The sequence below is a fragment of the Euleptes europaea genome, chromosome 9 (genome assembly GCF_029931775.1).
Source record: "Euleptes europaea isolate rEulEur1 chromosome 9, rEulEur1.hap1, whole genome shotgun sequence".
NCBI classification, from domain to species: Eukaryota; Metazoa; Chordata; class Lepidosauria; order Squamata; family Sphaerodactylidae; genus Euleptes; species Euleptes europaea.
The window spans coordinates 11,968,043-12,172,493 of record NC_079320.1 but is presented as its reverse complement, the minus strand read 5'-3'; the positions used below and the strand labels follow the sequence as shown (position 1 = coordinate 12,172,493).

At 46.5% G+C, this 204,451-nt stretch overlaps 1 protein-coding gene across 1 annotated transcript; it reads right to left on the bottom strand.

Moving 5' to 3' along the window:
• Positions 1-21,694: 21,694 nt before the first annotated feature.
• CFAP299 (cilia and flagella associated protein 299) lies at positions 21,695-199,264 on the bottom strand. Its single transcript, XM_056855792.1, has 4 exons — positions 199,218-199,264; positions 105,176-105,318; positions 33,244-33,373; positions 21,695-21,790 (listed from the first exon to the last, which is right to left on the bottom strand). Exons 1-4 carry the CDS (start codon positions 199,260-199,262, stop codon positions 21,695-21,697), a joined length of 414 nt encoding a protein of 137 aa, XP_056711770.1. The 5' UTR covers positions 199,263-199,264.
• Positions 199,265-204,451: the final 5,187 nt, after the last annotated feature.

Sequence of the window (204,451 nt, the reverse complement as noted above, 5' to 3'; positions counted from 1 at the left end):
TTTCTCTACCACTTAAGGAAGAATCAAACTGGCTTACAATGACCTTCCCTTCCCCCTCCCAACAACAGACACCCTGTGAGGTAGGTCGGGCTGAGAGAGTGTGAGTAGCCCAAGGTCACCCAGATGGCTTCATGTGGAGGAGTGGGGAAACCAACCCAGTTCACCAGATTAGCCTCCGCTGCTCATGTGGAGGAGTGGGGAAATCAAACCCGGTTCTCCAGATCAGAGTCCACTGCTCCAAACCACCGCTCTTGAGCACTACACCACGCTGGCTCTCCACCAAGCTGGATTGCCTTGGAGTGTGTGGTTTGTGGATTGAGTGTGTGGTTTGTGGACTGTGGTCTCAGACTTACAAGCCAACCCGAAACGATTGCTTCTTTCAACTGGGCCGGTTGGGCTTTAAGGTTGTTTTCATTCCTTTCCTTTATAAACAGTGGGACAAATACTGGAATCCAAAGTGCCAGTCTTTATCAATGGGATTTATTTCCATTTATTTATTTTAAAATGTTTCATAAGAATAGGCCATGGTGGATCAGACTAAGGTCACATAGTGGCCAACCAGGTGCCTCTAGGAAGCCCACAAACAAGATGACTGCAGCAGCATTCTCCTGCCTGTGTTCCAATGCACCTAATATAATAGGCATGCTCCTATTATATATTACATGGATTTATTTCCATTTATTTATTTTAAAACGTTTCATAAGAACATAAGAAAGGCCATGCTGGATCAGACCGAGGCCCATCAAATCCAGCAGTCTGTTTGCACAGTAGCCAACCAGGGGCCTCTTGGAAGCCCACAAACAAGACAACTGCAGCAGCATTGTCCTGCCTGTGTTCCACAGCACCTAATATAATAGGCATGTTCCTCTGATCCTGGAGAGAATAGGGATGCATCATGACTAGTATCCATTTTGACTAGGAGCCATGAATAGCCCTCTCCTCCGTGAACATGTCCATACCCCTCTTAAAGCCTTCCAAGTTGGCAGCCATCACCACATCCTGGGGCAGGGAGTTCCACTGTTTAACTATGCAATTTTAACATATTTGTTGGTGCTGAATTAATGTTATATAAACTGCCCTGAGCCCAGGTCTGCTTGGTGTGTGTATGTGGCGGGATAGAAAACTGAAAGACAAATACATAAATAAATAAGAAAGATAAATAAGCAAATAAATAGGACTGTAGTGTTTGTCTCTCTTCTTTAGTTATAGGTGCATAATCCAATGATATTGTACTTTAAACAGTTATTTGAACGCATGAACACACATGAAGCTGCCTTATACTGAACCAGACCCTTGGTCCATCAAAGTCAGTATTGTCTACTTAGACTGGCACCAGCTCTCCAGGGTCTCAGGCAGAGGTCTTTCACATCACCTACTTGCCTAGTCGTTTTAACAGGAGATGTCGGGGATTGAACCTGGGACCTTCTACATGCCAAGCAGATGATCTACCACTAAGCCACAGCCTCTCCCCATTGAAATCCATTGGCCTGTATCCAGCCATGCAGGAAAGAGGGGGTGGTGATGTTTGCTAATTTAAAACCATTTCCCCCCTCCTCCTTCTTTCTCTGTCTCTGTATCTCTCTTTTAAAATGAAGAGTTTAATAAACAAGCACAGCTTGCATATTACGGTCTGATTTCTTGGATCCCTGCTCCAACAGCCATGTGCAGACTTCAGCCATCTCCGGGCATTGCTAATTCCTTCCATAGCCAACCAGAAGGAAACAAGTGTTGGGTCCCCCCCCCCCGCGCGCCCCCGCCTACCCTGAACAGACCCCTGGAATCAACTTCTCGAACGTGCAGCGATGTCCCTTTCAACTATGCTCCAGATAACATTCCTCCACGGCAATGGAGTCCTGGTCAGCTGGAACTCTTAATTCACACATCTGGAAGTGAGCAAAAAACACAATCAATTAATGAAACCAGAGATTAAATGGGGAGGGGGGCATCCCTAACTCCCCCTGTGTTTATTGAAGTGCCTGTTTGACCTCGTATGCCTGCTAAGAACAGAAGTTTGAAAACTGCCCTAACAATCCCCCACACACACAAACCACCGCCATCAATGCTATTTGACTCGGTTTGATTCTTGACATATTTCTTGCTTGCTTATCTGTGGGTGATGGATACCTTAAGATCAGCGTGGCAGAGTGGTTAGCAGGGCTGGTTGCAGGTTTTGGAGGGTTCTGGGCAGAGAGTGCCCAGGGGTTTCTTCTAGGGTTGCCAGGGCCCTCTTGGCCACCGGCAGGAGGTTTTTGGGGTGGAGCCTGAGGAGGGCGGGGTTTGAAGAGGGGAGGGACTTCAGTGCCATAGAGTCCAATTGCCAAAATGGCCATTTTCTCCACGTGAACCGTTCAGAGGTAGTTTGCCATTGCTCGCTTCTGCATAGGAAATCTGGACTTCCTTGGTGGTGCCCCCAGCCAAGTACTAACCAGGTTCAACCCCACTTAGCTGACGAGGTCTGATGAGATCAGGCTAGCCTGGGCCATCCAGGTTATATCTCATGGCATTCCCCAGTTCTTTCCCCCCAACTTTAGCATTTTCATCTTCTTCCACAAGCCATTTATTTAGAGCCCATTCCTGGGGGAGGGGAGGGACCCCATGCCGGCATAAGTGCTGTCCTGGGTGGCACATATGCTGGCACCTGGGCGTAGGGTTGCCAGCTCTGAGTTGGGAAATACCTGGAGATTTTGGGGGTGGAGCCTGAGGAGGGTGGGGATTGGGGAAGGGAGGGAGTCCAATTGCCAAAGCGGCCACTTTTCTCCAGGGTAACTGATCTCTGTTGCCTGGAGATCAGTTGTCATAGCGGGAGATCTCCAGCCTCCACCTGGAGGCTCTATTTAAACACTGTATTGAAAACCATATGTACTCACAAATATATCCTAAACAACAAGTGAATAAGTGGAGGTGGAGTGACTATAAACACACATACAATGCAAACAATCAAGAGCATACATATACAAAAAATACATCCATAGACTGAATGAACATGCTTATAACATCCAGTTTATATTAACAGCCCCGAAACAACATGCGGGTGCAAATTCAACAGAACACATAATTGGTCCGCAACACGGACCCAATCCAAAAGGACGGACGTGGATTCTAGATATTTACAGCGTTATGATGGTCTTCTTCAGCTGTCAGTTGTAAGATGAAATGGTACAGAAACTGTCTCATACATCAAAATCCTAAATGCAGACCTCCGAGGGTTCTAGCTGCTGACTCCCAGATGGATGCAATGAGGGTCCACCTGGAGGCTGGCAACCCTACCACTTAAGGAAGAATCAAACTGGCTTACAATCACCTTCCCTTCCCCTCCTCACAACAGTCACCCTGTGAGGTAGGGCTGAAAGAGTGTGACTAGCCCAAGGTCACCCAGCTGGCTTCATGTGTAGGTATGGGGAAACAATCCAGTTCACCAGATTAGCCTCCACTGCTCATGTGGAGGAGGGGGGGCTCAAAGCCGGTTCTGCATAGCAGAGTCCACCCCTCCAAACCAGTGCTCTTAAACACTTTACCACCACTAGGGCTGTTGAAAGTTTTTTTTAGTAAAATTCAGATTCGGCAAAATTTGGCCTGTTTTTATTTGGGGAATGCCAAAGTCCGAACTCCCCCAATTTGGATCCATTGAATTCGGCATGAAATTCGGAGTTTGCGAATAAATTCAACTGTTAAAAGCCATTAAAAACACATTCGCACTTTTCCACGGCTCCGGGGGGGCATGTTATGAGTTAGAGGTCCCAAACGTTCAGTGTAGCTTGAGGGGTCCCTTTTTGCAAGAACCCCCAAGTTTTGTGAAGATTGGGTCAGGGGATCCCAAATTATGGGGCCCGGAAGGGGTCCCCCCAATCTGCCCATTGGAACAAAGCCATTAAAAACACATTTGCGGCTTTCCACGGCTTCAGGGGGGGCATTTTTGGAGGTAGAGGTCCCAAACTTTAAAATCAAGATCCCTTGCCCTTTTAAAGAACTAGCTGAGCCTAGTTTTTGAGAAGCTGACCGGCCCTATAGCTAGGGTTTAAATGTGAGGGCCCTAGGCCAGATACAGCCTAACAGATCTTATTAATGCGGGAAAACCTGAAGACACACACCTGAAGCCCCCCCCCTCAAACCAGGGAGAGAGAGACACTCCCCCAGGCAGAAAAGGCGAAGCCCCCCTCTCAAACCAGTATGGCTTGGCTTAACCCCAAACAGAAACAAACCAAGGAGGAGGAGGTGTGCGGGTGCCGAGTGGAGGGAGACTCACGCCACACCACTGCACTCAACTCCGGGTGAGGGTGGCAACAGGCAAAAAACAAAAGCAGAACGCACACTCCCGCAGAGGCGAGCGGGCACCCCCCCCCCGGCAGAAAAGGCAAAAGCCCCCCTTTGGCTCCCCCCCACCCACAGAATCTGCCCTCCCACATACCCACAGAATCTGCTTCCCCACACACACAGAAGAAAAGGTGTAGAGAAAAAACCCCAAAATCAAACTGTGTAGATGTCTTCCAGCAGGAGCACGGAGAAGTAAATCCAATCCTATTCCAGTAAGCAGCAGCAGCTCGGCCCAGTGAGGATCTCTCAACAGCAGCACCACCAAAAATGGAAGGAGATGAATGCAGTCGGGACGGGAGTTTTTATACCCTTCTCCTGGCCATTTCAAAAGTGAGAATCCCTGCTCTGATTAGCCAGGAGAAGACCCAGCTTGGCCACCATTGGCCGCGGGAGAATGCTGTTAACTAACTGACGGTTATGCTGCTGATTCGGGGCCGCCAAATTTGCCTGAATTTATTTGGCGTCCGCCCGAACTCGCTGAATTCGGCTGGCCATTTTCCACCTTTTTTTAATTTGGCTCCATCCGAACTAGAAACCGCTGAATCGGGGGAAATTCGGCTGTTTTTCTTATCAGATGGAACCGAATCGACAGCCCTAACCACCACTGCACCACACATAGCTACTGCCTCCCTAACAGGAAGAAAGTAGATTTCTTTGAAATGTGGTGGTCCATGGATACTGTGGACTGCCAGAAAGACAAATCAGTGGGTTCGAGATCAAATCAGCCCTGAACTCTCCCTACAAGCTAACATGACTAAACTGAGGCCACCATACTTTGGTCGCATTATGGAGACGTCACTGGAAGAGACAATAATGCTAGGAAAAGTCAAAGGCAGGAGGAGAAGAGGAAGGCCCAACATGAGATGGATTGACTCAGTCAAGGAAGCCACGACCCTCAGTTTGCAAGATCTGAGCAAGGATGTTGATAATAGGACATTTTGGGAGTCATTATTTCATAGGGTCACCATAAGTCGGAAGCAAATTGAGGGCTAGGGTTGCCAGGTCCCTCTTCGCCACCGGCAGGAGGTTTTTGGGGCGGAGCCTGAGGGGGGCGGGGTTTGGGAGAGGAGGGACTTCAATGCCATAGAGTCCAATTGCCAAAGTGGCCATTTTCTTCAGGTGAACTGATCTCTATCGGCTGGAGATCAGTTGTAATAGCAGATCTTCAGCTAGTACCTGGAGGCTGGCAACTCTATTGAGGGCACTTAACATACACACATACACAACCCTCCTTTCACTCTGATCCTGCATTTTGGAAAGATTTGCACACCGTGTCCCTAAGTGGGCGACTTGCAATACAAGTGCGATATTTTATCCATTTGCCATTATTCAATATGGCCATTCCAAGCATCTTTGTTGCAGTCCAAGACGGCTGGCCTCCCGCTGGAGAGATTTGCCGATTCCCTTTTTTTGAGAGAGAGAGTTGGCCAGGCAGACAGGGAATGTATGAGGAGATCTAGCCCAGCCTGACATAGTTGGCAAAGGCTGCGATTATTCTGCTCACAGTCCGGGCGCATATGTAGAAGTCAGTGGGACTGAGGTAACTTCCAACATGTGCAGAATCGCAGCCAAAATGTGTCAGATGGCTTCGGCCCATTCGCAGAAAAACCCAACCTTCTCCCTGGAATCTTCTTACGGTCTGCTGCAACGGCATGAATGTTCATTTCAATTAGAGTTGCAATAATTCAGTTCTTTGAAAACTGGGTTACATCTATTTTTTTCTTTTTCCAGAGGACTGCATAGAATTTATGCTATGTCATTGTTAGGGTTGCCAACCTCCAGGTGGTAGCTGGAGATAGGGTTGCCAACTGCCAGGTAGTAGCAGGAGATCTCCTGCTAATTCAACTGATCTCAAGCCGATAGAGATCACATCACCTGGAGAAAAATGGCCGCTTTGGCAATTGGACTCCATGGCATAGAAGTCCCTCCCCTCCCCAAACCACGCCCTCCTCAGGCTCCACCCCCAAAATCTCCCGCCAATAGCGGAGAAGGACTTGGCAACCCTAGCTGGAGATCTCCTGCTATTACAACTGATCTCCAGACGACAGAGATCAGTTCACCTGGAGAAAATGGCCGCTTTGGGCAATTGGACTCTGTGGCATTGAAGTCCGTCCCCTCTCCAAACCCCGCCCTCCTCAGGCTCCGCCCCCAAAAACCTCCCGCTGGAGGCAAAGACTTCCAGGGTATTAAAATAATAAAGGACTGATCGGTGCAAGGGAATAAACCTGGAGAAAAGGAATGTCTTTTCGAATGCTTTCAACTGTCCCCCTAGGTAGGCTATACAATAAATCTTTACCAGATTAAAATGCAATATACAATAAATGTTCACAAGAGTGATTTGTCCAGCTAGGGCGGTCTAATGATTCGAAAAGGGGTAGGCTAGGGGTCCCCAACCTTTTTGAGCCTGCGGGCACATTCCAAATTCTGGCACAGAATGGTGGGCCACAGCAACAAAACGGCTGCTGCAAAATGGCTGTCGCAGGAGGAGGAGGAGCCAGACACGACGTGATTGCCACCGCTTAACTTCAGTAACACAGTGTAGATCCTTGCTCTGTGGTGGCAGCTGCTGTCAAAGCAACATTTTTTTAAAAATCTGCATATCCAATCAAATCTCCGATAGACAATCGGAAGCCTTGCTGGGCAAAAGCCCTACCTGGCCCTGTCCACTTCTGAAAAGCACTTGGTGGGTGCCAGACAAGCTGTTGGTGAGTGCCATGGCTGGAGACCCCAAGATAGGCAATCTTTGTTGGCCCAAGTTGGATAGGGGCTGTGGCTCAGTGGAAGAGCCTTTGCTTTGCATGCAGAAAGTCCCAAGTTCGATCCCTAGCAGCTACAGTTGAAAAGGATCAGGCAGCAGGGGATGGGAAAGACCTCAGCCTGAAAACCTGAAGATCACGTGTGTTCAAGTGCTGGGGGGAAAATGCAATGCCTTACTTGCAAAGTTGTTGGTGTGCCAGCAAACAAAATCGTGGTGGAAGGGAGACAAGAATAGTACTTGGATACACTTTTAGAACAAGCCTGCCTCCAAGGGCACAGCCAGCAGCCCAGGTAGGCAGCTTGGGTGGGTCTGGGAGGCGATGGTAAACACAAGGCTTCTCTTGCCTTCTCCAGCAGTGCTGCCCATGCCTCGGTTGCTTGGGCAGACATCCGGCCCTGGGTGCCAAGCAGAAGGTTCTGGCATGTCACTGTGAGCACAAACACCAGGGCTGCATACTCTTGGATCAGAGTGTCAGATTAGGACCAGACAGGCCTTGGTTTCATCATAGGATCATAGACTTATAGAGTTGGAAGGGACCACCAGGGTCATCTAGTCCAACCCCCTACACAATGCAGGAAATTCCAAACTACCTCCCCCACACACCCCCAGTGACCCCTACTCCATGCCCAGATGATGGCCAAGATGCCCTCCCGCTCATGAACTGCATAAGGTCATAAAATCAGCATTGCTTACAGATGGCCATCTAGCCTCTGCTTAAAAACCTCCAGGGAAGGAGAGCTCACCACCTCCCGAGGAAGCCTGTTCCACTCAGGAACAGCTCTGTTAGAAAATTCTTCCTAATGTCTAGACGGAAACTCTTGTGATTTAATTTCATCCCATTGGTTCTGGTCTGACCTTCTGGGGCAACAGAAAACTCAGCACCATCCTCTATATGACAGCCCTTCAAGTTCTTTAAGATGGTTCTCATTATCTCCTCTCAGTCTTCTCCTCTCCAGGCTAAACATACCCAGCTCCTCCAACGTTTCCTCATAGGACTTGGTCTCCAGACCCCTCACCATCTTTGTTGCCCTCCTTTGGTTTGAATACACCCTTTGCCATGAAGTTCACTGGATGATCTGTCTCTCTCAGCTCCTCTCTCTCAGTCTAGCCTACTATGCAGTGTTATTATGAGGGTAAATGCGGAAGAGATAACCATGGATGCTCCCCTGAGTTCCCTTGCGGAAGGGGAAAAATGTGATAGGAGAGTCAGCTTTGTGGCAGATTGTCTCTGGGGTTTCCGTGTTTTAAAGTGAAGAAGAAGAAGAAGAAGAAGAGCAGGAGGAGGAGGAAAAGGAGGAGTAGGAGGAGGAGTTGGTTTTTATATGCCAACTTTCTCTGCCTTTTAAGGAGAATCAAACTGGTTTACATTCTTCTTCCCTTCCTCTCTCCACAACAGACACCCTGTGAGGTAGGTGAGGCTGAGAGAGTTCAGAGAGAACTGTGACTAGCCCAAGGTCACCCAGCAGGCCTCATGTGTAGGAGTGGGGAAACCTAATTGACCACATATTGATTCCCCCCTCTAAGTGGGCTCTCAGCACCAATTTCAGGTGTGGGGACACTTGATGTAAACGGCTGGAGATCAGTTGTAACAGCAGAAGATCTCCAGCTAGTGCCTGGAGGTTGGCAACCCTACTGATCCCCCAAAGAGAGAGAGAGAGAGAGAGAGAGAGAGAGAGAGAGAGAGAGAGAGAGAGAGAGAGAGAGAACCATCAATTGGAACCACTTTCACCCTTATCTTAGGCCATAGGATACTGAGATCCATAGGAGGTTAAGTTCATACCAAATAGCACCATCACAAGCTTCCAGTTTGATTAGCATAACCAGTAAGATCAAGGCATTGCATGTCTCTCTGTAGGCAAACGCTGCAGGTTTTGGCACATTTTGGTTCGTAGTTGAGCCGGGATGAAAGAAGCTCCAGGCTCATGACGGCCCAAGAACAAGAACAGTGTTTTCCTTCTTGTAAAAAGAGTGTGTACTAATCTGCCTGGCTTTAGCCCCTTCTCCACCTGTGTTTCTGTTTTCTTTATGGGGAGAACATTTGCCTGGCCTACAGGGCCTGTCTCTGCCTGCCAGAGGGAAAGAGAGAGAGAAAACACACATGTTGAATTCATTGCAGTTTGCTTTCTTTTATGTGTGCTGAATTTTTCATTTTCGTGGCAGGTTTTCCAGCTGGGATACAACATCGTCTTCTGGGGGCAGGGGGGAAATATCTTCCCCAAGCAGTAGAGGTTAGTATGAGCACCACCACCACCACAACCAGAGATAGGGTTGCCAACCTCCAGGTGATAGGTTACAAATTACAAGCTTACTTGGATTGCAATATTTAGTTAGTCAACAGGAAGCAATCACTATGGCTTCTAAAACAAAAACCAATGATAACAGTATATTTTAAGCACAATTTCTTATTAGTCTTTTGTTTCTTCACAAAGACATGTAAACATAAAATATAAATGTACCCAACAAGATTTCAGAACAATCTTGTTGGGTACATTTATATTTTATGTTTGCATGTCTTTGTGAAGAAACAAAAGACTAATAAGAAATTGTGCTTAAAATATACTGTTATCATTGGTTTTTGTTTAAGAAGCCATAGTGATTGCTTCCTGTTGACTAACCTCCAGGTGATGGTTCTTGTAGGTTATCCGGGCTGTGTAACCGTGGTCTTGGAATTTTCTTTCCTGACGTTTCGCCAGCAACTGTGGCAGGCATCTTCAGAGTAGTAACACTGAAGGACAGTGTCTCTCAGTGTCAAGGGTGTAGGAAGAGTAATATATAGTCAGAAAGGGGTTGGGTTTGAGCTGAGTATTGTCCTGCAAAAGTATTGTCCTGTAAGTATCAAGATAATGTGCTAATGAGGGTATGGTATGTTAATATGGAACCACTGTATCCTGAAGTGATCTGTTAATGTGTGTAATCCAAAGCTAATCTGTATGGCTATTGTTGAATGTTGTCTTTGTCTGGAGGTTTTTTAGGGCAGGAAGCCAAGCCTTATTCATTCTTAACAGATCACTTCAGGATACAATGGTTCCATATTAACATACCATACCCTCATTAGCACATTATCTTGATACTTACAGGACAATACTTTTGCAGGACAATACTCAGCTCAAACCCAACCCCTTTCTGACTATATATTACTCTTCCTACACCCTTGACACTGAGAGACACTGTCCTTCAGTGTTACTACTCTGAAGATGCCTGCCACAGTTGCTGGCGAAACGTCAGGAAAGAAAATTCCAAGACCACGGTTACACAGCCCGGATAACCTACAAGAACCAATGAACTCTGACCGTGAAAGCCTTCGACAATACTCCAGGTGATGGCTGGATAGCTCCTGCTGTCACAACTAGGGTTGCCAATTTCCATGTCCTAGCTGGAGATCTCCTGCTATTACAACTGATCTCCAGCCGATAGAGATCAGTTCATCTGGAGAAAATGGACGCTTTGGTAATTGGACTTTATGGCATTGAAGTCCCTCCCCTCCCCAAACCCCACCCTCCTCAGGCTCCGCCCAAAAAACCTCCCGCCGATGGAGAAGAGGGACCTGGCAGCCCTAATCACAACTGATCTCCAGGCAATGGGGATCTGTTCCCCTGGAGAAAATGGCTGCCTTGGCAATTGGACTCTATGGTATTGAAGTCCCTCCCCTCTCCAAACCCCGCCCTCCTCATTCTCCACCCTCAAAATCTCCAGGTATTTCCCGACCCGGAGCTGGCAACCCTACTCATACGCTATGCTCATTCAGATTTCAGTAATCCTAGACCTAGTACATTGGGTATTAGATATCTCATCAACTTGGCTGGATCAGTTCACACAGTGTAATCCGCTTTGAGTCTCAGAGAGAAAGGCAGACTACAAATATAGAAAATAAATAAATACACTAAATAAATGAATAAATGAATAAATGTAGTATTCCCCATCGTTCCATTATTTTATTTCTACATTTATCAAGCTACATTTTTGTGGGCTTGCACCTTGAAGGTTTGTTTATGCAATCCAGGTTTAGTGGTTGCTATCTTGAAGCCACAGTCTCTACAGATGCGAAATTCCTGGACGTTTCTTGGCTGCCAATTCCTCAAAATATGACATTTGATCTGTTAACTTGGGACGCCCATGCAGGGACTACTGTTTTGCCCATTCCAAAACATTCAGCTGCCCAGTATGGAGTCAGAACATCGACTGGGAGGGGGAGGGGCAGTGGCTCCGTGGTAGAGCATCTGCTCGGCATGCAGAAGGTCCAGGTTCAATCCCCGGCATCTCCAGTTAAAGGGACTGGGCAAGTAGGTGATTGTGAAAGACCTCTGCCTGAGACCTTGGAGAGCTGCTGCCGGTCTGAGTAGACAATACTGACTTTGATGAACCGAGGGTCTGATTCAGTATCAGGCAGATTCATGTGTTCATGAGTATACGTGTGTGGAGTTGGAGTTGACATCTATGCAGCATCCAATGTTTCTTCGCTCAGGGTATACATCTCAAGAATATAGAGTGCAATCCTGAAAGGGGGGTAGATCAGCAACTGCTACGGAGTGAAAAAAAGCATTTTCTTAAACTAAAAAACAGAAAAGGGGGGGAAATGTCCTATTGAAAACAATGAGGCTGCACGGCCAAAAAAAGGCGGTGCAGCCCCGCTGCCACTCGAGGGGGTGTTCCTGGGGCAAAAGTGCTGTGGAAGCTGCCTAAAGGCAGCTCCACCCCCGGGAACACCCCAGGGACATCTCCCCCCATGCCAGCTCAGGCTCTCCCTTCCAGGAAAGCCCTGCCGGCATGTCTGCATTGACAGCGAGGGCTGGTGGCGCTGGGACACTGGCGTGTTTGCCCCCATGCCAGCATAGATGCCACCTTAAGGGCACCTACGCTGGCGCAGGATCATGACAGCTCCAAAGGAGTTTCACCCCCCCTTTCAGGAAAAGGCTGCCCCTCTCCAGACTCAAAATCACTTGTGTATCATGAAGCACACGAAGGCTTCAGTCCAACTATAAACGAACCTTCTTGCACTGGCTCAGAAATCTGGCACAAGAACATTTAAAGCTTCCTCTCTGGTTTTCAAATATCACAAAATCACCATTCACATTTTGAACGTGGAAGCAAATGAATGACAGGGTTCCTCTCCCAGGATAACCAAACACTCGAATTGCCTATGAGAAATGCCCCGTCCTGCATTTTGAGTTACTAATATTGTGATTTGATGGCACTTAACTATTATTTAAAAATACATGAAATAAGGAATCTTGTTCTCCAACAAGCGTGGCTGTGGCTGAATGACAGAGCACCTGCTTTGCAGGCAGAAGATTCCAAGTTCAATCCCCGGCATCTCCAGTTTAAAAGATCAGGTATGGGATGATGTGAGAGATATCAGCCTGAGACCCTTTAGAGACACTGCCACTCTGTGCAGCCATTACTAACCTAGATAAGAGATAGTCTGCGTTGTGTAGTGGTTAAGAGCCGTGGACTCTAATCTGGAGAACCAGGTTTGATTCCCTGCTCCTCCATATGAGCGGAGGACTTTGATCTGGTGAACTGGGTTGGTTTCCCCACTCCTCCACATGAAGCCATCTGGGTGACCTTGGGCTGGTCACAGTTTTCTCCGAATTCTCTCAGCCTCACCTACCTCACAAGGTGTCTGTTGTAGGGAAAGGAAGGGAAGGAGATTGTAAGATGGTTTGATTCTCCTTAAAAGGTGGAGAAAATCAGTATATAAAAACCAACTCTTCTTCTTGTCTGAGTTAGTATCAGGCAGTTTCATGAATGCTTCCATATCACAAACTTGGCTGAGACAACGATATTTTTATTTATTATTAGCACATTAAAATAGAAGCAATTATATTTCTCCCTACTGTCTAATTAAACGTAATCAATCACATTTAATTAAATATGAACATTACAAATCTCAATGTTGGCACAGCTCTTTGAGATACTGAGGCAAGTGCATCAATTATCTGGCAAACACAAACTACAGCTTGTTTTTAGAAGGAAAGGTCTTTTTGTTTCATTCCCTCATACAGGAAAGCTCTATACTCAAAATGTCTTTTAAAAAACCCTTAACAAACAGTCCTCCCTCAGTCTATTGGGCCTAGGGTTGCCAACCTCCAGGTAGTAGCTGGATATCTCCCGCTACTGATCTCCAGCCGACAGAGATCAGTTCAGCTGGAGAAAATGGCTGCTTTGGCCATTGGCCTCTATGGCATTGAATTCCTTCCAAAAATACCCAAAAATCTCCAGGTATTTCCCAACCCGGAGCTGGCAACCTTCATTGGGCCCTTGCTGAGTTAATATAAACTCAAGTGCTAGCTGTTAATCTGGCAGTTAAAGCTTGCAACTTTACTTAATAATCCTTATCTCTCGTCATCTCAATTTAATTCTAATTTAATGCTGTGGCGATAGGCGGAGCGCTTGGAGATTATAAATATGCAAACATCCCATTGGGAGAGAAAACACGGGGAATAACAGCTGTGAATTGTGTTAGCCGATAAACAGCTAATGGGGATCAAGAAACCAGTCGATAGTGAATTCTGCAGGTTTACAGACATCCAGTGCTGGAGACTCTGGATTTGGGGGGGATGCTAAAAAATGATGTGTTTCATCCTTTGGCATGTCTGTATTTAAATTTCTGGGCCTGAAATGCATCCGGTTATACAATGGAAGTGTCAGGAGCAGGCGTCTGTCCCTAGCACCCCATAAGCAAACTCATCCAGGCAGGTAGCTCTGAAGCAGTAATACTTTATTAGGAGCAAAAAGGCAGATTAAAGAACTGACTACCTACAGGCAGGTAAGGCTGACAATGGCGAACACAGGCAAGTTGCATACTTAAAGGCACTACGGGCTGAAAAGGTAAACATCACTAGGCCACAGCTGCAGTAAGGACGAGCGAAACTGTACACAGACGTTCGCAGGCATGAGAACCAAGGACTCGACGTGTAGCCAAAACCTGGCTAACTCATGTCAAGATCCTTTACTCCAGCTAAAAGGCAAAAGGCCTGACAGGAAGGGAAGAGCTGAGGATGCGAATGCAAATATTGGCTGCCCCAGTTTTGACCAATTGTTACTTGTTATGAATAACTTGATTTGGGTGCAGTGCAGTGGTTTGGATTCAGCGGAGGAAAATGGAAAGGGGGGCCCATGTTTTCCCGCCCTGCTCTCCCGCAGCAGAGCTTTGGCTCCCTCTTCATGCTGTTCTGGGTGGGGGGAGTCCCATGCTGTAGCAGAAGGGGGAGATGAGAAAGTCATGGTCTGCTGATGAAAATTTCCAGGGGATCCAAGGCAGTGGATGTGATATATGAAACTATGATCAAATTGGGCTTGAGATGCAGATGACGTGATGGCATTGCTAAGAGTGAAGAAGCACTCCGTTAGTAAGGTTGCCAACCTCCAGGTACTAGCTGGAGATCTCCTGATATTACAACTAATCTCCAGCCGATAGAGATCAGTTCACCTGGAGAAAATGGCCACTTTGGCCATTGGACTCCTCCTCCCACCCTCCTCAGGCTCCGCCCAAAAACCTCCCGTTGGTGGCGAAGAGGGACCTGGCAACCCTATATTATATGGCAGGGTTTCTTAATGGCTTATCTCTTCACAGGGAAGAGAGAGGTCACAAATTCTAAAGGAGTCCCAGTTTATCTGGAGCAGAAAAAGGCAAAATGCATTTCAGATATTATAGTTTCAGGTGGATACCCATGTTGGTCTGCAGAAGATGAGAAAGATTCAAGTCCAGTAGTGTCTTAGAGACCAACAAGATCTTTGGGGTATGAGGTTTCGAGAGACAAAGCTCCCTTCATCAGATACCCTTTGACTCTCAAAAGCTTGTGGGTGTGTTTTTTGTCATCAAGTCACAGCTGACCTATAGCGATCCCGTAGGGTTTTCAAGGCAAGAGACATTCGGAGGTGGTTTGCCATTGCCTGCCTCCGCATCCCGACCCTAGTATTCCTTGGAGGTCTCCCATCCAAATACTTTCCAGGGTCAAGACTGAGAGTGTGTGACTGGCCCAAGGTCGCCCAGCAAGTTTCCATGGCAGAGTAGGGATTCAAACCAGGGTTTCCCAGATCCTTGTCCGACACCTTAATCACTACGCTACAGTGGTTCTCAAAAGCTTATACCCCCCAAATCTTGTTGGTCTCTTAAGATGCTACTGGACTCGAATCTGGTTGTTCTACTGAAGACCAACATGGCTACCCTCTGAAATGAAGATTTCCAGGGTATAAGCTTTCGGGAGTCAAAGCTCCCTTTGTTAGTCTTTAAGGTGCTGCTGGACTCAAACCTTGCTCTTTACAGGTCATGAAGTTTATCGATGCCTGAAATCTTACCATTAAGATTGTGAGTTGGATCCGCAGAGCCTGTTGAGAAGGAAGCAGGAAAACAGATAACTATGGTGCCGCACAATTACTTGGATTCGTAACCTGCCCTTTTGGGGGGTTTCTGGGAAGATAATGACACAAAATCCCAAAATTGTAATAGTATATATTACGTGGGACGCACATGCAATCACATCCCACGTTGCGTTAGCTATTATAACGGATGGGCCCACTTGGGGAAGAATTGCATTTACTGAACAAGTAAATAGTGTATGTTTCATATTAAGGAAACTGTAGCGTATCTACATCAGAAGCTATTCCTTAAGTACAGATGTTGCAATCCCTCCTTGCACATGCAGAACATCTGCACATCTATTGAAACCCAAATGATGGTCTGGAAAAGGGCTGGTGTACTTTTGATCAGAAATAGCATATTCTGCCTTTTCTTTAAGGCAATCAGGATGCAGAGTTCTAGAATCATGAAGGGCCTTCATAGACCATTTAGGCCAACTCCCTGCTCAGTGCAAGAAATCCAAAATGGCAGCATTCCCAACAGATGGCCATGTAGGAAGAACGCCTCCAGTGAGAGAGAACCCATGCCCAGGTAACTGGGTTCCATCGATGAACTGTCACCATCAGGATGTTCCTTGTGATGTTCAGCCAACATCTTCCTTCCGGTAGATCTTCCGTGAGATCTACTCTTGCCCTCTGGAGCAGCAGAGCTTTTGTCCCCTTCTGTGTGAAAGCTCTCCAGGTGTTTGAAGAGCACAGCTATGTTTCTCCTAATATCCATGGTTCTATCTCCATTGCATCCTCATACCAACCTTGTGAAGGTCAGTCAGGTTGAGAGAGAATAGCAGGTCCAACAAGTTCACCCAACAGGCATCCTGGCTAAGTGAGGGGTTGAACTTGGTTCTTCAGTCCCAATCCAGTACTCCAATCAGTACACCACACTGGCTCTTAGAACTGGATGAGCGGGACAAACTACAGGAAACTGAAGTTATTTTATGCCCTGCGGGTGAGCAGCCTGGCGCTGTTAGAAATACAATGCCAGGCTAGACAAAGGTTGCTTATGCATGGGTACTTTCACTCACGTTCACCCCCAGTCTGAATCGGTTGTTCCTTAGAGTTATACATAAGTTTTCGGACCATTAGAGTTGACCTTACTGCCAGCCCTCGCAATGTCCGGGTCTTCCCATGCCTCTGTTAAACCAGCTCTTCCATCTTCCGTGAGCAAAGTCCAGGTGAAATCTCCATGCAGAAGGCAAAGTGTGGGGCACGCAAGCTTGGTTTCTCTTACAGCCACTTTAAAAGCAGCGTGTAAAGAGGCGGGGATTCAAATACTTCCTGCTTCCTTGGAGCTCTTTCTGAGCACAAGAAAGGCTTTTTAAAACCGAGGCTTGGATTTCTCTTCCCCCACCTTTCAGATTGCTCCCTTTTTTTTGTTCTTAAAATGCTCTTTTATGTGGCAATTGGGTTTGAGGGGGGAATTTTCTCTCACAGTAAGCATTACAAGTAAGCCAATTACAAAGCAGCATTTCAAGGGGTGGGGACTTCATTTGAGCTTGGAGAGTGCCGGTGCATAGATTCCCAACAGGAAGGTGTGGGTCCAGCGAGCAGCGAACCTCACGTAAAATCCCATATATAAATAACCAAACTGTTGGTCTGATTCAACAAGGTAGTTCTTATGCCACAGATCTGTAGTGCCCTGATCCAGAGCCCCACGTGCTCTCCTGCACATTCGTAAAGCCTCTGCTCTTGTGGGGTTCCACATTTATTTTATGGAACGGGGGAAGCTGTGCATAGAAAGAATTGCCTGCTCTGTTGAAGAGAATAAGGCAGGACATCTCTATGCGGCAATGTCACCGTCCAATGTTGGACGGGATCTTTTTTCCAGAGCGGACGCCATCCCATGCCAAAAGACAACTATCCAGCTTCTCATTTTTTGCAGCTCTAAGATGGTAACAAAGAAGCCCTCCCTCTGAGGTGTGTCACCGCTCTTACAATCCTCATTTACCGCACTTAAAATACACAAGATTAATTCTCAGACGTCGGTGCTTTTATGATCATGGTATTAATACATTCACAGTGTCATTTTAATCCAAGTTTTCTTTTCTCCCCAGGCACAGACACTGTGTTCTAATCTTGTGGTAATTTAACCAACATCCAAAGTGGTTGATTTATAGGGCACGAGAGAATACTGAACACACCTTGAAGAAACCGTTTCCACATTCTTGAAAGCTGAACTCTATTTACATTAATTTCATCTCTCGCATTCTTGGTTTACTTGAGTTTTTTTTTGGGGGGGGGTTACCTTTGCAGTTTGGACAATGTTGCCTGCATTCCATGTAGAGATGCCAACCTCCAGGTGGCAGCTGGAGATCTCCTGCTACTACAACTGATCCCCAGACGACAGAGATCAGTTCCCCTGGAGAAAATGGCCGCTTTGGCAATTGGACTCTATGGTATTGAACTCCCTCCCCTCCCCAAACTCCGCCCTCCTTAGGCTCTGCCCCCCAAAATCTCCAGGTATTTCCCAACCTGGAGCTGAAAACGCAAATTCCATGGGCTGTGTTCCACTTCTGAGTTTTATTATTTTAAGATACAATGAGACCCAGAAAAGAGAGAGAAAGAAGAACTGGTTCAAAGGGAGGAAGTTGTCCTTTATCACCTACCTGGTAAAACCATCATCAGCCAGTCCCCGCGTATTCAGGATTTCGTGGTAGATAGTAACTGAACATCGTCTATGTCCTGTTGGCTTTGTTCTCCAGATGAATCTGATCAGATCTCAGAAATAAACACTGCAGGTTAAAATAGATACAATTAGAGCCAATCAGTGTTTCATAGAATAGAATCATAGAACCATAGAGTTGGGACCACCAGGGTCATCTAGTCCAACCCCCTGCACATTGCAGGAAATTCACAACTACCTCCCCCCCACACCCCCAGTGACCCCCTACTCCATGCCCAGAAGATGGCCAAGATGCCCTCCCTCCCATGATCTGCCTAAAATCATAGAATCAACATTGCTGACAGATGGCCTAGCCCCTGCTTAAAAAATTTACCACCTCCCGAGGAAGCCTGTTCCATTGAGGAAGTGCTCTAACTGTTAGAAAATTCTTCCTGATGTCTAGACTGAAACTCTTTTGATTTAATTTTAACCCGCTGGTTCTGGTCCGACCTTCTGGGGCAACAGGAAACAACTCGGCACCATCCTGTATATGACATCCCTTCAAGTACTTGAAGATGGTTATCACATCCCCTCTCAGTCTTCTCATCTTCAAGCTAAACATACCCAGCTCCTTCAACCATTCCCCATAGGACAGTCTCCAGACTAAGCTGAAAGGTGGCATTCTTGAACAACTATGTTGGTGAGAGAATTAGTTCTTCGAAACGAAACAGGAACATGGCACACTTACATTTTGCACTGTAGCCAGCTCCTTGAAGTGGCAGAAAGCAGCTGCCAGCATATCTGGTAGATTCCATTCATTTTTTCTGGAGTTACAAATTGCCTTTGCTGTCCATAGGATATCTTCTGGTTCAAACAGCGCACATGCAGAAATGGTCTCCTAGCACTCCTGGGAAAAGGCAGATACATTTCCCCTTGGGACACTCGCATGCCTTCTACAAGAAGCCAATTATGGGAATATTTGGTTAATATAGCAGAGTACGGACAGTCATAGATGTGTGATATTGAGCGCAGTAAATAAATCTCCCAAGAAGTACATTGTAAAAAGTAAAACATACATTTATTCAAGTAGATTGCATTCACATTCAGATTGCAGTTGAAAACAAGAGAGGGAAGTGTAATCTACAGAGTACTTTCCCTGTCACAAGTGGCCAGCTGATCCGGCGTCATGTGTATGGGAGTATGAGGCACTGTTTCTACAAGAGACCTGCAGATATGTGAGGGGCGGGGCTGTGGCTCAGTGGTAGAGCATCTGTTTGGCATGCAGAAGGTCCCAGGTTCAATCCCTGGCATCTCCAGTTAAAGGGACTAGGCAACTAGGTGATGTGAAAGACCCCTGCCTGAGACCCTGGAGAGCCGCTGCCGGTCTGTGTAGACAATACTGACTTTGATGGACCAAGGGTCTGATTCAGTATAAAGCAGCTTCATGTGTTCATGTGTGACTCCATGAAGAGCCATGTCGAGAGGGAAGAACAAAAGAGAGAGAGAGAGGAGGGGTCAGAGGGCAGCTCCCAGGTTAAGACAAAGAGAGGGACACCCCATTCAAGGAAATAACACTTATACATACTTAATGTCCAGGAGTCACTCACTCCAACACCAGTCAGGTGGAATGCGTAGCCTGGATCAGGTGGTAGGTGTTGTGAAAGACTTCCGCCTAAGACCCTGGAGAGCTGCTGCCAGTCTGACTTTACTTAAGAGCATAATAACATAAGAAAGGCCATGCTGGATCAGACCAAGGCCCATCAAGTCCAGCAGTCTGTTCACACAGTGGCCACATTCACACTGTTCACACAGTGGCCACCCAGGTTTCTCTAGGAAGCCCACAAACAAGATGTCTGCAGCAGCATTGTCCTGTCCGTGTTCCACAGCACCTAATATAATAGGCATGCTCCTGTGATCCTGGAGAGAATAGGGATGCATCATGACTAGTATCCATTTTGACTATTAGCTATAAATACCCCTTTCCTCCATGAACATGTCCACTCCCCTCTTAAAGCCTTTCAAGTTGGCAGCCATCACCACATCCTGGGGCAGGAAGTTCCACAATTTAACAATGCGTTGTGTGAAGAAAGACTTCCTTTTATGTGTTTTGAATCTCTCACCCTCCAGCTTCAGCAGATGACCCTGTGTTCTAGTATTATGAGAGAGGGAGAAAAGCTTCTCCCTGTCCACTCTCTCCATACCATGCATAATTTTATAGACCTCTATCATATCTCCCCCTAACCAGGTGGTCTGAGCCTGGTAGGGAAAGGGTGGGGCAAAAGTCAAACAAACAGACGAATGAATGAGTTGCCCAGAGATATGTCCGGGTCTCATCACATGTGGTCTATATCTTGCTATGTTAACGGAATTTGGACTCCTTTAGTGAGTGTGCCTGGGCTCATAACCTCTGCAGCGGAGCAGCTCTTGGAAGAACCTCTTCCTTGTAGTGAGAAAGCCCAAGGCTTTCTTTGGTTATACTCCTTACGGGCTTGCTAACTAGAACTTTCCAGCGCGATTGCTTCAGCTGTTTGCTAACTCCCAACTCTGATCTTCCCAACCCTCCCCAAGAGGATTTGGCTTATGGCTTCACCTGTCCCCCACCTGCAGGAAGAGACTCATCTTTTCTAGGTGGATACTTTAATTAGAGATTTGGAAGCTGACAAGGGGATTGCTCCTTTTGAGATGCAAAACACGGCTTCCTGGGCTCCAAGCTGAGGTGTGAGACCCTTAACAAGCTAAAAAGAAGATGGGTGGGGCGGGAGGGGGGGAGAGGAATCTTTGTATCCCAGCCCATTGTGTAGGTGTCAAAACCCTAAGCAAAGGTAATATGTGTGCTCTTTGAATGAAAAGACAGACCACACCACAAGCGGTAATTCATGTGCTGGCTTCCCTTGAGGTAGGGCAGGGATATTGCGTTCCCCAGTACTCATACTGTATTAATTTGAGGAAATGAGCTCTTTATTTGCTTGTGCTTCCAAATGTAGTGGGATGGAGTTTGCTTCCCAACCTCCTGATAACACAGATTTGCTACATCATCAGAAATTTCACTCACTGAAGCCTGCATAGCATTCACCTAGGGTTGCCAGCCTCCAGGTGGTGGCTGGAGATCTCCGCTATTACAACTGAACTCCAGGCGTCAGAGATCAGTTCCCCTGGAGAAAATGGCTGTTTTGGCAATTGGACTCTATGGCATTGAAGTCTCTCCCCTCCCCAAACCCCACCCTCCTCAGGCTCCGCCCCCAAAATCTCCAGTTATTTCTCAACCTGGAGCTGGCAACCTACATTCTCCCTCTTCCTTCCAAGGGACTTTATAAAGTCCTCAGGGGGAAGATACTTTGGCAATTAGAAGTAGGCATTTCAGACTGAGTTTGCACACACGCACACCTAAATTTACTTTGCATTTGGAGGCTGTAGAATGATTTCAAGCCCTTTAATGTACAGCGGGAAGGAACAGCACGAACTTTCTTAATGAATAGCTACAGGTAAGTGTTCCCTGGGATCATGCCACAAAGTAGTCCCCCATTATCTTTAGGTGTATGTACGTGTCCATTTGTCTTTGGAAAACTAAGCTCCTCTACCCAGCACAATCCTGCCACACACATTAAAGAGGTTTTTCTGCATTAAAGAGGGTTTTCTAATGCATTTGCTCCTCCAGTGAAAGAAGACAGTTACAGCTTTCTTCTGAGGATATGGTCATAGATAACCACTTGCAGGTAGAGGTCTGTTTCGATTGGAGTCCGTGTCGTGTTGTCTCCCGGGAAAACCTAAGGGGAATATAGAAGATCACCAAACAATGAATGGGGACGGAGGCAGAGAGAGACAAGAAAATCAAACCGATGTCCATCTCAGTCATTCCAATCAATATGGCACAAGGTTCAGAGCCTTTGAATTAATTCTGGTCCCTATAATGTTGCCAACCTCCAGGTACTAGCTGGAGATCTCCTGCTATTACAACTGATCTCCAGCTGATAGAGATCAGTTCACCTGGACAAAATGGCCACTTTGGCAATTGGACATTATGGCAGGGGTGTCGAACTCGATCATTATGAGGGCCGGGGATGACATAAATGTCACTTGGTCAGGCTGGGCCATGCCTTGCCAGCCAACCTCCAGGTACTAGCTGGAGATCTCCAGGTACAACTGATCTCCAGCTGATAGAGATCAGTTCACCTGGAGAAAATGGCCGCTTTGGCAATTGGACTCTATGGCATTGAAATCCCTCCCCTCCCCAAACCCCGTCCTCTTCAGGCTCCGCCCCAAAAACCTTCCGCCGGCCGCAAATAGGAACCTGGCAACCCTAGGATCAGGGCATTACTTGCTGAGGTGGTGAGTTTTTTAAAAAACAACAACATCCCTGCAGCAGAAGTGAGAAAGGGTAGCTCTAGGAATCACTAGAAATGCTATGGTTTTACCTTCTTCTGGTGTTTGATGCTTTTACCATGGAGTTTTTGGCAATTCCTAGAGCTACTGTGTCATTTCCAGTTTGTTTACTGGAAGTGATGTAGCATGGCATGCAATGCGGTACCCCCATGGCCTCACCCACAGCCTTCCCTCCGGTTGCCAAGCAGTGCCTGGCAACTCTAGGTCAAGCTCACCCAGCTCAGCTTTGTGGATCTGAACCCAGATCTCTATCCATTTCCATCCTGCCCTTCCTTCAAGGAGCTCATGGTTCTTTCCCCCCACCACTAGGGTTGCCAGGTCCCTCTTCACCACCAGTGGGAGGTTTTTGGGGCGGAGCCGGAGGAGGGCGGGGTTTGGGGAGCGGAGGAACTTTAGTGCCATAGAGCCCAATTGCCAAAGTGGCCATTTTCTCCAGGGGAACTGGTCTCTATCTGTTGGTGATCAGTTGTAATAGCAGGAGATCTCCAGCTAGTACCTGGAGGTTGGCAACCCTACCCACCGCACGTATTTTATCCTTGAAATAATCCTATGAGTGGAGTGAGGCTGAGAGCAAACAGCTGGTGCAAGATTACCTGGGGAGCTGAGCACAGATTCGACTGCCAATCTCTGTGCTTCTAGTCCGGCACTTACCACTACACTGTGCTGCCTTTCTTCAGACTGCAGCAAAGGATCGTACAATGAACTCTCCTCCATTAACCCCCCCCCCCACAAAACTAGCATATCAGAGAGGAGGCCGGAGATCTTCTCTCTCAGCATCTCCATGTGGGAACCTTTTTCGTGGGAACTTTTTTGTAGTCTTCTGAAGTTTAGCCACCGGCATGATGTAGTGTAGCCTCGATACAGCCTGACTTAGTTACAGCCAAACTCCATATGACACTGGAGTTTCATGATGGGATGTCCAGATGTGTAATTTGCCTTAAAAAGCAGCCTGGGGAAAGAAGGTGGAAGAATACAGATGGAGGCTGGAGTGTTGGGAAAGGGGGTATTTAACTCTTTCCCCCCAATACCATTTCCCTGATTCAAACGCCCTCCCCTCCAAATGCCTTAAGCCTCAGTAGGGAAAACGGTAGGCACAATATAGGTAACTGTTATTTCTTTATTTTTCAAATTATTTTTATTTTATTTTTAAAGGGAAAAGGGGTACAAAGGAAGATAAAAGGGGATATAGGAATATCAGCAGTGTGATTAAAAAGATAAAAAAAACAAATCAGATTATATTGCCATGCTATTCAACACAATTGTGTAATCAAAATAGTTACCAAAATTATAGAAAATGACTGTAACATTTCTAGTCATATAACCAAAAAGTAATCGCCTTATCAAGCAAATCAAGCGTACTTAGTTCTTCTACAATCAAAATAGTTATCCAAGAATAAAATTAAGTTGGGTTTCACTACGGTTAATTAGCATCTACTTTCTTATTTTATTTTGGTTAAGATTAAATCTCAACATATTGATAAAATGGTTTCCATTTTTCATGAAACTGCTCATAATTTGTGCCACTATTTACCATATTAGTCATTTTAGCTTTAGTGGCATATTCCATTAATTTTTCTTTCCAGTCTTCTATGTCCAGAAGAAGTGCTTGTTTCCATTTCCTCGCTAAAAGTATTCTGGCTGCCATTGTAGTGTATTTAAATAGGTCTGTGAATTGCGAAGATAATTCTGATGGTGTAATATGAACAACATGCCTTAGGGTCTAATGGGAATTTTTGGTAACTGATCTTTATTTCCCTCCTCCCCCACCATGAGAGCTTAAAGCAGCCCTGGAAGGTTGTTTCCAGTTGGGGAAATGGCAAAGCAATATATAGAACAAACCCTCCTTTCGGTGGCCCCAAGCCAAATCACTGCCTCCTTTCGCGTCTGCTTTTTGCATGCCCAAATTACATGGCCTGAGTTCCAGTCACAAACCTCCCAGTAGTCTGGCCATAAGAACCAGACCTCGGACGTAGTCTGTACAAATCACTCTAGGCAGCTGTATTTCAACCGCCGCCCTCAGCATTAGCAATCCTGGTAAACCCAAACCCCACTGCACAATTGCTGTTTGAGCTGAAAGAAAAGATACATCTCGAAAGCTCATGCCCCGGAAATCTTGTTGGTCTTTACGGTGCTACTGAAGAGCCCCGTGGCACAGAGTGGTCAGCTGCAGTACTGCAGTCAAAAGCTCTGCTCACGACCTGAGTTCGATCCTGACAGAAGTCGGTTTCAGGTAGCCAGCTCAAGGTTGACTCATCCTTCCATCCTTCCGAGGTCGGTAAAACGAGTACCCAGCTTGCTAGGGGTAAAGGGTAGGGGGAAGGCCATGGCAAACCACCCCGTAAACATAGTCTGCCTAGTAAACATCGGGATGTGACATCACCCCATGGGTCAGTAATGACCCGGTGCTTGCACAGGGAACTACCTTTACCTTTTAAGGGGCTACTGGATTCGAATTTATACATTGGGTAAGTAGGGATGCCAGCCTCCGGGTGGGACCTGGGGATCCCCTGGAATTACACCTCATCTCCAGACTAGAGAGATTAGTTCCCCTGAAGAAAATTGATGCTTTGGAGAGTGGACTCTGTGGCATCGTACCCCACTGAGGTCCCTGTCCTCCCCAGGCTCCATCCCCAAATCCCCAACCTGAATCTGGCTGCTTTTTACGGCAAATTACACATCTGGAGTTCCCATCATGGAACTCAGCATCACATGGTGTTTGGCTGAAACTAAGTCAGGTTAAGGGGAGGGGCAGTGGCTCAGTGGTAGAGCATCTGCTTGGCATGCAGAAGGTCCCAGGTTCAATCCCCAGCATCTCCAGTTAAAGGGACCAGGCAGGTAGGTGATGTGAAAGACGCCTGCCTGAGACCCTGGAGAGCCACTGCCAGTCTGTGTAGACAATACTGACTTTGATGGACCAAGGGTCTGATTCAGTAGAAGGCAGATTCAAGGGTGTTCATGACTATCAACCCCTGCTGGTGGTGGCTAAGGGAGACCTGGCAACCCTATGGGTAAGTCACCCTCTTTCATCCTAACTAACCTTACAACACTGGTGAGGATAAAAGGGAGGAGACCGGGACCACGTTTGCTGCTTTCAGCTCCTTGGAGAAAGGGTGGGATAGAAACGTAGTAAGCGGATAATTGGGTGAGAAGGAAAAAATCAGGGGAAGTGAATAATTCTGTTCCAGTTTCACTGCTGATCCATCTCACCAGGGCTACAGATCAGAGCACTGTTGGAACGGAATAATTGTTAAATGGCGGCAGCGGCAGCAGCGGAGGCGTAACGGCAAAGATGTGCGCACATTTTGTAGCAAAGTCGCGCAGGCAGAACTAGTGTCCCACTGCTGACAAACCCAGGTGGCCGTCTAGGTCAGGGCTGGGTGGGGGACAACGTTTCTTCAGCAGGTTGTAGATCATTTTCAGCACTGCTCTAGGCATGCTGCTAACGCGCATGACACCGTGAGGCCAGCGATGCGGGGCGCGCAGCTCCAAACAGCCAACGCCCGCCCTATGCTCGAGCGGGCTTCCTCAACCGTTAAAGGATACATTTCATGCAGCAAGAGGGTATCTGCTTATTTGTTGCAGATGTTCCACAGCTGCAGGAAGTTAAAGCAGTGACCCACATTTGATGCAACCAAATACATTTTTAGGTATGTGCTTTCAAATGCCTCGCAAACCAATGCACTCATTTCGAGATGTATATAATTTGATATTTGGTACTGTTGCTATTCATATGCGACCATCTTCCGTGGGAAGCACTTCAAAGAAACCCTCAACCAAGAGCTGTTCTGCGCAAAGCCAAACAAATTACTGCCCGGCTTACTCTGTGTTGGTTTCAAGAGGAACCCAAGCAAGGGTGTGTTTGCCTCATTCAATCTATAGTCCAAGGACTTCAGATACAGAGATTTTAAGGGAGCAATGAAGAACAGATGGACACTCCCTGATTGCTAGAGAGGAACGTTGTGCATGCAGCGATGGATAATTCCCCCATCTTCCTAGCTAGATAGCAAATATGCAGTTGACAAACAAGTATGATCCAACCTGATTGGCATTTTAAGTCTGTGTGATGTAGAACATAAGAACATAAGAAAAGCCATGCTGGATCAGACCCAGGCCCATCAAGTCCAGCAGTCTGTTCCCACAGTGGCCAGCCAGGTACCTCTAGGAAGTCCACAAACAAAACGACTGCAGCAGCATTATCCTGCCTGTGTTTGTGAATGAAAATGGATCGGTGGTGCTGGAAGTTTTGGAAAAGAAAGCCTTCAAAGAATGTTTAAATCTCTAGGATACAAAGCAGTAGCCCTGTTCACAAGTTACAGTGAACCCATGTACAATCCACGTACAACAGGTGTGTTAAGTGCCTTCAAATCACTTCTGACTTATGACAACCCTATGAATTAATGTCCTCCAAACCATACTATCATTGGAAGCCTCACTCAGGTCTCACAAACAGGGAGTCCTTCATGGAAAAAAATATGCTCTTCCACTGAGCAAGGGCCCCTTCCCAGTTCTGCTTTTCTGGAGGCGGCAAACAAAAATAATGAATCCTACACTTGGCAGAGCATGAGAGCCAACTTGGATGCCGAACAGTGTGTTCCTCAAGGGGGGTGGCAAAACTCCTTTGGAGGTGGTGTGACCTCCTATGCCGGTGTCAGTACCATTTGCACCATGCAAACTTGCGCCCCAGTGGACCGCGGTGGCAGCGCGGCCCTTGGATGCTGGCGCGGCCTCCCACCACCGTTCTTTTGGTGCAAGTCCTTGTGTCAGTGTCCCAGGAGGCATTCCTGGGGCATTCTGGGGGAGAAGCTGCCACCAGGCAGCTTCTTAAACCCTTTCATGCTGGGAACGCCCCCTAATGCAACAGCAATGCGGTGGCCCCATATTTGGTGGCGCAGCATTGCTATTTGCAATGGGGCCTTTCCCCCATTTTTAAAAAAAATTAAAAAACCCTTTTTTCATCGTGTCAGCCGCAAAACCTCATTGGAGGCGCTGCGGCAGCACTGTGGCCATGCCATCCCCAGCCGCAGTGGCTCTCAGGAGTGGGCTGTAAATGTTAAACAGCACCAGCTATATATGCCAGGGAGAGAATCACAAAGCCTGGGTGCTACCACAGAGGAAGCTCTCAATCGCCAGCATCTCCAGCTAAAAGGATCAGGTGGCAAGTGATGTGAAAGACCTCTCTACCTGAGACTCTGGAGAGCCACTGCCAGTCTGACTAGATGAGACTGTGTCAACATTTCACCCTCAGAAGATGATGTTCATAGGGGTGGGGCCATGGCTCAGAGGCAGAGCATCTGCTTGGCATGCAGAAGGTCCCAGGTTCAATCCCCGGCATCTCCAGTTAAAGGGACTAGGCAAGTAGGTGATGTGAAAGACCTTACTCTGCCTGAGACCCTGGAGAGCCGCTGCCTAACTGAGTAGACAATACTGACTTTGATGGACCAAGGGTCTGATTCAGTAGAAGGCAGCTTCATGTGTTTATGAGTAAAACAAGAGAGAGCTTCCATCAGCATTTCACTCAGAGGGAAGCTGTGTCCCCCATGTAGCTTTCAACTGGACCAAACTCCTACTCTCATGGAACAGGAACAGCACCAACTCTTTCATGTTACTAAGATACAGCGCAGATCGATGGCAACAAGGATACTGCTAGTATAATCCTGGAAGAAGAAGAAGAGTTGGTTTTTATATGCTGACTTTCTCTACCACTTAAGGAAGAATCAAACCGGCTTACAACTTCCTTCCCTTCCCCTTCCCACAACAGACACCCTGCGAGGTAGGTGGAGCTGAGAGAGCTGTGACTAGCCCAAGGTCACCCAGCTGGCTTCATGTGTAGGAGGAGGGAAACCAACCCAGGTCACCAGATTAGCCTCCGCCGCTCATGTGGAGGAGTGGGGGAATCAAACCCAGTTCTCCAGATCAGAGTCCACTGCTCCAAACCACCGCTCTTAACCACTATACCATGCTGGCTTCAGCAGGGAAGTCTGCTGAAGATAGATGTTTTGTTCCAGAAAGCGTGGTTCACGTTGTTAATGGAGGAGCTTAGTGTATATAAAAGCATCTTAGGAAAAGAAAGAAAATATATGCAGGGGACTTCTATTCTGCAATGACAAACTTTTATTAATTACTGGAAAGGGGGGAATGCAACAGAGAATGTACAAGAAGAAGAAAAATGCATTGGAAAAGATTTATTCTGCTAGTTTTGTATAACACACGCTTGATTGCGATTTCTCCTCTTGGTTATGTCTACTGCCCTGCATTTGTTAATTTTTTGGAAAGTTTCCAGTAAATAATAATTTAAGAGTGGAAACGACTAACCTATCCAAAGTCTCTTCCAGAGAAACAATCAGCCAAGCCAGGCGCTGAGCCGGTCCCGGCAGAAGGCCTTAAGGACTCTCCCGAGGAGGAGGAAGTGTGGGGCGGTCCATTAGGGTTGCCAACCTCCAGGTACTAGCTGGAGATCTCCTTCTGTTACAACTGATCTCCAGCCAACAGAGATCAGCTCACCTGGAGAAAATGGCCGCTTTGGCAATTGGACTCTATGGCATTGAAGTCCCTCCTCTCCCCAAATCTTGCCCAAGGCAGGGACATACTGCCTTGGACATCTCCCGTTGTTTGGCCCCTAACTGTTCTGCAACGAGAGCCTAAAGTTGCCGATCGTGTAATTCCACACTCGAAAGCATTTATATGCATTTCAACAAAGAATTCCGGAAATACCAAAAATGTGAATGGCCCTTCGCCCGCTTGTTTCCTTCATCATTTCCAGAATGCTTTTGCTCTATCGCAAACCGTCACAAACGGACAACGTCTCCTTTAGTTCAGCACAAAATTCTTTCTCCCAGGACTATTTTTTAATATCTCTCTTGGATAATTCCATGGCGTAAGATGGCCATGCAGAGCCATCTTGAAACAATTTTCTCTTAAATCAGACCAACTGAAAATAACAAACTCTTACTAAGTAAGCACTGCCAAACTGTATCTGGTCCATGAAACTGTATCATTTCCCCCAATTTCCCATGCAGGATTTAGGCAGCTTCTCGTAAGATTCTGCTAAAATAAAATAGTTGTTTTGACAACGCGTTTTTTATTCTTGTTTATAGGGTTCCTCCCCTCAAATTAATAAGGTATTTTTTTAAAAAAAATTTAGTAAGCAGAAACCAAGAAAACAAACCCCAAAAATTCCCACACTCCTGATTTAAAGTTACTGGCACTGTTCATGTATTATTAACTATCATGTAAGAGCACCATCTTTCCAAAATATCTCTCATTCATATTTTAAAATTTCCCTGTTCCTTCCTCTTCTGGAAAAGGTTAGTCTGTATTCAAAGCTAATGCAAAAAAAACTGCATGTGGATATTTTTCAGTTTAATATGCGAAGATAAAAACTGAGTTTGTTACCTCATGTGAACTGCTTTCTTGGCTGTGAAGCCCTTCAATTAAAAAAGAACAACCCCCCAAAAAACCCAAACTGGTATTGTCGGTTCACAATAGTCTAGTAGCACACCTATCCAGAAATACTAATGTAAACCATTTGTGGGAAATCTAAACCCTGGGTTGTCAAAAACCCAGTCCCCCCCCTTATTTTTGCCATCAAGTCACAGCTGACTTATGGTGACCCTGTAGTGTTTTCAAAGCAAGAGATGTTCAGAGGTGGTTTGCCATTGCCTGCCTCTGCGCCACGTCCCTGGTATTCCTTTAGGGTTGCCAACCTCCAGGTACTAGCTGGCAATCTCCTGCTATTACAACTGATCTCCAGCCGATAGAGATCAGTCCCCCTGGAGAAAAATGGCCGCTTTGGCAATTGGACTCTATGGCACTGAAGTTCCTCCCCTCCCCAAACCCCGCCCTCCTCAGGCTCTGCCCCAAAAAGCCTCCCACCGGTGGTGAAGAGGGACCTGGCAACCCTATATTCCTTGGAGGTCTCCCATCCAAATACTTGCCAGGGTAAGGGCTGAGAGTATGTGACTGGCCCAAGGTCACCCAGCAATGGGGTTGCCAGGTCCCTCTTTGCCACCTGCGGGAGGTTTTTGGGGTGCAGCCTGAGGAGGGTGGGGTTTGGGGAGGGGAGGGACACCAATGCCATAGAGTCCAATTGCCAAAACAGCCATTTTCTCCAGGGGAACTGATCTCTATCGGCTGGAGGTCAGTTGTAATATCAGGAGATCTCCAGCTAGTACCTGGAGGTTGGCCACCCTATCCAGCAAGCTTCCATGGCAGAGTGGGGATTCGAACCTGGGTTTCCCAGATCCTAGTCCGACACCTTAACCACTACACCACACACTGCCCCTGTTAAAGGTTCAGGATACTTTTCTTCCACGTTGTTGGGAACCCTGTCTAAAACCTAATCCCCAAAAGAAGACATTCTATTCAATGGAAAAGAACCTTCTGTACCTACTGACTGACCTCGCCACAGGCCAGCAGGCAGGTTGCCTGTTTGGAAATCAGCAGGGCTTTCACACGGTCCCGCTTTGGCTTTGCTTTTCTGTGCCTTGTTTACCCAGGCAGTTCTGCAAAATATCCTCGCCCCACATTATCACTTTAACTAGATGGGCTGCTGCCAAAGACTCGGCATCAATAGGGGAGCCATCCTCAGCAGCTCTACTCGGAATTATGTCCCATTTTATTCAGTGGGTTACTCCCAAGAAAGCGTTTTTGGATTGCAGCCTATGTAGGGTTGCCAACCTCCAGGTACTAGCTGGAGATCTCCTGCTATTACAACTGATCTCCAGCCGATAGAGATCAGTTCACCTGGAGAAAATGGCCACTTTGGCCATTGGACTCCATGGCATTGAAGTCCCTCCCCTCCCCAAAGACCGTCCTCCTTAGGCTCTGCCCTCAAAAACCTCCTGCCGATGGCGAAGAGAGACCTGGCAACCGATCAATTCCAGAAGAGGAGTTGGTTTTTATATGCCGACTTTCTCTACCACTTAAGGAAGACTCAAACCGGCTTACAATCACCTTCCCCTCCCCACAACAGACACCCTGTGAGGTAGGTGGAGCTGAGACAGCTCTAAGAGAGCTGTGACTAGCCCAAGGTCACCCCGCTGGTTTCATGTGGAGTGGGGAAACCAACCCAGTTCACCAGATTAGTGTCCGCTGCTCTTGTGGAGGAGTGGGGAATCGAACCTGGTTCTCCAGGTGAGAGTCTACCGCTCCAAACCACCATTTTTAACCACTACACCATGCTGGCAGATGAGTCGCTGCTGCTGTCCTTTGTGAGCTTGCACTTACTTTAATCTCACTCTTCTCTGCACTTATATAGATGCAGTGCATATTTTGTAAGCCACCTGGAGGGCTTCACACCGAAAGGCAAGGCAGAAGTTTCCTGAATGAATCCATTCCATTCATTAAGCATTTACGACTTTTGTTGGCATCGCTGCTCGCAACGTGGTTGAAGTGGGTGGCTGGTTGCCTTTGCGACTTCGTGTGCACTCCGCTTCAGCCCGGGATTACCAAACTATTACATAAGGAAATGCCCCAGGGAACTCAGGGAGGGTTAGGAAGGTTCTTCTACATGCATATTATAAATGATGCTGAGGCTAGATGTTCTTATCCTGGGAAAAGAACGAGGGAATGAAAGGAGGTTTCCATTTCATTCCCTAACTTTGATTTTTATTCAGAGCTGATATTGTATCGAAATAAAACTTGATTGATTGATTGAAATGAGGTTTCCAGTTGGTGAGGACTGCCCCACAATTTATGGGAAGGGGCCCCAGCTCAGTGTGTGTGTGGGGTGGGGGGTGGGGGGTGGGGAGAACAGCATCTTGTTGGCAACCACCAGTTAAAAATATCTCAAGCGGCAGGGTTGCAAGAGACTCCATTTGAGATCCTGGGAGAGCTACTACCTAAAGTACTGTAGACAGTACTGGGCCAGACAGACCATAATGAACGGGCAGCATCATAGATCCATAGATTATCTTTTCCAGTGACTCTTGTCTTCTCATAATGTGACCAAAGTACGACAGCCTCAGTTTAGTCATTTTAGCTTCTAGGGACAGTTCAGGCTTGGTTTGATCTAGAACCCACTGATTTGGTTTTTTGCAGCCCACAGTATCCATAATGGTATCTTCCAATACCACATTTGCTCCAGTGATTTTCTGTCAAGGAGCAGAACACCAGGAGCAAAGAGAGAATTGTCCTTCCTCTTTCCCTCATCCAAATCCAACCCCCACCCGCTTGCACTGAATGTTTTAAAAGGGTTATGGGCTGGTACTTCTGGAATTCAGGGAACCTTGGACAAAAAATATGCAGGGCTTTGGTAAGGTTCTCTAATATAAGCAGCAACTGGAAAAATGATCTTTAGATGCTTTGGTGAAGGCTTCCATGATTGAGGCATTTTTGGGAAAGCATAACCCAAGATTCAGTAAGGCCTTTATGCATGGTTGTTTCCCTTGTGGTCACCCCTCTGATGACTTTGGGCCGTTTTGATGAAGCATCCCATTTCCAACCGTCAGGGGTCACCTCACTCTCCTCCAGCATTTCCCTGCATTTTGCCAGTGTTTTCAGAGACCTGAGGCAAAATGCAGGGAAATGCAGGGGGAGAGCGAGGCGACCCCTGACGGTCAGATATGGCACGCATAATCAAAACAAAGACCCAAAGTTGTCAAAGGGGTGATTGCGAGGGAAACAGGCATGCATAAAAGGCATAGAGGCCTAAGATGATATAGGTTTAGTGATTCTTTAGTGTGATATTCTATAATGTGATATATTGTAATATTATTAATAGATTAACTAATGTGATATTTTTAAATGTCCTTCCAGGGAATCTACACTTTGATTGTTAAATCCACTCCAGTTTACCGTTATCTCTAGAAACTGCAGAAAACAAAAGCAAAGCTTCTACCTTCGGATCCACATTGATGATCTTTCTGTCAGATTTGTTCTTGAAGAGTAAGCCACATGTGTTTTCTGCAATCACATGATAATTCGGACTGGCATTCAAGCAGCAGAGGTTTCTGTCCCAGTTGTAGAAGCTGTGAAAACAAAGCACGAATGGTATAAAATACTGGTTTGTGATGGGCGTGGTAGACTGCTGGGCCTGGGCTGGAATAACATGTTTTTCAAGTGGATTTCCAGTGGTGGGGTGGATCCAATTATCTTCTAAGTAGCCTTCCTCCAACTTAAGTGGCTCTTCCGCCAACAGAAGAGCCACTTAAGTGGTAAGAAGACTAGTTAGACTGGAGGAAGACTTCACATTTGAATCAAAAGGACATCTTTTGACCTTGGGCCAGCCACTCTTTCTCAGACTCACCTACCTCACAAAGTGTCTGTTGTGGGGGGGGGGGAAGGTGATGGTAAGCCGATTTGATTCTCCCTTAAGTGGTAGAGAAAGTTGGCATATAAAAACCAATTCTTCTTCTTCTTCACTGGTTCTTGTAGGTTATCCGGGCTGTGTAACAGTGGTCTTGGTATTTTTGGTATTACACAGCCCGGATAACCTACAAGAACCAATGAACTCTGACCGTGAAAGCCTTCGACAATACTTCTTCTTCTTCATCTGGGATATGCATATTTTAATATGGTGTAGTGGTTAAGGTGGAGTGAAAATTGCCAGGAGGAACATTATCAGTTTGAGATATGCTGATGATACCACATTACTGACAGAAAATAGCAAAGAATTGAAATGACTAATGCTGAAGGTGAAAGGGAAAAGTGCCAAAGCAGGACTACAGCTGAACATCAGATAGACAAAAGTAATGACTACTGGAGAATGACTCAACTTTAAGGTAAACAATGAGGAAATTGAAAGTATTCAAGACTTTCTATTCCTTGTCTCCATCATCAACCAAAAGGGAGATTGCAATAAGAAATCAGAAGGATATTGAGACTGGGAAGGGCAGCCATGAAGGAGCTGGAAAAGATTCCTAAGTGTAAGGATGTGTCGCTGGCAACCAAGATCAAGTTAATTCATGCCATAGTATTCCCTGTTACTATCTGTGGGTCTGAAAGCTGAGCAATGAAGAATGCTGACAGGAAGAAAGTAGATTCCTTTGAAATGTGGTGTTGGAGGAGAGTGTTATAGATACCGCGGACTGCCCAAAAAACAAATCAGTGGGTTCTAGATCAAATCAAGCCTGAACTTACCCTAGATGCAAAAATGACTTAACTGAGGTATAGTACTTTGGTCACATTATGAGAAGACAAGAGTCATTGGAAAAGACAATAATACTAGGAAAAGTTGAAGGCAGCAGGAAAAAGGAAGACACAACAAGAGATGGATTGACTCTATAAAGGAAGCCACAGCCCTCAGTTTGCATGACCTGAGCAAGGCTGTTAACAATAGGATGTTTTGGAAGACATTGGTCATTTATGCAGGGGTATTTACTTTGCAGTTCCTCCTGGACTGCTTCGAGGCTTCCTTTGCATTATTCATGATTTTACCAACCTTCAGACGTGACTTCGCTCTGGCCTCATTCTTCCCCCACAGTTCTAGGATCTTGTTTTAGGATGAATTTAAATACTGCTTCGAGGCAAAAGCGCCACAAATTCCCCGTTTCCATGCATAGCTCTTAACTTCAGGTTTCTCTCCCCATGCCCATTTTGGCTTCGCTCTCCCATGTGTCTTTCCCTCCCACCCAACCCCTTCCCTCAAAGCAAAGCACAAAAAGGAGCTAAACCTTCATGAAATGTGAAGAAAGACACCAAAGAGAGGCTGCAAAGATAGCGTGGCAGTTCCTGGCAGGGAGCTGTTGAAGAAAGGTGGGGAGGAATACCCAGCAAAAGAACACGCAGCCCCTTTAAGAGCTGACCCGCCCCCTCCAAGTAAAGTGCAACAAGGCTGCATTTTCAGGGGGGAGGGACTCAGAAGCTCTGTGATTCACTGGGGATGCCTAATTAATCACAAGGTACTCCTGGTTTTTTTTGGGGGGGAGCCCTCACGCATATGATGTTTGAGAATTCGGAGCAGAAAACTGTGCAGCAAACCAAACACAAATTTCCCCTGCACAAATGACCATTGAGTCATAGGGTCACCATGATTTGGAAGTGACTTGATGGCACTTAACACACACATGAGAGCCAGCATGGTGCAGAGGTTAAGGTGTCAGACTAGGATCTGGGAAATCTAGGTAATGACTTGAGGGCACTTTACACACACACACACGTTAGGCATCATAAAACACATTCATGCGGATCATGCCAAGGACTGAGGGAGGCATAGCATTTGAAAACAAAAGGACAAGGAAGACCTGACACAGGGCCTAGGGAAAGGAGGGCAAGTAGGAAAGGGGCTAGGCCAGGGAATTTCAGCAGCTAGAAAGAACCTTGTGGCTTAAATACAAATACAAACACTTGGTTGCAGGTGTTTAGCACTGCATATCTCTTCCTCTTGGGTTGCTGTTTTGCAGCATCCTTCATTCGCCATAACACATCTTAGCAAACGGACAAATTGTGTAATTGACGATGCGTGGGAAAAGAAAACCACCATCAAGGGGGAAACAAACAAACAAAACTTCCCATTGCTTATTCCCCAAAGATGATTTCCCCCTAATAATTAAAATAAATTAGACTTGTGGGGAAAGAACTATTAATCAGCCGAAGGGTAATCATTTGCCAAGTTTCCTATCCCTTTGCGATGAACTGGAACTGTGGCGTGGTTCCAGCCTCCCTCCCTCCCGGATGGCTTGCGTGGGGCACCCCAGGCGGGCACATATACATTTCCAGGGAATCAAAACCATCATTGCAAGTCAGTTCTTGACACGATAAACAAGACTGCAAATCACCATCACGTGGCTGATCTTGGGCTCTCACCAGATGTTCAGTTGGCACATGACGTAAATCACTAAAGGGCATCTCTACTAGTGTAGCTGGATGAATTTCCTAAAAGGCTTAATATGTTTTCCTTCTGACAATTATCAATCTCTGCCCTAGACGCTAGCCCTGACCTGCATGGCCCAGGCTAGCCTGATCTTGTCAGATCTCAGAAGCTAAGCTGGGTCGGCCCTGGTTAGTACTTGGATGGGAGACCACCAAGGAATACCAGGGTCGCTCCTCTGATCCTGGAGATAATAGGTATGCAGAGGCAGACAATGGAAAACCACCTCTGTTTGTCTGTTGCCTTCAAAACCTTACCAGGTCACTATAACTTACCTGTGACTTGATGGCACACACACACAAGGCCTGGAAGCCCTGACCTGGATGGCTAGGGTTGCCAACCTCCAGGTACTACCAAAACTTGCACAGAAAGGCAGACCAAACCAAGGTTTACAATTGATGATAGACTTTGTTAACAGATAGTACCTCAAGGTATTAGCTGGAGATCTCCTGCTATTACAACTGATCTCCAGGCGATAGAGATCAGTTCACCTAGAGAAAATGGCTACTTTGGCCATTGGACTCTATGGCATTGAAGTCCCTCCCCTCCTCAAACCCCACCCTCCTCAGGCTCCACCCCAAAAACCTCCCACTGGTGGGAGAGAGGGACCTGGCAACCCTATGGATGGCCCAGGCTAGCCTGATCTTGTCAGATCTCAGAAGCTAAGCAGGGTTGGCCCTGGTTAGTACTTGGATGGGAGACCACTAAGGAATATCAGGGTCGCTATGCAGAGGAAGGCAATGGCAAACCACCTCTGTTTGTTTCTTGCCTTGAAAACCCAACTGGGTTGCCATAAGTTGGCTGTGATTTGATGACACTATACACACAAACGTACACACACAGTAGACGCTTGCCTGCAATAATTCATTGGACCTCACTGGGGGTAGGAGTGCAGGGTAGAAGAGTCTCCCTGCCTTTGCAGAAAAAAACAGAAGGTTGTAAGGCTCCGAAAACTATTGTGACAAAGGATGCTACAGAAAAATATTCCTGTAGCTCAATCCAGGGCAAGAAATCTGGATGACCAGGTGAAGAAGAAGAAGAGTTGGTTTTGATTTTCTCTTCCTTTTAAGGAGTCTCAAACCGGCATACAATCATATTCCCTTCCTCTCCCCACAATAGACACCTTGTGAGGTAGGTGGGGCTGAGAGAGCTCGAAGAGAACTGTGACTAGCCCAAGGTCACCCAGCTGGCTACATGCGGAGGAGCGGGAAACCAACCCCGGTTCTCCAGATTAGAGTCCGCTGCTCCCAACCACTACACCACGCTGGCGAACAGCCTTTGGTTGGAGGACTGGTTCAGTAGCAAAACATCTGCTTTGCATGCAGAAGGCCCCAAGTTCAATCCCCAGCTTCTCCTGTTAAAAGGATCAGGTAGGAGGTGATGTGAAAGACCACTACTAGAGACAACTGCCAGTCAGAGCAGGCAATATTGACTGACCTTGAGAGACCAGTGGCCTGGCTCAGGATAAGGCATCTTCATGTGCCCTCAGCCTAGCAAAAGCTCAGGTGTCGAGATCAGCAGAGCATGAGCAGGTAAGGTTAAGGTCCCCTGTGCAAGCACCGGGACATTCCTGACCCACGGGGTGATGTCACATCCCAACGTTTACTAGGCAGACTTAGTTTACAGGGTGGTTTGCCAGTGCCTTCCCCAGTCGTTTTCCCTTTGCCCCCAGCAAGCTGGGTACTCATTTTACCGACCTTGGAAGGATGGAAGGCTGAGCCAACCTTGAGCCGGCTACCTGAAACCGACTTCCATTGGGATCGAACTCAGGTCGTGAGCAGAGCTTGGACTGCAGTACTGCAGCTTACCACACTGAGCCACGGGGCTCCTGCATGAGCAGGACCCCAGCCTTATTATGACACGATCGATGCTGCCTAGCTTTGACTCTGGAGGTGCCTCGCCGGATTCTTGGGTGCATCAGCCAGGAACCACACAAGCTAGGCCAGTGATGGCGAACCTTTTAGAGACCAAGTGCCCAAACTGCAACCCAAAAGCCACTTATTTATCGCAAAGTGCCAACACGGCAATTTAACCTGAATACTGAGGTTTTAGTTTAGAAAAAACAACTGATACATTAACATCCCCACTTCATCCCATGCTAGTGGAATCGCTTTGCACAGGATCACGTGGCTGGACGGTCTCCGGGGGGCACGCCCCTCACTTTATAGAGAGCGTAGTACAAGTACAGGTAAGGGGTGCATCGCTGGAAGTCGCGCAGGGTCTCGGCCGGCAGGTAGTGCTGGAAGATGGGCAGGCCACGCTTGCAGCGCCACAGGCAGGAGGCGTGCTGCAGGATGCGCCCGAAGAGCTCCAGCTCAGCCAGCCCCTCGTCCGGCACAGTGCCGGGTCCCCGAGCCAGGGCTCCCCCGGCTTCGCCTCCACCGCTGGCGCACTGCTGGTGGCAGTGCGCCTCACTGTCGCACAGCAGGCGGTGGAGGCGCAGGCTGGCCTCCAGGGCGTGGACGCTCTCTCCTTCCCACCCTCGCCCTCGTACTGCTCCAGCGTGTAGGTGCACTGAAGCGGCAGCAGCTCAGCCGCCGGGAAGCTGCGGAAGCTGTACTTGTTCTGAGCGCCAGCCAGGGCGGCCAGCAGCAGCAGCAGCAGTAGCCCCCGGCTTCACTGCTCCATGCCCGCCCAGCCGCTGCTGCCTGCTACTGCTGCTGCTCGGAGCCGCTTGGCCACTCAGAGGCCCATCAGGAGGCTCCGGGAAGCAGGGGGGAAAGGAAGGCGGGGGGCAGGCCCGGGCGGATCCTGCAGGGTCTTAGCGCAGCCGGCGGGCGAGGCGAGGGACCAAATGGCCAAAACGCACGGGAGGTTTTGCCTTGGATTTGCAACTCTCTAGATGTGCTGGGGCCATGGCGCGCATGCGCACAGAGAGGGCTCTGCGCCCTCCCTCTGGCATGCGTGCCATAGGTTCGCCACCACTGAGGGCATCGCTCCGCCTTTGAATCCTGAGCTGGGCTAGAGGTGGCCAGTGGGAGATAAGCCTGCTTGGCATCCTCCTCTCTGATTTCCCAAACAACATGCTGCCCGTCTAGCCCAACAACAACCTTGGCGATTTCTCTTAAAAATAAAAGCGGCATTCCTCTTGCAGCTGACCGGTAGGCACCTTTCAGATGCTGCATAGTCCGCATACCCGAGCACCTCATCGAAAGTATTACATATGTTCTGAAACATCGGGTAATCTATTAAAATAATAGTAAGAGAGACTCTAGGCAGCACACTTTAAAACCCTTTTGGCATTCCTTGCTGTCCATTCGATAGCAGGCTTTTTTTCTTCTTCCTCCCAGGGTGATTTAGAGCATTTACAAGGCATCTCTAATTCTATTAATCAAAATTAGATTTAGCCATATTAAAGCTACATTGGTTCTTAGGTTGCACTTGATGCCACAGTAAGGATTGTTACTCATTCCAGAGGGGAAGTCAAGTTGCACTGAATACCAAAACATGTACTTGGGAAAGTCACTGCTACCAAGGAAACAAATGTCTGAAGCTGACTTGCATGGAATCAGACCATTGGTCCACCTTGCCCAGAGCTGTTATGCCTTTTATGCAGGGACATTTCCCCACGGACACCCCCACCGACTGCTTCGGGGCTTCCTTTGGATTATTCGTGCCTTTCCCGCCTGTCAGATGTCGCCTTGTTCTCCCTGTGGGTTTTGCCTGTGTTTTCTGGATGCTGTTTCAGCCAGAATCTGGAAAATGCGGGCAAAATGCACAGAGAGAGCGAGGGGGACCTCTGACGGGCAGAAAAGACATGCGGCATCAAAAGGAAGCCCCGAAGCAGTCAGTGGGGGTGACCGCGGGGAAACGTCCCTGCATAAAAGGCCTTCATTTCAACTGCCAGTGGCTCTCCAGGGTCCCAGTCAGGAGTATTTCTTCTTCCTGAGATGCATTTAATTTGAGACATGAGAACTTGACCTCATCACCAAATTGCTATATCAACTGTGTGATCGCTCTGTCTTTAGCAGTGCAGGTCATGACAATACATTTTCCACTGTAATCTGAAAGACAGTTTGGGTGAAACCTTAACCTACTTTCCGTTCTGACTTGATTTCATTCAAGATAGGAAGTGGCACCTCATCACAAGGTGCCATCCCCAACTTTTCAGGGCTGTCTTCCCTTCGCTGCCAGCTGTTCATACTTCGATAAGTAATTGCACATCCTGTTTGGGCGATAACATAGATCAGTGACAAACACATGATACACAGTCTGCAAACCAGAAGATGAAGAAGAGTTGGTTTTTATATGCCGACTTTCTCTACCACTTAAGGAAGAATCAAACTGGCTTACAATACCCTTCCACTCCCCAGGACAGACACCCTGTAAGGTAGGTGGGGCTGAGAGAGCCCTAAGAGAACTGTGACTAGCCCCATGTCACGCAGCTGGCTTCACGCGTAGGAGTGGGGAAACCAACCCGGTTCACCAGATTAGCGTCTGCCGCTCATGTGTAGGAGTGGGGAATAAAACCCGGTTTTCCAGATCAGAGTCCACTGCTCCTAACCACCGCTCTTAACTACTACACCACACTGGCTCCCACTCATCTGATGAATCACAAACGAGGTGCTCCACAGCGCATATGAAAGGGGATGTAGCAAGTGCCTACTCTAGATCCACCTGCTTACCCCCTCTTGTAAGGTAAGGTAAAGGTAGTCCCCTGTGCAAGCACGGGGTCATTCCTGACCCATGGGGTGACGTCACAGCCCGATGTTTACTACGCAGACCATGTTTACAGGGTGGTTTTGCCATTGCCTTCCCAAGTTATCTTCCCTTTACCCCCAGCAAGCTGGGTCCTCATTTTACCGACCTCGGAAGGCTGGAAGGCTGGGTCAACCTTGAGCCGGCTACCTGAAACCAACTTCCGTCACGATCGAACTCAGGTTGTGAGCAGAGCTTGGACTGCAGTACTGCATCTTACCACTCTGCGCCACAGGGCTCCTTACCCCCTCTTGTAGAATACCGAATTGTTCAGGAGGGCATTTTTATACAGGGAATAGGGCAGTGGTAAAATGAATAGGGATGCCAGCCTCCAGGTGGGCCCTGGGGATCCCCTGGGATTATTGGGGTTGCCAACCTCCAGGTAATAGCTGGAGATCTCCTGCTATTACAACTGATCTCCAGCCAGTTATCTGATCATAGAGATCAGATAACCTGGAGAAAATGGCTGCTTTGGCCATTGGACTCTCTGGCACTGAAGTCCCTCCCCTCCCAAAACCCTGCCCTCCTCAGGCTCTGCCCCAAAAACCTCCCGCCGGTGACAAAGAGGGACCTGGCAACCCTAGGGATTACAGCTCATCTTCAGACTACAGAGACCAGATCCCCTGGAGAAAATTGACGGTTTGGTGGGCAGGCTCTATGGCATTGTACCCCATGGAGGTCCCTGTCCTTCCCAGGCTCAGCTCCCAAATCTCCACGAATTTTCCAACCTGGATTTGGCAACCCTACCCCCCTCCCATCTTCTGCCGGTGGCCAAAGGGGGACATGGCACAACTAAAAATGCAATGGTTTGGGAGGGCGTTTTTATAAAGGGAAGAGAGCTGCCGTTTTAATTGTGCGTGGGAAATCTGCAAGCGGCACCCCCTGCTTTGTTTATTGTATGTACTTTCTCATTCTTTTTGAATTGTTTCCTAATCCCTGTAATCCCGTTTTACTACATTATTATGTGTATTAAAAATTTTTACTGCATTGTTTCTCATCTTTGTAATATAAGTTCTACTGCACTGCTGTATGTACTATACTGTTTTTTTACTGCATTGCTTTTAAAATTTTGTAATCTGCCCTGAGTCTCAGTAAGAAATATGGAACAGAAAAGAAGCAAATAAATAGATGTGCTGATAAAACCATAGACATTTGAACCAACAACGATGGATTTTATTAATCAACACAATAGCGAGTCTGTCTGCAAAGGCCCTTTACATTCCTCCCCGCCCCATTTACATCCCCCCTACCCGGAAAATCACCAGAAGATGACATGTCCCACAAATCTCTAAATCCCAAGGACTGGAACAACTACTGGAAAAGAGGAGAAGAGAGTTGGTTTTTTATACCCCACTTTTCTCTACCTTTAAGGAGTCTCAGAGCACCTTACCATTGCCTTCCCTTCCACTCCCCACAGCAGACACCTTGTGAAGTAGGTGGGGCTGAGAGAGATCAGAGAGAACAGTGACTAGCCTAAGGTTTGGGGCAAAAACGCACGGTCGCTTTAGTCTCCTTTATTCCCTGTTTCACCCAGGATTCAGCCAGGATCGAAGGCACGTTGGGCGAAAACGCACGAGTTCGATCCTGGCTGAATCCTGGCTGAAGCAGGGAATAAAGGGGGCTAAAGCGACCATGCGTTTACGCCCTTTATGTGTAGGAGTGGGGAAACAAAACTGGTTCACCAGATTAGAGTCTGCCACTCATGTGGAGGAGCAGGGAATCAAACCCGGTTCTCCAGATTAGAGTCCACTGCTCCTACAAACGCCAGCGCAGCCCCTTCCTGGCTTCCTAAGGACTCGTCTTGGAGGCTTAGGAATGGGCTGTAAAAGAACCGTAACCAGAACACTATTAAAATAATGTAGGCAGCAGATAAAATAACAGATTAAATTGCTGTACTGATCTGTGACACTTGTGGTCGCAGAAAATATGTTAAAATGTGACCTACTGCTGTGAAATCATATTGTTCATCTGCAATAAATATGCAGGTCAAAATCATTAATGTGACACTAAACAAGACCCCCTTGTATATCATCTTGAACATATGGCTGATTATATACATAAGCGCATTGGAAACATGTATGCAACTAGGAATGCCATTAAGTGCAAAATGAGCAGGCGTCCAGTTGTCTACCCAAGTGGTTTTTTTGTTTTTTTTTTACCAAGCTAGGACCTTCTCTTTAAAGCTGCTGCAATGTTTCTAATCTTGACATAGAAGTACGCACAGGGAAGTACCAAACTTCTATATTAGATTCATCTCGAAAAGTATCATATGCTTTAAACAAATTTCACCCCAACTCCAATTTCCATTCTTTACTGGTCAATGCCATCACTTGTGAGTAGCCTTGCTTGCAAGTAAGTGCCCCATCCTGCTTTGAAAAATGTCATTTGAACCAGCTCCGGATTGGGAGTATGATAGGGTTGCCAGGTCCCTCTTTGCCACCGGCGGGAGGTTTTTGGGGCAAAGCCTGAGGAGGGCGGGGTTTGGGGAGAGGCTTCAGTGCCATAGAGTCCAATTGCCAAGGTGACCATTTTCTCCAGGGGAACTGATCTCTATTGGCTGGAGATCAGTTGTACTAGCAGGAGATCTCCAGCTACTACCTGGAGGTTAGCAACTCTAGAGTTTGATGGATGAGCTTAATGGTGTTCCAAATTAGTGCTGGGTATTTTTAATATATTCAGTGTTTTGAGTATGTGCTATCGAAGTCCACTGTAGAGGCTTTTAGCAATGTAACTCTATAGCAAATAGTTCAACATCTGCATTTTAGGAATGTTCTTGCTGTGGGGGTGGAAAGTGCTGTTCATTCACAGCCAACTTAAGGCGAGCCAATAGGGTTTTCAAGGCAAGGTATGAACACAGGTGGTGTATATTGTGATTGATTTTAATTTCTGTAAACTCGGGAATACCCCTTTCATCAACTATTATGCCCATGCAAAACAGAGCAAGTGGAAACAATAGAACATGTTCTGCTGCAATGTCCCTTCTACAACGACATAAGATCACAGTACATTCTCCCCATATTGTCATCCTTTCCTGGGAGATCGGAAGGAGCTAAAGTTTCCCTTCTCTTAGCAGACTCCTCTCGGGAGATAACCACTCAAGTAACCAAATTTTGCCTCCGGTCTAGTGGGATTCATAAACAGCTGACTGAAAACCTTTCCCCATAGATCTTTCCTCCTCTTCTTCAAATCAAAAAGTTGAATCATCAACTTTTATTATTTTATTTTATTATTTTAACCTAACTTTTATTTTTATTCAGAGCTGATATTGTAACGAAATAAACTTGACTGATTGAATAGGGAATACGATGGCATAAATTAACCTGATCTTGGTTGCCAGTGACACATCCTTACACTTCAGAATCTTTTCTAGCTCCTTCATGGCTGCTTTTCCCAGTCTCAATCTCCTTCTGATTTCTTGGCTGCAGTCTCCCTTTTGGTTGACGATGGAGCCAAGGAATAGAAAGTCTTGAACAATTTCAATTTCAAATTGAATCAGTGTACCCCTAGGTAATTTTTCAGATGAGCGCAGGGCTACTGGGGCATAGCAGGTAGACTTTGACTAGGCAGACCTGGGTTCAAATTCCATCTCAGCCATTAAGTGACAAGAGCCTTCACATACCTTGCAGGGCTGTTGGGAGGATAAACTGGAATAACCCCTAGGAAACCGCTCTGAGCTCCTTAGAGGAAGGGAGAGATGCAGATGCTATTTATTTACGCCACACATTTATATCCGGAACGTTCAGCCACACTTGGTCTTTGAAGTGGCTTATAGTAAAAAAACAAACATTAAATTATATAGGAATGCAAGAGAGCGAGAGGATGTTTCACGGCAACTGGGCTCCAAGGGGCTTGCTTCCGTGCGCCATTCAGTGCCGCGTCCCGTGGCCTGGCATTCTCTCCATCCCGCTTTCCCCTTCCCCTCTCGGAGGGTCTTTGCCACCAGGCTAAGACGAGCTCCTTGCTTCAGCCCTCCAGCTTTCTCTCCCCGCCCACACGAATGCATCCAGATAAAATTGCTCCGTGTAGCAGATTGGGAATCCAGTCAAGAGCTAATTACAAACGACGGCGGCTCGACAGCTTTTTTCACTTTGTGGTTCCACGGGTTTCGTGATGTCAGTCATCCGGTTTGACTTCCCCTTCCCATAAGTGAAACGGCTGCCTTTCCACGAAGGGGTGGTGAAAGAAACAGGGTGGGGACGGCAGACAGATGGGGATGGCGACGGGGCTGAGAAACACAGATCAGACCCAGCAGGCATTTGATCTGTCTCCGACTACAGGAGAATTGTTTTGCTGGCACCTTTCGCGGCTTTGTCAGATAGGACGGTGCGCTGAGTTGAGATCCAGCCTTTCAACTTTGCAGAGGTTCGTACCCCAGTAGAGCAGCCCTACGTCGCAGAACACATACAATTTGTTGCCAGCCACTGTCTTGTACTAATACAGCATGTGGCCCAGAGCTCGGTAGAACATTCTACGTTCCCTCTGCAAAGCAGTTTTCAATGTTGGGTTTTGGTATCAGAAAAGCAGCACGACACCCCCCAACAAGGTACGTTTTTTTTTTTTTGCCATACTCAGGGAACTCCCTAAGAAAGCAGGAAAAACATCATTATAAATTAACCACAAGATTCCCCCCTCAACTAGTCTGATGAGAACTTAATATGCCCTACAGAATGTTGAGAGCACTTGAGAACCAGTTAAAAGGGTGAAAGAGGAGAAACCAACCCGCTGGTTTTATTTGTTTAAATAGTTGTATCCGGCTTAAGTGAGAGCAACGGACCATACCTCGGGCTGGTCCGGGACTTGGTAGCTGGCTCGTCCAAAGGCACAAGCCACTGCCCTTCAGCTTTTAGCCCTTTGGCTCACATCCAAGCTTAACAGGAAGGAGAGCAAAACCCAGCTGAGATGCTATGTAGCTGGCTAGATGTTCTGTAAGGGCCGATGTAGCGGCAGGCTGGGGTATGGTTGCTTGTTCATGGCCTGCAGGTTATGGACAGGGTTCCTGTCCCAAGGAAAACACCCAAGAGGGAGGTAGGAGATCGCAGTCTCCTTTATTGCTCTCTCTACACTCATTACAGGGTTGCCTTTCCTTCCCCTGGGCTGTGGAGTTACTTCATTCTTTCTGAGAGCTATGCTACCGCCTCAGCCTTTCCTTGTGCTCCAGCTCTGCCCTAGTCCAGCCAGCCCCAGGCTTCCTTTGGCTATCTATTTTAAGGCCTGTCCCAGGAGCAGAATCTGTCCCTGTGGGCTGGGCCCTTCCCCAAATCTATGGCTCAGCCCCCTGCGTAGCCCCAGTGGGATGCCATCGTATCCTGTGGCAGTTGCCAATGCCAATGAGATGCCAGCCGGTGGGAATGCCCACTCAACAGACCCCCTCACATAGGGTTGCCAACCTCCAGGTGGTGTCTGGAGATCTCCCACTATTACAACTGATCTTCAGACAACAGAGATCACTTCCCCTGGAGAAAATGGCTGCTTTGGAAGGTGGACTCTATGGCATTATACCCCATTGAAGTCTCTCCCCTCCCCAAACCCCACTCTCCTCAGGCTTCACCCCCAACATCTCCAGGTATGTTCCAACCCAGAGCTGGAAACCCTACTCTCATGGGACTTTGGAAGGCCTCTCTCTCTGGAGCCGGCAGCCCGTCTAGGGTTGCCAACCTCCAGGCACTAGCCAGAGATCTCCTGCTATAACAACTGATCTCCAGCCAATAGAGATCAGTCCACCTGGAGCAAATGGCCACTTTGGCAATTGGACTCTATGGCATTGAAGTCCCTCCCCTCCTCAAACCCCACCCTCCTCAGGCTCCGCCCCAAAAACCTCCAGGCATTTCCCAACCTGGAGCTGGCAACCCTACCCTTGTCCTCCTTAGGCTTGATGGCCAAGGTAGGCAGGTCCTTTGCCACTTGAGTCCCACCTGTGCCCCATGTAAGAGAACTTGCAGCATCTTTCAAAGGGAGATAAGGAGCTAGCAGGCATAAGCAAATTGTTCCCCTCTCCGATGATTCCTTGTCCGTCTATAAATGCCAATCATGCTGTTGAAACAAGTTCATTTGCGAAATGTTTTCAAGTCAGGTATAGGACGAGGTTTTATTTGCTTGGCTCTTTGGAGACAAAAATTCTCAAATTGACTGTCTATTTTTCTTTAGCTGGGGACTGATGACTGGGCAATTCCCAGAAGGATGCTGTCTAATTGGGTTCAAAACTAGAAGGATTGTTAAAGAATCTAAGAGAGAAACTTGATGAAGAAAAGATGCAGGAATGAGGGATTTCTCACCTCGAGACCGGTAGAACAAGAAGTCACCGGCTGTTTTTGACTAATATAAAAATGTACACGGAAACAAAGTGTTTATCCAATACAGCCAGAGCCAATGTGTTTATTTATAGAAAGATCGATAGGCTAAATGTTAGAGCGGGAAAGCAAACTAGGTACGTCTGCCACCTCCAGGTTGAGAGGGACCTCCATGGGGTATTTTGCCATAAAGTCCCCCTTCCAAAGCAGCTGCTCCCTTCAGAGGAAAGGATCTCTGTAGCCTAGAGATCAACTGTAATTCTGGGAGATTTCCAGACCCTACCAGGAGGTTGGCAGCCCTAACTCTAGGCTGGAAACCAAAGGCCTGCTTATGAGCCCACAGTAGGGTTGCCAATCTCCAGGTAGTAGCTGGAGATCTCCTGCTATTACAACTGATCTCCAGCTGATAGAGATCAGTTCACCTGGAGAAAATGGCCGCTTTGGCAATTGGACTGTATGGCATTGAAGTCCCTCCCCTCCCCAAACTCCACTCTCCTCAGGCTCCACCCCAAAAACCTTCCACCAACAGTGGCAAAGAGGCACCTGGCAACCCTAGCCCACAGGCAGGCACTGGAGTTTCCTGCCAGGGCCTTTAATGCCTCTCCCCTCACAAACAGCTTATAAATATTGTGGGACCCTCCAAAGCAGGATCCAACTCAGGGCAGGGGACCAAAGCCACATCAGAAAATCAAAACAGCCTCTGTCCCTAGCCTACATCATTGGTTGGTGCCATTGTTGCCAACCCCCAGGTGACACCTGGAGATCTCCTGCCATTACAATTGATCTGCCAACTAGAGAGATCTGTTCCCCGGGAGAAAACCGCTGCTTTGGAGGGTGGACTCTATGACATTATACCATGCTGAGGTCCCTCCACAAACCCCGCCCTCTTCAGACTCTACCCCCTCCCCAAATCTCCAGGTATTTCCCAACCCAGAGCTGGCAACCCTTTGGGGGGGGGCAGGCACAGAAGAAGAGATGTCAAGACATCAGTAAGTTGTCCTGGACATTATGATGAGGGGTGGGGTGGGAACTGAAGGATGCTGCTCCCATTATCAAAATCAGCTGTATGTTTTATGTGCTGTATACTTCTCACCATAGGATACCTTCTGAGTTCCAATTTAAACTTATCAGAGACACAAACAGCTTGACAGTATGAGCTGATTTTAAGTTCTGGTATGCACCTTCCCTCTTCCTGGAAACTCTTCACTGCCCTCGCCATCAACATCTGATACCTCCACCTAGTGCGACTCCATTGGCTGGTCTGCTCTGATGTCACAGAGGCTTTCCAGGCAGAGGTGTCAGAATTCCTCCGAAGCTTTTCTGATGGCTCAGAGTGCTCGAGCAGCCTTGGGCCAGGCAAGGGAAGGGACAAGAGGCCCTAGGGTTGCAATTCCAAAGCCCTTGAGAAAATTAAATGGCTTGAATATTGCCTAGATCTGATGCACAGCACAGATCAGGAGTCAACCGATCCTGCAAAATTGCAGGACACACCTGTGTTCCTGAAATCTAGACAGTTTACAGCTGGGGTTGGAGAACTGGCTACACAAAACAGTAGTGCCCATCAGCTGAGTGGCTCTTGAGCCTTTTGTTGGGAGCCCCACAGACAACACATTTAGCACTGCTTATGCTATGTAATATTAAGCATTATTAAAGCTAGATAACCATAAATGCTGTTATACCAGGAACTGTTTTATATCTCATACCTTCTTAGTTTTAATGCTGATTCCCTAAGGTCGTTTATGCATGGGCACTTTCACTCATGTTTGCCCCTAGTCTGTCTTGGTTGTTCCTTGGAGTTATGCATGAGTTTCCCCTCCATTAGAGATAACTTTGCTGCCAGCCCTCACGAATTCCGGGACTTCCCTGTTAACCCGAATCTTCCTTCTTCCCTGAGTTCAGCCCGGGTGAAATCCCCATGCATAGGGCAAAGCGCGGGGCACGCAAGCTTGGTTTCTCTCACAGCCAATTACAAAGCAGTGTGTAAAGAGGCGGGGATTCAAATGCTTCCTGCCTCCTGGGAGCTCTTTCTGAGCAGAAGAAAGGCTTTTTAAAACCGAGGCTTGGATTTCTTCCCCCTCCTTTCAGATTGCTCAATTTTTTATTCTTAAATTGCTTCTTTAATGCAGCAATTGGGTTTTGGGAGGGAGAATTTTCTGTCACAGTAAGCTCTACAAAGTAAGCCAATTACAAAGCAGCATTTCAAGGGGAGGGGACTTGATTTGGGCTTGGAGACTGCTGGTGCATAGATTCCCAACAGGAAAATCTGGGTCCAGCAAGCAACGAACCTCAGGTAAAACTCCCACGAATAAACGACTTAAGACTTCTATTACCCTGACGTGCTCATTCCTAAAGGCCTGTCTTGTTTGTGCACTGCAGTTTCATAAATCCTTAAATTATCATTTCTTTGCCTGACATGCCATGTGCTAAGTCAACAGACACACGGTAGTGTGACAGATCTTAATCAGCCAGGTCACGTGTCACATCCTAACCCTCTTATGTCAGCTTTCTATTGGTTCTAATAACCCAAGGATATGATAATGCATGGCGGAGGCCAAATCCTGCCCTGGCGCCAGCAAACCAGCAAAGCAAGGATCGGCAGACACTCATACACATACTGCCAGGCATGTCTTCCTCTGGAAGAGCCTTGCCATGCAAATGGACGGGAAGATTAATGGCAACGTCTTCTTATTAAAACCATGGGAGGTGTCCAGTAGGATGTAACAGAAATTGGCTTTGGGCCCTTATTTTATTTAGCATCTTAAGTGGCATGCTGGAGGCAAACCTCAGATCAAAGTGTTCTGTACAGCTCCCGTCAGCATTGTTCGTTTTGATCTTGCCTGCTCTCCCCATTGAACCCCGATACCCCCATAGCACTGCTCCTCCCTCTCATGTTTTGCTCATATCTCCGAACTCCAGAAAGGACAGAAGGAGACGAGCACAGCCTTTCCATGGGAAGCCGTTGCAGCTTCTTTTGATGTCATTTGGAGATGTACATGTCCGTAGCACCCTATGAGACTGCTACAACTGGTAGAGAGCCAGCGTGGTGTAGTGGTTAAGAGCGGTAGTTCTTCTTCTTCTACAATGTTAACTGCACATTTTCCCTGGGCTGTTGCTACACCCGGAGGCCACTGCTGCATTTGGTAGTGGAAAGTGACATCAAGTCATAGCCAACTTATGGTGACCTAGTAGGGTTTTCAAAGCAAGAGATGAACAAAGGTGGTTTGCTACATAGGTTAGCTAACAGAATTCTAACATTTACCATTCATAATGTTAGTCAGAGGGAGACTGCCATCACATAAAATCTGTATATAAAACAAATACCGATTTGCAGTGTACCTTTATCAAGAGAGAGGGGACCTATGCTGACTTTTATTAGAGGAATCTATAGGTCTTGGCCCTGTATACCATGCTCAGTCCTCTCTCTGCATTCCACTAAGCACAGAGAGGCAGTGAACAAATGAAGCTGCCTTATACTGAATCTGACCGTTGGTCCATCAAGGTAAGGATTGTCTACTCCGATTAGCAGCAGCTGTTCATGGTCTCAGGATGAGGTCTTTCATATCAGCTATCACCAGACTCTCTTAACTGGAGATGCCAGGGATTGAACCTGGGACCTTCTGAATGCCAAGCAGATGCTCTGTTGCTGAGCCACGGCCCCTCCTACTGCACAGAGAGCAGTAGAATAAAGGGTGTGAGGGCTACACCAGTGGTTCCCAAAGTGGGCAGTACCACCCCCTGGGGGGCAGTGGGATTACCTAGCGGGGCACTAAGAGGCAAGAGGGCAGCAGGGGGCGCTAGAGGTGAGCCCTTTCAACTGTGTTGTTTGCTAATTTGCAATAGATCAAGCTATGGCACCATGCTGGCAAATTTAGTGGAAACTATCAGAATTTTTTTTCCAGACTTTGAAGAGCTGGTACCACTGGATCCAACTTCATCACTTTTGTTGAATAAATTTCAACTAAAAAGTTTTAATTTGATTTTGAATAGATGTGCAATGAATTGTTACTGTTTTGAAATTTTGTTGTTCTTATCTTCTTTAGTGCGTCATGCAAACCCCTATTTTAAACAATTTTTTTATAGAATAGGGTAGGGAAGCGCTGAGTTTGTGGAACCAAGGGAGCAGTGGCCCGAAAAGTTTGTGAACCACTGGGCTACACACACGCACACAAAACATACACACAGAGCTGGACACCTTTCCCTGTCTTGGCAGTAATCCACTAGACCTTGCCCTAAACAGGTGTCTCCACACATGAATCTTCATGGTCTAGATTTCATTCTGCCATAGGCAGAAAGCACGGGTATGCAAGCCCATCAACAATGCCTGAAGGACACAGGCAAGTGAGCCAAGCCACATGCGGCAACGGGAAGGACAACCTCCGCAGCATGACCTTGGAGCCGGTTGTCAATCTGACCTGATGGGAAACATTCCTTCCCCAGCCCAAACCTATGACTCACATTTGTGAGTGTGAAGCGAAAGCCAGCCGTTGCGTCTCTCCGAGAGATGGTTTTATAGGGGAATAAGCGCGCCCAAGCCAAACATCTTGCCTGCAGCTGTGCCCGCCCAATAGCCGAAGGAAAACAACAAACAAAAACACAAGATCATAGATAACGATATTTATTATTTTAATAGTCCTGGAGATTAAGCCTATTCAAAGGATGTGTGTGAAACAAGCCTTTGTGCAAGTGGAACACAAAATTAAAAACAATCTGATGCCCACCATAAGTGGCCTGCAGACGGGCACACGTTTATGAGATATGTGATACATTCACATCTGATTAATGCAGACCCTGCAGGAGGATGGGGTGATCAAGAGTGGAGGGAGGAAAGGGGCTGTGGCTCAGTGGTGGAGCCTCTGCTTGGCATGCAGAAGGTCCCAGGTTCAATCCCCGGCACCTCCAGTTAAAGGGCTAGCTAAGTACCGTATGTTTCGCTCCATAGGACGCACCTTTCCATAGTTTTTAGAGGAGGAAAACAAGAAAAAATCTTGTTGAAGGTTTTCACGGTCAGAGTTCATTGGTTCGTGTAGGTTATCCGGGCTGTGTAACCATGGTCTTGGTATTTTCTTTCCTGACGTTTCTCCAGCAGCTGTGGCAGGCATCTTCAGAGAAGGACAGTGTCTCTCAGTGTCAAGTATATAGGAAGACACTCTTCCTACACACTTGACACTGAGAGACACTGTCCTTCAGTGTTACTCCTCTGAAGATGCCTGCCACAGCTGCTGGCAAAAGGTCAGGAAAGAAAATACCAAGACCACGGTTACACAGCCCGGATAACCTACAAGAACCAAAGAAAAAATCTTGTTTTCCTCCTCTAAAAACTTGTCTTATGGAGCGAATGCCGGCTGGGCGTATGCGCGTCGGGACGGTGTGAGCTAGCGTTCCCTGCCCCGACGGCCAGCTGGGAGGCGGGCGGGGCCGCACAGAGCGAGCCGGCACACGCGCCCAGCCGGCTCTGTGCGGCCCCGCCCGCCTCCCAGATGGTTGTCGGGGCAGGGAACGCCGGCTCGCGCCGTCCCGTCCCGACGCGCACGTGCCCAGCCAGCGTTCCCCACCCGACGGCCAGCTGGGAGGCAGGCAGGGCCGCAAAGAGCCGGCTGGGCGAGTGCGCTGGCTCGCTCTGTGCGGCACCGCCTGCCTCCCAGCTGTTTGTCGGGGCGGGGAACGCTGGCTCGCGCCATCCCAACGCGCACGTGCCCAGCTGGCATTCGCTCCATAAGACGCACGGACATTTCCCCTCACTTTTGAGGAGGAAAAAAGTGCGTCTTATGGAGCGAAAAATACGGTAGGTGATGTGAAAGACCCCTGCCTGAGAACCTGGAGAGCTGCTGCCGGTCGAAGTAGACAATACTGACTTTGATGGACCAAGGGAGATCAGTTGTAATAGCAGGAGATCTCCAGCTAGTATCTGGAGGTTCGTAGCTACTATGGCCAGAATTATTTGCTAGTAATGAATACAATTTACTTTGTACAGAGTAAATTGTGTTCATTACTAGTAAATAATTCTGGCCATAGTAGCTACGTATTTGCATACTAATTTAGATAGTAGCTTGAGATTTTTTTTGTTAGTACCTGGAGGTTGGCAGCCCTACACTTGACCCCAAAACTCTATCGTTTCCATAGAGTTTTGGGGAAAGTGATAGAGTGTCCCCTGGTGTGATGCTGGCACTTCCGCGTTGTGCCGGAAGTGATGTCATTGTACAAGGATGAAGATCTCTCTCTCCCTTCTGGCTGGGATGCTTCTGCCCGTTGAACAGTTGAGTGTTGGTAGGCAGCAGCAGGAAGCCCTGGGAAATTGCCCACCATTAGCGGGCACCTGGAGACCCTAGTCCCCAACACAGTGCCCGTGGCACCATGGGGCTCACCAACACCTTTCCTGGTGCCTGCCAAGTTTTTTTTAAGTGGGTGAGGCCAGGTGGGACTTTTGCCCAGCAAGGCTTTTCATTGCCCATTGGTAGCGTTGCCAGGTCCCTCTTTGTAACCGGCAAGAGGTTTTTGGGGCGGAGCCTGAGGAGGGCGGGGTTTGGAGAGGGGACGTCAGTGTCATAGAGTCCAATTGCCCAAGCGGCCATTTTCTCCAGGTGAACTGACCTCTATCGGCTGGAGATCAGTTGTAATAGCAGGAGATCTCCAGCTAGAACCTGGAGGTTGGCAACCCTATCCATTGGAGATTTGATCAGCTGTGCCGGTTTTTTTTAAAATGATGTTTAGGCAGCAGCTGCCATCACAGCCAAAGGTACACTGTGGGATCCATTTTGTGTCTGGCTCTGCCTACTTTTGTGGCTGCACCTACCACACACCATGTAAGAATTTCAAAGGTGCCCACAGGCTCAAAAAGGTTGGGGGGGGGGGCTGGTGTTGTGGGCATGAAGGTCAGGAGGAAGTGAGAGGGATACAGTATGCAGTTCTCAGTAACTCTCCAAGATCTCTCAAAATCATTCGTATTCACTTGTTTCAAAAAATTCTTTTGTACAGACAGTCCCTTGAGAAACGTTTGCCCAATGATGTGTTGTGATGTGGAAAGCCAACTGTATAACCTACACTGCAGATTTCCGGCTTTGCCCCACCTCAGTAATAAATACACCTGCCTCATACCTAAGTGCGATAGGGCTTGCCTGTGACAACCACACCTGCATGTATTTGCTATATCTAGATATGGAATCTGAATCCCCAACTTTCACTCCTTACAAAGCTTGTTACCAGATACCACACTTGACCTTAGCCAAAAGGCCGAGAAGCGATATGTCAAGGTGTAATACTAACTGTAATACTAACACACTGCGCTTGCACAGGGGACCTTTACCTTTTTAATACTAACACAAAATAGAATAAGAAAGTAGAGACCGGTCAATCGTAATGATATATAATTTATACAGAAACTAATTTCCATGTCTAGATAATAAATGAATGAATGCAGAGATATAAATACGGAGAAATAACTTATATAGTGGAGATATATAGTGGAGATATTCGATATGTTTAATAATTTCATAAGGTGATCACTTTTAGATTATACGTTAGCCTAAATATTCTTTCTCTATTTAATATTTAGAACAAATACTTGATAATAATGCAGAAAAGCAGGGCAATGTAGTCTGACTGATCTATACTTGTATGTTGGATATTCTTTTTACCTTATCCCTCTTTCCTTCTGTACCCTTTTTTATAACTTGCTCATAAGTGCTTGATTTTTATTAATTATTTCAACCAGCTTTGCAAAGGCCTTTGTTAATAGCAATAGTCTGACGGGACTGAAATCACTCTCCAGACAATGAACAAAGCCAGTAAGATTTAAGAGGGACCAGCCATGGCAAAGCACCCAAAGTGGAATTTCAAGGAAAGGGGAACAAAGAGTTTCCATTTTTCTCAGAGGCTTGGTGATCTGCACAGCCCTCAATTCTGGGAATTGGGGTTTGCTAAGGCGTCAGAATGCAAGCCAAGATATGATAGTACACATTCTGAGATGTTTCTAGTGCACAGCGGTTCATTGCAGGCCGGCGCTGATCTTGGTTGGCCTATGGCCAAATTCGGCTCGCCCATCATTTTAAGGCGTGGCTTTTATAGAAGAAGAAGAAGAAGAAAAAGAAGAAGAAGAGTTGGTTTTTTTATGCCGACTTTCTCTACCACTTAAAAGAGAATCTGTCTTACAATCTCCTTCCCTTCCTCTCCCCACAACGGACACCCTGTGAGGTAGGTGAGGCTGAGAAAGTACTGAGAGAACTGTGACTGGCCCAAAGTCACCCAGCAGGCTTCATGTGGAGGAGTGGGGAAACCAACCCGGTTCACTAGATTAGAGTCCACCGTTCATACGGAGGTAGGGTTGCCAGGTCCCTCTTCGCCACCAGTGGGAGGATTTTGGGGTGGAGCCTGAGGAGGGTGGGGTTTAGGGAAGGGAGGGACTTCAATGCCATAGAGTCCAATTGCCAAAGCGGCCATTTTCTCCAGGGGAATTGATCTCTATCGGCTAGAGATCAGTTGTAATAGCAGGAGATCTCCAGCTATTACCTGGGGGTTGGCAACCCTATGGGGAGTAGTGGGGAATCAAACCCGGTTCTTCAGATTCGAGTCCACTCCTAACCACTACACCGGGCTGCCTTCTGTGTGCCAGATTGCTCCATTCCGATCAGAGTAGTCTCTGTTATAATCAGGAGGAAGGACTGCTTGCACATGGAGACTTTCTGGTTTAGGATTTAATTCTAATCAGTGAAAGGCACCTGTATGTCTTGGAAGGCTGAGTCTTCAAAGTAAAGCTGTGGGTGTCTGTAGGCTATTGTGTCTAATAGTGTGAGACAGACTCCAAGCCAAATGCTAAACGTACTTATTCAAAAGTATGTTCTATCATGGCTGTGCCGCATAATCCTTCAGAACCTGCTGCAGTTCTAAATCTCACCGTTTAATGCCCAGTTTGCTAATATTCTGTCTCCACTCATGATCTATAGTGAGGGTCAACACACTTAGGAACATCTCGGTTTACTTCTGAACAGATTGATGACTGTGCCTCACCCATACATTTAAATAGGGTTCTTTTTTTCAGATCAGCTAAAAAATAATCACCGTGACACAGTAAAAGCTTGAAAATCTGGATCTATCAAGAAACCATCAGCCCTGCAAAAAGCTATGGAATTTAATTTTCTAACATAGATATGTCAGTAGGGTTGCAAGGTCCCTCCTCTCCTCCAGTGGGAGTTTTTTTTGGGGGGAACTGAGGCGGGGATCATGCGAAGGCGCGGCGATGCGATTATGTCACTTCTGGTTTACACCTGGAAGCGCCGTATCATGATGGGCCGTTTTAGCACTCGAGCCCCCAAAAAGCTAGCGTTTTGGGGGTTTGAGAGGTAAAGTGGCCCGTTGTGACGCTGCGCTTCCGAGCATAAACCAGAAGTGACGTCATTACGTTGGCACGGCTGCGTGCATGCGCAATCCCCACCTCCTGAGCCCGACGATGGCTTGGCAGTAGGGTTTCCAACCTCCAGGTGCTAGCTGGAGATCTCCTGCTATTACAATCGATCTCCAGCCAATAGAGATCAGTTCCCCTGGAGAAAATGGCCGCTTTGGCAATTGGACTGTGTGGCATTGAAGTCCCTCCCCTCCCCAAACCCTGCCCTCCTCAGGCTCCGCCCCAAAAACCTCCCACCGGTGCCAAAGAGGGACCTGGCAACCCTAGCCAGGTGTGACTTTGGGCCAGGAAGGTTTCCGGTTGTCCACTGGAGATTTAATTGGCTGTGCAGTTTTTGTTAAATGTTGCTTTGGCAGCAGCTGCCATCACAGCGCAAGGATCTTCATCATGTGACTGAAGGTCAGCTGTGGCAGCCATTTTTGCGGCTGTGCCCATCATACTGTATCAGAATTTCAAAGGTGACCACAGGCTCACAAAGGTTAGGGACCCCTGCTCTAAAACCTTTAAGTGTGGTGATTGGAATCCCTAATCCGTCAGTAAATTTTGGCTCAAGAGGAATGCTGTTGCAAAATTTCACTGGAATGTTGCCTTAAAGAAATGCCTTTCTAGCCCACCAGTTTCTCAGAAAGATGATCTCTGAATGTGTAAAACAAAAATATCAATAAAGTAATTTACAAAGACCAAGAAAATGCATAAAATACATATAAATGTGGCTTTGGGTTATCATTCCATCTTTCCAAATGCCTTTTGTAAAAATAACCCCATCTTGTTACGGAAAAGTCTGGGTCAAACCAGCAGAAGGAGTTCTGCAGAGAGGCTGATTTAGCTTCCCAAGGAGGCAGCCAGATGAGTGGGGCATAGTTAACACATAGTTAAATTGTGGAACTCCCAGCCCCAGGATGTGGTGATGGCTGCCAAATTGGAAGGCTTTAAGAGGGGAGTGGACATGTTCATGGAGGAGAGGGATATTCGTGGCTACTAGTAAAAATGGATACTAGTCATGACGCATACCTATTCTCTCCAGGATCAGAGGAGCATGCCTATTATTTTGGGTGCGGTGGAACACAGGCAGGATGGTGCTGCTGCAGTCGTCTTTTTTTGTGGGCTTCCTAGAGGCACCTGGTTGGCCACTGTGTGAACAGAGTGCTGGATTTGATGGACCTTGGTCTGATCCAGCATGGCCTTTCTCATGTTCTTATGCTTTCCTAGAAGTTCTAGGAGGAAAAAGAAATTTGTATGAGGAAGGTCAGGCATTCACACTGAATAAGAAATTGGGATCTGGTAAAAGGCATTGGCCTGCTTTTTGGCATTAACCCATTTTGAACTATTTTCTACCTACCTTCCAACAGGTATTACAAAAAGTAACAGCCAGCCCGAAACAACTAGGGTTGCCAGTAGGGTTGCCAACCTCCAGGTACTAGCTGGAGATCTCCTGCTATTACAACTGCTCTCCAGCCGATAGAGATCAGTTCACCTGGAGAAAATGGCCGCTTTGGCAGTTGGAGTCTTCGCCACCGGTGGGAGGTTTTTGGGGCAGAGCCTGAGGAGAGCGGGTCTTGGATGGGGATCTTCAATGCCATAGAGTCCAGTTGCCAAAGTGGCCATTTTATCCAGGTGAACTGATCTCTATTGGCTGGAGATCAGTTGTAACAGCAAGAGATCTCCAGCTAGTACCTGGAGGTTGGCAACCCAATTGGTGGGGGCCCAAAACCAAGGCCCATCAAGTCCAGCAGTCTGTTCACACAGCGGCCAAACAGATGCCTCTAGGTAGGGCTGTCGATTCGGTTCGTCCCGAACGGAAAAAACAGCTGAATTTCCCCTGATTCGGTTTTTCGGTTTGGATTGAACCAAACTCAAAAAAGGCGGGAAAACAGGGAGCCGAATTCAGCGAGTTCGGGTTGTTTGTGAATAAATTCGGCAAATTCGGGCCCTTTAAACAGATCTGCGCCTTCCAGCTGTGAAGCCCCCTGAAGGCGCGGGGGGGGGGCTCTCCAAGCCGGGAGGCACAGATCTGTTCCCCCCCGCGGGCCTTCATGGGGCTTCCCTGAAGGCACACGGGGGGGGGGCTTTAAACAGATCTGCGCCAAGGCGCAGATCTGTTTAAAGGCCCCCCCCCCGCGCCTTCATGGAAGCCCAGTGAAGGCCCACGGGGAGGCCGAATTTTCCCCCGAACTCCGGATCTCACGCCGAAGTTCGCGGATCTGAAGTGGGGGAGTTCGGACTTTGGCACGTCCCGAATTTAAACGGGCCAAATTTTGCCGAAGCCGAACTTTTCCGAATTTTTTTTCAACAGCCCTACCTCTAGGAAGCCCACAAACAAGACGACAGCAGCAGCATTATCCTGCCTGTCTTCCACAGCACGGAATATAACAGGCATACTCCTCTGACCCTGGAGAGAATAGGTAGGCATCATGACTGGAATCCATTTTGACTAGTAGCCATGGATAGCCCCATCCTCCATTAGGACATAAGGAAATCAATGCTGGATCAGACCAAGGTCCATCAAGTCCAGCAGTCTGTTCACACAGTGGCCAACCAGGTGCCTCTAGGAAGCCCACAAGCAAGACGACTGCAGCAGCACCGTCCTGCCTGTGTTCCAAAGCACCCAATATAATGGGCATGCTCCTCTGATCCTGGAGAGAATAGCTATGCATTATGACTAGTAGGTCTCCATCAGGCTTAGTCAGAACAAGGGCTCAGTTTCAATATGGGGCACATTATGTTCATAGAAGCTACAGTTCAATTGAGAGGAAGATATCACTGTGCTCAGATAACTGGAAAATTTGGTTTGTTAAACTGGTCTGGTGGGTAGGGTTGCCTGGTCCCTCTTTGCCACTGGCGGGAGGTTTTTGGGGCGGAGCCTGAGGAGGGTGGGGTTTGGGGAGGGAGAGACTTCAATGCCATAGAGTCCAATTGCCAGGGCAGCCATTTTCTCCAGGTGAACTGATCTCTATCAGCTGGAGATCAGTTGTAATAGCAGGAGATCTCCAGCTAGCACCTGGAGGTTGGCAGCCCTACTGGTAGGGGACCAAAACTCTTTGGGAGGCACAGCTGAGTCCCCCACCACACACCTCTTTTCTTTGTTGTTGTGTGTCGTGCTCAGTTCTTGTGTTATTCCTTTAGAGCTATCATTATGGTACGCTACATTTTGAGGATGAAGGGAAACATTAACCCCAAAAAATGTAATAAAAAGAAAAGGAAATTAAAGTCCTCGGGGTATAGGCCCAGTCCCAAAAATGATGAAACTTCTGTCAAGCTCCAGAAGCTATTTGGTAATCACTCAAAATTTATTATCTTATTCGTTCCCTCTACCTAGGAAGAGGGGAGGGCTCTGTTATTTACAGCTATGGAAACCTGAGTGTTTTATGCTCAAGCCAAAATGAAGAAATTAATGGGTATAGAGTGCAATTAAAAAACAACAACCCAGTGAGATTAATGTTTCCTGTACCCCCCTCTCTCTTTCACACATTCAGTGTATATTCTTTAAACTGTGGACCCTTGGAAAGCAACTGGAATTTGGAAGCTGACTGATGTTCACATCCAGGAAAAAATGGCTGCTTTGAAAGGTGGACTGTATGGCATTATATCCCACTGAGGCCCCTCCCCTCCACAAACCCTGTCTTCCCCAAGCTCCATCCCCAAAATTTCCAGGACTTTCACAATCCAAAACTGGCAACCCCATCTCTACAGTCTAGATGGCATCATGAGTGTGCAGTAGGGTTGCCAGGTCCCTCTAGGCAACTAGCAGGAGGTTTTAGGGGCGGAACATGAGGAAGGTGGGGTTTGGGGAGGGGAGGGACTTCAATGCCATAGAGTCCAATGGCCCAAGTGGCCATTTTCTCCAGGTGAACTGATCTCTATCGGCTGGAGATCAGCTGTAATAGCAGGAGATCTCCAGCTAGTATCTGGAGGTTGGCAACCCTAGTGTGCAGGCTATATAGGGTTGCCAGCCCCGGGTTGGGAAATATCTGGAGATTTTGGGGGTGGAGCCCGGGGAAGGTGGGATTTGGGGAGGGGAGGGACTTCAATGGCATACAATGCCATGGAGTCCAACTTCCAAAGTGGTCATTTTCTCCAGGTGAACTGATCTCAATCGGCTGGAGATCAGTCGGCTGGAGATCAGTGGTAATAGCGGGAGATCTCCAGACACCACCTGGAGGTTGCCAACCCTAAGGCAGCTGAACATACAGTCCCCCCCCAAGGGGAGGAGACAGTTCACATAAATGGTACTTAGGGTTGCCAACCTCCAGGTGGTGGCTGGAGATCTCCTGCTATTACAGTTGATCTCCAGGCGATAGAAATCAGTTCCCTTGGAGAAAACGGCCTCTTTGACAATTGGACTCTATGGCATTAAAGTCCCTCCCCTCTCCCCGCCCTCCTCAGGCTCAACCCCCAAAATCTCCAGGTATTTCCCAACCCAGAGCTGGCAACCCTAATGGTGCCTCTGTATGAATTATTTGTTGACAGTGAAGGGCCAAACAAGTCTCAAAACAAAAAGACATACAGGGCTTCTCTCTGTGTTTTAAATGCTAATTTGCAGCCCCAGGTGGCTGCTTTGAAGCTTGTGAAAGAATTATTAGGGGAAAGGGGGGGAGTTTAACCCTTTCTTCCCAGCCACGTTTTAAAGTGCCTTTCCAAAACTGCAGTTGGCTCTTGTGGGATAATACAGGCACCCAGACAGTGAACAGGCCAAAGGCATGCCTAAAGACACCTAGCCTGGTGTAGTAGTTACAAGTGTCACACTAGGATCTAAGAGCCCCAGGTCAAAAACCCCACTTTTCCATGTAGTTCATTGCTCAGCCTGACCTCCTTCAAAGTATTGTTGTTTTGAGGATAAAATGGAGGGAGGGGTACAGTCGTAATAGGGCTGCCAGGTCCCTCTTCGCCACCAGCTGGAGGTTTTTGGGGTGGAGCCTGAGGAGGGTGGCATTTGGGGAGGGGAGGGACTTCAATGCCATACAGTCCAATTGCCAAAGCGGCCATTTTCTACTGATTTCTATCGGCTGGAGATCAGTTGCAATAGGAGAAGATCTCCAACTACTACCTGGAGGTTGGCAACCCTAGTCCCCACTGGGGAGAAAAATGGAGTGTGAATGTCTACAGAAAGCAATAAGTCATTCTGAGTTAGCTAATACATGCTTATTTGCGTGATTTCACTGCAAAATCTTGGCACTGGGTTTGATATGCTGCTTCCAATTAAACACTGCAAATCCAGTCATGCACCATGTGATGATGGGCAGAATAGGGGTACTTGCCCAGGAGAATTGCAGGACTGGGGGTAGGGTTGCCAACCTCCAAGTGATGGCTGGAGAACTCCCACTATCACAACTGATCTCTAGCCAATAGAGATCAGTTCCCCTGGAGAAAATGGCCGCTTTGGCCATTGGACTCTATGGCACTGAAGTCCATCCCCTCCCCAAACTCTGCCTTCCTCAGGTTCTGCCCCAAAGACCTCCCACCAGTGGTGAAGAGGGACCTGGCAACCCTAACAATGGTGCCATTTGTGATTCTTTTTCCCATAATTGAGGGCATTAAAGACATCCCTATCTAGTAAAGAACAAAGAACTGTGCAGTTGAGTCCCAGCAAAATCAGAGCTCCATTACTTTAGGAAACTGGAGCTGTAATGATGAGCGGAAAGACCTTGGGGGGGGGGGACAAAGACATATAAATATGAAAGGAAGTATAGCAATCTTGTGGCAAACGTGGCCAATTTGATTTTGATACGTTTCTTCTCTTTTTGGAGTCAGGCCACCTCCTCAAATGATTTCCCCTTTTAAGGAAGGAGCATTTAACATCCGCGGATAATAAATCAGTCTTTTTGATCAAAGGCTGATGAGCTCTGCAAGATGGAAACTCTGGATCTTTTTGAAGGCATGTTTTCAAAGCCGCACATAATACACACATATCTCCCTCCTGCTTTCCCTCTCACTCTCTCGTTCTGTGGTTTCTTCAAAGGGGCTTCTCTGCTTTCCCCTGCTAATCTCCTTAGGCACTGAAGAAGTTTCATCCGGAGAGAATCAAGTCGCAGAATTGTTCAAAACACACGTACACCTAAAACACCCCTACGCCCTTCTAGTCTTCAGCCAAACAAATGGTTGTCTTTTTTTTTAGCTTGTTGTTTCGAACGCTTCTGCCTTTTGGGGTGAAAAAGAAGAGCCAGAGCTTATTTGTTTCCCCCTATCAAGGGAAGACACTTCACTTCTGGTAGCTGTTATACGTCTGATTTATTTGATTTACAGCCCCCCCCCCCCCCCCGCATCCATATAGACTCAAGCCACTAAGGACCTTTATAAAAACAAAATTGCAGCTTCAAATGTTTTAAAAACCGTAAGTTTAAACCTCTAGGTTTGGCAAACCACAAGAGGAAGAAACTTCCAGGCCTGGAGAGATGCCGTCTAGAAAGGCTTCACATGCAATGGTTGAGGTTTAATCCCAGCTCTTTCAAAGGCCCGGGCCAGACCAAAACTATGGGCAGCTCTGCCCAAATCTAAACCGAGGGTGTGTGTTCTGCAAGCCAGGGCTTCTGCATTCAAGTGGCTGGAGCTGAGAGGCAGTGGGCAGAAAGCACTGCTCTCTTGACCAGGTTGAGAAGAAGAAGAGTTGGTTTTTATATGCCGACTTTCTTTACCACTTAAGGAAGAATCAAACCGGCTTAAAATCACCTTCCCTCCCCCTCCCCACAACAGACACCCTGTGAGATAGGTGGAACTGAGAGAGCTCTAAGAGAGCTGTGACTAGCCCAAGGTCACCCAGCTGGCTTCCTGTGTAGGAGTGGGGAAACCTACCCAGTTCACCAGATTAGCCTCCACCGCTCATGTGGAGGAGTGGGGAATCAAATCTGGTTCTCCAGATCAGAGTCCACCGTTCCGAACCACCGTTCTTAACCACTACACCACGCTGGCTCACAGAAGGCTAGGCTTCTAATGTTTGTGCCAGACCTGGGCAGAGGGCTCCATCCTCTCTGCCAACTGGGAACGCACAGTCCCAGGTTGCTCACTAGGTTTAGGTCACAGCCTCAGGCTGCAAAGTCCTTGGTTCAAGTCTCAGCTCTTCAGCTCACTGTTGCCACATGGTTGCTGTTGGTTTACTATCTGTCATATCTCTGGCCAGGAAGGAATCAGTAGTGGAGGCAGTGGTGATCACAAGAACTGTGCTTATTGAATAGGGTTGCCATCCTCCAGGTACTAGTAGGAGATCTCCCGCCATTACAACTGATCTCCAGCCGATAGAGATCAGTTTGCCTGGAGAAAATGGCCGCTTTGGAGAGTGGAGTCTATGGCATTGCAGTCCCTCCCCTCCCCAAACCCCACCCTCCTCAGGCTCCACCCCCAAAACCTCCCACAAGTGGCCAAGTGGGACCTGGCAACCCTATTATTGGAATGCAACAACTAACAAAGAGAATAGGGCATAACTAGGTCCCAGCAACTCTAACTGCCCCTCCACTAATGGTCACAACAGGGGTGACTTGCCCGCAAAGCAACCCAAGGCTACTGCCTAGAGCGCAACAGTGCAGGGTGTATGTGCCAAGGGCTTCCCCAGCCCCACCACCCTGGCTAATGGGGTGCCCAGCCAGTGGCTAGGGTTGCCAGCTCCGAGTTGGGAAATACATGGAGATTCTCAGGGGTGGAGCCTGAGGAGGGCGGGGTTTGGGGAGGGGAGGGGCTTCAATGGGGCATCATGCCACAGAGTCATGCCAAGGCGGCTATTTTCTCCAGGCGAACAGATCTCTATCGCCTGGAGATCAGTTGTGAATTAATCCCAGGAGCTCTCCAGTTGGGCTGATCCTAGTGCCCGAGTTTGGTTGCCTGTACTGTCTCTACCAAGCTCTCAGCAGGCAAAATTGTTCAGCCTCATTTAGGGATGTGAGCTCAGCAGACTTCATGAGGGCGGCAACCGGCAGACTGCTGGACTGAGGGGCAGCTGTAGGCAGAACGTCCAGTTCAGCCAGTCACATGAACATGTGAAGCAGCCTTATACTGAATCAGACCCTTGGTCCGTCAAAGTCAGTATTGTCTACTCAGACCGGCAGCAGCTCTCCAGGGTCTCAGGTAGAGAGGTCTTTCACATCACCTACTTGCCTCGTCCCTTTAACTGGAGATGCCAGGGATTGAACCTGGGACCTTCTGCATGCCAAGCAGATGCTCTACCATTGAGCCACAGCCCCTCCCCTCTGCTTCTCTCGTTGTTTGGTGGCACCTTCACGCAACCAGACAGAACTCTTCTCCCCTTTGGTTGCTGTGAGCAGTGGAGGGCAGACGGTGACGTCTGCCTTCCCAGACATGCACTGCTGGCCATCCTCATGCTTTGCAAGTCCAAGAAAGCAGCACCCATCTTGTCCGTCTGCACAATGCAACGGCAGCCAGTTTTGAGCTGCGGTGCAACTGCCAAGCATATCTGCTGTCTTATTGGCTCTGGCAAGCAGTTTCTGGACTTCCTACAAGACCAGTTCCAACCTTGTTACGTGACAGTCCAGCAATTTAAAAACTGACTACAATGTCAAGTATTACAGGAATCCCCTTCATCCTAGGAAGCATCATCAGAAAGCCTTGAAATTTTTGGCCTGTCAGATCTTTCGTGTCTCTAAGTCCATGATTCATCCGGAAGTCCCTGGTGGCTGAAATGGTATGTCTCTCTGTACTTTTCTATCTACCATCTGCTCGCAGCTGAGCTGTAGAAAGCAATAGCAACCTGGAAACAGATCTCCTCCAAGTCTGTCTGGATCGGGGGTGGAGAGGCCTAAATTGCCTAGTAAGATTTTTTTTAAAGCACCGAAGTAAAGCGTGTGTTATTTTAAGGGACCGATCATTTAAGGATCCAAGTGAATTCCGAACATAGGAGCACCATGGCAACTGTGGCAGAATGTGCAACTGTGCACCTGGAAGCACATTTCACCTGAACACATGGGACGTGATCCACTCATGCTGAGCACCAAACAGAATGGGAGGGAAAGCTCTTGCGTTGTATGTTGCCTCCAAGTTCTCTGTGCCTCAGCTTGGAAAAACTGGGGACAGAAGCGAACGAAAAACATCAGAGACAAGGAAATAAGGCAAGGCTAAGAGCTCAGGAGAAGAATGACTGAGGAGTAAAGACAGAAAGGATTTCTACCAGGACGTTGGTGAAGAGGGTGGAAAGAACAGATGGTTTTGAGTGGCTGAAATTGACTAAGGCTTTGATTTGGCAAAATGGTCTAAACAAATGAGACATTATCAAGCAGTTTTATTCAGCTGACGGGAATCTAAGGACAGAAGAAGAAGAGGGAGAAGGAGAAGGAGAAGGAGGAGAAGGAGAAGAAGAGTTGGTTTTAATATGCTGACTTTCTTTACCACTTAAGGAAAAACCAAACTGGCTTACAATCAACTTCCCCTCCCCACAACAGATACTCTGTGAGGTAGGTGGGGCTGAGAGAGTGCTAAGAGCTGTGCCTAGCCCAAGGTCACCCAGCTGGCTTCATGTGAAAAAGTGGGGAAACCAACCTGGTTCACCAGATTAGCCTCCGCAGCGCATGGGGAGGAGTGGGGAATCAAACCCAGTTCTCCAGATTAGAGTCCACTGCTCCAAATCTCCGCTCTTAACCACTACACTACATTGGCAGATTCATGGAGGACAGTAGTAATGGCTAGTAGCCATGGAGACTAAAGGGAACCTCCACACTCAGAGGCAGTAAACCTCTGAATATCAGCTCCAGGTGGCAACATCACGGGAAGGCCTCAGCCTTTATGCCCTGCTTGTTGGGCCTCCCAAGCAACTGGTTGGCCACTGTGTGAGTCAGGATGCTGGACTAGATAGATCCAGCAGGGCTCTTCTTATGTTCACTATTGTCCCTTGACCAATAAAGGCTGGCTTATCCCCTAGTTAAACTGGGAAATACACTTGTGCAATGAAAGGTAAGCATACACATCCAACCATGAGTAGAAAGTACCATGAGATACAGGCACTAGGAGCATCTACTCTTACATGCACAAACTAAATGAATGTGATCTCTCCTCACCCCCTAAGATCCAAGGGCAACCCCCCCCCCACATATCTACAAATGCTTGCTGCGCCCACAGATATCACGTTTTACATCTCATTCTTCCTCCAAGGAGCTCATAACAATAATAAGGTTAGGCTAGCCTGAGGGAGGAGGGACTGGACCAATAACAGCCAGGGAGCTTCATGGCCGAGTGAGAATTGGATCCTGGATCTCTGTCCTCCTAATCCAACACTCTAACCATTGGTGGTGGAAAGTGCCATCAAGTCACAGCTGACATATGGTGACCCCGTAGGGTGTAGTGGTTAAGAGCAGTGGTTTGGAGCAGTGGAATCTCATCTGGAGAATTGGGTTTGATTCCTCACTCCTCCACATGAGCGGCAGAGGCTAATCTGGTGAACTAGGTTCGTTTCCCCACTCCTACACACAAAGCCAGCTGGATGACCTTGGGCAAGTTACAGCTCTGTTAGAGCTCTCTCAGCCCCACCTACCTCACAGGGTGTCTGTTGTGGGGAGGGGAAGGGAAGGTGATTGTAAGCTGGTTTGAGTCTCCCTTAAATGGTAGAGAAAGTCGGTATATAAAAACCAACTCTTCTTCCTCTTCTTCCTCTTCCTCTTCTTCTTCTTCAAGGCAAGAGACATTCAGAGATGTAATAGTTGAGTTGATTCAAGAGATGTTGTCCTTTACATGTTGCTCAAAAGTGAGCCCACTCATTAAACTAGGAAATGTTACACAAAGAGCTGACATTTACCCAAAAGCTTTCCTGCTTGTCACTGAAAAGAGATCGTTTTCTCATCTCTTTTCATGTCTCAGCTGTAGGGGCTGGATGGCTCAGCCTGACTTGCTTAGCCAGAAAGATTCTCTAAGAAAAAATGTAATCCAGTGAATACACGTTTACCTGAAAGTAAGCCCCACCAAACAACACGGGACTTGCTTAAAGCATCCAAAGGATCAGGATAAAGGAAGAGGTGGAAGAAATAAGAAATTCTGAACAGTCCAAGTGCTTGTAATCTGCATAAATTGTTTTAAGCTTAGTTGGGCAATGGCTGGAAGGAACTCACTCATCTTCAGTCTCCTTCTATACCAATGACTCCAGAATCACATAATGCAGGCCGTCATCTCAAGGTCTAAGCCCTTGTCATCTCAATTCTCCTTCAAGACGATGTGGAGCCTTTCTGGTGACAAAATTATCCCTTGCGTTACATAAGAACATAAGAAAAGGCATGCTGGATCAGACCAAGGTCCATCAAGTTCAGCAGTCTGTTCACACAGTGGCCAACCAGGTGCCTCTAGGAAGCCCACAAACAAGATGACTGTAGCAGCACCATCTACCTGTGTTTCACAGCACCTAATCTATATGGCATGCTCCTCTGATCACGGGGAGAATAGGTATGCATCATGACTACTATCCATTTTAACTAGTAACCATGAATACCCCTCTCCTCCATGAACATGTCCTCCATGAACAAGCCTTCCAAGTTGGCAGCCATCCCCACATCCTGGGGCAGGGAGTTCCACAATTTAACTATGCATTGTGTGAAGAAATACTTCCTTTCATCTGTTTTGAATCTCTCACCCTCCAGCCTCAGCAGATGACCCCGTGTTCTAGTATTATGAGAGAGGGAGAAAAGCTACTCCCTGTCCACTCTCTCCATATCATGCATAATTTCATAGGCCTCTATCATGCATTACCGGTAAACGTAAGACAATATCAAGATGGATGATCATGAGAAAATCGTAGCACGTTCAGCAGGATTCCACATAAGGATTGTGTGTGTGTGTGTGTGTGTGTGTGAAAATCAACCACCAAATGTCTTAATCTTCAGCAACAAATTAATCCCATTGCACTTTTTAAATTACTGTTGTCATTAATTCAGATGATGTCGAAGAAACATCATCATTATGCTTGACTAAGAATGCGTCACTTCCTTGTGGTTTTGGAAAAGTTTCAGTGGGTTGGCTTGTTAAAAGGAGCTGCCCAAGAGATCAGTAATGCACTGCAGCTTCTTGATTAGCATCTCAAGACTGTGTCCCCAAGCGATCTACCACGCATGTGAAACAAATTTGGCTCTCCCAAAATGTTCTCCAGAATCCTTGCCTGTTCATTTTTGATGATGAATACGTCCAAAAGGTTGGCATTAGATTGAATTGGACAGCTGAAATCCTTAATATTGAGAATTTGACAGCATCCTTTGTTACAGTGGGTGGTCTGGAAGCAGGGTTGGATTTAGGTTTGATGAGGCCCTAAGCTATTGAAGGTAATGGGGCCCTTTATATGTCCAACTGTCCTTTGTCAACAACAAATTGTCGCTGTTTTTTGTGTTGAATATATGCTATAAGGTAATTTATGGACCTAATAGGTATCTAAAGCCATTTCCACATAACAAAATATGTATTTTATCAAAGTAATTGTTGAACTGAAATACAATTAAGAAGAAGTATATTAATAGTGAAATAATTATTATTTCCTTTAAATTTTTGGGCCCCCCCCCCAAGAGAGTGGGGCCCTAAGCTATAGCTTGTTTAGCTTATAAACAAATCCGGCACTGTCTGGAAGACCTGTGCCCATGGTGTGGTTTCCAATTTGGTCCCAACATCATTCTTGAGTAGACTGAGCATTCTTTGAAGAGTGGCTGGCTTGGGTTCTACGCCTAGCTTCAAGGAATATACCCAATCTGGGCAGAAACCCAAGGGTCTCTGACAAAGCAACTAAACTCCTAGGGGGTACTGAAATAGGGTTGCCTGGTCCCTCTTTGCCATCATTGGGAAGTTTTGGGAGTGAAGCTTGAGGAGGGAGGGGTTTGGGAAGGGGAGGGACTTCAATGACATAGAGTCTAATTGCCAAAGCAGCCCTTTTCTTCAGGGAAACTGATCTCTATCAACTGGTGATCAGTTGTAATAGCAGGAGATCTCCAGCTAATACCTGGAGGTTGGCAACCCTAGTACTGAATCCCTGCGTATGGTGAAATCAGAGACAGTGTTGTTGAGGGGCATAATTCAGACACTGAGCTAGTCATGGTAATACTTTTTTATTTGCTTATTTATTTACTTGGGATATTTCTATGCTGCCTCATCAAAACCCTGCTTGAGTTGGCTTATACTTAAAATAATAAATTATCAAAATAAAAACAACAAGTCATTAAAATGAATATCAGGCACACAGCAAAGGTACCAAATACTAAAATGTCTTCATTAAGATGTGAATATGCCAAATGCCCAGACAGAGAGAACAAGAGGGAAAGGAGAACTAGTTACAGTGAAGTATCTGTGCAGGTTCCAGGCAAAAGATCTGAATGCAAGGAAAGAGTTCCTGATGTGGAAGCAGGCGGATTAGCAGTTATCAAGGACACACCACCAAAACTCCTTGCTTTATAGAAAACAGTGTTGTTTAATTTACAGTGCACAGATAAAAGACAAACCGTCACGTACACTTCTCTCCACCAAACTTCCCAACACAGAGTTATAGTTACATAGGCTTATATACAGAACTCCACCTGAAACCAATAAGGCCACCTGCAGACCTGGCCACAGTATTACATCACCCTTACTGCTTCAAACCGGTTAGTTGCAGTTCACCCTAGAACCTGCAAGGCTATTGCTGCTCTTGCATCATCCTAGATGCCTCTGATCTGACAGCTACCTGTCAGCTGTCTCTGTCAGATTATTATGGGCAATTTGTTACTCTGACAGTTCCATCATGCCTGGGCAGCCAATAATCCAAAAGGTCGTTCAGGAGGAATAGCTGCAGAGTTCCATCATGTGAATCCGTGTAGTGTTTAAGAGTTAGGGTTGCTAACCTCCAGATAGTAGCTGGAGATCTCCTGCTATTACAACTCCAGCCGATAGATATCCGTTCATCTGGAGAAAATGGCCGCTTTGGCCATTGGACTCTATGGCATTGAAGTCCCTCCCCTCTCCAGACCCCACCCTCCTCAGGCTCTGCCCCAAAAACCTCCCGCTGGTGGTGAAGAGGGCAACCCTATTAGAGTGGTGGACTCTAATCTGGTGAACTGGGTTGGTTTCCCCACTCCTAACATTAAGCCTGCTGGGTGGCCTTGGGCTAGTCACAGTTCTCTCTGAACTCTCTCAGCTCCACCTACCTCACAGGGTGTCTGTTGTGGAGAGAGGGAGGGAAGGCAATTGTCCATCTGATGGAACATCCTGCTTCATACAGTAGCCAACTGGATGACTCTAGGCCAGCAAGCATGCCGGCAGTAACCTCTCCCGTGGTTAGCCTTCCCAGCAACTGGTCTTCGGTGGTACAGTGCCTGTGATTGTGGAGGTTCCAGATTGCTGTCATGGCCATTGATGATTGGGTTGTTGCAAGAATGACTGGGTTTCCATCTGTTGTTGTTCACATCTGATGGCAATAATTAGATCAGCCCTGGCCGACCAGTTGTTTGGATGGTCAGCAGTCAATTTCCATCACGTGAAAGGATTTAAAATCCTTTAAAATGTGACTAAAATATTTACTATGTATTTAAAACATACACTTCCTGCCATTCTAATTTAAAAGGCACCCAAAATAAAGCAGCTGTAAACTGCTCCAAGTGGTATGAAGTGGTTTCCAGTATATTTAACGTGCAGGCTGATTCACAGTGCAGTCCTAAAGAGAGTTACTCCAGTCTAAGCCCATTGAAACGTTTCAATGGGCTTAGACTTGAGTAACTCTGCATAGGATTGTACTGTTAGTGGTTTATCCTGAGTAGTCTCAAGTGTTAAGAGTCATACTAGAAGAACATTTAACTTCTAAAGACATTTCTGAAAAGAATCAACTAAACAAGTCTTTGAAATTATTATTGGATCCTGTTGACTTTGGTTTGAGTATTTTATCCTTGGTTTTGGTGTGGCTCCCATTTGTTTGGGTAACTTTAGGGCGCGGGCAGCTGGATATAATGGCACAGGGCTCAGCCGGGTTAGATGGTGACAGTGTAAGGCAGGGCAAGCACCCTGTGGATTAGGGTCACCAATCTCCCGATGGTGGCGGGAGATCTCCCGGGATTACAACTGATCTCCACACAACGGAGATCAGTTCCCTTGGAGAAAATCGCTGAACCTCTGAACAACACATTCATAACTCAGTTCTGAATTGACAGATCCAGAATTGAAGTCTATAGTGAATCAGTGTTTCCCTACGATGGAAGTTAAAAATAAAATCTGACTATTAATATTGAAACATTCATGTTCATAACAGCAACTTGGTTGCCAGTATAAAAAAAAGATGAATATGGTTTACCAGTATGGAATAATTTATTTGCTTCACCTTTTCTCAAGGTTTGTACAGGAGAGAAGAGATGTCTGGAAATGTGAGAAAGGGAATTACAATGGGCTGATATATCCGAGTGTTACGGATACCGTGGACTGCCCAAAAAAAAATCAGTGGGTTCTAGATCAAATCAAGCCTGATCAGACCCTAGAAGCTAAAATGACTAAACTGAGGCTATCGTATTTTGGTCATTATGAGAAGACAATAGAAAAGACAGTCATGTTGGGAAAAGTTGAAGGCAGCAGAGAAAGAGGAAGACCCAACAAGAGATGGATTGACTCTATAAAGGAAGCCACCGCCTTCAGTTTGCAAGATCTGAGCAAGGCTGTCAAAGATAGGACATTTTGGAGGACTTTCATTCATAGGGTCACCATGAGTCGGAGGTGACTTGATGGCATTTAACACACACAAACAATACATCAGAGGACCACATGGTAAGGTACATGAGTGGCGGATGGTAATCTGGTGAACCAGGTTAGTTTTCCCACTCCTCCACATGAAGCCAGCTGGGTGACCTTGGGCTAGTCACAGTTCACTCCGAATGCTCTCAGCCCCACCTACCACACAAGGTGTCTGTTGTGGGGAGGGGAAGGTGGTTGTAAGCCAGTTTGATTCTTCCTTAAGGGGTAGAGAAAATCGGCATATAATAACCAACTCTTCTTCTTCTTGAATCACAGAATCATAGAGTTGGAAGGGACCACCAGGGTCATCTAGTCCAACCCCCTGCACAATGCAGGAGCCACAGCCCCTCTTTAAAGATGAATAGCAGATCTATGTTAATTGACTCAGGAAAGCTTATGCTCAATAACTTTGGTTAGTCTGTCTGCTTCCTCTTGTTCTTTTCCATCAGGGCAATCAAATGTAGGTTGGATCTTCTTCTTCTTCTTCCCATTAAGAGTCATAAGTGCAGCAGAAAGTTAGGAACTCTGGGCACCAGACAGGTGGAAGTTCTGGGAAGAAGAGGAAAATGTCTCTTGTAATGAATTTATATATTGTTATGCAGAAAGGCAAAAGGTGGAGTAAAAGATAGTGGATACAGGAACATGTCTCCTATGGAGGTAGAATGATTATTTTCTTATAAAAAATGCATATAGAAGCTAAATTACTCCCCGAAGAAGAATTTGGAGCTAGACTAAATTCAATACACAAATTTAATGGCTGGAAAATTAAACCCCAGTGGGGTTAATTGTCTTTTGGCAGTCTAGCAACCCCACTCTGTTGGATTAATAAAAACATGCCTAGGAATTGTTCTACTGCACAATGAGTCAAATTAGATTCTTGTGTGTTTTTGTTTATACAACTGATGCAATCACTTGGTTTCTCTGTCTCTGCTTAATGTAGTTAAATGTAATTTGATTATTGGAAGTTTTGAAAAGTATGTTGCTATGCACACCACGGAATAGTAGTTCTCTAAATGGAATATTTATAGAGGCAGGTACGTTTTGTGCCAGATGTGCAGGGGATTTGCACTTATGGCTCCCAATGCGATGCATAGAAAATGTGTGCCCTAGCTACGGAGCTCCTGCTTTTTCCTAGAACAAAGTTATTCATTATTACTGCTTTTCCCTTGCAGACAAAGAACATAACAGATAAGCTTCCAGGAGCCACCTGTTAAGCAATTTAATTTCTACATGTATGTATATTGGCTCTTTTTCTAGTTATTTATTTATATACTTAATTTCTATCCCATCTCCCTCCCCAAGTGGGGACCCTAAGCATCTCTACCAGTGTGTAGAGTGCTTGACTACTCAACATTTGAGGACTCACAACAGAATGTGTAAACTGATTCCACTGAAACAAATTGGGCTTGAAAGGGTACATCATGCACATGAACACATGAAGCTGCCTTATAGTGAATCAGACCCTTAGTCCATCAAAGTCAGTATTGTCTACTCAGACTGGCAGCAGCTCTCCAGGGTCTCAGGCAGAGGTCTTTCACATAACCTGCTTGCCTAGTCCCTTTAGGTCTGTAGTGTGGGAAGCATTATAGATCAAACGCCATAGAGAGAACTTGCATGTCATCATCTGGCTGTGGCTCAGTGGTAGAGCATCTGCTTGGCATGCAGAAGGTCCCAGGTTCAATCCCTGGCATCTCCAGTTAGAGGACAGAGTTCTGTCTGTTTGCATGAAGGTGCCACCAAACAATGAGAGAAGCAGAGGGGAGGGGCTGTGGCTCAATGGTAGAGCATCTGCTTGGCATGCAGAAGGTCCCAGGTTCAATCCCCGGCATCTCCAGTTAGAGGGACTAGGCAAGTAGGTAATGTGAAAGACCTCTGCCTGAGACCCTGGAGAGCTGCTGCCGATCTGAGTAGACAATACTGACTTTGACAGACCAAGGGTCTGACTCAGTATAAGGCAGCTTCATGTGCTCATGTGTTCACTGTGATGGTGTTAAGTCTTCTGAACTGCATGGCTGGATAAAGTTCAGTAACAGGCCCATGGTCTTCCAGTGAGCATCAGGTCCAAGCAGAGATTTGAACCCACATCTTTCAAGTTCTAGGCCCTCATGCTAACCACTACATGACACTGAATCTCTAAGTTTACAGATATACTGCCAACTTGGAAAGAGCTGAATCCATGTTCTGCATAATACATATATGAAAGCGCATACACAGGATATTGTGCAAAAGAAATCTTTCCAATTATAGATGTTAATCTTTTCCATCTTCGCACAAGTACTTTGGATGAGTTACAATAGATCCTTAACTAAACAAGGTAAGTCAGGCTGACAGACATTGAAACCTGGGTGAGTTTCATGGACGAGTAGGGATTTGAAGCTGGATCTTCCATTTTAATGACTGTTTGACCCAGTACACCACAACGCTGAACAGATTTGGGTGAACTAAGCTAGCTTTGGGGCTTCCCTGCCCATATTCCTTAATGGATACAGACGATTATATTCCAAAAAAGATTAACATGGAATTTTATAAGCAAGTGGGAGTAGAGTATTTTTAAAAAATAAATTGTCTTTTCCCTTGCAGGGTGAACCCCCCCCCCCAAAAAAAAAATTAGGGAGGGGATGATCACTTTTAGCAAGAAAAAATAGCAAGAAGGGAAATGGTTAAAAACCGTTCCACCTGCACTGGTCTTTTCAGTAGGTAGCCTCCCCAGCTGCATGTTGTAAAACAAAGCTACACAGGACTGTGGATCAGATACTGCCCAATTCACAAGTCACAAGTCACAATTCACAAGACAAAGAAGCCCTATCCAATCCATAATATACAAATTGCAGGTTTGCTGCAGCCTCAGTTTGCCTTGGTGCCATGCAAGGAAGAGAGGGTTTTTTTTTAACCTTTCAGCCTCCACTTGGTTTTGTTATTCAAAGCAGACTCCCCAGCACTGTGCGATTAGCATTTTAAAGGAATAAAGGTTTGTCCTTTCCAAACATGGCTTTTCTCCTTTAGAATGCTAACAGCAGACCAGGGGGATCTGATTTTTAAAAGCAACACTGACTGGCAGTTGAAGGGTTAACTCTCCTTATGCTTTTCCTGCACGGCCCCGAGGGAAATTGAAGATGCAGGAGCCTGAAATTTGCATTTCAAGGTCAGATTGAGACACGTGTCCTTCATCTTGTCAGTCTGAGCCCTCATGGGAGTAGCAGAACTGTATTTGAGCCCTACCATTCCAGACGGCAGAAGAAGGAATTACATGACTACAATGTTCCTTTGTATATAAAAAAGGTTCCCTACACACTAGGGTTGCCAACCTCTAGGTACTAGCTGGTGATCTCTTGCTATTACAGCTGATCTCCAGCTGATAGAGATCAGTTCACCTGGAGAAAATGGCTGCTTTGGCAATTGGACTCTATGGCATTGAAGTCCCTCCCCTCCCCAAACCCCGCCCTCCTCAGGCTCTGCCCCAAAAACCTCCCACCGGTGGCGAAGAGGGACCTGGCAACCCTACTAGATACAGAAAAGTAACGTGTCGTGGGGAAGGCTAGACTACATCTCTTGCCTTCTGTATATAGGGAACTTTTTTTTGCATGGAGTAAAGTCAAACTCTTCCTGAAGAGTGAAGCGCTAATGTCAGCTCTCCCGTTCACCAGCTCACTGATAACCAGAATGGGATGACTTTCCGTTTCTCAGTTCCTCTTCTGTTCTCCTCCCAACTGTCCCAACCTGCCATCTCCCTGGAATCATTCTCTGTGTCACTTGGACGCCGCCGTCATAAATCAACGGGACCAGACATTGGTCTTAGCTTCTGAATCCCCCTGAGCGTCGTCCCTGTCAGCATGCCGCAAACATCAGGGTATACCAGTGCTGAAAAGAGAGCTGGCAGCCAACCACATTGTTACAAGGAACATTTTGATCCAGGGATGTAATGAGAAGCAGCATTCAGGGATTTGCCCTCCCCACACTTTCCCCTCGCTGGTGGCTGTAATGTATAGGCACAGGTGCATCACCCAGAGACCGGGCTGGAACAATGCAGTTCTGGCCTGCTTTGGCCGCCGGCTTGGATCTGGGCCCTGCTGCTTCATTTCCAAGCCTTGTTACTAGAGCAGGTTGGAATTTCATTCTAAATCCATATTCTCTGGATACTAATCAGGGGAGAAGTGGAGGAGAAGAGATTCTTTTACAGAGCTCAAAGTAGAAAGTATATATAAAAAAAATCACTGTGCAAATTACCCGTTATGGAACAGAATTAAACAGCCATTCTGAACTTTTGTTTTTTGGGGGAAGAACACTCCCCCCCATATAACATACACACAAACACACAGAACTCTGAGTTGACTTACCCCCGTACATGTCTAAAGGTAAAGGTAGTCCCCTGTGCAAGCACCGGGTCATTCTTGACCCATGGGGAGACGTCACATCCTGACGTTTACTAGGCAGACTTTGTTTACGGGTGTCAGGCTGTTATCTCGGTTTCTCTGTTGCCTCTGTTCCTGTGCTGAACTGTCCAGACTTCAAGGACGACTCCACATACCAAAGCCTGGGAACACTACCCCTGGGAAAGTATGCTCTGTTTATGCTTTGTGTGCTCTGTAATCCCCCGCCGTTTCCAAGCTTTATATTGCCAACTAACGAGCAAGGCCCTCATAGCTGTCATATTATCCTATATGCACTGTATTGCCTATTTGACCAGTAAAAGCCATCTGCTTGGATTCTAACGGTCTCTGTGGTGATTTCTGGTTCTTTGGGTCAAGAGCTGACATTATGACAGCTATCTCTACAACTCTTCTTCAACAATCCCCTAGTCAGGCTAGAGCCCTGGAGGGTTCGCCTGCCACTCGGATAGGAGCTAAGAGGTCGCTCTCCGAGTGAACCGGGACTACTACTTCCTGGAACCCTGGAGTCCTCATGTGGGGACCCTACCCTTCTACAGGACATAGTCGCTGAACTTTTTAGAACCACTCTAGAGACTTGCCGCTTGGAGGGACTGGTACAGACACAGTGGCAATCTCTAGTGAAAGTTCTCTGGATGTTAACCTCGGATGATACTAATACTCGATTAGATCTCCAGGACTTTGATCAGTTGCTGGATGATGCCCGGCTGGCAACTGAGGACTTACAAGTACTAACTGGATTATTGGACGAGCTTATTGCCCGTGAGTCTCTCCCATTCACGGCCCCTACTACCCTGGGAAAAGGTACCATGGCAGGAGCCTCAGGTCTTTCCCTGATACCCGATGCAGCTGACTGTCAAGCTGAAGCCAAGCGGGTCGCTGTCCATATGGCCCTCCTCTTTGCGGATTGTACAAAGGATACTCCGATAGCCACCTTGGCCCAACGTTTGACCTCAACGTTTGGGGCCGACGCACCCGCTATCGCGGTTCAGATACAACCATTGTTGGGCGGGGAACCCGACCCCATACTCTCACTCCTGGAAACGGAACTTTTACCGCACGTTACCGCAGCTGAAGCTCTGAAACTTGAAGCCCGAAAAGAAGCTGCTGATGCGGCTTAGGCGGCGGCCGAAGCCCAAGCCACCAGGGATAAGGAGTTACAATTGGCTGCGGATCGTGCGCGGACCGGCGGTCGCCCTAAGGACACTGTAAAGAGCGGCCCTCCGTTAGGTCTGTCTTTTTCCCCGGTGTTTGTCCCGTCGCGCACGACCCAACGCGCACGCCGCCTTGCAGACCGACGTCAAGACTCCGGAGAGTCTGCAGACGAAGACCTATATGGGGACAGTTCTCAATGGGCCACGAGTTTCCGGACAAGTAAACCTCATCGTACCGGTGGCCCAGGAGAGGATGTTCACCTGTTACGAGCCCAGAATCGAGAGTTATCTGACCGTGTCGATCAACTCCAAGAGCTAATGGAACAAATGCTTCAGGACAACAGGCAGTTGCAGCAAGCCCTGATGGCCCAGGCACAGCCCGTCCCAATACCGGGTCAGGGGGGACCAGTCCAACCTCCCACACCACCTCCACCTCCCGGAGGTCCCGTTTTGCCTGCACCCGGAGCACCTGTGCAACCGGGCCAGCCTGTGCAACCGGGTCAACCCATACCCGGTCCTTGGAAACAGCTCAAGTTGAAAACTACGTATGATGGATCTCTTGAAGCCCTACCCTGTTTCTTGCATCAGGTGGACAGTTATATGCGAGAACAGGGACAATTGTTCCCTACCGAGGACAGCCGGGTGCGCTACGTAGCTTCCCTTTTGACAGGCAAAGCGGCCGACTGGATGGTCCTCCAATTTGACACCCGATCCCGCTCTATCCGTTCCCTCAACAATTTCATGACTGCTTTACGTAGGAGGTTTGAGGACCCCTTTCTGGGGGAACGGGCCAAAGCAGAGCTGCTACAGCTAAGACAGGGCTCTACTCCAGTCCGAGAATTTGCCAATGAATTTCAAAGACTGGCGAGCAAAATTGTAGGCTGGCCCGAGGCCACCCTAATTCACCATTTCAGGGAAGCCTTACACCCCGACGTCCTGAACTGGTCGTACATGCGGGGCGATCCCGACACTCTCGAGGATTGGATTCTATTAGCCGAAGAAGTGGAAAGCCGCCGGCGCTTTATTTCCCTTGTCCGCCAAAAACACAAGGAGAAAAGCGCCCAAAAGCCCCAGCCCAAGGCACCACCCCCCGCTATACGGAAGCCGACGCGTCCACCCCAGGATCGCGAAACCCGATTTCAAAGGGGTGCCTGCCTCATTTGTGGGGAACAGGGCCACTTTGCAGCGGTCTGCCCATACCGCCCTGAACCCTTTCGTCCCAGCACGACAACTCGAGCTAGGGGACGACCGCAACGCAGAGGCACCGCGGCCACCCGCAGCGCAGCGCCGGGAAGACCCACACCCTCTGCACTTCACGCTGGAGACTCATCCGTTCTGCCTGCTTCAACTGACCCAGCCAGGTCCCGGATTACAAGTGCCCCATTGGGGGACAACTTTCCCTCTTCGGACGAAGAAAACCCGTGGACTTCTCCGACTTTAAACCTGGAATCTCCCCTTGATCTGTCAAAAAACGGCTCCGGTCTGTGGTGAGTGGAGCGTCTCCACAGACCTCTGCAGATTCTCCTGCTAAACCGACAGCTCCCACCAAAATAAAGGAAGTAGAAACCACCGTTTATGTAGACGCCGTTCTACAACATCACGAAGGTGGCCCCCAATTACCCGTTAAAGTACTTATTGACTCTGGTTGCAGTCGCACTCTCATAAGCGCGACCACATTTGCAGCACTCAAAGTCGAGTCCGAGGCTTTACCAGCCCCCGTCCAGTTTGCCCAAATGGATGGGAGCCATTTCAAAGGGGGTCCAGTTGATCATTGCACTATAGGGGTAGCGATGGGAACTGGCTCCCACTGGGAACAAATCGACTTTACCATAGCCCCTATTCGATTCGAGGTGATCCTGGGAATTAACTGGATTAAAGGTCATTGTCCCAGTATCGATTGGGACACGAACACAATCTCCTTTGACAACCCTAAATGCGATCAGCACCGACAGCAAGTTGCGGTGCTGTCTCCACCCACTTCGGCTTTACTCTCCGAGGTCCCATCAACACCAGCCCTCCATGAAATATACCAAGACTTCGCGGATGTCTTTAACATTAAAGAATGTGATGCCTTACCCCCTCACCAGGCTACTGACTGTGCAATTGAAGTGGTGAAGGACTGCACATTAACCAAAAGTAAAATCTACCCAATGAGCACTTCCGAGCGCACTGTGCTTCGGGACTTTTTGGACAAAAACCTTGCCAGAGGGTTCATTCGCCCATCGAATGCTCCCAACTCAGCTCCCGCGTTTTTTGTCCGAAAAAAGGAGGGCGACCTACGCCTCTGCATTGACTTCCGAAAACTCAATGCAGTTACTCAAACCAATGCCTATCCTATACCACTAATTTCAGATATCCTGGGACAACTACAAGAAGGACGTATTTTTTCTAAATTGGACCTAGTAGAAGCCTACTACCGCGTCCGCATCCGAGAGGGGGACGAACCCCTCACTGCTTTCTCTAGCTGCTTTGGAATGTTTGAATTCCTTGTGATGCCCTTCGGGTTAAAAGGGGCCCCGGGGGTCTTCATGCAACTCATCAATGAAATCCTTCATGATTTACTATACCGCGGAGTAGTGGTTTATTTAGACGACATTCTCATTTATTCAAAAACCATGGACGAGCATGTTGCATTGGTCCGAGAAGTTCTACGCCGCCTACGCAACCACCAACTCTTCGCAAAGCTGGCTAAATGCGAATTTCACCAAAGCAAAATAACTTTCTTGGGATACATAATCTCCCACCATGGCCTTAGCATGGACCCGGCCAAGGTCCGTTCCGTCCTTGAATGGGCACCTCCCTCCAACCGCAAGCAAGTACAACAATTCCTGGGCTTTGCTAATTTCTACCGCGGATTTATTCCAAACTTCACCCAAATAGCACTGCCCATCACCGACCTTCTAAAAACCAAAGGGAAAGAAAACTCTGCCACATTGCCCTCCGCTAAAATACTGTGGACTGATCAATGCCAAGCCGCCTTTATAGCTCTCAAACGCCTTTTCACATCGGAACCGGTGCTACGGCACCCAGACCCTAATCGAATGTTTATTGTACAAGTCGATGCCTCCGACGTAGCCATGGGGGGGGGGGGGCCCTGCTGCAAAAAGGACCTAATGGTCTCCTTCATCCGTGCGCTTATTTCTCTAAAAAAATTGCGCACTCCCAATTGAACTGGCCTATTTGGGAGAAAGAAGCCTCAGCTGTTCACCATGCTCTTACTCTTTGGCGACAATTCTTAGAAGGGTCCAAAGTCCCCTTTGAAGTTTGGACCGATCACAAGAATCTGGCCGCCCTCACAGGAACCCATAAGTTATCCGCAAAACAACAACGTTGGGAGGAATTCTTTGCTCAGTTTCGTTTTGTCCTGAAGCATGTCCCAGGAAAACAAAACGTTCTCGCGGATGCTCTCTCCCGATTGCCTCAATACCCGGCAAAACTCGATCGGCCAACAGACTCTTTATTTACACCCGCACAAAGAGAAGCCCTACCCGTATTGGCTGTACAAACCCGATCCCAAACGCTGCCCCAGCGACAGCACACGGTCACCAGCGGGCAAACTCCTCCAACCCTACCGGCTGCCCTGCTGCCTCCTCAACGGAACACCACGATGGCTCCAGCTCCGGCTCCTCCAACCCAACCAGCCGCTCAGCCGCCTGAAGTCTGCGCACCGCAACACGTAAGCGTTTCCCCCTCGCCAGCCCCCCTACCTGCTCCTACTACTACTTTGAACGAGGGGGGGGGTTCCCGTCTCCGATTCTTTCTTAAAGTCCCTGCGGGAACACTGCCTTATGGAACATTCTGATCAAACCCTGCCTCCTGGTGTTATTGAACAAGGGGGCTCTTGGTTCAAAGACTCGAAATTGTATGTACCCAAGGTGCTCCGAAAAGACGTCTTACACTTGGCCCATGGAATGAAAACCGCAGGGCACTTTGGGTTCCTAAAGACCCTTCACCTGTTGCGCAGACAGTTTTGGTGGGGGGGAATGCGTTCTGATATTGACTCTTTTATTCGCAGCTGTCCTATTTGCGCCACAGTCAAACGATCTCAAGGCAAACCCCCAGGACTACTGCAACCGCTTGAAATACCCTCCAAACTCTGGGAAGTGATTGCTATGGATTTTATGACGGATCTCCCTCTCAGCGGGGGAAAAACTGTACTATGGGTTATCACTGACTTATTTTCTAAGCAAATACATTTGGTTCCATGCGCAGGGATCCCCTCTGCTCAGAAATTGGCCCGCCTCTTCGTGTCACATGTCTTTAGACTACATTCGTTTCCGCGCAAAATAATCTGCGACCGCGGCAGTAGCTTTGTTGCAAAGTTTTGGAAAGCTTTTCTCAAATTGGTGGGGGTGGAACAGGGATTGTCTAGTGCATACCATCCCCAAACGGATGGCCAGACCGAACGTGTTAATGCTGTACTTGAATGTTATTTGCGCTGTTATGTCAATTACCACCAAGATAACTGGGTAGAACTGTTACCTTTTGCGGAATATGCTTACAATAATGCTGTACATCAGTCCACTGGTTTCAGCCCGTTTTATGCAATATATGGACAGGACTTTGGTCCTATCCCCCCTGTGGAGGATGTGGAAGGGGAGGGGGATGCCGACATTGCCTCTTGGGCACACACCCTCCGCACTACATGGCCCTGGCTGATTAGCAATCTTGCCCGAGCCAAGCGCATATACAAAGCACAAGCCGATAAGCATCGGTCCCCCGGTGGGGACCTACAAGTAGGTAACCTGGTGTACCTATCCACCAAAAATCTGCGTTCCACCCGCCCGTGCCATAAGCTCAACGCTAAGTACATTGGCCCATTTCCCATCACTCGAATCATAAATCCTGTTACGGTGGAACTATCTCTCCCCAAAACCTTAAGGCGTGTGCACCCCGTTTTCCACATCAGCCTCCTGAAACCCCATATTGCTTCTCCGCAATGGCATCCAGAACTGCCTCCCAAACAGCCCATAATGGTGGTGGGGGGGGGGGAAGAACATTTCGAGGTTTCCAAGGTCCTAGACTCCCGTATTCACCATGGAGTTTTACAATACCTAGTTCGCTGGAAACACTTCCCCCCTGCCTATGACGAGTGGGTTCGCGCACGAGATGTCTCCGCCCCCAAGCTCGTCAACGCCTTTCACATTGCCTACCCAGACAGACCAGCCCCCTTGCAGGATGGGAGGGGGCCTTAAGGGGAGCAGGATGTCAGGCTGTTATCTCGGTTTCTCTGTTGCCTCTGTTCCTGTGCTGAACTGTCCAGACTTCAAGGACGACTCCACATACCAAAGCCTGGGAACACTACCCCTGGGAAAGTATGCTCTGTTTATGCTTTGTGTGCTCTGTAATCCCCCGCCGTTTCCAAGCTTTATATTGCCAACTAACGAGCAAGGCCCTCATAGCTGTCATCTTATCCTATATGCACTGTATTGCCTATTTGACCAGTAAAAGCCATCTGCTTGGATTCTAACGGTCTCTGTGGTGATTTCTGGTTCTTTGGGTCAAGAGCTGACAACGGGGTGGTTTGCCAGTGCCTTCCCCAGTCATCTTCCCTTTACCCCCAGCAAGCTGGGTACTCATTTTACCTCGGAAGAATGGAAGGCTGAGTCAACCTTGAGCCGGCGACCTGAAACCAACTTCCATCGGGATCAAACTCAGGTAGTGAGCAGAGCTTTTGACTGCAGTACTGCAGCTTACCACTCTGTGCCACGGCACTCTTCGTACATGTCTAAGAGATTGTATTTTCCCCAATGTCTATTTTAAAACATTTCCATCTTGGCCCGGCAGAAACAGAGCATCTTATTTATTTTGTTTTTACATCTTGGAATGCAATCAGGAAAAATAACCATTAGAGAGGGTAAAGAATGCATGGTATTCCTGAACAATCTAACTATCTGTCGGATTCACAAATTTATTTCAAATGAAGATTCTTCTTGTTTCTTTGGCTTCTGCTCTTTCCATTGCCTTTTTTAAATTCCAAATGGGGACTCGCAGTCATCAGTATCATTTGCGATGCATTCCGTCCCCATTACAACCGATTTCTTTTTTGCCCTGGGAAAAAAAATCCACTAACTCTGGGAAAAAGCCTCTGCACAATACGAGGCGGCTTTCCAGTGCCCAACAAAACCTTGGACGCTGAGGACGTCCACCTCCCAGGGCTTGTTAACCGAGCCCATTTGTCGGTTTCCAAGTGCCACAGTGTCACCCAAGCGGAGGGAACGTTCGCCAACGCAGCCAAGATCCATTAAGCAAGCATAGGATCTGAGCCCGAAGATTTCATCATTTGAGTTTTCGCCACGAGGCTTTCTGGAACCGTACCCAAAAGTAGCTAGACGAGTTCTGCTGGTCTCGTCATTACATCATGGCTGCATATATTTAGTTTTAAAAGGGAATCACTGTTTCATCAGTGTCGAAGGAGGACATTTATCCTAAGGAGAGCTTTATCCGGCTGCATGAAAGCATCGACTGGGACCAGGACAGCTTCTCCCAACTAATGCTAGCCTGCCTTCCCGTCTCTTGTATCAGAAATGAGACATGTTTCAGCGATGTAATGTCTGAAATAAGCAGAGGGCCTCATGTACCCACAAGGGAGGGGCAGTGGCTCAGTGGTAGAGCATCTGCTTGGCATGCAGAAGGCCCCAGGTTCAATCCCCGGCATCTTCAGTTAAAGGGACTAGGCAAGTAGGTGATGTGAAAGACCCCTGCCTGAGACCCTGGAGAGCCGCTGCTGGTCTGAATAGACAGTACCGACACTGATGGACCAAGGGTCTGATTCAGTATAAGGCAGCTTCACATGTTTGTGTGTACCCACCGGTTCGGCTCACATCTTGCTCCCCAGTTGCAATCAGGAAGTCAACTGTATGGTGAGCTGTTCTGGTGTGTCCAAACGAATTCAGATGTGTTTGTTTCATGTGATTATGCTGCTTTCTCACACATGTTGGCAACCATACTGCCAGTTTGTGATCTCTGCATGTCACAAACACTTTTTTCAAAAATGGTGCTATTACGATGGTGGAAAGTGCCGTCTAGTCACAGCCCGCTTATCTGATGAAGAGAGCTTTGACTCTCAAAAACTCATACCCCGAAAACCTTGTTGGTCTCTAAGGTGACAAAAAGCAGAGATTGGTGCAAGAGGAAAAACCTATTTGATGGTTAAAGTTTTTTCCCCTCTTGTACCAATATCTGCTTTTTGTCTCCATTTGTTCTGTCCATCCTTTTTCAGCTGCAACAAATTTTATCTTCTTTCTACGGTTTCATGTTTCTCAAATCGTGAACAACAGGTTTCACCACTTTAACCAGAGCCATACTGCCCAACTTAACAAGACTGGTGAGAGATTCAACACTCAAAAGTTATGTGGAGGAGACCACTTTTCCCTTTCAGTCGTTTGGGTGGAGTAGCAAAGTGAGGAATATGATTCGAAAGCAAACCTAGCGTTCCACAAAAGCAAACCGAATTACTCTCGCACCCCATCAAATTACACAAACAAGCCGAGGAGAAATGGATTAAATTACAGCCCAGACTCCAGGCCCACGTTTCAGTCCAAACTCCTGTGCTAACGCATTCCTTTCCTTTAACAAGCTAGAACCAAATGAGGATTATAACACATAACTAATGTTCCCTTGACAGAGGACTGTAATAAAACCAAAAAGAAAGCCAAAGGAACCATAAAGATCAAATACAAGGCCCTCTGGCATTATCCAGAGGATCTGAAGTATAACTATCACGTTATATTTTTAATTGTCCAAAACTTTCCCACCCCATCGGGAGGGGGAATTTGAGCTGGATGGTACTTGAACGTCTGGTTTAATGTCTTCTGAAAACCTTGGCGAGCTAATTCTTAAAAATTCATTGTGCTGAATGGAGAAACCAGAGATGAGGAAGTTCTGATTTCCACAGCGAAAGTCTAATCTTTTGACAGTTCTGCTACAGATACTAAATTGTTCTACTGTTTCAAAAATTCCTGAGTCAATTTCCTACCTGCCCGGAGGAGAAAATGCTCCTGTGAGTGAGGGCAGAACTTTATCTTTTACTGTGTTTTTTTTTTGCTTTCTATACCAACACAGAGCTTCCTGTGCCATATTTAGGCTGCAGTTTAAAATGTGGGAGTCAGGAGGTTCCCCTGCTTTCAAAGATGGCAGAAGCAATCACTTGGCTTTCACCAGGCTCTGTCTGCCATAGCAATCAATAAGGATTCTAATACCAACAGACGTTGAAAAAGATAAAAAAGAGAAGTACTTTATTATATGATCACTGCTGCGAGAGTAGCATTCGCGCCAAAGTGGAAACTGGAAGAAATTCCAGAAATAGACATGGGTCACGAGAAAGTGGCTGAATATGCAGTGATGGCTGAATTGAGACTTCTGATGAACAAAAGACCAATGGAAGAATGGAAAAGAAAATGGAAAACCTACTTTGATTATGTAAAACTGTAATTTCAAAGGCAGCAAATAATCGTTAAGTTTAGTAGAAATTTTAATAGTATAGTAAATTATTGTAAACTATAACTATATATAGATGAAAAAAGCATTGGGAATATCACAGAATAGAGCATTCAAACAAATATCATAGTAGTATAATAACATAAGCAAGAAATAATCAAGTAATTGCTTTTGTTTAAGTACTAATTGTAATACAGGAGCCAATATGGAAGATTTTTCAGTTTTGAATAAATACTAATATGCACATTTACAAAAATAGATGGCAAGGTTGAAATTTAGACTAATTCTATAAGAGATAGTAGATTCGGACCAAATTGAGGCACACTTGATTTTATGTTAGATTCTATGTTAGATTTGTCTTCATATTGAGTGTTAAGTTTTGTTTGTTAAAGTGATGCATAATTTTAAATATATATATATTTAAAAATAAGGATACTATGTGTTCAGTCATACCATAGTTCTGCTTCAGATTCACTTGGGTTCAGCTTCACACTTGGGTTCAGCACCCGTATTGTACAAATGAATAACCCTATAGAGTTCTACCGTCTCAGAATATTTTGTCCTTGTATGATCTCTTAGTGGTAGGATGGAGGGGCACCTTTTTCATGTACCTTCCGCCTGTCAATAGTGTGGCTTTTGCAACAATGTTATCATTATGTCTATGGCAGCATTATAGGGATGCCGGCCTTCAGGTGGGAGCTGGGGATCCCCTAGAATTACAGCTGATCTCCAGACTACAGAGATCAGTTCCCCTAGAGAAAATGGATGCTTTGGAGGGCAGACTCTACAGCCTTGTACCCCGCTGAGGCCCCTGTCTTCCCCAGGCTCATCCCCAAATCTCCAGAAGTTTCCCAACTTGGATCTGGCAACCCTACCCCTCCATCCCTGGCCAGTGGCTGGGGGTGGGGTGGGGGGACCTGGTGGCAACCCTCCAGCATCAAGCTACGTGGCACCATGCAAAAAAGAGATCCTTGCCTACAATGATCCTTACAATCTAACACAGTGTGGGTGTGTAAAGTGCTGTTAAGTCGCAGGTGATTTATAGCGAGTACTGGTGAGGTTTTCAAGGCAAGTGATTAAGCAGAGGTGGTTTGCCATTGCCTTCCTCTGCAGCGTCTTCCTCGGAGGTCTCTTAGAGACCCGGACATTGTGAGAGCTGGCAGCGAGGTCATCTCTAATGAAGGGAAAACTCATGCATAACACCAAGGAACAACTGAAAGTGAGTGAAAGTACCCATGCGTAAACGACCATAGTCACAATATCTCAGTGAGGGATTCATACAACTTTGACCGCTTCGCCAGACCTAGCGTGCCAATCCGTGACATCTCCCCCCCTCAAATAAAAAGCAGCATTTTGACAGCATCTCTACTGATGGACCAAGACATTTTGGTGCCTGCAGCAGAAAAATCTGAATGTTACCTGCCATCATGGTAGAAAGACACTGATAAACAAACTAATTGGCAATTTTTCTGCTCCCAAATCTGCCACCTGAGGCGGGCCTCTTTCCCCTGCATAATTGTCAGACCGGTCCCTGCTGAAACAATGCCACCCCAGATAATCAGCAAAACTGTAATACATTATCTTTAACAACAGAAACCACCCCCACCTCACTCCACCCCAGATTCCAGAACACGATGATATGATTGCAAATGCAAATAATCGTTAGCAGACAAGAAGTCTGTGATTAACGAATCCATCCGAACAAGCGACCGTAGGGACCTGCAAATGTATCTGAAAAAGTTCCACTCAAAAGGTTATGCTGGATTTCCTAGAAAAAGATCAAGACTCCCCTTTCTCCAGTGATGCCTCTTCCCAGCCCTGGATGCCATGTGGTGTCCTAGGCTAAAGGTAATCTGCTTGGTCCATACTGTATCCTTTCAGTAGCTGGTGCGAGCCTCACCCAATATGAGGAAATATCTTCGAATGCTGTGGATGAAATCAGTCAGATTAGAGCCAAGCAGTCTGCTTCAGTGGCGTCAGGGTGAGAGAGGAATTTTCATGAGTAAGGGCCTCGGCAGTTGCTTTTGCTAGAGTTTCACCTGGCTGAGTTCACGGTGGAAAACTCCCCTTCGCCCACCGCTGCAATAAATTGCCACAGATAATGACACGTGCATGTGACACAAGTCAGGTTTACTACTCTGGCTGCAGAGTTGTTGTTTGGGGTGCTCCAGCTTGTTCAAACTCATCGAGGGATAGGGTTGCCAGGCCCCTCTTCGCCACCGGTGGGAGGTTGTTGGGGCGGAGCCTGAGGAGGGCAGGGTTTGGGGAGGGGAGGGACTTCAATTGTAATAGCAGGAAATCTCAAGCTAGTACCTGGTGGTTGGCAACCCTATCAAGGGATCGTGCTTGTGGGACTTAAGCTTCCACTTACAGAAGAAAGAACTGTTTGGTGTCGGAACAGGATGGAGGTTCTGATGCTAGCAAGCAACACAACCAACACAAAGGTGGGACAGGAGGATGGGGTGTCCTCAGGGCAGCAGAAGCAGGGGGTGAGCTGGTGATGCTGTGGCTTCAGTCCCTGGCAGGCCAGAAACCAAAGGCTGACAAACTGCCTACTTGTTACATCTTTGTGAGGGTCTCTGTCTTTGTGTCTCTGCTTTCCATCACCTGCTGTGTTATCAGTGAACTCGTAAAAGCAGTTCACACCTTCTGGTCTCAGGCGCCAGGCCTGATGGCCCATGTATCTTCCCCCCCCCCCGCTGTTCTTCCTGCCAGTACTCCCTCAGGCCGATGCGGCCTTGGAAGTGTGATAGCCGCCCAGACTTCCTGGGATCTGTCTGATGTTTTGTATTATGCCAAGCTTGTAACTTCCCATAACAATAAGTGTGAACCCCAGTGCCCCAGTGCCCTGGAGTCAATATATTCTGTAAACCCGTATAGCCCCTCACTTGCAACTTTCTACCTGTGCCTGTCTCATCTCCTGAAGGCTTCAATAAATCGATTGTTTCTGTATCAACGTCTGAGCAACTGATTTGGAGAAGCAAACTCAGAGAGGGGGATCTCTCACATTAAGTTGCAAGTCCTTGCCTCTCGGACTGCAGCTGTACCGCTCTGGACAGAATGTCAGCCGACGAGGACACCACCCCTAACCCCGATGCCCCCAAGGAACCGGACGAGCCGGAGAAGCCGGACCCTAAAGAGGAGGGAGCCAAGCCAAAGAAACCGAAGGGTCGCGCCCCCGACCAAGATCGGGACGGACGTCCCCGGGGGCTCACTTATTGGCTGGACTCTCCCAAGGGCTGGTCGCTCTCGCGGACTGCGGCGAAGGATCGCCGGTTGGCCTTCCCCAGCACGGGACTCGAAGGGGACCCGGCCCGCAAAGAGGCCCTCATGGAGGAAGAACGAAAGCAGTGGCAGGAAGACCGCCGGGCTATGCAGGAGCAGATGGAGATCATGCAACGCGTAATGGGTGAGATGGCCACGACCCTAGATGCGCTGAAATTGCAACCTCCAGCCGGTGCTCCCCCAGACGGGGCGCCAGTAGTTCCGCCCGCAACCCCTGCCCCCCCGGCCCGTCGGGACCTGAAAGTCACGTATGACGGGTCGGGAGACCAGTTGACCTTTTTTATGGTCCAAGTAGACATTTTTATGCGGGAACAAGGCCGAACCTTCGTTTCTGAGGAGTCCCGGGTGCAGTACGTGGCTTCCTTACTGCAAGGGGAGGCGGCTGCCTGGATGGTGTTGCAGTATGAACTCCGCTCGCCGGTGCTGCGAACCCTGGACGAGTTCATGGTAGCACTCCGAAACCGTTTTGAGGACCCGACTCTAGGTGAGCGGGCTAAAGCCTCCCTGATGCAACTGCGCCAAGGGACTAAGTCGGTGGCGCAGTATGCAAGTGAGTTCCAGTCACTGGCTAGCCGAATTCTGGACTGGAGTGAGGCTACCTTGGTACAATGTTTCAGGGAGGGTCTCAACCCAGACCTCCAACATTGGGCCTTCATGCAAGGGAACCCCCCGGATGTGGAAGGTTGGGTTCGCCATGCTGCTGACATCGAGAATCGCAAACAACTCCTGAACTTGTCCAAGCAACGGATTGGGCGAGACCCCAGGCCCCGGGGTGACCGTGGCCGGGAACTCCGGCAAGGGGGTGGCGGGGTCCTCTCGGCCGCGGAACGCCGCAAGCGGTTCGAGGCCGGCGTCTGCCTGATCTGCGGGGGAAAGGGTCACTTTGCATCGCAATGCCCCTCTCGCTCAGGCCGTCCGACCCCTCCCCGCCAAACCCAGGCCGAGCCGACGAAACCGGCCGCCGACAGCCAGCCTCGCCGCAGAAGTGGACCACTGAGCCGGCGCTCCGGCGCACCCTCCGCTCTCCACGCACGTCCCCAGGATGGAGCATCCGACTCTACGGTCCCATCGGGGTCCCGGATTACAAATACCGTCTTTGATTCGGACGGCTCCCCGGAGGCCACTACCCCGTCCCCCTCTTCCAGCGAGGAGGAAGAGTGGGAACAGCCGGCAAAAAACGCCGTCGGTCTGCTGTAGAGGGGGCTCCGCAGCAGACCGTCCCTATCGTTGTGCAAGGAGCTCCACCGATGGTAAGCGCCCAAGAGGACAATGTATTTGTGCGTGTCCATCTGTCCCTACCCAAAGGGGGTCCCCCGTTAGAGGTCCCCGCGTTGGTCGACTCGGGGTGTGCCCGCACCATGATAAATGAGGAAACTGCCAAGAAGTTGGGTGTCCGGCGCAAGCGGCTTCCGGGACCCCTCCGTTTTTCCCAAATGGACGGGAGTGACTTTAAACGGGGCCCAGTGACCCACAGAACTGCAGCCGTGATTATGTCCGTGGGGGAACATTGGGAACGGTTGTATTTCACTATCGCCCCTATTGTAACCCCTGTGGTGTTAGGGATGAACTGGTTAAGGGGGCACAATCCCTCCATTGATTGGGTTAAACGGGTGCTTTCCTTCCCCGAAAACCCCTGTGGGTTGCATGACAAGGAACGGGTACTCAGGACTCCAGCCGCCGCACTGGTAGGGTCCCCCGCCCCAGTCTCTCCTCAATTACCCTCTGAGTACTCGCAATTTACTGATGTTTTTGATGTTAGAGAGTGCGACGAACTGCCTCCCCACAGAGAAACGGACTGTGCCATCGAGATTGTAGGGGAAGGCAAACTGTCTAAGGGAAAGGTTTACCCCATGAGCCCTAGTGAAAAGACAGTGTTGCGAGACTATCTGGATGTCAATCTGGCGAGGGGTTTCATACGCCCCTCCAAGGCTCCTTATTCAGCCCCAGCTTTCTTTGTAAAGAAAAAGACGGGAGATTTAAGACTGTGTATTGACTTTCGCAGACTGAACGCAGTCACCCAGTCTAATGCTTACCCCCTCCCTCTTATTCCTGACCTTCTAGCACAATTAAAGGAGGGCCGAATCTTCACCAAACTGGACTTGGTAGAAGCCTACCACCGCATTCGCATCAAAGAAGGAGACGAACCCAAAACGGCCTTTTCCAGTTGTTTTGGGATGTTTGAGTACCTAGTCATGCCGTTCGGACTTTCGGGGGCTCCGAGTGTCTTTATGCAATTAATTAATGAGGTTTTGCATGATTTGCTGTTTCGGGGGGTGGTGGTATTTCTCGATGACATCCTTATTTACTCTGAAACCATGGAAGACCATGTGCGCCTAGTGCGAGAGGTGCTCCAGCGGCTGCGGGAGCACAAACTGTATGCTAAGGTGTCCAAATGTGAATTCCACCAACCCTCCATTACATTTCTGGGGTATGTGATCTCCCACCAAGGGTTGGAAATGGACCCCGCCAAGGTCCAGGCAGTGCGGGACTGGGAACCCCCCACTACCCGCCGCCAACTTCAGCAGTTTTTGGGGTTTGCCAATTTTTACCGGAACTTCATTCCTAACTTTGCCCAAGTTGCGCTTCCCCTCACTGCCCTGTTGCGTACCAAGGACAAGGGGGCTAGCGCCGCGCTTCCCTCAGCCCGTTTGCAATGGTCCCCCCAGTGCCAGCTAGCTTTTGAACGTTTGAAGCTACTTTTTTCATCCGAACCCGTTTTGGCTCACCCAGATTGCACCAAGCCTTTTGTGGTGCAAGTGGATGCCTCGGATGTAGCCATGGGCGGGGCCCTATTGCAGAGGGATGAGGGGGGACGGTTGAGACCATGCGCCTACTTCTCCAAGAAGTTTTCCCAGTCTGAAATCAACTGGGCCATTTGGGAGAAGGAGGCAGCAGCGGTCAAACATGCCCTTACCATATGGCGACACTTCTTGGAAGGGGCCGAACTGCCATTCGAAGTGTGTACCGATCACAAGAATCTTGAGGCCCTCAAGGGGGCTAGAAAACTCAATGCCAAACAGGTTCGGTGGGCCCAATTTTTCGCTAAGTTCCGGTTCACTCTCAGACATGTCCCTGGCAAAGAAAATGCCCTAGCCGACGCTTTGTCACGACTTCCCCAGTATCGCAACGATTTCGATCGCCCAGTCGACTCCCTGTTCACTCCCGAGCAGCGAGGGGAAGTTCCTAGCTTAGCCGTCACCACCCGGTCCCAAGCCCGACCACCGGAGACCCCCCCTACACTCAAAGGCATCCCGGAAGCCTTCCAACAGCGACTCCGGGACGCCTCCTTGCAGGAGGAGGAGCATCATCTCCTCCCCACTGGTCTGGAACGTACCAACACTTGGTGGGTGCAAGGGGGGAAGCTGTACGTCCCCTCCTCTCTTCGCAAGGAAGTATTGGGACTTGTACATGGTGCCAGGCTAGCGGGTCATTTTGGTTTCATAAAAACGCTTCACCTGGTTCGAAGACAATTCTGGTGGCCCGGTATGAGATCTGATGTAGAGTTGTATGTGCGCAGCTGCCCCACCTGCGCCACAGCCAAGAAACGGATGGGAAAACCCCCAGGGCTTCTCAAACCGCTTGAGAGCCCCTCCCGTCCCTGGGAAGTCATCGCCATGGATTTTATCACCGACCTACCTCCGAGTCGGGGAAAAACGGTTCTTTGGGTTATCACAGACCTCTTTTCCAAACAGGTTCACTTCGTTCCATGTGCAGGCCTTCCTTCAGCCCAGGGCTTAGCTAAACTGTTCATCACACACGTCCTCAGGCTACACTCGATCCCGAGGAAGGTCCTCTCCGACCGGGGGGTCCAGTTTGTTGCCAAATTCTGGCGGGCCTTCCTAAAGTTAATGGGAGTGGAAGAGCAGGGCCTTTCTTCCGCCTATCACCCCCAAACGGATGGTCAAACAGAACGAGTAAATGCGGTGGTAGAATGTTATTTGCGTTGCTATGTAAATTTCCACCAGGACGACTGGGTCGACCTGCTGCCATTTGCCGAATATGCGTATAACAATGCGCCTCATTCCTCTACCGGCTTTAGTCCCTTCCAAGTTATATACGGGACGGATTTCGGCCCTTTCGGTTCTGCCCCCGTCTCGCCAGAGCTCCAGTCTACCCCTGACCTTCAGGAGTGGATTCAGGTGGTTAAATCCACCTGGCCATGGTTGCTCAAAAATCTGGAAAGGGCAAAAAGCAAGTACAAGGAACAAGCAGACAAACACCGGTCTCCGGGATGGGAACTCAAGGTGGGGGAGCAAGTCTATCTGTCCACCAAAAACCTCCGCTCTCTTCGCCCCTGCAAAAAACTGAGCGACCGTTATGTGGGACCTTTCCCCATTACCAGAGTAATCAACGAGGTTACTGTGGAACTGGACCTCCCAAAAACTCTGAAAGGAGTCCATCCAGTCTTTCATATAAGCCTCCTCAAACCCTATGTGGCAGCCCCCCAGTTCCACCCCCCTCCCGCACACGAGATTCCTACCGTAGTAGGAGGGGACACCCATTTGGAAATATCCAAGGTTTTAGACTCCAAATGGAAGAAAGGGAAACTGTTTTACTTTGTTCGCTGGAAAAACCTTGGCTCCGCTCATGACGAATGGGTGGCCGCACCCCACATGGCGGCTCCTCGCTTAGTCCGGGAATTCCACCTTGCTTATCCCGATAAGCCTCGTCCTCTCGGGGACCCCGGGGGGGGGCCTTAAGGGGGGCAGAATGTGAGGGTCTCTGTCTTTGTGTCTCTGCTTTCCATCACCTGCTGTGTTATCAGTGAACTCGTAAAAGCAGTTCACACCTTCTGGTCTCAGGCGCCAGGCCTGATGGCCCATGTATCTTCCCCCCCCCCCGCTGTTCTTCCTGCCAGTACTCCCTCAGGCCGATGCGGCCTTGGAAGTGTGATAGCCGCCCAGACTTCCTGGGATCTGTCTGATGTTTTGTATTATGCCAAGCTTGTAACTTCCCATAACAATAAGTGTGAACCCCAGTGCCCCAGTGCCCTGGAGTCAATATATTCTGTAAACCCGTATAGCCCCTCACTTGCAACTTTCTACCTGTGCCTGTCTCATCTCCTGAAGGCTTCAATAAATCGATTGTTTCTGTATCAACGTCTGAGCAACTGATTTGGAGAAGCAAACTCAGAGAGGGGGATCTCTCACAATCTTGCTTCCTGAATGTGGATACACACACCACAGAGCTACGATTCACTCTGACCTTGCTTACTGAGATACCCGGACCAGATATAACAACAAACTGAAAAATGATTCTTGATGGTCCTAACCTATTCCAATAATGAAAGGGGATTATCTAGTTCATAAACTGGCCCTACTTCTTGTGTATATTTTAAAACCCAGTTCTCCAGATTAGAGTCCACCACTCTTAACCATCCTGGCTCTGGGGTCAGGAAGGAATTTTCCTCCCGGCCACATTGGCCACACATCCTGGAGGGTTTTTGGGCACAGAGAAGGGGCCACCAGGGAAGTGTATGTGTGGTGGGTGGAAGATAAGTTGTGAATTTCCTGCGTTGTTCAGTGGGTTGGGCTACATGAGGTCCCTTCCGGCTCTATGTTTCTATGAGTTAGAAAAAAAGTGGCATAGAAATGTATGATATAAATGTATGTTGGGTCGGTGAAGGCTAGTGAACCACCATTGGGTCACGAGTTGAGAAGGCTGCTGACTTTTGTGTAGGTCTAATTCCGAACACATTTGTAAATAATTGTAATTGAAAGCGGGAGGGATGTATATGCAAGGAAATGAATACAAGGCCAGCGCTTAATGCGTTGCTGGAACCATCACCCAGTGGCTGCTGAAATCATCCCTCTGTTGATGCCAGCAATACAGTAAGTAATCAATCATCCATATCACGTCCCCCCATTTGGGCCAAAGCTGTGCTGTGTTACAGATAAGATCCCTGGAGAGAAGTTTGTGTTCCGCTAATTTAATGGGTTACATTACTGCAAATACAATTCAGATGAATGTTGGGGATGGATGACTAGTATCATACTTGCTTTGTTTTATGTGAACATAAAAAAGTATTTTATAGCCCTCAATGTGTTATTCAGAAGAAGAAGAGTTGGTTTTTATATGCCGACTTTCTCTACCACTTAAGGAAGAATCAAACTGGCTTACAATCACCTTCCCTTCCACGCAACAGACACCCTGTGAGGTCAGTGGGGTTGAGAGAGCTGTTATTAGCTTAAGGTCACCCAGCTGGCTTCATGTGTAGGAGTGGGGAAACAAATCCAGTTCACCAGATTAGCATGTGCCACTCAGGTGTAGGAGTGGGGAATCAACCTGGCTCTCCAGATCAGAGTCCACCGCTCCAAACCACCGCTCTTAACCACTACACTATGCTGGCTTTCCATTTATTAATTACAAATCTACCCCACTCTCCTTCTGAGGAACTCGGACCAGCTTACACATGATTCCCATGCAGCAGACCGGCAGCAGCTCTCTGGGGTCTCTAGCCCTATGGCAGCGGTATAACAACAAGATTTTCTTTTACTGAGAGCCAGAGTGGTGTAGTGGTTAAGAGCGGTAATCTCTAATCTGGAGAACCGGGTTTGATTCCCCACTCCTCCACGTGAGTGGCGGACTGTAATCTGGTGAACCTGGCTAGTTTCCCCACTCCTCCATATGAAGCCTGCTGGGTGTCCCTGGGCTAGTCACAGTTCTCTCAGAACTTTCTCAGCCCCACCTACCTCACAAGGTGTCTGTTGTGGGGAGGGGAAGGTGATTATAAACTGCTTTGAGACTTCTTAAAAGTTGAGAAAAGCATGATATACAAACCTCTTCTTCTTCTTCTGCATTGAGGATAGTGACTTGTTCCAGGCCATCCAATGAGTCAACGAATGTTCAAGAAATTGACCCCAACTCTTTCATGTTCAAGGCCAACCCTTTGTCCTCAGGATCAGGATACTTCCCCAACAATATTATAGTAGGACGAGTTCTTACGTATGATTTGTCGGCCAAATTGAGTCATGTTCTCCTTTGTGAAAGAGTGCTTTAATGCTGCTGTGGTTAGTAGGTGTTGTAATAAGTGCCATGGTGCCTGGATTCTCTGTACAGGCACCTGAACGAGAGGTTTAAAAGAAAGTTGTGTCTAATTAGCTTACTGAACGAGAGGTTTAAAAGAAAGTTGTATCTAATTAGCTTATTGGAGGTCAGGAGATTTAATCCCAGCCCTGTAAAGTATCTTGAGAGCAGATCACATAGGAGAACAAGCATGACAAAATCTGATGGCGGCATGTGTAAATCAGCAATATTCAATAATGAGGGCAATTAACTGCTGGGACAGCTTTCCAAAGCTTGCGAATAAATCCCCCGTTGCATGGCATCTGACAAGCAAGATTCCGAAAGATGTGGCTGAGTCAGCCATAAACTGGAAAGTGGGATGCAGAAAACGCTGAGTCACATTTCTGAACCCGTGCTAGGCACCAACAGTCTAAAGCAACATATTTTTTTGTAGAGGAATGTGTGGGCCTGGATCCTATCACTCCGCCCAGCAAAGTAGGAAGCTTTCCTTTAGCCTAAGAAGCCTGCCTCCAACTTAAGTAGTTCTTCCTCCAGGGGAATTGGGAGGAAGGCTCCTCAGGTGGGAGCCTTCCCAGTGACCTTGTGTCCATTCCTCGATGGTTAGGGTTGCCATTTCTGGATTGGGAAATACCTGGAGATTTCTAGGGCACAGCCTGAGGAGGTCATGGTTTGGGGGAGGTGAGGGACATCTATGCCATAGAGTCCAATTGCCAAAGCGGCCATTTTCTCCAGGTGAACTGATCTCTATTGGCTGGAGATCAGTTGCAATAGCAGGAGATCACCTGCTAGTACCTGGAGGTTGGCAATGCTAGGCTTTGTAATGGCAGAGGATCATGATTTAATTTCTCATGAGCCTTTTATTAAAACATTTATAGCCCACCTTTCCTAGTGGTTCAAGGCGTCTTATAACAACAGTTAAAAACATTTTCAGTCTAAAGCCAAAAACAAAATATCAGACCCCCAAATCTTTTCCCCCTCCAACACATAAAAGATGCCAGCCTATTCAAACTCCCTCCAAAGCCCTTGCAGGCCTTGCAGTACCTTGTGAAGATCTCCAAAGAGGGCCCCTCTCTCTCATCTCTTCAGGTAGCCCGTTCCACAGCTGGAGCCATGATGGAAAAGGCCTCGGCTCCAACTGATGCTGAATGGGCCATCCTAAGCGGTGGGATGGCTAACAGATGGCTGCCTGGTGACTGTAGTTGGGGCATGGGGATATATGGAAGGAGAAAGCCCTTCAAAGATGTGTGTCCCGGGTCATGAAGGGCTTTAAAGGTCATAGAATCATATAGCTGGGCCATACAGGCCATCTAGTCCAACCCTCCTGCTTAATGCAGGATCAGCCTAGAACATCCCTGACAAGCATAGCAAAAGCAGGAGGGGGAGACAGCCCCGGATTCGGACCTAATCCAGTGGAACCTGACACCATTCCACAACCATGAGCAAAAAAGTCATCCCATGAAATTAAAAGGCAGCAACTTGGTTTGAAGGAAACATTTTGCCAGAAGTATGTAATTAAGAGAAAGTTGCTAGAAGAGCCCCATGGTGTAAAGTGGTAAGCTGCAGAACTGCAGTCAAAAGCTCTGCTCACGACCTGAGTTCGATCCCAAAGGAAGTCGGTTTCAGGTAGCCGTCTCAAGGTTGACTCAGCCTTCCATTCTTCCGAGGTAAAATGAGTAGCCAGCTTGCTGGGGGTAAAGGGAAGACGACTGGGGAAGGCAATGGCAAACCACCCCGTAAACAGAGTCTGCCTAGTAATCGTCAGGATGTGATGTCACCCCATGGGTCAGGAATGACCCGGTGCTTGCACAGGGGACTGTCTTTACCTTTACCTGCTAGAAAACATCTCCACCATTTTGGATTCAGCGATGGGATTTTAATTCTGAGTAGTGTTCTAAGAAAGAAACCAATTTAATTCGCATGCTCCCAACATAGCAAGACTCCTTTACCTTAATATTGTTGACTTAACCTATCACTAAGCCATTTTGAGATTTAAGGAATTGCCCTTCCTTTAAAATAGCCTTTCAAGAATTGATCATTTACTATCAAACATACCCTGGTCCACATGCAGTGGAAATTCCCTGCAAATATACCCGAACAGACATTCAATTCTTCAGTAAACAACTTTGCGCTTCAGCTTTTTTTTGGATACAACCACAATTAAAGACCATCTTTGCTGCTGTCCAATTGCTTGCCCGTAAGCACGTCTACTTATCTGAACAATTTTTACCCAGAGCGAAGGAAAATAAAGGTTTGGCGACATACAAAGGATTCTGTTTACCAGCGAATGTGGCAAAGCCAGGAAGTGGCCAGGGAGGGTTCCGGATAGCTGAAACACCACATGGGAAAACCACAAACACCAGAACTATCTAAAATTACACAACGAAGCCAAGGTGTAGTCTTCGCTGAGATGAGTTTCATGCCAACTGAGACCGAACATGTGAAAGTAATATCAAATGTTTGAATAAAAATGACTGTTTAATAAAAAAAGAAGAGTTAGAGTTAGATTATGCTGGTTTTCTCTACCTTTTATGGAGATTCAAACCAGCTTTCAATCTCCTTCCCTTCCTCTCCCCAACTAGGTTTCCAACCTCCAGGTACTAACTGGAGATCTCCTGCTATTACAACTGATCTCTAGCCGAAAAAATGGCTGCTTTGGCAATTGGACTCTATGGCATTGAAGTCCCTTCCAAACCCCGCCCTCCTCAGGCTCTGCCCCAAAAACCTCCTGCCGGTGGTGAAGAGGGACTGGCAACCCTATCCCCAAAACAGACACCTTGTGAGGTAGGTGGGGCTAAGAGATTTCACAGAGAACTGTGTCTAGCCCAAGGTCACCCAGCAGGCTTCATGTGGAGGAGTGGGGAAACCAACCCGGTTCACCAGTCTGCTGCTCCTGTGGTAGAGTGGGGAATCAAACCCAGTTCTCCAGATTAGAGTCCATCGCTCTTAACCACTACACCACGCTGGTGTAGAAAAGAGTACTTTGAAGATCTATCAATCCACACACACTTTTCCATTATTTGCTTATCCCTTGGTTGTCAGACAGAACTGCACTTGGGATTAAGGTTAGCTCAATCAACTAAAGCTTCCATTGATCAGCCGGTGAGACCGAATTGAATTAGTCAGGTTAATGGTATGACTGTTTATTTCTTCGAGACTTATTTTTTGTTCTGGTTTGTAACTATCAGAGGGGATTACAGAGAGAATGTTAAAGGCGGCCTTTCCTTCTAACAGTGATGGATGGTTTTGTTTATTAGACTGTAAGCTATTGCCCTTGATATGTCAAAAGAGACATTCATATTGACATTTTGCTAACCTGCAAATGTATTTAAATTTAATAATTTAATCAGTTTAAAGGCAAATATGCTAAATCCTTTGTCGACAAATCAGTTGTTACAAGCACACATACAAAGGGTTGTTGTTGTTTTTTGCCGTCAAGTCACAGATGACTTATGGCAACCCCATGGGGGTTTCAAGGCAAGAAATATTCAGAGGTGGTTTGCCATTGCCTGCCTCTGTGTAGCAACTCCGGTATTCCTTAGAGGTTGCCCATCCAAATACTAACCAGGGCCAACCATGCTTAGCTTCTGAGATCAGGCTAGCCTGGGGCTATCCAGGTCAGGGCAATTACCTCTTTTTAAATGAGAAAAAAAGTGTTCCCAGAGAGCCAGTCAGGATAGGAGAAACACAGGGATGGGGAGGGTATGTTTGATGCCTTCCCCACCTGCTGGTTCTCTGTGCCAAATTCCACACACCCCAGTAAAGCATCTTTTGCTCCTATGGAGGTCCAAAAGTGAGTAAGGGAAGAGCTACCTGGGAAGGCTACCTGGGGAAGGATTAAGCCCCTCTCCACCTCTGCTTCTCTATTTCCAACGGCTCCTCCCCAAGAGGCTCTTCTGATTTAAAAAAGGCATCTGGGGTAATGTTACATGCCTTTGTATGCAACTGCCATTCTTCATTTATATTTCTAAAAGCAGCTATAATAGTCTACAGTTTGGCATTTAATGAATTGACAGCCTAGTAATTTATGTGTAAGCATATGGATATTCCCTTTTCTTATCTGCTGAATGTCTGGAAAAAAGCAATAATGGAGAAATGGAAGTTACTTCATAGTTTGAGACATCATTACTGGGTACAACAGACACACCAATTACTAGACAGACCCCCATGTGTTTGCCGGGTCCCTATTCAGATATTCAGTGCAGACCTCTATGTACCCTGCTTCGGTGAAAAGATGGAAACACAGGTCTTTTATGCATGGCTATTTCACTGGCCATCACCCCTCTGACGACTTTGGGCCTTTGTCTGGATTATGCCTGCCATTTCCGACCATCAGAAGTCGCCTTGCCTGCATTCCCCCGCATTCCCCGCTGTTTAGCTTGGAAAGAAGGCGGTTAAGGGAAGAATGATAGAGGTCTATAAAATTATGCATACTATGGAGAGTGGACAGGGAGAATCTTTTCTCCCTCACTCATAATACTACAATGTGGGGTCATCTGCTGAAGCTGGAGGGTGAGAGATTCAAAACAGATAAAATGAAGTATTTCTTCTCACAAAGCATAGTTAATTTGTGGAAATCCTTGCCCCAGGACGTGGTGATGGCTGCCGACTTGGAAGGCTTTAAGAGGGGAGTGGGCATGTTCATGGAGGAGAGGGCTATACATGGCTGCAGGTCAAAATGAATACTAGTCATGATGCACACCTGTTCTCTCCCAGTATCAGAGGAGCATGCCTATTATATTAGGTGCTGTGGAACACAGGCAGGATGGTGCTGCTGCAGTCGTCTTGTTTATGGGCTTCCTAGAGGCAACTGGTTGGCCACTGTGTGAACAGACTGCTGGACTTGATGGGCCTTGGTCTGATCCAGCATGGCCTTTCTTATGTTCTTATGTTTTGCCCGCATTTTCAAATTCGAGATAAAACAGGTCCCTACCAGTGGCTACAAGCCATATGACAGAAGGGAACCTCGACGTTCAGAGGCAGTAAACCTCTGGAACCAGTGCCAGGAGGCAACATCAGGAGAAGAAGGTCTCCACCTTTATGTCCTGTTGTTGGCCCTCCAGAATAACTGGTTGACTACTGTGCGAGACAGGATACTGGACTAGATGGATCCAGCAGGGCTCTTCTTATGTTCTTAACCTCATTTAAGAGGCACATTTGCTTTTATTACATCTAGTTGGGCCTGCTATTCTGATAACTGCTGATTATTCTGAGAGAGGCCAGCCAGGACAGTTAAATCACTCACAAAAGATTGTCTGTCCCTTAATAACTATGTTAATAATTTATGTTGGAGGAGAGTGATACAGATACCGTGGACTGCCAAAAAAACAAATCAGTGGGTTATAGATCAAATCAAGCCTGAACTGACCCTAGAAGCTAAAATTACTAAACTGAGGCTATCATATTTTAGTCACATTATGAGAAGACAAGAAACACTCGAAAAGACAGTCATGACAGTAAAAGTTGAGGGCAGCAGGAAAAGAGGAAGACCCAACAAGAGATGGATTGACTCAATAAAGGAAGCCACAGCCCTCAATTTGCACGATCTGAGCAAGGATGTCAAAGAAAGGACATTTTGGAGGACATTGATTCATAGGGTCGCCATGAGTTGGAAGCGACTCGACGGCACTTAACACACACACAATTTGTGTTTTAATACGGGGGGAAACTTTTGGGAAGATTTCTTGCTAGGTCCTTTAAGGTAAATTCTTATTCATCACAGTGCAACAGGCAAAATAAGAAGAAATGAGTCTAGGCAAGCAAGATGTGTAAGCAAACACCTTCCGAATTCAAGAGAGGGGCTCGGTATGTAAGATTCTGTCACTGGGGTTCTCTTTCATCTTGCTACAACAAACAGAAGAAATGAAAGTCGAAGGCAAGCTGAGAGTCTATCATGTTGTGCCCCACCACTGTCTGCTGGAACAGGAGATGGGAAGATACGAAGCTGTGCGTTTAACCGCCTTGAGCTATTCTTACTCAAGGTGTGGGAGCAGAAAGCCACACATAAAGCAACACAGAACCAAACAATATTGCTAGACATGGTTCGGCTAGAGGAATGTCACAGAATTCCCAAGAACATAAGAACAGCCATGCTGGATCTGACCAAGGCCCAACAAGTCCAGCAGTCGGTTCTGTTCTCACAGTGGCCAACCAGGTGCCTCTAGGAAGCCCACAAACAAGACGAATGCAGCAGCATCCTGGTATAGCCCAATCAAATCAGATCTCGGAAGCGAAGCAGGGTCTGTAGTTGGAAGGGAGACCACCGAGGAAGACTCCGCAGAGGAAGGCAACGACAAACCACCTCTGCTTCTCCCTTGCCTTGCAAGCCCCTTGCTGGGGTCTCCATCAGCTGCGACTTGACAGCACTTCACACACACAAACCATGAAAGTGTTGAGTAATCAGTTGAAAAGAAACAAAGCAATATACCATGTGGGGAGATTCAAAACAGATAATAGGAAGTATTTCTTCACACAACGCACAGTAAAGTTGTGGAACTCCCTGCCCCAGGATGTGGTGATGGCTGCCAACTTGGAAGGCTTTAAGAGGGGAGTGAACATGTTCATGGAGGAGAGGGCTATCCATGGCTACTAGTCAAAATGAATACTAGTCATGATGCAGACCTATTCTCTCCAGCATGCCCATTATATTAGGTGCTGTGGAACACAAGCAGGACGATGCTGCTGCAGTCGTCTTTTTTTGTGGGCTTCCTAGAGGCACCTGGTTGGCCACTGTGTGAACAGACTGCTGGACCTGATGGGCCTTGGTCTGATCCAGCATGGATTTCCTTATGTTCTTATGGAGGATGGGGCTATCCATGGCTACTAGTCAAAATGGATTCTAGTCATGATGTCTACCTATTCTCTCCAGGGTCAGAGGAGCATGCCTGTTATATTCCGTGCTGTGGAACACAGGCAGGATAATGCTGCTGCTGTCATCTTGTTTGTGGGCTTCCTAGAGGCACCTGGTTGGCCACTGTGTGAACAGACTGCTGGACTTGATGGGCCTTGGTCTGATCCAGCATGGCCTTTCTTATGTTCTTACGTTCTTCTGTATATGAAACAGGCCTTGGTTTTCTGATCCACAAGCCAAACATTCTGATCCTATACTTGCTCCCATTCAGGAATACTAAGGGCTCAATACACAAGAAACCATCATTCTGTCTGCATACCCAACACGAACCCTTCTCATCTCGATATCCTTGCACCATGACAAGGGTGCCGCTTGCAAGATTCAGGAGAGAAACTGAACACACATTAAGCTGCCTTATACTGAATCAGACTCTTGGTCCATCAAAGTCAGTATTGTCTACTCAGACCGGCAGCGGCTCTCCAGGGTCTCAGGTAGAGGTCTTTCACATCACCTACCTGCCTAGTCCCTCTAACTGAAGATGCCAGGGATTGAACCTGGGGCCTTCTGCATTCCAAGAAGATGCTCTACCACTGAGCCACTGCCCCTCCCTGCCTCAGTGTTCAGATCTCGTGCATTCAGTTTTTTTAATGAACTTCACCTCAAAGATTTGGTTCAACTCTTTGGCACGGCCTTTTGCTTCCAGTGCTAATCACAATGCGCTTCATTGTACGCAGGCTGTTTCATTCTGCCCGAAGCAGAGACATGCAAAGTCTTTGCAAATGTTCCCTCTCAACGGGAAATGTAAGGCTTTTCCTAGTTTTCCTTTCTCCCATGCGCAGTATTGCAACCAAGCTTCCAACGGGATCGCCTATTTTCTGAGAAACCTGCTGCGCTAAACAAAATGATGGAAACTGATAAGGCAGGGATCTTGCGGAGGTTCTCCACAATGTTTGCCAGCATGCCAGTGGGCACACACACACAGCCTTATCAAGATGACTGGATTGGATTAAAATCAATAGAACACGTAAGGTCGGACCAGAACCAATGGGTTAAAATTAAATCAGAAGAGTTCCCATCTAGACATTAGGAAGAATTTTCTAACCATTCGAGCATTTCCTCAGTGGAACAGGCGTCCTCGGGAGGTGGTAAGTGCTCCTTCCCTGGAGGTTTTTAAGCAGAGGCTAGATGGCCATCTGTCAGTAATGCTGATTCTATGACCTTAGGCAGATCATGAGAGGGGGGGCATGGAGTAGGGGTCACTGGGGGTGTGGGGGGGAGGTAGTTGTGAATTTCCTGCATTATGCAGAGGGTTGGACTAGATGACCCTGGTGGTCCCTTCCAAATCTATGATTCTATGATTCTATTCTATGAAGCTGCCTTATACTGAACCAGACCCTAGGTTCATCCAAGTCAGTATTGTCTACTCAGACCAGTAGCGGCTCTCCAGGGTCACAGGCAGGGGTCTTTCACATCACCTACCTGCCTAGTCCCTCTAACTGGAGATGCTGGGGATTGAACCTGGGGCCTTCTGCATGCCAAGCAGATGCTCTGCCACTGAGCCACAGCCCCTCCCCACTGAAGTCAATGGCCATTATCCAGAAGACATGGGGCACTCTCAACTCTAGCCGAGATAAAGATCCTAGGTCTTTCCATAAATGCCATAGGGAACTCTTGGTACAATCCTATGCAGAGTTTCTCCAGTCTACTGAAATCTTTGGGGTTGGGCTGGAGTAACTGCACAGTATTGCATTGTCTTAATGGCCTAAATTTCACTAACAGGAAGAAATGGAAAATATAAATAAATAAACCTCAGGTCCGAGCGTCTGGGGAAAAGCTTCTTCTTGCCACTGAAATAAACTTCAAAGTCGTCCACCTTCAGCCGGTGTGCGTAGTCGATATACGCAGAGACCTCATTACCATGGGCGTTGCGATCCCGAATGAAGATGATTGACTAGGGGAAGAAAATAAAAAAGAGTACCTGTGATTAAAAGTATGAAGGAACCCAAAGAAGAAAACGGTGCTGTTCACAAGGTCTGTTGAGCCAGATTTCAGTCTATTCTCTCCACTGGCAGTCCAGACTGTCTCTTATACCAGCACATTTCTTGCATGGCTACACTTATTCAGCCAAGATCCTACACATGCTTTCTCATATGAAAGTCCCACTGAGGTCAGTAGGGCTTACCGTACTCCACTGCAAGAGTGTCTAGTAAGAACATAAGAAAGGCCATGGTGGATGAGACTAAGGCCCATCAAGTCCAGCAGTCTGTTCACACAGTGGCCAACCAGGGGCCTCTAGGAAGCCCAAAACAAGAAGGCTGCAGCAGCATTGTCCTGCCTGTTTTCCACAGCACCTAGTATAATAGACATGCTCCTCTATTAGGAGAGAACAGGTGTGCATCATGACAAGTATTCATTTTGACTAGTAGCCATGGATAGCCCTCTCCTCCATGAACAGAGCTGCCCACCGCCCCTCAGCTGACTAGTGGGCAGAAGCAGGCCACTTCCAAGTTTATCCCGGAAGTGAAGGGGACACTGCAGCACATACCTCCAAAAACTCTATGGTTTCCATATTTTTTTGGGAGGAATGTGCTAGGGCGTCCCCGTCACTTCCAGGCAGGGTTGCCAGGTCCCTCTTTGCCACTGGCGGGAGGTTTTTGGGGCAGAGCCTGAGGAGGGTGGGGTTTAGGAGGGGAGGGGCTTCAATGCCATAAAATCCAATTGCCAAAGGGGCCATTTTTTCCAGGTGAACTGATCTCTGTCGGCTGGAGATCAGTTGTAATAGCAGGAGATTTCCAGTTACTACCTGGAGGTTGGCAACCCTAATTCCAGGGTAAACCCAGAAGAGACATTACTGCGCTGATCACCGCTCTCCTCAGCCCCACCACAATGAAGGTCCCTCCGGGTGGCGAGGGGGGGACCTGGCAACTCTACCTTCTTTACCTGGCCCTATTGTACAGAGATATCTGTACTCTGTGGCCAGGTTCAGAATGAGATCTATAGTTGCCTCCACCTCAGCTCTCACCAATGCCACATCTTTCCCAACGACCTCACTACCTTCTAAGACTACAAACTGAACTGCGATAAAAGAGTTTGTATTGGAATCAGTAGGGTTGCCAACCTCCAGGTGGTGGCTGGAGATCTCCTACTATGACAACTGATCTCCAGGTGATAGAGATCAGTTCCCCTGGAAAAATTGGTCGCTTTGGCCATTGGACTCTATGGCATTGAAGTCCCTCCCCTCTCCAAACCCTGCCCTCTTCAAGCTCCACCCCTAAAATCTCCCGGTAATTCCCAACCCGGAGCTGGCAACCCTAGCAATCAGAGAAATATTTCCCCTAAATGACAAGACAGAATCCATTGCAACTGCGAAGAAGTAGAAAGAGAGAGTGTGGTAAATTTGTGAATAATTGGTTTACCATCTCTCTCGTTTATTATAAAAAAGGAGAAATAACCATTTAAAAACAATCACCTTAAACTGTATGGGCTGTTCCAGCGTTTTTAAAAAGTTGGCACCATGCACACTGTCTTATCTTTGGCGTACAACATAAAGGACATCTTTCAATCCCCATCTGATTGTAAAATTCATTTCCTAAAGTAGGTGTTTTTACACAGACCTGCCCTGTGAAAAAACAACAGATCTACATTGCTCTACTGGGAAGCAGCCCCGGATGTCTCTTAAGTCTCTTGCTGTGTCTCTTTTTTGAACTTCAAACACCCAATCAAAAATATCTGAGATAAAAAAAATTCCTGTGATAAAGGTACAAAGACTCCCTTTTTGCTTTTGATCCTGTATCACCTGTCAGTGTTCATCTTCGTTGTTCTTCCCCCCTCCTTCAAAATTCATTTAGAACCACTTATAAAGCTTTCATTCATAAAACTTACAAGTGTGCTGGATGAGGTTTTCTTCAGATGTTCCATCCTTTTTAGATTTTACCTCACCTTTCTGCCTTAGAGAAGATAGTTTATATCTAGTCTATTTTTTAAAAAATCCTCCCCTGAAAATGATCAACGGTAGATAAACGCTTTTAGCGCTAAAATAATTAAAGAACGGTAAATGTGAATTTCATGTGATAATCCTCAGGGCGTGGCTGCAAGGGGATTTTCAGGTGACGGGATGTGTCATCCACACGGTTTAGGGTTGCCAACCTCCAGGTACTAGCTGGAGATCTCCCGCTATTACAACTGATCTCCAGCAGATAGAGATCAGTTCACCAGGAGAAAATGGCCGCTTTGGCAATTGGACTCTATGGCATTGAAGTTCCTCCCCTCCCAAACCCCGACCTCCTCAGGCTCCACCTCAAAAACCTCCCGCTGGTGGCGAAGAGGGACCTGGCAACCCTACCATGGTTCCTCAATAAAATTAGTGTCCAGGCAGGATGGGTGGGTGGGTAGGTGAGTGTCTGACTAACCAGGAGCCAAAGTGACGTTGATGCAGGTTTCCTAGGATTGCCATCCCCCAGGTGGGACCTGGAGACCTCCCAGAATTACAACTGATCTCCAGACTGCAGAGATCTGTTCCCTGGGAGAAAGTGGCTGTTCTGGGGTGGGGTGGGGTGGGGGAGACTCTCTGGCATTATACCCCACAGAGAGTTGGCAACCCGATGAGAGAAAGGTTCTAGTGCCTCTAACGGTCTCTTTCTGAGTTTGCTCGTTCTCAATGCACCGGAAACATGTGTGAAAGTCACATTTGAGCTGTTGACCTAAACTTTGCTCTGAGAACCAAAAGCATTCCGGATGTTAGAAGCGCCAACACAAGTTGCTTTCTCCTTCCCACTGGCAAACCTAATGGGGGTGCCTGGTCCCTCTTCGCCACGGGTGGGAGGTTTTTCGGGCAGAGCCTAAGGGAGGGCAGGGTTTGGAGAGGGATTTCAATGCCATAGTGTCCAATTGCCGAAGTGGCCATTTTCTCCAGGGGATCTGATCTCTATCGGCTGGAGAGCAATTGTAATAGCAGGTGATCTCCAGCTAGCACCTTGAGGTTGGCAACCCTATTTATCGCAGTTCAGTTTTTAGTCTTAGGGGGCTCTGCGTGTGAGGTAGTTGGGGAAGATGTGGCATTGCTGAGAGCTGGAGGTTGGCCACCCTACATAGACAGCAGTCCTAAACAAGTCTACTCAGAAGCAAGACCCTTTTTATTCAATGGGGCTTACTCCCAGGACAGTATTATTAGGACTGCAGCCAAAATTCCTTACAAGCCATACTAGTAAAAAAGGAACCTTAGCAATTAGAAACAGTCAGGCCATGAGAGAAATGTCCCATCCCTTTAACAGTGGCTTAATGTGTAGAGATGGGCAGCCGAAGATTTTAATGGCATAGAAGTAAATAGTATCACCTAGGGTTGACAACCTCCAGGTAGGGTCTGGAGATCTCCCAGAACTGCAAATGATCTCCAGACTACAGAGATCAGTTACTCTGGAGAAAATGGCTGCTTTGGAAGGTGGACTCTATGGCATCACAGCCCGCCTGAGGTCCATCCCCTCCCCAAACCCTGCCTTCCCCAGGCCCTGCCCACAAGTCTCCAGGAGTTTCTCAACCTGGAGCTAGCAACCCTAGATTCACCTGGTAAATTACAGTTCATTAAGCCTTTCTTAAAAGGAGAGGATATTTCCCCCTCCAGACAGTTAGCAAACCTAGTTCCAAAACCAACAGGGAAGGGTGTCAGCTGTGTGACAGAGCAATCCTAAGCGTGCTTTCCACAGTGATAGGATTGCCAGGTCCCTCTTCACCACCGGTGGAAGGTTTTTGGGGCAGAGCCTGAGGAGGGCAGGGGAGGGACTTCGATGCCATAGAGTCCAATTGCCAAAGCGGCCATTTTCTCCAGGGAAACTGATCTCTATCGGCAGGGGATCAGTTGTAATAGCAGGAGATCTCCAGCTAGTATCTGGAGGTTGGCAACCCTACCCACTGAATTGGATTCTGAGTTAAGAGTTGCCACCTCCGGGTTGAGAAATACCTGGAGATTTTTGGGGCGTAGCATGAGGAGGGTGGGGCTTGGGGAGGGGAGGGACTTCAATGCCATAGAGTCCAATTGCCAAAGCGGCCATTTTCTCCAGGTGAACTGATCTATATCGGCTGGAGATAAGTTGTAATAGCAGGAGATCTCCAGCTGGTACCTGGAGGTTGGCAACCCTATTCTGAGTAGACGTGCTTAAGATTGCTCTGTCAGCCTGCTTCAGCCAGAACTATGGTTGCCAGCTCTGGGTTGGGAAATACCTGAAGATTTTGGGGATGGAGCTTGAAGAAGGAGGGGCTTGCGGAAGGACCTCAGCATGGTACAATTCTGCAATGTCCACACTCTAAAGCAGCCGGTTTTCCAGGCGAAGAGGTCTTTGTCGTCTGGAGATCACTTGTAGAAGCAAGAGATCTCCAGGTCCCACCTGGAGGTTGGCAACCCTCGCTAGCACAACCACAAGAGTCTTGTGGCACCTTTAAAGTCTAACTCAGAAGCGTTCATGAGCCACTTGTGATGCGCTCTCGATCTGCCTACTCCTGAATCGCTCAGATCGAGTGCGTCCTGCGTCTCCCTGCTGAGTGCCAGATGCTGGGGACTCCTTCCAGGGGGTGGCAATTCCCATCACGCTTGCTCATGAGCTTCCCAGAGGCTTTTTGGCCGGCTGCTCTTCGAAACAGGATGCTAGGCTGGGCCGACTGTCCTCGGATCCAGCCCAGCCATTCTCTGGCTTCTTAATCCCTGCAGTGACAGGATGAAGTCACGGTGCGTGTGATACTGCTTCCCCGCAGCCATTTCTTTCTGGCTCGAGCTTGGATTTGCTGAGGCAGCGGTTGTGAAGGCCCGGCTGTTAGCAGAGATGAGCTTCCAATGCGGCGAGGGATGAGAAATATTGTCGAGGGCTCAGCAAGAACAAGATTTTCTAAATCCCACTCATATGGCGAGTTCACTCCTATTCCTCCCTTTCTGCCTGGGTTTCATCATGCTGTGATCTTTCCTTCCTTTTATTTCAAGCTCATCCGACCAGAGATCTTGAGCGCAATGTACATAAGACAAAAACAAAATCTTGCACGACAGCATTTTGTTTTAGGGCTCTTTTTCTGAAGGGCCATTTATGCTTGGTAATTAGCAGCACGTTCCAGGCTGAAGTGCCCCGCATATATATATATATTTTCCACGCATATATATATATTTTTTCCCCCACATATATTTTTTTCCCCCAGACGTCACTGTGAAGCCGGCACATACCTGCTTCGCATTTCTTAAGAGCCCCTTTAATGTGACCTTTTGTATTTGCTCCGCCCCCACATCAAAGCATTCACTGAAGGAAGCATGCAGAATCCCAGCCACGGCTTAGCAATGCAAACGACTATTGCTAATGGCTATGCAAATGAAGGAATGAAGGAGCAGGCGAGTGGGGGGGTGTAATGTGTTTGACTTTCTTCTCTTGCATCGGGACCGCGAATAGTCATTTAAAAGGTTGAATTTAAAAAATCAGCATTGAGCGAGAAGCAGAATCGAACCTGCATAAATGGCCATAATGTTTTTTTGTTTTGTTTTTCACATCAGTGGTTCTCCAACAGTGGGTTGGGAATCTAGGCTGGGAAATTCCTGGAAATTTCGGGGTGAAGTCTGGGGTGGGTGGGGTTTGGGGAGGGTTCTCAGCATAGGGTTGCCAACCTCTAGGCGGCACTTAGAGATCTCCCGCTATTACAATTGATCTCCAGGTGACCAAGGGTGAACTCTATGGCCATTTATGCAGGGCTGTTTCCTCGCGGTCACCCCTGCCGACTGCTTCGGGGCTTCCTTTTGATTATGCATGCCTTTCCCAACCGACAGAGGTCGGCTCACACTTCCCATGCGTTTCCCCGCATTTTGCCTGGGTTTTCAGGATTCTAGCTAAAACAGCATCTGGAAAATACCGGCAAAATGTGAGAAAATGCATGTGGAGAGTGAGGCGACCTCTGATGGTCGGGAAAGGCATGCATAATCGAAAGGAAGCCCCAAAGCAATCGGTGGGGTGACACAGTGGGAAACAGCCCTGCATAAATGGCCAAGGGCATTATACCCTGATGATGCCCCTCCCTTCCCCATACCCTGCCCTCCTCAGGCTCCACCCCCAAAAAATCCCCAGGTATTTTCCAACTCAGAGCTGGCAGCCCTGTCTCAGCATGGTATAATGTCATTCAGTCCACCCTCCAAAACAGCCATTTTATCCAGGGGAACTAATCTCTGCAGACTGGAGAGTAGTTGTAATTTGGAGAGATCTCCAGGACCCACCAGGAGGTTGGCAATCCTAGTTGGGACCCAAAAGAAGGTTGCAAATCTCTTAAAAGTGGGTTAATTCATGCCATCGTATTCCCTATTACTATGTATGGGTGTGAAAGCTGGACAATGAAGAAAGCTGATAGGAAGAAAATAGATTCCTTTAAAATGTGGTGTTGGAGGAGAGTGTTACGGATACCGTGGACTGCCAAAAAAAAAAAAAAATCCATGGGTTCTGGATCAAATCAAGCCTGAACTGACCCTAGAAGCTAAAATGACTAAACTGAGGCTGTCGTACTTTGGTCACGAAGACAAGAGTCACTGGAAAAGACAATCGTGCTAGGAAAAGTTGAGGGCAGCAGGAAAAGAGGAAGACCCAACAAGAGATGGATTGACTCTATAAAGGAAGCCACGGCCCTCAGTTTGCAAGATCTGAGCAATGCTGTCAAAGATAGGACATTTTGGAGGACTTTGATTCATAGGGTTGCCATGAGTTCGAAGCGACTTGATGGCACTTAACACACACATGGCCAGGAAGGAGGAGGCAGAGGAACCGGGTGAGCTGGGAGAGCGTCAATGGTAAATTTGGGTGTGTTTTTGCCCAGGAAATATAGCTTCTCAGAAATGCTATGTATACTCAGAAATGCTGCGTGTTAACCATGGACTGCCAAAAAACAAAAACAAATCAGTGGGTTATAGATAAAATCAAGCCTGAACTGACTCTAGATGCTAAAATGACTAAACTGAGGCTATTGTACTTTGGTCACATTATGAGACGACAAGAGTCTCTGGAAAAGACAATCGTGCTAGGAAAAGTTGAGGGCAGCAGGAAAAGAGGAAGACCCAACAAGAGATGGATTGACTCTATAAAGGAAGCCGCAGCTCTCAGTTTGCAAGATCTGAGCAAGGCTGTTAAAGACAGGACGTTTTGGAGGACATTGATTCATAGGGTTGCCATGCGTTCGAAGCAACTTGATGGCACTTAACACACACATGGCCAGGAAGGAGGAGGCAGAGGAACCGGGTGAGCTGGGAGAGTGTTAATGGTAAATTTGGGTGTGTTTTTGCCCAGGAAATATAGCTTCTCAGAAATGCTATGTATACTCAGAAATGCTGCATGTTAACCATGGACTGCCAAAAAACAAAAACAAATCAGTGGGTTATAGATAAAATCAAGCCTGAACTGACTCTAGATGCTAAAATGACTAAACTGAGGCTATTGTATTTTGGTCACATTATGAGAAAACAAGAGTCACTGAAAAAGACAATCATGCTAGGAAAAGTTGAGGGCAGCAGGAAGAGCGGAAGACCCAACAAGAGAGGGATTGACTCTATCAAGGAAGCCACGGCCCTCAATTTGCAAGATCTGAGCAAGGCTGTCATTTTGGAGGACACTGATTCATAGGGTCGCCATGAGTCGGAAGCGACTTGACAGCACTTAACACACACACACACAACCATAAATACATGTGCAGTGGTTGCTGATGCTGGGGAAGAAAGCACCATGGAGATGCTTTGCAAGTGGGTCATAAGAAGCAGCCTACTTCAACTGCTTCGAGAACCAAGCGCTTCTGTATAAAGCAGCATATATTCAATGTTCTCTAATATGGCTACAAGGAGGCACAGAAGTCTATTTTGCCAAGACCAACCGTGGCTTCCTCTTGCATGCGCATGACATGAAGCATTCAGGAGCCAGAGTCCACGTCTGTCAAATGCACAATGTGCTCAGTCTTCATAATCGCATCTGACCGTGTAAACCATTTTTTTTGCTACATGGGAGACATATCTGTGTATGGAAAAGCATCATGCGTGAAGCGGTGATCGGTTACCAAACAACAGCAAAGGGATCTGTTTTGCGTAGGTGAGCTGGTGCGGCAGCCAAGCTCTTCGAATGTAAAAGGTTCCGGAAATTTGAATACCCGTGCAAAGTTTGGGGAACAAATGGCTCATATCCAGCCTTTAGAAATAATGCCAGAGTCGCAACCCATTTCACAATGGGAGGAGGCCATTTTATTCAGCAACGCACACACCCAGTGAGTCACGCAAAGATCCGCCCTGGCCTCCAGGGGGGGAAATCTATATTGAATAGGCTTAAGAGAGCTGCTGCCTAAAACAAAGGGAAACCTAGGCCACAAAACTACTCTGTGTCAGTCATATCGTCCTTTATTGGCATAAAGTCACTATACATACGGTAGCATGTAAAAACATAAATATTTGAGATATAACCTTACAAAATGGTTAAAAGACACTTGTATAAAATAGTGTTGTGAGTTAATCTGTTTAACTAGTTTGCGGCGTTCTATAGCAATCTTTAAAAATTATGCTACCTTCTCCAGAACATAGGGCGAGCCATTATTCAACAGAAACGAAGCATTACAGGAATCGGAAGCTTTCAGTCTACATGTCTGCAAAGGGCTTAGCAGTTCATTACGAATTTCTGAATAGAAACTACAGTAAAATAAAACATGGACAACAGTTTCGACACAATTACTGCCACAGGGACAAAGACTGTCTGGTTGGGGGATTTTGCTAAATCTTCCATCAAGTAACGCAGATGGCATAACATTAAACCTAGCTAGGGAGATAGCTCTGCCATAAAATGGATTATACATGCGGGACAGATATGCATTAGGGTTGCCAGGTCCCTCTTTGCCATCAGCGGGAGGTTTTTGGGGTGGAGCCTGAGGAGGGCAAGGTTTGGGGAGGGGAGTGACTTTAATGCCATAGAGTCCAATGGCCAAAGTGGTCATTTTCTCCAGGGGAACTGATCTCTGTTGGCTGGAGATCAGTCATAATAGCAGGAGATCTCCACCTACAATCTGGAGGTTGGCAACCCTACTGTGCGTGCCTGGAAAGGACACTAAGGAGAAGCTGCGGCTCAGTGGCAGAACATCTGCATTGCACGTGGAAGGTCCCGGGTTCATTCTCCAGTTAAAACAATCAGGTAGTAGTAGGCAAGGTTGCCAAGTCCTCCCTGGCCACTGGTGGGGGATGTGAGTGGTAGGGTTACCAGTAAGGTTGCCAGCTCTGGGTTGGGAAATACCTTAGGGTTGCCAGGTCCCTCTTTGCCACTGGTGGGAGGTTTTTGGGGTGGAGCCTGAGGAGGGCAGGGTTTGGGGAGGGGAGGGACTTCAGTGCCATAGAATCCAAATGTCAAAGCGGCCATTTTCTCCAGGTGAAGAGATCTCTATAGGCTGGATTCCACTGGGCATCTTCTTCTGTTCCCTCCCCGCCGGGAGTTGGTTTGTTTCTTCGGATCCTTGCATGGACGTTCCAGCGGCATTGAGACCAACTGCGCATGCCTGCGGCTGCTGCTGAAGCCTGCCCCGAGCTTGCAAGACTTGGACTCCTTTTCAGCGGCTTACATGAGTATCGTTGTTTGAACCTTGTTTTTTGTACCTGTTTTTTGTACCTTGGATCACAGTGCCTTACATGTTATATATTGTTGTCGGAATATACTGTTTATAGTATTAGTTTTGTTGCATTTTGTGTTGAAATTTATTCTTGAAGTGTTCTACTTTTTCACTGTGTATAGTTAGAACTGCAGAGCCAGCGTGCCGATTAGTTTGCTTCCACAGCTTATTTGTTTCAGCATAGGTTTTGTTTGTTGTTGGTTATTACCACCGGGAGGTTGGCAACCCTAGTTGCCAGATCCAGGTTGGGAAACTCCTGGAGATTTGGGCATGGAGCCTGTGGAGGAGAGGATCTCAGTGGGCTACAATGCCATATACTCCACCCTCCAAAGCATCCATTTCCTTCAGACTCTGTAGTCTGGAGATGAGCTGTAATTCTGGGGCATCTTGGGTTGCCAGCTCTGGGTGGGGAAAAACCTGGAGATTTTTGGAGCGGAGCCTGAGGAGGGTGGGGTTTGGGGAGTGGAGGGACTTCAATGCCATAGAGTCCAAGTGCCAAAGTAGCCATTTTCTCCAGGGGAACTGATCTCTGTCGCCTGGAGATCTGCTGTAATAGCGGGAGATCTCCAGCTAGGACCTGGAGGTTGGGATCCCTAGTAGTAGGTGATGTGAAAGATCTCCACCTAAAACGGTGGAATGCTGCTGCCAGTCCGAGTAGACAATACTGACCTTGAAAGACCTGACTTGGTATAAGGCAGTTTCCTGTGTGTGTGCTTGAACACCAGGCCTCCCCTCCCGTTGTAGCACAAACTGTTTTTGAAACTGCCCTGTTTCCAAAGGGGCTTGTTGTTCTTTGAGAGAAGCCCCACCGGGTTTACTGAGTGAGTCACACATCTCTTTGGACTGTGCAGCTGCGATTAGCCCCATGACCTGAATCCTTAAAGCAGAACACCTGCACGAAAAACAACACATACCACCGCATCCCTCTCAAGAGCTAAGCCCTTCAGCCCAGAAAGATCCCCTTCAGTGGTTTCTACATCATTTGAAGCGGAGCAAGCCTACCAACCATTTTAAAGTAGGGAAGGTTCTCAGCACTTGGCGAGAACCCCATATCGCAGCTATTCTGAATCTGAAACTGCATGAGAAGCTTAACGACAGAACATCTAGAGATGAATTAAAACAAGGTGCAAAGGGTATGTATCAGTTTTCGCGCAGAGCCCAAAAAAATTACAATTAACAGCTATAAAACAGAATTTGCAATGGCCAGCCAGCTGGCTAATAAAATCCACAGAGCTAAGCCAGTCCAGAGACATAGACCCAACTTGACTAATGGATTTTTGAGAGTTTTCCACTTAGCAGCTCCTCCCAAATTGTCATGAAAACCTATGAATGACAGGTAGAGTGTGATCTTAAATGGGGAGTAGCAAAACAAACAGCAACAACCTAGACTCAAATGACAGGCGCCTGGACAAAAATAAAATTGAAATTGAAAAAAAAAGTGCTTTCATATCATCCAGTATAATGGATTTTTAATGTTTTTAATTACGTACATTGTATGATGTGTGGTTCTGATTTGGAATTGAGCCACAAGGGAGAAGTGGGGTATAAATATTTTAAGTATTAAATACAGCACCGTTATTTCATTCGAGCCCATCAGCTTTAAAAGCAACAAGTTAAGTGTTCCTTTCACCGCACGCCAGAAAACTATAACAACTTTGCATGTATCGAAACCGGACTAATCTTTCAGAAGGATGTATTCAAATCTCCCAAAGAAATGAGATAGCATTAAAAAGTGAACATAAAAGGACAGTCTTGACAATAATGAGGACTACTATATATAACAGAATCTGAAAAAGAAATCACCTTGCTAATGCCTGTGAAACACAAAGGTCTATCATCAAAAATTATATAAAACATATGGGACAGCCTAATGATATAGTAAAAAAATAAAACATTCAAGTTCGCCTGTTGCCTGTATTTAATTGCCAGACTAGGGTTCCCAGGTCCCTCTTCGCCACCGGTGGAAGGTGTTTGGGGCAGAGCCTGAGGAGGGTGGGGTTTAGGGAGGGGAGGGACGTCAGTGCCATAGAGTCCAATTGCCAAAGCAGCCATTTTCTCCAGGTGAATTGATCTCTATCTGCTGGAGATCAGTTGTAATAGCAGGAGATCTCCAGCTAGTACCTGGAGGCCATGTTGGTCTGCAGGAGAAGTGCTAGACCTGAGCCCAGTAGCACTTTAGAGACCAACAAAATTTTCAGGGTATATGTTTTTGAGAGTCAGAAGAGCGGTGGGACCTTATTTACTCTGTTGATTTTCTTGACTGTGCTTTTATCTGATACGAAACTAACCCCAAACTGCTTCGGTGCTTCAGAGGGCCAGCTGGACACCACTAAAAATCAGCAAAGAACAGAAGTTGTAAGGGAATGCCCAGAAAGCCTATCATACTTTTAAAAAAATGTTTTAAAACTCCCCCTTTTGGGAGTTTTGTTTATGCCACAATTCCACAGAAGTGAAGAAAAGCCACTGAACATGGTACTGGGAGTAAAATTCAGTTTTCTGAAAATCTTGGTTTCCTTTTTTTTTTTAAAGCAACTTTGTAGCCCTTCTGGTTACATAAGATACTTCTTTTTTACATTAATTAAAATTTATTTTGCAGATTATTTATTCTGCAGGTTATGTAAGATACTGCTAAAACACTGCAAGCAATGCCTCCTGAAATCTCAGAAACCATAGGAACAGTTGAGAAAGATTTCCAGTGCTTCCCCCTTTCATAACAAGCAAAGCTACAATAAATGATGCAAAATAGTAAAAACTGTGGATGAAACAGGGTTGCCAATTATAGGTTGAGAAATTCCTGGAGATTTGGGGGTGGAGTCCAGGAGAAGGTGCGGTTTGGGAGGGGAGGGATCTCAGAGAGTGTAATATAGGGTTGCCAACCCCCAGGTACTAGATGGAGTTCACCTGCTATTACAACTGATCTCCAGCCAATAGAGATCAGTTCACCTGGAGAAAATGGCTGCTTTGGCCATTGGACTCTATGGCATTGAAGTCCCTCTCCTCCCCAAACACCCCCCTCCTCAGGCTCTGCCCCAAAAATCTCCAGGTATTTCCCAATCTGGAGCTGGCAACCCTAGTGTAATGCTACAGAGTCCACCCTCCAAAGCAGCCATTTTCTCCAGGGGAACTAGGGTTGCCAGTGCTGGGATGTAAAATACCAGGAGATTTTTGGGGCAGAGCCTGTGGATGGTGGGGTTTGGGGAGAGGGGAGGGACTTCAACGCCATAGAGTCCAATTGCCAAAGCGGCCATTTTCTCCAGGTGAACTGATCTCTGTCGGCTGGAGATCAGCTGTAATAGCAGGAGATCTCCAGCTAGTACCTGGAGGTTGGCAACCCTAAGGGGAACTGATCTCTGCAGTCTGGAGATCAGTTGTAATTCTGGGACATCCCCAGGTCCAAACTGGAGGTTGGCAACCCTTGGACTAAACGATGCAAAATAGTAAGTGTTAAAGATTAACTTATGCAAAAGTATTTTAAAAATGCATTTGTGTTAAATTTGCCTAATGTCTTCAGGATGGCGGAATCCAGCTTTTCTCGACACAACATTTGCATATTTCAGTGTTTCTACACCAATGATATATGTGTATGCACACACACACATCTTGACCCCTTGGAGAAAGGAAGGCAAAATTGCAAAGGCTTGCACGATCTCCGTTTTTGAGGGGCAGAAGTCACATGGGTAGGGTTGCCAACCTCCAGGTACTAGCTGGAGATCTCCTGCTATTACAACTGATCTCCAGCCGACAGAGATCAGTTCACCTGGAGAAAATGGCCGCTTTGGCAATTGGACTCTACGGCATCGAAATCCCTCCCCAAACCACACCCTCCTCAAGCTCTGTCCCCAAAACCTCTTGCCAGTGGCGAAGAGGGACCCGGCAACCCTACACATGGGCCAGGCCTGTGAACAACTGGGTGTTCAGTTCATGCTGGAAAGAAGGGCCTCAACCCGCCCCATTTCACTGCTGCTCCAGCTGAATGCACAAGCCAGAAAATAGTTACGGGAGAGAGGTTAAGAGGCTTACTCATTATAGGGCCTAGGAGATGGCAAATAGACCATTAGGCTTTTCACTGAGAAATCCCACTTTGGAAACAGGTATTCAAATGAAAAAGTGGGACGGAAGAAAATCCGGGGGGGGGGGGGCAAATATCCGAAGCGTCGTCCGCGTCGCCTGATGAAACAGCCTTCGATGGAAAACGTTTGAAGGGATGCCAAAGGAAAGGTAAAAGGCTGGAGAGCAAATGGCAGACAATATTTGGGAGTCAATCATTAACTCGCTGAGGAAGCTTAAAAAAATCAACGGACAGTTGCACAGGTGGTTGGGTGCCCCCAGGGCCTGAAGCAACAATTTGACTGAAAAGGACAGGCTTAAAATACATTACAAGTGAAAATAAATTCTTAATGACGGGCAATTTATTTTTCTTGAATACTGTTTGGCCTAATTTGCCACCTGTGGATCGAGTTACATCCACCAGAAATACCACTGGGCGAAGGTAGTGGGGGAGTCTGACCTCCCCTCTGTATCTGTAAAACAGATGGTCTTCATAGCTGCGTTCTCCAGACATGTTAAAACTGCAGGTCCTGCTTAGGAGAGGCTTGAAAAACTAGCCAGGACATGAACTTTTGCTCCTCTCTTAAATACAGCGGGTGCTGATTATTATTATTATTATTATTATTATTATTATTATTATTATTATTATTATTATTATTATTATTATTAAAAAGAGTCATGTTACGGTTAATTCCTTAAATAGGTTTGCCGGAAAGTGTTAATGGGCTAGTCATCCTAATGAAGTGAGGGTGATCAGCAGGCAGACACAAGCTTCCAGACAAGGCTTACTCTCTGGATGTGGTCCAACATACACAAATGGGGCTGATAGTGTTGCCAACTAGGGTTGCCAACCTCCAGTTAGTAGCTGGAGATCTCCTGCTATTACAACTGATCTCCAGCCAATAGAGATCAGTTCACTTGGAGAAAATGGCTGCTTTGGCAATTGGACTCTACGGCATTGAAGTCCCTCCCCTCTCCAAACCCTGCCCTCCTCAGGCTCTGCCCCCAAATCTCCTAGAATTGCAACTGATCTTCAGAGGACAGAGATCAGTTTACTGGGGTGGGGATGGGGAAGGCTACTTTGGAGGCTGGACTCTGTGGCATTATGGAGCCAGGCTCCACCCCCAAATCTCCAGGAATTTCCCAACTGACAGTTGGCAACCATAGGTGCTGGGCAGGTTAACAAACACACCTTTCCTCAGGCTGTATGCACAGGAATCTGGGCCAGATTTTGGTGCTGTGGGCATCCCCAAATAGATGATTTGTGCAGTCAGTTTGAATACTTTGACTTCCTATGGGGGGTGGGGGGGAATTCTCCTTTACATTAGTGATGAGTGCTGCCCAAATAGGCCATCAATAGAATAGAATAGAATAGAATAGAATAGAATAGAATAGAATAGAATAGAATAGAAGCTGTGGCTCAGTGGTAAAGCATCTGCTTGGCATGCAGAAGGTCCCAGGTTCAATCCCCGGCATCTCCAGTTAAAGGGGCTAGGCAGGTAGGTGATGTGAAAGACCTCTGCCTGAGACCCTGGAGAGACACTGCTGGTCTGAGTAGACAATACGGACTTTGATGGATCTTGATGGTCTGATTCAGTATAAGGCAGCTTCATGTGTTCATGTGTTTTAACACAGGCAGTCCTTCTTTTCACCTGGTAACCAAGCGGGCTAGAGACCACGCCAGTGTGAAACTTGGCCGTTGGTGGGTCTAGTCCCCAAGTCCTCGCTGCACACAAGACTGGTGAGGGGACTGAGATCGTGTACTAATGACCCAATCTGCTATATCAATGAGACCAACAAGATTTTCAAGGTATAAGCTTTTGAGAGTCAAGCACCCTTCGTCAGATACATGCATAAAACATTTTTTTGAACATTTAAAACAACGCTGAACTTAATATATTTATCAATAAATGGTGTCATATCCATTTCCCCTTACAAGGAGAGATGTTATTATGGCAGCTGTCACTCACAGCGATTGAGTCTGGAAGGGTGCACGATCTCCAGGGAAGCAGCAGACAACACACAACAACCCACAGTCTACCAACCCGTTACTTCTTGTCTTCCTCTCCTTACTCTTACCTAATTGGCCAACTATAAATTTGCATACCCAAAGCAGATCATTTTCCCGTTTATTTCACAGTTGCAATATCATCAGTTCTCCAGCAATTGGCTTATATCTGGCAGATGCTAAAATGATTTGAATAAGGGAGTGAAAGTAGCGCATCAAAATGTTCTTAAAAAGTATAGGGACTGATGCTCCAAACTAAGCGCCTGGATCTGAGAACTAGACACTTGCTCCAGTGTCCGTCGCATCGAGCAGTGAGATCCCATGCAAAGATACTTCAGTATAAGCCTCATTGATTTCTGAGGGCTTAGGCTGGAGTCACTCTGTCCAGCATGGTGTAGTGGTTAAAGGATTGGGGAGACCCAGGTTCGAATCTCCACTCTGCCATGGAAGCTTGCTGGGTGTTCTTGGGCCAGTCACACATTCTCAGCCTCACCTACCTAACAGGGTTGTGAGGATAAAACGGAGGAGAGGAGGAGAAGAAGAGTTGGTTTTTGTATGCCGACTTTCTCTACCACTTAAGGAAGAATCAAACCGGCTTACAATCACCTTCCCTTCCCCACAACAGACACCCTGTGAGGTAGGTGAGGCTGAGAGAGCTGTGACTAGCCCACGGTTACCCAGCTGGCTTCATATGTAGGAGTGGGGAAACCAACCCGGTTCACCAGATTAGCCTCCGCCGCTCATGTGGAGGAGTGGTGAATCAAACACTGTTCTCCAGATCAGTGTCCACCGCTCCAAACTACCACTCTTAACACCTACACCACGCTAGCTTGGGTCCCCAGTCTGAGTAGACAATACTGACCTTGAAAGTCCTGACTCGGTATAAGGCAGCTTACTGTGTGTGTGCTTGAGGATCTCAGTGGGCTACAATGCCATATACTCCACCCTTCAAAGCATCCATTTCCTTCAGGGGAACTGATCTCTGCAGTCTGGAGATGAGCTGTAATTCCGGGGCATCTTAGGTTGCCAGCTCTGGGTGGGGAAATACCTGGAGATTTTTGGGGCAAAGGCTGAGGAGGGTGGGGTTTGGGGAGTGGAGGGACTTCAATGCCATAGAGTCAAATTACCAAAGTAGCCATTTTCTCCAGTGGATCTGATCTCTGTCACCTGGAGATCTGTTGTAATAGCGGGAGATCTCCAGCTAGTACCTGTTGGTTGGGATCCCTAGTAGTAGGTGACGTGAAAGATCTCCACCTGGCTTGGGTCCTCACTGGGGAGAAAGGCAGGATATAAATAAAGATACATAAATTATTTACAGTCCGCCTTTCCTGTTGAGACTCAAGGCAGTAAGTCAAGTACAGTCAACAGAAGGGGACATCTGATGGACAGCACAACGGGGTTTGGATGACAGAAATCTGAAAACAAACAGGAATCTCAAACAGAGCTGCAACAAAGCACGGGTTTTTAAAAATGATATGCCAGGTGGTGCAGAAGCTACCCAGCCTGGAGCACACTTACAGCGAGAGGCAGCAATGCCTTAATATAGGCCACAGCCCCTGTCCCTTTACCAGTGCAACTTTGTGACTGTATTAGTATCGCACTCCCTGTAAGTCTTTGTGTGACCTTTTTCTTTAACCCCCCCCCGCATGCGCGCAAGAAAGTTCAGAGGCACACATGAGAAAACAATACTCTTCCCCCCCCCCTCCAGGCACCCTAGCATCTCAGAAGTGAGATCGTAGGGGAGACAGCGGCTGGCTGAGAAGCAGATGTCCCGAGCTTTTAAGTCTTCAAAAGGAAAGCTGCTTGCCCCGTACAGAAGAAGGACTGTTTTCCCTGTGTGCGCAACATGTGCTTTCCAGTCAACTATTATTCACAGTGCTCCACAGCTGCTTCTCCAACTGGAGGAAGCTCAGCAGACTGCGGATTTGCTTATCTGTGTAAACAGGGTGTTGGCTGCATTTGCAAGTAGTAATTCACAGTGAGAACAGGCTCCCGAGTGTGTGTGTGTTCTCAGATTCATCCTGATGGCATTTGGACGGAAAAGCACCCTTTGCTTTTGCACGCTGCCAAAGAAGCACAGATCAGGTTGCCGACTTTGGGCTGGGGAATTCCTAGAGATTTGGAGGTGGTGCCCGGGGGAGTGGACGGTCTTCAGCTAGGTATAATGCCAGAGAATCTACCCTCCAAAGCTGCCATTTTCTCCAGGGTAACCAATTTCTGTAGTCTGGAGATGAGTTGCAAATCTGTGGTGGTCCCAGGTGCCACCTGGAGGTTGGCAACCAGAGCCTGCACAAGGCCGCAGCCTCTGCTGGCTGATTCCTTGAGACACCCTCCCCTCCACAATCGGTGGCTATGGGGCAAGGGGGCAACTGAAAAAGAACGAGGTCAGAATCCCCCAACTATTCATTAACCTTAAGTAGGTAGTTTAGCAGCACTTTGTAAGAGACAGTGCATTTGGCGCCTTGTTCTCATGTGCACACAGACCTCTTTGCTTTTAAGTTTCTGCCGAATATTCGCACATCTAATTCTCATTTTTAAATTTCTGCCGAATATTCGCACATCTAATTTTCCGGGGGAAATTCACACTTGTGGAAAACCCAACTCCCCGCCTCCCAAGTCCTACCATTCTACCTTTGCTCATAGCTGCTTTGGCACTAACCCCAGCTCCCTCCTTCCTTGTGTAAGCCCAGGAAGTCAGGGATGTGGATGTCACAACGTTACGTAGCCAGACTTGACTGCCTGATGACATCATCAATGGACAGTGAAGCCAATTCTAGGCAATGCCTACAGTATCTCTTTTTTAAAATAATTTTTTAAATTTTCAAACATTGAACAGCATAAACATAGATACCATACAAACACCCTGCAACCACAATATAGACTATTACATACCAATATTACATCATCTATCAAAACGTACTCTTAATATCACTATTCTGTTTCTACCTTCTGATTCTGTTTCTACCTTCTGTTTTTATCATCATTATACATAATAAGCAAATAAAAAAGAAATTAGGGAGGAAAGATAGATCAATACTTCTCTTTACTATTTCTAAGATAATTATGTAGTTAAGTCATCTTCATACTTGGTTTGGCCCTTCCTAATTCCTGGTTCTCAACCTAAATGCACAAAGCCTTATCCCTGAACAAATCTCCAAATGAGGTGGTGCTTTTCATTATGGGCAACATTTTTCCAAAACGTGGTGCCTTTCTGCTTGTCCCTGCTTAATTTATCTACAGTTTCTCTGCACAGCAGAATGCGTGAACTGATATGAAAGTGGTGCTTCTTGGGTCTGATCAATAGTAACTCTTGATGCCTTCAGGAGATGAATATACATTGGGGAGGGGCTGTGGCTCAATGGTAGAGCATCTGCTTGACATGCAGAAGGTCCCAGGTTCAATCCCCGGCATCTTCAGTTAAAGGGACTAGTTAAGTAGGTGATGTGAATAGACCTCTGCCTGAGACCCTGGAGAGCCGCTGCCGGTCTGAGTAGACAATACTGACTTTGATGGACTGAGGGTCTGATTCAGTAGAAGGCAGCTTCTTGTGTTCATGATGTCTGGCAGCTGAAATGTTCATTTGCCTGGAATATCTTCGTCTGGAGAAGCCAAGCAAAAACATCAACCCCATCTGTTAACAAGTGTTATGTGGGAGGTGATATGGAAGCTGTTTGTGATGCTCTGGCTGTCATGGTTCAGACATATAGGCAGGGCATTGCATCATGTTTGCGGTCACCAGCTGTGCGAACAATCCCACAGTTGGGGCGAAAGAACAAGAGAGATCTTGAAGCTCATAGAGAACAGCAAGGGTTTGCGGAAGTAGCATTCCCAAGTTACAATAGGGTTGCCAACCTCCAGGTGGCACTCGAGATCTTCCGCTATTACAATTGATCTCTAAATGACCAAGATTAGTCCCCCTGGTGAAAATGGCTGCTTTGCAATGCGGGTTCTATGGCATTATACCTGCCTGAGGTCCCTCCTCTTCCCAAACTCTGCCCTCTTCAGGCTCCACCCCCAAAATCTCCAGGTATTTCCCAACCCAGAGCTGCTAATCTTATTGGACAGCCATCCTGTTTCATTAGCAGTCTGTAGCCACTCAAAAGGACATCACTTCTGCCCTGTCATCTATGCTCCCTGATGCTTGTTAGCATGTCTAAGTCTCTTGTGTTGCGCAGTAGCATGGAAAGTGCGTGGTAGGCACTAGGAAAGAGTAGAGAGCCAGTGTGTTGTAGTAGTTAAGAGCGGTGGTTTGGAGTGGTGGACTCTGATCTGGAGAACCGGGTTTGATTCCCCACTCCTCCACATGAGCTGCAGAGGCTAATCTGGTGGACCGGGTTGGTTTCCCCACTCCTGCACATGAAGTCAGCTGAGTGACCTTGGGCTAATCACACTCAGCCCCACCTACCTTACAGGGTGTCTGTTGTGGGGAGGGGAAGGGAAGGTGATTGTAAGCCAGTTTGATTCTTCCTTAAGTGGCAGAGGAAGTCAGCATATAAAAATCAACTCTTCTCCCCCTCCTCCTCCTCCATCCCTTTTCTTCAGTTGCAGAGTGGTCCTCTGGTTTGCGACCCAGAAAGCAGAAGTCAAGCAAAGAGCCCAGCAAGTCCCGCGAGCTCGGGTTCTACTGTGACGTCTTTGGCAGCACTCGGGGTCATGCTCTCGTGTCTTTAAATTGCAACATGAAAACGTTATCCTTGAGCCTCCTGATGACGGCTGCCAATCCGTTTAGCCTAAGGCCAGCCTCGGGATTATTTAATGACCTGGGAAAGAGCTTGGCTCTCCCTTGATGTGAGAAAAATCTGAATGGTCTTTTCTACCTGCTTCAGACAAGGACTTCTTTCACCATTTTCTTTTTAACCTTTTTTTTTTTAACGTATTTCAGCTCCAGTGTTCCAGGTGGCAAAACATCAGTTGGGTTTTCAGTCTTCCTCATTTTTACATTGGACTCCCACGTCAGAGCACACTTAGCAAAACATGCTGGTCAAAAAAAAAAGGTGAACTTGGCTGGGTATCTGTTGATGCTCTCCTTCAGGTTTTTGTTTTAATAACAGCTCTCTACATCACTATCTACGTTCTCTTTCTGCTTATTTCACTAAGTTCATAAGTCTTATTTCTGACGTCACCCATTGCTATAGGCACGGACACATGGCTCATGTGAATCCGTGGGTACCAGCCAGTGTGGTGTAGTGGTTAAGAGCGGTGGTTTGTTGTGTCTCTTTCTCAAAGATGGCAAGCAGTGCTGCAATGTCACAGTGGCAGCAGGTGGCATAGTGGCTGGGTGACTTCTCATCATGCACATCTTTAGGAAACAATATTTCAAGGAAAGGGAAGAAGAAGAAGAAGAGGAGGAGGAGGAGGAAGACATGAACACACGAAACTGCCTTATACTGAATCAGACCCTTGGTCCATCACAGTCAGTATTGTCTACTCAGACCGCAGCGGCTCTCCAAGGTGTCAGGCAGGGGTCTTTCACATCACCTACTTGCCTAGTCCCATTAACTGGAGATGCCAGGGATTGAACCTGGGACCTTCTGCATGCCAAGCAGATGCTCTACCACTGAGCCACAGCCCCTCTCCAAGAAGAAGAGTTGGTTTTTATACCCCGATTTTCTCTACCTTTTTAAGGAGTCTCAAATCGGCTTACAATCACCTTCCCTTCCCCTTCCCACAATACGCACTACATGAGGTAGGTGGGGTTGAGAGAGCTTGGAGAGAACTGTGACTCGCCCAAGGTCAGCCAGCAGGCTTCATGTGGAGGAGCAGAGAATCAAACCCGGTTCTCCAGATTAGAGTCCACCGCTCTTAACCACTACACCACGCTGGCTCTCCAGCTGTGGAAAGCTCATCCATAATGAGACAATATGTTTGGCATTTTCTTTTCCTTTGGTTAGAATCTGGTTCTGGGGAAGGACCGCACTGTACAAGGGCACATGCCCCAGTTATTCCTGATCTGGATGCTTCGTCTACTTTTCCTATTAATGAGCACAGAGTCAGATAGCTATAAGGAACTCTCCTGGAACTCACTTGCTGTGATATGTAAATGTTTGTGTGCTTGAAGTTCCCTGAGGAATCCAGATCATCCCAAAGCAAAGGAAGATTCATGCAAAGAAATGTACTGACTCCTTTTTTAAGGCGCTGAAAAATTGGGAGTGCTCACCTCTCTTAAGGTTATTGTGCACTTGTGCCTCTAAGAGGCTGGCTGTATCAGTGGAAGGGGCAGTGGATCAGTGGTATGGCATCTGCTTGGCATGCAGAAGGACCCAGGTTCAATCCCTGGAATCTCCAGTTGAAAGGACCTGGCAGGTAGGTGATGTGAAAGACCTCTCTCTGCCTGAGACCCTGGAGAGCCACTGCTGGTCTGAGCAGACAATACTGACATTGATGGACCAATGGCCTGATTCATAGGGTTGCCATGTCCCTCTTCGCTACCAGCGGGAGGTTTTTGGGGTGGAGCCTGAGAAGGGCAGGGTTCAGGAAGGGACTGCAATGCCATAGAGTCCAATGGCCAAAGCGGCCATTTTCTCCAGAGAAACTGATCTCTTGGCTGGAGATCAGCTGTAATAGCAGGAGATCTCCAGCTAGTACCTGGAGGTTGGCAACCCTACTGATCAGTATACGGCAGCTTCATATGTACAATATATATATGCGTACACATGGCAGATAAAGCTACTTCTTCCTTTGCAAAGCCCAGTAATATTTCCTTGTTGCATTTGAGCTTCAGAATTCTCTGTTTCTCTCTCTCTCATTCTCTGTGTGTGTGTGTGTGTGTGTATACATGAGCACTTGTGTGTCCTCCTAGCATTTGGAAGCCAACCCATCCCGGCTTTCCTCTGGGGGCAAACAATCACGCACTGTGCAGCTTTCTGCAGGTGTCTCCGGGTGTCAGCTGGCCTCTGTTTATTATTGGATCGCTGTGTACAGGAAGGCAGGCCAGGCCACCAGGAACAAATCTGTGCAAACGGGTCAGGGAAATGAAAACAAAGCCCGTTCGGCAGGAACCTTCAGGGTCCGGGGCTCCGCTGGCGAGGCCCGGCTCGGGTTCCTCTTGAGGTGCTACTTAAAAAATTGCTCCTTGTTTGACTTGGAAGGAACTTCACACACACACACGAAAACAGGGCCCTTGTGAGATACGTTCGGGGCAGAAACCAGATGGGAGCAGGTGTGCTGCCCTTTTCGCTGGCGTTCGACGGGAGGAATACTTCCTCTGCTGGGTGCTGAGGTCCCCCCTCCCCCTTTCTCCGTCTGTTTGTATAATTTGCTTTCTGGGGGGGGGGGAACCGTTTCTGCAAAAAATAACGAAAATAATTATTTGCATCTTTTTCAACTTTGTTGTTCCCATAAAGTAAGTTAGGAAGAAAAAAAACCACCACCAAACAAACTACTACTTCTCTTGTGGTGGAACGAAAAAAAGGGGGTGGGCTGGGGGACGGGGGAAATCTGCTTAGTCTATTCTGCGACTGTTGAAAACGGTTGAGAGGATTTTTCTAACTTTTAGAAAGTTACGATAAGCCTTGCCAGCCTGCCTTGGCCCCATCTCAGAAGCAGGGAATGTGCCTTCCTTGAAGCAATGGAAGGGAAAGGATGAGGAGAACTGGCAGGGGATACCTTTGGTACTGGGTTAGGGTTGCCAGGTCCCTAACCTGCCCCTGCCAGGAGGTTTTTGGAAGCGGAGTCTGAAGAGGGCGGGGTTTGGGGAGGGACTTCAATGCCATAGAGTCCAATGGCCAAAGCGGCCATTTTCTCCAGGGGAACTGATCTCTGTCGGCTGGAGATCAGTTGTAATAGCAGGAGATCTCCAGCTACTACCTGGAGGTTAAATCTAATGAAAATAAACACTCTTTTATATATGAGATATATATGGTTTGTACTATTTGAAGACATTCTTCTATATATGAGATATATATGATTTGCACTATTTTGTATTATTATTCTCCATGTCATTATTGAAGATGCAATTGACATTTCAGTAAATGTGTGTTAGACAATGAGCCTTCGTGCTGTTGTTATCCCAAACTACCTGGAGGTTGGCAACCCTATAGCAGGTGGTCCTTATAGTATGTTAGTACCAAAACCATGTAGGGCTCCGAAGGTCAGCATCAGCATCTTGAATTGGGCCTAGACGCTGATTGGGAGCCAGTGTAGGTGGAATAAGAGTGGAGTGATAAGGAGTAGTGTTTGTACATGGTTGATGTTATAGCAGAATCAGTAGGGTTGCCAACCTCCAGGTACTAGCTGGAGATCTCTCACAATCCGATAGAGATCAGTTCACTTGGAGAAAACTGGAGAGCGAGAGATTCAAAACAGATAAAAGGAAATATTTTTTCACACAACGCATAGTTAAATTGTGGAACTCCCTGCCCCAGGATGTGGTGATGGCTGCCAGCTTGGAGGGCTTTAAGAGGGGAGTGGACATATTCATGGAGGAGAGGGGTATTCATGGCTATTAGTTAGAATGGATACTGGTCATGCTGCATACCTATTCTCTCTAGTATCAGAGGAGCAGGCCTATTATTTTGGATGTGGTGGAACACAGGCAGGATGGTGCTGCTGCAGTCGTCTTGTTTGTGGCTTCCTAAAGGCACCTGGTTGGCCACTGTGTGAACAGACTGCTGGACTTGATGGGCCTTGGTCTGATCCAGCAGGGCCTTTATTATGTTCTTGTTTTTATGTTCTTAGAAAATGGCCGCTTTGACAATTGGACTCTATGGCATTGACATCCCTCCCCTTCCCAAACCCCACCCTCATCAGGCTCTGACCCAAAAACCTCCCACCGGTGGCGAAGAGGGACCTGGCAACCCTAAGAATCAGTGTTGGACAACGCCGGGGTACAAGCTTAAGTGATCACAATGAACAAATTCTTGGAAGGCTGTGAGTTTTGTTTTTATTGATACGAGCCCGTTTTTAAAATTGCCTCGCATGTTTACTGTTGAAACTACCTCTGCTTTCCCTTGGCAGCACAGCTGTTAATGGTTAACTTTCTCATCGGGACGTTCAACTTTCCCTTACCTTTTTGCCTGATGAATTTCCGCGTAATACATACCATCCAAGTACAGAAACCCCCCCCCCCCGCCTTACAAGTCACAGACTGCATTTGGAATTGAACGAGGTATGATGGGCCAGCAAAATGGTGCTGCCCGTTGGTTTGTTCCAAGCCCACCAAGGATTTGCTCTACTTTGGATCTTAAACTGGAGCAGGGTTTTTTCAGAGCAGCCGCAGAATGTTGTTTTCCAGTCATTCTCCTTCCGACTCCTTCTGTGGTTTCCCCTACGTTGCTGTCATGTTTCCTAAGCCAACTTTGCCCCAAACCTTCCGGAAAGATCAGGGACAAAGTGAGTTTGCCCACAGTGTAGACAGGAAGCTGAAGATTTCTGAGGCCATTTATGCAGGGTCGATTCGGCTCTTCGCTCAATGCTGATTCTTTAAATCCGACCTTTAAAATGACTATTCACAGTCCCGATGCAAGAAGAAAAAGACAAACAAATTACACCCCTCCAATTGCCTGCTCCTTCGTTCTTTCGTTTGCATAGCCATTAGCAATAGTCATTTGCACAGCTAAGCCGCGGCTGGGATTCTGCATGCTTCCTTCAGTGAATGCTTCGATGCGGGGGTGGAGCAAATACAAAAGGTCGCGTTAAAAGGGCTGTTAAGAAATGTGAAGCAGGTATGCGCGGGCTTCGCAGTGATGTCTGGAATGATAGTTCAGCGGGGCACTTCAGCCTGGAACGGGCTGCTAATTACAAAGCATAAACGGCCTGAATCTCTCTGCCCATATCCCGTGCAATTTTCCCTGTGTATCCACAGCACCCGCTTTCCTCTTCATCACCAGAAGGCTTTTTAAAAAAAGTATTGGTATATCACTACAGCTTAGGGTTGCCAGGTCCCCTCCTCTCCATCGGTGGGTGGTTTTAGGGGCGGGGCTAGGGCGATTGCACAACATGATTACATCACTTCTGAGTTTATCCCCGGAAGCGCCACATTGCCACGACTACTTTAGCACTCAAACCCTGGGAAGCACAGCGATGCAGCGCTCTAGGGGTAAACTCAGAAGCGATGTGATCGCTGCTCCGGAGCAGCTGGATAGATTGGCAGCCAATTGCCCACCAAAACCATTCACCTGGCAACTCCACTACAGATTCACAATGTGTGTGTGTTAAGAGCCATCAAGTCGCTTCCGACTCATGGCGACCCTATGAATCAATGTCCTCCAAAACGTCCTATCTTTAACAGCCTTGCTCAGATCTTGCAAACTGAGAGCCGTGGCTTCCTTTATAGAGTCAATCCATCTCTTGTTCGGTCTTCCTCTTTTCCTGCTGCCTTCAACTTTTCCAAGCATGATTGTCTTTTCCAGTGACTCTTGCCTTCGTGACCAAAGTATGTCAGCCTAAGTTTAGTCATTTTAGCTTCTAGGGTCAGTTCAGGCTTGATTTGCTCTATAACCCACTGATTTGTTTGTTTGTTTTTTTGGCAGCCCACGGTATCCATAACACTTTCCTCCAACACCACAATTCAAAGGAATCTACTTTCTTCCTATCAGCTTTCTTCATTGTCCAGCTTTCACACCCATACATAGTAATAGGAAATAAGATGGCATGAATTAACCTAATCTTGGTGGCCAGTGACACATACTTCAGAATCTTTTCTAGCTCCTTCATGGCTACCCTTCCCAGTCTCAATCTCCTTCTGATTTCTTGGCTGCAGTCTCCCTTTTGGTTGATGGTGGATCCAAGAAATAGAAAGTCTTTAACAATTTCAATTTCCTCATTGTCAACCCTAAAGCTGAGTAATTCTCCTGTAGTCATCACTTTTGTCTTTTTGATATTCAGCTGTAGTCCTGCTTTGGCACTTTCTCTTTTAACTTTCAGCAGGAGTCGTTTCAAGTCTTCACTTTTTTCTGCCAGTAATGTAGTATCACCGGCATATCTCAGTGAAACAGCTTCATAATACTATAGCAATATATGAGGTTGCCAGCTCCTGGCTGGCAACCAGTGGAAGTCTGGGGGAGCAGGGTCATGGGGTGGCCACTGTCGGTGCCATGATGTCACATCTCTTCTGCAGAAAACCGGGAAATGATGTCAGTTGTCTCTTGGAATTGTTGGAAATTCTACAATCTTGCCATCGAGTTTCCAGAAATTCCTAGAGAGGCATGACATCACTTCTGGGTTTTCCTTAGAAGTGATGTAATGCCATCACATGCCAAGAGCAATTTTTTAAAACTTTATTTGCTTCCCACCAGTTGCTGGAGTGGTGGTGCGTAATGGGAAACGGCACTTCTGCCGTTCTCTTATTACTTTCCTGGCTCACAAATGAAAGCGAACGTCAAAGGTGCTTGATGGGGAACTCTGGTGGAGTCCCTGTTTACACCAAGGATCTACAAATATACCGTTTTTCATTTATTTTAGCTTTGAGACTCATTCACTGCAAACAGTTTTGTCCTGCCGATCTTCTTTGCTTGTTTCCCCCCCACAACTCGAACTGTTCACTTGTTTTATGGCTTTTCTGTTCTATTTTGACACCCTTTGTATGTCATACACCGGTTTTACAGAACCACTACAGCACTTTTTACGTTATTTAGATATTATGCACCAAGTCACGGCATTTTTTTCCCTGCAAAAAGAAACAGGTGTCCGTTTTCACATTCACCTCGAATTTTGTTAATTTGGTTGGCGAAAAGGTGAGAAACCATAAAGGAAATTCTCACTTTCGAATCTTACAGAAGAGTCACAAAATATCTTAAGCATCCATAATTGAAACTATTTATTTATTTAGGTTATTTATCATCCACCTTTCTCAGTGAGACTCAAGGCGGATTACGCAATGTAAGTCAAGTACAATCAACAGGATGGGACATCCATAGGGTTGCCAACCTCCAGGTACTAGCTGGAGATCTCCTGCTATTACAACTGATCTCCAGCCGATAGAGAAAATGGCAATTGGACTCAGTCCCTCCCCTCCCCAAACCCCACCCTCCACAGGCTCCGCCCCAAAACCCTCCCACCGGTGGCGAAGAGGGACCTGGCAACCCTAGACATCCAATGAACAGTGCAATAGAGTTTGGACTACTGAAAACGGACACATATTTAAAACAGAGCTGAAACAAGCTTGAAACTAATCATGAGCTTTTAAACGTGAGACGTTAAAGAGTGAAGGCGCTACCTAGTTTGGAGCCTATTTAAAATGATAGGCAGCAATACAGTGGTATAGGCCACAATCCCTATCCAGCATGGTGTAATGGTTAAGAGCGGTGGTTTGGAGCAGTGGGCTCTGATGTGGAGAACCAGGTTTGATTCCCCACTCCTCCACATGAGCGGCGGAGGCTAATCTGGTGAACTGGATTTGTTTCCCCACTCCTCCACACGAAGCCAGCTGGGTGACCTTGGGTTAGTCACAGTTCTATTAAGAGCTCTCTCAGCCCTACCTACATCACAGGGTGTCTGTCGTGGGGAGGGAAAAGGAAGGTGATTGAAAGCCGGTTTGAGTCTCCCTTAAGTGGTAGAGAAAGTAGTCATATAAAAAAACAACTCTTCTTCTTCTTCTTCTCCATTTCATTACAGTATATTTTTATCTACCTATGCAAAAAAGTCCTTTTGAATAATTCCTTTTTGCATAGTTTGCGGAAAGCCATGAGGGTGGAGATATAGTGATGGATGCCTGTTCCTCATTGCAAGAGAAAAGCGGCTGAGGTGTCCAGAGGCACCATAGGTCATTTATGCATTGGGAGTTTTACCTGAGGTTTGTTGCTCGCTGGACCCACACTTTCCTGTTGGGAATCTATGCACCAGCAGTCACCAAGCTTGAATCAAGTCCCCGCCCCTTTAAATGCTGCTTTGTAATTGGCTTACTTTGTAGAGCTTACTGTGAGAGAAAATTCCCCCCCTCAAAACCCAATTGCTGCATTAAAAAGCATTTTAAGATAAAAACAAAAAAACAAAAAACAGAGTAATTTGAAAGGGAGGGGGAGAAATCCAAGCCTCAGTTTTAAAAAGCCTTTCTTCTGCTCAGAAAGAGCTCCGAGGAGGCAGGAAGTATTTGAACCCCCGCCTCTGGACACACTGCTTTGTAATTGGTTGTGAGCAAAACGAAGCTTGCATGTCCCGCGCTTCGCCTTATGCACGGAGATTTCACCCAGGCTGAGCTCAGGGGAGAGGGAAGAATCAGGTTAACAGAGGAATGGGAAGACCCGGGATTTGTGAGGGCTGGCAGCGAGATCATCTCTAATGGAGGGAAAACTCATGCATAACTCCAAGGAACAACCGAGACAGACGGGGGTGAATGTGAGTGAAAGTACCCTGCATAATTGACCTGGGAGAAAAACAACATTTAAGGTACGGCTGAACTTTTTTTTATTATTATTTTGCTACAACAGACTAACACATAGCTACCCTTTTGCAGTAAGCGTGTTGAATAGCATCAGGGCATGGGATCCTTGGAAAGGATATTGGGGATCAGCTGGACTAGGCCACAGACCTCCCATTTCCTAGCACGATCACCTGAAGAAACGCAGCCTTTCAGCTTCCTGTAATCTTAGGACGGCTCCGCGTCCTCTTCGTAAGTCTTGGACGAGGCCCAGAGCGCCGCTGCCAACTGCCCTTTGATCCAAGCGCCTTATGGATACAGAACTGTCATCATGGCAATTACGTTTTCACCTCCTTGTGTATTTTACACCTGTGAGTGTGTGTGTGTGTGTTTTTTTATTGCCAAGGTGTGTGCGTTGGCCGTGTGGGAAATTCCCAGGTTTAAAGGCAGCCTTATATCATCTGCTCTGAACTCCTCTGTCACCGGCCGTGGGATAATTAAATCGCAAACCAGAGGTGCACTTTGTTCCAGCCCTGCTGCCATTTTCGAATCAACAGCAATAAAATGACTCAGGGCTATCATCCCAGGCACGGCAGGGAGAGAGTAAGCCAGAGCCTGGGGGAAGTGCTTGCCTGATGCCGAGCACATGAGTGCATGTGTGAGCTGGCCATTAATGTGAAGAAAGCATATGCAATTTGCATGCCGCTCGTCATCCTTCTGCCTCGCTGGAGATAAAGCAGGGACATGGATTGCGCGTACATTTGTATGTGCAAGTACTGGCTGATGTACGTACGTGCCGTCAAGTTGCAAAGGACTTACGCTGGCGCCAGCAAGGGCCTTTCAAGTAGGGTTCCCAACCTCCAGTTAGTGGGTGGAAGATAGGCACCACTGTACTAGTATCAAGCAGATTAGGAAATCAGTACAGGAGCGAGAAATGTTAACAAGGTGCAAAAAAGTTTATCTAAACGCTACTAATATACTACACAACAACAATATATACAACATGGAAACACAACAAGTCATATAACCCACAATACAACAACCATGGTCCATCAGACAGTAGTGAAAGGATGCACAAATTGTCAAAAGTCAAAAGGAAGTCTCAAAAAAGTCTCTTAGTAGAGTACATTCGCCATAATTTAGCAATATATTTCCATATGTAGTTTTTTTGAAGATGCCAAAGTCACGGTGAGGATATGGCCGTTTCAAATTCTTGGTTATAAATTCTTCCCCAAACCCCTCCCCAAACCCAGTCCTCCTCAGGCTCCACCCCAAAAACCTCCCATCAGTGGCAAAGAGGGACCTGGCAACCCTACTTTCAAGGAAAGTGAGAAGCAGAGGTGGTTTGCCGTCGCCTTAAGAACATAAGACTGTTTCTGGATCAGACCAGTGATCCATCTAGTCCAGCATCCTGTCTCGCACAGTTGCCAACCAGTTCCTGTAGAGGTCCTACAACAGGGTAGAGCGGCCGAGGACTTCCTCTAATGTCTCCTTGCCCAAGGATTCAGCTGTTTACTGCCTCTGAACGTGGAGGTTCTCTTTGGTCACCATGGCTAGTAGCCACCGACAGACCTATCCTCCATGAATCAAATACCCTTTTAAAGTTGTCCATGCCTGTGCCCATCATGACATCCTCTGGCAGTGAATTCCACATCTTAATCACTTGTTGTGTAAATAAAAATTCCCTTTAGTCTATCCTGTATCTACTGCCCATCAGCGTCCTCTGTAAAGCCGTCATTCGTGGTAAGCACTAGTTTAGATATGATGAAATTGACATGGCAGAGTTGTAGGGTTGGCAACCTCCAGGTACCTGCTGGAGACCTCCTGCTATTTCAACTGATCTCCAGCTGATAGAGATCAGTTCACCTGGAGAAAATGGCCGCTTTGGCAATTGAACTCTATGGCATTGAAGTCCCTCCCCTCCCCAAACCCAGCCCTCCTCCGCCCCAAAAACCACCGGTGGCGAAGAGGGACCTGGCAACCCTACATTGTCAACTCCGGGTTGGAAAATTCCTAGAGATTTGGGGGTAGAGCCTGGGGAGGGCAGGGTTTGGTGAGGGGAGAGACCCCAGTGGAGTATAATGCCACAGAGTCCACCCTCCAAAGTAGCCATTTCCTCCAGGAGAACTGACCTCTGTAGTCTGGAGATCAGCAGTAATTCCAGGATATCTCCAGGCCCCACCTGGAGGTCGGCAGCCCTATCAAATCGTGGTAGGCATGTCCCATCTCAAGAGCCAGGACTACTTTTCATATAGGGCCTTAATACTACTCCAAATGCTTCTGTACTTTTAGTTGCTAAACTTAGGGTTAGAAACCCAACCAGGGTTTACCCCCAGCAAAAGCCTAGATTGGGGATCGTGGCACCTACATGGACAGAAGCCATGGAGGATGGGGGCTGTAGTGAAACTGAGCAAGTGAGTGAACAAGCTGGATCGATCCAACCCTTATATTGTTGTGTGTGTGTGTGTGTGTGTGTGTTAAGTGCTGTCAAGTAGCTTCCAACTCATGGCGACCCTATGAATCAAAGTCCTCCAAAGTATCCTGTCTTTGACAGTCTGGCTCAGATCTTGCAAACTGAGGGCCGGGGCTTCCTTTATTGAGTCAATCCATCTCTTGTTGGGTCTTTCTCTCTTCCTGCTGCCCTCAGCTTTTCCTAGCATGATTGTCTTTTCTAGTGACTCTTGTCTTCTCATAATGTGACCAAAGTACGATCGCCTCAGTTTAGTCATGTTAGCTTCTAGGGACAGTTCAGGCTTGATTTGATCTAGAACCCACTGTTTTTTTGGCAGTCCACAGTATCCGAAACACTCTCCTCCAACACCACATTTCAAAGGAATCTACTTACTTCCTATCAGCTTTCTTCACTGTCCAGCTTTCACACCCATACATAGTAATAGGGAATATGATGGCATGAATTACACTTCCCAGATTTGTCTGTATGGGAAAAGCTGCTATTTTTCAAGCAACTTTCCCCCCACTTCTGGCAAATCATCTCTTTCTTTAGTCTCTGTTTAATTTTTTAATTTTTAATTTTTTTTGGTAGTGAGCCCCCATCTCAGTCAAGGGAACATGATACATCTTTTCCCAATCACGTTCATCTGAACGTCAGTAAAGTACAGCTATCAACAGAATCGCAAGATAGAGATCCCTTCCCATATAATTATAGGGTGTGCCACAGCACAGATGTCTTCATGGAAAGCTGGCGCAGTCCGCAATTAACCAGAAGAATCCGACAGCCAATGTGGTCACAAGCACATAGCGGGAGGGGAAAACTCCCAAAGTTTATTTTAAATTTGACAATCTGCCTATAAATAGCGACAGATGCTTTTGCTGTCAGTGGGCATTTTGAGCTGAAGGGTTGGGTTTTTTTTGGCAGTAGCTGGGCCAGATCAATATATAAAGCACCACTTTTGAAAAAAGTACTTGCCATGACAGGGTAGAAATGCTTTTGTCCTATATAAGAACAGCTTTAAATAAACAAAAATGGAACAAAAATTGAAAGTTAGAGGCAATATATACACGGGAGCCAGCATAGTGCAGTGGTTAAGAGTGGTGGTTAGGAGCGGTGGACTCTGATCAGGAGAAGTGGGTTTGATTCCCCACTCCCTCCACATGAGCGGCCGAGGCTAATCTGGTGAACCGGGTTGGTTTCCTCACTCCTACACACGAAGCCAGCTGGGTGACCTTGGGCTAGTCACATTTCTCTCAGCCCCACCTACCTCACAGGGTGTCTGTTGTGGGGAGGGGAAGGGAAGCCTGTTTGATTCTTCCTTAAGTGGTAGAGGAAGTCGGCATATAAAAGCCAACTCTTCTTCTTCTTCTTCTTCTTCTTCTTCTGAGCTCCCTTCCTCAAATTAATATGCATGTATTTTGAGATGTCACGTGCATGAAATTTAAGCCTTATAATGTGTCATGGGAATTGGCAGGTACAAAAGAACTATATTTATTTGCCAGAAAATAGTGTCAAACTTTTTAGAAATAGGAAAAAATTGCAAAAATTTTCTTTTCGAGCTTCTGTAACTCCGTACTCTGCATATTCCTCAACTTTAATCAGGTCAATTGCTTTGTGGTGTTTCATGCTCCCTCCCCCTGTAATTTTTCTACAAATCACAGCATATACTCTGAGAGCATTGGAGTCATTTTTACCCCCTACTGCATTGAAAGGAAACTGAAAGGGGCTGATAGGATGAGATTGGCAAAATTATATTTTCTTATATTTCTTAATTTCTTAGATTTTTCTCCCTGCTGTCATTGTTGGTGTTCTTGTTCCTTTACTGCCAAAGGGAAACAATTAATAAAAGGCTGATTTCTGTTTCTCGGTAGTTTGGTGCCCTGCCCAATGCAATTCCCCCCATACACAGACAAATCATTTCATAGTATTATAGAATCATAGAGTTGGAAGGGACCACAGGGTCATCTAGTCCAACCCCCTGCACAATGCAGGAAATTCACCACTACCTCCCTCCCACACCCCCAGTGACCCCAACTCTATGCCCAGAAGATGGCCAAGATGCCCTCCCTCTCACCATCTGCCTAAGGTCATAGGATCAGCATTGCTGACAGATGGCCATCTAGCCTCCAGGGAAGGAGAGCTTACCACCTCCCGAGTAAGCCAGTTCCACTGAGGAACCACTCTAACTGTTAGAAAATTCTTCCTAATGTCTAGACGGAAACTCTTTTGATTTAATTTCAACCCGTTGGTTCTGGTCCAACCTTCTGGGGCAATAGAAAACAACTCGGCACCCTCCTCTATGTGACAGCCCTCCAAGTACTTGAAGATGGTTATCATATCCCCTCACAGTCTTTTCCTCTTCAGGCTAAACAAACCCAGCTCCTTCAGCCTTTCCTCATAGAATCATAGAGTTGGAAGGGACCACCAGGTTCATCTAGTCCAACCCCCTGCACAATGCAGGAAATTCACAACTACCCCCCCCCCACACTCCCCAGTGACTCCTACTTCGTGCCCAGAAGATGGCCAAGAGTCCCTCCCTCTCATGATCTGCCTAAGGTCATAGGATCAGCATTGCTGACAGATGGCCATCTGATTGGCTACTGAAATTCTCAGGAGAAAGGTGGGCATATAAATATTTTAAATAAAAATAAATAAACGATGAGCTCTGAATATGCTCCTGGAGACATAGAATGTCGAGAGCAGTTGCATGTCATTTAAAAAGGAAAAGGGCGGGGGAGAAAACCGGTCTGTACAAGTCCCCAACAAGAACTTACAAAATCCCTCAGGAAGTGATCTTGGAGGGGCGGGGGGTGTCAGGGGATTTCCAACTTGTAAGCCCCTCTTGAGATTCTCTATAAACCCTTAGCTTATTTTCTGTGACGGCAACTCGCTCTGAACTGTGCTCATTATTTGTAGTTTACTATTTAGTAGATTTACATCCCATTTTTGACTATAATGTCTTCAAACTAGTTTACAAGATTTTTAAAATAGAGTATTATATTAACTTCTCCCCCTCCCCCCACACACAATTGCCCAGATTATTATATTGGACGGTGTGTGCTCAATGGGTCATTCCAGAGATCGAACATGGTCCCTGAAGCGTACAAAACATGGGCTCACTGAGTTACACCCTCCTCCCCCAAACTGTTGAGAACTTAAACTGGAAAATCCCCCTCTTTGCCGAGGCGTTTACACTGCACTCCCCTCTGACAAAGGGAGCTTCGACTCTCGAAAGCTCGTACCCCAAAAATCTCGTTGGTCTCTAAGGTGCTACTGGACTCAACTCTCGCTATTACATCATGGTACAAACTTTACAGTTAGCCTCTTATTCAAAGAAAATTTGATGAAAATGGGTTATAGATGGCCTCTACCACCTGCAAGGATGGCAAAGATCTATAAGACAGGTTCCAGCAGATGTTGGTTCTGTAATGGACAATGCAGATTTTTTTTCCGTATGTGGTGGGGTTGCATAAGTCAACAATCTTTTGGAAACCGGTTGTAAAAATTATGTAACTTGGGTTGAGGAAACAAATTCCATTGAAGCCAGAAACCTTGTTGAACTATCTTCCCGAAATACCAAGAGACCAACGGATAGTAGCTTTACACATGTTAACTGCAGCCAGAATGGTCTTTGCTAGGCAGTGGACCCAGAAAACCTCCCCTAAGAGCCAGTGTGGTGTAGTGGTAAAGAGCAGTGGTTTGGAGTGGTGGACTCTGATCTGGAGAACCGTGTTTGATTCCCCACTCCTCCACATGAGCGGCGGAGGCTAATCTGGTGAACTGGATTGGTTTCCCCACTCCTACACATGAAGCCAGCTGGGTGATCTTGGCCTAGTCACAGTTCTCTCTGAACTCTCTCAGCCCCAGGGCTTCTGTTGTGGGGAGGGGAAGGGAAGGAGATTGCAAGCTAGTTTGATTCTTCCTTAAGTGGTAGAGAAAGTCAGCATAGAAAAATCAATTCTCCTCCTCCTCCTCCTCTTCCTCCTCCTCCTTCTCCTCATGATTGGTTGTCAAAAATAAAAGAGGTGTATACTTGAGTGAAGCTAACCGCTTACCAAAAATAATAATGATACTAATAGTGTAGACCTGTTATGGACAAGAACCATTCAATGAATGGAAGTGTCCATTTTATAATAAGATATCGTTTCGGTTAATCTAGCTGTTGCACTCTCAAGGGAGCACAGATGGAGATCCCACGAGGGGTTCTATCCAGGCACGAACCAGATCCCGATCTGCTTAGGCTCAGCAATGTTTTTACCTCAAATCTCTTCAGAATATACCAGTGGTTCCCAACCTTTTTTTGACCAGGGACCACTAGGACTTTTTTGTTCGGTACAGGGACCCCAAGGTTCAAAATAAAAATTCTGAGAATTTGAAAATAAAGTTTAATCATAACTGTTAGTTAAACATTAAACTTAGAATAATCCTGGAATATATATTTTTATAATAGAGAACTTTTAATTGAAAATATTAATTTATTATGGGTTTATAACTTTGTTTCGCAGACCTTAATTTAGTTCTCGCGGACCCCTGGGGGTCCACGGACCCCTGGTTGGGAACCAGTGGACTATACCCTTAGGCCCGGGCAGCAAGAATCTGAGGCGACATCCTGCCACACATTTACTGCCTTTTATTTGTTTTATTTTTTAAAGGGAGCAGGAAGCAATTTCCCCCCACCTCCTCCTGTTTCTGGTTGATACATAATTTGTAATCATAAAAATGATGCAAGCAGCTCTTACTTAACAAAGACACTTGATAGCGAGGAAGCCAAAAAGATAACCCGGCTGACCCTGCGGGTGAACAGAATGACGTGGTAAAACGCATCCTTATCGGGAAGCGATCAGCTTTGAGCGCGTTACCACAACATGTTATTTCACATTCCCATTTCCAAGAGGAGTGGGTTATTGTTTCGCTTTCAAGTAATCAGCGTGACCAACGAGCAATCTGCAATTAGGAATTCATTGTGTGGTGAAACAATTTAAATGCTCATGGGGCAGAGGGAATCCAGAGGTGACTAGTTTCAGAATTCAGGCATGCTGAACTTTAATTCTGTTCACATAAGTGAGCAGCGGTAAGCGTGCGTTAATAACACTGTTCGCGGCATGCGCTCTTGCAAAAATACTGTTCGAGACCACATTCTGTTCCACAGGCTTGAAGCTACCCATTAAACGGTTTTGTCTTCTGCTAAGCTCCATGTGACTCCGCACAGATGCCTTGCTGAGACCCCATAACTAAGATCAAACAACTGGATTTAAGAATCTAAGAACAACCTTGCTGCATTAGACTGAGTGTTTCCAACAGTAGACACCTATATACTTAGGGTTGCCAGGTCCCTCCTCTCTTTGAGCAGGAGATTATTGAGGCGGGGATCACACATGTCTGGCCTCAAGAGAAGCAACCCCATCTCTTCCCGTTTACTTCCAGAAGTGCCGCAGCGCAATGGGACGATTTACCACTCAACACCCCCCCACACTTGAGTGGTAAATCATCCCATCGCGCTGCGGTGCTTCCGGAAGTAAACCAGAAGTGATGGGATCATGTTGCTCATGGCCACGCACACGTGATCTTTGCTGTGAGCCGCCCAAAGGATTGGCGGGCAATTGTCCGCCATTCCAAGCCACCTGGCAACCCTGCATATGCTCCCGAGAACTCCTATAATTTATTCTCCAACAATTAGTCTTATAAGAACATAAGAAAGGCACTGCTGGATCAGACCAAGGCCCATCAAGTCCAGCAATCTGTTCACACAGGGGCCAACCCGGTGCCTCTAGGAAGCCCACAAATAAGACGACTGCAGCAGCAATATCCTGCCTGTGTTCCACCGCACCCAATATAATAGGCATACTTCTCTGATACTAGAGAGAACTAGTCATACTAAGACACTAGTCTTCCCATTTATATTGACTCTGAATATGGAGACTACATTTAGTTGTCATGGTGTTCCATCATTGGTTAAGTATGCTTCACCAGCCTCACAGAACTGAAAAAAATAAAGGATGGTTTGAGATGCTAGTTTGAGAAACACAGAAAATGCACACAAGAGATGCAAGAGGTACGATAGTTTCTTTTTGTTGGATCTGATCATTATTTAAAAATCTTGCTGGCTTTGTGATGTCCAGTGATTTTGGGGTATGTGTGTCTAGGTGGCATCATTCAAAATCAAGACGGACTAATAACTTGCATTTATTTCATTATCTAACGTACCCATTCCCTGAAGCATTGGGTAACAACAGTCTCTTTTGGAAACGTCTATTACGTGCAATTATAATGTATCAATATGGGACTTGCGGATGGTCAGATCTTGCCCTAAGCTACTTGCTGTGGTTGGGTTCTTACTGTTCAATCGTAGAGTTACATTTTTCTATGCCAATAGAAGCCATTGGGCTTAGAAGTTTGCTAACTCAGCTTAGGATGGCACTGTTAGCCATGCAGATGGAAGAGATCCAAAATGTCCAGGCTTCCAATGTTTATTCATCTGATCAGTTAGCTGACTTGGTTAAAGCTATATGATTTATTATAAAGATGCCGCCCACAAATAACTGAACATCACATTATTTTAGTGTAATTGTTTTCAGTGCTTAGAAAAACCAAATGTGGCAGGCACCATAGGGTTGCCAGGTCCCTCTTCGCCAGCGGCGGGAGGTTTTAGGGGCAGAGCCTGAGGAGGGAGGGGTTTGGGGAGAGGAGGGACTTCAATGCCATAGAGTTCAATTGCCAAAGTGGCTGTTTCTCCAGGGGAACTGATCTATATCGGCTGGAGATCAGTTGTAATAGAAGATCTCCAGCCACCACCTGGGCATCACTCAGCCATGCATTTTTCTTCACAGCAATGAAGGACTTATGAAGCTTGAGAAAATATCGCATGAAATGGAATTATACCGGATTTCCATCGCGTCATGTCCGGTTTTTGCTGCCTAAATTATTGCCTAAATTATTGCATTTGCACTTTATGAACTCATAGAACTGAGGAACTGTGCCTGAGATTTAAATATTTGTAACGTTTCGCGGTTTCACACTGGGTCTTTTTAAGACCATTTTGTATATTATTGAGGTTTGCTCAATTTGGATTGTGCTATTAGAACTATTCTGAATATATATTTCCTAAGAGCAATACTTGTGTTATCATCTTGTTTGCACAATATTTACTGGTGCTTTTGCTTTGAATTGCTACAACTTCCAATTAGCACTTGTAGCCGTTTGTGATTACTATTTCCTCTATGGCTAATTGGTCTGAGACATTCGCTTACACAGCGGAGGACCATAATAGAATTCTTAATAACTTACCTTCGTTACAAGATACTACTGTCGTTAGAACGGATACTTTTGAGCAACTGTTAAATGCATCTAAAAAAGCCATTCGTTGTGAGATGCACTCAGCGTCTATAGCTGATTATTTAAAAAATAAAATGATTCCAAGAGGCTTAAGAATGAACAAGGCACCTACCTTGTTCAAGGATAACGATTTGTTTAAAAAGAAATGGATAGCTATATTAAATAAATGTTCTTTTGATCTTATGCTACGTATTGTAGAACAAGCGAACTCAGAAGTAGTACCTCTAAGGACAGAAACTGATAAACTTAAAGAAAAATTGGAAAAAGTTACTAATGTTGGGCAATTTACTAATTTAATAAAAAAACTTGAGTCAGATCTGAAAACCTTTAGTGATAACATTAAGGTATATAAACAAAAAAAGTTTGATAGAGATACAACTGATTACACCAAAAATACAGTCTACCCTTGGTTTAATTCTAATGATTCCTCCCAAGATGGTAATACCAATTCCTTCAGGGGGGGTAGGAAACCCAACAGGAGATTTCAAACTGATAGTGACTCTTCTAGTCTCTCTAGTACATCTTCCTTTAGAGATTACTCTCTAAGATCAAGAAACACTGCTCAAGACAATAGAGATTTTTTACCCAGAAAGGGGAACCGCAAAAGACCGAATTAGTTGTAAACCTTTCTGATAGAATTCTTACAGCAGAGGAAAATAGGGTACTTAATTTAGGCTTAGGCTATGTACCTCGTCCTAAATACTCTGCATTTCAGACACGAATAGATATTTTTAAATTAACACGTCAACTTAAATTAAGGGAATTCTTTGGTACAAACTCCTCCTCTTTTCGTACTAGGTTTCGAAATAAATCAACCTTTGTACCGGCCACATGCAGCCACCTCATTAGCTCCTTCCAACACTTAGTCCTTAGAGACATTAATAATATGGAACAGAAAAAACATGGATATGGAGACAACTTTACTGCGGCTCAACACGCAATAATAGAGAATTTAGCCAATGATAATAACATAATTGTGAAAGAGGCTGATAAAGGAGGGGCCATTGTTATTTTGAATAAAGAGGACTACTTAAGAGAAAATCTACGCCAACTTTCTGATGAGGATACTTATAAAAAATTGGGCAGTGATCCGACCAATAAAATCATGCTTAGTGTTAAAACCGTTGTCCATGAGGGATTAGCAATGGACTATATAAGTAAACAAGAATCAGATTTTCTGATAAATAAATTTCCCAAAATGCCGGTATTTTATACCTTACCAAAAATCCATAAAGGTTTTCCACCTCCGGGTCGTCCGATTATAGCAGGAATTAATTCAATCATTGACCCCATTGCTCAATTTATGGAATATCATCTACATGATTTTGGTACTCAAACCCCTTCTTATAATATGGACACAAAACATTTTATCAACGTGATTGAAAATGTTGTTTTCCCTGAAAATGCTTTGCTAATAACTTTAGATGTTACATCATTATATACTAATATCCCTCTGAGTGAAGCAAGGGATATAATAGAAAACATTCTACAAGCTAGAAACAACATCATTCCACCCACACACTTCATGATGGACCTACTAGATTTAATTTTTGATAATAATGTGTTCCGTTTCCAGGACCAAATATATTTACAACAAAGAGGTGTAGCAATGGGCTGCGCATGCGCCCCCACAATTGCTAATATCTATATGTCTCATTTTGAAAAAACTCACATTTTTTATAATAATCCTTTTTCTTCCTCTTTGGTTTTGTTCAAACGTTTTATAGATGATATTTTTATTATTTTTCAGCCAGCAGATAAATTTCCCGATTTTTTAATTTGGTTAAATGAGAGAAATGCATTCATTAAATTCACTGGTACAGCTGACTCAAAACAAGTTAATTTTTTGGATGTCACTGTTTTTGTATCCCCCAGTTCACATTTAGCAGTTAAACCCTTTAAAAAACCCACAGACAGGGGAGCTCTACTCCATTTTAATTCCTTTCATCCAGAACATATCAAAAGAAATCTTCCATATGGCCAATATTTACGTTTGAAACGGAATGCGACACATGACCAGGACTATCAAGATGCAGCCGAAAATCTAAGTAGAACTTTATTACAAAGAAATTTTCCACAGTCCGTAATTAAGCATTGCAAAACACGAGCAGATGAACTTAACAGAACACAAATACTTACCAAACAAAGAGGAATTGAAAACAATAGAACAGGACTAACCACGGCTTTACAGTATAGCCATAGATCCAGGGACATACAAAAAATTATTTCAAAACATTGGCATCTTGTTAAAGATATTCCTGGCTGCTCCCAACCACCACGATTTGGGCTCCGCAGAACAGGCTCCATAAAAGACAAACTGATAAAATCTGACATTATGACTAAGCAATCCCCTGCCCACACTACCGGCCATTTTAAATGTGGCGCCTGCAGCGCTTGTGCGCAGGCGCTGCCAGTAAAGGAATTTTGGGATGAGAAAACAGGTTTTCGTTTCATACTACGAAATCTTACAAATTGTAACAGTAAATTTGTAATTTACGTCATCAGATGCCCGTGCGGATTGCCCTACGTGGGCAAAACGAAGAGACCAATAAAACTTAGAATACAAGAACACAGGTCCCGGATTCGGAATCAGAACTTAGAGGCTCCATTAACGGCCCATTATATAGAAAAGAAACATCAGGACTTCGAAATGCAGTTTTTTGTTGTATGGCAGTTTAGGGGGAAACCGTTTTCCATCACAGATGTAGATAGAATCATGTCTCAACAGGAATCTCGTTTTATTTTTATGTTTAATTCTTTGATTCCTCATGGACTCAATACACACATGGATTTGTCTAACTTTCTTTGAGAATACCAATTGAACATTTAATCAGGGTAATATGGTATTTTGATGATAGGTCACGGCTATTGGGATCATTACGGTAATGAGTTCGCTTGCTCTCACAGCCTTTTTAAATGGCGGGGGGAATGTAAGCATTTAGACGTCTTACTTTGCCGTCCATGCGTATAAGGAAGGTATATCCCTTCATGAAGTGATGGTATGTAATTTTTGTAATTTCTGAATATTGTTTTGTATGTAATTTGCCTGCAATGATTTTATAGACAACGAATGGGCATCACTCAGCCATGCATTTTTCTTCACAGCAATGAAGGACATATGAAGCTTGAGAAAATATCGCATGAAATGGAATTATACCGGATTTCCATCGCGTCATGTCCGGTTTTTGCTGCCTAAATTATTGCCTAAATTATTGCATTTGCACTTTATGAACTCATAGAACTGAGCAACTGTGCCTGAGATTTAAATATTTGTAACGTTTCGCGGTTTCACACTGGGTCTTTTTAAGACCATTTTGTATATTATTGAGGTTTGCTCAATTTGGATTGTGCTATTAGAACTATTCTGAATATATATTTCCTAAGAGCAATACTTGTGTTATCATCTTGTTTGCACAATATTTACTGGTGCTTTTGCTTTGAATTGCTACCACCTGTAGGTTGGCAACCCTAAGGCTCTGTGTTCTAAACAGGCATTCTCTCACATAGGAGGGGTGCTTTTTAAGACACCCCTTCTGGATGCACACCTTACACCTTAACATGGTGAGGGGGTTTGTCTGTGTCAGGGAAGCTGAGAGCAATACCGTAAGGGGTCTAGACTCTATCAAGAGACTAAACTCCTAGCAGAGTCACTCAAGACGGAATGGTCACAGCTGAGACACCAGACGAAGATGCATCCACCCCCTTAAGGGATCAATGGCCACATCCGCAGAAGAGAACAGGCAGTTCCAATGGGGATGGTGGCAGAGTAATCCCTGAAGGTTAGCTACTGGGCAGCAGCAGTAGTGGAAGGTGACACTGGCGGAAGATCTTTCGTAGACAACGGCAGTGCCACTATGGCTAACCCTGGTTAGTACTGCGCAGAAGAAGGCACTGGTAAACCACTTCTGACCAACCTTTACCTTGAAAACCCAATCCAAAATGAAAAAAGATATAGTGCTGGAAGATGGGACCCCCAGGTCGGATGGCACTCAATCTGCTACTGGGGTAGAGCAGAGGACAAGTACGAGTAGCACTGTTCTTAATTATGCGATTGGACTAAAGCCGAAAGGACGTTCAGTGGTTGACATGAATAGATGCAAAAGGAAAGTCCGAAGCTGTTCAACGCATATAATAGGAACATGGAATGTGAGGAGCATGAACCAGGGTAAGCTTGAAATTGGTAAACAAGAAATGGAACATATGGACATTTCAGTCCTGGGAGTAAGTGAATTAAAGTGGACTGGATTAGGACATTTTCAATCAGAAAATTACAAAGTGTTTTATTCAGGGAATGACAAAAAGAGAAGAAGCGGAGTTGCTTTAATAGTGAGGTAAGATGTAGCAAAGGCAGTCAGGAGCTATAATGCAAAGTCTGACCGAATAATATCAATCAGACTTCAGGGAAAGCCTATCAACATAAGCATCCTTCAAGTTTATGCCCCAACTACAGATGCTGATGAGGAAGAAATTGAAAGTTTTTATGCCAGTGTTCAGGAAGAAATTGATCAGACAGCTAAACAAGATATGCTGATAATCATAGGTGATTGGAACGCAAAAGAATCAAATGTTGTTGGCAGATTTGGGCTAGGAGCATGGAATGAAGCAGGAGAACGCCTCTGTGAAGACAACAATCTGTTCATTGCAAACACATGTTTCAGGCAACCAAATAGACGATTGTATACATGGACATCACCAGATGGCCAGTATAGAAATCAAATAAATTATATAATTGGAAGCAGAAGATGGAGAAGCTCTATTCTCTCAGCCGAAACAAGACCAGGAACCGACTGCGGTACAGATCATGAATTGTTAATATCGAACATCCAGATAAAGCTTAAGAAAAATACCAAAACATTCATAGCACCGAAATACAATCTAAGCAATATTCCGGAAGAGTTTAAAGACCATGTAAGGAACAGATTTGCATTACTGAGTTCAAGTGAATGTAAACCTGAAGAACTATGGTTGGTAACTAGAGATATTATCAAGGAAGAATGTGCAAAGACTATTCCTGTAGCCAAAAGAAAAGAAAAACTTCGATGGATGTCTGAGGAAACTCTTAAAATTGCCAGAGATAGACGAGAAGCAAAAGTAAAAGGTGACAGAAATAGAATCAAAAGTCTAAGTGCAACGTTCCAGCGACTGGCACATAGAGACAAAGAGACCTATTATAATAACCAGTGTAAAGAAATAGAAGAGAACAAAAAAGGAAGAACAAGAGATTAGGGCTGTTGATTCGGTTTGGTCCGAACCGAAAAACAGCTGAATTTCCCGCAATTCGGCGGTTTTTCGGTTCAGACGAACCGAACTCAAAAAGGGGGGGAAACCGGGGAGCCGAATTCGCCGAGTTCGGGGTGTTCCCGAATAAATCCGGCGAATTCGACCCCTTTAAACAGATCTGCGCCTTCCAGCTGGAAGGCGCAGATCTGTCACCGCGCGCCTCTAGGGAGCTTCCCTGGAGGCGCGCGGCGGGCCCTTTAAACAGATCTGCACCTCCCAGCCGGGAGGCTCAGGTCTATTTAAAGCCCCCCCCAGCCCTGCCAGGACTCCTGGCAGGGCTGGGGGGGGGGTCTGGAAACCCTCTGCGCTGCCTGCGCAACCTGTACTCTGGACAAGAGGCCACAGTTAAAACAGAATATGGAGAAACGGAATGGTTTCCAATTGGCAAAGGTGTCAGACAAGGATGTATTTTATCTCCCTATCTCTTCAATCTATATGCAGAACATATAATTAGGAAAGCAGGATTAGATTTAGATGAAGGTGGGGTGAAAATTGGAGGGAGGAACATTAATAATTTGAGATATGCTGATGACACTACATTATTGGCAGAAAATAGTGAAGATTTGAAACGACTACTGCTAAAAGTTAAAAGAGAAAGTGCCAAAGCAGGACTACAGCTGAACATCAAGAAAACAAAAGTAATGACTATAGGAGATTTACACAACTTTAAGGTTGACAATGAGGAAATTGAAATTGTTCAAGACTTTCTATTCCTTGGCTCCACCATCAACCAAAAGGGAGACTGCAGCCAAGAAATCAGAAGGAGATTGAGACTGGGAAGGGCAGCCATGAAGGAGCTAGAAAATATTTTGAAGTGTAAGGATGTGTCACTGGCCACCAAGACTAGATTAATTCATGCCACTGTATTCCCTATTTCTATGTATGGGTGTGAAAGCTGGACAGTGAAGAAAGCTGATAGGAAGAAAATAGATTCCTTTGAAATGTGGTGTTGGAGGAGAGTGTTACGGATTCCGTGGACTGCCAAAAAAACAAATCAGTGGGTTCTTGATCAAATCATGCCTGAACTGACCCTAGAAGCTAAAATGACTAAACTGAGGCTGTCGTATTTTGGTCACGTCATGAGACGACAAGAGTAACTGGAAAAGACAGTCATGCTAGGAAAAGTTGAGGGCAGCAGGAAAAGAGGAAGACCCAACAAGAGATGGATTGACTCAATAAAGGAAGCCACGCCCTTCAATTTGCAGGATCTGAGCAGGGCTGTTAAAGATAGGACATTTTGGAGGACTTTCATTCATAGGGTCGCCGTGAGTCGGAAGCGACTTGACGGCACTTAACACACACACACACACACACACACACCTGCTATAAAACAGTTCATGCAGTATTTACTAACCAAGAAAGTACTTTTTTCTGTTTTATAGCTATGCTATTCATTTATATGCAAAGGCTTAATCGGTTTGTTAGCCAACAAAAATTCATACCTTTAACTGACTAAGATACCTTTAATTGGGCGACAGCCCTAGCAATATTATCTAAAAATATAACACAAGTACCCCACCTCCAAAAAGCTGGCTATCTTTCTACACTTGAGTCTTTTGATGCTGAGTAAAATCTACTTTATAATTAAGAAGGGATCTTCACTTGTGTCAGATCACAGGCTACCGAACACCACAATCTGTTCCAACAGTTATTTCCTACACAAATCCACATTTGAACACTCCGCAGCCCACAAAAAAACGTTTACTTCCGGAGGCGACTAGATAAAATCTGGAGCTTGCTCTCCACTGCCAAACAATTTTGGGTTTGGGGGGATTTTTTTTTTTTTTGCTTGGAAGGGAGAGGGGGACTGCCATTGTGAAAGGGGTTGAAGCAAAGAGTGGGAGGTCTACTCAATGACTGTAACGTTCCGGGGGTTTCCCCTTCACTTTTTGATAGCTTTCTTAGAGGCTCTTCCAAAAGACGGCAGCGTTCCAAGTTCAAAGCACGCAAAACCACACTCCAGGGCAGCCGAAGGCCTTCAACGGCAAAGAGAGGTAGAAAGTTTTCAGGGACCTTGAAGACCAACCCAAACGAAACAAATGTCAGTGTTGTTTATGTTGCAGATATTATTGGACGTGCTACGAGAAACCTTTGATTGCTTTCTCTTAGCAAAGGAATAGGCTGAAAGGAGAAACAAAGAAAAACACTAACCATACCTTAATATCTACCCCGTGAGCTCCATCCAAACTTGAAAACAACCACAGACGCTGATAAAAATTACATCCCCTGAGTATCCAGGGCTCTGCATAAACACCAATCCCCAACCTCCCCCCTCCCCCCAAGTCAGATTATTCTAGAAGAAGAAGAGTCGGTTTTTATATGCCGACTTTCTCTACTATGGACTGAGGAAGGTGGAGTTTGGGGAGGGGACTTCAATGCCATGGAGTCCAATGGCCAAAGCGGCCATTTTCTCCAGGTGAACTGATCTCTATCGGCTGGAGATCAGTTGTAATAGCAGGGCGATCTCCAGCTAGCACATGGAGGTTGCCAACCCTAATTATCAAAGACTCCTAGAAGAGTTGGCTATTGAAGTGATACGTATCCCAAACTGTCTGGTTCTCTTTCCGAGTTAGGGGCCCAAACCTCGCTTGTTTTAAAAATTGGTATCTGCTGTGGGTTCTAGATCAAATCAAGCCTGAACTGACCCTAGAAGCTAAAATGACTCAACTGAGGCTATCGTATTTTGGTCACATCGTGAGAAGACAGGTGTCACTGGAAAAGACAGTCATGCTAGGGAAAGTTGAGGGCAGCAGGAAAAGAGGAAGACCCAACAAGAGATGGATTCACTCTATAAAGGAAGCCACGGCCCTCAGTTTGCAAGATCTGAGCAAGGCTGTCAGAGATAGAACATGTTGGAGGATATTGATTCATAGGGTCGCCATGAGTCGGAAGCGACTTGATGGCACTTAACACACACACACACATCTGCTGCCTGGGCTTGCCAGGGGATTAAACGGGGAAGGAATCGAGAACGCCCGAGCTGGATAAACAAGACACGTGGCACAGCATCTGCCCCTTCTGCTTTTGGCAGGTATTTGCTGCCTGGGCTTGACAAAAGGGGAGGGAACTGGGAACACCTGAGCCAGATGAACAAGTCAAGTGGCTGAGCATCTGCCCCTCCTATTTTTGCAGGTAACTGAAGCCTCTGCTGGCCAGAGGAGCAACCTTTGTGTGCCATGCAGGCCGAGCCAGGGACAGGACGGAATTCACCTGCTTCAAGCATAGCAAAGGCCTGTTAAGTTATACATCTTTGTTTAAATTGTATTTTTGTGTGTGCATTTTATTATGCAAGCCATGTTTTGTCCCTGCAGGGTAAAATGTCAAAATAAATAAGTCGAGCTTGTAATAAATCAGTTGTACTTTACATAAGAACATAAGAAAGGCCATGCGGGATCAGACCAAGGTCCATCAAGTCCAGCAGTCTGTTCACACAGTGGCCAACCAGGTGTCTCTAGGAAGCCCACAAACAAGATGACTGCAGCAGTGTTATCCTGCCTGTGTTCCACAGCACCTAATATAATGGGCATGCTCCTCTGATCCTGGAGAGAATAGGTACGCATCATGACTAGTAGCCATATTGACTAGTAGCCATGAATATCCCTCTCCTCCATGAACATGCCCACTCCCCTCTTCAAGCCTTCCAAGTTGGCAGCCATCACCACATCCTGGGGCAGGGAGTTCCACAACTATGCATTGTGTGAAGAAATACTTCCTTGTATCTGTTTTGAATCTCTCACCCTCCAGCTTCAGCAGATGACCCCATGTTCTAGAATCATGAGGGAGGGAGAAAAGCTTCTCCATGTCCACTCTCTCCATACCATCCATACTTTTATAGACCTCTATCATGTCTCTGCTTAACTCCCTTCTTTCCAAGCTAAACAGCCCTTTACAAATGGTCTATCTACAGTTTCAAACATAATGCAGATACCCTAGCCGGGGGGAAATGGGCATTGTACCTATTAAATTACTCAAATGAACCATGTCCTAAGTTGAGTGCCTCCAATGGAGGCCATTGGGTTTCAATGGAAAAGGCCTAACCCAGTTGGACTTGTGCCTGGAAACCTGTTGACTAGGTAGCCAATGTTGTTGTTTATTCTCCTGGCACAGCTAGTGTTTTTGACAGCTGTGTGGCAAGAAGAAATTCAGCAGGTGAAGTTTTTCCTAACACGCAGGAACATTAATAGAAAACCTATCAGCAATTCGACTGTAAATGAACTTGTGGCAAAAACACTTCTAACAGAAACATGGGAGTTTTCCAAAAAGAACCCATCTTCAGAAAGTTAATCACTGCCCCTCAAAACCATTTTTGTGGGAAGGGTGTGTGTGTGAATATCTAAACCACATGCTATTACATTTCTAGCCTCTGTCTTCCTCCAAGAATCTTGTGGCCCCATATACTGCCCTCCCTTCCTCCATGAAGGGGAGGGACTGTGGCTCATGGACAGAGCATCTGCTTGGCATGCAGAAGGTCCCAGGTTCAATCCCCGGCATCTCCAGTTAAAGGGACTAAGCAAGTAGGTGATGTGAAAGACCTCTGCCTGAGACCCTGGAGAGCTGCTGCCGGTCTTGGTAGACAATTCTGACTTTGAGGGACCAAGGGTCTGATTCAGCATAAGGCAGCTTCATGTGTTCATGATTAGAGACTGCCACCTCTGACGGTCAGAGGATCGGTGTCAAGCACCTTCCATGCAAGGAAGAACAGGTATGGAAAGAAAGGCCTCTTTCTGCCTACCCTGGAACTGTTAAAAGCACAGTTTTTTGGTCTTGAATAAAGGCAACAATCCAAGAACTTTGTTTTCAGTTAGGTAGCCATCTTGGTCTGCAGTAGAAGAGCAAGATTTGAGTCTAGTAGCACCTTAAAGATCAACAAGATTTCCAGGGTATAAGATAAATGACAGCCAAAGCTCCCTTCATCAGATATCTAACGAAGGCAGCTTTGACTGTTGGAAGCTTATACTCTGGAAGAAGAGAAGAAGAGTTGGTTTTTATATGCCGACTTTCTCTAACACTTAAGGAAGAATCAAACTGGCTTACAATGGGGCAAAAAATCCCAACTTCACATATACACTGATGGGATCTGCGCTCGCAGCGACAGACCAAGAAAGGGATCTTGGGGCGGTAGTGGATAGCTCAATGAAGATGTCAACCCAGTGTGCGGCTGCTGTAAAAAAGGCAAATTCCATGCTGGCCATAATTAGGCGAGGAATTGAGAATAAAACTGCTGATATCATACTGCCCTTGTACAAATCTATGGTGAGACCACACTTGGAATACTGTGTACAGTTCTGGTCACCACACCTAAAAAAGGATATTACAGAGCCTGAGAAGGTGCAGAAAAGAGCAACCAAAATGATTAGGGGACTAGAGCAACTGTCCTATGGGGAGCGGTTAAGACACTTAGGGCTGTTTAGCTTGGAAAGAAGGCAGCTAAGGGGAGACATGATAGAGGTCTATAAAATGATGCATGGTTTGGAGAGAGTGGACAGGGAGAGGTTTTTCTCCCTCTCCCATAATACTAGAACACAGGGTCATCTGCTAAAGCTGGAGGGTGAGAGATTCAAAACAGATAAAAGGAAGTATTTTTTCACACAACACATAGTTAAATTGTGGAACTCCCTGCCCCAGGATGTGGTGATGGCTGCCAGCTTGGAGGGCTTTAAGAGGGGAGTGGACATATTCATGGAGGAGAGGGGTATTCATGGCTATTAGTTAGAATGGATACTGGTCATGCTGCATACCTATTCTCTCTAGTATCAGAGGAGCATGCCTATTATTTTGGGTGCGGAGGAACGCAGGCAGGATGGTGCTGCTGCACTCGTCTTGTTTGTGGGCTTCCTAGAGGCCCCTGGTTGGCCACTGTGTGAACAGACTGCTGGACTTGATGGGCCTTGGTCTGATCCAGCAGGGCCTTTCTTATGTTCTTACAATCACCTTCCCTTCCCCTCCCCACAACAGACACCCTGTGAAGTAGGTGGGGTTGAAAGAGTTCTAAGAGAGCTATGACTAGCCCAAGGTCACCCAGCTGGATTCATGTGTAGGAGCGGGGAAACAAATCCAGTTCACTAGGTTAGTGTCCGCCGCTCATGTGGAGGAGTGGGGAAACAAACCCGGTTCTCCAGATCAAAGTCCACAGCTCCAAACCACCACTCTTAACCACTACACCACGCTGGCTGGAAATCTTATTGGTCTTCAAGGTGCTACTGGAACCAAATCCAAGAACTTGTGGTTTAAGCCTATTAAGTTCCCTTTTCCACCTTGGCTGGCGCCTGCCATCACACCTTCCCCCACGCTCAAGTAAAAAGGCTTCTGGTTCTGATGACATGGCATGGCTTCCTAACATGTTTACAAATCATGCAAGCAATGGACCTCCCAAGATGCTGGCCACCTCTTGCATGGTTTGTAAATATGCCAGGAAGCCAAAAAATGGGTGGGAGCCTTTACACGTACCTAGATCAGCATGGGGGCAGGCGCAGAGGTGAGAAGAGCTGTGCCAGGAAAGGTTTATGTCCACGGAGTTCTTAAAAGGCTGTAAAGTAATTGTCACATTTAATGTTTAACCTCCTCCACGGATCTCTGACAAAGATGAGAACTATTTTGATTTTATCAATAGGAAGCTGGTGCTAAGAGGTGTTACGGAGTAGCCTTGGGCAAACCACCAAGTCCATGACTGTACAGGAACATGAACTCCAACCCCAGGGTCAAATCCAGTGCTACTCACTGATTTGCACTGGCAGCTTAGAGCAATAATACCTTGGAAAAGACAGTCATGCTGGGAAAAGTTGAGGGCAGTAGGAAAAGAGGAAGACCCAACTGGAGATGGATGGACTCAATAAAGGAAGCCACAGGCCTCCATTTGCAAGATCTGAGCAAGGCTGTCAAAGATAGGACATTCTGGAGGACATTGATTCATAGGGTCGCCATGAGTCGGAGGCGACTTGACGGCACTTAACACACACACACACAACTCTGCCTAGGATGGCACTATGAGTCTGTTAAAGAGATACCGTAGATACTCGAGTATAAGCCGAGTTTTTTAGCCATGATTTTTGGCTTAAAAAACTCACCTCAGCTTATACTCGGGTCAATATGGTAATTTGCCTGCCGGGCCCTCTCCCAGAGCGCTCCTGCCGGCCAGCTGATGGGCGGGCTGTCCCGCCTTCTCCCCCCCCACCCGATCGCACCTTCTGCGCGGCGGCGGCGGTTTCTTCCCCCACCCCACCTGACCCGATTGCGCCTTTTGCACGATCGCGCCTTCTGAGCGGTGGCGGTTTCTTCACCCCCACCTCCCCCACCCCCACCCCCCCACCTCACCCGGGCCGGTCCTCCCGCTTGCCAGCTGACCCTGCGGGGCCTCTTGCGCGCAGGGAGGGGGCCACCGCCGCCACCGCCTGCCTGCGCGCCTGGAGCCCGGTCAGGTAAGCCTGCGGGGGGGGGGTGCATTTCCCCCTCGGGTTATACGTGGGTGCCTAATTTTTCCCCATTTTTGGGGTGAAATTAGGCACCTCGGTTTATACTCAGGTCGGCTTATAACTGAGTATATACGGTAAATAATCGATGCTAATTAATTTTCTGTATGCTCTATTAATGTGTGTCAAACTGCTACTATTAGAGCACTACTTCATTTCATTTCTAGCGCTAATTCCCAGGAAATCTAATGGCCTAATAATAGATCAAATCAAGCCTGAGCTGACCCTAGAAGCTAAAATGACTAAACTGAGGCTATCGTATTTTGGTCACATTATGAGAAGACAAGAATCACTGAAAAAGACAATCATGCTAGGAAAAGTTGAGGGCAGCAGGAAGAGAGGAAAACCCAACAAGAGAGGGATTGACTCTATCAAGGAAGCCACGGCCCTCCGTTTGCAAGATCTGAGCAAGGCTGTCAAAGACAGGACGTTTTGGAGGACATTGATTCATAGGGTTGCCATGAGTTGGAAGCGACTTGATGGCACTTAACACACACATGGCCAGGAAGGAGGAGGCAGAGGAACAGGGTGAGCTGGGAGAGCGTCAATGGTAAATTTGGGTGTGTTTTTGCCCAGGAAATATAGCTTCTCAGAAATGCTATGTATACTCAGAAATGCTGCATGTTAACCATGGACTGCCAAAAATCAAAAACAAATCAGTGGGTTATAGATAAAATCAAGCCTGAACTGACTCTAGATGCTAAAATGACTAAACTGAGGCTATTGTAGTTTGGTCACATTATGAGAAAACAAGAGTCACTGAAAAAGACAATCATGCTAGGAAAAGTCGGAAGCGACTTGCCCGCACTTAACACACACACACACACACACACACACACACACACACACACACACACACACAAACGCATTGTCAAGAGAGGGAGAGACCGGAAAGGATCACACTATGCTGTGTCCACCTTAAGTCCTACTGAGAATTAAGCATACACTTAGGGTTGCCAACCTCCACATACTAGCTAGAGATCTCCTGATATTACAACTGATCTTCGGGTGATAGAGATCAGTTCCCCTGGAGAAAATGGCTGCTTTGGCCATTGGATTCTATGGCATTGAAGCCTCTGCCCTTCCCAAACCCTGCCTTCCTCAGGCTCCGCCCCAAAAATCTCCAGGTATTTCCCAACCTGGAGCTGGCAACCCTACATACATAGGGTTGCCAACCTCCAGGTACTAGCTGGAGATCTCCTGCTATTACAACTGATTTCCAGCTGATAGAGATCAGTTCATCTGGAGAAAATGGCTGCTTTGGCCATTGGACTCTACAGCATTGAAGTCCCTCCCCTTCTCAAACCCTGCCCTCCTCAGTGTCCACCTCAAAAATCTCCCACCGGTGTCAAAGAAGGACCTGGCAACTCCATACATACAGTTCACTTCTTCCTATTGAAATACATGGGAGTGAAAAATGCTTAACTTTAGCTGGATCATTCCCAGGTTATTTCTCTTCTTTGAGAGATTTTGTTTACAACAAGATACTGTTGCTTTAAAGAACCACTGGGGCTCGCTTTGCAGAGTGGGATTGGTGGCAGTGGAAAGGGCCGTCATATTGCAACTGACCCTGAAGGGGTTTCAAGGCAAGAGATGTTCAGAGGTGGTACGCCTGTTACTTAACAACGCCATTGCATACTTTTGCGTGATGACCCTGGACTTCCTTGGTGGTCTCCCATCCAAGTACTAAAAAGGGTCGACCCTGCTTAGCTTCTGATATTTGACGAGATCTGGCTAGCCTAGGCCATCCAGGTCAGGGCAGCTGGATTGGGCCCTTGGAAATCTGTATTCCTATCCCAGCACAATCATGGACCCCTACAGTGGACTTAGGCAACTCACCATCTCCTTATCTACAAAATGGGAACGGTTATCATCTTCCTTCAGAGGGTTATTGGGAGGATTAAACATTAAACGTAATGATTGCTTTACGGCCCGCTTTAATTTCCAAAATGGAGGACAGGCAGATGCAGGTTCTGATTAAAACGAGTATCAAAAAAAGTGACAAGGATGTGTGAAATCAGGGGCACCACCCAGTTATGAAAACAACTTGGCAAGATAAGCGGGAGAGGTGGATAATGCTGTATAACTCCAGGTTCTATGAGATAAAGCACTTCTTATCTCATAGCAAAAGCCACAGGCCTTGATTAGAATTAATGTTATGTATTCAAAGGGCAGATTTCTGTTTTGTGCAGCAACACGATGTGCTCGCTCGCTGGTGGATTCGAGGTTTACCTTTGGCACTGAAAGCCTTTACCGTAGATTTCTTTATAGCCCGTTCACAGTTTAGAGCAGATGCTCCCATGCAAAACTGTCAGAACTGTTGAGAAACGGAGATGTGTCTTGGTTGGAAACGCAATAGAAGGATATTATTAATCGGATGGAACCACTGTTATAGAGATGGTTACAATAAAGACACCTTTTTTAAAAAAGAAAAAAGAACAGATGCTCTCATGTGTCATTCTGTACACGTGTGTCTCAGTGGGCAGCTACCAAAATGGCCGCACTTTCAGAGAGATGAAGGTAGTTGAGGGAGAACTTTTTCTGATGAAAGGAATCTTGTGGCAGCAAAAAGACCAACAGATTTATTGGGTCAAATGATGGAAATGTTTCAACCACAGTTGCAGGAGGGCAGCTATGTTGTTCGGCAGTAGAAGAGCGACATTCGAGGCCTGTAGCACCATAGAGACCAATGAGATTTGGGGGGTATGAGCTTTCAAGAGTCCAAGCTCCCTTCATCAGATGCAAGCAGGAATGGAAATCCCGGAGCCCTTATATCCCTGTCAGAAGGTGGGAGGGGTGTTGCAGAAAGGGACTCGGGATGAAGAAGAAGAAGAGTTGGTTTTTATATTCCGACTTTCTCTACCACTTAAGGAAGAATCAAACAGTCTTACAATTGCCTTCCCTTCCCCTCCCCACAACAGACACCTTGTGAGGTAGGTGGGGCTGAGAGAGCTCTAACAGAGCTGTGACTAGTTCAAGGACACCCAGCTGGCTTCATGTGCAGGAGTGGGAAATCTACATTGTATAATCTACATTGTAATCACCTTGAGCAGAAAGGAGACACGCAGCACCCTTCCTACCCTTTGACTGGGATATAAGGGCACAGGGATCTCCATTCCGACTCATATCTCACTAAGTTTATACCCCCTCAAAAGCTCACCTCCCCCAATTTTGTTGGACTCCACCATGCTACTGAACTGGAATCTAGCATTTCTGCCAAAACAGACCCAGTAGTCTTTAAGCTACCACAAGACTTTTAAAAATTGCTTTTGTTACAAGACATGAACATAAGAAAGGCCATGCTGGATCAGACCAAGGTCCATCAAGTCCAGCAGTCTGTTCACACAGGGGCCAACCAGTTGCCTCTAGGAAGCCCACAACCAAGATGACTGCAGCAGCAGCATTCTCCTGCCTGTGTTCCACAGCATCTATGAACACAGCTGCCTCACTGGCTTCCATTCTGGCAAGACTCCGGCGGAGCTGAAAGCAGTACAACAGATTTGTAACAATGCCGCCGTAACTCTATGATATACTGTTGTAGTGGCTTAACGGGTTAAAATTTTACTGGAATGGGAGATTTTGACCGTTATTTTGCTTGGGAGATGGTTTTTGTTTGCGGCAAACTGCCTTGGGAGCCCCATTAGGCCAAATGCCATCGTATAAATTTTAATGTCAATAAAGTTACGGGAACAGTTACTGGCATCAGCAGTGCCTCTCTGGCTGCAAGGTTTAATTGATTAATCTGTGCAGTCAATCAGCATGAAGCGTAATTCAGCAGGAAGGTTGTCTGGGCAAGCCCCGCTGGAAATTAATGGGAGCAGCACCATACCACCTCCACTTCCATGCCGAATACGCTCGCGTCTTTTGCGGGATACCTTACGGGTCATCCTACGCCAAGACTGAGCTTACAGCCCAGAAAAGTCATCCAAGGAAAGAGAAAATGTCAAAGCCTGACCCATGGAGGAAAGAGGTGGGATATGGAAGGGGACAAAATATTTGGGGAACAGCTCTGGGGGAAAGCAAGGAATCATGGAATTATAGAGTTGGAAGGGACCACTGGGGTCATCTAGTCCAACTGCCTGAACAACGCAGGAAATTCACAACTACCTCCAGCTCTGGCGGAAAGCAAGGAATCATATAATCATAGAGTTGGAAGGGGCCACCTAGGTCATCTAGACCAACCCCCTGCACAATGCAGGAAATTCACGACTACCTCCCCTTCACACCCCCAATGACCCCAACTCCATGCCCAGAAGATGACCAAAATAAATCCTCCAGGATACCCGGGCGATTTGGCCTGGAGGAAAATTGGTTCCTGACCCCAAAGTGGAGAACAGCATTTCCCTGGGCATGCAAGTGAGAGCTGAGCGCTGGCTCACCCCTTCCTGCCCTCCCTCTCATGATCTGCTTAAGTTCACAGAATCAACGTTGCTGTCAGATGGCTATCTAGCATTTGCTTTAAAACCTCCAAAGAAGGAGAACCCACCACCTCCCAAGGAAGCCCTCCTCAGGCTCTGCCCCAAAAACCTCCTGCCGGTGGCGAAAAGGGACCTCGCAACCCTAGGGTCTTGGCATGAGAACTAGGCCTTTACTGAGGAAATGGGCCCAAGGCCACCCAGATGTGTAACGCTGGGGGAGGGAGATTCTGAGCCAGTGATTTTCCATGTATTACTATAGAAGCGGTCAATGTGTGATATTCTTCAGCAGCAGGCCTTAATGGCCTGGTCTATAATGACCTGGTCTATAATGGCCAGGAAGGCTTGAAACTTGGTATTCTTTGAAGCATTCAATACTTTTGTATGTGATAGTTTTGAAAATCTTCCAGTACAGAACAGCTGTCAAAATGTCTCATTCCGTATACCCCTGAATCTCCTTTAGGAATACTGTTTCTATAATTAGGTGAAGGTGAGTATTTGGGGGGTCGTCTTTTCTTCATTCCCTCTGTTCTGGCTCGAAAGCAGCCTTGCGGAAAATGTGATTTTCAGTTGGGCTCGATAAAATGTTTGGAAAAGATCAAGCCCGTAATCACATTTCAATTTGAAAAGAATGTTTTCTGCTAGAAGGAAAAACAAGTTAACAGTGTTGGTGGTAATTTATTGTGCTTCTGACAGCCTCGTAGTTTTGAGAGCCAAACCCTCAAAATGACTATATAACGCGAGGGAATGCCAAAACAGGTTTTCAAAGGCATAAATGGGATTTGTCCTTCACACCAGCCGCGTGTCCTCAAGGGCAAGGGCAAGGTCTTGGCTGAAGTGTGAACACTGCTTCCAACAACCCTGTCTGTTTTAAGTAGGTTGTATGCCCACCACTCCCATCTCAAGAAATGCTGACTCTCCTGTTGCATCTCTCAGAGGTTCCCTCAAAATACCTGGAAAACAAATCCCAGTCACTTCAAATTTCAGTTCAGGTGAAAACCTGTGACAGAATTCTCCTAAGAAGTTTTGTGGATGGTATGAAAACTCCTCTGGAATAAGCAATCATGGCAAAAATGACCAACATGATAGATACAAGCAATGACCTGAATCTAGAGCAGTTTCATGAAAAATTGAAATTATTCTACAAATATATTGAGGCCCAATGTTAACAAAAACAAAATAAGAGAGTTGATATTTAATTTATTTTTTTACTTCGTTATTTTGATTGCAGAGATATCAAATATGTTTGATAGATGTGATAAGGCAATCATTTTTGATCATATTATATGATTAGCAACGCTTAAATATATTTTTTTACTACTTGAGTAATTAGTTGATAGTATTATGGTGCTTAATAGCATGGCAATGCAATCTGTTTGACTTATTTCTATATCTTTGTCCTTCTAATTATACTGTAAATACCCCTATTTCCCCCCTTTTCCTTTTGTATCCCTCCTTTTATAAAAAACAACAAAAAACTCCTCTGATTTCTCTTGAAACTTGTCATTTAGGAGGGGACCCCCCCCCCCGAATTTGCTTCAGATGTTGTCTGTTAAGTGCCATCAAGCTGCTTCCCACTTATGGCAACCCTACAAGTTAATGACCTCCAAAACGTCCTGTCTTTGACAGCCTGGCTGAGGTCCTGCAAGCTGAGGGCCATGGCTTCCTTGATTGAGTCAACCCATCTCATGTTGGGTCTTCCTCCTTTCCTGCTGCCTTCAACTTTTCCTAGCATTATTGTCTTTTCCAGTGAGCCTTGTCTTCTCGTGATGGGACCAAATCAAACTTTGCTTAGGAAGGAATTTCAGTAGCAAAGGGCAGGTTGTCACAGGTGCATGAAACCCAACCAAAACATAGTCACAAAGGTCTTGCTCTCAGGTTAGCTCAGTGCAAAAGAGTCCCTAGGCTTTCTTCATTCGGCCCACTCACTGAACTACTTGGAGTGTTTTGCAACTTGAATGCAAGCACCCAAAAGGTATAGTTACCAGTGGGTGGTTCACATATGCAGGCACACCATTTATTTACCTCTTGATAACTTGCTAATATGTATGAGCTCCAGTGAAAAGCACTGCACTGTTCTTGAGAAATGTGATAATTCTGTGTTCATTTTGTGAGGCAGCTTGTCGATGCTCGCCAACCACTATTTGATGCTGCGATCCTGAAGTGATCGACATGCAGGGATCAACCAGTCCCACGTATGTTCATCATGCTAAGGGTTTCGATATTGCTATTATTTTTGCAAAGTTAAGGAGCCAGTTGAGGTGGCCTGTGAACTGAAGTTGCAGCTGACTTATGGTGACCCCGACCCCCCCGCTTTTATATTGGTATGGGGGTTTCGACTGCCTGCAAGTCGTGCTGGAGCGCAAAACTCTGCAATGGGTGCCTTCTGAATTTTTGGCTTTTGATTTATGAATTATGCATATGATTTAGGCATTATGATTGTTTTGGGGGGCTTTTAATTGATTGGAATTATTTTTGTGTTATTTATTTCCCTTTACTGCATTTATTGTTATTTATCTGTTGATTATGATGTGAGCTGCCCTGAGCCCAGCTTTGCCAGGAAGGGTGGGATATAACGGCATAAACAAACGAACAAACAAACAAACAAGGTTTCTTATAGGGTTGCCAGCTCCCTCTTTGCCACCGGCGGGAGGTTTTTGGGGTGGAGCCTGAGGAGGACGGGGTTTGGGGAGGGGAGGGACTTCAATGCCATGGAGTCCAATTGCCAAAGCGGGCATTTTATCCAGGGGAACTGATCTCTGTCGGCTGGAGATCGGTTGTACTAGCAGGAGAGCGCCAGATACTACCTGAAGGTTGGCAACCCTAGTTTCTAAGGCAAAGAGACAAATAAGTCTGCTGAGATTTGACCGCATTTTCCACCTTACCCTTGCCTAAAGGGATGCAAAGTGAGGACTGAACTGTGTTTTATAGGTCAGATGCTTTATCAGTGGAAGAAGGCTTAGCGCAAGGCACAAACTCGCCTACAGTATAGTTTCGCTTATACACCAACTTGCTTCGGCTCAATGATTGAAGCAGCTTTGGAGTCCTAGGCTATGAAAACAAAAACAGGCCTATCACAACCTTCTCTTTTTTTCTGCCAAGTAAATTATTACTCTCTCTTTCTCCAAGCTAAAAATAAGAACATTTGTCACTTGTAGCCAAGCTGGTGTATTCCTGCTGTGAGTCACTCTCGATCTTTTCGATAGCGTATTTGCCAGGCTATTAGTAGCAATAGTAAATATTTATATCATGCTAACGCCCTGTGCCTCCGAGCACACTAAACTGTTACACGTCTTCTGGAAAATGGAGCTGGGTGTGTGTGTGTGTGGGGGGGGGAGATGCCAAATGAAGACGCTGCGTAAAGAAAGACAAGAGTCAACCCTTCACTTCTTAAGCCAGCAACAATTCCAACTGCTCTCTTTACGAGCATCCCAGAACTGGGACTGGCGTTGCCACTGCTCCGTCAGAGGTTTTCTCTTGGCAGAGAGCCCAGCTTAGGAAGAAATGAAAGGGAGAAGACTTCTGTAGGCCTCAGAGAATGGAGGATGGGTCAGTCACCTTCTCCAAACCCATCTGCCTTCCACACTATGTTTATTCTGCGGCTCTAGAAGAAAATATTATCCTTGTATGAGGAGCTAAGTGTGGTGGAATGGGATGGCATCAGGGTTGCCGGCTCTAGGTTGGGAAATACCTGGAGATTTTTGGGGTGGAGCCTGAGGAGGGTGGGGTTTAGGGAGGGGAGTAGGGTCGCCAGGTCCCTCTTTGCCACCAGCAGGAGGTTTTGGGGGCAGAGCCTGAGGAGGGTGGGGTTTGGGGAGGGGAGGGACTTCAATGCCATAGAGTCCAATTGCCAAAGTGGCCATTTTCTCCAGGTGAACCGATCTCTATCAGCCGGAGATCAGTTGTAATAGCAGATCTCCAGCTAGTACCAGCAATCCTAGATGGCATAGCCCGATCTGGTCAGATCTCGAAAGCCAAGCAGGATCGTCACTTGGGGGGGGGGGGACACCAAGGAAGACTCTGCCAAGGAAGGCAACAGCAAACCACCTCTGCTTCCCACTTGCCTTGATAACCCCTTGACGCTGTAAGTCCGCTGTGACTTGACGGCACACACAGGCCAAGACAAGCCTCGGCTTTTACCACTCCTCTGGAATAGATGGCCCAAATGGCTGCCTTAAATAGCCACTGAGGTTTGGCCAGCAATAAGGCTATCTCAGTGCCCTTGAGCCAGTGTGGTGTAGTGGTTAAGAGCAGTGGACTTTATCTGCTGAACCGGGTTGGTTCCCCCACTCCTACACATGAAGCCAGTTGGGTGACCTTGGGCTAGTCACAGTTCTCTCAGAACTCTCTCAGCCTCACCTACCTCACTAGGTGTCTGTTGCGGGGAGGGGAAGGGAAGTAAGACCCTTTGAGACTCCTTAAAAGGGTGAAAAAAGCAGGGAATAAAAACCAACTCTTCTTCTTGGACGCGGAGTATTTTTTTCACACAACACATAGTTAAATTGTGGCACTCCCTGCCCCAGGATGTGGTGATGGTTGCCAAATTGGAAAGCTTTAAGAGTGGAGTGGACATGTCCATGGAGCAGAGGGGTATCCATGGCTACTAGTCAAAATGGATACTAGTCATGATGCATGCCTATTCTCTGCAGGATCAGAGGAGCATGCCTATTATCTTAGGTGCTTTGGAACAGAGGCAGGATGGTGCTGCTGCTGCCGTCTTCTTTGTGGGCTTCCTGGAGGCCCCTGGTTGGCCACTGTGTGAACAGACTGCTGGACTTGATGGGCCTTGGTCTGATCCAGCGTGGACTTTCTCTGTGCTCCAATGTTCTTATGAGTATCAGTTGACTGGGAAAAGCTATGCTCCACAAGGGCCACTTGAGGGCAGCTATGCTGAGAGCTCTATTCCAGAGGATCCAGGAAAGGGGAAGAGGAGAACCCTCTCCTCCATGAGGCTCACATTGTTCTCAGTGCCTCCAACACTTCCCTGTCACGTAGTCAACACAGGCGAACACGGACCATCTTGACCCAGTGGCCTAGACTCGGAAGACCCCGTGAAGTTTTTGCCTGCTTTCTTTCTCATTAACGCTCCAAAGGGATCGTGTTCAGGAAACGGTTAGGCTACTGCAGATCACAGGTACTACAGAATGTCTAATTGAATGGTTTCTGGATGGGCTCTTTTATACGGCCTGGAAATTTCACGGCTTTTCTTTAAATTGGCTACACTGGCCGAATAAATGTGTTGCCTTTTCTTCCCCCTTCGTAAAAGACAGGGAGGGAGGGAAAATCTCATTTGGGCACGGTAACACATATGCTTCTGTTCTCCTCATCCCATATTAACTAATTATGTTACATTTCTTTCACTACTCACATGTTTTCCTTTTCTAGTCCAATGTTTTTTGAAGGAGAGAAAATCAGAAGTATTCGCCAGTCGCCATCAGTCTGCCGTGAAAAAATCCCCCTCGCGTTGGCTGCTCACAAAACATGAACTTAACAGGGCATCTCTGTTCGTGAAATAATAATTTGATTGGATTTACATGCTGAATGGAGCAAGTAAAAATAAGAGAGATAGCATTGGGCCCTCCAAGCCTGCCAACGAAGCTATCAGAAACTAACAAATCCAGTATAATTAGTGGCCATCTGATGGCTCCAGGATGGGCAGCCCATTCCAGGGGAAGCAGATCTGCGGTGGCCGGGATCAGAGCAGCCACGCCACCTCCTCCGAGGCTTCCCGACTGCCAAAAGGGAAGAAGAAGAAGAGTTGTTTTTTAGATGCCGACTTTCTCTACCACTTAAGGAAGAATCAAACAAGCTTACAATCTCCTTCCCTTCCCCTCCCCACAACAGACACCCTGTGAGGTAGGTGGGGCTGAGAGAGCTCTTAGAAAGCTGTGGCTAGCCCAAGTTCACCCAGCTGGCTTCATGTGGAGGAGTGGGGAATCAAACCCGGTTCTCCAGATCTCAGTCCACCGCTCCAAACCATCACTCTTAACCACTACACCACACTGGTTCTCTATTCTTTCCTAGCGCCCACCGCACACTTTCCATGCTACTGGGCAACACAAGAGATTTGGACATTCTAACAAGCATCAGGGAGTATGGATGACAAGGCAGAAGTGATGTCCTTTTGAGTGGCTACAGATCTGCTAATGAAACAGGATGGCTGTCCAATACGTTTACCAGCTCTGGGTTGGGAAATACCTGGAGATTCTATGCTGACTTTCTCTACCACTTAAGGAAGAATCAAACTGGCTTACAATCACCTTCCCTTCCCCTCCCCACAACAAACACCCTGTGAGGTAGGTGGGGCTGAGAGAGCTGTGACGAGCCCAAGGTCACCCAGCTGACATTGTGTGGAGGAGTGGCAAAAAATAGCTTTTTAAAAAATATAAAAGTGAAAATGACCCCATTGAGCAAAGCGAGGCTATGCCACCAAAAAAGGTGGTGAAGCAATGCTGCAGGTCCGGGGGGGGGGCATATTCCTGGGGTGAAAGGGGTTTGGAGGATGACTGTCAGCTCCACCACTTGGAACGCTCCCCCACCCCCAACACCGGTCCTGGCTTTCCCTTTCGGGAATTCCCTGCTGGAGTGGTTGTGCTGGTGGCGGGAGCCGGCACAGCTCCGTGGCTCCCTGACTCTGCCATGTTTGCCCCCAGGATGGCATAAGTGCCCCTTATCCTGGTTTAAAGGGGAACTTATGCCGACATGGGATCACGTCGGCGCCTAAGGAGCTCCCCCCCCCCCTTCAGGATGGCAGCCTTAGTGTTCCATGTTGTTTTTCTTCTGCTTTCTTGATCAGTGACAACCAAGTCCAATGCTGATTTATATATACAGGTGGTCTAGAACCAAAAGAGCCAGCCGGAAAGAGATTTGATAGAGATATTGCTAAAATGGCATGTTTGGTGCCATTTGGAATGGTCAATGGGTGACAGTCCTTCTTGGGTTGTAAAAAGTCAATGTTAGCATTGTTCTCAGAGCTGGAAAAAATGTTACTGTGATGTTGCCCCAGAAGGTCGGACCAGAACCAACGGGCTGAAATTAAATCAAAAGAGTTTCCGTCTAGACAATAGGAAGAATTTTCTAATAGTTAGAGTGGTTCCTCAGTGGAACAGGCTTCCTCGGGAGGTGGTAAGCTCTCCTCCCTTGAGGTTTTTAAGAAGATGTTAGATGGCCATCTGTCAGCAATGCTGATTCTGTGACCTTAGGCAGATGATGAGAGGGAGGGCATCTTGGCCATCTTCTGGTCACTGGGGGGGAGGTAGTTGTGAATTTCCTGCATTGTGCAGGGGGTTGGACTTGATGACCCTTGTGGTCCCTTCCATCTCTATGATTCTATGATTCTATGTGAATTCCTAGGCCTAGTTAAGAGCAACATAAAAAGGATCAGGGAAGAAATAACTCACTTATAAGACTTAAAAATTGAGGAGCCGCTATCATCACAACTCTCTTAAAGGACCAGCAGAGAGATGTAATTTCTTTGTACAAAGACTGGCTATTTACGTCTACACGTGGTGATGCTACCATGGCCACAGGCTAATCCTTATTACCTTATTGTTATTAGAGCTCTCTCAGTCTCACCTATCTCACAAGGTATCGGTTGTGGGGAAGAGAAGGGAAGGAGATTGTAAACCAGTTTGTTTCTCCTTAAAAGGTAGAGAAAATCGGCATATAAAAACCAACTCTTCTTCTTCTTCTACATTTGAATGTTTGCAAATACTGTCCACCATACAAACAAGGCAGAGAAAAGGCTTTCCACCTGCCCTGATTTGCCTATAAAGATTATGAAAACAGCATATGCAACCATATTTTTGCAGTATTTTTTCTCTGTTTGCAAACAGCGGAGTAGGGCTATTCCAGACGCCTCTCCTGCCACCACTTTTCTTATCCAGAGGACACTGTTGCTCATCCCAGGTGAGCAAGCACAGGGAAAACTGCATTTCTAGCACTGCAAGAATCATGGGGAATATGTATATAAGGGCAAGGTATATTGCTCAGCAAAAGATCGTCTGCAAATGTTGGTTTCCAAATTGGATTTTCCCCATTTCATAATTCCTTTTGTGATTGCTCCTGTTTGGTCCTTCCGTTTCACATGCTAGAAGTGATTCAGCGTTAAAATCTGGTCGTGCTGATAAAGAACTGCTTCATCTGCTGAAAAGAGCAGGCATATGCCTGCTCGCATTAAGACGGCCCAGTTTGCTAGGATCAGCTGTTGTTTTCAAAATTGTGGAGAGCTTAAATGACTGAAGAATCAGGAATTACCAAGCATCAAAATCAGATCTTTATGTCAAAGTGGTACAAGGATTCCTGACAGAGTTCCAGGAATTCAGTGCTGGAATGGGCAAAATGGTGTTCAGATGCACCCCTATAACTCTTACAGTGCCTTTAACAGACATTCACCCCAGGCATGATTTTATCCTTGTGTATCATTGCAAATATTCTGAACTATTAACATTTGTGGAACTCCCTGCCCCAGGACGTGGTGATGGCTGCAGCTTGGAAGGCTTTAAGAGGGGAGTGGGCATGTTGATGGAGGAGAGGGCTATCCATGGCTGCTAGTAAAAATGGATACTAGTCATGATGCAGACCTATTCTCTCCAGGATCAGAGGAGCATGCCTATTACATTAGGTGCTGTGGAACACAGGTAGGACAATGCTGCTGCAGTCGTCTTGTTTGTGGGCTTCCTAGAGGCACCTGGTTGGCCACTGTGTGAATAGACTGCTGGACTTGATGGGCCTTGATGTGATCCAGCATGGCCTCTCTTATGTTCTTATATGTTGGCCCCAGGCTGTACAAGGTTTTAAAGGTCAACTTGAACCAGATCCTTGTGTTTATCCATAAGGGGTAGCTGCGTGGACCCTGCTGGTATACCTTTAAATTAACTAATGCAGCGGGAGACAAAGCAGCCACAGCTTCAGCTACTAGGGTTGCCAGCTCCAGGTTAGGAAACACCTGGAGATTTTGGGGGTGGAGCCTGAGGAAGGTGGGGTTTGGAGAGGGGAGGGAATTCAATGCCATAGAGTCCAATTGCCAAGGCGTCCATTTTCTCCAGCGGAACTGATCTCTGTCGCCTCGAGATCAGTTGTAATAGCGGGAGATCTCCAGCCACCACGTGGAAGTTGGCAACCCTATCTGCTACCCATCCATTTTGTCCTCCTTTCCCACATGCTGTGTCGCATACCTGTCCACTGTGCCACAGAAGGGCTGGGAAGAGGGATCATGGTGGTGTCTGTGGATAACAAGACCAGTGAATAGGTGGGAGAAGTCATGACTTCTCTAGGAGTCATAACTAGAAGGCATAAAGGTATTCAGATAATTTCCACGTTGCAAGGTAGCAACACTCTATTCCCCTAATCCTAGGGTTGCCAGCTCTGGGTTGGGAAATACCTGGAGATTTTTGGGGCGGAGCCTGAGGAGAGCGGGGTTTGGGGAGGGGAGGGACTTCAATGCAATAGTCCAATTGCCAAAGCGGCCATTTTCTCCAGGTGAACCAATCTCTATTGGCTGGAGATCAGTTGTAATAGCAGGAGATCTCCAGCTATTACCTGGAGGTTGGCAGCCCTAGATGGCATAGCCCAATCTGGTCAGCTCTCGGAAGCCAAGCAGGATCGATGCTTGGGTGGGGGAACACCAAGGAAGACTCTGCCAATTGCCAAAGTGGCCACTTTCTCCAGGTGAACTGATATCTATCCGATGGAGGTCAGTTGTAATAGCGGGAGATCTCCAGCTACTTCCTGAAGGTTGGCAACCCTCCCTAATCCTGATTATTCCTCGCAGAGAGGTAGAGAAGGGGTGCTGGGAGAGTCCTTAGCTTCAGAAGAAAGAGCCTCCTCAGCACAGGAGTGTCCTCTGACAGGCTTTTTTCCCCCCCAAAATGTATTTAAAAAACACTACCCCATTGAGAATTCACACAGCTTATCCCTAAGGATGTTCTTTTGGAAATATTCATGCCCCGGGATACCTTGCTAGCAGTTCTTGTTAATTTCAATTTCAAATAGCTCGCCGTGGTGTTACGGTTGGCAAGGAGCGCCACTGAGCTTGGCAGAGACAGCCCCGGCTTCAACATTAACAACAAAAACTATCTTTTTTATTTTTTTAAAAAGGGGGGGCTCCTTGCCAGAATCATCATCTACTCTACGAAACCACAAATTCTTTCATAGAATCCCAGCCCAGTCCTGAAGAACAAATGGTAGCATCTATTTTTGATGACTCAGTGCCATTCTAAATTGTTATTCAGATCACTGACAGTAATATTTGAAAGCACGAAAAGTAATAAGAATACAAGGGCCTCCCCTCTCATTCCAGAGCATACATTTGTTTAGAAATGAGCAACCCAGAAAAGCCTGTTGTCACGGGCCGTAAACTAGCAAGCCTGAACCACGCTCCTCCTCCTGTTGTGCTTTTGCTCAGGGGGTAGCCACAGCTCTCTCTCTCTCTCTCTCTCTCTCTCTCTGCAACAGCAAGATACCTCATGCTGACAGGGAAGGGCAAAAGGGTGTCCCATCCTTCAACTCTAAGTAAAACAACCCACTAACCTATGCAATGAGGAACATAGTAGCAAAAATCACATAGAATGGCCACAATACAACACTAGTCAATATCAAAATGTATATTCAACATACGTGTGTGTGTGTGTGTGTGTGTGTGTGTGTGTATATATATATATATATATATATATATATATATATATATATATATATATATACACACACACACACACACACCCCACAAGACACACAAACCATAACAAACCAATACATCTCAATATCAGGTATGGCAATAAGCCTAAACCACAATCCATAGGCAGCAGCAATAGTAGCCACAAAGAATGCACCTCAATATTACAGCCCCAAATGTCTTGCGGCCCAAGGTAGGGACAGTTCCAATGTGCACAAGAAATACAGCAAAATGCTTCATCTCCACATCAGCATTCTGGAATGCATGGCGGGCTTGGAGAGGACGTGAGAAACCTCCCCCCACCGCGAGAAACGTTGGTAAACTTAATGAAATTTGTTTGAAGCCATTCTTTTAAGATTTCGTTCTCGTGGAAGTTTTGCCGGTGGCTGGCTTTTTTTACCGAACCAAGGTGATGGACTGGAGGTCACACCGGTCACATGCACAACACTGGACCTCTGAAGTTCACATGTGCTGGTGACATAGGGTTGCCAGCCTCCAGGTACTGCTATAGGAACAAACTATCTGTTGTGGGGAGGGGAAGGGAAGGCGATTGTAGGCCAGTTTGAGACTCCTTAAAGGTAGAGAAAATTGGGGGTATAAAAACCAACTCTCCGTCGTCGTCTTCTTCTTGTCTGCCCATTACAGAAAATGCAACACACCAGCAAGAGATCACCAAAAATGAATGCATAGTTCTCTCGAAGGGCAGATTATTATGACGGAGCCTGACCCCCGTACTGTGTCAAAAACACTATGATCAAACACCAAAATTGTGGAGTTGACAAAATGATATGACACCATATGAAGTCCAACTTACCATCTGACTCCTGCAGAAATATCCCCCTCAAGCCTGTTTCAGTTCACATCGTTCAATTTAAGTCTGGTTTGAGAGTGAAACGTTGATGGAACTTGCCTCAGAAAGAAGCCAGTGGAATGTCCTGTTCTAGCTGATGCTTCGGGGCCAGCGTACATGAGACTGCCAACACATGAAGCTTCCCTATACTGAGTCAGACCATGGGTCAGTCCAGGTCAGTATTTGCTGTTGTGATTGGCAGCAGCTCCCAGAGTCCCAGGTAGAGGTCCTTCACATCACCTTCCTCTTTTAACTGGAGATGCCAGGGAGTAAACCTGGAACCTTCTACATGCTAAACAGATGCTCTAACACTGAGCAATGGCCTCACCCTTGAGGAAGGCCACTGCATTTTGATTCAGCTGAGCTGAGCTTGGGACTACAGGCAGGGGTGAGTTTAAACTTTGCCTTTCTTAAAACGCTGGGAAGCCTAACTAAACTGAGAATTTAATTGAGGTTTGCTGGGAGAGGGTTGGGATTGTTGTGCCAGTGGGTGATTAATGTTGATTGCTGCCTGAAAGCTTGAGTGTTACCTTGTTAAGTGGGGTTGTTGTGATTGGAGCTTGTGTGTGAGAGGTGGCGGCTGTGAGCATTTAAATCCCAAGGCTCTTGCCCTGTGGCTCTTAGCCTGTGGATCGTGACTGGGGATCAGTAGGGTGAGTATAAAATCTTGCTATCTTGGCAGAGTAATTCTCTCCATCCAGTTGGAGTACCGAGCAACTTGAATATCTATGTGAATTAGCAGCAGATAGCTGCAGGGCAAGGAACTTCAGCACTCGGTTCTTATTTGGTACAGGAAGAGTGCAAGAGAATAAAGGGCAGGGTTGCAACACCAAAGTATAATATAATTAATTAATTAATTAAATCAATACCAGTTATGAAGTTAGAAAGCCAGCAGGGGTCGGGGGCTATCCAGTGTGCTGCATGGAGTGTCACATGTATGATTATCTGCCTGCTGGGCAGAAGTCGTGGGTGTGTGCTCGGTGCAGGGAGCTCCTGGCTCTCAGGAAGCGAGTTCACTTCCTTGAGGCCAAGGTAGCTCAACTGGATGAGCTGAGGCAGGCAGAGAGAGAGGTGACTAAGGACTCCGGGGATGAAATAGTCACATCCCAGTCCCAAGGTGACAGCAACATGCCAGTCACAGATGATGGAGCCCTTGGGGAAGGAGGCCATCTCACTGAGGTAGGGGGATGTGGTACCTTAGAAGGGACCTCTTCCTTGGTGGATGAACAGATATCCTCTCGTACTGAGGATATGCCTCAGAGGGGAGGGGGGCTTCTTGTAGTGGGGGATTCAATCCTTAGGAATGTAGATAGCTGGGTTTCTGGCAGATGCATGGACCGCATGGTGATTTCCTGCCTGGTGCAAAGGTTGCGGACTTTACCCGTCATATAGGTAGTCTGGTAGATAGTGCTGGGGAGGAGCCAGTGGTTGTGGTGCATGTTGGCACCAACGACGTGGGGAAATGTAGTCCGGAGGTCTTGGAATCCAAATTTAGGTTGCTAGGCAGGAGACTAAAAGCCAGGACCTCCAAGGTAGCTTTCTCAGAAATGCTACCTGTTCCAAGTGCAGGACCAGCTAGGCAGGCACAGTTGGTGAATCTCAATGCGTGGATGAGACGGTGGTGCAGGGAAGAGGGCTTTAGATTTGTAAGGAACTGAGCAACATTTTGGGACAAGCCGGGTCTATACAAAAGGGATGGGCTCTACTTGAACCAGGATGGAACCAGACTGCTGGCGCGTAATATAAAAAAGGTGGCAGAGCAGCTTTTAAACTGAACCTGGGGGGAAAGCCGACAGGAGCTGAAAAGCATCCGGTTCGGGTAAACTCAGTGCATACAGACAAAGGGAAAATTGCTTCAGATTGCCCACATAGGAATTACTTAGACATGAAATAGAATGGGAAAAAAAAGATGGATAGCCACTTAAAGATGCCCAAAGGCTCATGCCAGGCAAGTCGAAAGAGAGAAACAGTGTGGAGTGTTTCTATGCTAATGCTTAGGGCTGTTTAGCTTGGAAAGAAGGCGGCTGAGGGGAGACATGATAGAGGTCTATAAAATTATGCATGGTTTGGAGAGAGTGGACAGGGAGAAGTTTTTCTCCCTCTCCCATAATACTAGAACACGGGGTCATCTGCTGAAGCTGGAGGGTGAGAGATTCAAAACAGATAAAAGGAAGTGTTTTTTCACACAATACATAGTTAAATTGTGGAACTCCCTGCCCCAGGATGTGGGGATGGCTGCCAGCTTGGAGGGCTTTAAGAGGGGAGTGGACATATTCATGGAGGAGAGGGGTATTCGTGGCTATTAGTTAGAATGGATACTAGTCATGCTGCATACCTATTCTCTCTAGTATCAGAGGAGCATGCCTATTATTTTGGGTGTGGTGGAACACAGGCAGGATGGTGTTGCTGCAGTTGTCTTGTTTGGGGGCTTCCTAGAGGCACCTGGTTGGCCACTGTGTGAACAGACTGCTGGACTTGATGGGCCTTGGTCTGATCCAGCATGGCTTTGCTTATGTTCTTCAATCTTCTCACATGAAAGGAGAAGAACAGTTGGTTTTTAAATGCTGACTTTACCTTTTTTTAAAAAGGAGAATCAAACCGACTGACAATCTTCCTACCTTCCTCCCCCCACAACAGACACCTTGTGAGGTAGATGGGGCTGAGAGAGTTCTGAGAGAACTGTGACTAGCCCAAGATCACCCAGCTGGCTTCATGTACAGGAGTAAGGAAACCAACCCAGTTCACCAGATTAGAGTCCGCCGCTCATGTGTAGAAGTGGGGAAACCAAACCCAGTACTCCAGATTAGAGTCTGCCACTCATGTGGAGGAGCGGGGAATCAAACCCGGTTCTCCAGATTACAGCCTATTACTCTTAACCACTATACTCTTAACCCCATGGTGTCAGTCATTCATACAGTGTCTCACCTTGCAGAATGGGAAATTGTCTCCTCACCAGAATTTTTTGTTTTTAAAAGCTTGTTGATGTGGAGAAAATTGCCTACTACTGTAGGTGTGCCTGGCCACCGCTCATAAATAGCCCACCAAGTGGTGACAGCTTCCACGTAGATTTAACCAAGTTTCCACATGGTGCGTTCCGTGTAATTTTGTGACAGGACAGCAATGTTTGGGCCACACTTGTGCCTGTTTCGTTGTAGTCTCTGTTTTTATTGTTGGTGGGGGAAAAGTGTGTGAATTGAATATCTTAGGCTGACTGGATGTTGAAGCCCCATGAAGTACGAACATGCTATCGGCAATGTATGACCTCCTTGATTCAGCGGGAAGGAATTTAAAGTTGACATAAATACACCAGGGAGGATGGAAGTGGTAGAGGGATGAATGCTCGTCATGGATGGAGTATTTCTTATCTGGCTTGGAGGAAGAGGGAAAAGTAAAGAATGGTTGGAGCAAAATGTTCCTGGCGAGATTCTTTGCTGGCATGGGGATAAGTGGTCCAGCACAAACCTACTCTGTTCAGAGCAAATGGGTTTCATAGAGTTTTCTAACTCCTAATATTCCGTAGAAAAAGAGCAAGAGTCCAGTAGCACCTCAAAGACTACACCAACATTTCTGGCAGGGTGTGAGATTTCGTGAGCCACAGCTCACTTCTTCAGAAAGCTCATACTCTGTCAGAAGTTTTGTGAGACCTTAAGGTGCTACTGGACTCTTGCTCTTTTCTACTGCTATTGACAGACTAATATAGGATTGCCAGGTCCCTCTTTGCCACAAGCGGGAGGTATCTGGTGCGGAGCCTGAGGAGGGCGGGGTTTGGGGAGGAACTTCAATGCCATAGAGTCCAATTGCCAAAGCGGTCATTTTCTCCAGGGGAACTGATCTCTGTCGCCTGGAGATGAGTTGTAATAGCAGGAGATCCCCAGCTACAACCTGGAGGTTGGCTAACATGGCTACCCATCGTGATCGATTGCCTAATATTCAGGAGATGCTGGCAATGGGAGTCATTACAGGCGTGAACAATGAAGGGTAGTTGCAAAAATGATGCACTAATTGCCAGCGCCTCTTCTGAAGCTTGCAAATGAATGTAGTTAGAAAAACAGAAAAGAAGAAGAAGAGTTGGTCTTTATATGCCAACTTTCTCCACCACTTAAGGGAGACTCAAACCGGCTTACAATCACCTTCCCTTCCCCTCCCCACAACCTGTGAGGTAGGCAGGGCTGAGAGAGCTCTAAAAGAACTGTAACTTGCCCAAGGTCACCCAGTTGGCTTCGTGTCTGAGAGTGGGGAAACAAATCCAGTTCACCAGATTAGCCTCCGCCGCTCATGTGGAGGAGTGGGGAATCAAACCCGGTCCTCCAGATCAGACTCTACCATTCCAAACCACCACTCTTAACTACTACAGCACGCTGGCTCTCCAGCTAGGAGGCAGTTTTTTACGGGGGGGGGGGGAATGAAAATCCCACTTTTATATCTGAAAAAGGTGAGAGTCTTTCACTTTCACCTCTCAGCTACATACTGAGCTTGTATGTAAAAGTTACATACAAGACCTGGCTTGTTGCTTTCCTATATTCCCAGAGCAGTAGAATGTGGTCAGCTTTCAACCTGCCTTTTTATTTACAACTACCTCCATGCAGCAATCCCATTATATTTTGTAATCATCATCTGATTAATCCTCACAAAAGCCCTTGAAAACATGCGATGATTTTCAATGTTCCCTCTTTGTTCAGTTGTCGAATTAAACAGATTTCCTCGGGCCACCCAGGGAGTCCGCGACTGAAACAGGTACTCGGACCCGGCCAGGTGTTCCAGGTCTTATTTTAATATTCTGACCAGTAGACTGTGCTTAAGGTTTAAGGGTAGATTTAGCAATAAATAGCAATTATTATTTGAAATTTGATTGTGGGTTGAGGTTTTTGGCCTGATTGTCATTGCCAGGTGCAAACAGTATTCAGGAAAGCAGGTACATAGGTCGCATTGAGAGGAATGTGTGTGGAAGCTAAATCTTTTAGTGCCCACATAACAAACCGTCCTCAGTATAATTGGGATTACGGGTGTGAAAAGGACATGGAAATACGTGAAATACCAATATTAGGTCAGGGAGGGTAAATATTCAGGTCTGAAGGGATATATGCTTGAAAACTGAGCAGAGTTCCATCAGCACCTGAGTTAGCATGTCCAATGGATTTAATTCTTCTTTTTTTAAAGGACTGAACTCGCGCTGGGGAATGCGCTGCAAATTAGAGGCTCTGATTCACCAACTGATTGCCCAGGTAAGTTCCTAGGTACTTCCAGCTACCAGGGAATGGGTTAATGACAAGCCTGCCCATTTATCGGGCATTTTTAAATCCTCGTGCATAATGCAAAAGTAATCTTGGCCTGCTGATAATTTGCCAAGACTGGCTGACGCAACACATACGTTGTTTCCCCTACAACAGTGTGCTGCCCTGCAATGACCTCCTCATTACTCATGATTTCCTAATGCAGCTCCAGTTCAGCATCATAGGCATTAACTTTTGGGAGCCAGCATGGCACAGTGGTTAAGAGCGGTGGTTTGGAGCGGTGGACTTGGATCTGGAGAACTGGGTTTGATTCCCCACTCCTCCACATGAGGGGAAGGGAAGGTGATTGTAAGTCGTTTTCGTCTTCCTTAAGTGGTGGAGAAAGTCGGCATATAAAAACCAACTTCTCCTCCTTCTCTGTCGCAGTCGCTGCTTCTTCTTCTTCTTCTCCTCTTCTTCTCCTCCTCCTCCTCCTCCTCCTCCTCCTCGAGTGCTAGATATTCATATTTCTTCTTCAAAGAAACGTTCTGGTGTTCAAGCCAACCCCCCACCCCATCTTAACAATTTGCTGGACTCAGAAGCTTCTACCTAAAATTACTTTTCATTTGTCGTAAACGTTTTCTGGAAGACAGGCACTCAGATGTGTAATACCTGTCCATCGAAAATGCCTTACAATGCCAGACGGAGCCAAGAAGATGCAGACAAGTCTGGCGAAGGAAGGTAGTATAGCAGCATCTGGTGGGACTGATTAACGTTTTTGCTGCTCCGAACCCAAACATCAGATACCGTTGTGGAATGCGGTTTGGCTCTTACAGCGCTTCAGTATTTATGCAGGTTTGACTTCTTTTTTTTTATTTATTAGAACCATTCACCTGGCCAGATGCCAAACCAAAAACTTATTTTTTGGGGGACATAGTAGCAGATTCTCTACTCAAATCTCTAATTGCTTTAAAAATCTCCAGCAGGAAGGAGCGAGTTTTTGCAGCGGTATTTCCGCCTGCACAGACGAAAATAGATTCCCTTCACATTAGCCTGGGAAAAGCCAGACGCAAGGTGGGTTTTTTTTGGGGGGGGGGTTTGCTCAATGTGTAGGTGCAACCAGCATGGGCGGATGCAGATGGAGCACTTTTAGAATCAAAGCTTGGTAACCGTGGGGAAATAGAGCCCCCACTTTATTCTGACATAAGAAATAAGGCTGTAGAATCATAGAATCATAGTACCACAGAATCATAGAGTTGGAAGGGACCACCAGGGTCATCTAGTCCAACCCCCTGCACAATGCAGGAAATTCACAACTATCTCCCCCTCCACACACAGAGAGACCCCTACTCCATGCCCAGAAGATGGCCAAGGTGCCCTCCCTCTCATCATCTGCCTAAGGTCATAGAATCAGAATTTCTGTCAGATGGTCATCTAGCCTCTGCTTAAACACCTCCAGGGAAGGAGCACTTACCACCTCCCGAGGAAGCCTGTTCCACTGAGAAACAGCTCTAACTGTTAGAAACTGCCCTTTGGAAGGAACGGCAGCAGAATGCTTGCCCGTCCTAAGACGCCCCGTGAGGTAGCTGAGGCTGAGAAAGCTGTGACTAGCCCAAGGTCATCCAGCTGGCTTCATGTGTAGGAGTGGGAAAACCAAACTGGTTCACCAGATTAGCGTCCACTGCTCATGTGTAGGAGTGGGGAATCAAACCCAGTTCTCTACATCAGAGTCCACCGCTCCAAAGCACCGCTCTTAACCACTACACCAGTAAAACAAACTGGGGGGGGGGGGATGTGCCAGGTAAAAAGACTTGCCAACTCCCAGGTGAATCCATGAATACATGAAGCTGCCTTATGCTGAATCAGACCCTTGGTCCATCAAAGTCAGTATTGTCTACTCAGACCGGTAGTGGCTCTCTAGGGTCTCAGGCAGAGGCCTTTCACTTCACCTACCTGCCAAGTCCCTTTAACTGGAGTTGCTGGGGATTGAACCTGGGACCTTCTGCATGCCAAGCATATACTCTACCACTGAGCCATGGCCCCTCTCCTAATAGTGCTCCTGTTGTCATTATTTAACCCTCCCCATAGGTAACAACATCAAGGAGACAAAAGTAATGACTACAGGAGAATTACACAACTTTAATTACACAATAGAGTCCAATGGCCAAAGCGGCCATTTTCTCCTGGTGATGTGATCTCTATCGGCTGGAGATCAGTAGTAATAATAGCAGGAGATCTCCAGCTAGTACCTGGAGGTTTGGCAAAAACAGACAGTACCAAGCATGGAAAACCAGTAAGCCAAGATTATGGCATGGCACAGTGAGATTTCAAATATTTCCACTGATTTAGAAATTGTATGGTCTCCTTTGCTTCAGGACTGTCTATATTGGATGCTGAGTTCCCTGGACTCAGGACTATCGTTGTGAGGGTTTGCTTACTGGTTTTCCATGCTGGTAGCATTGCAAATGATTTTGCACTGTTTGTATGTATGGCACTATTGCACTGTTTTGTATTGTTCCTGTTGGTTTTGTTTGCTTGCATTGTATGATTAATATATATTGTATTTGCATTATTTATTGAGCTTGGTGCTGTCTGTTTTCGCAAAACTTACCTTATAGTATTGGTGAGCATTTTTTAGTACCTGGAGGTTGGCAACTCTACTTGGGAGGCCTCATTCATCACTTACTAGCATTCATATATTAGATCTGGGGAATAAAGGCAAGATTCTGATAAGTGATATGTATAGTGAAGTTTCATGGTAAAATTAACTGTATTCAGAACTTATAATTTTGTTGTTGTACATGTTGTTATGACAAGTTAAAAATTTAAAGAGGATACTTGGAGAAGGAAACACTTGAAAAAATATATTTAAAAGAGAGCAATTTGTGGCAGTGTACTGAGATTATTTCCTTAGGGTTACACAACCTCCAGGTACTAGCTGGATTTTCCTGTTATTACAACTGATCTCCAGCCGATAGAGATCAGTTCCCCTGGAGAAAATGGCCACTGTGGCCATTGGACTCTATGGCATTGAAGTCACTCCTCTCCTCAACCCCCCCTCCTCAGGCTCCACTCCAAAAACCTCCCGCCGGTGGCAAAGAAGGACTTGGCAACCCTATTCCCAACCCAGAGCTGGCAACCCTATTCTTGCTGTTCTGTCTAACCCAGCATGAAGTGATGGCCAGCCCCTGCTGTTTGTCACTAGTATAGTGACAGTCACTATGGTAGACTGCCTCTAAATGTAGAGATTCCACTTAAGTGTCATGGCTGATAGCCACTGATTAACCAATCCTTCCTGAATTTGCCATGTCTTCTTTTCAAACCATGTAAGGCACCATTTTTATGATAATAAACCCTGTAAGTTACTTATGCATTGCATGAAGAAGTACTTCCTTTTGTCTGGCATGGACCTACTACTACTCAATTTCATATGATAATCCCAAATTGCAGAACTCATGTAAAAGTTTTTTAACAACCCCAAAAAACCCTCCTAGTTTCTTCCTGAACACCATTCATATTTAAATAAGTCTCTGTCTGCTTTTGCCAACTATTATGAATCCTGCTTACATGAGCAATATACATTCTCGTAATATCTGAGTTCTCATGACTTCGCACCAAACTATCTGCATTTTCACAATCTTTTGGCATCTGCATTTTCACTGTACTTTAAATATTTTCTGGCAAACAGTCTTGGCTTTCATTAATAAAACCATCGGTTATGAAGCCTTAAATCTACAAATAACCATGGTGCAGTGTATCCACACTGCACACACACAAAACCCCACAACTATGTATGCCTAACAACATTCGGGATTTTCATTGCACGGATCAGCCTAGCCTACCTCGCAGGGTTGTTGTGAGTATAAAATGGAGGAGAGTAGAATGATGTGAGCTACTTTAGGTCCCCATTGGGGATAAAGGAAGGGTATTAATGAATTAATTAAATAAATAAATTGATGTGCTACCAGAAAATTCAACCAGGCCACACAATTTCCCAGGATGCGCTTGTGATTTAGGATTTACTCAAATTCTGATCTCAAGTCCTAGGTCAGGAATGCATCTTGATTAATTAAACTTTATTAATTTGGTGCAGATGTTATGGAAAGGATTTATACAGTGGGGAGGGCTGGAAGGAGGAAGAGCGCCCACAACTCCTTAACCATAGTGAAGGATGAGCACTTCCACACATTATAATGAATGCTGGAGGAAACATTGATATAATGCTGATTGAACCCTACCAGCATTGCAATGATACAAAAGAGTGAAAAAAGGCCTCATAGGACCACTGGAAAAGTTACGCTGGGGATGAAAGGATCCATGTGGACAAAAAGCCATGCCAGACAGAAGTTGCAGCGGGGAGGGGAATTGGGCAAAATTAAACAGAAAAGCTGGTAGGAGCCAACCGATAATGTCCTGTATTATTCCACTCACCAAAGTCTGAAGCCTTCTGCTGGCCGAGGGAAGTAGAAGAAGAACAAGAAGAGTTGGTTTTTATATGCTGACTTTCTCCACCACTTAAGGCAGAATCAAACGGGCTTACAATCTCCTTTCCTTCCTCTCCGCACAACAGACACCCTGTGAAGTAGGTGGGGCTGAGAGCTCTAAGAGAGCTGTGACTAGCCCAAGGTCCCCCAGTTGGCTTCACATGGAGGAGCAGGGAAACAAATCCAGTTCACCAAATTAGCCTCCGCCGCTCATGTGGAGGACTGGGGAATCAAAATCAGTTCTCCAGATCAGAGTCCACTGCTCCAAACTACCGCTTTTAACCACTATACCATGCTGGCTCTCTTCCTCCAACTTAAGTGGCCCCTTAAGATGGAGGAACACATGAACACATCAAGCTGCCTGATACTGAATCAGACCCTTGGTCCATCAAAGTCAGTATTGTCTACTCAGACCGGCAGCGGCTCTCCAGGGTCTCGGGCAGGGGTCTTTCACATCACCTACCTGCCTAGTCTCTTTAATTGGAGATGCCAGGGATTGAACCTGGGACCTTCTGCATGCCAAGCAGATGCTCTACCACTGAGCCACAGCCCTTCCCTTTAGGCTGGAGGAAATATTTAAATTTTGCTAAATGGCATGGTAGGGTACAAATGAATGTGTAGACACCATATATAAGTACATACATGCCTGAATTAATGGTATTTAAAGTTGCATGTACATTTATGTATGATGCCCACACTTCATGTGTTCGTTGCAGGGAACAATACTGTTAGTCTAGGGTGCATGGCAGCGCGCGGCGAAATAATGTCCTTTCCGGGCTTACTTCTGGGATAACCTGGAAGTGAAGGAGACACTAGTACATTCCGCCCAAAATTCTATGGTTTCCATACAGTTTTTTTTGAGGGGCATGCTAGAGCGTCCCCATCAGTTTTGGGGTAAACCTGGAAGGATAATTATTGCATGCGCTGTACGTACAAATTGCTCCCCCCACAAGGAATCTCTGGCCAAGCCTTCCTGGCTTTCAGCAGCAGAAGCAAGGAAGATCGCAGGAGGCTGGTCGAAGAAATTGCTCTCCCCTACAAGGAAGCTCCCACCGGTGATAAGAGGGAGCCTGACAACCCTATGTTAGACCCATTGCTTCTGCACTGTTTGTAATGTATGGTACTGCATACTGGTGATCTACACTACAATTTCTGTTCACTTTGGCCCAAAATTGGACATTGTTGGAGACGGCGTTAATCATCAGTGTAAAAAGACATTAATGATCTTACCAACTGATCCTGGAAATGATAAATCGGTTGTGGTGTGACTGCTTAAGTACTTCAACTGGTAATGGAATTTCACTGTGTTTTAATTTGTGCAAGAGAGCCCGTGCCATATTTTTCTACCATAGAAAAGCAACGAATCTTGTAGTGACCACCCAGAAGCAAAGAAGTGGATTCCAAGAGGGAAGTGCTGTTTAGTTACACACATTCTCTTGTTTATACAAGCCTTTAGCAAAATTTAAATTGAGCTTTTGAAATCAAAATAAAATTAATTAAAAAAAACCTATGTATGTCAGCAATGCGAAATTTTTCAAACATCTGTGTGGAGAAATACAGTCCATTAATTAAAACGCCAGAGCTGGCTATAATCAGGGCTGTCAGATTGCAGCAAAATGAAAAGAACTGAACTTCCAGCTGCATTCAACCTTGGTTGTAGCAGTGAACACATGAACACATGAAGCTACCTTCTACTGAATCAGACCCTTGGTCCATCAAAGTCAGTATTGTCTACTCAGACTGGCAGCGGCTCTCCAGGGTCTCAGGCAGAGGTATTTCACATCACCTTACTTGCCAAGTCCCTTTAACTGGGGACGCCGGGGATTGAACCTGGGACCTTCTGCATGCCAAGCAGATGCTCTACCACTGAGCCATGGCCCCTCCCCTAACAGTGCTGTTGTCATTATTTAACCCTCCCCATAGGTAAGAACATCAAGAAGACAAAAGTAATGACTACAGGAGAATTACACAACTTTAAGGTTGACAATGAGGAAATTGAAATTGTTGAAGACTTTCTATTCCTCGGCTCCATCATCAACTGAAAGGGAGACTGCAACCAAGAAATCAGAAGGAGATTGCGACCGGGAAGGGCAGCCATGAAGGAGCTAGGAAAGATTCTTAAGTGTAAGGATGTGTCACTGGCCACCAAGATTAGGTTAATTCATGCCATCGTATTCCCTATTACTATGCATGGGTGTGAAAGCTGGACACTGAAGAAAGCTGACAGGAAGAAAGTAGATTCCTTTGAAATGTGATGTTGGAGGAGAGCATGACAGATACTGTGGACTGCCAAAAAAAACAAATCAGTGGGTTATAGATCAAATCAAGCCTGATCTGACCCTAGAAGCTAAAATGACTAAACTGAGGCTATCATATTTTGGTCACGTCATGAGACGACAAGAGTCACTGGAAAAGACAGTCATGCTAGGAAAGGTTGAGGGCAGCAGGAAAAGAGGAAGACCCTACTCAACAAGAGATGGATTGACTCTATAAAGGAAGCCACAGCCCTCAATTTGCAAGATCTGAGCAAGGCTGTCAAAGATAGGACATTTTGGAGGACATTGATTCATAGGGTCGCCATGAGTTGGAGGCGACCTGACGGCACTTAACACACATACATAGGTAAGAACACTTCCATTGAGCGTGAGCTTCAACTGAAGACAGGTTTTAAAGCACTGGGGCCTATCAGGAAATGTCTTCACTCTGTTCAGGACAAATTTATATTTTCTACTGCCAGGGCAAGCTCTAAAAACACACACCACGGTTTTGTAATTTTACATCATGGTTAAACTTGAACCAGGGAAAATCTAGCTATGAAGGGCACTGATTGGAACAGAGACTAAAACTGCTGCTGTCATCCTGCCCTTGTACAAATCTGTGGTGAGATTACACTTGGAATATTGTGTACAGTTCTGATCACCACACCTGAAAAAGGATATTACAGAGCTTGAGAAGGTGCAGAAAAGAGCACCCAAAATGATCAGGGGACTAGAGCAACTGCCCCATGAGAGGAGCGGTTAAAAGGCTTAGGGCTGTTTAGTTTGGAAAGAAGGTGTTTAAGGGGAGACTTGATAGAGGTCTATAAAATTATGCATGGTATGGAGAGAGTGGACAGGGAGAAGCTTTTCTCCCTCTCTCATAATACCAGAATGCGGGGTCATCTGCTGAAGCTGGAGGGTGAGAGATTCAGAACAGATAATACTAGAATTCCTTGAGGTCCCGCAGGGCCCTGATCTCATTAGGAAGGGAGTTCTACCAGGCCAGGACCAGGGCTGAAAAAACCCTGGCCCTAACTGAGGACAGCCGAACACTCTTTGGGCCGGGGACCACCTGGAGGTTGTTATTGGCAGAACGTAATGCCCTGGGGGATATTAGGGTTGCCAGGTCCCTCTTTGCCACCGGCGGGTAGTGTTTGGGCTGGAGCCTGAGGGCGGGGTTTGGGGAAGGGAGGGACTTCAATACCAGAGAATCCAATGGCCAAAGTGGTCATTTTCTCCAGGGGAACTGATCTCTATTGGCTGGAGATCAGTTGTAATACCAGGAGATCTCCAGCTAGTATCTGGGTAAAATGTAAAGGTAAAGGTCCCCTGTGCAAGCACCAGGTCATTCCTGACCCATGGGGTGACATCACATCCCGACGTTTCCAAGGCAGACTTTGTTTACGGGGTGGTTTGCCAGTGCCTTCCCCAGTCATCTTCCCTTTACCGCCCCCCCCCCCCCCAAGCTGGGTACTCATTTGACCGACCTCGGAAGGATGGAAGGCTGAGTCAACCTTGAGCTGGCTACCTGAAACCAACTTCCGTTGGGATCGAATTCAGGTCGTGAGCAGAGCTTGGACTGCAGTACTGCAGCTTACCCCTCTGTGCCACGGGGCTCTATGTACCTGGAAGATACTCCAAATCTAACACAGATCAACCATACAAAGTATAGCTAAACAACAGTCTGTATTATACAATAACATTGACAAGCACATACAAAAAGTCCTATTTCTTAAGCATAAAGACACAAAGTCACAATATTCCAAGGTTTCCAAAACTCACTATCCTAAAGACAGACAAAAAGTCCAACAGGTACCAATTCAAGGTTTTCTTCTTCTTTCAGGTATGGATTCCAGGTAAGTATTACTCAGTCCCAAAGCAGAGGATCAAAAGTGAAGAGGAAATCTGCTTGTCAATGTTATTGTATAATACAGTCTGTTGTTTAGCTATACTTTGTATGGTTGATCTGTGTTAGATTTGGAGTAACTACATTTATACACAGAGGTGTCTATTTAGGCTTACTTAGTACCTGGAGGTTGGCAAGCCTAGGAGGAATACTAGGAGAGGCAGTATACCCTCTCGGGCGCAAATCGTTGACGGACTGCCTTTGGTACAGGGAAGGTTTTAACTCATCTGCTCCAGGGGGGCAGCTTCTATTTATTGGAGCAGAAGTGTAAAAATATTTGGAGGTGAAACGAACGCAGCGGATGTTTTTGCTGGCGGGAGACTCTCGATGGAAACCGTGCGACCCGTCAGGGAGGATAACAGCTGAGCCCGTTAAGCGTGCAAGCTGGGCTCGCGCGGGGAAAGCAGCATCCAACACTCCACCATTAATTGGATTGGGGCGGCTTTCCACTTCCCACCCAGATCAATTGGCACTTGGAGGAATTTGTTTATCACCATTCGCCGGGTTGAAACGAAGAACTTCAATAAAGAGCCTTTCCCCGAAAATCTAATCTAAAAGATTAAGGCTTCTCTAATCTCGCCCCAACAAACTTCCCTCAACTCTTGCTTTAAAAAAAAAGTATTTTCTGTTGGCAAATACAACTCGCTGGTACAAAGGAAAAAGAACACAAAGTATGCTGCTCTCTGGTTTCATGTTGCTCAGTTGAAATGATTAAAAAAACAAGTTCTGATGATGAAGAAGAAGACGAAGAGTTGGTTTTTATATGCCGACTTTCTCTACCACTTAAGGGAGACTCAAACCGGCTTACAATCATCTTCCCTTCCCCTCCCCACAACAGACACCCTTTGAGGTAGGTGGGGCTGAGAGAGCTCTAAGAGAGCTGTGACTTGCCCAAGTCACCCAGCTGGCTTCATGTGGAGGAGTGGGGAAACCAACCCGGTTCACCAGATTAACCTCGCCCCCCATGTGGAGGAGCGGGGAACCAAACCCGGTTCTCCAGATCAGACTCCACCACTCCAAACCACTGCTCTTAACCACTACACCATGCTGGCACACCATACCAGATGCTGTGCTTTTTCTGGGGAGGTGCAGGAAACATTTTCCTGTTTCTGTCAGCCATGTAGAAGGGCAAGGAATGATGTACAGTGGTGAAGCCCTGCTTCTGGAAACGCAACTCAGCAACCCCTCTGGGTCTTAAGATACCATTCAATGTTGCCAACCCACCATTATGCAGAAGCCAAACTGGGTTTGTCGAGCAGCACATGCTCCACTGGGAACACCAGCCCATCTCAGCTTCCTGACAGGTGAAACTGCGTCATATGTGTGCAAATGGACTCATTGTATTTACAGGAAAGATAGACTTTTTTTTTTGACAGAACACCGAAATTCTCTGAAAGTTGAAATCTGAATGCGAAACCACATCACACTGTCCTTTTCTCACACTCACAGGGAACCACAACATGAACAGCCATAGTCATGACTACTCTGTGGAGGAGGGGTCACTTACTAGTCGTTCCCTGATCTTGAAGGAATGCATTTTTTCCTAGTTGGTTCTGTTGGGTAATAAAATCAGAGATGAATAATACTCTTATTAATGAATCCTTAATGGACATATAGGAGCCCCGTGGCGCAGAGTGGTAAGCTGCAGTACTGCAGTCCAAACTCTGCTCACAACCTGAGTTTGATCCCAATGGAAGTCGGTTTCAGGTAGCCGGCTCAAGGTTGACTCAGCCTTCCATCCTTCCGAGGTCGGTAAGACAAGTATCCAGCTTGCTGGGAGTAAAGGGAAGATGACTGGGGAAGATGACTGGCAAACCACCCCGTAAACAAAGTCTGCCTAGTAAACGTCGGGATGTGATGTCACCCCATGGGTCAGGAATGACCCGCTGCTTGCACAGGGGACCTTTACCTTTTTAATGGACATATGGTGTTCAAATGTCCTCAAATACGTTATTTTGTCATAAACCTTACAACAACTTTGTGAAGCAGGCCAAAATTATTAACTCCCTATTGTAGATTGGGGGCAGGAATTGAAGATTACAAAAATAACGGCTTGCCTTAGGTCACTAGTGACTTCATGGAAGAAGCGAGATTCACACCAGGACCTCCGAATTGCTGTCTCTTCCCTACTTCGTAGTTCTGCCTCTTGCCAACATCGTTTATAGACATGTCTGAGCTCAGGACCAGACAAATCACCACAAGAAGCAGCTCATCTACTAGGCTGAATGGTTCCAAAACCACAGAATCATTTTTAAAAGGGGGAAAGAGCAGATATGATTAACATTTATTGGGGTCTTTTCAACTTGAAAGGCACTTGTCTCTCACTAAATCCTAATAACGGCAGCAGCCACCCCATGCCGCAGATGGAATCCAAACAGCGGCTGAGAAATCCCCCAGACTGCATTGCTGATGCTTCTATTGTGGTGAGGCATAAATCAGGCCTAAAACTGTGACACTGTCACTGAACCCGACACAGGCAAATAACCAAATGAAGTCGGATCACAAATACCCAAGCCAGAGCTCGCACATCTGCGACTAAAACACATCATCCTGGCCCAAGAGAATGGAAGCAAGTGGAACCCAGAAGAGACACAATCTAAGAAGAAGTGTGTTGGAGCCCAAGTGGCATCTTAAAGATGAACAAAATTAATTCCGCCATAAACTCTCATGATTCAGACTTTGGCAGATCTGTATCAACGAAAGCTTATCGTGGAATCTGTTTTGTTCATCTTTAAGGTGCCGCTTGGACCTCTGTTTTATTTTTGCTGCTACAGACGAACACGGTTACCCCTCTGGACTTGTGCTGGGGTGTCATGTACGCATTTATTTGTGTACGCTGTTTCTGGCAGCATCCAGAAAATGCAGGAAAATCAGGGAGAGAGCGAAGTGATTTCTAAAGGTTGGGAAAGACGTGCATAATTAAAAGGAACCCCCAAAGTAGTCGAAGGGGGAGGGGTGATTGTCACGGGAAAAATCCATGCAGAGAAGGCCCTAGTCTTTAAGGTGCCACATTTTTGCTGCAAGACTAACGTGGCTACCCCTTGCAGCCATTAACAGTCAAAGCGACCAAACATACAGCTAACTTCAATCTAACTCCCTGAGAAGTTCCTATGAAGTTATCTGTGCAGTGAAATGAAGAAAGCCAGCTTTTGAATAAATTAATCAGGACCGGATTGGGGTCCAAATCACATTCTTTTTCTTCTTCTTCTGTCTCTCTTGAAAGCAAGCAGCAGTGTTCAGACATGCCCGGAGCAGTTGCTTTCACCGCAAAAATAAATTTGGTTTGTAAAAATAAACTTCTTTTGCTCGAGGGATTTTCTATCTATAACTAGCTACCACATAGAATTATTTACATTATTAAAGTTTTCATTTTTTGGCCAGCCTGGGAATACAACTCTTCAACCTTCTAATTTTTAAAAAATATCCGGGACCATTTTTTTAACAGTAGTCAAACAGGAGAGATCACTCCCAGTATTTTAAAACTACAAAATGTATGCATGTTTGCGTTTCTCGTTGTGATGTCTTCAAGCAAGAATCCCAGAAAGCATGCTGGGGGGTTGAGCCAACACATGGAGCCATGGAGCAGGACTATTTAGTCTCGGGAGACCATTACCCACATCCCAAGAGTTTCTGACTTTTGGCATCAGGTTCTCTGAGGTTCTTTTTAGAGCTCCCCGGAGTTGCCAAGTGGGATGACTCTGGGAAGGGCATTTCTGTGTCCTCTGTGCTCCTGAGATATGGTCATCTTTTCCATTGGGAACCTAAGGCCTCCAGGCAAGAGAAAGTACAAGAGTCTGTTATGCAATTAAAGGTTTTTGGCAGGGATATATGAGAAGGTAGAGCCAGTGTGGTGTAGTGGTTAAGATTTTGGATTAGGCAGCAATCTCCAATATAACAGCAAAACAAGAACCTCAATAAGGCAAGAAAAGCAGCATTTATACGCATTGTATTAGCCGAGGGGTTGATTAGAAAAGCCAGTGTGGTGTAGTGGTTAAGAGCAGTGGTTTGGGGCGGTGGACTCTGATCTGGAGAACTGGATCTGATTCCTCACGCCTCCACATGAGCGGTGGAGGCTAATCTGGTGAACTGGATTTGTTTCCCCATTCCTCTACATCACTGGTTCCCAACCGGGGGTCCGTGGACCCCCAGGGGTCCGCGAGAACTAAATTAAGGTCTGCGAAACAAAGTTATAAACCCATAATAAATTAATATTTTCAATTAAAAGTTCTCTATTATAAAAATATATATTCAAATATTATTCTAAGTTTAATGTTTAACTAACAGTTATGATTAAAGTTTATTTTCAAATTCTCGGAATTTTTATTTTGAACCTTGGGGTCCCTGCACCGAACAAAAAAGTCCTAGTGGTCCCTGGTCAAAAAAAGGTTGGGAACCACTGCTCTACATGAAGCCAGCTGGGTGACCTTGGGCTAGTCACACTCTCTCAGCCCCACCTACCTCACAGGGTGTCTGTTGTGGGGAGGGGAGGGAAGGTGATTGTAAGCTGGTTTGATTCTTCCTTAAGTGGTAGAGAAAATTGGCATATAAAAACCAACTCTTCTTCTTCATATGACTTTTCGGCGTTCCTGCCCCTTCTGTCTGCTCTCCTCCTCCAGCGAGTCACTCAGAAATCATGCCACAACATGTTGCAGAAGGATTTCAACTCCTTGATTCAAATATACATCCTTTGTTTCATCTTAGATTTTTACCATCTTAGAGCTTGGAACAAATCACGGAACTTGAAGTGTCTGTCAATCAAACTGATGGTAAAAATCAAATCAAATGTTCTCCTTCGTCCCCTCCACGGTTTTGTTATCATGAGGTCATTATCCTTCGCATAGTTTTGTTTTTGATGAACTGTGATGAGTAGGATGGAAGGAGATGAAGATCCCATTGCTTATCACTGTGGGGAAATGCTCCCACTGACCTGCGAGCCCCATCCCTCTTCATCCTCCAAAGGGTCTGAGCACTCAACGGCTATCCCAAGTCTCCTCTCAGCAACCCAGCCACTCTCTAGATACTGCCTGACTCTCAGAAGGTTTTCTGTTACTCTCTGGGTTCCGCTGCCACCAGCTGGTCAATTTCAAAAACGATCTTCCCAGAGGGCCAGCTCTGTGGTCTCCTTTGTGCTAATTAATCAATTCCTGGTTCCATTACAACTTCCTTAGGACTGGGTCAGTTTCAAGCCTGGTCTAGTCAGTTTCATGCTCCTGTTAGAGCTCTCCTCTCCTGCTATGTGTGGAGGATATATCATAATTACTCACTCTTGGGAAAATAGCGATGTACAAAACTACTGCCAACCCTTCCCTTGGCACCTTTCCAGATAACGAGTTAAAGCGGTAGAGATCTATGTGCATGTATACTAGAAAGAATGTATTTAAAAGAAAATGTACATGCACATACTCTACACAGCAAGGGATCGAGCAAGGAATTAAAAAAAAGGTTTTAAGCATACAATCCTCTGACCTTGTCTCTAACATGCCCTAGCTGGTCTTAATCTAAGGCTGGCTATTTAGCATAGTTGGTGCAGTAGTTTCAGGAGTTCCCCATTACCTTGGAATCTTAATCCAGGCTGCCTCCCCTTTGTCTGCTCCATGTGGTACTGACTGTCATTCAAGATGGAGTCTCCTGTGAGAACTTGCCAAAAGGTCCACCATTCCTCTCATATCTGGAGAATTTATATCTTCTGTCAGCCCACCCCCACCCTCCGCTGCATACCTGCCATAACTAGGAACTTCCCATAAACTATGGCCCCAGCAAGGGCTTTCAAGGCAAGTGGGAAGCTGGGGTGGTTTGCCATTGCCTTCCTCAGCAGAGTCTCCCTTCCAAGTACCGACCCTGCTTAGCTTCTGTGAACTGATGAGATCAGGCTACGCCATGCTGCCTTCCCCGCAACAGAAAGCTTCCCTCCTGTACAGGAAGCTACGATAGATTTGGAAAGTAACTATAACGGGGGAGGAGAAGAGAAAGGTAATGTTTAGGGACTGATGGAGGAGCTGACAGGCTGCTGTTTGTAGCTTTCTTAAAATGGAGACCTGCAAGTGTTACAGATTTTATCAGACAACTCGACCTTGAGTGCATTCTCCTGGAGCAGAGAGGTAAAAAATGAAGACCTCCCCCCGCCCTTGAAAATAGAAAAGCCAGCAGTTCACTCAAACCCTCTCCAACATTACTTCAAACACACAGGGCCCCGTGAGGCTGAGAGACCACTCCTCTGATAATCCAGCATGGTGTACTGTTAAGAGCAGAGGTTAGGAGCAGTGGACTCTAATCTGGAGAACCGGGTTGGATTCCCCATTCCTCCAAATGAGCGGTGGACATTAATCTGGTGAACTGGGTTGGTTTCCCCATTCCTACACATGAAGTCAGCTGGGTGACTTTATCAAAACATATAAAAGGAGGTATTTCTTCACACAGCGCATAGTTTAATTGTGGAACTCCCTGCCCCAGGATGTGGTGATGGCTGCCCACTTGGAAGGTTTTAAGAGGGGAGTGGATATGTTCATGGAGGAGAGGGCTATCCATGGCTGCTAGTCAAAATGGATACTAGTCATGATGCATGCCTATTCTCTCCAGGATCAGAGGAGCATGTCCATTATATTAGGTGCTTTGGAACACAGGCAGGATGGTGCTGCTGCAGCCGTCTTGTTTGTGGGCTTCCTAGAGGCCCCTGGTTGGCCACTGTGGGAACAGACTGCTGAACTTGATGGACCTGGGTCTGATCCAGCATGGTCTTTCTAATGTTCTTATGTTAACATTTTTTGTGTGTACATCACTGGGATAAAGTTGCTACAGCAGCCTGTGTATCCCCCCCCCTCCCCATGGAATACAGTCACTGCAAAGACATAAGTTGGCCTTCGCATTCCCACTGCAAGGGATGATTAAAGAGGGAAAAGCCTATCCTCAAAACCCTGCCAGACCCCAAGCGATAAGAACACATCACCTGCAAACGAAGCTGACGAGTCTTTGCATGCTCAAGGCGTGGGGAGCCAAAACTTGGCCCAAGTGTGCACTTTGCTCTATCTTGGTAACAACAAGCAGCGTTTTTCCTTTGGCTGCCTCAGAAGCCCAGAAAGGGAAGAGGTCTTGGCAAGTCATGGGTTGAATACTAAGAGGTCAGCATGGAATGTTGGGGGTGGGAATACGGTGGCAGCACACCGTGCGCCTCTGGAAGGAGCTTGTATACATAACTGAGCAGTTCCAGGTGTGCCGCATTTGAACCCAACCCTCTGAGCGCCGATGGCTCCCCTCCAAGTCAACACCAGAATTTATTAAGGAAAACCATACAACTCAATCACTTCCTTCCAAGCTCCCTCCCCCTCTGGCTCCGTGCCAATCAGATTTGGGTCTTCCCTCTGCTACCTGCTCCAAGTGTCTGCGTATCGCACATCACCACCGCCACAGCCGCTTGCGCCCAGTAGCAAAACTCTAATGCCGTTGACTCAGATCACGAGGTTACTTCTAAATGGACCACTTATGAAATGAAAGAAAAAAAATTATTTATTTGAAATATGTCTCCCCTGCCTCTCACACAGCTCGAAGCTGTTTGTAATGGGATTTCAAACCCGAGGGCCCTTGGCTGAGTTTACAGAGCATGTGGTTTCCAGAGGCAGGGGCTCTGGTTCAATCCCCAACTTCTTTGGTTAAAAGGATCTTGGTTTAAAAAGGCTGAGAATGACCATGTAGAAGAAGAAAAAGAAGAAAAAGAGTTGGTTTATATATGCCAACCTTCTGTACCACTTAAGGAAGAATCAAACCAGTTAGGAAGGAAGGAAGGAAGGAAGGAAGGAAGGAAGGAAGGAAGGAAGGAAGGAAGGAAGGAAGGAAGGAAGGAAGGAAGGAAGGTCAAAAATACAGGTGGGGATTCCTTCTCTCACACAGATTTTAGTCGGAAAAGAGGGGATTGAGGGAGGACATGATTGTTCTCTTTCAGCATTTGAAAGCCTGTCACTTAGAGGAGGGCAGGGAGCTGTTCCTGTTGGCAGCAGAGGATGGGACTCACAATAACAGGTATAAATTACTGGTGGAAAGGTACCGGCTGGTCATTAGGAAGAATTTTTTTACAGTAGATTTGTCAGGGATACTCTAGGCTGATCCTGCATTGAGCAGGGAGTTGGAGTAGATGGCTTATATGGCCCCTTCCAAGTCTATGATTTTATGAGATGGCAGGAGACTGTCAAAGTATGCCCAAAAAAAGTGGCATCTGGATATGGCCTTCACAAAGACCTGGCCCTTTCTTGCCAACCATCTAGTCCTCTTTAGACAAATGCACAGCCCTAGGTACTGTGGGGTACCAGTAGAACTGGTTGCGGATCAGCAAGCTGTGCAAACTCTTCATACACAATAGCAGGTATGTTATGCACTGACTGATCCGGCAGTGAACTTGCAGGACTATCTTAAGCAGAGTTAGTCCCTTCTAAGTCTATTGAAGTCAGCGGGCTTAGTAAGGTACAAGTGTGCTTAGGATGACACCCCTCCTCCTCCTGCAACTCATGACAGTTTCTAACAGCTAATTTGAATCAGGGCGAACTAGGCTGTGTGCGTTGAAAATAAGCAGAAACAAGAAAAGGTGACTCCGCCCTGTTCTGAAAATGGCAGTTTCCATGCGAAAACAAGGGCAAACGTATCCCACAATATGGTTGAAAACAATATTAGAAGATGTCTCTATACGATTATCATTAATAACGTCTTAAGGCAGATTCCAGTGAAAGCAAGGGCAAACACATTCCACAATATGGTTGTAAACCATATTAGAAGATGTCTCTTTATGATTATCATTAATAGCATCTTAAGGGAGTGGAGGGGAGTGGCTGTGGCTCAGTTTGTAGAGCATCTGCTTGGCATGCAGAAGGTCCCAAGTTCAATCCCCGGCATCTCCAGTTTAAAGGGACTAGGCAAGTAGGTGATGTGAAAGACCCCTGCCTGAGACCCTGGAGAGCTGCTGCCGGTCTGAGTAGACAATACTGACTTTGATGGACCAAGGGTCTGATTCAGTATAAGACAGCTTCATGTGTTCACATGTTCAAGGGTACCTTTTCCATTGATGGTCCTACAAAGTTAAAAATTGAATACATACATAAATAGATATGGAATAATAACATAAAAAAATGTAATGGAAAATAGGAACGTATCTAAACAATACAGATTCTGATCACAGATTGCTTATTCCAAAGCCTTAAGCACATTTTGTCTTATTTTGGTTGCCAGCCAGGCAAATCTGGCCACACTAACCGGTAAGTTTGGTACTGTATCTGAAAAAAGGAGCGCTAAGCTATGTTTTCTGAGAGGTCTGGGGCAATCCACTGGTGGTGCCACTGATGGTCAGATTATTTTTTCATCACTGCTCATGCAAATGGTTTGCCATTGCCTGCCTCTGTGAAGCCTCTGGTAGTTGATCCAACTAATAATCAGGGCTGACCCTGTAAAGAGCCAGTGTGGTGTAGCAGTTAAGAGTGGTGGTTTGGAGCGGTGGACTCTGATCTGGAGAACGGGGTTTGATTCCCCCATTCCTCATCATGAGCGGCGGACGCTAATCTGGTGAGATGGATTTATTTCCCCGCTCCTCCACAGGAAGCCAGCTGGGTGACCTTGGGCTAGTCAAGCTCTCTCAGCCTCACCTATCTCACAAGGTGTCTGTTGTGGGGAAGGGGAGGGAAGGTGATTGTAAGCCAGTTTGAGTCTCCCTTAAGTGGTAGAGAAAGTCAGCATATAAAAACCAACTCTTCTTCTTCTTAAAGCAGGGGTCAAACAGAAGGGCCGGGGGCCAAATCCGCCCCCCCGAGAGCTCTTATCCAGCCTGCGAGCCAGCCGAGGAAGCCACCCTCTCCTTACTCTCGATCTGGGCTGGTGAGGCCTGGCCTGGCCCAAGTGATAATTATGTCATATCCGGTTCTCATAACAATTGAGCTCGAGAACCCCGCTGTAAAGCTTTTGAGATCTGACAAGATCAGGCTAGCCTGGGCTATCCAGGTCACTGCTGACTCATTGGCACCGAGATGCCACCTGGGGCAGCACATGCGAACAATGAAAGGGAGCTTGTGAAAAATTAAAGGGAGAGGACGAGGGTGGTCGCATCACTTGTTCCTTCTGCAGAACCGCGTCCACTTGATGCCAGTACTTGCAGCGGCATTCCGGTCGCGCCTTCTGTTTTCATAATAATCATTGCTGGAAAGCAAAGCAGCCAGCCATAATGTTTGAATTAACGAAAGCTGGAGAAAAGATGCCAGCTAAGATCTACGGCCTGAGCCTCATGCCAAACATTTTTACTCAGGAAAAAAAAATCATAATCCAGGTTTAACAGAAAAGATCTGTTTATAATCTCCACTGCATGAGTGTTAAGTGCCGTCAATTTGCTTCTGAACTATGGCGACCCTATGGATTAACAGCCTCCAAAACATCCTATCTTTAACAGCCTTGATCAGGTCTAGCAAACTGAGGGCCATGGCATCCTTGATTGAGTCAGTCCATCTCATGTTGAGTCTTCCTCTTTTCCGGCTGCCTTCTACTTTTCCTAGCATTATTGTCTTTTCCAGCGAGTCTTGTCTTCTCATCAAAGTATGATAACCTCAGTTAGTTTACAGGGAGAGTTCAGGCTTGATTTGATTTAGAACCCATGTATTTGTCTTTTTGGCGGTCCACGGTATCTGTAAAACTCTCCTACAGCCCACATTTCAAATGAATCAACTTTCTTCCTGTCTGGAATCATATCTTGAAACTTGAGGGTGGTGGGGAGGAACGTATCGATGCTTTGCTTCTGACAACTTCACATTTTTTCCTAGCATTTTCAGATCTAGATCTGTAATTATGACTGAAAAGCTTTATTTCTTGTATGTATGTGGACAAGTTTACATCGGGACCACAAAACGCAGCATACAAACAAGGATAAAAGAACATGAAGGATACTGCAGACTTGGCCAACCTGAGAAATCAGTGGCTGAACATGGACTGACACAAACAGGACACAGGGTCTTATTCCAAGACACTGAAAGACTGGACAATTCTACCAACTATTTTGTCAGATTGCATAGAGAAGGCATTTAAATTCATAAACATCAGCACAACTTTAACAGAAGAGAGTTTAAGAATGAATAAGGCTTGGCTTCCTGTCCTGAAAACCTCCAGACTAACAAAGACTACAGTCCACAATAGCCATGCGGATTAGCTTTGGATTTCACACATTAACAGATCACTCAAGGATACAATGGTTCCATATTAACATACCACACCCTCATTAGCACATTATCTTGATACTTACAGGACAATGATTAGCACATTACCTTTGATACTTTTTGCAGGACAATGATTCAGCTCAAACCCAACCCCTTTCTGACTATATATTACTCTTCCTACACACTTGAGAGACACTGTCCTTCAGTGTTACTCCTCTGAAGATGCCTGCCACAGCTGCTGGCGAAACGTCAGGAAAGAAAATACCAAGACCACGGTCACACAGCCCGGATAACCTACAAGAACCAATGGGCTTCCAGGTTTTTTTTCTTCCCAGGAGCTGAAAGAGCATAATAATTTCAGGAAGGGGGTATTGTAGACTCAATGCAAAAGGCTCAGTTAGTGTCATTTAGGGTTGCCAGCTCCGGGTTGGAAATACCTGGAGATTTTGGGGGTGGAGTCAGAGGAGGGCAGGGTTTGGAGAGGGGAGGGACTTCAATGCCATGGAGTCCAATTGCCAAAGTGGGGAACTGAATTTTATTGCCTAGAGATCAATTGAAGAAGAAGAGTTGGTTTTTATATGCTGACTTTCTCTGCCACTTAAGGAAGAATCAAACCGGCTTACAATCACCTTCCCTTCCCCTCCCCACAGCAGACACCTTGTAAGGTAGGCGGGGCTGAGAGAGCTCTAAGAGAGCTGTGACTAGCCCAAGGTCACCCAGCAGGCTTCATGTGTAGGAGTGGGGAAAGAAATCCAGTTCACCAGATTAGCCTCCATCGCTCATGTGGAGGACTGAGGAAACCAACCTGGCTCACCAGATTAGCCTCCGCCACTCATGTAGAGGAGTGTGGAATCAAACCCGGTTCTCCAGATCAGAATCCACTGCTCCAAACCACCGCTCTTAAGCACTACACCACGCTGGCTCTCTTGTAATAGCGGGAGATCTCTAGCCACCACCTGGAGGTTGACAACCCCACTGTTATTCACTGTTATATAATAGGCTGATTGAAATTATATGCAAATAAAGTTTGCATCTAAAAATGCAATGGCGGCTGAATCTCATGATACATTCCCACTGTTCTTAGTTCTGAAACAGTCGCACACACCCTTGATCAACACTACCAAAAACTGCAATGCATCCTCTGAGAAATTATTCATAACACATAACTCATTTTGGGCAATTGAAACGCACCAATTCAATACATAAACTAAACAAAAGGGATATTTAGATCGTAAAACTTCCAAGGAGGGGACCATACTGCCCACAGCAATGCAGGAGGCTTATCTCACAGGTCCAGTTGCACTCACAAGTCTAATCAGACACCTTCTTTGGATCGCAGAAATAGGCGGTTAAATATCTCAGAATCAAAGGCACACTTACGGCCAGCAAAGTAGCGAACCCTGCCAGTTGCTGCTGCGAGATCATGGCGAGATACATTCCCCAACAGCTCCAAAGAGGCAAAGCCATACTCATCTACACTTACATCTCAAAAGACAAGGAAAGGAAAGCCTCCGATACAATCCGCCACATTTGCAAATGCTATGTAAAAACTTGGCACACAATGACCTTAAAAAAAAAAAAGATAATTAAAGATTTGGAAAGAGGAATACCACACAACTTCAGAAACGTGTGATCCTTGGCCAAGCGAAAAGCTCCTAGTTATATAACATGGCTCGTGAAGGACAGAAGCCATACGGATTTCAATGTTCTCAGTAACAGAATCATTGTACTCATCATCTTTAGGGACCGACCATCCATCAAATGACGTGGACAATTCCTGTTGCCCATCTCTGATGCCTTTCAATGGAAGATCTCTAGCTGATTAATGAACTTTGCAAGCCCTATAAATAAATAATTTTAAACTGATGTCTGTTGGCGGGAGAACAGCTGTAATGGCGAGAGATCGCCAGTCCCTACCTGGTGGTTGGCAACCCTACCTCCTTTTCTGGGAGTGTTTCTCCCAGAATCCTCTGGAACACACAGGAGGACTCCATGGCAGACAAGTCAATATAGAAGGATAACAAGAAAGGCTAGACAAGGGGAGATTCAGACAAAGTGAAGTTAGTTCCTTTATGGGAAACAGAGATCTTTTGGAGGAGCGTATAAAATAATGATTTATTATTATTTTATTATTATTACATTATAATTATTATTATACAGGTAGCAAAGGATCCTTAAGTATAAGGATGTGTTGCTGGCAACCAAGATCAAGATAATTCATACCATAGTATTCCCCATTACTATGTATGGGTGGGAAAGTTGGACAATGAAGAAAGTTGATAGGAAGAAAGTAGATTCCTTTGAAATGTGGTGTTGGAGGAGAGTGTTACGGATACTGTGAACTGCCAAAAAAAAAAAAATCACTGGGTTCTAGATCAAATCAAGCCTGAACTGACCCTAGAAGCTAAAATGACTAAACTGAGGTAATTATACTTCGGTCACATTATGAGAAGACAAAGAGTCACTGGAAAAGACAATCATGCTAGGAAAAGTTGAAGGCAGCAGGAAAAAGGGAAGACCCAACAAGAGATGGATAGACTCTATAAAGGAAGCCACAGCCCTCAGTTTGCAAGATCTGAGCAAGGCTGTTAAGGATAGGATGTTTTGGAGGACATTGATTCATAGATCACGATGGGGAGCCATGTTAGTCTGTCACTGGCAGTAGAAAAGAGCAAGAGTCCAGTAGTACCGTAAAGACTAACAAAATTTCTGGCAGGGTAAGAGCTTTCATGAGCCACAGCTCACTCCATGCCTACTACCCCTCTGTATATCACACCTAATCCAATCATGCCTGCTAATGTCATTTACTTGCTTTTGACAGTTACATTGCCTTTGTGTGTCTAATTCACTCTTCTCTACCAAAGGATAGATGGAATCACACTCTAGCTGTATCTGAAGAAATGAGCTGTGGCTCATGAAAGCTCATATACCCTGCCGGAAATGTTGTTAGTCTTTAAGATGCTACTGGACTCTTGCTCTTTTCTACTATTAATTCATAGGGTCCTCGTAAGTCGGAAGAGACTTGATGGCACTTAACACTCACAGATAACAAAGGAAAGGATTACTAAGTATACTGACAGAGTCCATCCCAAAGCAGTTTCCCTTTGCCTTGACTATTTTTCTTCCTTTTAAGGACCATCCACAGGCAAAAATATTCTTCTAGTGAATGACTCTCCACGAGCATAGGAATTATGGGGCTTTTGGTTGGGTCACTGAGATTTTGAGATTTTTAATGACGCGAGTCATTTGTTGAACAGGATGAAATGGGAGGAAAGGAGACAAATGTCAGGGCTCATAAAGTCTGGCCTGGTTGGGGTTTTTTTCGGTAATCAAAAGTAAACTATCAGCTGGAGTGACACACTCATCTGGCAGTGAAGATAAGATAAGCTGCCCAAGGAAAACTGTGTTGGGATGGGGAGGGGGGGAATTATCTCGTTCCACAACAATTATGTAAAAGAAAAGAACTGCGAGGTTCCTGCCGAAACAGACATTTGTAGGAAGACTCAAAGACTGTATTTTTCCCTAGGCACTCATCACGATAAAAGATGGAGGCCAGCTGCGCGGAGCAGGGAAAGAGGATTTCTGCAGGTGGTATTTTGCATGGGGCCTTTTTTTTTTTTTTTTTGCACCTGCGAAATGGATTTCAGACACAGATCAGGATCTGCTTCCATCTCTTGGATTTGAACGCACGAGCCAAGTACAGAAACGCCAAAACTGGCAAGACAATCACTTCCAGAACCATTATGGGTGCAGCCCTATATATTACTGGTGAGAGAGCGGCGGCACAAGGCCCCCCCCCCCAATCTTTATGGGGCTGGATCCAAAATAAAAGGGGGGGGGAAGAGAAAAATAATGTTTAGGGACTGACGGAGGAGCCAACAGGCTGCTGTTTGTAGCTTTCTTAAAATGGGGATATTAGACGACGTGGCGACGTGGCCTTGAGTGCATTCTCCTGGAGCAGAGAAGTAAAAAATGAAGACACCCCCCGCCCTTGAAAATAGAAAAGCCAGCAGTTCACTCAAATCCTCTCCAACATTTCCTCAAACACACAGGGCCCTGTGAAGCTGAAAGCACCCCCCTCCATTTTAATCCAGCATGGTGTAGTGGTTAAGAGGAATGGTTAGGAGCAGTGGACTCTAACCCGGAGAACTGGGTTTGATTCCCCATTCTGCCCATTGAGCGTCGGACACTAATCTGTTGAACCAGGTTGGTTTCCTCACTCCTCCACATGAAACCTGCTGGGTGACCTTGGGCTAGTCACAGTTCTCTCAGAACTCCCTCAGCCCCACCGACCTCACAAGGTGTCTGTTGTGAGGAGAGGAAGGGAAGGTGATTGTAAGCTGCTTTGAGACTCCTTAAAGGTAGAGAAAATCGGGGTATAAAAACCAACTCTTCTTATACTGACAAAACTGAAGAATAGATTTAGATGATGTCCTAGGTGTGAGTTGATAGAAGTCAAATTTGGTAGCTTTATGTGGTGGCTGGAAAGCATATAATTCATACACATCAAGTCCCATTACACAAAAAGCCACCTTCTTGGATGGCTAAATGCAGCAAAAAGAACATCACCGAGAAGAGAAAATTGTAGGAAGCAGAGTTCTAATTCACTGCAAAGAACGGGTTGAACCCGTCGTTCTCTCTCAGCCTAGAGAATCTGACAAGCAAGTGTAAGGCTAAAATACCGCTCTGGGCTCTTTGGAATGAAAGTGGCATCTAAATGCAAACATGATGTTTATTTATTAGCCTGTTAACCTATCCCCCCCCCCCCAAAAAAAAGCATCACACTCTTGGAGCTTCCGATTTACAAATTTACAAATCACCCAAAGTCACTCAGCAAACCATCCCTGAGAAACTGAAGCATCTCTACTTGGGAGGGGCCAGGGGCCTTGATTGTTAGGGGTGCCAGCTCCAGGCTGGGAAATACCTGGAGATTTTGGGGGTGGAGAGTCTGAGGAGGACGGGGTTTGGAGAGGGGAGGGACAATCCAATTGCCAAAGTGGCCATTTTCTCCAGAGGAACTGATTTCTATTGCCTGGAGATCAGTTGTAATAGAGGGAGATCTTCCATTACTATCTGGAAGGTTGGCAACCCTATCAATTGTGCACTTATAACTCCTATTTTAGAGACAAAAAAAATCACAGTGAAATTGAAGAAGAGTTGGTTTTTATACGCCAACTTTCTCTTCCACTTAAGGCAGAATCAAACCGGCTTAAAATCACCTTCCCTTCCCCTCCCCACAACAGACACCCTGTGAGGTAGGTGGGGCTGAGAGAACTGTGACTAGCCCAAGGTCACCCAGCTGGCTTCATGTGGAGGAGTGGGGAAACCAACCCAGTTCACCAGATTAGCCTCCGCTGCTCATGTGGAGGAGTGGGAAATCAAACCTGGTTCTCCAGATCAGAGTACACCGCTCCAAACCACCGCTCTTAACCACTACGCCACGCTGACTCTAACCTTCCCCTGTCCCGACTTTCCTTCCCCCACACCTGGCTGTGACTCTTTCCCAGGATCTCTTTGACTGGCCTGCTCTCTCCCCGTTTGCACAGGCCGACGAGGCTCGGTTGTTGTCATTCCACTCCGCATACTTCGAAAACCAGCGCAGCGGAATGAAGCACATGGGATGCTCAGCATGACTTGGTGAGACTTCCCACCAAAAACACTGCTGCAGCCAACAAAATAGGTGGGAACAGGAAAGGAGGTAATATAAGTCCACAGATATAATTAAGGCCCACCAGCACAGCAACAGGCAAAACGCCTTCTGCTAACAATTATTCAGTTCATTAAGAAGATTCGGGTTTTTTGCAGACCAAAGGAATCCATACCAGCTACTCCCACAATGATCCTTAGCCTAATTTGGTGTTGATTAAATAGTTTGCAGCTAGCAGCCTAGCGCCGGTCATGGCCCAACACCACCGAAGATCCTCTTCTTTCAACACACTGAGCTGTTTCAATCTCTCTTTGGGCACTTCCACTTAAGACTGCAAAAATAGAATCATAGAATCACACAATCATAGAGTTGGAAGGGACCACCAGGGTCATCTAGTCCAACCCCCTGCACAATGCAGGAAATTCACAACTACCTCCCCACACACACACCGTCAGTGACCCGCTACTCCATGCCCAGAAGATGGCCAAGATGCCCTCCCTCCCATGATCTGTCTAAGGTCATAGAATCAGCATTGCTGACAGATGGCCATCTAACCTCTGTTTAAAAACCTCCAGTTGACCTTCAGAATAGTTGCAGCCTCCTCTGGGAAGTGACAGCAATCATGTTGGTCAGAGTTAAACAACATGTGGGTCGGGACCCAAAAGTGGATTGTGAACAGGGTTGCCAGGTGCCCGGTGGTGGCGGGCAAACCCCCGGCATTTGCCCCCTCTGCCAGCCGTCCACCTGAGGGTCGGCGGGCAAATGTGCACATGCGTGGCACTTCCGGTTTAGAACCGGAAGTTCCGCCTCGCGAGGGGCCTTTACCTTTAATGGGCCACTTTACCACTCACACTAAGAGGTAAAGGCCCTTTACCACTTTACCACTCAAACTAAGAGGTAAAGGCTGCGAAGCAGCACTTCCGGTTCCAAACCGGAAGTGCCACGCGTGCATCGGCGCACACGCGGG

Excerpts from the sequence above, each read along its gene's own strand:
- CFAP299 (XM_056855792.1), bottom strand. The coding sequence starts at position 199,262 with ATGATCTCGCAGCAGCAACTGGCAGGGTTCGCTACTTTGCTGGCC. Across the intron at positions 33,374-105,175 it reads CCCAGACGCTCGGACCTGAG|CTTCTACAACTGGGACAGAA; the intron begins GTTTATTTATTT and ends TTGTTTTCACAG. Across the intron at positions 21,791-33,243 it reads TCATCAATGTGGATCCGAAG|GTTTTCCCGGGAGACAACAC; the intron begins GTAGAAGCTTTG and ends TATTCCCCTTAG.